Source organism: Acomys minous (assembly GCF_964271855.1).
Source record: "Acomys minous genome assembly, chromosome: 10".
NCBI classification, from domain to species: domain Eukaryota; kingdom Metazoa; phylum Chordata; class Mammalia; order Rodentia; family Muridae; genus Acomys; species Acomys minous.
In genome coordinates, this window is record NC_140491.1 from 108,371,321 (window position 1) to 108,608,572 (window position 237,252).

Genomic DNA, 237,252 nt, shown 5'->3' on the forward strand with positions numbered 1-237,252 from the left:
AGACAGGGCTTTCATAGCAGGTATGAAACTTTATGTCTTAAGGAAAGGACTCTCTGTGCTTTAAGAATAGCAGTTAACCAGGCTGGATGGATGGATGGCTCAGTGGTTAAAAACACTGGCTGCTCTTCCAGAGGACTTGATTCCCAGGTGTCACATGGTGGCTCACAAACATTTTTTTAAATTAACTTATTCATATTACATCTCCATTGTTAGCCCTTCCCTTGTTTCCTCCTATTCCTCCCTCCCTCCCACTTCCCACTTCTCCCCTCCCCTATGTCTGTGATTGAGGGAGACCTCCTCCCCCTATATATGCTCTTAGAGTATCGAGTCTCTTCTTGGTAACTTGCTATCCTTCCTCTGAGTGCCGCCACATGAACTCTGGTGCCCCTTTTCTGACCACATCCCCTGGATGGGGAGGCCTGGCGGCACTCACAAACATTTTTAATTCCAGTTCCAGGGGATCCGATGCCCTCTTCTGACTTTCATGGACGGGCATGAGACATACGTGCAAGCAAAACACCCATACAGTGTACAATTATATATATTTTAAAGAAAATGAAATCAGTTAGCAATGACAAAACAGCAGAAAACCTTGAGTATCCAAGCAAAACTCTCCAAGGAGCCACTTAGAGATGAATACTTCTTTTGAAAGCTCGCTTTCGTTTACTTGCAAAGGATTCACTCTTTGGGGAGACTCGTGGTATTGGAAGCAGAAGGAAAGGGGAAACACTTCAAGACCATAGCGGTGTAAACAGAGGTCACTCACTAATAGGACACGTAGTAAGAATGGTAAGTGTGACGGCATTAGAGCGTCCTCTTTTCCCCGTCTTTCCCCACGCTGGCTGGGGCTGGGGCAGAGGCAGGCTCAGCTCAGCCTCTGCTCAGCCTTGCTGATGTAACTCAATGAGCCGGCCTGCAAACACAGCCAGGGTCCCGATGAGACAAACCAGCATGAAGACTCCAAGGAGAACGTGGTCCATCACCATGGCAACATACTTCCATTCCTCAGCCGCCTGAGAGGAAAGGGGGCGTTAGACAGGAATCCCCTAAGATGGGACACAGGCTCACTCACAGCATCCCCGACTGGCCTGGCCTTCAATAAGTAAATCTGCAAGCCTTACCACCTGAGGCTCATTTTATAATCTTTAATTTTTACATAATTATTTTATGAAAAAATTAGTTGTTGTTGTTGTTTTTTTTAAGTGGCCGGGGCAGTCAACAACAGCACATCTGAAGTCAGCAACTGTAGCTTGAAGCCAACTCATTGGTCAAGTGAAACCCCCCTGTCACACTTATGCACTTGACCATCTAAACCCAGAGGGGCATTAGCCATGTGGTGGTGGCACATGCCTTGAATCCCAGCACTCAGGAGGCAGAGCAGGCAGATCTCTGAGTTCGAGACCAGCCTGGTCTACAGAATGAGTTCTAGGACAGCCAGGGCCACACAGAGGAAACCCTGTCTCAAATGCCTAAAAGTAAATAAACAAGCAGACAGATGAATCCCACAGGCGTGAGCCTGAAGCCACAAAGCTTACGTCATTGGACTCCTGGTCTGACTTCATGGCCTCTGCGATGTACTTGACACCCTCGATGGCACTTTTGACCTCGGGGTGCTTAATGAGCGGAGAGTGAAAACCCACAGGTGGAGGCCCCGACTTCCCAGAGATGTCGGAGATATCTATGTCTTCTGTAAAGATTCTTTTCTCTTGTTTATCTCTGGATGGTCTTTTCATTGTGGAGAAAAACATGACGTTTGGAATAGTGTCGATAAAGACCTAACACACAAAAGAAACGCACAGCATAAGACTTCTTGTCAACATTTCCAGAATCACTGCCTTTGCATTAGCAATGTGATCTTGGGCAAATCTCTCAGCATCTCTAGGCCTCAGTCTCCTTGTCCCTAGAAGAAAAGTACTGTACTAGGAGTCAGAGAGGCTCAACTCTTCTTGGGCAGGTCCAGATGGCTGTAGTAACTATGATTCTGTAATGTGAGCACTTTGCCACTGGAGGGAGCCTGTGTGCGGACACCCACGTTGCACTACACTTCAGACTCTGCAGGGGGCAGAAAGGTCCTGGATTAAAGACCAGTCCCTGGCAGCCTCAAGTATGTAAACGTTTAGCCCCACCAAAAACAAAAGAAACCTGTTTTCTACTGGTTTTTGTTCCTGATGTTAAGTGTGCAGAGCTGTTGCCCAGAGTCATCTGACAGGGACAGTTAGACTCCATCAGAAATCCAACAGGGCAAGCTAGTACTACTGACACTAATGCCCTACAGTTTAATATATATGCCTTTTATAAAAAGTGGTCATATTTGGGTGTGGGGGGGTGTGTGGCTCAATGGAACAGTGCTTGTCAAAAATGTTCAAGGCCCTGAGTTCGACCCCCAGCATGACCACAAAATTAATTAATTTTTAAAAAATGCGTGAGGTGTTAACACATTTTCAGTTCAATAGTATAAATACTTCGGGGCACACTCCTTGGATCAGTATAGTCTCAACTGATGATTTTCACTGGTGAAAATAAGCGTGTCTATTCACAAACTGAATATAAACACACCAATAAAAAGGTTAAGAATGCCCAAGCATAGTCAGGGACCTATTAATTTCTAATTAGATCCCATAAGCTCGGTGGGAGTGGGCTTAATTCATTTTACTTTTCTTCAGTCTCCGGGAAGGCAACACGGGCTGTCCCCACAAAGAAGCAGTTCCTTCTCCTCGGGGCTTCCAGATGCCTAGGGAGGACTTTCGATCCTCAGCACTCCCAGGGGTCGGCGAGGAGGACTCCGTAAGAGAGGACCCGTGAGTCTCGGCACTCACCCTCCGCACCCAGTCGGGCATGATGTGGGTGCTGGGCGAGCGGTGGTGTGTGTTGATGACAATGACGGTGATGATGATGGACGCGATGACGAACACCATGGTGAACAGCATGTACTTCCCGATCAGAGGCACGGCGCTGGAGGTGGACGGGATCAGCTCCACAATGACCAGGAGGAACACGGTCAGGGACAGCAAGACAGAGATGCTCAGCGTCATCTTCTCCCCTAGAAAGACAATCGGGAGACATTGCAACCACCCACCACCCCCTCCTGAAGGTCCAGGACTCCAGAATGGGACTGTGTTTGGATACGGGGCCATTAAGGAGATACTTAAGGCAAAACAGGAGTATATCGGCGAGGGAGGATTGGGACGCAGACACGCACATGGAAGACCGTGTGAGGACGTGGAGAAGGCGTCTTCTGCAAACCTCAGAGTAGATTAACCCTGTTGGTTCCTGCTCTCAATTTGAGCTCGCGGAGCTATGAGGAAATACGCTGCTGTTGTCTATAGCGACCCACCTGTGGCATTCCATCAAGGCCGTCCTCGCACACTCACGCACCACCGAAACCCACGGTGAAGGAATGTGAACAGCGTGTTCTCAAAGGATAAATCTGGGCATCTTTCCTGTGTGACTGCAGCGCCCAGCTCTACCGACGGCATCAAATGGCCGGCGTTTCCATTGCAGTTGCTAAGCGGCCAATGGCTCTACTTTTTGTTGGGACTCAGGAAAACAAGAGGGATTCTGGGTTGGCAAGCTAGACCCAGGATAGAAGTTTGAATAAACCCCACTAGTGGTCCTTTTTGTTACCCAGCAGGTGGCTTGACATCCCAGAATGCATTTTTTTCTCAGGGTGAAGCAAACTGCAAGGCCAAAACTAAAAAAAAAAAAAAAAAAAAAATCTGCCATGGAGGAGTGTGTTCAGCACGTCCAGGGCTCCTGATCTTCAGCCCTTCCCTCCCTTTCATCTAAAAAGTTTTTCTTTACACTCTCTTCTCCGTTTGGTTTGTCTTTCATGGTAGGACCCCCTAAACCCCCGCCTTTTTTCTGCAGGCCTTGAGACTCAGGGGACCCAGCTGGCCACGCTGCAGGAAGGTCAAGCTGACTGGCGCAGGATCGTCTTTGTGGGGTGCTATAGAGAACCTTAGGCTGCTCTTGTTGGGGGTCTCTGGGGGAGGTCTCTCGTGTTGCCCTCCCTGCTGTTATTGTAAACCCCTCTATACTCTTTTCATACTCTTCCCGATGGTTGGTATAGAGTCGGCCTTCTGTACCTGCAGATTGTGCAAAAATCCAAGCAAACTCAGACTGAAAATATTCAGAAAAATTAAGTGGTATATATATTGGACATATGCAGACTTTTCTGCCACTACCCCCCAAACAATATAGAATGATAATTATTTTTGCAGCCTTTACAGTGTATCAGGAGATAATTTCAGGCTGGAGGGATGGCTCGGAGGTTAAGAGCACTTGCTGCTCTTCCAAAGGTCCTGAGTTCAGTTCCCAGCAACCACATGGTGGCTCACAACCATCTATAATGAGACCTGGTGCCCTCTTCTAGTGTACACACAGGCAAAACACAATACATACACAATAAATACATCTTTTTTTTTTTTTAAGAGAGATCATTTTAAGCATCAAAGGATGTGCAGAAGTTCCATGTGACTTGAGCATCCTTGAATTTCGGAGCCCATGCGCGTCCTAGAACTAGTCTCTTGTAAATGCCGAGGAGCTACTAAAAAAGAGGGCACAGGGTAAATAAAAGTGCAAAACTCTCAATTCTACCTCCAAACCAAGAAGTTAGAATTATAAACATTAAAGTTATCCAGCTATTTACTGTTTCCTATTTAATAATACTGATGATAATAGCTAACCTTTACCATAGTGTAGCCAGAACTGCAGTAGTATTTACAGTGATAAACTATTCAGTATTTATAGATGTTAATTAATTTCTCTATTGGTCTAGTGGTGTCTTTTTTTCTTTTGTATTATTTGTTTAGAAAGTTAAAATATTTATTTGTGCTGGGCATAGTGGCGCATGCCTTTAATCCCAGCACTTGGAGAGGCAGAGGCAGGCAGATCTCTGTGAGTTCGAGGCCAGCCTGGTCTACAGAGTGAGTCCAGGACAGCCAAGGCTACACAGAGAAACCCTGTCTCAAAAACAAAAAAGAAAGAAAGAAAGAAAGAAAGAAAGAAAGAAAGAAAGAAAGAAAGAAAATATTTACTTGTACTTATTTGCTTGAAAGATATATGGGAGGCAAGAGAGATGGCTCAGAAGTCAAGAGCCCGGCTGCTCCCTTCTAAGCACCCACACTCAGCTCACAACCATCATAGCTGTCGTCCCAGGGGAACTGATGCCCTATTTTGGACTCCATTAGCACCAGAAGCACACATGTAGTGCCCAGACACACATGTAGGCAAAATACCCATACACATAAGGATAACATTAAATTAAATAAACAGAAAAGTGGGCGTGGTGAGGCTGGAGAGACAGCTCAGTGGTTGAGAGCACTTGCTCTGTCAGAGAACCCGAGTTTGATACCCAGCTGTGAGCTCCACTCCAACCACACAGCCACCCAGTGTGACTGTCTGCACCCTGGGCACAGCAGCGACGATTGGGGTCCCCACGTCTCTGTGAGCACACAGTTAGTCCCTGCTGTCCCTAGCAGCATGAGCTCCACAGCAGCTGCAGTCATGGCCGCTGCGCTCACCTGAGTCTGTGGGCAGGTAGAACACCAGGCTGGTTAGGAAGGAGAAGAGCAGGCAGGGGATGATGACGTTGACGATGAAGTAGAGGGGCAGGCGCTGCATCACGAAGTGGTAGGTGATGTCCAGGTAGGGAGTGGTGGGGCAGCAGGAGTAGAACACCCAGTGCTTCCAGCCCCGAGCTTCCTTGATCACCCACTCCCCGCTTTCCATGAAGTTACTCAGGTCGGGCTGGTCACTTTCCTGAGAAACGAAATCAGACTTGCAGACCCCTGCTACCTCAGCCTGAGGAAGGCAGTGACATGGTTAACCATGTCCCGTTGGAGGGTCACTTTCCCAAGAGGGAGGTTGGGCCATTTCTGCATAGGGGTAAGAGGTTCATTTCCTATAGCACACATCATGTAACACGTTAGGGTTATTTATTTTGGCTGTACACACAAACCAGGAAACTTTAAGAACACTGGCACCCAAGCCCCACTCTTCAAGACTCGCTCATCAGAATTCTTTTTTTAAATATTTATTGTGTGTGTGTGTGTGTGTATGTGTGTGTGTGTGTGTGTGTGTGTCTGTCTGTCTGTCTGTCTTCACACACACCAGAAGAGAAAGTCACCCCATTACAGATAGTTGTGAGCCACCGTATAGTTGCTGGGAATTGAACTCAGGACCCCTGGAAGAACAGTCAGTGCTCTTAACCGCTGAGCCATCTCCAGCATGCTCATCAGAATTCTTGAAACAGCATGTAGCAAAGGGAATTCATTTAAGCTCTTACTTCTCCCAGGCAGTGCGTCCAGAACCTTGGCACTCGGCTGGAAGCCACACACCTAGATGCTTCCCTAGTCTGTGGTGGTGCCAGGAGCCTGGGATTGTTGCGGGGTGAGCAGGTGAGGGGGTGACTTGGATACCTGGGCAGGCCTAGTCCTGAAAGCAGCCTCATCGCGGGAGGCCACCACCTACCGGGTTGATGGCCACCACAGAGCCATCATAGGTCCAGGTGCCCAGCTTCATGCTGCAGTTCTGCTCATCGAAAGGGAAGTGGGTGACAATAATCTCACAGTAGCTTTTGAAGATGGCTGGAGGCGTCCAGGTGATGTGGCCAGTGTGGTCCAGGAGCACCTTGGTGAATTTGACAATGGCGAAGTCGCCGTCTGCACTGCAGTCGGGATGAGAGAAAAATGGCTCCAGTATTGCATTCTAGTCTACGGCGGTGCTCCCCAAAATGATCTTAAACCAACACGCATTGGGGTGATTGGTAAAAAACACACGTTCCTAAGCACTAGCCAAGGATGGTGGGGGGTCCTGTGATTCTAGCACTCCAGGGGCTGAGGAGATGGATAAAGAACCCTGTTAGCCTGGGCTACATAGCAAGGCCCAATCTGTCAATCAGTCACCCAGTCAAGGAAAAAAAGAAAAATGCAGATTTCCTGAGCACTGAGCAAGTCCCAAGTCAGAATGTGGGAATCTGCAGGCTTCAGATGACTTGGGCAACTGCCCCTCAGCCTTTTCCTTCCCCTCCCCCAGAGACACTTGTTTTGTTTTCTGTTTCTTTGTTTGTTTTCCGAGACAGGGTTTCTCTGTAGACCAGGCTGGCTTCGAACTCACAGCGATCTGCCTGTCTCTGCTTCCGGGGTGCTGGGATTAAAGGCATGCGCTACCACGCTGGGCCTCCCAGAGACACTTATTATTTTTTTAAACAGATTTTATTAATTTACTCATATTACATCTTAATTGTTATCCCATCCCTTGTATCCTCCCATTCCTCCCTCCCTCCCATTTTCCCCTTACTCCCCTCCCCTATGACTGTGACTGAAGGGGACCTCCTCCCCCTGTATATGCTCATAGGGTATCAAGTCTCTTCTTGGTAACCTGCTATCCTTCCTCTGAGTGTCACCAGGCCTCCCCACCCAGGGGACGTGGTCAAATATGGGGCACCAGAGTTCATGTGAAAGTCAGTCCCCACTCTCCACTCAACTGTGAAGAATGTCCTGTCCATTGGCTAGATCTGGGTAGAGGTTCAAAGTTTACTGCACATATTGTCCTTGGCTGGTGCCATAGTTTAAGCAGGAACCCTGGGCCCAGATCTGCCTGGTACATTTACACTATGGAATACTACTCAGCTATTAAAAACAAGGAATTCCCGAAATTTGTGGACAAATGGATTGAACTAGAAATGATCATAATGAGTGAGTTAACCCAGAAGCATAAAGAGTCAAATGGTATATACTCACTTATATCTGGACACTTGCCCAAAGGGGCATGTCCCATGAAAGTCTTCACCTAACAGGCAAGCGGGACAGAGGAGAGGACATCCTATTGGGACTCTAGGTCCCAGAGACACTTGTAATGGTGGCCTCCATCTGTGTGCTTTGAGAGTTGCTGGGAAAACTAGAAATTTAAAATAGAATACTCCTAGCAGCTGAATATTGTATGGGGCGTAGGGGGTGGGGAACTGGACTGGCGTCCTCCTGAGCGTTGTTTAGAACCCTGTGGGACAGGTCACAAACTCAGATGCCATCCGGCCAACAGGGGAGGAACCGAGCCCCTTACTATCTAAGTGTGACCTTCAACACCAGGCTGTCCAGGGAGCCCACGTGAGTCTGAAGACCCAACGCGGCCACAAAAGCCAGATCCCGTCTCAGAAGCCGGAAACATAGATTTGAAACAAACAAACAGACAAACAAACAACCAAACACTCCTTCCATTTCCTCTAGTTCTGAGGATTCAGTATAAGGGCTTCACACATTAGACAAATCCTCTGCTACTGAGCTGCGTCCCCAGCCCTTTTCTCTAGCCACGGAGGTGCTTCTTGTGAGTCTGCGGAGAGGACAGAGCTGTCGTAGGGTTCTCACTAAAGAGAAGACATCGCTTCCATCTCTATCCAGAAAGATGCCGCCAGCAACGGGGAATTTGGCGTAAGCCACAATCCCGGAACTACCTGGGCTGCTTGTGGTAGATGCTGGGAGGGCCGCCAGAGGGCGTTGTTTTCATTTCACCGCCCCTACCAGCCCCCAGGGGTGAGGAGGGGGGAGGGGACATCTATCTGCTGGGACGCACAGCTCTGCCAGCTGTATGTGTGGGGTCAGACTGCAAATCCTCTAGCTGACTGCGCATGCTCCTGCTCCCACCTTGGAAGGATGCTCTTTGAAATAAATATTCCCTGACAAATAAAGGGCATATGATAATGAACGTGTCATTAAGCCAAGCGTCCTGAATCACATTATAATTTCACAACACACAGTCTGTTGCAGGGCCCAGTGGATGGCAAGGCAGGCATCCGGACAATGATGCTGGCATGACATTCAGGACACCCCCGGGAGTTGAGACCCATGGTGGGGGAGGGGGTGGTCGTATTTGAGTCCCAGGAACTCAGATGGGAAGTCCGGGTGCCTCGGATGGTTGCCACACGCCCCACTGCAGCTCTCTGGGATTAATGTCCCCACCCACAGCCCTGATTTAATTTGGCTCCCATAATTGTTTCTATTCATAACATGGAACGCCATATGGCACCCCTTGCCTGTCAACGTGGCTCTGGTTTTAAGGGTTATTTAACACAAACGGTGAGGAAACGCATGTGGCAGTCCTTCCGAGGGGACACTTGGCCCACCCTGTGTGGCTTTGCTTACTTGTTGTAGAGCACAACGTCTGGCCGCCAGATCTTTTCCGAGGGGATGTGGATTTTTTTCACTCCTCCATAGTCATCTGGGTTCCATTTCAAGTTGTAATCTACCCATTGCTAGAAAGGGAGACATTTCCCCAGTTAGAGTGCCGCAGCAGCTAGATAAGGCTCTAGAGTGATCCAGAGTCTGCGTGGGCCGCAGGCTTTGGAAGTACAATGGCTGAATTGTGTGTTCTGGTGTTAGCCCATACTTCAGAATGGGCCCTTCGTTGGGTCTTTACAGAGAAATTAAATTAAAGTGAGGTCATTAGGGCTAGCCTTAGTCTAATGTCCTTTTTTTTTAAGGACATTTAAATCTCTCTCTCTCTCTCTCTCTCTCTCTCTCTCTCTCTCTCTCTCTCTCTCTCTCACACACACACACACACACACACACACACAAACACACACACACACACACAGAGAGAGAGAGAGAGAGAGAGAGAGAGAGAGAGAGAGAGAGAGAGAGAGAGAATGTTTTGTGAACATGACTGCAGCTATCTACAAGCCTCGTAGAAAGTTCTGGAATGGATTTCCCCTCACAGTCCTCAAAGGGTACTAACTCCAATGACACATTAACTTTGGAACATCTGGCCTCCAGAACGGCACAATGATAAGTCCCTGCTGTTGAAGCCTTCTAGTTTGTGTTCCTTGGCTATGGCCTCCTAATAAGTGAATCCACACAGAAAAGAATAAACATAAAAAGAGAAGCCAAATCAAGCAGGATATTGGGATACGTCAGATATATACGTAGCTCCCAACACCCCAGGGGACCTACTTTCAACATTTTGGTATACAATCCTATTTCCTAGATTGATTTCCTCAGGGCCCAGGCTTGATTTTGGGTGAATAAAAACAACGTAAGTGCAATAACCCAGCTGGATTACCTGTTTCAAGCGAACGTTGGTTGTCACAATCTGATTTACTTCATCCTGAAAAAAGTGAAGGGCCCCTCTTTAGGGCATGACTAGGAAACCAAGGGTAGAGGTTCAGTGTAAGAGTGGGTACCACAGAGTGGGTGCCACAGAGTGGGTGCCACAGAGTGGGTGCCACAGGGTGAGTGCCACAGAGTGGGTGCCACAGGTTGGGTGCCACAGGGTGGGTGCCACAGGGTGGGTGCCACAGGGTGGGTGCCACAGAGTGGGTGCCATGGGATGGGTGCCACAGGGTGGGGACTACAGGGTGGGTGCCACAGGGTGGGTGCCATGGGATGGGTGCCACAGGGTGGGGACTACAGGGTGGGTGTCACAAGGTGGGTACTACAAGGTGGGTGTCATAGAGTAAGGACCACAGGGTGGGTGCCACAGGATGGATGCCATAGAGTGAGTACCACAGGATGGATGCCATAGGGAGCCCCTCAGTCCTCTCTTACCACATTGATGAGCTGGATCAGCTGTAGACCCACAGTGACCTGTACAATGTCACGGTGGTCGGCCACTGGCCGTACCACATTGCTGTAGTCTTCAAATAGCTTTGCCACCAGACGAGTCTCATGTTCGGAGCCCAGAACAAGGCCAGCTGGGCAGGAAATGACACATAGCTTGTCAGATGCTGTTCTTTACCTTGCGGACACTCTCACCAGGGTTAGTGAAAGGCACACAGAGCCCTTGTCGCGTGCATTCAGAGTCCCCTCCCTAACACAGTTGCGGGTGTGGTCCCTTACCCAGCACCAGTAGAATGAGACAACATCTGTTCTCTGAACAAGTGACCTTACTTAATGCAGCCCCTGGCCATTTCACACTTGCCAGGCTACCACACAGAAGAAAAAGCTACAGCAAGGCCAGCAGGGGTGTTTTAGAGCCTGGACATGGCTGGACTAGCCTCTTGTCTCATGATGCCATAAACAGTTAAAAGTAGATGCTGCCTTACAGCCACTTAAAGGGTTCAGAGTGTCCTTTGGAGACGATGAAAGAGTTTAAGAACTAGGTAATGGTGATACTGTCACTGAACTGTGCACTTTCAATGGTTAAAATAGTCAAATTTAGGTAATGTGTGTTTTGCCTCAGTTTTTACAAATCCCTGCTGATAGAGCCATGTATCCATTAAAACAGAGCAAAAAACCCAAAACAACAACAAAAACCTAAACAAACAAACAAAAACCCTGTGCTTTGATGACTTGGGGTTAGGACTTCTATTCAGAACACAATTTCCTTCTTGGCTCTACCACGTACCCTCCCTCATGCAGGCCGCAGAGGCAAGCCGCCTGTTCTGACCTGACCTTCAGAAGGCACCTGACTTGTTTCAGGCCCTTCATCTGACAGAACCCTCACATTCCAAGCCGTGATCCCATCTCCTAATTTTATGAGTGTGGTGTGGGCTGGCTGTAACCTCACAGCTGCCTGTACCCTCACCCCTAGGAGAATCTCTCCCTAGTCCATCCTATGCCTTATAAAGATCTCCCTAACTCCAGCCTGACAAGGACTGACGTTGCCTACCCAGGAGCAGCCACACAATTCACTTACCCCATTTCCATGACTAGATGTTTCTGAAGGCTGTGGCCAAGGCCACCATGATTTCTTCTCCATGGGCCAAGAAAACTCTAGATGCTGACCCGATGAGATGTGTTCCCTCTTTGCCCGAGAGTGTTAATTCTCACCTAGAGCTCGGGTCTTTATGAACTGGCTAATGCTATGCAATGAGTTGGTATCTTAAATTCCACAAACATCTAAAAGCCTCCTGAATCAGTGGGTAACTTTTTTTTTAAACCATAGCTTCACAGGTGAGCACACCGAGGTTCAGTGGGTAGCCATGCCCTCTCAGGCTGCCTCTTAGTTACAGGCAGGTTTATGGACGGTTTGTCTCTTCCCTTAAGGTAAAATGTAGTCTCTGTTTAGATTTGAGCCTTTCGGTGTAGCTCAGACATCTTTGCTGTTACCCCTGTGGACCCTGACCTAACCCACACCTCACTTCTAGCTTTCTAAGTTTCCTGAACCTCAAAACTTCCAACAGTATCAAAAGGGTCCAACTGAGTAGAACTTTCTCATCAGTCTCTGCTTCTTAGATTGGTCTCAGTGGGCAAGGTGAGGAGATACAAGCCCCGCGCCCAACAGTGTTTATAGACACATCACCGCAATCCATTGCCAGGAAACAAGCCCCCAGGACCATCAGTGGTGGAATGAGGAAGCAAGCCAGTGCGATAGAATTTTACAAGACTCCAAGGAAGAACTCTGTGATTCCCTTCCCAGCTCCAGTATGGCTTGGTGTGCTGGAGTCAACACATGCCAGTAAGCAATCTCTCACTAAAGACGCAGGCTATAAATAGAGCACAAAGCATGGCAACATGGCCCTTTTTAGCCAAGTCACATTGATACTCTTTATCCCAATAGTGCCAACACTATCAACTCACCAAAGGTCTGTTGACTGTCTACTGCCTGCAAACATTGTTTCAGGAATGTTACAGTATTTGAAGGTGAACCTGGCATGAATCCTCCTCTCTACTCACATGATGTCATTAACATAAATAACTGAACAACTGGAAGTCAATATATCCTAAGAAAGGTGACGGTAGCGAGCTTGGGATTCTCAAGTGGAAGACAGGAGAAGGCTGCTGTGAAAGATGCTCTATAAACAGGACAGCAGTTGCTATGTGTTGGGTGAGCACTGAGAAAGTGGCCCTGACAAGAATGAGTGAGAATTTTGCCCAGAGAGGACCGATGCTAAGAGACAAATTTGCAGCAAGGTCAAAGTGTTCTCTCGATATCATATTGGTCTAATCTGTAGTGTGTGAGTGTGACTGTGTGTATTTGCATGTGTGTATGTTGTATGCAGTTACGTATATATGTACATGCATGTGGAGGCCAAATGACAACCTTAGATGTCATTTCTCAGGGAGCCACATCGTTTTGGAGACAGTCCCTCATTAGCCTAAATTTACGATGTAGTCTAGGCTGGATGGCCAGTAAGCACCAGGGACCAGTCTGCCTTTCCTTTCCCAGTGTTGGGATTACAGACATGTGCCACCATGCCTGGTTTTTACAATATGGCTTGTGCGGATTGAGCTAAGATCCTGTGTTTGTGAGGCCAGAGCTTTCCTGACGGAGCCATCATCATCAGTCCACTTTGTGTTTGTACACAGGGAATTGGTCCCTGGTTTTGACAAAAAGAATTCTGAACTGCAGTGAATCACCTTGAGTAAATCTTACTCCATATTGTGTCTCCTCCTGGGTGACATCAGGCTGTTTTAGGACTCTGTGTGGGGCAAACTAAGTTTTTAAGCGACCACATCCCAGAATTTAAGTCATGTCATGTCACAGGCTTGCTTATACTCTTTAACTTAGGTTTCCTTACAATAAACAAATTTAGGTTGCATTTTCTAACTCTAAATTTCTATGGACTGCTGTCACACCCTTTGCAGGGTTCCAGGAAAGGGCCTGTCTGGGACAGTGAGGAGATTGAGAAAAGAAACACAGACAGACACACGGACACACAGGAAAGCTGGGGTCGGATGGTTTGGCCTCTCAGATGGAGAAACCACAGACCTCAGGATGCTCGGTGTGTTTAATATATAGATTGACCAGGGGAATACGGTTATTGCACACAGTTAAACAAGGAGGCTGGGTTTATGGAATGCAGTTAGATCAATGGGACAGGGTTAGCTGTCTCAGAGGGAACAGCTCTGTAGGAGAACAATCCTCAAGCTGTAATATCCAGGTGGGAGAAAACTGTGGTGGACATTTCTTTAAGACTTAGTATTATGTATACAGTGCTCTGCCTGCATGTACACCTGCCGGCCAGAAGAGGGCGTCCGATCACACTACAGATGGTTGTGAGCCACCAGGTGGTTGCTGGGAATTGAATTCAGGACCTCTGGGAGAGCAGACAATGCTCTTACCCTCTGAGCCATCTCTCCAGACCATGGTGGACATTTTCTGCATATACTTTCAATATTGACACATGAATCCGTGGAAGGCTTTGCCACTTCCCTCTGAGCCTTACCCCAGTGGGAAGGCTTTCCCATTCCTCCATGGCTCTGAGACGCTAGGGTTCTTGACACGGCACATACTCACCCAGGGCTTCCCGCACTCGGGGCTTCCTCTGCGTCCCACAGACAACGCATCGGAACCAACGCAGGAAACTTTAGGTTTGATCAAAATACACAACACACTTCTCTGAACAGCTCCACACACATGAATTTGTTGTCCTAAGAGATCTTGCAGGTATTTTCTTACAAGCATTTTCAGAAGTTTCACTGAGGGAGCTGAAGAGATGGCCCGGAGGTTAAGAGCACGCATCGCTCTTGCGGAGGACCCAGGCTCCGTTCCCAGTACCCACATGGTGGCTCACAGCTCCCTGTAACTGAGTTCTAGGGAATCTGATGCCCTCATGCCCTCTTCTGCTCTCTGTGCTCATCAGGCACACATGTGGTGCACATACCTGCGGGCAAAACATTCCTATACATAAAATAAAAATCTTTTAAAAGTTTTTAAAAACAAAATTTCACTGAGCGTATGTTTGCAGACACTTGCACACACATACTGAACCTGCTTTGATTGAATCACTGTCGAATTCCACAGGATTTCATTGATCTGAGTTTGGATATTTCCTCTAACTCTGCTATTGAAAAAAGATATGTGTACGTATGTGCTCTCTGCTCTTGCCTGGAAGGCCTGTGCTTGTCAGAGCAATGTGAGAGCAAGGGGAGCTGTGGGCGGCCAGCCACTGTGCTCCTCAGCAGGAGGATGTCACCACGAGTAAGTTCATCGGAAGCAATCAACGGGCATCTCCTGTTTCCCTGTACCGGAAGTCCGGGGCTCAGGATAACGTTTCAGCTGCTGTGATGTGACACATTCCAGAGCAGAGCGTAGGTCAAGGGCTGTGCAAGGTTTAATGAGTCCAACCCAACTAAGACCCACATATAAGTAAGATCAGTAGAAAAAAAAGGTGTGTGTGGGGCAGCAGCAATGCACACAATATGGACTTCTAAAAAAAGAATCTCTGAAGTTGAGGGGGGAAAAAAAAAAGACAAAACATTTTTCTCATAGAGACAGTTTAGTTACATTTGTTAACAGATTTCCCTTCCTGGCACCTGTAGCTGTCAATCAAACTTCTTCATTCTCAGACAAATCACAGAGGGACAAAAGGCCCATAAGTGATGTTATTTCTGACTAAACATTGCTGTTCAACCTTGCAACACATCATCATCTCCAAACCATGGAACCTAGTTACCGTTGCTGCTGCTGATAATAATAATAATAATAATAATAATAATAATAATAATAATAATAATAATAATAAATAGTTTAAAGAAGTTTATGACTTTGTATTGGGCCATATTTCCAGGTGTCTTTCACCACAGCCCCCGGGCTGTGTGTTGGACATGCCTGCTTGCTATGAGTTATAAGCATTGCAGAATGCTCCCATGTTCTACTAGTGGCCCAGATTGTACAAATGGCGCCAGGATGTTCACATGGCTGAGTCCGGGACCAGGAAACAATAGAGCAACCAGGATACCTTGCTTGTGGCCTTTGCCCAAGCAGCTCCTGCTTTACCTGCGGAAACAAACTAAAAACAGTCTATCCTCAGAAGACCATTCGAGCCGACCTCAGGCTATATGACAGGTCAGGCTGGTGTGGCTGTGCAGCCTGCGCTCCAGCAAAGAAACAAGACTGTGGCCTCGTGGGTCAGGCACAGTAGTGCTTCACCCTCAAAGGTGAGCCCCCCGGGCCCGGCACTTACCGGAGCAGAAGCCAAGCAGCAGGAGAAAAGCCGGGAGCTCCATGGGCCGCGGGCGCTGCGGTGGCCTCCAGCAGCCTGCCGCCTGTCCCAGTCCCTGGCACTCTGGCTGGAGCCTGGCTGCCGGCGTTAGAAGCCAGCTGCCTCTACGGCTGGCTATCCTCTTACACCACCTGTGTGCGTGCACGACAGCTGAGCTGCCCACAAACTCAAAGCGGGGAGACCTTCTCGACAAATCCCGCGGCTACAGACACGCAGACGTGCCCTGTTTAACATGATCGCTGTATTCATGTTGGGTGTCAGCTGCATGAAAACATGTGTAGACCATCATCCAAGAACTTATCCTTTTGTTCTGTGCTAAAGATCAAATCCTGACCTCGCACATGCTAACTAAATATTGGCTGAATGAAACGAGCTAAAACAGCTCCACCACTGTGGGCTCCCCCACAGCCTTATATATCAGGTTTTAATTTTCATTTGTTTGTTTGTTTGTTTAATGTGAGGGTGGTGGTGGGTTTGCCGTGGCACCTGTGTAGGTTAGAGAGCAATTTTCAGAAGTTGGTTCCCCTACTTATGTGGGTCTCGGGGATCAAACTTAGGTCATTAGGCTCAGAGGCAAGCACCACTACTTGCTGAGTCGCTTGCTGGCCCATGAGTCAGTTATTAACAAAAAGCCCTGCGCGTGCCTCAGTGGAGGCCATGGATTTGAGTAGATACCAGCTGTGTAACCGTCCTTAATCACGCAAGGGTATACGCCCCCTACAGGCGGCAGGCGGCAGGCGGCAGGCGGAGGGCGTGGCCCCGTCTTTTGTGCCTGTATTGAGTTTGCAAGGATGGTGGGTGTTGAATTGGCTGCGGGAGAATTCCATATATGATCCTATGCAGCTTCTAACAAAGACAGCTTTTTCTGTGAACTGATTTCCCTGCATCCTAAGTGGCTATTCCCTCCCCCCATCTCTGTCAGGCAGAACCTAGGCCACCCAGAGCTGTTGGCTGGGCCCACAGGAGCATCCTGTGTCGCCTTATTACAGCACAGCACTTAGTGGGGGAAGAGGCGTCGGCCCAGTGGCTTTTGTTCCAGATTCCTGCTCCCCGCTGCCTCCTGCAACCTCCTCTCTCCCTCAGGAAAGCAGAGAGCAGAGCTGGTCAGCTTTTCAAGCCCTTTGTTTAAAAGACGCCCACCTCCCTCCCTCCTCAAATAATCTGCTGCGCAGCGTGCAGCTTGCAATTGTTCACTCTCTGGAAGCGATTTCTAACCAAACTCAGCTTCTCTGTAGGGTTGGAGTGGGTTCTAGCAGGAAGCAGTCATTTGAAGACACCCTTGCTGCTTCCTGCACGCCTGGCAGCTTCCGGGGTTGGATCTTGAGCCTGAGGACAGCATCCGGTTAAATCATCCCATTCTACAGGGTCCAAACAAATAAGACAGGAGGCTTGCAGAACAGAGGCGGGAGCTGCACGCCTAATTTACATTTTTCTGCTTAACTTTAATCTCAGCACTCAGGAGGCAGAGGAAGAGGCAGGCAGATCGCTGTGAGTTCGAGGCCAGCCTGGTCTACAAAGTGAGTCCAAGACAGCCAAGGCTACACAGAGAAACCCTGTCTTGAAAAGCCAATAAAAAATAAATAAATAAATAAATATTTTCTGCTTAAATTACCGGATATAAGCGAACTGGTAAAATAATCGATTTCCCCTCTTCTGCTTTGTGCCTAGTCAGGGAAACACCGTATTACCCAGCACCTCCTTCACCTGTGACTCGGTTCTAGAGTCAAAGCTGAGCAGAGCTTTTCCCCCCCCCCTAGAGCCACAGGCTCAGGAGACACTATGCTCACACAATAGTCAAGGACGACAGTTTTATTTAATGATCGTCCAGTACCTAATGTGGGGGTTGTAGCTGTGTTTTAGTCTCCAATATCAGTTTTCTTGCCTTCTTCTGCAATGCTATATGTTTTAGAGTTAATTTTTATTTTTAATTGTCTTTCCTTAAAAAAACCACCTTTTAGATTGGTTTGTTTTATTTTGCATGTGTGAGCATTTTGATTGCATGTGGGTCCGTGTGCCTTGTGTTTGCTTGGTGCCTCCAGATGTCAAAGAAGAGCATCAGATGCCCCGGAACTGGACACGTGGATGACTCTGAGCCATCAGGTGGGTGCTGGGAACCGAACCTGGCTTCTCTCAGGGACAAATGACCTTGATTGCTGAGTCATCCCTCCAATGTCTAGAGTTTAATCTTTAACCGCAAGATCCCAACGCAGAGGACCAAATTGTGTACTCATCACCCTCGTTACTGTACAAGTAAGTCCCAGAATTTCTATAGCTGAACACAATAAATGTTTTGTTTTCACTCATGAAATTGTGAGTGGGGAGAGAGTAGTGGGGCAGCCTCTTCCACACAGCCACTCAAAGACCCAGGCTGCCCCAAGCAAAGCCAACGCTGCCGTGGGGCAGAGGCTAGAAGGGCGAGGCATCTCTGTTGGGCAGTTTGGGGGCCCGAGAGACTCTCCTGGCCTAACTGGCTTGGATTAGCAAGTTGGTGCAAGGAAGAGGTGAGAGCAGGCAAGAAACAAGTCTGGAAATTTGGAGCCTTTTGTTTTGACTTTCAAAGAGTAAGAGATAACATTGAACGAGGGCTCTGAGCTACAACAGCCCTTTTAGACTTCACATTAAGCAAGGCGAAGGATGGAGTGCAGGCCTCATAGTCGACAGCTTGCCTAGCAAGCGCTGTGGTCCATCTCCAACACCAAAGGAGTGAATGGATGAATGAATGATGAATGATGAATGAATGAATGATGAATGAATGAATGATGAATGAATGAATGAATGATGAATGAATGAATGATGAATGAATGAATGAATGATGAATGAATGAATGATGAATGAATGGATGATGAATGAATGAATGAATGATGAATGAATGGATGAATGGGTCTAATGAAATGGCTCGGTTCAATCCCCAGGACCCTCATGGGAGAGGTGGGGCCTCTGGCTGCGCCGACACTGCTCATGTAGCTAAAGTGACCCCTGGATGGGGCTGCAGTGTGGAGGCCACTGGTGGCTTTGAGAGGCACAAATCCTGGCCACAGTGGATTGAAGAGGGACAGAAGGACTAGAGGTGCATGTCTGCAAAGGGCGACAAAGAAAGGCGCTGAAAGCCAGTACAGAATACAGAGGAAAAAAATTGGGTGAAGGGCACCTTTTTCTTTTCTCAAGGGGAGAATTCACAACGTATTTGCAGGAAGATCACAGCGATCCAGTAACCGTGACTATGTAGCCAGGGGTAGAAAGAAAAGAGACACAAAAGAATGTTTCCTGAAGTGAGATTTATTATTGTAACTTGCAAAATAAATAATAAAACCACTCTCTACTCAGAGCATGTAGCTCTACTCTATCATGTTCAATGCCTTTAGAATATTCTTTATACATATATATACATATATACATAAACATACATATATGCATACACACACATACCATAATTTGCTTAAGCAACTCCTTATCCTTGGATACTTGGACACCTTTCTTTCTTTATATCTGTGTGCATTAGCTTGTATAAAAAAAACCATGCAGTGAACATCTTTATACATACAGATCAGCCCACTGTGACACCCGCACCCCCCTTCACAGCACAGAAATACTTAAGTCACTTCAGTGCATATCAGATACCCTGAATCTCTAGCACTGAGGTCCTCTTCCTCTGACTCTCCCTCATTGTGCTGTGATGGTGACTGTAGTCATCAGAGTCCGTCTCTCCTGTAGATTGCAAAGCGAACAGAGTAGTGCCTGGGTCTCTCTGCTCTCAGCTGGGCATGGCAAGGCGTGGAAGGGCGTGGGAGGGTGTGGTGGGGAACCTGGAATCTCATCACTGCAGAGACTGAGAAAAGGGGGTTCCAGGTTCCAGGTCAGCCCAGGTTATCATCAGACCTCTATCAAATAATAATAAAAGACTAGGACAGATCCACTTTATGCTTTTATTTTAGGTAAAGTGAGAATGTGACTATCAGTCTATCAATAACCTTGGTGCCATTTGGGGTCCTTCCAAAGTACTTTCTAGTGAATGAATGAAAATTTATAAAAAGTGCATCAAACAAAACAATAAGTAAGTAGGAGGCACACTAATTTTTATGGTTTTTACATTTATTTAATTTTATTTTATGTGCATTGGTGTGAAGGTGTCAGAACCCTTAGAACTGGAGTTACAGACAGTTGTGAGCCGCCATGTGGGTGCTGGGAATTGAGCCCAGGTCTTTTGGAAGAGCAGACAGTGCTCTTAGCCACTGAACCAACTCTCCAGCTCCCTAATTTTCATGGTTTGATGAGTGGATTGCTGTGGACCCTTCACTTCTGTCCCCACTCACATTTTAAAAAGTTTATTCTTCATATTTATTCTACTATTATATTTTTATAATTTCATATATATGCAACATATTTAGATTAGACTCACTCCAAATTCTCATCCTAAACTCCTGTATTCCTCCTGCTCCCAAATTCACACTATTCTTTTAAACAAAATTACAACCCACTAAATCCAATTTACTGCGGCCCATATTCCACCCATGTCTTAATTTAATTTAATTTTACTGTAACGGAGTCCCTGACTGGTCTGGAACTGACTATATAGACCAGACTGGCCTTGAACTCACCTAGTTCTTGGATTAAAGGCGTATTCCAGTACAGTGGTCTCCATACTTTGATGGGGGCTGTATGCGTCACCTTTACAGAGGGCTGTGCAGCAGCCCAAACGGCCAGCAGGTGGCAACAAACCGTCGCTAAAGCGGTGGTCGAGCGTCAGAGCCTTTTCAGAACCGGAAAGAGCTGGTTCTCCGGGCTCTGGTGCCACTTGCTGTGCCCAGGTCATCACTCCGGAATAAGCCAGCCAGCCTGGAAGTCTTAGGACTCTGCAGCTCAGAGCATTCCAAGGAAGCGAGTTCTCCTCAGAAGAGTTTCAGCTGGAGTGCAGCTCAGCTCTCGCCACTGTGCAGCCTTAAATCCCGAGGAACTGAGTCAGGTGGCCAGAGAGCTAGCTGCGAGGAACTTGACGTTTTCTTTAGGGCGACAGATTTTATGCGGTTCATACCAAGTGACCTGCCTCTGTCATGGCTGCCGTCTGCAGAAATGCTCAGGCTTTTAAACTCTATTTTGCTATTGTTGTTTTGAAGTTTTGTTGTCAGACGGGGTCCCTCTGTATACCCTAAGCTGACCTCAAACTTGTAATTCCCCTGTCTCATCCCCCTGAATGTGTATATTCCCATATATGCGTCATCAAACCCACCCCGACCCCACACAGACAAGTCTGAAACAAGCGCTTCAGGCAGATAGTGGTAAAATGCTTCCTATGAGACACACACCGTTTTCTCCGGGGGCCTCCCAGCCTTGGAGCGGTGGTTCACAGCAGTAGGCGTGGCTGTCCCACCTAGTCACAAGCTCTCACTTTCAGGGAGATGAAAAGGAGATCATCACTAAGCTGAAAAAGTCCTGCACTCCCTCTTCGTTCCCCCAGCCCCTCAGCAGGGTGGTGTGACCTGCCCTGTGTCCAAAATCACTTCGGCTGCAAGTTGCAGACTAACCAGAGTTTGATGTTTCTTTGTGTGTATACATGTTCGTGTATGTGGTGTGTACGTGCACCGGTATGTGTACATGCAGGTGCACACGCGTGTGTGTTGGGCAGTCGAAGGCCAACTTTCTCAATCAGCTCCTTGCTTTCCTACGGCTGTCCTGGAACTCATTCTGTGGACCAGGCCGGTCTTGAACTCAGATATCCACCTGCCTCTGCCTCAGGGCGGGGATGGGGGTGGGGGGCAGTGTGGGAGGGACTGCTGACATCAAAGGTGTGTGCCACTATGCCCAGCCCCACTTTATTTCGTGAGATAGGGTCTTTTACTAAACTTGGAACTCAGTGCTTAGGCTAGATTGGCTGGTCAGCAAACTGCGTGGGTTCATCCGTCTCTACCTCCCCGGCTCTGGATGACAAAGACAGCCCTCCCCTCCCCTCCCCCACCTCACCGCCCCCATCCAGCTCTGTATTTGGGTGCTTAGGATCTGACTTCAGGTCCTCACTCTTGAGTAGCAAGTACCTTCCTAGCTCACCCATCTTTCCCGCTCCAGAATCAGGTGTTTCTGATGTCAATTATGATGCTCCTGGGCGCTATAAGAAAGCAGGCAGAGCAAACCACGAGGAGCAAGCTAGTAAGCAGCACCCCTCCACAGCCTCCCCCCGTCAGTTCCTGCCTTGAGTTCTTTCTCTATCATAGGAATAGAAACCCTCACTAGGACACAGTGGGTAGGAATTGTGGCTGGGCCTGACCCCTTGGGTAATGCAGAAAATGCTTCCATGGGAAACGACTGGCTGGCTGGCTCTTCCTAGTCCCTGGATCAGGCAGAGTCTCAGTAACAGCCACTTGCAAAAGCACCGCTGCCTGAGAAGCTGGGTTGAGTGACAATGAAGGGGGCGGGGTTTGCTAATTCAGAGAAGGGCGGGAGTGATGTGCAGGGGCTGGGCAAACCAGAAGGCGTCAAGAACTGGCCCGAGAAGCCGGGATAGTGATTTTAAGCAACTTTGCTAGATACTTAAAACACGCTCCTAGTTTTGGCATTTGCTCAAGAGAGAGACAAGATTTGTTCTTTATTCCGTTTTCTGGACTGGGCCAACGCAAAGGTGGAGAATCCTGGATTTCTGTCAGTTACATAAGCAAACTTTAGTCTCTGCTGTTTTTTTAGAAGAGTCAAAATCATGAACATTTCACCCTCCATTTGTCAGCTGCCTGAGTTCTATTCTGAGAGGTGTGAAATGTTAAACATTGTTATTCACTTGTGTTCCTCAAATAACTTTTAATTAGTTTCAATTTTGACTAAGAATATTCTACTGTTGACACTCTGACAGAAACTATCAAAAATAAAATTAATGAAGAATTCATTTATTAAAAACCTTATATTATAGTACATTATTTTATAGCTACCTAACCAAAAACAGATCATTTAATTATTTTTAAAATTTTGTTTTGAGGAGATTTTTTTTTCCTTACAGAAAGAATTGCATAGGTAAAGAAGACACTTAATGTTATGTGCCTTACCTAACTTAATGTTACTTTTCAGCCTGGGTGTATGTTTTTCACAATGGGATTTTTCTGTAATCTCCCAGTGAAATGAATAGCATCAGTGCAGGAAACACAGTGTAATCTCCAGTTGTGACTGTCCTTAGCCTTTGAAAATGTGTCTAGGTGGATGGTCAGTGGTTTCATCGTGCAATGGAACGCTAATCAAACCCTCCTAAAGTACTGTCAAAGACAATGCTTGCCGTGCTCCTAGAATATGTAAGACAGACACTGCAGCACGTGTAAAATCATGCTACACGTGGGATCAACCGAGTCCCCCTTTCTCCTCTTCCTGTCTTCTCAGGCAACAGGCCTTGTGGTCTTCTCGCCTCCGAAGCATCCTTAACAGCTGCGAATCCTTTTCTCTAAAAGATGGGCAACAGTCAAGGAGCTGGGACTCTAGGGGACAGCCCCAGGTCCCCAGTCCCTTTGAGCAACAATCTGGAAGAGATCAAAACAAATTCTCCAAGGGCTCCATGCCTAACGGAGCATGCTTGCAGACTCCGCACATGATGACCACGACCCAAGCTTGCTCTAAATTGGCAGAGTGATAAGTACAAGAGCAGGTTTCTTTAGAGGAGGCCAGAGTGAACTTGACTAGTGTTGATACTCACGGCCACAGTTTTCTGAAGTCTTCTGCAAGTTGGGCATCACTGATCAGGAGGATGGGCTTGTGTGTGAGCATACAGTGAGTGAGCTTCTTAGGGCTCTACAGGAAGGATGTAGCATGGTGCTGTGTCCTTCCTTTTTCTTACAGAGGCTTAGCAAGGAATCAGAATGCAGGTGACGCCCCACAATTATCTAACTAGACTCTTTGAGACTGAATTGCTTCAAAGCAGTATTTTTTCGTCTGCCATACTTAATGTTAAGTATGCTGGCCTCATCCTCCTAGTGCACGGCCCATGTCATTGGCATTTACCTCACCCCCTCTGGGTCCCTTCTGTGTTCTGGACTTTGTCACAATCTGGGTCACACTGGTCAATCCGGTGGCAACAGGGTAGGGGTGGGGCATCTGGAGCCTCTGGATCAGCACAGTAGTGTGCCGGCAGCATTGATGATTACTGTTCACGACTCGGAGAAAAAAATTAATTTAACCATTTGTTTAATGTGCTGCCAATTCTTTATTTAATTTTCCATGAAGCAAACAAAATTATGCATTAGCTATGTTATGACTAAAGCCCAAATGTTGATTAATCCTTACAGTGGCAGAATAGCAATGTGTAAACCAAGGACTACGTCCGCTCGGCTGCCAGACTTCCAGCCAGGGAACTGCTGGTGACGCAGGGAAAACCGAATGAAAGGGCTTTTCCTCAGGCAGGAGGGACCTGCCCCGCCTGCCCTCCAGGTAAAGTGGCTTGTGCTCAGTCCCTCAAAAAAGAGGACGAGGAGGACGAGGAGGACGAGGAGGACGAGGAGGCAGGGGAAGACAGAGGAAGTAGACCCAGCTTGGCAGCAGAACAGCGAGCAGCGCAGACCTCAGATTCTGATAACAGAAGTTATAATGGCTGTGCTGGTTTTGTGCAGACTGGCCTTTTTCTCTAAAATTGCTTTCAGAAGGCTCGTGTCTCCTGCTGGACTTGGGGAGGAAGTCCATGTTTTTGCAAATGCCCAGACTCCTGGCCAAACTCTATACCATATCTTTTTTTTCCTTTTTCTTTCTTTCCTTTTGTTTTTTTGTTTGTTTATTGAGACAGGGTTTCTCTGTGCAGCCTTGGCTGTCCTAGACTTGCTTTGTAGACCAGGCTGGCCTCGAACTCATAGCGATCCACTTGCCTCTGCCCCCGGAGTTCTAGGATTAAAGGCGTGCGCCACCATGCCCAGCGTCTATACCATGTCTTATTTCCTCCACCCTGTGTGCAAAATGTCAGTGTAAAACAGGGGTTCATTTGAAACTGCCCCTTTCTTCCCTTCTTTTATTGAAGAGAAGTCCTTTCTCTCAAAGAGCACTGGACAGATGCCAAGGACCCTCTGAGCTTTAGGACACCGTCTCCTGTAGCCCAGGGTCCAACGTGCTATTAGCTGAGGATTTCTTCTTCTTCTTCTTCTTCTTCTTCTTCTTCTTCTTCTTCTTCTTCTTCTTCTTCTTCTTCTTTTTCTTCTCCTCCTCCTCCTCCTCCTCCTTCTTCTTCTTCTCTTCTTCTTTTCCGAGACAGTGTTTCTCCCTGTAGCCTTGGCTGTCCTGGACTTGCTTTGTAGACCAGGCTGGCCTTAAACTCACAGAGATCCACCTGCCTCTGCTGGGATTAAAGGCGTGCACCACCGCTGCCTGGCTTGCTGTGGATGTTCTTGGACTCCTGATCTTCCTCTCTTCACCTGCCCCCCACCCCCCACTACCAAATGTTAAGGGCTGGGGGTGTATTAGCTCAGCAGTAGAATACTTTTGTGCAAGGCCCTTTATCAATCCTCAGATGGTTGAAAAGGGAGAAGAGGAGGGGAAGAGGGAAGAGGAGGGGAGGGGAGGGGAGGGGAGGGGAGGGGAGGGAGAACGGGAGAGCGTGCACAAGCACAGGCTTTCTCACTTGCAGAAAAGCCTCTTCATTTGGTTTTCCCTGCGTCACCAGCGGTTCTCTGGGTGGAAGGCTGACGGACGAGCAGCCATAGTTGTTGGTTTACATGTTGTTATTCTACTGCTGCAAGTGGGTAATGGGCCGCTCACCCCACCCTAGAGCAAGGCCACTGCAACATCCCCTCTAAATGCTAAGGGGACCCACCTCTAGATAGGGAGCCTCACCCAGCAGGTGGCCTTGCTGCCTGACTGCTGGACTTTCCTTCAGCCTGCAACCTAAACCCTCTGAGAGAGAGACTTGAGATGAGGGCCTCCTCCGCTCCCTTTGTACCAGCTTGGCAGCAGAACAGCAAGCAGCGCAGACCTCAGATTCTGGTAACAGAAGCTATAATGGCTGTGCGGATTTTGTGCAGACTGGCCTTTTCTCCAAAACTGCTTTCAGAAGTAGTTAATGCTGTTTTGATAAAATTCAACTCCATATTGCTTGCTTTGCATTTTAAGGAAAATAAAGTCAGTTTTGGCTGGTGCTGGGAGCTCTGTTTCCAGAGAGCAGTGGACACATTCCAGAGACTCCCTTAGCTGGATGACAGGGTCTCACATAGCCTAGGCTGGCTTCTAATTTGCTATGCAGCTGAAGATGTCCTCCTGCCTTCATCTTCCAGATTCTGGCATCACAAGCCTGTGATTTAAACCAAGCTTCATGGCAGTGACTCTGAAAACAGCACACAGTGGGCCAGCATGAAGGACCAGCAAAAATAGCACACAGTGGGCCAGCATGATGGACCAGCCAATAAAGGTTTCTACTGCCAAGCTGACCCACATGGTGGAAGGAGAAAACAAGTTGTCCTCTGACTGTCACATCCACACCATGGTGTGTGCACACACACCTGTGCATGCACACAGAAATCAATGCAATAAAGAATTCTTAAAAAGAAAAACCAGCACACAGGACCTCTGGCCCAGCCTCTTTCTCAGGATGCTGGGAGCCCAGACAGACATAGGGGACATTTATGAGGCTTTTGGGTTGGCAACAAAGTGCCAGAGGCATCACAAATAGGAGATTTGCCTGTGATAGTCTTTGCTTCCAGCCAGACTGGTTCCAGAGTTAACAGGAATTAATTTGTCTGCAAGAAGGATGAAGTGTTTGCTCTGCTCAGAGCACCTTCAAGCTCTGCCTCTTAAAAAAGCAATGGTCTGGAGATGCCTGTGTTTCCTAAGGAAAAGCATGGGACGGGTTTCGAGGGTAGCTTGCGGGTTCATTTTCCTTCTGAGGGTGATCAGCCCACCCCTTGGGAGATCTTGTTATTTCTTAAAACAGCCACGTAAGGGTATATTCCCAGGGGTGACTTTCTGACCAGCTTCCTCAGTTGCCCACATCCGTGTGTTCTTCTTCACCCCACACTAGAGTGCACTGGTCCCAAATACGTGAAAACTGAGAGCCTGCGGGCTCCCTCCTGGAGGAGAAGCAGGCCGTGGGCCTCCTCCCCCTGAAGGGCAAGAACCAAAGTGTGTGGGTGGCACTAATAGAAGGCGGCCTGGGCAGTGGACTAGAAGACGGAGAGGTTGCTACCAGAATGCAGGGGTGCTTGCTTCCTGGGAGTCAGAGTGGTCTAAGCCCTTGCTGTATCTTTGGGATGAGAAGCTGAGGGGAAAAAAACCTGGATGTAGGCAGACAAGGACCGGTGGGTGAGGGCAAGCAGGCTTCTGTGGGGAAACAGGAAGGAAAGACACATAGGATTAAGAAGAGAAGTCAGCAAGGCAATCTCACGCTTTATCAAAGCAGCTCCTCCCTCTGTGTTAGACCAGGATAAATGCAGACAGACCTCTGTCCCTGCCACTCCTCGGGAGATGACTCAGGACACCCTGTCTGGGGACCTAAATTCTCATGTGTTTGATTTGTTACAAGACCAGTTTCATCACCTGAAAGTCACCTGGTGTGTTCATGCTCTGTGTGCTTGCGCTCTTTTCAAAGCTGGGCTCATTTCCAAAACTCCACTCAGGCATCAGGCAAGGGTGGGCCTGATGCTCCCCAGCCAATGATAAAATTCCACAGTGAAGTTTTCCCAGGATTCCCAGGGAAGAATCCAGAATTAGCAATGTGGCTGCAACGACTTTAGCGTGTCTCCACACAGGCTGCATACATTTGCTGTATACATTAGGCATCTGTCCTCAGCCAGTGGAGGATTGGCCTGGGGTGAGCAGATGGTGGCTGGCCCATGATGCCTCAGACTCCCCTCCCATCTGCAAAGGCTGCAGGCACAGCTTTCTTAGAGTCTTCTCTGTATACTGGCCCTTGCCCCAGGGGTGGTGTTGTGGTTTGGTCATTTGGACACATCCATCCCCAACACATAGAAGATAAAAGGCAGGAAACGCGCAGTTCCTAGTCCTGGGTTGGGAGTGGCTGGACCACACCAGGCTCAGTTACAGGGAGGCTTTGGGATCCTGGAGGCAAACACCGGGTAGGGTACCCTCGGGCTCAGGAGCTGGCACAGCAGACGCTGAAATGGCCTGTCCTAGGATGGACTCCCTCCTCACCACGGACTGACCACGGGCCAGTTTGCATCCACTGCTGCTTGTAAACAGACACTCCTTCAGACTGTCATCCCCACGATAGCCATCCCACCGCCCGGAAGGCCCTGTTCCAACAAGAACCCATTTCCTCCCGACTTGGCCACTGTAAAGCAAAGAATGTGAAACAGGATGCAGGAAATGCCTCCGTGGCCTGTGGTCAGAGGTTTGGAGAGCTCCAGTATTCTGAAAAAGTGACAGTTGACCCACCAAGACTCAAGGCAGGGGGCAGGGGGCCAGAGTCAGGAGGAGAAAGAAAGCCAAGGGCGCTTGTGTTTTCTGAGTGGCAGAGAGCCCTCCCCCAGGCAGCCATCTAGTGCATGATTTTTCTATAAACAGACCGCCTCTTCCGGAAGACAGACGGAAAGTTTCACTTCCTCCCACACTCAGGATGTGAAGACATTTGAAGAAAGATTTGTTCTGGACCAGTGGGGGGGTGGGGGGGGTGGAGAAACAGCCATGCGAAAGCCTGGCATTTCTCTTCCTCCAGGTGTGTGCCACCTGCCTAGTGTTACTGGAAGCAGTAGGGGCTGTAACTGGCTTTGTGAGTGACCGGTTCCTGGCTTTGGGGGCACTTAAAGGGAACCCCGGGGCATTACTGCAGGGATGGGCTTTCCATATTTCACTCTCTGGGGCTGACGTTGGAAAGTGGCACTAATGCACCTGGTCACGTGTGGGTGTGCTCCCTGGGGCAGGCCGTCGCAAGGTGCAGGACAGAGCCAGCTCCAACACCTAGACTGAGCTCAGCTTCTTGTTGAACAGAAGCCACCGAAGACAGGTCCTCGGGGACAGTAATGTCCTTTTGTGCCTTTGTCTAGGGCACCTCATTAAGGTAGAGAGCAGCCTGGGCAGTGACAGGACACCCTTTCCCTGTGTGTTCAAGAGAACATAAGTGACTGCAGAGCCCTTTTTTGATGTCACCGCTGCCAGATCCAAACCCAATTAGCCACAGAGTTAACTCGCATGCATCCTGGGAAGATGGGAACACCAGGCTCTACAGATAATCAGAGCCATGGAAGGAGGACGCATCTGGATGTCATCAGAAAGGGGTTTCTGGGGACATGAGGGGCTGTGTGCTCTCAGAGCCTCCTACCATTGTGGGCGAATTACAAGGCAGCAGAGCATTGCTAATCAGAGACCAGCTCCTGTGAGCTCAAGGCCTCTGGTCTCAGAGTATCACTCTTTTACTCAAAGACCATTTATTATTATTATTTTTTTTTTCAAGACAGCACTTCTCTGTGAGCTCTGGCTGTCTGGGACTCACTTCATAGACCAGGCTGGCCTTGAACTCACAGCAGTCCACCTGCCTCTGCCTCTTGAGTGCTGGGATTAAAGGCGTGCATTACCACACCCAGCTCTCAAAGACCATTTTAAAGAGCTTGCTCAGGCATACCTTCCAGCAGTTTCTGTCTCTCCATAGCTCCCTCCCACAGGCCTCCATGTGTTACAAGATTGATCTGACGTCTTGTATGGCTGCTCTCCCAAAGACTAAAGAATCCTTCCTTGTGACTCTCCTGAGACACCAAGTCATTTCAAGGCTTAGAGGGATGTTCTGCTCCACCCTTCCTTGGTCTGAACTGCTAACATTGACAGAAGTTGCTAGCAGGCTGGGCATAGGGATAAATGTCACTGAAAAGGGCACATGCGGAAGGAAACGGTGCCTGGGTTTTGACTGACTGATGTAAAGAGATGGTGGTGATCATCAGTCATAGTGACACGGAGTGTGTCTGAGAGAAGCCACTGCAGTCGCTGGGCATCTGGCTTGTGGTGATGAAAGCTCTACTCAGACGTAAGAGTCAAAGTAGAACACTTGGGCTTGAGTCAAAATGCACCCCCAAAAACTCCATGCAGAAAGCTGGCACAGGGACTTCTCTCCTCTGATTGGTGGCCTTGTCATAGCTATGTCCAGCGACTCACATAGCACAGTAATCCTTGCTGCTGTTCTGGTGGGGTCATGGGTGGCAGGGACCTGTGCAAGACCCAAAGGCTTATGTCCTTCCCCTCCCCACCAAACTTGGCCTTGTCCCCCATGAAAGCTGGGACATTTACAGGGCTTGAGGGATATGTGCATATACATAGGTAGCTACCAGAAGTTACAGCTCTGTGTGTGTGTGTGTGTGTGTGTGTGTGTGTGTGTGTGTGTGTGTGTGTGTTTTGACTGGGAGCAAAGTAGGTTTTTTGGTGTGGTTTTTGTTTGTTTGTTTGTTTGTTGTTTAAGATACCCGGGCAAGCCAGGCATGGTGGCCTGTAGTCCCAGCACTCTGGAAGCAGAGGCAGGTGAATCTCTGTGAGTTCGAGGTCAGCCTGGTCTACAAAATGAGTCCAGAATAGCCAAGGCTACACAGAGAAACCCTGTCTTGAAAAACCAAAAGAAGAAGGAGAAGAAGAGGAGGAGGAGGAGGAGGAGAAGAAAGGAGGAAGGGGAGGAGGAGGAAGAGGAGAGCTATCTGGGCATGTTGTTTCTGTAGGCAGAGCATAATGGTCAGGCTGGAGCTAAACCCTTCCTTATGGCTAGGGCCTATTGCCCAGTACAACCTAACTCAATTCCTCATGACGGGAGTCTATCATCCAAGGGCTCCAACAGCTATTACTGTCCAGGGGCCACAGTGAAGGCTGAACAGGGCATTGTCTCAACCTTCCAAGATGTTCCCTTCTGGCCCACAGCCAGTCTCTTAGTCCAAGCCTCATGTGCTAAGTGGTGAATTTCTGAACACTTAGTTCTCTTACACACCCCAGCGTCCCCCCCACCCCACATGTTGACATCTGTCTATGTCTCCTACAAACCTCCATGGGGAAAGGAGAACACAAGAAACAAGTAGACATAATGTTGCTCTAGAGGTAGCTTAGGGCTGAGGGTGTTTAAGAAGGTAACATTAGCTTAGGCCTCTTCATCTGATACATTGGCAGGCACCATACCAGGACACTGTCTGTAAGTCCCCAGCTAGCAAGCAGACTTGTGCATCCAGACGTCTCACAGAGGGAGCTAGTGCCACGTTAGTTAGTGAAGGCCATCTTGAGAACTGTTAGGGAAAATGGCCGGCACCTATCAAGGTAAGTCAGGTCTTTACGGGGGCGGGGGCTAAGGCTGCTTGAAAGCAGGTAGGCAGCCTAGAGCCTAGCCGCGAGCGCCCCTCAGATGCACTATGGAGCGGCAGGAGCCAGGCGCAGTGCTTACCGCCCCCCTCCCGCCCCCCTCCCGCCCCCCAAGGTAGAGGGAAAAAAGCGAGGGGCTGGGCTCAGGAGAGTTCTGAAGAATTCTAACAAGCCTTCTTTATCTTCTCCAGGCCTCCGCAGCCTGCCTGCGTGTAGTTGGGATATATTCAGCCCAGGAGGAAGAGCAGCGCTTCCTCCCCCCTCTCTCCTCCCATTTTAGGTGAGAGGAGGAGGAGGTGCCGTGGGGGTAGAAGAAAGATGTGGCGAGCTCACCAGCTGGTGCTATGCTGGGCTGAGCCGAGCCAGCTTGCTCCGCCTCCACAGAGCAGGGCCTGAGCTGGAACACACGCCTTTCCTTCACTCCCACTCCCAGCACCTGGGAATAGAGCAGGTAGCCGAGATGCCCTGTGGTCCATGGTTCCCACAGCTTGCATGGTCCAAGCAGACAGAACCCTGCGGTAAGGCTCAAGCAGGCAGCTTCCAGGTTTTGGAATTCAGCGTCGCTGTAGAGAAAGACGCAGTTTGAAATACAATCCTTTTTGGGAAGGGTGATATTGGAATAATCGTGTCTCCCCTCTCCCAACCACCGATCCCCAAGCACAGAATTTGGCCACTGGATTACAGAGAGATTACGGGGGGGGGGGGAGGCGGGTGGGTGCAGGGGGGTAGTTCTAAGGATGGGATGCCAGTAAGTGGGGATGGAGTACCTGGGAATGAGGATTAGGTCCGGGTCTTAGGTAAGAAGGGAAATCCAGGCAAAGGGGTCAGTGGGGGGTTAGGGCCCCCCAGGGCTGATACACTGTCAGCACCAATCCACTGCAGCCTTGCTTCTCTGGGGGCATCAGGAGGGTAATAGGAAGCGTTGGCCACAACTTTGCACAGCCTTGTATCTGGGTGTAAGCCACATGCCTCCTGCACACCCAGGCCCTGGGTTGGTTTTCTGGGAGCCTGAGAACAGTGCGGGGGCAACAGGAACTCCGTGAGGGGGGCTAGGGCAGTAATGTTTTGTGTCATGAGGCTATAGCTATAGAAGTGAGGTATTGATGTCAACTTCTGGAGGCACTTAGGGTTTTTAGGTACCACACCAGAGGGTGTCTTCTCTTTACCAGGTGAACGTTCCAGTCCTACTCTGCCATCTCTGGTTTTTTACTTTGAACCACACAGGCTGAGCTCGGAGGGATGCCCAGGGTGAGGAGTTTCTGACTGGCAGTCAATGGGCATCTTTTCAGGATGCAAACCCCAGCCCCCTGAGCACACGTCCGACGGTGGGGGTGGTGCTTTCACCTTGTTTTTTTAGCAGAGAACTCTCCCCAGTGTCCCGGAAGCATCTCTCCTTCAGGCACTGTGCTTACTAAGTGTGTTTAAGGACTACTGTGCACACAAGCATCATTAAATCCCTTGGTATCTTGCAGGCAAATGGGACCAGGGCCTCTCCCTCTCTTAGATACCAAAACGGCGGTTGTGTATAACTAACTACACACCTGCCTGTGTTGTTGCTTCAATCTTCTCTGACTTTCATATCATACCTAATACAAGTACCATCTAAACAGCCGCCATATTGTCTTGTTCAGGAAGCAGAGATGGGAGAAAAAGCCCATACTCGTTTGGTACAGAGGTGGCTCAAACGCCAATTTCACAGACCTTGAATGAGAGTCCGGATGAATGAGGCTCAGCCAGTGGGCACCGGGAAGGTATGGACGTGTGAGACACTGGGGGCTACCACAGTTAAGCCTTTGCTTTGTTTCGTTCACAGGGATGCTTAATGGTGGATGTGTAATTTGTGTTTTGCTTTTTTTTTTTTTTTAAACTTCTAGACGGTTCCTTTCTGTATATATTGAATCCATGGTTGCTAAGGCCAGTGGACATGGAGGCTTGAGTGTGTGGCTGAGTAGGGACCTCAGGAGGAAGAGGGTAGGCCCGTGAAGACAGAGTTAGTGTCTAGATAGAACGTGCAGACTGTCACAAGCTTTGTGACTATCAGAGAGAACCAGGTCAGCTGATGATGATGGATGCATTTTATTGACCTGATGCTAAAAGTCTGGCTATGGTGTTAACTTGCTGCTCTTAGAAAGTGTTGCCCTGGGTCTTTTCTGAGGCTGAATCATGCATGTTTCTCTCACCTAACACAATAACCCTCATTCTGGCTGCCTTTGAAGTCAGGTACACATCTCCGTTTACCACCAGGCTGAACCCCTAACCGTCCCCTGGCTGTGTAGCAAGTGGCCCCTGTGGGGTAGCTTGAGATGCAGTTATAACTGTGGCCTGACCACATGGAGACAGGAGGCCTGTGGAACTGTTGTGCCGTTCTGAGCGGCCACCCGAGGATCTAGAGACAGCAACAGCAGCAGCAGCAGCAGCAGGTGAAGCTGGACACTGCCCTGCTACTCTGATGCAGGCATTTTGAAGATACTGTAATGCAGGATTGGTACGATTAAGCTATCATGACCAAATCAAAAAGCCAGAGACACTAAAATAGTGCAAGTCCAAGGCCAGAGCGGCCCTGGGGTTGGCTTCCGCAGAGTCTGTCCTCCTGAGCTTTTCACTCTATCACCATACTCGTTCCTCTGTGACAAGCAAGTGGTGGGGTTTCTTTTCCTTTCGTCTGATGACACTGGTTCTTTTTAGGGCCCCGTGACCTCATTTAACCTTAGTTACCTCATGAAAGGCCAAGTATAGGCACATTGGATTTAAGGGCGTCGAGGTATGGCTTTTGCGGAACACAGTTAGTTTAGCGCCTGTACAGACAGACACGCGTGTGGATACGTGAGTGGGAGTGTTCCGGTAGTGGAGGGGACTCTGATTTAGATTTAAGTCTATGTTCTGTGATGCCCAGGCTTTCGCATTACAAGGAAGAAGACAACAAATGCTAGCTTTTAGGAAATACTTTTTTTTTTAATTTTAAAATGATGTACAATAGGATTTTCCCCAGGATTGTTTCAATAACTTATGTGTCCACTCCTCGTCTTCTCATCCATACCCATCTCTCTGTCTGCATATTTGCATTGAGAGATATCTGTAGTGACACTAATGAAATGCTCATTTCTAGGGTGGAATTGGAAGTGATTTTGTTTGCATTTTTCCTTGCACTTACCTCCATGACTTGAAGTCTATAATAAGTTATGTACATACAGATCTTTTCCAAGCAGAGGATACTGATGAATTTTTATGTGCTTACAGCACCTCTCCTGTGTACCCCTGCTTTGTTCCTGAGGAAGGCAGGCCTAACAAAAGGGCGTGTCCTGGTCATGTAGCAGCTACAAGCACAGCTCAGTGTGTGGCTCCAACAGGGAGCAGCAGGGAACATTTCAGGGGACACCTGGGCGCCATTTAAACTCACAGTCTGTGGCACCCAGAGCCTTTGAAGTATGTTTTATGACCAGCTGGCTGGCCAGGCTTGTGACTGGGCTTGAGTTCAGTTCTGGGGTAGCAGCAATGTGTGCTGAATGCTGCGATTGGATACCCAGTGTGGACACATATTCAGGGGCTCGCAAATCACAATGTCAAGGGTGTTGAATGTCCATCTATGGTTCCCGTAGAAAGCAAGGCGGATTTGCAGTGTTTTCCAGGTATTGGAGAACCAGGGAGCAGCAGGCATTCTCTTACGGGGTCGGGGGTGGGGGGTGGGGTGGGGTGGTCATGTTGGACTGAAAGTAGACACAGCAACCATCTCTCATCCCCCTGCCCCTCCCCAGGCACATATTGTCACCTGGAGACCTGTGAAAGTGATCATGGGAGAGTTTTTGATTTTTGTTTTTGTTTTTGTTTTCCCAAATAGTCCTCAGCTACCACCAATCCAAGGCCTAGCAATACAGTCACAGCATATATTCCCTAAACAAACTGAGTATTTTTGCACCACAGCACACCATGCATCTGTGAAGACCAGCTGACTATAGTTAGCTGCAACAACATGACTGTCACCCCCAGGCGTACAGTTGAGTGGACAAAGCGAATGCAAAAAGAAGGTAGCATCGTTCCCCTCACGCAAACCAAGCAAAGCAAAACTGTGTCTTCAGGAATGCATGGCTCAGAGGACAAACATAGGAGGAAATGACACAGTTCAGAGTAAGGCTACAGTGGTGGGGAGAGGAGGGGGTTGGCACTGGTCACGGTTTCCCAGGGTGGCTAGACTCCTGGACATGTTCTCTTTAAGCTGCTGGTGGTGACAAGGATGCTCGCTTCTTAATTATTCATTAAACTGCTCAGTTTACATGCGTTATGTGCTTATTTGCGGCGTTAAAGGCTGCCTCCCCGCATCTTCGCCCTTGCTAAGGCAAGCACGTTCACCCGTGAAGGCCACATTTCCAGCCCCAGTGTGTTTCTCTGAATGTATTTTATGTTCGTGGTGAAAATACCGTGAGGATTTCCGAAGGCTCCGTGTTTAGTGTCACCAGACTCTGCGACGTGTGTAGGCGTGTGCACTGGGAGGAGGGGGACATCATTAGGAATGAATGTGGACATCAACACCAGTGCCACCACAACTGCCAGGAGCTCAGTGACATCCAGTAGGTCGGGTCTGGCTAAGCTCCTGCCGGTGCTGGGGTATACGGGGTGAGCATGGTTTGAGAGTGAAGAAGGTTGGAGATTTCCATGAACGAGTAGCAGCTCAAGAGGCTTTGGAAAATGAGAGATGAATTGGCACTCCTCCCCCCCCTCCTCCCTATTCCCCCCCCCCCCGCCCCCACCAACCTTTTTGCTAATTAATTTATAGGTTCTCGATTCAGAACTGTCCTCAGGTATATTATAGTTAAACAGATAATAGGAAAATGAACTAAAAGGACTCGCAGAAACCCTCAGAAAAAAATAGGTAAATATGAGAGAATTTAAAAAAAAATAGACACAATTATGCTTACTGCCAAATCCCATTATAAAAACCTTCTTCATCAAACCCACACAGGGGCTTGCTTGGGGGAATAGTTTGGCAGCTCCTCAAAAAAGTGAATCATAGAACTAGCTAGCACACGATCCAGAAATTCCACTGGTGGGTATGTATCCAAGAGAGAGATCGGTCTTAAACCGACCCCTTGTACAACGCTGCTCACGGTGGTAGCATCATTCGTAGCCAACCAGAGGCTGACACACAATGTGGTGTCAGTCAAGAGCTGTGCTGGGCACATAGCCCAGCGCTTAAGCATGGGTGCTGTACAAGCAGGAGGGCCTGCGTTCAAATCACCAGAACACACGTAAAAAGCTGGTCATGGTGGTTCGTGTGCCTGCCTGTAATCCCAGTACTATGGGGAGGCTGGAAGGCGGATGAGACGTGAGGGTCACTGGGGCTTGCTGGCCACAAGCTCGATAAATATCCTTTAGCTGTAAGTAGAAAGGTATTGCCTATAGATATATTAAAGTACATCGGGAATATATGCACATATGGGTATATTAAAGCCATATCGGACAAACGAGGTCCCCAAGTTTGCTGGATATACCCGATCAATGTAGGGTTTGGTATCACCCCAACCTAAACCCCATAAAAAGGATGGCATCTGGGCATGGGGGCACACGCCTATAATCTTAGCACGTGGGAAATGGACGTAGGAAGAGCTGGAGTTAAAGGCTGGCCTGAGCTACTTGAGACTGTGATAGACACATAAAGATAGATAGGATGGATAAATAGATAGATGATAGATAGATAGATAGATAGATAGATAGATAGATAGATAGATAAGGAGAGGTATTATAGATGATAGATACATAGATATAGATGATAGATATGATAGAAAGAAAGATACATGATAAAAAGAAAGAAAGAAAGAAAAAAGAAAGAAAGAAAGAAAGAAAGGCAGACAGCACTTAGCACTGTGATCTCTGATGGCCCTGCTCACCTGTCATCCAACCATCCAGTGCAGAAATAACCAATAAGCAGAGAGTTCCAATCCGTCCTCAGAGCTTCAGCTCTTTGTGGTCCTGGCTGCTTGACACAATCCGTTCAGTTACCGAGTCACTCCGCATCCATACAGACCTGGCCCTGTGCTTCTTGCCAGCCGCTCCTCTTACTTGCCCGCATGCCTCCAGCAGCTCTCTGGCCAGTTCCTTAGCACCTTGCCTACACACCTGTGCTGAGCTGTGTGACCGCAGAAGCCTTTCCCCTGAACTCTTTGAACTCTGTGGTCTCTGTCATGCCACTGTAGCCATTTTTGCAAAGTTTAATGTATGATCTGAGAGTTAATATCTGCAATTAAAATTAGAAATATAAGACCCTGTGACTGACAATGGCCAACTATGGAAGAAAATTGGGATTACTTGGTAAATTGCAGCCAATGAAACCAAAGCACTTTGTGAATGTATTGTTATTCAATAAAATCTAACCATGTAGGAGACACAAATGTGTCTGCATTTCTAGTGTGGCGCTCGTGGCAACTGTGAGCTCTAGGTCAGCTTTGCTACACAGCAAGGTTGTTTATAAATCCCAGAGGCGCTCAGAATCCAGCTCCTGTGTGTAGAAGGAGACACAGGAGAGAGGCCGGGGCTGTGGAGTTTCCCTCTGAGTAGCAGGGAAGACGGAAAACGAGGTAGATTTTCCCCTGCAGAAGTTTGAAGGAAGAAATTGGGTCCCTGTTCTGGGCCTCTCTCTGGCTCTTGGGTCAGCTCCTGGTTACGTCACAGAGGTGCCTAAGGACCAGGCCCTCCTGGAACACTGACTTTGTCCTCTTCTTCCTAAACTGATTCCTGCACAGATGCTGTGTCCTTTGGGAAATAAACTTTTATAATCTTCCTTTCTTCCTTCCTTCCTTCCTTCCTTCCTTCCTCCATCCCTTCCTTCCTTCCTTCCCTCCTTCCCTTTGTCCTTCTTTCCCTCCCCCTCCTTCCTTCGTTTTTTTTTTTTTTTCTTTTCTGTATTGGAGATTGAACCTAGGCCCTTGCACACACTAGCAAGCACTCTACCACTGAGCTATGCCTAGAGCCCCCTTTTTAGCTTTATTTTGAGACAAGGTCCGTTGAACTGCCTTGGTTGCCCTTGAAATCACACTGTAGTCCGGTTAGACCTTGAACGACCCTCTCCCCACTTACAGTTTAATAGAATTACATTCAGGGAAGAAGCAACTAAAATGAACAAAAAAACCCTAAACCAGAGAGACAGAGACAGCTCAGTCAAGGCACCCAAAGCCTCTTTGCCCCTCAAGTAGGAGGGGTTGCAGAGAAGTCTGGGAGGTCCTCCCCTGGGAGGTGGCAGATACCCCCTCAGGCTGCATATGGGGATGTGATTGGCACTAGGGTCTTTTAATCAAGACTGAAGCTACCACTCATGTGTTTGACCTTCAAGTAGCCACAGACCACAGTTGACTCATGTGTTTGACCTTCAAGTAGCCACAGACCACAGTTGAGGGTGGCAGTGGGGTGAGGCAGGAGTGATGGGTGATAAAAGGCCTTGATTTTTTTATCCTCCTGCCTCAGTTTATTGAGTAGCCGGGATTACAGGCTATGCCTGCAGGCTTGGCTAACTTGCCTTGTAATGTTTAGCCCACCCTTGATGCTTCTTGAAAAGGAAAAAAAATATTTTTTAAAATGAAAAATGTGAGAATGAGATATATAGTCAATGGAAAATTTGTTCCTCAAACAGCTTATGCAGAAAACCTCTCATCCCCATGGCAACCAGATTCCACTGCAACCACCCGTGCATCTCTGCCAGGTCACCCACCCGTTGGCAAGCCTAGCACACCAGCTCTTTCTAGCAGCACACGGATGACAGCACCCACACAGTGGGCTGCCTCTGGGCCATCTCTAGTCTCCAGTCTCTAAGTGTTGAGCAGGGAGGGCCACGTAACCCGGAGCAGGGAGAACACTTCCTGGAGGTCAGTGAGACTTAGGCAAGCCACTGTCCTTCGTGAAGCCTCTTGGGTCCCAGGATCTGGGACAAGTATGTGCCGTCATTCTGTGCCAAAGCCCTGGCAAGACGGGAGATACTTCAAAGAGAGACACGGAGCTTCTCTCTGCCACAATCAGATTATCATCATGTTTCCCCCTTGACCATCAGCAGGTTTGAGAAGAATGGATTTTTGTCAAGAGAAAAACAAAAACAAAAACAAAAAAAACAGGAAGAATTCTTTCAGGTCCTGGATGGGTGGGATCCATGTCACCAAAGAAGCTGAACCTGAAGTTCATTTCTCTTTCAAACTAGGGGATTTTTTTTTTTACATTTTTTAAAGATTTATTTATTTATACAGTACTCTGCCTGCATGTAAGCCAGCAGGCCAGAAGAGGACACCAGATCTCATTATAGATGGTTGTGAGCCACCATGCGGTTGCTGGGAATTGAACTCAGGACCTTTGGAAGAGCAGGCACTGCTCTTAACCTCTGAACCATCTCTCCAGTCCCCAAACTAGGGTGTATTTAAGACCTCATTTTCCTCATCTGGAGTTGAATGAAAACAAAAAGAAAGATGCCTTTGTAACAAGAGGGTAGATATCATGGGGCCGAGGTCCTCTCCCCCCAGGGAGGGACCCATTAGCCTATTCATAAATGTACATTCGTCTTCGTCACAAAGCTGTGGCTGTAGGCTCACCTCTTCCCACTTTGATCAAACTGTAATCAAATCCATTTTTCCTTTACCATTTTGTTTTCCTAATTCCATTTGGAGAGGGAGGGAAGGGAGGTGCCGGGCTCATGCACCTGAGTGTGGGGTTCCGTGTGGGAAGGGGTCAGAGCAGGCTCCTATGAGAATCACCAAAGCCTGGCATCCTTCGGTTGGTTGAGCCCAGCGCTAGCCAGGCTGAGCAGCACAGACGCCATTCCGGTACTCTAGAGGCCGAAGCCTGAAATGGGCCTCAAGTTCAAGATCGGCAGAATAAGCTCAATTCGACCTGGGAAACTTAATGAGCCTTTGCTTCAAAAAGTGAAGAGGAGGGAGGGGAGGGGAGGAGTGGGAGGAGCAGCAGCAGCAGGAGGAGGGTGGGGGTGGGGCTGTAGCTTAGCGGTGATGCACTTGTGCGGCTGCAGGGGGCCTAGGTTCAGTCTTTGATCTAGCAAAACCGAGCAACCCCAAAGTGAACGGAGACGTCCTAGAGTCACTCTGGGCCTCTCCTCGCCATCACACAGCCCCTCAGGAACTGGATTTCCCCAGGAGCCTCACACTGGGAGAAGGCCAGGCTGATGCTTGGTACCAGTCAGAGGAAGAACTTGTCTCCTGGAAGATTTCACACAGTTCTCCCAACTGGCTGGCCACCTAGCAGGAGAGGCTGGGGCCCAGGGCATGGATGGGACCAGACTTTGCCCTGGACTGCTGCTCGGTTGTGCAAACTGCTTCCCTCTGTTTAACAGAGCCTTAAGTCAGGACCCTGGAGACGGAGGTCGGGGAGTCACGGGGCCCTTTTTTTCCCCTTTCTTCCCAATGTGGCCACATTGACTAGATTTTCTTTTTCTGCTTTTCACTTTTAAATTGTCTCTTTAATTGATCCATTCAAGATGGGTGCCTGAAACCAGCTTGTTAGGGCTGCCAGGGTCCTGGGTCTCACTCCAGTGACTCCTGTGACACTAATGCGTCACTCCCTCGAACAGACCTCTGACCCGTGTGGGTTTGTACTGTCTCCCCCTTTCAGAAAAAGCCCTTCCTTCCTGAATAGGCTGTCAGCACCAGGATCAGCCTCAAAGCAGGCTGCTCAGCCTCCCTGAGGTTTCTCCGTGCTGTGGGAGTGACTCAAGACCTGTTCAGCAGCCTTACAGTCACCCTCCCCTAAGCTCTGTTGGTTGTGGGTATAAAAAGCAGGCCTTCAATTTGGATGATTTGGGGGTTCAGCCCTGCATGGCCAGCAGTGCTCTCCTCTCCTTGCCCACAATGTGGTGTTTATAACCAGCAAGCTTGGCTTCCAGCCCCAAGCTACAGCCTTTTCCTGTAACGACATAGGAAACACTTGTGCTGAGCTGAGCTATGCCTGGGCCTGGGTTTCAGTGCAGGAAAAACTGTAGCATTGCTGGTAGATCCTGTGGAATTTCTCTACCTCTAGATTACCTCGTGTTTGATCAGGTTTTGGAGGGGAGAGGAAGTGCTTGGTGCCAGGCACATGTCTCTGTATATCAGGCAAAAGCCAAGTGGGGCCTGTCCTCTGTGTCATTGGTAGGCTCCTTGACATCCAACTATAGTGATTGATGGTGTGTGTGTGTGTGTGTGTGTGTGTGTGTGTGTGTGTGTGTGCATGCACACGCAGCAGGCACTGGGCCTTTCTTGCTTGTGGAAATTCCCCAGAATGACCTTCTACCCATCCTAAAGTTCTCCCCATCCTAAAACTAGAACAAGAAGAAAAAAAAAATCGTGGTTCATAGGGTACAGGAAGGAGATTTATTTTTTCTTTTTATAACCCATATTCAGACCTGAAACAGTGTGAGTTTGCAAAAGAAAGGGAAAGACTTAAGCTTCCTCTGCAGAAGGCCAGCTATGCAATCAGAGAGGCTAGTGGCAAGCCAGAGGGGCAAGAGGGAGAGCATGATGAGGGGGTGGGCAAGAGAAAATGTCTGCAGCAGCCTAGACCAGCCAGCCTGTCTTCATCTCCTTCCTCCGTTCTTTCCTCCCTCCCTCCTTCCCTCCCTCCCTATCTTCCTTTCCTCCCTCCTCTCTGTAACTTAAGTTTTAGAGGGTCTTGATCCGAAGCAGTTTCTGCGCATGAGCTAACCCACACGCCCCAGTGACAAGGGCAGAAGACATATTGACTAAGTCATCAAGCCTCGTTCTTTGGGGTACCAGTTGATGAGCTCTCAGAACAATTCATAGCCTCCCTTTGCAGGGAGCTTTAGTCCATCTAGGGAATGAAGAATTCTGGAAGTTACTGGTCGTCTCCAACTCAAACCACTGCTGTGGGATCAACACCTTGCTTAACGTCGGTAACACAAGAATGCCCTTCAGTGGTTTCTAGGGATTCCCCCCTAGCTCCCTAATAAAGGGTTCTAATTAATAGTAGATGATTATGTGATTCATTCCGATCTCTATAGAATTTGATGGTGGCACCCCCTTTTTTTATGACTTAGTATATAATTTATATGTAGTGAGTTGTACAATTTAGACTCAAAAGTGAGAAGAATGTATTGAGAACAGAGTCAGACGTGGACCAGAAAGTGGGGAAGTGACTTTGGAGAAAAGCACAGACTCTGAACTAATTAACTTTATTTGCTGTATTTTCTGTGTATTGGAGAGAGTGCCCTCCCATGTCTAGCCAATTCCTAGAGCACAAAGAATTCCCCTTCAAGATGCCAAAGCAATCCAGAGCCAACACCCTTACAATCCTGCAATCAAGACAGTGTTCTTAGACTACATCAGTAGAGCCAGGTGTGATCCAGGGATTAACGTCTTGGTCCACAACCTAGGATATTATTCTGCTGGCCAGTCCTGACTTGACCCTGATAAAGGCTCTGGCCATTGGCTGACCGACCGCTCCTTTCCCATGGGGCCCTCTGTGCTGGCTATGCCCTGCCTCCTGATTCCTCACGTACTATTTCCATGACAACTGTTTCTCCCATGTCTGTTATTTGATTACACTTGAAGCAAATTCCCAGTGCACTGTAACACACCCAGAGGAAATGCAGCTGTTACGGTTGGAGTCACCTGGGATGCTGCCTGGGCCTTGCCAATATATCCTTGGACTTCACTGGCCTGCAGGGACAATGGGCAGCCAGGCTCTCGGAACCCTGGGCCACTGGTTCCCAGAGTGGGACTCTGGGTTAGTACCTGCATCACCTGCACGTAGTTAGAGATGCAGGTTCTTGGGTCCCACTGCAGGCTCTAACTTAGGAGTTTGGAATGGGGCCTGGAAGATTGCTCCCCAAAGGGCTCAGGTGAGGAAGATGCTTACGTGACGTGGCTAGAAAAACAGGAGTGGGTCCAGCCACAGCAGGCCCTGTCAGCTACGATGAGGAATGTGGCCTCGTCTTAAGTGTGAAGGAAGTTAGTTACGAGAGGATATCCGAACAGGTTCTGGTTATCGCCAGCTATGTGGTAAGGAGTTGACCTACCAAAGGGTTGTCCTCTGCACCAGCGGAGGGGACAGTGCGTTCTGGGGAACGGGAGTGAGGGTAGTTGGCAGAGAAGGAACAGCACAGGATCAGGCCTGTATCTCAGGGCCACCACTTGCATCAGCAGCTTGGAACATGAGGGCACTACCGTCAGCAGCCCCGAGCCCCAGTGTGGAAAGCACAGTGTCTTCAGCCTGCTGCTATTTCCCCAATCATATACTCCCAGGGCCAGGGCATTTCTGTAACCTGGGCTAGAGGACAGACACAGAGGTCCTGGGGCCCTAAGACTCTTGCCAAAGAAAGTCCCCATAGACCCATCACTGTGCGTGTCCGACGCCTGATGTGACCAAGATAGATCCGTGCCTCCTGGAGGAGTCAAGACAGCTTAGCAATTTTGAGTTGATAAAATGGGCTCATTTGACACTCTTCAAAAGATCTTGGGGGCTGGAGAAGTGGCTCAGTGGTTAAGATCACTGGCTGTTCTTGCAGAGGACCTGGGTTCGATTCCCAGCACCCACATGATAGTTCACAACCATTTATAACTCCAGTTCTAGGAGAATCCAATGCCATCATCTGGCCTCTACGGGTACCAGGCACACACGTAGTAAACAGATATTTATGCAGGCAAAACATCCATATACATAAAATAAATACGACAACAATGAACCCAAGAGGTCTCCAGCACCCACACTTCAGGAGAAGTTTTTAGGATGAAGGCCCAGAAATCTGCAGTTTACAAGTTTCCTATGGTAGCACACATGGTGTATATCTGCAGTCCCAGCTGCTCAGGAGGCTGAGGCAGGAGGATTGCTCAAGTCACAAGCAGGTTGGCTAACACTAATCCCTATCAGCACTGAATCAATACAGCAGTAGGTAGGTAGGTCAAAGCTTCATACAACCTCAGTTTACAGAAATACAAGGACCAGGGCTGCAGAGATGGCTCAGCGGTTAAGAGCACTGGCTGCTTTTCCAGAGGATCCAGGTTCAATTCCCAGCACCCACATGGCAGCTCACAACTCTAACTCCAAGATCTGACACCCTCATATAACATACATGCAGGCAAAACACCAATGCACATAAAAAGAAATGATTTTTTTAAAAGAAAGAAAAACAAGAACATGGCAAATGACCCTATAGAGCATAATTGGCAAATGCAACAATAGGGAAATTTTCAAATCAGCATTTTTTCCCCCAACAAATGAATTGCAAAGAACTGAGGCGATTCCATCTATACATTAAGCCACAGCCACCACATATAATATAGAGAGCCTTGTTTAAATTATAACTCAATCAATTACAAAGTTTGGGCAATCAGGGAAAATTGGGTCTGATAGTTTAGGGTAATAAAAAGCTACTGTGAGGCCTGGCATGTGACTAACACTTATAACTGTAGCAATTAGAAGACTGAGGCAGGAGACTTCTGGAGGTTTGAGTCTGGCCTGCAATATAGTAGCAGACTGAGTAGAGAGCGAGATCCTGTCCCAAACCCAGAAAGCCTGTTAGCTCTTTTAGATGCCTTGACAGTGTAACTTTCCCCCTTAAATAGGAGGTGCTCATCTATGAGATGTGCACTTGACTGTGGATGAGCTTCATGGCTGCAATTTAACATGTTTTCCCCAGTGTAGGTGTTGAAATCCTCTGCACATGCTGGGCAAGCGCTCTACTCTGGAGTGGCCCCCGCCCTGTGATTCACTTCCACTCTGAAGATGACTTATTATACCAAATCTCTGTACTTAATCAATCTGTGTGCTCTGCTCGATATGCTCAGTGTGGTGACACTTCTCACAGGACACTGGTTAAAGACAGCTGCGATGGAATATTCCTCAATGTAAACAGTGCAAACTGCAGCTTCCCAGGTGCCCACGGCAGCCTAGGGAGGAAGTGGAGTTAGGAAAGCCATGCATTTCCGTCAGCTCCCCTTCTGATAGGCCAGAAATGTATTTCATTCTGAGTCAGTTTCCCCGTGCTGCCTAGGCTGGTCTTGAACCCTTGGATCTCCAGTGTTTCTCCTCCTTCACCTCTTCCAGGCCCCGCTCCCCCGTAGTTAGGACCATAGTATGATGCTGTGCTCAGCTGTTCCACTCAGTGTTTGTTTGTTTGTCATGTACTGGCCCTGAGCTGGATCCTCCCACTTCCTCCTCCCACATCCTGGGATTACTGGTGTAAGTACCACACAAGTTTTGTTTTTCTTGTTTAAATCAGGATGGAACTTCAGTTCTAGGTGGATGCACATCTAAAAGCCCAAGAGGCAGAACAAGACTCTTGTTTGGTCATCTGCTCAAAGCCATAGGCTGACTGGTGGCAGTCCCGGACACAGATCTCAGGCTCCTGGCATCCAGTGCACACCTCCTCTGTGCCTGGCAAGCTGCCTGTCCCTTCATCTCCATGGTATGCTGCAGCATCATGAGACCCTAGCTGATCCAGACAAGCCGGGGAGGGGTTCAGGAGAGGCCACCCTTTCACTCAGCCCTCCTCACCTTATGACTCTAGAGGAAAGCTGTGCCCTACGTGGAGAAAATGTTACAGATTCCTCCCAGGGTAACAGAAGAAGAAAAAAGTCAATCCAGGGACCGGGGGTTGGTGCTCTGTGGCTTCAGATTACCACAGTAGCTTAGTGAGAAACAGGCAGGGAGGGGGGAAGTAATGGGTGTTAAATAAACGTCAAACACAATTTTCTAACTATTCTCCGCACAGTAAGAAAAAAACCTATAGATGTTTTTGATTTCTAAAAGCCAAATTTAATAAATTAATAACTGCATGCCAGGTAAAAATATAAATTTACAGCTGAAAACCAATAATTTAACAGAAAATGGTGTGTGGTGCGTTTTTATTGATAGGGTAGCTTAGCTGAAGTGACAGATCTGCAAACACGTCTTGCTTTTGCTGAAGAGAAAGCACTATGTCAGAGAGAAGGAAGACGCTGGGAAGGAGCCGTTGTGGAGCTGGCATATGGTACAGTGATGGTGCAACAGCCAGGGCGCTGCTTATATGTGTGTGTGAGCATGTGCAAGCATCAGAAACCGATGGCATGGACCCCAAAAGCAAAGTCATGACAGTATACTCTGGGAAGCATGCTGGGACAGACAACCCAGGACAGAGAGGCGGTGCAGGCACAGGTCTGTGATTTCTCGATGTGGGGTTTCCTCACCAAACAGGGGTAATCATGCAGTAGCTTGAGTTTCTCTTAATAGGATAAACGCCCAGGATTACCAGGACTGGAAAGTGTGTGGTCACTGTTTTACAAGGACTGCGGAGCGGTGCTACGGAAAAGACAGGAAGTTCCTTCATTTGAATCTGGGTATTTGGCCAAACCTCTAACCAAGAAACAATTCAGCTAACAAAGCTAATTAAATTACTAGAAAACAATCCTTCATCTGTAAACCATTTCTTTTCTCAAATCAAAACTCTAAAATAAAATGTCTTCATTCTTGATAAGCAGTTCCACCACCAGTCTCTGATAGCGAATGTCGTTGAGGGCAGCCATAGGGTCTAGCTCCGGGGACCTCATGAGGGTGGGACCAAACACGATGCCAAGGTTCTCAGCGCTCATCAGATTCTCCTTCTCATGAAGGGTCACTCTGAAAAACACAAGCGAAACAGATGACTCACATGATGCAGGGGGCTCGTCATCAAGTCTGCCACAGTCAAGCTCTGTGTCCACTGACCAGCTCTCCCAACTTATGCTGTGCTTCTCGGAAATGTTAAGAGATGCAATTTCTTTTGAAGTAGGTCATGCTGATAAAGAATTTAAAGTGCTGGTAACTGCTGGAGCTCACATCTGGACTGTGTGGGTTCAGACGTTTGTGGATCCCCTTGGCCAGACACATTTCCAAAAAGGAGGAAGAGGGGGGCAGGACGTGTGCCTTCCCTTTCCCTTGGCTCTCTGGCTCCCGTTGGGCAAAGTGAAATCTGAGTGTCTAGGAGAGCAGCTGGGAGAGCAGGGCAGAGTGGCTCACAGTTCAGAGAGGTCAGGGTCTGTCTCTTTATTGCAGAAGCCTTAATTAAAACCAAACATGAAGCAAGCTTTAATTTACAAGTGGTGCTAGTGGTGAGCATACTCAAAGCAAGTTTGAACTCACCGTGGGTGCCTTTAAAGTGGGAAAGGGCTGGGTGTGGTGCCTCGCACCTTTAATTCCAGAGGCAGGCAGATCTTTGCCAGTTGGAGGTGGCATGTAGTAAGTTACACGTCAGCTATGGTTACATAGCAAGACATTGCCTCAAAAGCCAAAGAAAAGAAGGAAGAGGGAGAGAGAGAGAAAGGGAGAGAGAGAGAGGGAGAGAGAGAGAGAGAGAGAGAGAGAGAGAGAGAGAGAGAGAGAGAGAGAGAAAGGAAGGAAGAAAGAAAGAAAGAGAAAAAAGAAAGGAAGGAAGAAAAAAAGAAAGAAAGAAAGAAAGAAAGAAAGAAAGAAAGAAAGAAAGAAAAAGGGGCAGCACAGGTATTTGTGAGTGGCTTTGGATGATACATGCTTTGGGGCATATACAATTTTTGTTTCTAATTGGTTTAGAGTTTGAGGCCCTAAATCCACTGACGTCATACAACTGAAAATTTTGTTTCATCACAATCACATCACAGCTTACAACTCTAGCTGAAAACATTCCTTCCTACTCCATCACTTTTTGTGCCATTTTCCAGTGTTGGTAACAGTAGTTAAAAATCTAAAATCCTATCACCACACCTCAAGTGCTTACTTGGAGCAATAAGCTGAGAGAAGTGAGTTGTCTCACAAGCTGACAGCAGTAGCCCTTTCACCTCCCACAAGATGTTCACCAATGTCTGCAGAGTGCTAGCACACTTACAAACAGACCCTAGGGCTGCAAGGCATGGATGTCAGAACGAGGTTGGCATGTGGTACTGCGGTGCACAGTATTTTTAGCATCCTTTCCTAACTAGCACATTTTCTCACAAGACAATGTTGCTATGCACCTACGCATTCACTCAATAGAACGTGTCCTTTCTTTTACCTTTTGCCTAAGTTTATTCTTGAAGTTTGATTATAATTCAGCGGTAAGATACAAGCTACAACTTGCCTCTTTAGATGCGCCATGAGGTACCGGAGAGTCTCGCAGTGGGCAGGGGGCAGCAGTCTCAGTGCTTCGTGAAGGGTCTCCAGTTGCTCATCAGGGTCCATAATTTCTACAACAGCAAGGAAAGATGTTCTAGCAGGAAGCTCATGTGCATGCTCATGAACACTCTTCTGTGATGCTTTAGTAAAGTGAGTGGGAATGATTTCTCACAGCCAAAAATCATCTGTCCAGGGCCATCTTAGAGACACAGTTTAATGGGCTGCTTTTCACTTTAGGGTCTTAGGGTCTGGCAACTGAGGAAAATGGATACACTAGATATTTTGGGTGCAACTGTAACAAATCCAGACACTTGAAAATACACAGATAAAGTCGTACACACTCCGGTGGGTTCATCTGAGACATGATAGGATGAGAGCCATACTTATTACTCAGAGTGTTTGGAAATCCCTCTGTAGTATACAAGGCAAGGCACCCACTGCCCCTGAGACTCCTGGCAAAGTCTTACTGGTGTTTCCCCCCTTCTTTTCTTTTTTAAATGTCATTGTTTTTCTTTGCAGTCTTATGGGCAGAACCCACGCCTCACAAATACTAGGCAAGCACTCTACCACTGAGCCATACGCCAGCCCTTTTTCTTTCTAAACCAGGAAATGTATCATCTAACATTTGCTTGTTATATTTAGTATACTTTGTGCTACATAACAAAATGAAGTCTCCCTTCAAAGCAGGCTTGCTCTCCATAGTCTGAGAGGACTATGTTCAGAGAGCACACTGCAGCAATTCTAAGTGCGCTATGCACTGGAGGATCCTGGGAGGAGGGGGGGGGGGAACCTTGCAAAGAAGTGTGCTATGAAGGGACGCTCTCCACCTGGACATCTGAGATCTCCCTGAGGGCTCAGCACCAGTGGGTTCCCTAAAAGCTGTGCTCTGTTTCTGGAGGTCCTGAGTTCAATTTCCAGCAACCACATGGTGGCTCACAACCATCTATAATATGATTTGATGCCCTCTTCCAGTCTGCAGATGTACACGCAGACAGAGCATTGTATACATAATAATAAATAAACCTTAAAAACAAAACAAAACAAAAATTCTGCTCTGTCTGTCAATCACACCTGAGACACAAACAGCAGAAGCCGATGGAACCCTGTGCTTCTGAAAAAGCACCCCAGCGTGTTCTCACTCTGGTTACAAGGAGTGCCTTATATGCTGGCTCTCATCCCAGCCACGCAGGACCTTACACTGCTGAATCCTAATCACGATGGTAGCCCTGAAATACTGGGAAGAAGACTGAAACTCTGGTCTCCCTCACAAATAAGCAGCCCAGCTCAATGACAATGCATATTGGGTCCAGTAAAGGCCCATGTGGAGCAAAGGCTGAGCTTTGAGCGTGACAGAGCAGACCCGAGGATCCCAGACCATGACCAGGGACTGAAGCTGTTTAACTCAAGAACCTTTGGCTGCTCTACAGCTTTGGTCCAAAGCTCCCTCAACTCCTGGGTCACTTCTTTATAATAAAAAAAGCATTCTTTGCCTTTTGCCACACAGATAATGCATGAACTCTGAACCTTAGGGACTTTAAAAGGGCATCTATTCATAACACAGCTATTTTCTCAGAGTCTGAAATGATTTAATTTCTAGAGTTAAGAGAAGGAAATTCTGTTTACTATAGAAAGCTAGCTCTTAGCATAGGCTAACTAATTTGAAACTGCACGTTTTGGAAATTAAAAGCAGGCTTTCTTCTTAACTTCTACAATTAATCTTGGCCAGAAGAAACTTGAGACAGTGGGACATTTTGGATAGCGCTGGTGTGCTGGCTCAGGGGAACTTGGCTCCTCCTGGAGCGGCTGACAGCAAACACCAAGGCCAGCGTCAGTCTACAGGGCACAAAAGAGGGCAGGTCCTGTGCGGCAGTCCAAGGGATGCGAGTGCTAAGTGCCTGGATTTTAAAATGGAGGTCAGGAAAAACCTCAGTGTGAGGGAAAGTTCTTGAGTAGAGCCTCAGAGGAGTGAAGGCATGAGATGAGGAAGAAAGACGGTCCCAGTTGAGCTGTGTAAAGGCCCCAAGGGGAACATGCCCATAAGACTGCGGGGGTGGGGTTGGGGGTGGGGGGGCAGTGGAGCAGATGTGGCTGCGGAGAACCAAGAAGAGAAGTCAGAGAGGAGAACACCTTTCTCATGCCTTGCAGAGAGAACTGGAAAGGTTATGAAGGTTACGAACCTGATGCTCATTTACATGTGTTAGTCATTTATGCATGTATTTATGTGCATGTGAGTGCTTGTGGCACTTGTGTGGAGCTAAGTTCTTTTACCACATGGGTACTGGAGTTCAAACTCAGGCTCTGAGCACTGGTGGCAGATGCCTGTTACCCATGATCCTTCTCGTTTCCTATAGTCCCCTTTCCTCTGGCTGCCACACACGGCACACACTACAGAGGGCAGAATGATGGCAGAGAGGTCACTCCAGTAACTAGTGCAAAAGCCGAGGGACACAGCATCATTTGGCAGGTGGTGAGTAAGAAGAAAGCATTTTATCCTGAGTATAATTTGAAGGTAGGGTTCACATGACTTCCTGGTGGGGAGTGTATATAAAAGAGAATAAGAAACGATCAAGGTTGGGGCCCAGACAACTGGGAGAGGCGGAGGAGCTCTGGGGATAGCGCCGCCTGAGACTTCAGGTGCGCGAGTGCATGTGCGCCCTGGATGACCCTGCTGCTGCAGAGAGAGGCACCCCGGATTTCCAACTGGTACCAGGCGGGCACGTGCTCAGACGCACTGGATAGCCGACACCACACTGACCAGCAGCTCTCCTTCTCTCCCGTGCCCACTGAATTTTCTAGAGAACGCAACGCTTTGGTCACAAGAATATTAAAGCATAACTTAAGAGACAGACAGAAAAAAATGGGAAGTGTGCAGAGAAGAACTGGGCATTATCAGCTGTCACCCAATGTGGAGGAGAGTGAGGCCAACAGCACTGTCAACAGGCTTCTGCACGCAGCAGGCTGTGTGACTGTCATACCTGGCCATCAACTGTGGACTGGCTGTCTTCAGAAGCAGTGAGCTACAGTTACTGGGCATTCCCAGACAAAGATTTTAAGCTGGATGGGGCAGTGGTACATGCTTTTAATTCCAGCACTCAGGAGTCAGATACTGGCAGATCCCTGTGAGTTCAAGGACAGCCTGGTCTACAAAGTGAGTCCAGCACAGCCATAGCTACACAGTGAGACAGTCTCAAAAAACCAAAAAACAAAGACAAATACAACCCCAAACCAAACAAGGATTTAAAGGAAAGAGTCTAGCTATCTGATCCCTTGGACTATTTATTTAATGACATTAAGTCTGTGCTTCTTTATGTGAAATTCCAAGTTTACATAGTCAGCAAGCATTACCTAAAGGAGGGACAATGCAGGCCCTGCGGGAAGCAGCGCCACGCCCTGAAGGGATGCCAGTGCGGTGAAGAGACCACGCCACGCCTGCCACGGCTGCCACTGCCCTAGGATGGGAGTGAGGCCCAGGGGCGGGAACAGAATGGGAGGGAAGGGGACGCATGGCTGAAGGCTGGAGAAGGACCAGGGAACACGGTCTTGAAAAGTGTGGGCTCTGTAGGGCTAGCAAGTACTCTGGACCTGGGTCAAGGTGTGATGAAGGTACACTGTTGTGCAATGTTAATATTTAATATTGATTCATATACTTATTAAGGCATATGCAAAATGAGTTACTTATTCTATTAACGTTAATTAATGCTGGTAATTAATAAAGTGGCAGTTATTCCTTAACCCATTATTTTATAAATAAAAGACACAGAAACTTGTTAGATTTATAAGCCTTAAACACGAGGGCTGGGCAGATATTAACCCTCTAAGGTGTCTTATCCACTTCCCAGCCAAAATCCCCATAAGTACTTGCACATGCTCCACTTGGGCTGTTTCTGCTTCATCCAGCCAGTCCTCAGAGCAAGCTGCTCTTGGCCACATGCTCCCGGTTATGGTAACCATGGCGACCTGCTCCTTTCTTCCTCTTTCCTCTCTCGTTCTCCTGGTCCTTCTGCAGCCCCCCCCACCCCCAACCCATGCACCTGAACCTTTGCTCTGCCTACCTTTCTTCTACTCTGCCTAGGCTGTAGGCAATTTCACTAGCCAATCAGGGATAATTTGGGAGGCAAGGTTCACACACAGTTATTTTGGATACGTGAGAATTTGCTCATAGGAAAGTTAGGACCTTAGGTGGCAACAATTTTAACATTTGAATACGTAGTAGCTGCAGATCAGCCCCAACTGTACCTCTGGAGTGTGTATTGTTCATTCTCTATAGAGAAGCTCAGTGTGAGAGAGAAACTTCCCTAAACTACAGGAATTACCAAACTACAGAGCTGAGGAAAATCCAGAAAGTTCTTCCTGCTGGGCACAGACAACCCTGACTCATCCATGGCTGCACACTGTGCAATGACGCTGCCTTCTAAGATCTTCTGGGAAGACAGTCCTCAGTCCCCTGGGCTGGGTGCAGTTCCCCACATGGTTTCCACCATGGTCCGGGAGAGCTCACATCGCTGGCTTATGAAAGACCCTGTAGCAAGACTTGCCTTGCACCTCTGTTCTAGAGCAAGAGTCTCCACTGGGACAAGAACAAAGAGGAAGGGCGGGCCGACTCAGACCTTAGAGGAAACTGCAGGGGAGTGCATTCCATTTCAGTTGTACAGAGGCTGTGCAGCCTGAAGAGGTGGGGTGCCCTGGCTCCCTACACCAGGGACAGAAGTCCTATTCTAGTGTCTCAAGTCAGCTGTCACATTGGGGCTTCTAGAAAGGCTGTTACCAGCACAGCTCTACTGGCTTTGGAGCAAAAACTTTAAAGTAAACTATAACTTCTGTTGTCAAAGCATGGTAAGTAATGCCAGAGATTTCTGCGGGGTGGAAGCCAAGAGATGTTTTTAAAAGGCCAAGAGTTAACTGGATTAGGAAGTACCACCTAACCCTGCCCACCACACGAAGGGTGTCCCCTCCATCCTCCTCCTTTGTATGTCTGCTGCTTCCAGCAGAAGCTCAGCAGGGTACAGAGGGAGAGCAAGGGTCCTGATGAGAAGGACAAGCCAGCTGCAGTGCCAGACCACCTCCAGCAATGTGGCCTTGGCCAGTTGAGGGCCCGACTCATGGCAGGCACCTCATGCACGCCTCTGCAACTGCCTCTGACCTTCCTCCTTGCTGTTTGAGGGGCAATTGTACCCACACACCTAACGCAAGATGCTGACTATACTGGGAAAGGACACTATGACAGGCGGTGTACATACTCACATGAGGCCCAGGGAGAGGCCAAGGTAGTTTGGATTATAGGAGAAGGCCTTTACCTGTCTCTTGATTTGGGAGATAAGGGGTGGGGGTTGCTGATTTCAGACAGGAAGGCTTCTGAGATAAATCTCACAGCAATGAAACATGGTTTGAAGAAAAACAGAGAAAGGTTTTCCTCAGCAGTAGAAGGTGGGGTGAAGAAGGAAGGTGAGGTCATAAGAGTGTGGGGCCCACACTCTAACAAGAGGTGGGGGTGTTACCAGGTAGGGAGTGTGGTTCAGAACCAGGTTGTGCGTGAGTCACTGCTCTGTCCTGTCTTGGCTCATTCACACAGAGCCAAGTTTCATTCTAAACCCAAGCAAGACAGCAACGGGAAAAAGCCAACTATCTAGCTACTGTCAGTGCCATTCCAGGGCTGGGCAAGCCAGGGGAGCAGCCCTTCACAGGGGACGTGCTTTCTAGGCTGGTGCCTATCAGCTGAGGCCTGCCTGCAGACTCCCTGCCAATCTCCATGATCAGAGCTGCGGCCATTTACAGATGGAAGTAAGCAAGTCCCATGGAAGAGAGCAAGGGAAGCACCCATGCTTCCCAACTTTCTCTTTCTCTTCTCTCTCTCCTCCCTTTCTCTCCCTCCCTCCCTCTCTTTCTTTTTCTTTATTTTTTTTCCAAGGCAGAGTTTCTCTGTGTAGCCTTGGCTGTCCTGAAACTTGCTCCGTAGACCAGGCTGGCCTCAAACTCACAGAGATCCTCCTGCCTCTGTGAGTACTGGGATTAAAGGTGTGGACCACCACTGCCTGGCTCAGGTTTTGTTTTCTAACGTTTAATCATTAAGCTTTCTCACACTGTAAAGAGATTTCTCTCAATGACCCAGGAGAATTCAGAGGTCTAAGAAACTAACCATCAGGGTCAACAAAAGCTGGTGTTGGAACAAGCAAAAGAACCTTATTCTAAGTACTACCATGTTGTTTCCAGACTCCACTTAACCAGAGAGAGAAACTAAATCCAAGAACTCAGGTCCTAGGGGGAACTGGGGACTTCCCAAAAGTTCAACATCTTCTGTTGTAAGGGGACGGCTGTCTGAGTCCAGACATCTCAAAGACAGCTTCTCCATCCTGCCTGCAGGGTCAAACAAGTTCATGTTCCCAGGCCCAGGGACCTCCCCCTGTCCTGAGTGATGGACCCTCCCTTGTCAACCCCTTATGATTAGACAGCGCTGCAGCCCCCTGCTCCTCCTCGCTCTGTGATTCTATCATTTAAATATGCAGTGAGGTTTCCCCTTGTGGGATGAGGTTCAGATTCTGAGCTGACCACCTCACTTCGCATGCAGAAAATAAAGCTTGAAAATTTAAGTTTCTGTCTCTGAAGTGAGTTCTCTAGGCTTCCTCCCCAAACCCAGCACTGGAAAGGAGAAACTAAATTCAGAACAGAAAGTCAAAAAGCAAGGCAGAGATACTAAGAAAATGGTATTATTATTTAAAGATGGAGATGGCATATGGTTTTAAAGACAGAAGCAAAATGACAGGAATAGACTGTTTTTTCTTAAAAAAAAAAAAAAGTGACACCAACACCTAGAATCTGATACGATGTCCCTTCTTTAAAGGGTGAGATATGAATCACAGTTACACATTTTGAAACAGAAATAAAATTTTGAAAATGACCAATTTTCTTCTCAATTAGAATAAAAACAAACAAACAACACCAAACATTTCTTTGGCTGAGGAGGAGTAGTGAGGGCAGAGTTTAGCTTCCCAATTCTGAAAACAAAGCAAAACAAAACAAACTCCTTGATGATGTGAAGCCATGTCCCGGAAGTGAAACGGATGGGCCAGTGCTCACCTGTGAACTCTGACGGTCTGGGTACCTGGGGTAGGTACTGAAACCATGAACACAAGGCTCGGCACATTTACAACAAGTGGACAGGAATGTTTACTAAATCAAACATGACAAAGTCTTGATTTGGCCTTTGATTTATCTTACTAACGGTTGGTCCAAGTCCAAGCAGCACAGTACAGGCGGGGTTATTTTAGAAAAGCAGGACAATACCAAAGCTTCTGAAGGTAGAAGACAGTCTGGGTTCGAGAGTGTAAGCACCTGCGGATACAGACTGTGGAGAGAGCTGCAGGGATGTACTTTAAAATATATTGATACTTCTTAGCGGGGAGGGTGGGGCAGCTTGTCAGGTGTGGACTCGCGTTGTACTTACTGGCAGACTCTATGAACTTGGGGTAGGCGTCATATGTGATGACAGGGATGGGCAGATCCCTGAAGTACAGCTTAAGTGCACCAGTGATAATGTTGATATCTTCATACATGTTCACAGAAATATCTGCCTTTTCACCATCTTTTAAAAGAAACAAAAGAAAACGCTAGGTTCACAGCACATACCCCTTTAACATGATTTGTGCATGATTACATTTTAAAGATAAGCAATACTTCAGAGTTTTTTAAAAAAAATCAATTAAACATATTTTATTCTAACTGTACAGAGCTTGTGGAGATGCATAGTTTGGGGCTGGACAAGTGTATGCTTGAGTGCCACCTGAACCCCTTACTGTGGTATTTGTGAGTTAAGTGATTTTTATTTAAAAAAAAAAAAACCAAACAAAATCTATATTTTTAATTACTAGCAACCAACACTTCAGTTTCTAAGATCAAATCTAGCATGAAATAAGATATACACTAGTGACCCATTTCTGTAAAACAGCAAGTAGTTTTCCTATTTTTCTCTTCATAAGCTATTTATTTTCCCTTGCTCAGCTCTGTGTGTGTGTATATATGCGCGTAGACTGGGGTAGAAATAGCTTTACATTTCCTAGTCACCTGAGGATCCCCAAGGGAACAGTGCAGTGCTGCTTTCTTTCTGCTTTATAAAGCACAATCCGCAGAAGAGAACATAGGCCCGGCCTGCCAACCTGGGTTTGAACCCTGAAGCGCATGGTGGAAGGTGAGAGGCCACTCCTTCAAGCTGTCCTCTGACCTCTGTGCCTGCACTACCCACAGTAATAAATGTGAAATAACAATGGTGATTATAAAGGTTCCTTGTGTTATTCACACCAGGCTTTACAGAAACAACATTTGGATCTTGGCAAGCAAGTTCTACGGGTAACTGAGGCAGCAAGAAGTCAAAAAGCAAAACAAATGCCCCACAGGGCCCAAGAAGACATGCCAAGACCTTGAGCACTGAAGAACGCAGAGACGCAATCAGAGGAGAAGGCCATTTAAAGGTGTAGGCACTCACGGCCGAAGCAAGGCTGTCTCTGGGGTCCAGTGCAGGCCTGCATCTAGATTTGTTCTAAAATCTGAGCTTGCATCTACTCAATATTTAGTCAGCATAGCTTCCTTGCTAGCTATTTGTGTCTGCATGCCCATGTGTGTGCACAGGCCAACAGACTTTAGTAATGAGAAGTAATGAGTTAGTAAGCTATAAAAGACACACACAAAAGAAGCCATCAATGCACGGTGACAGAGGTCAGCATAAAATGGCTTTGTGACATACAATTTTAACTGGGAAAGGCAAAGGTTCACTGTTGCCATGTATCTGGGAGAAGAAGCAAACAGGTAGTGGACGAGAACTTCATGGTAGTGAAACTATTCTGTGTGATGCTGTGCTGTAGAGAGAAGGTATCGCAGTGTAAACTCTGAGGTGCAGTTGATAATGTGTCGATGCTGGGCTATCAACAATAACAAATACACAACACTAATTCAAGATGCTCATCCAGGCAGGATGCGGCATGCCTGGATCCCAGTGTGCAGGAGGTGGAGCCAGGAAGATCCAGAGTTCTAGACCAGCCTGGGCTAACATTGTAAAACCATCTCAAAAGCAAAATCAAGTTATTAAGAGGAAACTTAGGAGTAGATGCCGAGGGCGGGACTGCACAGGAACCTGCAGTACCCTCAGCTAAATTGTCCTGAAACTCTAAAACTACTCCATAAAAGCCATTAAAAAAAAATCCAGCCTCTGAAAATGCAGAGTACAGCAGCCTTTCTGCGCTTCCCAGCGCCCCTTTTACCCAGAGTATATACAGGACAGGACAAAGCAGGGAAGAGTACTTTCTGCAAACAAAAGGCAATGTCCCCTGGGGAGACACTAGAAAACATGTAGGTGCCTTGGCCTGAGGACCTGAAAAAGGGGCCAAAGGCAGGTATCACCACCACTGAAGTCCAAGAAAAAACAGTGAGGGTTTTCTTTCTTTCTTTCCCTTTTCTGCCACAGACCTCCTGTACCAATACCTATTAATGCTTTTCTATGAAGAATGCGGATTTCAAATGCCCCCCTGTTCCCAGGGTCTGTAACACCTTAGTTGCAGGGTGTATAAATTCTCTGGTTCCCAGCGTACACAGGCCAGCCACTTCACTAGCTTTTAGCCTGGAAAGTAAGGTCACTATTATAGAGCTCCACTGTATGAAAAGCAGGTAGAATTTGCACTGGATAGTTTTTAGCATCCTGATAACTCAGCGGAGATCAAGAGAGCGCACTCTCATTTTTTGCTGGGCTGCAGTGTGTGCTGGTGCTCACTATTAGTGTCCTCACTCTATCTAGGCTGCAGTGTGTGCTGGTGCTCACTATTAGTGTCCTCACTCTATCTAGGCTGCAGTGTGTGCTGGTGCTCACTATTAGTGTTCTCACTGTATCTAGGCTGCAGTGTGTGCTGGTGCTCACTATTAGTGTCCTCACTCTATCTAGGCTGCAGTGTGTGCTGGTGCTCACTATTAGTGTCCTCACTCTATCTAGGCTGCAGTGTGTGCTGGTGCTCACTATTAGTGTCCTCACTCTATCTAGGCTGTAGTGTGTGCTGGTGCTCACTATTAGTGTCCTCACTCTTATGTAGGCTGCAGTGTGTGCTGGTGCTCACTATTAGTGTCCTCACTCTATCTAGGCTGCAGTGTGTGCTGGTGCTCACTGTTAGTGTCCTCACTCTATCTAGGCTGCAGTGTGTGCTGGTGCTCACTGTTAGTGTCCTCACTCTATCTAGGCTGCAGTGTGTGCTGGTGCTCACTGTTAGTGTTCTCACTCTATCTAGGCTGCAGTGTGTGCTGGTGCTCACTATTAGTGTTCTCACTCTTATCTAGGCTGCAGTGCTTGGATTCCGGTTTTCCACTCACCCTGTAGGTTGCTCTGTGTCCATCCTCGGGTAGCATCAGCAGGCATGTTTCTTTGCCTTTCCTAACCGCAGTGTCTGCCATTTGCTCAACCAGAGCAAGTTATGTTTTGTTTTCCACTTGCTAATATTTTCTTTTATGGAACTTGTCAAAATGGAGTCAGTAACTGTGCGTGCTACACAGATGCAAGGACCAAGAACACCACTTAACTACCAAATTACAGTAAAGAGCTCAGTGCCTGCAGCTTAATGTAATTTTTCAGTGATTAAATTGGCAGAAAAGAGATTTTAAAAAACTAGGAGCCTGAAAGATTAACACTCCTGGGTTTACTGTAGACATCATTATCAAGATAGTTCTTTTAAAACATGCTTTTAAATTTGTGTGCAACATATTTAGTTTTAGAAACAAGTTTAAAATGTACAATTAAATGCCTTTAATGTACTTACAAAGTTGTATGAATACTACCATAGTCTGATTTTAGAACTTTCTTATGTCTCCCAAGTGCCTATGTGTTAGTACCACTGCCTGGCCCTTGCAAAGGCTGACGTAGCTCTCTCCCACCAGTCTGCATAGTCTGGCTTTGTCACACATATGGATCATGCAATGTGTACTCTTTCATTAGCTCCGTTTAGTAACGTATTGGTTCTTCACTCCCTTTTATAATGCTGAATATATCTGTTGTATTAAAACATGAACTCAAACATTTTCTATTTATATTTTGTGTGTATGTATGTGTGTGAGCACTCATGTGTCATGGAATGTATATGACACCAGAGGACAACTTGTAGCAGTTGGTTCCTTCACTCAGGTGATCAGGACTCTCTAGTTAGGGTTTCTATTGTTGTGAGGAAACACCATGACCAAAAGCAACTTGGGGAGGACAGGGTTTTTGGCTCCCACATTACAGCCTATGACTAGGGGAAGCCAAGACTGAAGGGAACTCAGGGTAAGAGCCTGGAGGCAGGAACTGCAGCACAGACCATGGAGGAGTGGTGCTTACTGGCTTGTTCTACACAGCTTGCAGTTTGTTTTCTAAAACACCTCAGATGAGCAGCCCAGGCCTGGCCTTCCCCGTTCCTGGACGGGACCTACCCACGTTAGTTAATCAACAAAAAGGACTCCTTCCTGTAGGCAGACTGATGGAGGCAATGTCTCAGTTGTGGCTCATCTTACAAGATCACTCTAGCTTGGGTAAAGTTGCCAAAACTCAACAAGGGCAGGCATGATAGCAAGTGCCTTTACCCACTAAGCCGTCTCTTTAAAACAAACAACAAACAAGCCAATCTGAGTTTGTTTGTTTGTTTAGAGACAGGGTCTTTCTACATAGCTCTAGCTGTCCTGGAACCTGCTCTGTAGACAGAGTTGTCCTAGAACTCACAGACCCACCAGCCTCCGCCTCCTGAGTGCTGGTTTAAGAACATCTACTGCCATGCTCAGCTCTAAGAACACACACACAACTGTCTTCCATTTGTCTACTTTAAGTTGTTTTCTGTTACAAATAATACAGACAACCTAGAACACGAGACCCAGGCCTGGTGCACAGTCTGTAACAGGTTTGTTTTCTGACTCTTTCCTTTCAGCTCTTGACCCTCTAACCATATGCCCGGGCTCTTGGGATGAGGCTCCAGCCATGACCTCAGCGTACCCACCCACCACAGCCTCTCTGTGCTCCCACCCGAAGACACAGCGCAGCAACGCTGTAGTGGCACCTGCTGGCCTTGGAGTAGGTGATGCTCCAGCTGGAGACTGTCTCCTAGGTGAAGGAGGACTTCCCCAAGCGTGAAGTGTCCATGCCAGCATTCTGTGGACCCCATCTTCTGCTGTCTTCAATTTCATTTCCTGAAAGCTCAAGCCTCCTGAACTGCCCACTCTTGGTGTGTCACTTTACTTATGTGGATGTCTATCTGATATCTTCCTCTGAACATTCAGAGATTTGGGCAGCATTTGTGTGCAGGATGGATTTGAATGATCAGCACCACCGGCTCGCCTGTTAAAACTATACAACCCTACTAACGATTGCAGGATGTGTCTGGAAGGTTCAGAGTGGCCTCCAAAGGCCTGGCCATGTGGAGCCAAAGAAACCACTGGGAATCTTAAAATCTGTTAGCAGTTTTAATGAAAGAGAAGTGTGTCACACTAATTTGCTTTCTGCAGTTTCTATGCAAGTGTTTGTTTACTTTGAGACCAATGAATGCAGGCTGGAGTGGGCATGCTCAGTTGCTGCCTTTGCTTACACTGCAGGCTGGAGTGGGCATGCTCAGTTGCTGAGTTCCCTTACACTGCAGGCTGGCGTGGGCATGCTCGGTTGCTGAGTTCCCTTACACTGCAGGCTGGAGTGGGCATGCTCAGTTGCTGCCTTTGCTTACACTGCAGGCTGGCGTGGGCATGCTCAGTTGCTGCCTTTGCTTACACTGCAGGCTGGAGTGGGCATGCTCAGTCGCTGCCTTTGCTTACACTGTAGGCTGGAGTGGGCATGCTCAGTTGCTGCCTTTCCTTACCATTCCTTTGGCATGGATTCAGGATTCTCTCTGATGTACATTTGTATAAAGACATCATTTGTTCACTTTCCTTGCTTGCATTAAACATTAGGCAGCCCTACATTCCTCTTTGCATGTTGGTAATATTTAATTTACTTTGTCTTCTGCCGTGTGGCTTATAAGAAAATTGGCAACCGGAGACTGTGATCAAACTAGAAATGTGTAGTTTTCAGGTGGGGGATGGGCCTTATTGGTAGAACATATGAGGCCCTGGGTTCAATCCACAGCAAGCCCCCGTCCCCTCATTTAAACATCACTAACTTAGCCAGTGGTGGCGGCACATGGCTTTATCCCAGCTCTCAGGAGGAAGAGGTAAGCATATTTCTGAGGTTGAGGCCAGCCTGTTCTACACAGCAAGTTCCACAGCCAGGGCTATACAGATAAACTCTGTCTTGGCGGGGTTGGGGGTGGGGAATCACTAACTCTGTATTTAAAGAAACAGCTTTTCTTTGGTGCTACCTTATTCTAGTACCCAAAGGAAATACAAACTGGATGGCCATGGAACAAATCAACACCCAGCCCACAGAAGCCGAGTTTCTCCGTGTAGCCCTGCTGTCCTAGAACTCAACTCTGTATACTAGGCTGGCCTTGAACTCAGAAATCCATCTGCTTCTACCTACCCAGTGCTTGGAATAAAGGTGTGCACCGCCACATCTAGCGGAAATCAAAATGTACATGTTATTTTGAAAGTCCCAATGAGCTGGGCATGGTGGCCTATACCTACAATACTGGGGAAGCAGAAGCGAGAGACTCTCATGCAGGCTACAGGGAGACCTCACCTCACCCCTGCATGCTATACAACAGAACAGCCCGCCAAGCGCCCCACAGCGGCCGGACTTATGCCACAGCTTCAGCTCTTCTCAGCTCTGGTCCCTGTACATGAGCCAGGGCACCAACCAGTCTGCAGCGCATAGGAGAGCTGAGTGGGTAGCTCAGTGGGACACGAGAGGCAGGTACACTGTCCACCCTTTCTGTGGGTTTTGGTAAATTTAACTGATCTCTACTTTTGTTCAGTGAACTTTTGTTCAGAGGACCAGCCTCACATTCAAATGCTCATCTATACACAAGCTTTGTGTTTCTTTCTCTCCACAAACTCTGAGATTTAACACAGCCGATGCAATGACAAGAAACTCTAAATGGGGTTTTGTTGCTGTTGTTTGCTTTGGTTGGTTGTTTGAGACAGGCTGGCCTTAAATTCACTAGGTACCAATCATGACCCTCAACAGCTGATCCTCTCAGGCGTTGGCATCACAAGTATGTGCCACCATGCCTATCACAATCTTCTGCAGCGTGTGATAATCACCAGTCGTAGTATAAAAAACTGTGATTTCTGGCAGAGTCCGACTGTCTAAGTTAATGTCTGTGCTGAAGACATACCTCTATCAAAAGCCATCTTGACATCTTCAATCAGGTCACTGAATCCTGACACTCGGTACAGTCCTTCAGAATTAAGACCTGCAAATAAACAGTAAAGCATGGGACTCGCTGTCCGTTAGCGCACGCCTTCCCTACACATTCTAACCTCTCTAGACTTCACCTGGGACAAATAGTGTGCTAGGAAAACTAACAAAGCACATGTGACCAGAAGTCTTTCCCCACTTTTCGCCTGAAATGAATGCTATGCTGGTCTCACTTCTGACCTACTATTACCTGGATATTTATAATTTGGTCACCATGTTGCCTAATTAGCTCAAGTAATGTTAAGTCTCAGGGGAAATCATTCATCACCCAATTCCATCATAACGACTTTTACATAACCAAGGACAGCGAGCCTGCATCAGCAGGCCTGGGGCCATTTCCCAAGTGGGTAAAGTTAACTAGGGTGCAGCTCGGTTTCCGATCTTGACCGTTTAGTAGGGCAGTTCTGCCTTTGCGTCCTGGCACGAATAGAGCTTAGAACCCAAAAGGAGGCCCCATCTCTGCAGAGATCTTTGCAGACTGTGGACATCATCCATCAATGTACCCTAAATATGACTTTCCATAACCGGTTAAATGTTCCTTGAAATCAAGCTGCTTGCTTATTAATACACTGCAGACTTTGAGAACTTGTCTTCTGACACCATTCTCCCCCATCACTGAGGACAACAGTAGTGCCAAAGACAAGGCACCCAGAGGGCCAGGGAGTGGGGGCCACAGCAGCCTGCCCTAGGAAGGCCTCCCAGAGGGCCAGGGAGTGGGGGCCACAGCAGCCTGCCCCGGGAAGGCCTCCCAGAGGGCCAGGGAGTGGGGTCCACAGCAGCCTGCCCCGGGAAGGCCTCCCAGAGGGCCGGGGAGTGGGAGCCACAGCAGCCTGCCCCGGGAAGGCCTCCTAGAGGGCCGGGGAGTGGGGGCCACATCAGCCTGCCCCGGGAAGGCCTCCTAGAGGGCCGGGGAGTGGGAGCCACAGCAACCTGCCCTGGGAAGGCCTCCTAGAGGGCCGGGGAGTGCAGCCACAGCAGCCTGCCCCAGGAAGGCCTCCTAGAGGGCCGGGGAGTGGGGGCCACATCAGCCTGCCCCCGGAAGGCCTCCTAGAGGGCCCGGGAGTGCAACCACAGCAGCCTGCCCCGGGAAGGCCTCACCTCTAGACTCGATCTCCCTGATGCACATGTCTACCACCATTGGCCGCTTGGTAATGTGAGCTTTCACGAGCGTCGTCAGGTCACAGCTGTACACCTTCTTCACGTGCTTCAGGTCTGGTTTGCAGTCATTTGGGACCATCTTGGAACACTGCTTGTGAACATTCAACCCACAATCTGAAAAGAATGAAGGAAAACGGCATGGTTATCTTCAGTCTGGGCACTCTGGAGTGCTTCTTTCAGCAGAAGATGCTTGGCATGAACTGCAGCTTCTCCAAGGAGAGGAACAGCAGCCTGTCTCCTCTTTGAAAAGTTTGATAAAACTAGGCCAGGCTTTTCTTTCTTTCTGAGACAGGGCCTCGTTATGTAACCTGGGCTGACCCGAACTCTCTACACACACCAGGCTGACCTCCAGCTGTCTTCCAGCCTCTGCCTCCTGAATGCGGGGACTAAAGGCAAGTGACATCACACCCAGCGAGGCCGGGACTCTTGCTAATGCTTCATTATTTAACTTCCTGAATGACCCCAGAAGAAGCAAAACAAAATCAAAACAGACACCCTCCACAAAAACCAGTAAGTGCTAAATAAGGACACATATCAGAATGTCACACCAGCAACGCTAAGATTTGAGTGTGTTTTCTTCATAATTCTTATGATGTGTTGAGAGGTGTTTTTTTTTTTTTTTGGGAGGTGTTGGGTCCCTTTTCAGGAATGGGCCAGTGTTGCTATGAAGAGGCCTGTGGGAGAGGGTTCTTTCTCTTCTGCCTTCTCTTGACTTCCCACCCTCTGCCATGGAAACAGCAAGGAGCCTCCTACCAGATGTCAGAACCTTGGACCTTCTACCTCAGAACTATGGTAGCTAACTCTTGTTCTTTGTAAATCCTCTGGTCAAAGGTTCTTTGATATAGAGGAGCAAAGCAGACCAGTAAGATAGCTCAAGGTAATTTACATCTACTGTAAGTTGTAATTATATTTTAAATTACTTGGTATAAAATGGACGCCCAAAATAATAGTATTCAAGGTCCTCTTAAAATAAATCTGTCCCTATTCCTATCTATTCACAACCCCTTTTATCTGTAAGAGCACATCTAACTTCTTGAGAGAGCTGTTGCCATGCATCCTCCTATGGCCAGTGGCTAACATCATGGAGGACTGAATATTGTTGTCACACACCGCTCCGAGTGCCTTGTCTTTACTCTTTCTTTAAAGCCACAAAGCTCTATCAACGACTGTTTCTACTCATTTTCTATTCATACCTGAACAAAGCAAGCCCTCAAACAAGAGATAGCAGGGTTTTTCCCTAATAATAGACATTATTTTAAACATACGAAATTGAACTTGTTTTTCTTTTCTTTTGTTTTTGTTTTTTTCAAAGACAGGGTTTAACTATGTAGTGCAGGTTGACCTGGAACTGACTATGTAGACTAGGCTAGTTTTAAACTCAGGAGGTCTCTGTGTTCTGAGTGCCGGGAGGCTACATTTACCAAAAGAAATAAAATAAAAAGATTATTTTTTTAATTTGTTTTTTGAAGATCATCATGGTAGGCTTGTGGGCTTGTGTTTGTTTGTTTGTTTGTTTGTTTGTTTGTTTGGAGACAGGGCCTCATGTAGCCTTAGGCCTCACTTGAACTTGCTATGTGGCTGAGAAGGACTCCAAACTTCTAACCCTGCTTCCACCCCCCCCACTCCCCACCGAGTTCTGGCCGTACCACCCTGCATACTGTGCCCGGGGGTGAGCCACGTGAGGCAGACGCCCTGCTGAGTTACATCAAGGGTGACATGTTCTTACACTGTGTAACATTTTAAAGGGCAGAATGAAACAGCTCCAGGCCTTTCTTTCCAGTTTTGCCCTTTACTCCTGACTCCTGGTAAGAGATGGAGGCGACCCTGGTGGTACCAAGGGGCAGAGCTCAGTCGCTTTCTTTCCTCTTGTTTATTATGTTACCAGTAACACAGCTGTCCCAAGACTTTTCTTCTAAGGACAATTTGGGGCTGTGGCATATTACCACAGATTCAGACCCAGGGGGTCTGGTTCTCACTGGTAGCGACAGGACTCTTATGTACATGAAGGTAGGTAACACAGCATTAGTTCATAGAAAGTCTTATGCTAGTGACGCAAACGCTAAGAAACTTTCTTGGTGTCAGCAAATGAGGCTGGCGGAGACCTCCCTGCTTGAGCAGGTGACCCTGCTGTGGAGGGAGTATACCATCTGCCTTTGAGCCACCACGCCAACCAGCAGTTCTCAACCTGTGGTTCTCCACCCTTTTGGGGTAAATTACTCTTTTAAAGGAGTTGAGTATCAGGTATCCCACCGATCAGATATTTTTAATTTGATTCATAACAGCAACAAAATTACAGTTATGAAGTAGCAACAAGAATAATTTTATGGCTGGGGTCACCACAACATAAGGAACTGTATCACAGGGCGGCAGCTTCAGGAGGATGGCAACGCTGGCTTAGATGGTCTTTGTATCCCAGCGGCCAATGCTTCCTGGCGCTCGCTGTTGCCCTTCAGTTCACAGACATGGCTGCAGCCTTCCAAGGAAGCTTCCTCAAGGACTCTGAGGCCTGACCCGGAGCTGAGACACTCCAGGACAGATCCCGCTACAGAGTCCCACTGTGCCCCTCTTAGCCTGCTCCCTATGATCTGGGAGACTGGCCTGGGACACTTGTCTAGACACTGATGTTCACAGAACAGTCGGGGAGAGAAGGCCTGGACTGTTCACATGCAACAGGTACTGTGCTCTGCTACTCAAGGAAAATGCAACTTAGTAACACACACAAAAATGTTTGTTTATCATGCCCAACAAAAGTACTCAATTTGAAAATAAGATAAGAGCAATATGGGTATTTACAGTGCTAAGTCGGACAGATATAATTTTGAAATAATTTATTCTTAGTATGCTTTAGGAGAAAGAAAGACTGGGCCTTATATATCTAGGCTGACCTTGCACTCATAAACCGGCTCAGTATAACCCTGAATGTCTTCTCCTCCTGCTGTCATCTCCATAGTGCTAGGGCCACATATATGTGATACATGTTGAGCTTTTTGAGGTCCTAAGGATTGAACCCAGGGCTCTGAGCATTACGGAGTCATACCTCCAGCTCTGCTAGCATATATGTGAGTAAAAGCGTTATGCTAAAAGACACGAAAGAAGATGCTTTAGTTTTAAAATTAAATAGCAGAACTATAATGATCAAATATAATATATTTAATGTTTAGAGAAAATACTACACATTTTATACTTTAAATAATAATATTTAAGGTCATGCTAACATGTTGTCTGGGCAGTATGAGAATAGTTGTTCTATACAGACAAAGTTCATATGATGTGAATTATTTCATTTCACAAAGTGTAAGGACTTCCTGTAGTGTGCATGTGGATACATACACGCTGATAGAACAAATGAAATTACATTTATTCAGAGCTATTAGGATTCTAATTGGAGAAACAGAAACTTAAATTGTCTTAAAACTGTGCTTTCATCTGTTAAGATCCCCCCCCCCCCCTGCTTTTTTTTTCAAGACAGGGTTTCTCTGTGTAGCCCTGGCTGTCCTGGATTCACTCTGTAGGCCAGGCTGTCCTCAAACAGAGATTCATCTGCCTCTGCCTCCTGAGTGCTGGGATTAAAGGAGTGAGGCACCATACCCAGCTCAAGAATTTCTTTTTCGTTTTTGTTTGTTTGTTTTAGTAATTTATTTATTTTTAACTTTATGTGTACTGGTGTTTTGCTTGCATGTGTGATGGTGTTAGATCCTCTGGAACTGGAGTTCCAGACCATTGTGAGCTGCCATGTAGGTGCTGGGAACTGAACCCAGGTCCTCTGGAAGAACAGGCAGCTCTTAACCACTGAGCCATCTCTCCAGCCTCAAGAATTTCTTCTTCTTTTAATATTAATATAGATTTATTTATTTTATGTGTATGAGTGTTTTTCCTACATATATGTACATGTACCACATGTGTGCCTGGTGCCCATAGAGTTCAGAAAAAGGAGAGGGGAAGGAGGGAGCTGGAGCGTCAGATGGTAATCAGCCACTGTGCGGGCGTCAGGAATGGAATCTAGGTCCTCTGTAAGAACAAGTGCTCTTAACCTCTGAACTATCTTTTTAGCCCACCACACTGAGGATTTCCTAATGAGTAAAAGTTTCTGAATGTAAACATAAACTATCATCATCATTTTTCACAAAAAAGATTTGTTATAATCACTATCTTTATGTATCACAAAAATATTAGTGATTAAGTATTTTTCAGAATTGGTAATCATCATTGAGGATAAATTGTAGACTTTTTATGGCTTTGATTTTGATTAAAAAAAAATCTTAGTAAGGACAATTCAGCTTTAAAATTCAGTTTCCAAGGCAACAATCATGTATCCTGGCATACTGCTTAAGAAAAAAAAAATAACAAAAAACATTCTATAGACGTAGTCAAAGCAACACCAAGGCCAAGTGCTGAATATATCTGTCCTGCTTTTGTCTCCTTTGCGCTTCTGAACCAAGCTGTCATCTTCCTTTTCAGGGGACTAAAGCATAAGTATCCCTACTGTTCTGCCCATCGAGAGCGAGAAGGTGACAGGCGGACAGACCCCAGTCTCCAGAGTGGCTGCTGGCACAGCGGGGAGAGGAGAAAGCATTCTTACCTGCACACTTCACTCCCTGGGCAATGAGGCCCCACATGAAGTTGGCACAGTATTCACACCAGTGTGGCCCTCGGAATGTATGGACCTGGAAAAAAAGGGGGCAAGGTGGAGAAAGGGGAGACATGTGTGAGGAGGTTGTTATGTGTCAATCAAAGCAGTATTATACAAGCACACTGAACCAAAGCTGCAGTGAGGCTACATCACAAAGCCACGCTGAACCGAAGCTGCAGTGTGGCTACCTCACAATGCCACGCTGAAGGAAGCTGCAGCGTGGCTACATCACACAGCCACACTGAACCATTTAGAAAAACTGAGTAGAACTGACAAGTGACAGGTTTTTTTTTTCAGAGCTTCATTTCTTCTTTTAGAAGAGATGACACATCCAACCAATAGACTGCAACTTCCTTTTTTAAACCATTTCTACCATGGAATTTTCCACTGAGTCTCCTCAGGCACAAGAAGCCTGTGCCATGAGCCGGGCAAACACTGGATGCCTGAGAGTGGTTACTTGAAGGGTAAGAAGCAGGGTTGGCAATGTCCTGAATCTGTAAGAATTTCATCAGATGATCCAGCTTCTGTGACAACAGTGGGTCACATACACTAACGTGACACTGGGTGCAAATGAATCATCATAAAGGGCCAATTTCTTCAAAACATTTGATATTTACTGTGTTAACAAACAAATGCATTTAGTACCCATAAAAGCTACAGTTAATGAGAAACTGGAGGCTGGCATTTTGCCTGTGACATCACATGGACTCCCATAAACTTTTATGCATAGGAAAAGTAAGGATTCTAGTGTGACGCTGGTGAAAAATGGCACCAGAACAGAGAAGCCATGGATCTGAACTCTATATACTAAAGAACAACATTAGAAAATCTTGCCTGGTGTGGCAGCATGTGCTCTTAACCCCAGCACTAGGGAGGCAGAAGCAAGGGGTTCTCTAAGAGTTCCAGACCATTCAGGGCTACGTAGTGAAACTGTGTCTTTAAAAAATTAATATATATGTATGTTTAAAAATAAAAATGTACATCTTTAAAAGTTACATATAAATGCATATAAATATATAATATATATTTAAAAATTGTGGGCAAATTCTAGTTGAAAATGCACTAGAAAAATAAAAAAGGAGAGGCTATAGGATGTGAGTTACTTTGCTGCCAATTAAGCTTAATTTAGGTCATTTCCTCCTGCAGGAAACAGAAAACATGGCAAAAAAAATCACCAAATATGATTATTTCAATGCATAAATCTGCCAAAACAGTTCTGTGAAGATTAGTAAAGTACAGCTAAGAATGTAATTTTTTACAACTGTGATATTAATCTATGGACGCAGTCTCAGAAACAAAGTAATGATTCTAGGACATGTATATGTATTTATGTATATTACATAGATGTACTATTTCTCCAAGTGCAAGATGCCACAGATATAACATGTTTCATCCAGAAAAACTATGCTGGTTGAATCATAAAACACCACTGATTATAAAATAAAGCTCAACTTCATAGATGTTGAAATATGAAATAAAATGTCCCTAATACAGTCAGTGAAATACAGCATACCAGAATTCAAAGTGCTAGGTAGAACTGGTGAAAACGTCCCTATGCGGCTACAGTAGGTAGCCTACAGTGCATTCCACATAGGCATGTGCCTGTGACTATAGCACGGAAGCCTGTGGGCCAGGTTTCACGTTAGTTTTGAAAAGGAGGCCCTAATTCCTTTCACATCTTTCATGACGAGGGCCAGGAAAACAGTACACACCTGCCACTGAACTGCTAATGGCGCTCAGGCCAGAACAAAGCATTACTAAGATGTGCCGAGCGGCCCGACACCAACACGTTCCCTCAGCGCCTCAGCGTGGATGCCGCTGGATGAGGCTCACTTCACTCCGACGGGGATGTGAAGTAGATCGTAGGCATGTCTATGATGATGAAATCTCTACACCATCCCCAAGTTACTCTGGAGAAAGTCTTTGGGATACAAACTGGGCCACAGGTTGCCAGGCCTCATAAGCGTGATGAAATGGAATGAGATGTGGAGTAAGTCCCAAGAGCGAGTTTCTACCTGTCACCTACCCGGTGGTGAAGCATCTGATGTTGTACTGGGAAACGAACCGTAGGTGGGGTTTGGCTTGTTAAGCACATGAGCGCTAACTACCAATGTTAATACAGTCCCTTCCTTTGTCATCGCAACAGTGGTGGATGTGGCATTCTGAAGGACACAGACATCTGTTCATAGGACACATGCTGAACAGAGAGTTCTAACTGTGCCGGCCCCGTGTTCTCTAATCAAAGGTTGCACATGTTTATCAGAAAGCAGCTGTTAAGAAATCATTACTCATACACTTCAGGCTGGCACAGATTTTTTTTATAAAGGCATTCTGAACCATTTGTGACTATTTTGTTCTAAAAAATTGTTAAGAAGTAGCTTGCAAGAGACTTGATACCCTATGAGCATATACAGGGGGAGGAGGTCCCCCTCAGTCACAGTCATAGGGGAGGGGAGTAAGGGGGAAATAGGAGGGAGGGAGGAATGGGAGAATACAAGGGAGGGGATAACCATTGAGATGTAATATGAATAAATTAATAAAATAAAATTTAAAAAAGAAAAATGTTCACTCAACATTTGTACAGACCTAGATGCTGTTATAATCATCTTTTCTAAATATCTCATGGTATCTACTGCTAAAAATTCTTACATATGACTTATTTTGCATGCTTACATGTAATTAGGCTCAAATTTTAATTTTAAAGTATATGTAACAAATATGTAAGCAATAAAAATAAAATTTGAATCATAAAAAAAAATAAGTAGCGTGCATGGCCCCCAGCACATTTCTTTAGAGGCACCAGTCCTAGCTTAACGCCTGCAGGTAGTGCAGTTAACCAGAATCCCTGCGGACTTTTTACATCTAAAGTTCACATGCCTTACACTTACTTTATTCTGTAATCACAATTACTCCATGACAACAGACTGTGCCTCCTTTTTATTCTTTTGAGGTCATCAAAAGAAATAGTGAGTTCATTCATTAATGGATTATTGTTTATTGTATTTAGCAATAAACATTTACTGATGACAGACACAGAGACTGACAGGACGTGGGATTAGGGAAGCCACAGTAAATTTAATCTGGAGAACAGTGTGACGCGCCATCACAGTGCCTAGAGCGTGATGCTGGGGGTCAGACACTGCTCATGCTGAAGATGCAGCCCCTGAGCTCAGTTCTCAGCCAGCAGAGGTGATAACGCCTTATGGAATCAGGTGTGTGTGTGTGTGTGTGTGTGTGTGTGTGTGTGTGTGTACAAGGGAATACGTTTGGAGGAACACATACTGTGCAGAGTATTTTGGTAGCCGTGAGGTTGGGTAGTATGGGCATGAACTAGGCCAGCACCATTGAGGGAAGGGAACAAGAAGTGATGGAGACGGGAAGGAACCAGGCTGACTACTAAAGCTGAAGACCTGCTGTGTGGGGTACAGGGCAGAGAAGCCAGGCAGTTTAGAAGGGAGAAGAAGGCAGAGAGAAAGATGTCACTAATGGGACAGGTTCCTAGGGTTAAACAGAGATAGAACCAGCCAGATGGATTTGAAAAGTGTTAACTTTATAGGAGAAACAGGAAGAACGAACACACACACACACACACACACACACACACACACACACACACACACACACACACCTTCCTGCTTTGGGTCTTATGAAGCACAGGGTGATAATAAATGTTGCCCAGACTGACCTTGAACTCTGGCCCTTCCACCTCCATTTCTCAAGGGCTGGGATTATAGGCAGGTGCTACCTGGTTTAAGAACAGCCTTCAGTCACAGTCATGACACCATCCCTTTCCCTGATATGACTGACTGTGTCCCCTCAAAACTGTAAGCCAAAATACTTATCTTTCCTTAAAATTTTAAAAAGTAATTTGCCAGAGCAGTAAGATACCCTGCTCATATTTAAACCAAGCTCTCTTCCAGAAATTAAGTAGTTTATAATACCAAGAATAGAAACATGCAAGTAGTCAAATTATAAATCTCTCTAAATGTTTTGGGATTGAAGTAGCTGATTTGTTGCCTGTCCCTCACTTCTTTAATAAGATGGAGAGTATTTATTTCAAATAAAGAATTATAATGTAAATTACAAAACAAACAAAAATGACCTTTAGCCAGTCATGGTGGCACACACCTTTAATCCCAGCACTTGGGAAAGAGAAGCAGGCAGATCTCTGTGAGATTGAGGCCAGCCTGATCTACAAAGTGACTTCCAGGATAGCCAGGTCTACACGGAGAAATCCTGTCTCAAAAAACTAAAAAAGAGAGCTAGAGAGATGGCTCAGAGGTTAAGAATACTGGCTGCTATTCTAAAGGTCCCAAGTTCAATTCCCAGCAATCACATGGTGGCTCATAACCATCTATAATGAAATCTGGTGCCCTCTTCTGGCAGTGTAAATGCAGGAAAAACACTATACATAATAAATTGTAAAAAACAAAAACAAATAAAAAACGGAAAAGCAGGGGCGGGGGAGCAAGCAAGCAAGAGAACACTTTCATGTTTTACAGCACAGTAGAGCATTTATAGCTAACAACAATTAGCTGTATGTATATTTTCCAAGAGCTAGAAGGTATTGAATGTTATCAATACAAGGAAACAATGTTTGGGTGAGTTTGATGGCATTACTCTGGTCTAGTCATTACACTTGTGTTGAAATGTTGCATTGTGTCTCTAAAGAATGTATAATCATGTATCAATGGAAAGAAACAGCCTTTCATTTGTACAGATCCTAGCACAATGCAAACAGGTGCTATTAGCTGCACACAATTCTACAGACACTGACATGTACTAAGAATTTTATTACAAACGGTTGTATTTTAATGATCGCATGCCTTTAATCCCAGGACAGACAAAGCTACACACAGAGAAATCCTGTCTTGAAAAGCGAAACCAAGCCAAGCAAACAAACAACAACAAAAAGTTAATAAAAATTAATACAAATTCAACTATCATTTAAAATTTTTAATTTGTTATAATTTATTCAACCACATCCTGATTGTTACCTCTTCTCTTAAATCTCCCCATTCCCACCCTCAAAATTTGACTATAATTAAAAGGTCAAAAGTGGCATTGCTTAGGTCGGAATAAGAGGAAAATGGAGGAAAGTGGGTCACAAGAGGCTTTGGCAAGAAGCCCAACACCACAAAAGTTAGGACCTTTAGGTTTTACACGTGCTAGCATGCCAGGCAAACACTACCACTAAGCTACATTTCCAGCCCATGTGTTTGTTTGCTTGTTTTTAAAGATATGGTCTTTTTGTAGAGCCCAGGCTGGCCTTGAGCATTAGGTCCTCCTGCCTCAACCTCCTCAATTCTGCGGCTATCAGTGTGGGCCACTAGCCTCCCTGACAACAGTAACTAATGCCTGGGATGCTCTGCCCTATGCACAGTAGATGCCCATCAGAGAGCTGCAACTGGTTAATTCCTGAGGAATAAACACTACTGCAACCTTGATAAATACATAACTAAGGGACATACATTATACAACACAGTCATTTTAATAGTTTTCATCTAACGTTCCTGAGGTTTTTGCTTTCCTGTCTTCCTGTTTTCTGAGGCTGCCAGCTCTTTGTCCTTCTTCATCCCTGTTTATTTTCTTAGTTCCTGATTATTAGCTGTTGTCCTTATTAGTTTTGTTGTTTTATTTGTCAATTCCACACAAACCTAGACATATCTAGAAAGAGGGGCATCATAACTGAAAAAAAAAATGCCTCCATAAGATCGGCCTGTAGCAGATGGACGGAACTGGAAAATATTATCCTGAGTGACGTAACCCAGACCCAGAAAGACGCACATGGTCTGTACTCTCTTATAAGTAGATATTAGCCAAGGTACAGGATAACCAGGCTACAATTCACAGACCCAAAGAAACTAAGTAGCAAGGAGGGCCCAAGGGAGGGTGCTTGAAGGGAAAATAAAACAGACACCTGAAGTAGATGGAGGGAGGGAACTGGATGGGAGAGGGGGTGGGGGGAGAGGGCTGGGAGAGAGAAGAAAAACCAGTGGAGGGGCATCTCTGGGAAGGGGGGAGGTGCCTACAGTCTATGGGGGTGACCTTAGCTGAGTCTCCTAGCAGCGTGGGATATGGAGCCTGAAGTGGCCATCCCCTGCAGCCAGGCAGGATTTCCAGTGGAGTTAGGGGGACACCAACCCACCCACAATACCTTTCACCCAAAATCTGTCCTACTTACAAGAAGTGTAGGGATAAAGATCAAGCAGAGATCGAGGGAATGGCTAACCAATGATTGGCCCAACTTGAGATCAACCCCATGGAAGAGAGCCAACCCCGGACACTATTAATGATACTCTACTCTGCTTACAGACAGGAGCCTAGCATAACTGTTTTCTAAGAGGCTTCAGCCAGCCCCTGATGGGAACAGATGCAGAGACTCACAGCCAAACAATAGGTAGAGCCCAGGGAGGCTTGTGGAAGTGTGGGAGGAAGGATGGGGGGGGGGGGGAGCTTGCAGGGCCAAGGACACCATAAGAAGAACTATGGAAGAAACGAATGTAGGCCCATGGGGGCTCACAGAGACTGAACTACCAACCAAAGAGCATGCATGGGCTGGACCTAGGCACCCAATACACATGTAACAGATGTGCAGCTTGGTCTTCATGTGGGTCCTCTAACAACTGGAGTGGGGGCTGTCTCTGACCCTGATGCCTGCCTTTGGATCCCTTTTTCATAGTTGGGCTGCCTTGTCTGGCTTCAGTGGGAGAGAGGCTGTGCTTAATCCTACTGTGACTTGATGCGCCAGGGTGGGTTGGTACCTTTCCCTGAGGAGAAGGGGAGGGAAAATGGGAAGAGAGAGGTGAGGGTGGGACTGGAAGGAGAGAAGGGAGGGGTCTGCAATAAGGCTGTGAAGTGATTAAGTCAATAAATCAATGAGAGAGAGAGAGAGAGAGAGAGAGAGAGAGAGAGAGAGAGAGAGAGAGAGAACAAAAAAAGGAAAGGGAAAAATTGGCCTGTAGTACATTTTCCTGGTTACTGATTGATGTTGGCAGGCCCAGGTCACTGTGGGCAGTGCTACCCTAGGCAAGTGGTCCTGGATTCTATAAGAAAAGCTGGCTGAGGGCCGGGCATGGTGGCGCATGCCTTTAATCCCAGCACTTGGGAGGCAGGGGCAGGCGGATCACTGTGAGTTCAAGGCCAGCCTGGTCTACAAAGTGTGTCCAGGACAGCCAAGGCTACACAGAGAAATGCTGTCTTGGAAAAAATAATAAAAAAAATAAAGCAAGTTGAGTAAGTTATGGTGAGTAAGCCAGTAAGCAGTGTGCCTCTGGGCCTCTGCTTCAGTTCTAGCCTGACATGCTTTGATAATAAACTGTAAGCTGAAATACATCCCCCCGCAACAAGTTTCTTTTTTGGTTATGGTGTTTATCACAGCAATAGAAACAGTAAGCAAGACTCTCGTGGACTAGGAAATCTAACAACAAAATTTAGTTAGTGGATATAAGCCAGGAAAATGTTCTATCTCCTTGAAGGCCATAAACAATAGGAGTTTCCGACTGTTGTGAGCCACCAAGTGGGTGCTGGGAACCCAGTTCCCTGGGAAGTACTTTTAACAGCTGAGCCATATCTCTAGCCTGCCTTGAAGGCCTTCTTAGAATACACAAAGTTTGCCTTTTCTGAGCTTCAGACAGTTGAGTGGAACGAAGTGTTCTTGTGATGAGGAAGAGACTTGGGCAGCACCACACCCTCCGCCTGCTGTCTGACCTTAACATACACACTGGCTCTGTAAGGGGAGAGGACATGGGCTGACTGGTGACTAGTTTTTGTTGTTGTTGTTGTTGTTGTTTTAATAAACAGTACTACTTGAAATTAGCAAGTGCATCAATTTGCCAGAACAATGCCTTTGGTGAGTCTTTTGGTGAGACAATTCTAAGGAGCAGTCTATGGCAGCATAGAACATTAGTTAGAAAAGCCACCTGGTAAGAGAGCACTGAACTGTATTTCCCAGGCTGCCTCTAAAGCTGTTTGTCCATCTTGACAAGTCAAAGTGACAGAAAACACGGCCAAACAGCATGACCAGCTACTTTTACAGCCTCTTTCGCACTTAGAAATAAAGACGTTATCAGCATGGCATGTGTAGTTACTTTTCACCTATGAACAACTCCTTCTGTGTTAATTGCTCTGTCTAAACAGTGAGATGCAACTAATTAGTGAACCCCAATAGAGTCTTATCACTGAAGGCACCAGCCAGTGCCAGGCTGAAGAGGGCACAGAGGGTGTGAGGTGGTGGTGTGTTGAGAGGTGAAGGCCAGTGTCACATGTCTTCCAGGCAAGGACCTTGGTAGACAGTGAGGTCAAGCTCAGTGGGGTGTGCAGTAACGAACACATCTGCTACCTGCTTCGCACCATGTCCACAGGGCTTACGGCTGTAATCCACGTCGACTACCACTAACAGAAACAGCAAAGAAGCAGCCCACTCCACTGGCGGCTCAGAAGTTAAAGAACACGGCAGCATCCTTATGTTCCCTCTCAGCCAACACTCCTTAGCAACAGGAGTGACGGCAAATGGCCTTGTAAACCACGACAGACTGGACAAGAACATTAGGGCAGTGAGGGCTTGCTGGAGAAGGTGACAATGACATTTCAGCTGCAGCTTTCTCATTTGGTGGCTCTGATGACTCAGTCCTCCAGCATGGTACTGGGCAACAAAAGAAGGGAACAGATGATGACAATCCAAGGGAAGGAACACAGAAATGCAGACAGCCAGGCAGGAAAGGCCACTGATTCCACATGCCTCATTTTTATGGTTTAGTGAAAATACAATACATCTTTTTACTGCTGTTAAAAACATCTCACTATATAGCGCAGGCTGGCCTAGAACTCATGTTCTTCCTGTGTACTGCAATTATGAGCCTATGCCATCAGGCTGAGGTAGATGGTCTTCAACTTTAAGTTATCATTGTTAGTCTCACAATATTTTAAAATATTTTATCACTTGATAGGAAATTTACAATCTTAGTCTTAATTTGATCATTTCTGTTAAAGTATACATATGTGTGTGTGTGTGTGTGTGTACACACATATACTAAACTGTAAAGAGATGCATATCATATTGGCTATGAATATTAGTAGTAAATACATGAATTTGTACAGAATCTCCTGCAAACAGAGGTAGGGTTATAATTAAAATAGGAGGGTCTCAAGTATTGTCACAATATATTTTTCCCTGTTATTTAGTCAAATCTAGTCAAAACTGTCCTCAAATTTTGGAGAAAAATCTACAGAATAGGGTTTGGGTTGAGTTAAGCCACCAGCACTACCATTATGCCGGCCGTTTTGTTGGAAGAAATGGATACCGCTGTGACCTCAGCTGGGAGGAGGGAAGGCGGGCGTGCGGTCCTTGCTAAAGCAGCTTTAAGGAATAGTTGGAGACAGTTATGTGACTGGCGGGGGACAAGTCAGTGGCTAGCAGCAGACCGAAGCCCGAAAGGTATGGGACAGTCGGCGAGGGGCGTAGGTGCTGACAACCCTACAGCCAGCTGTTGAACACACAGGGAAGATTCTTAGGGTGTGTGCCAGGTGTGTACTGCACAACTGGTTAACACAAGCAGAGCATCATTCTGATCACTATGACAAAGGAAAGAAGGATGGTGTCTTTATATTTCAAGAATGGGAAAACTGTTCCAAATTGAAGGAAGTACCAAAAATGTCCCCCAGACTCACAGTAGCCATACAAAATAAACAATGTCCTAAACTGTACATAACAGGCTGCAGGGGAAGCTGGTACAGTGTGGCCAGACCACAGAGTCAGTCTTGCCTTACTAGATGGGCAGCTGCCGGGGCAGCTCTGCTCCACACAATGAGCACCATAAAAACAGGTCCTATTAAATGCTTTGCATGTGGAAAAATAGTGCATTATTGTTAATTCTATTCATAAGAACCATTCCCTGGGTGAGGGAGGAGGCTCGGTTGGTGGAGTGTTTGCTGTGCTGTTCTCCTCAGTCCCCAGAAGCATGTGGTATGTGTCGTGCACTTCTCACAGCGCTGTGGCATGTACTGGGGCTCACTGGCTAGCCAGCCTGGCCTCATAGGTGAGTCCCAGGCCAAGCGAGAGACTGAGGCTTAAAATGAAACAAAAACAAGGTGGACTGCACCTGAGGAGTGACATCTGAAGTTGACTTGTAGCCTCCACACGCATATACACACACTTCTACATACACCCACACATACGTGCAACTAAACACACACATACATGCAATACACAAAAGCAGAAATACAACTACACACAAACATGCAACTACACAAAAGCAGACATGCAACCATACACAGACACAAATATAGGGCATATATTAACATAACCAATATAGAGCACCATCAACAGAATTAAGTTTCCTTATGGATTCCTTCATAATCTATTCATTTCCCCAATTAATACTATTTATGAGAGAGAAAATAGCTCTAAAATTACAGCTGAATTATTACAGTACAAGAAAGTGAGGTAGCTTAGAATCATACACAACTCTGTCAACACCGGAACAAACACACTCTCTGGTGCTGAAGAAATGACACTTGACACAGTACCATCATCTGAAACCCAGTTATCAGCCACTCAGCCAGCCAGCCAATCAGTCATTGTGTCTTTCTATCCACTAATCATGAGATATGTTCTTGGTATGTATGTGGCTCAGGCTTACCTGAAACTTAACCTGTAGCCTTGCATTCATAACTTTCCTGCCTCTCTACCAAGTGCTAGAATTACAGGTATTACCATCTTTAGCTTTTTGTTCATTAAAAAAAAAAACATAACACGAGGTATAAGTTATGTAATAAAAAGTAAAACAACAGCCAGGCATAAGTGGACTATGCTTCTAATCCTAGTATTCTGGATGCAGAGGCAGAAGGATCTCTGAGTTTGAGGCTAGCCTGGTCTACAGAGCAAGTTCCAGAACAGCCAGGGCTACACAGAGAAACCTTGTCTCAAAAAACATAATGATAAAAAAAAAAATATATATATATATATATATATAAAACCAAGCCACTTTTCACTTCAAAATGAGGACGTTTAAAGTCTATCCTTCTTGTCTTTTCTCCTGATAGCTTTCTCTCCACACTATCATGCTCAGTGTCAAATGTTAGGGATGGCAAGGTGGCTTAGCAGTACAGCCGAGCCTGACAACCTCAGTCCGATCCCCAGAACCCTCATGGTGGAAGGAGAAACCATCTGCCCATACCATGACATTCAAATACCCCTTACCCTTAGGACAAATAAATGCAACACTTAAAAAAGCCAATGTACGGAGCTGGAGAGATGGCTCAGAGGTTAAGAGCAATGGCTACTCTTCCTGAGGACCCAGGTTCAATTCCCAGCAACCACAAGGCAGCTCATAACTGTCTTTAGCTCCAATTCCAGGGGATCTGACATCCTCACACAGACATGCATCTAGACAAAACACCAATGCACATAAAATAAAAATAAATATAATTAAAACAATAAAAGCCTCCAATGTGATATTATAAAATAATGTTCTACTTTGAAAACCAGATTCATTACTTGGATGAATGAGCATGTATTCAAATAGTGGTAAAATTGAACACAGTACTCAATATTAAAAAAACAAAAACCTTACAATAGTTAAGTATAGTAAGAAAAGAAAAAAAATGCACAACCAATAAAAATGGAGAGTTGTGGAGCCCAGCCCCAACTGATTCATCCATAACCCTGGTCCTGCATCTACAGCTCAGGGGTTACTGCAGAAGAGGAGCAGAAGGGCAGTAAGAGCCAGAGGGACAGAGAGTCAGCTGTGAGGTTGTGCCTCCTAGAGATGTCAGGGAAGCTACACACATGAAGCCTCACCAACACGACTGGACAGAACCAACAGACACACTAACAGAGATGGCGGGAGTAGGGGAGCTCAGGAGGCCTCAACCTTACATAAAGAACTACGCAACCAAGCAATGCTGAGTGGGAGAAATAGTTCTCCCCAGTAGCCTTATCCAATACCAAGTGGTCAGCCCTGAAAATATACCCCTAACATATACATGTAACACACATATAAATACATAAATGTAACAATAATTAAAAAGAGGTCATTGCTTGGTGTAGTGGCACACATCTTTAATCCCAGCACTCAGGAAAGAGAGGCTGGTGGATTTCTGAGTCTACAAAATGAGTTCCAGGACAGCTAAAGCTATTACACAAAGAAACCCTGTCTCAGACAGACAGACAGACAGACAGACAGACAGACAGACAGACAGACAGACAAGGCCATAAAGTTGAAAGCGGACAGGGTGGATGGTTTACATGGGAGGGCTTGGAGGGAGGAAAGGGAAGCAGGAAATCATATAACTGCATTATAATCTCAAGAAAAATTTAAAGTTGCCTTATTTTTAATTATGTGTGTGTATGTATGTATGTGCCCATTAGTGCCAGTGCCCGCTGGAGCCAGGTGTATGAATTCTCCTGGAGCAGGAGTTAACAGGCAATTATAAAGTGCCCGTTGTGGGTGCTGGGGGGGAAACTGGGTCCTCTGTAAAAGCAGTATGTATTCTTAACTGCTGAGCCATCTCTCTAGCCCTCAGATTTAATGAGTTCATTGAGACAGGGACTCCCTATGTAAATCAGGGTAGCCTTGAACTCACAGAGACTCATCCACCTCTGCCTCCTGGATGCTGCAATTAAAAGTATATGTACCACCATGCTTGGCCAATTCTTTTTTTTTTTTTTTTAATTGTATACTCACTTTAAAGTACATACTTTCTTCTGTTACTGACTGGGGTCTTCCCCTACCCTATTTCTGGTCTGTCCTGTCACTGACAGTATGACAGTGCCTCTAACTATAATGTGCATTGTCTATTTCACTTGCGGCTCAGCTGTTGCTTTATGTATTTGGATCTTGTCATTATCCACATACACACTTTAAAATATTACATCCTCTTTGATGAATTTTCCCTTATTTCCAATGACTTCCTTATAAACTACTACACTGATATATATGCCTTAGGTCTGGGCCAATTAGCATTCTATTCTCCTGACAGGAGCTACTGTGCAGAGACAGACATGGACATACCATGAGGCAAGTAGGTGCCAGGCCTTGAGCCTGACAAAATGTCTCTCTGAAGTAGGCTAAACTCTGACAAGAAAAAGAATTGCAGCCTCTGCCACCATCCTGTCATCAAAATGAGCCTGAAAATAAGCTGTTGCTGCTGCTGCTGCTGCTGCTACTGCTTCTTCTTCTCCTCCTCCTCCTTCCTCCTCCTCCTTCTTTGAGCAGGGTTTCTCTGTGTAGCCTTGGCTGTCCTGGAACTCACTTTGTAAACCAGGCTGGCCTTGAACTCACAGAGATCCTCCTGCCTCTGCCTCCAAAGTGCTGAGATTAAAGGTGTGCATCACCACCGCCTAGCTAATGCTGGGCTTCTAATTATGTGACACACTACCAGTCTGGGTTGGACTTCCTCACACTTACAAGGAAAAAAACTTCACAACTGTTCTATCAAATGGTAACATTATTCACTAGTTCCATGTAGTTAAAAATTAAAAACAAACCTAATCCCCCGAGGCCGCCCCTCAAACCTGCATGCCTCAGGGAAGGATGTCTCTGTGAACGAGGTGAGTCACGGGCAGAGATGAGGCTGGGCCACATGTTAGAGGTGGAGCTTCTAATGTAGTTTTTAAACAGGAGAAGGAAGAAGGAAGAGTGAAAGACTATGACAGACTGGCAGAAAACACATACAAATTATATATCTGATGGGGTTAGTATCAGAATATACTAGAAATTCCTGTCATTGACTAGCAGAGCCACCAAGAAACTTTTCTTCTACTTATTATTATTGGTTATGTATATGTGGTACCCAGGGAGGGCCCCTTTGTCAAGGCATGCACATGGAAGTCAGAGGACAACTTTTATGAGTTGATTCTCCACTACCTGGGGTTCTAGGGATCAAACACAGGTTGGCAGCCTTGCAACGGGAGCACTTGTACCACCTGGGTTATCCTGTCTGCACACCTTCAAATAACTCCAAAAAAATGGGCGGGCCCAGGTAAGTGTGTGTGTGTGTGTGTGTGTGTGTGTGTGTGTGTGTGTGTACGTGTACATGCGTGTGTGCGTGTGTACCTGCTACTGGGAGGGAGGGGGTGTCCCTGGAGTCTAGGAGCTACAGTGCAGCCTAAAGGAAGCATGGTGAGCCTCATCTCCAAGAGGAAAAAAGGATGAGGAAGCTCAAATAAACATCTGTTAATGGAAGATGCATAAATGACTAACAGGTACATGAAAAGATCATAACCTATTATTAATAATGAGGAAATTGTAAATCAAAACTAATATGGGGTGCCACGTCACATGAGTTAAAATAGCCGTTCCCCAAACTGAAACAACTACTGTTGGTGAGAGTGTGGAGGTGCTGGCAATGCCAACAGTGCCAGTGGGGATGTAAAATACTTCGGCTGTTAATGAAAACAGCACGCAGTTCCTTAAAAAATTAAAAATAGCCTACCATATGATCTAGCAACCCTATTTTTGGATATATACCCCAAAAGTCTGAAATCAGGATCTCAAAGACATATCTCTACCCTCTGTCAACAGCAGCATTAACTGTAGCACTTAAAATATTTCTTAACAGCCAAGATGTAGAGAAAAAAAACCCTTAAATATTTGTGGATAGATGAATAAAGAAAATGGGTATATATTGAAGGAAATGGTCTTACTTTGGCTTTCTATCGCTATGATAAAAACACTGACCAAAAGCAACTTGGGGGGTATGTTTTGCCTTACATGTCCTGGCTCACAGTCCACTGAAAGCCAAGGTAGGAACTCAAGCAAGGCAGGAAGCTGCGGGTAGGAAGCGAAGCAGAGACACGGAGGAGTGCTGCTCCCTGGCTTGCTCCTCATGGCTGCTCCATCTGCCTTCTTGTACAAACAAGGCCAGCTGGGCAGCAGTGGCACTGCCTGACTTGAGTTGGACTCTCCCACATCAATAATTAACTACAAAAAACGTCCTAAAGGCTTGTCTACAGGCTAATGTGATGGAGGCAGTTCCTCAAATGAGACTCCCTCTTCCCAGATGTATCTAGGTTTGTGTCAAGTTGACATAACCAACCAGCACAGGCATATTAATTTAGCTTTTAGACAGAAATCTTACCATATGTTAACTATAGATGAACCCAAAGGACATTGTGCTAAGTGGAATAGGCCAGGCCACCAGGACAAACTACATATCCACTTATATGCGGATCCTCAAACAATCCAACTCATAGAAACAGAGCTGCCAGGGCCTGGGAGGCCAGACAAGTGGTAAAGCTGCAGCTAGTTAATTATGCTGTTTGTGCCTAGTTAACAGTGCACTTAAATATTTAACAAGGCAGCGCTCATGCTCTTCTGACAAACACAGACAAAATCCCAACCTCAAACCTCAAAACTCTGCCCGAATTGTAACGGACGCTCTAATATTTCTAGTGACGCTTTGCGGGCTTGTTTCTGGCTGTCACATGACTACAAGCAGAAGTGCGATGCTCCACAACCACGTCACATCCTAGTCATATACTGAACACTAAGTTCTGGGGAACAGGGCATTAGTGAAGTATTTTAACACCCATGTTCACACATAACACATCACTTTCTCCTCATTCTTCTCATCACACTGGTGTTTGCTTCCTAAGGACAATGTGACAATGACTCTGTCCTTTGTGTGTCTGGCGGGGGGGGGGGGGGGGGGGGGGGAGTCCACATGTGAAACTTATGACAAACACTTGAAGGATGAGCACTGAGTTGATGGCGAGCAAGCCGGGGAAGCTGAGGCACTCTCCTTTCAGATCTGAGGAACACTGTGCCCAACATGTTTCAAGACTGTTACTGTGCTTCCCTTGTTCTTTGAAAGCCCTTAGTATGTTTAACAGTGACTTATCACGGGCACATCTCTTCTGGGTCACATGGACATGGGAAGGGCTTCCATAACAAGAGGCTAAGGCATGTCTGTCCCAGTGACATCATTTTACTTACAGTGTTCTAGCAAATATGAGTGGGAAAGTTAAAACACATATCGTCACATAGCTTTGCAAAAGGTAATTTGTACCAGAAAGGTGGTATCAACAAGGAAGTAAAGTTATGAAACTCAGGAGAATAAAACCAGATTCCCAAATATCTTAGGACTAATGGAGAGACAGACCAGTGGGTAAGAGCTCTGGCTGTTCTTGGAGAGGACCCAGGCTCCGTTCCAAGCTCCCACACCAGCGGCCTTACAACTGCCTGTGACTCTAGTTCTGGGGAGATCTGATGCCCTCTTCTGGCCCCTGTGGGCTCTGTACTTATGTGGTACACATAAACACATGGAATAAAGAGAGACAAATAATTAAAAGGCAATGCTTTGTGAGAACATGAACATAATGGGTTGCTTCTGAGTTAGGCAAAAGCACTCGTGCCCCGTGAAGAGGCTATGAAGCACCTACACGCCCCAGGACACCATGTGGAGTGCTTCTTCTGGGGTTATTAGTGACAGGCATAGTCTTCTGATCATCTCAATGATCCAGACCTGCGCTTGAGGCATCAGGGCCAGGCCCTCAGTCAGCGGAGAGGCCAGTACAGAAAAGTGCACCGAGCCGCGCGGGCGGCAGAGGCAGAGGCAGAGGCAGAGGCAGAGGCACGTCTGCTCATTATTTTTCTCTCTCACAGCATCTGATAAGCACTATGCCAGGCACCTTATAGGTGCTTTTCCCAGCCTCCCAGTCTCTGCTCATCAGTCCTTTCCCTGTCTGACTGCAGAGGCAGAGAGGATCCCATTAAGTGCTGGTCTTGGTTATTTTTGTCATCTTTGGCCCACATTCAAAGTGAGGAGAAGGGGAATGTTCTTAACATAAAATAGACATTGCCGTTCCTTTTAAGCTCTTGCTTGCAGAAAAACCATTCCTTTAAAACCTCTTGTAAGATACTCCATGCTCATGCCCATAAAGGATAGTAAATTCCTGCAAAAGCTTAACGAGACATTTTAGGCTAACCACACTAATGAAGCTGAGGTAGGAGCATCTGGAGTTGAGGCCAGCCTGGGCTACATAGTAAGTTCAAGGCTAGCCTGGGTTACATAGTTAGATTCTGTCTTTTAAAAAAAAGTACAGAGATTAGAACATGAAGTTAACAGAGTTTTTGTTTCATTTTTCTAAAGTATGTAAATTTGATTAACATAAAACAACACAGAGCCGGGTGTGGTGGCGAACACGTTTAATCCCAGGAGGCAGAGGCAGGCGGATTGCTGTGAGTTCAAGGCCAGCCTGGTCTACAAAGAGAGTCCAGGACAGCTAAGATAACATAGAAAAACCCTGTCTCAAAAAACCAAACCAAACAAACATATAAACAAAAACAAAACAAAACAGCACAACACATGTCCTAAGAATGTATTTTGTATTGAGATTTCCTGCTGTCTTGAGAAACAACAGGTCCACTACGTCACACTGTGTACTGACTCAGTCAGTTATCCAGTCAGCGCCTCTGAGACGTGTACAGTTGCCAGCACTGTACCACATATGGCAAAGGGGGAAAGAAGGATGGAACGAGGGAGAAGACGGCAAATTGTTTAGTGGGCACAGCCAAGGGAGCGGAGGCACAATCACTGAACATACCACGGCGTCGCATCGAAAGAAACAAGACAAAACTCCTCTCAGGCATGAATCAAATGAGGGGGCAAAGGGCCCAGACCTGGGTCCAGGAGGGAGAGGAATGTGGCCATCGCTGCCCTCTGGTGACCAAGCAGTGGACGCTCCTGCTGGCCAGGTGCTTAGTATTTCTTCACTTAGGAGGTAACTAACTTTATTATGTAAGGCTCCTGGTTTGGCGCTATTTGAATGATCTCACAGTTTATATTTTTGGGGTTCACTGCCTGCATCTCCTCTTGGGAACATTAAATCTATTAGTACCTGACATCTTCCATCGACACGCAGAAGGCAGGTAGCACCTGAACTAGAACCAACCACTTACCACTTTAGCGCCACCTTAAGGGACAGGCCAGTCACGTCGGAAAGTATATATTCACTACAGTTTCTCTGTACAGTCCTGGGGACTGAGTCTGGATCTTTCATACGCTGAGCAATGCTCTACCACTGAGCTACTCCCTAGCTTTATAACTGCTAACATGTTTTTCTTTGAGTATTTAGATTGTCTGTGTAATCAAGTTCTTATTATTTTATTATGTCTATTTTTTATTTTTATGTTATACAACTTTTTGAATTGAGCAACTAACTACACAAAATGCTTCATAGTTCAAACTGGAGGGAATAAAAAAATGAAAAGGAATTTATTGTTCTCTGGTACATGAAAACTCAAGTACTCTTATGAAACCCCACACTGCCCAGGGGCTGAGTGGGAGCCCCAGGATGATGCAAGGTCCTCCACCTCACTGATCTCCACCGTGAGGAGGAAGGCCACGATTCAGTCACTCTTTTGTCTAAATGAATTAACTGATATAAATCTGAAAAAATACCCAGTCAGAGATAAGATATCATAATAAAAGAAGTGGCTACCACATGCCAACACAGACCAGGAACTTAAGTTTTCTACCATAGAAAGAGAGGCTTAGAGATTAAGCATTCACGCCAATTAGGCAACAGAAGACAGCACAGCAAATGCCTGAGGACAAAGGCTGAGTCTGAGTCCTTCTCAGAACCTCTGCAAGTAGGACGCAATGACTGTGGAGCATGGGGGTAGCTATGGCTGTGGAAGGTGGGGGTAGCTATGGCTGAGGAGGGTGGGGGTAGCTATGGCTGAGGAGGGTGGGGGTAGCTATGGCTGTGGAGGGTGGGGGTAGCTATGGCTGAGGAGGGTGGGGGTAGCTATGGCTGTGGAGGGTGGGGGTAGCTATGGCTGTGGAGGGTGGGGGTAGCTATGGCTGAGGAGGGTGGGGGTAGCTATGGCTGAGGAGGGTGGGGGTAGCTATGGCTGAGGAGGGTGGGGGTAGCTGGATGCTTCTGTTTTGCTTTGATATATTTTTGTTTTGATTTTCTCTATTAAGATAGACTAATTCTCTTTAAGAATTTTTAAAAATTCGTTTCATTTAGTATGTTTCTAGGTGCACAGGTCCTGTGTATGGCATGCATGGGCAGTTAGTGCTCTCCTTCCACTATGGAGGTCCCAGAGACAAATCCTCCAGCCAGGAGCCAATGAAGTTCCTTCACCTACAGAGCCATCCCATCTGCTCAGAATAGAGTAACTCTTAAAGTAAGTTGATTAGTCACAAGTACATACAATTTTTACATTAGTTAAAATGAAGTTTATACACATACAGAAACATCACATGATACCTAATATATGTACACATTTATGTGTCAATTATAAATAAAAACTCAAAATTATAGGGTTCTCTGTGATGTTATCACATATTTATACATGTCTAAAACTCAGGTCATGACAATCATGTCTCCAGCAACATTTATTTTATTTACTTTTTGGTAAAATGATCCAGAATCCCTTTCTCTAGCTCTTTTGGAATTATGCTCAAATTTATACTGACATCTTACCAAGCTTTCTACAGAATGTGGCGTATTTATTTCTACAATGCCAACCTTCCTGAGATATCACACAGCCTTCTATGATATAAGTAACCACAGAGGGGAGGGGAGGGAAAGAGGAGGGAGAAGTAGGGGGGATATTACATAAGAGCAGAACCCCTTTTTATTTTTTCCCACAAATCCCCAGTCACAGGGTCCAGCTGCTCTGAATGGCCTCCTGACTGCTTTCCCCAAAGGTAACCGGTGCTCATGGATGCCCCTAAAATAAGACCTGACAGCTATGCACGCCTCCGGGCACCATTACATAACAGGCAGCTCGGGAGGCAGGAGAGAAAGGCACACTGCAAGGAGGCTTTGGTGAGGGGCCCGAGGTTACTCCGGACACACTGCACTGAAAGGAAGGCAGGTCACATGATGACAATCATGGAAACACTCCAGTTTTCCCACAGCAGCCCTGACTGCACATGTGTACCAGAGGCAGTACCCTTCTGGGCCAGCTTCTGTGTGGGAGTGAACTCCCACTGGGGGCTGGAATTCTTTCGGGGATATTCTCTGAAGTCAAGTATGATCCTTTCTTTTTTCTTTTCTACTCCCCCCCCTTTTTTTTTGAAAATGTTACTGCACAGGCACATTTTAAAAATAACAGAGTTATTTTTAACAGGAAGAGTCAAACTCTGAGACTTCTGCCCTTAGTAGTGATTCTAAAACATACATAGAATGTTGCCCTTCTTGCCATGGACAGTGTTAAAGAACAGGCCTCAGCTGAGTTTCATCTGCTAGCTCTAGAGAAAGAAAACATAGCCCATGTTTTATGTGCTTAAAACAAAATAAATCAGAAGAGAAAAAAATCCAAAATAAACAAACCCAGTGAGCTAGAGCTCACTGGTGCATGGTTCTGGGTTCAGTCCCCAGCTCTGGGCGGGGAGGTTCTTTACGGCAATCTAGGTGGCAAGGGTGACAGGTGATCACATAGTCAGTATCTTCTGGATGCACAGGATTGACTTCTTACAAAGCTATATGAAAGGAAATCAAAGATATAATCTGCAGGAGAGGGGAAAGTATATGCTTGTTCATGCAGATTCTTCAACAGACCCGCTTACTTCCCACCAACACTGACAAGAAGCAGGAGCCGAGCCTGCCTCGGGGCTGCAAGGACAAGCTCACAGCCTGTTCTGCCTGTGAACCAGACTGCGCTCTGGTGATGCACTGGAAGGCCTGGAATTCTAGAGCACAGGGCATGCAGATGAGTCTTCCTTACAAACACACTGGCCATTCCGAGGGCATGTTCCTGATCTTGTAAGAGCAGGTTGTAAATCATCAAAACCCCGCAGCCTGCAAGGATTTGCTTGTTTGTTTGTTTATTTGTTTATTTATGGTTTATAAGTGGACTATGAGGCTAAGACTGAGTGTACACATTTCCTGTCAAGTTTTAACTTGCTGAGCTGTCTGAATTCCACTTTAAAGTAAAAATATTGGTTGAAATGTAAGGTTCACAATGTTAACCCCAAATGGTATGAAGACTAGAATCTATTCCTCACTACAGAAAATGTGGAGGACACAGGCATTTATGGTTGTTTTGTTGTTGTTGTTGTTTTATTTTTTAGCATGAATAAAGTAAATGTTGGTGTTAAAAATCAAGATGGTTTATAAAGCTGGGATGAAGTCACCTAGTAGAGAGCCTGGTGCATTCTACATGCCAAATAAATGTTAAATAAATTAACAGATGAAGACCAAACATTTCCAGTTCCAATACCTTTTTTTTTTTTTTTGCAACCAAATACTCCTGTTTTAACATCAGCGTTAATGATACTCTGCCTAAATGGAATATTCTTGAGTTTTAGACAACTTTCAACTATTAGGAAGTTGCCATAGAAACGCTGGCTCATCTGCCTGCTAAGTGAAGTTGGGTCCCCTTGCATATGACTTCATGGTGCATACCCCTGAGTTAGCATGCAAAGGGTGCAACTCCAAGGCCTTATCCCATGCAGTAAGTACAGGCAAGATCCAGATACATCTCAGGCCAACACACATATCATTTTCATAAGAGAAGATTCAGGTACACTGCATCGAACATGTTACAGCAGTAATTAAAGGCAACATATGCAAGGTAAAAGGCAGCCCTGAGAGAGGGAAGGGAGGCTGCCGGTCACGGCCTCTGTGGTCCCAGGGCAGCAAGCTTCCTTTTATCATGGTCAATTCATTAAGGGAAGGAGGAGAAAAGGCAGAAACTACGGGAAATGCACACCATCTGCTCACTCCAGACGCAACTGCACATGCCTGCTACAGCAAAGCCTTTGACCAGAACCAAACGATAAGACCTAATCCCTCCTGAAACTGCCAACAGAGGTATTTAGATAAATTGCAACATATACTTATATGCAAGACCAAAATCATCATTAGGGGACCTTTAGAATATCAGTCAACACTTACCAGTGTGTACACAGTCATTAAAGAGAATATTAGCACAGTATCTGAGAAAATGGGGCTGGATTTCTATGAGCTTTATTCAGCTCTTCCTTAAATAAAATTGGGATTTTAAAATCTTCTTTCCTTAAATAGCAAGAACATTTCAGTCAAATCACCCTAATTTTTCAAAGGCATCTGAAGATGAGCCTTTAATATTGCACATTCAAAGTACTGAGTGTTCCTTATGAGAAAAGGCCAAGAAAAATACTCTTACCTTGAAATTGTGAACCTTTTCATATTTTGGAATTTGTTCATTTTCTTTCAGAGTTGCTCTTCTAACAAGTGATGTCAACTGCGAATAAGCAAAGAGTTTCAGAGGTTGCCAGATTGTCACAGACGACTTTTGAGAACCCAGTTTCATTCCCAAGGCTGCTATCAATAAATCTTGCTGACGGCCCTCCTGTTTGGATTTGTGAACTGTAGCTCTATTAGTTTTCCTCCCCGACCAAGACTCTTTGGATGGCATTTTGGAATTCAAAGGAATGAAAAAAAAACAACAGGAAAAAACAAAAACCCTTGTATCAGCCTGCGACTGTTGGTGAACTCTACTCAGCTAACACAGGAGCATGCTGCAGGCAGCTCAGAGTCCTAACCTAGAGAGCCGTGGCCACGCCGCGCGCGCCAGCACAGGGAGGTGCGGGAGGGTGATGAAGCACTTCTTCACAAGGCCGATTAACACGAATTCTCTCTTCCTTTTATAACAGGGCTCTATAATTAAGCTTCTGGAAACTTAAGAGTCTGGAGAGGAAATCGGTCTGTGCTAACACACAAAACATGCAGCGTTCCTCTTTGGGAGTCCTTTTAAAAAGCCAGACAACTGTGACAAATGATACATTGCTGAAAGCTTTCTTCTCTGCTCACTACATCAATGTCCATTCCGAATGAGAGATGCCTACATACAGCCTGCAGTCAGTCGCTAGCAACAGACACCCTGCGAACTGACTTGCAGGAGGGGCGAAGAGGGAGGGGCTTGCAGGGGGAAGCACGGCTGGACTGGCCGCCGTAAGAAAGGCGACAACCAATGAAAACCCAGTAACAGTATTTAAGTACCGTGTTCCTCAACTCACTGCTTCCCCCTCCTCTCATGCAAGATTGTTCTTGCTGGCTCAGGGAAAGGGGGGAAACTGTGTAGGAAGGTAATGCGCAATGAATGAGTCATGCATTAGAGGCAGAGGAAAATTAACACACAGCACTAGGTTTTTATTTAAGAGCAAAACCAACCAAACAACTAAACAAAACTACTGCCAGGTGAATTGTGAAGGGCAGCGCATATCCGTGCATCACGTGAGGCACGAGCTGCTCCAATGAGGTGAGCTCAGGTCTCTTGTTTGTGCATCGTGATGAGCTGATTAAGTAAAATCCAGTTTTATTAAAAAAGAACAAAAATGGTTCTATGTTTTGATGAAGAAGACAAGAAATTTAAATGTAGATTTTTTACCGAGAATAACTTCATGCATGTAGCATTGCTGATATCCTCTAGTGGGCAGCTCTGTCTACATTGCATGTATTTGGTTGTAGACCTACACTTTATAGATAACACCAAGCCACACATGGTGGCGCACGCCTTTAATCCCAGCACTTGGGAGGCAGAGGCAAGCAGATTGCTGTGAGTTCAAGGCCAGTCTGGTTTACAAAGAGAATCCAGGAAAGCCAAGGCTACACAGAGGGGAAAAAAAAGAAAAAGAAAAAGAAAAAAAAGATAACACGAATATGCTAGTTTTCTAGTCTCAGTACTTTCAGTTCAGAGTTTGATGGTGGAGGAAGGGAGCTAAGATTAACCCCTCCATTGCACAGACCCCAAGTGCTGTGTGGCTGTGCTTACCTAACCCAAGTATGTTTGTCTGCAGCTGTAGAAGAGGGGCCCCTAGCTGAGAGACTCAAAGCAATGAGTCTAAAGGGCCATGAGAAACTCAGGATCCCCCACCCACAACCCCAGACAGGATCGCAAATGTATCCCTGGCTGTTCTGGAACTTGCTATTTAGAGACTTCACTGAGGTCCGCCTGCCTCTGCCTCCCTCCCGCATGCAGGGATTCAAGGCGTGCGCCATCACACCTGGCTTCAGGCTTTCCCATTTGGGTTTTCTACTCTTGTCTTTTCTGCTTCCTTGTGTTTTCTATATAGTTAATCTCATGATTTTAATGCTACACTGTATTTAAGGAATCTAAAATTCTGTATACAGTGAACCGGGAGTTGGAGACTGTAGCTCAGCTATAGACACACGTGTCTGGAATGTACAATGACTTAGGTTTGAGCTCTAAACCAAAGTCAAACCAAGCCAGAAGTTCAGTCAGCTCACTACTATATACACATTTCAGATTTCACAAAATATAGGAGGCATTCCAATGAAAACTCTAATTTAAATAAGATATGAGACATCCTTACATGAAGACATTGGCCATTAATTAATGACTGGCGCGCGCGCGCGTGTGTGTGTGTGTGTGTGTGTGTGTGTGTGTGTGTGTGTGTGTGTGTGTATACACACCAAGATCCTGTAGAAATGTTTTGGGTGCAAGTGGGAAAAGCTTGGGAAACGTTGGTGCATCCCGTACAGCACACCTGGAGACTAGTCTTTCTTTCCACCCCACACTCTAGCTCTAATCACGTCTTTTCAAAGGCAAATTATCGTGACGCGGATGCCAACTGAGAAAGCAAGGTTGGAAGGGGGCTGGAAAATGGGAGGGAAAAGAGACAGACTTTGGCAAGGAGTAAATATTATTTGCAACACTGCTTAATGTTTCCCATGGCTGTCACAACCCTCTGAGCAGTATGTAACAATGACAATCACATCATTAGATGAAGAAACTAGTGACTTGTTCAAGGTGATACAGCAGGAAAGTTTGAATCGGAATCCCCACCCTTTTCTGTAACATTTGGCTACACATACTACAGGCCCGACACACATGCTAAGTTAGAATTCCATTCCCTGGGCCCCGCACATCAGCATCCTAGCTGGCATGCCCTGTGGCTTGGGGGATGGGGAAACTGGATTCACTTTTGAGTGATTAAGAATTGTGGACTCTAGGAGCTGGAGAGATGGCTCAGAGGTTAAGAGCACTGTTTGCTCTTCCAAAGGTCCCGAGTTCAATTCCCAGCAACCACATGGTGGCTCACGACCATCTGTAATGAGATCTGGCCGGCAGGCACACATGCGGGCAGAATACTGTATAAATAATAAATACATTAAAAAAAAAAAAGAATTGTGGGCTCTACTTCAAGTGTAGTGAAATCTTGCAGTTCCTACAGATTGTAAATACCGAGGAAAAAATCTTTATAACACAAAGATATGTAGATTCAAGCAAATCTCACTCCAACATTAAGATAAGTCTTACCTTTATCCTCTGAATCACAATTTGTAGTCTAATTTTTATCCATGAGTGCCAAGAGCAGGAGAAATCCCAAGGTACCAACAACAACATGCACAAGTTAAATGTTTTACATGCATGATGTCACTTAGGTATCAAAGCAAGCAGTAAGTTAGATGTGCCAATTGTCATAGATGAAAAAACAAGTTCAGAAATCAAGTATCTTGCTGAAGGCCATATTGTTTTAAGACATGAAAACATGGCTTGAAGCCAGGTCTCTAAGATTTCAAATTTTGTCTTTTTTCTTGACTACCTTATCTCGCATAGTATCTATCTCTACCATGCACTCTTGAAAGGTTAGTACAAATCTTAGATAGAGAGCACATCATGTCACTAGGCACTTACTTAGGACTGTTATACGTAGATTGTGGTCTCTATCAGATTCAATGCCCACCCTAATTTCCAAGTGAACTTTAAGTCAAACATTACCGACTTCTGGTTTAGGATTTTTACTCTTTAAGCCATGTTCAAATTAATAAATGTTTGTGTTTCCTAGGAAACTTACACTCTGCTGGGTTCTAAATGTCACCCCAGGAGTCAGGTCATAATTTCTAAGTCAGCCCTCATTGCACAGGTCCTCAGCAGTAACATGAATCAGTAGAAACTTCACCCAGAATCCAAACAGATAAAGGACATCATGTTTCCTCTTTCATAATGTCGGTCAGCCAAGACGCATGGCAGAGCAGATGATGTGGGGCAGTAGTGGTGCTAGTACACTGTATTCTATCTGGCTGTGGTAAAAGGGGTCTGAAGACATAACACTTCACTTCCTTAAACACTGACCCACAAAGAAGGGTCCCCTCAGGAATGTAATTCAGACATGATCACTACCACCTCATCGCCTGCCATAAACTCTGTGCAGTGACTCTACAATACTGCATGTTCTACATCAAGATCATGATGTTTAAGAAGTAAATGTAGCTTCCTCTTGGGAACTTTCTGGGGAAAAAAACCTTTTATATCACCCACAAAATTTTATTTTATGAAATTCCTTTCAGTTCAAAGAATCCTAATGAAATCAGAGAAGACTTTAGTAACCTATAAGAGGTGCGCTCCTCCTTCTTTCAGAGGCAGCCATTAGATTCTTTATTTGTATGTGTGGTGTCTCATGGAAATCAATGCTTAGCAGGGTCAGAGGCATCTGGATGGGGCTTGCAAATGATCAGTATGTTAAAAAAAAGAATGGACTGGAGAGCCGGCTCAGCAGCTGAGAGCACTGGCTGCTCTCCCAGAGGACCCAGGTTCCATTCCCAGCACCTACACGGCAGCTCACAACCGTCTGTAACTCTATTCCAGGGGATCCAGCACCCTCACACAGACATCCTGCAGCAAAGGTAGTATGGGAATGAACATAAAATAAAAATAAATAAACCTTTAAACTTTTTTAATAAGCCAGGCATGGAAGCTCATGCTTTTAATCCCACCATTTGGGAAACTCACAGAGGATCTCTGTGAGTTTAAGGCCAGCCTGGTCTACAGAACAAGTTCCAGGACAGCTAGGACTACACAGAGAAACCCTGTCTCAAACAAACAAACAAACAAACAAACAAAATTTTAATGAAAGAATATACAGAAACTCTGACTGAAATGGCAAGCCTTGTGAGGCAGAACAGATTAACGAGGTATTTTGTAGTTACCTAACAGCACCTACCCACTACTGTCCTCCTCTCCACAGGATGTTATGTGGGGGCCGTCTGAGCAGCTGAGAGCCAAAGCTAAATTGGTCAAATGAAGGTTACCTGTCCACATGGGGCCAGTGCTTTACCATCTTTAACAGAAATGCCCTTCCCAGCAGAGGCTGGCGAACAGGGACGAGCATGCAGAGGCACAGGTGACCTTCCTCAACAAACTGGAATGTGCCCAAGCATCTTTAATGCAAAGTTGCTTTCAATCACCACGCCAGAGGACAGGTGGGATGTACCGTTGGGTTTATAAATGACATCAGAATAGGCCTGGGTGCATGAAGGAGTCCTCAGAAAATCTCTTCTGCCCCAAGCTTGAATCTATAACCATGTTTCATACCAAGGAGTAACCTAGAAGACAGGAATCCTATTCTAGTCTTATTCACAATAATTTTACTTATTGTATTTTGTTAATGTACTCACCCACAAAAAAAAAAAAAAAAGCCCAGGTTCAGCTTTTATACTGACCCACAGCAGGGCTCTTTCACAGAACTTAAGAACTTCTGTTACATAGGTGACTCCATTCTGTCCTCACATTCCTGTTTTCAGAAGGGATATCAGTTGATGTTAAGGCATTTGCTTAGCGGCAGAAAAATCAAAGCAGCCGCGATGGAAATGCGAGCCTCATGATTCATACCCTACCTGTGTCTTCCTGCTGTGCTTCGCTGAGAGCCGGGACAGGACTGAGGCTGAACTGGAAGTGAGGCTTGGTGTGCCGAGGAGAACCAAAAACAGAAATAGGCACCACTGTAAATAACCATCCCAGGCTGAGTTCTAAGCTTGGCAGCTGACTGACAGCATATGGAGTAAGATGGCCAGTGTGTGCTGCTGTGACAGAAAGCATCACCTTAAAAGGAAGAAAGGGTTCCTCTTGCTGCCTGTCTTTGAGGCACCATCTCAGGGTCATTTATTTCTATGGCTTTGCGCTTGTGGCAGCAGAAGTCAGTCTACCTCGTGGTGGCCTCGAAGGGGCAGAGGACCCAGCACACCATCACGGCGCACTCCTACAGACCTGGCTTCCGTTAGCCTCATCTCCCAAAGGTCCCACTTCTTCCCAACACTGTCGTGACTATGGGCCACGTTTTCAACACATGGGGCTATGGGGGGGGGGTATTCTAGTAAAAACTAAAGCAGATAACCTTGGCAAGTAACTCCTGGCACTTAAAAGCCTTTTGTAAAAAACAAAACAAAGCAAAGCAAAACAAAACCTTGATCTTGTCTATGGTAGCCATAGTGACAATGTTGGTCTGCTTGGTCAATGTAGCCCTTGCTTAGGTGTCAGTTTTAGACAAAGGAGTACTAAGCAGGGAATCCTCGTTGTTTGTACATTTATTTATTTATTTATCTTGGTTTCTTTTATGATAACAAAATTATTCTCCAAACTGATCAATTAAAAGATAGTCAGGGAATCAACTAAGAAGCCACCTTTAGAAATGTGTAAACTTTCCAACGACCCCCACCAAGAAGACACTGTAATGTAGGGGGCAGAGCCATTCCAGTTGCTTGTATGAATAGCCAAGTCTGAACAGAGAGTTCAGAGTGGCCAATGTAGAAATTATATAAATTAAGATGCGTTTTCTTATTTTTAAAAAGAATGTAACAGTAAGTAAAGACTTGGGATAGCCTGAGAAATTATATTTTATATACTCACAAATTCATTAAAGAGAATACACAGCTGCAATACTAAGCATTCATGAATTAAATTTAATCACGAGCATTTCACTGAGTATTATATGCTGTGGTTTCACCAAAAAATTGGTGAATACCAGAGAATAAGGTTACATCCTATCTTCACAAAGGCCATAAATGTATATTTTAAGAATTAACTACAATTGGAGTACATATTAGTAGAATATAGGTATTTTTAACTCCACAACCACATTTTCTAAGAAAGGCTGAGTTTGTCCAGTAATCTGTTTATAGCCCCCTTCCATGCTGCTCCATGGTCTCCTGGGATTTCTCAGGCAGGTCACTTTCCATCCCTCCCTTCCAGACCACTGTGTCCTTCCATGGTGACTGCGTCTTCAAGCTCTCAAAGTGCAAGCACAAGGTATAGTTTACGATCACTTCATACAGTCCTTTTAGCATAAGTAGGTGAGGGGCTGCATCTTATTCACTCTCCTCCTCAGTCAGCCTAACCACTTTTCCATCAAGAGTTAAACTCATCTTTCAAGTAAGTACAACAGTGTTACATACAATGAAGCGTGGCTCTGCGTCATATAATGTGTAACTAGCCTCAGATCAACTTAAGAGTGACCTAGGCTCTTAGGAAAGAGATACTATAAGAGATCTGCAGCTGAGTCTGTTTCTTTTCCATAAAGCAGGAGTGATGAAGAGTACCTCCCTCCGGGAGAGGTGCTGGGAGGCTGAAGTGAGATGCGCAGGGTGCACAGAACGCAGGCAAAGCATGTATTCTCAGGACCAAGCGCACATCAAGCATCTAAAGCTCTGAGACAAGATGGAAGAACGCTGCAGTGTTGCCACCGCCAGTGCTGCTCTCACCACTCTAAAGTAGTGCTTAGGAGAAGGAAGTAAAAATAAGTGGGGCAAGAGAACAATTCAGCCTCCTGTCTGTATATGGTTGAAATATATTTAATATAAAGAAAATATCCAAAAGTGTACTTAAAAAATAGCTATTAGTAAAATCCCATGGCTAGCCAGGAATATAAGAAAGAGAGGCTTTAAAAACAGTCTCCTCATTTGACAGTCAATATGGCTGCAAAAACAATGAACGAGAAACATGTTGGAGAGAAATCTGTGATTTGACAGAAGTATCTTAGCAACACTGCTGACCAAAGCAGACAGTGAAATGAAAATATCTGTAGCACTGACGGAGCACGAACTACCTGAAACAAGAGGGTGGTGCATTCCTGAGCGGCAGGTCTCATTTCTAATGACTGTTTATAAGGACCAAAAACAACTACGTTTTGGAAGAACATTAGAAATAACAGAAAATTCCTTCGTGAGTAAAACCTGTGAGGATGAGTCTTAAGATTAGGAGGAAAGAGAATATGGTCCTACCTATCCTTAGTAAGCACAGTTCCAAGTTTGATCATTTTTAATTCTACAAACTCAAACCCTCAACTCATTCTGAGATGAGATTACTTATCATTTTCAGAAGCAAAGAAGACACTGAAACAAGGGTGGGTAGCTGGAGAATTTAAGTGGATGCACTTATTACATTTTCACTGTCAAAATACCTAACTGTGTTATCGGTTGAATGTTATAAATGTTGATGTGTTTTACATCATATTTAATTCCATTGTTAATATCAGAATCAATCTCACCAGAAAAGCCCATCATATAGTGGAAAGACATCACATTCTCATTTGAGAACCAATACAAAACAATGAACTCGAAGCACGGAGGAGAGAAAACGTGTGATAACGGTATCTTAGCAATGGAGCTGTTCTTGGTTTTTATAAAAGCCAGTTCCTTGAGATATTGAGCATTATATTAAACCAAAGGTACTTTTTTCTTCTTTTTTTTTTTAACAATTATTTTTTAAAATTTATTTACCTTTATTTTATGTGCATTGGTGTTTTGCCTGCATGTATATCTCTGTGAGAATGTTAGATCTTTAGAGCCATAGACACTTGTGAGCTACCATGTGGGTGCTGGGATTTGAACTCTGTTCCTGTGGAAGAGCAGACAGTGCCCCTAAGAGCTGAGTCATCTCTCCAGCCAAAGATACTGCTTCTACTGAGTACTGGTGTCTGTCAGTACTCATCAGCACTGTAGAGAGTGAAGTCACTGTGCATGTAGCCTAGTCACCCCAACAAGAAGCACTGCTTCAAACCCTCTGGCTCAGACAACCAACTACTGTACCCTGATATTCCAATGTTTCTACTCTCACAGACTGTAATGGGTTAGTTTTGGAAAACAAAGACTTCACATTGGCCATCTGTCATACCTCAGCATCGAAAGACCAAATTAGTGTGCCTTTGGTTATATTATGCTCGAATGCTTGGTTTTAAAAGTTGCTGTTTGAGTTGTTGATAAATTCTACGAAAACAAACCATGAAATGAAGTTTGGCATGGGATCCGGCAGAATTACCAACAATTTCTGAAATGGCCCTAAATGCAAGTATCTGCATTCTGGACTATGGATTTGTGGGAGGCAGCATTCTTGGCACTAACAATCAAAAGCAAAATACAAATCACTTTGGAAGTGCTAAAAACGGTCTAAATCCTTTTGCATTAAGCATTCAGCCAAGATTTATGTAAAAATAAAGCACATTCATTTTATTAGGCAAGCTTGCTTTAGTCTTTAAGAAGTAGTAAAATTATATGCATACCATAAATTATTTTGAAATTAATTTCTCTATGACTTATCAGAGCTATTTGATTTTGAGGTTATTAATATACTTATATGCCAAGGGTAATATAAAAAATTAGTAAAATGTGGTCATGTTAGAAAAGTTTAAATTCTGATCCTGAAAATAAATGAAGTACGCCTTCCACTTGGGGTAAACAAGTCACTAATAAATGGCAATCCTGAATGTGAGAGATTCTTGCTACTCAGCAGGCTTTTCTAAGGAGCTGAATGATGGTATCAACAAATGTGCTTTCTGATACTATCTATATATAAACTGTGTGAACACTTGGAAGAAGAACGTAACTCAGCGAGCCAGTCAGCATCTTCCGAATGACTAATATGTGTTCAAGAATCATGCACAGTGGGCAGAGCCACTCAGAGCTCAGAACACACTAAGACGTTCCAGGACCACTAAGAACGGCACTGTTAGGGTTCCATAGTCCATTTGGAAACAAAGTTATTATGGTATGTATCAAGGAGAATCATCCACAGCTATCTGAAAAAGCTACTAAAACTCCCCTATTCAACTGCACATAGGCCAGATTTTCTTCTTCTTATTCCAATCAAAATCCAATGTGCCACCACGGACTGAATGCAAACTGTTTCTGAGAACCCCTTTCCACTTAGTATTACGGTAGAGTCTGCAGAGGTTTACAGAAATGTAAAGCAACAGCATTCTTTTTGTTTGCCTGTGTTGTGGGACAGGGATTTACTCTGTAGCCCACATAGACCTGAAACACACAATATAGCGTAGGATGGCCTCATAGTTAGTGGAATCCTCCTGCCTCAGACTCTGGGCGGGTGTATACTACCATGATTAACTTCATAATGCCATTTTCTTTTTTAAAAAAGACTTATTTATTTATTTATTATGTATACAGAAGAAGGCATTAAATCACATTATAGATGGTTGTGAGCCACCATGTGGCTGAGAACTGAACCCAGGACCTCTGGAAGAGCAGTCAGTGCTCTTCACCTCTGACCCATCTCTCCAGCCCCATAATGCCATTTTCAAAAGGTTTTTGTTTAATCAAATATATTATAATACTAATACTAACAATAATGTTATCGTGTTATTAGGTAGTTTATTATTTCCTAGAAAGAAGTAAGTTAAAACTTGTTTTAGTTCCCAGCATTACATCAATAGAAAGCACCCATATAAGCAAAACCCCTTAATAGTTTTCAATAATTTAAAAATTAGAGAGCCACAGACTTAGCATTTACTGTGCAACACAACTGCAACATGTGCACACAAAGAGGTAAACACATTCACAATGATGATTCCGTGTAAACCTACTGTGACACTTCTGCAAGCTTCTACTTTACATTAGGCTTGCAGTGAGCACGCTGCTCTGACACTTGGTCGAGTCTATTTGCCACCGTGCAGTGCAGAACCAGGAACACTGTATTTTAAAGGTGCACTTTTTGTTGTGGTTACTACTGCATTTCTCCAGCACTAGCATTAGTAATGTAGCATCTTTATCCCTGCCTTATAAAATGCCAATCCTTATTGTTACAGGCTTCCTTAGTTCCAAGAAATAGCATGGGAAGGGACACGGTGTCACGACGTGTTACAGATGGAGAGGGCCATTTGTTCCTGCTCCCTTCTGCATGTGCACCATAACAAAGTTCTGTAGTGAGTTCTCTATAACCTTCAGAGGACTGACTTGAAAAGTACTCCAATGGAAATCATGTTTATGTAGGAGGTGACAGTCAACTGGCCTTTTGTCACTTTCAAAGAGCTATGTGAGCATTAGTCTTGGCAATGAAATACTTGTTAGCACTTTGAAAATTGAAATGTTGGAAATCTGAGGTTGTGTACCTGAATTTAAGACAAATGTCAAAAAAGTGAAGGTGTGAGGACTAATCTTAAATATAATAATTGTGGTATGTTTTATATTATATTAGTGTGAATACATGCTTAATTATCAATAGTAATAATACAAAAATAAGTCATTATTACATAGCTCAATTTTTAAATATCCAAAACAAATTTACCAACCTCATTCTAAGTACATTATTATTTGATAGTCATATGCTGAATTATTATAAAATTTGTATATTTACCACTTTTGTATCAATCTTTTATTATATATTTAGGTTTCTGTATATTTCATTTTTCCCCTCTCTGAATTTGAATCTTTCTGTGATTTAAAGAAGGGAGGATAGTATTTTTTACTAGTGACAATTAGAGAATAAAGCTAAATTATAGGAGATGATATTTTGTTTTTTGTTTTAAAACATAAAACCTAATACAAAATTATACAGGAATAGATTTTCTTATTGTATACAATGGATTCTTTATTCTCTTGACATTAGAGATTATTGTAAAAGCTGAGAAGAGAGCTGTGGTTCTGGAGTGACATGTCCAGTAGGTGAAGGGCCCATCTGATCGTTCTCTGGTGGCCTAACTGTCCTTTTTGAGTTATTCAATAACTTAAGGGATAGCAACCCACTTAAATATTAGCAGGGTCCAGTGTTCAAGCTCTGGCTCAAAAAAAAAAACCATTATTATTTCTAGCTGTTTAACATAGACAGCTATTGTTTGTGAGTTCATTCTGGAAATAAAGACTGTGTCACTGAGGTGAGCCTAGAATGCCCTGATAACTGGTCACTAACCTACTGTACGGTTAGTATAAAACCATCCCAAAAGGCTGTCATGAAGACCACAGGAGAAAATCTGAAGAAGACACTTCACAGGGTTCCAACCCACAGAGTCTCTGCTTTTATAGTCAGAGCAACAATCTTTAGAATATATGCTATTGAGCCAGAAGATGCCTACAATTTCCTAAGGCCAATGGAAATAAATCATGTGGCAATTTCAAAAACAGACTCTCATGGGCACAGAATCGAGTTGATAGTAGATCTATACATTTGCAGTCTGTTCTACCCTTTAGAATAGGACATTTCAGAAGTTAAGCATCCTAAACCTAAAAAACAAAACAAAAAAACCCAAAACCAAACCTCTTAAGGGTTAACGGAACTCCTGTGTAAAAATCATATAGCTACAAACGCTATGAAGCTGGGTCCGTCATTCAATGACTGAACTGCTGAGAGGGTAGTGTCATGCTTAAAGCAAGGTCATCAATGTTAAAGACTAGGATTCAGACCTTTTCTTCCAAAGGATGCCCCATTTAAACCAACCAACCAACCAACCTGGTTGTTTTGTACATGGCAGGATGCTGGATAAACAGATCACATAAGCTTTCTCTGAGAGGTTTCTACATAGGAAATAAGGTGAAATTTTGTGGGGAAGTATGGAATTAAGAGAGTAAAAAAAAGTCTTCTCTCTCTCTCTCTCTCTCTCTCTCTCTCTCTCTCTCTCTCTCTCTCTCTCTCTGTGAGTGTGTGTGTGTGTGTGTGTGTGTGTGTGTGTGTGTATGCACACACTTTTATTTGTTTAAAGTTTGGTGTTTTCTGTTTTGATTTTTCTTTTTGTTTTATTTGTTTTGGGGGATTTTGTTGTTGTATTAGGTTTTTGTTTATTTTTTAAGAAAGAACTTAAAGTCCGGTGGGTAGGAAGGGGAAGAGGGACTAAGTCTAGAAAGACTTAGGGGAGTGGAAAAATATAACCAAATATAATTCAAATTCTGTTTTAAATAATAAAAATATAATTAAAAAGAGAAAAATTCAAAAAGAGAAAAGAAAATATGTCACAAAGAGCCTTTGGCCAAATCCTGCCCACCATTTCAAAGCTATGGCAAGATGATATTGCGGAACTACAGAATTTCTTTCTTTCCCTCTTTCCCCCTCTTTCCCAGTGCTGGGGCTTTGTGAATGCTAAACAACTTCTTTACTGAGCTAATTTCCTAGCCCTCTTTTTGCTTGTTTGTTTGTTTGAGATTTATTTATTTATTATTATGTACACAGTGTTCAGCCTGCATGTATACCTGCACACCAGAAGAGGGCATCAGATCACATTACAGATGGTTGTGAGCCACCATGTGGTTGCTGGGAATTGAACTCAGGACCTTTGGAAGAGCAGTCAGTGCCTTTAACCTCTGCGCCATCTCTCTAGCCCCTCTTTTGGCTTTGTAACATAGGGTTTTTCCTTGAATTTATGGTCCTCCAGATTCAGCCACATCGATAGCTAGAATTACAGGGCTGTGCCACTAAGCCCAGCAGAACTTATTTTATGGATCATAACCCCAGATTAAATAATAAAGAGCTAATATTGTTTAAGCATCCTGCTTAGAAAGAAAAACAATAAATTTACCTAAAAGTTTCGAATGAGTGACCAGATGCTGATCATGACATTGCGTATATCTCTTAGAAATGTCATGATGAAACCCATACATGTTGTATATATTATCTTTTTAACACATTAATTTTGTATGTGTATGGCATGGCGTACACATGCAAGCCAAAGGACAACTTGCAGGAGCTGGTTCTTTCCTACCATACAGGTCTTGCGGGTTGATCTGAGGTTGTTAGGATGGGGAGCAAGTGCCTTTAACTGCTAACTCATCTTGCTGGCCCTGTTTAACATATGCTAATAAAAGTAAAGTGATTGAGCTACTCACCACTACCACATATGTGTTTTAGCATAGCATGGAAAGTGGGGGCAGACAGACTTGACACATTTCTTTTTTTTTGGCTGATGCTTATTTCTTTCTACCAATAGTCACAGTTCTCCAAGCCTTGTGAAACAATATCTCCAGGATGTTACCATAAACTATTAAAGGTTAAATAAAGGGTCACAAAAGTGCCTAAATCTTGTTCACCAGAAGGCAGTTCTAGACCATGTAAGGACCTACTCTAATCAAGATACACTGAAATTAGTTATAAATACAAATATATAAAAAACTTAACCAATTTTGAAGAAATTCTAACATGGGGCTGGGGGTGTAGCTCAGCTGTGAGGGTGCTTGCCTAGCACACACGAGGTTGTGGGTTCAATCCCGAGGACCATATGAACTGGTCAAGGTGGACGTGGATATAAAGTATTTTGAATATACTCATGCCTAGTACCTTCTCCCATGCCCTCTGCTTCCCAGTGATCCCTCTTTTACTATTATAGTGTTGTTTGTTTGTTTGGTGGGGTGCGGGTGACCCAATAAGTTCAATAAGGGTTGTGAATTCTTTTAAAAGTTCCTCATAGTTAATTTGTGAGCAACAAGGCCAGGTCAGTTTACAACTTTTTTTGTGTCTAAAATGCAAATTAGCCCTAAAGGTGCAGAGTAGACTTGTTTCCAAACCTTAAATGGAAATTTTGTCAGTAATGATTTCCTCACCAAAGCCTAAAAGCTGTGAAATCCCAATTACAGGTGAATTTCCAATAGTATCTTTTCTAACCTTGTAGTCAGTAACCAAAGAGTTACTTTGTTTGTTCAATTGGTCTAGATATAGAAATCTTCCTCAAACTGCAGCTGGCTTAGAAATTACAATTTGATAATCTTTTGGCCTGGCTCATTTGATCTGTTTTCCCCAGTGACTTTCAATTACTCTCCTTTCTGCAGATCACAGATGCAAGGACAGATGAAAGTCACATCAATAATTTTCCAGACTCCACTGATGTTTTCTTCAATTATTACAACATAGGATTTTTCAGTATGGTCTACATGGACTCACTGTATGACTGACAACTGAGCACTCAGCCTTGACCACTTGGAGCACATTTCCTATAGATGTGCACCCAGACCCCGTCCTCACATGTTATCTCACCTCAAAAGGCTACTTTTCTAGACCGTGGATGCTGTACCTGAGAAGGGAATGGTCCTCCCCACCTGCAGGAGCGTTCCAAAGATTCTGGGTCCATACAGGGAAAAAAATAGATAGTATGGAATTTAGCTGAATAACTATGCTTTCTTTCTATTTCCTGATACATTTCATTTGGAATCTTGAATTGGGATAAATTAAAAAAAAAAAAAAAAACAAACCATACCTCTAAGGCAGGCAGTGGTGGTGGGCTCCTTTAATCCCAGCACTCAGGGGGTAGAGGTAGGCGGATCTCTGTTTGAGGCCAGCCTGGTCAATGGAGTGAGTTCTAGGACAGCCAGGACTACATAGAGAAACCCTGTCTCCAAAAACCAAACCAAACCAAACACCCTCTTGTTTCATTAGTCAACAACTGTTTATATAAAACTCAAGGTGCTGAATCAGAAATTAAACAATACTGAGAGGTTAAAGTCTTGAGATTAGGATTAAAATGGCATAAATTTATATTTATTTACAATCTGTCTTTTAAAAAACCAATCTTCTTATCTAAAAATATATTTTCTGGCTATTGCAGCACAGACTCAAACTGAATTAGTCTAACTTAAGCATGTTTTGCACTCATAATATTTAATAGGTGACACAGGTGGTTTGCCTCTTACTCTCCAAATGTCTACGTTAAACAGCTAAAAATAATAAGTTTTTTGAGCTAGAACTTTGTATATTGTATCTTCCTTCAGAGACTAGCATGTTTTTCTGCAAATTCTGCAAATAGGAGAAATAGACAAATGCTGAATTAAACAAAGTTAATTTTGAAAACTGAGGGCTAGTTCATGGAAACTTACAGAGAAATGGGGACGGTGGCCTTGGCTTCTTTAATTTGTTTAAATTCAAGGTAAAGTCTAGATAATAAGAAGGTGTTGTTCAGCAAGACTGTTTAGAGACAGAAAATGAAGACATTAGTGGCTGAAGAGGGAGAGCATTGGCCTAGCTGGACTAAAGAAAACAGAGCCTGAGAAGCCGTAAGCGGATCACCAGGAGCGAGGGCTGCTCACTGCCCCAGCAACTAGCACAGCGCTTTGTGTCTTATACACAGAAAAAGGAGAACTGGAGTGTGACTGACACCAAACAGCAAGTTTAAAAGAGATAACACCCTTTAATGTCACAGTTACTAGAAAGCTATTAGGTAAAGACACAGCTTTCCTTTCTGTGGGTAATAAGGTGGAAAGACAGATGAGAGTCAAACAAATAATTTCCCAGGAACCTCTGGAGATAAATAAAAGAATGGTGGTTTGAATAAAAATACCCCCCATAGGTGCATAGGGAATGGCACTGTTAGAAAGTGTTGTCTTGTTGGAGGAAGTGTGTTTCTATCACTTCCTGCTGCCTCCAGATCCAGATGCAGAACTCTTAGTTGCTCCAGCACCAGGTCTTCCTGCCATGGACAAAAACGGACAGAACCTCTGAACTGTAAGTCAGGCCCAATTACATGTTTTCCTTTATAAGCGCTCTATTGCAAAGGCCTGGCTCAAAGGGTTTCAGAGAGGAAGACTGTTAGTATGTGGCTTGAATGTGGCTACTTTCTGCTGTTGTGAAAAACAAAACAAAAATAAAACAACAAAAAACCTGCCTGAGGCTAAATTGAAGAGTTTTGGATTAGTTGTGTTGGCAGAGGGAATTTCAAAACACCCTAGCATTGACTATGTCATGCGGTTATTAATGTTCGTGGTCATGAAAAATCTATAATGAAAACGAGCAAGTTGAGCAAAGAAACATACAAAATGTACAGTTCATTGAGAAAAAGGGCACCAGGAAGGGAAATGGAACCAAATTCTGTGTTCAAAGAAGTAAACAGATTAAAGAAAAGCTGATATTGAATAAAATAAAGGGAGTGTGGTGGCATCAGGGCAAGATCTCACGCAGCTAAGCTTCCAACTTGTGAAAAGGAACTAAAGAAAAGCTCAGAGCCAGCTGTGGTGATGGACAACTTTAATCTCAGCACTCCAGAGGTAGAGGCAGAGGCAGAAGAAGGTGGATCTCTGAGTTCCAGGTCAGCCTAGTCTACAGAGAGTTCCAGAACTCATGGAAAATAGAAAGCTAATGAAGATGTAATTAAGTGAGGGGACTATGCTCCAGCCCCGGCAAGCAGGGGAATTTGGCAGCTTTAGGCATGTGGTTCTGGCTTTAGATTCAAGGATAGAAAAAAGGAGTTATGGAATCTCCCTCTCCAACAAAGAAAAGCATCCACAGCCAGCTACGTGTAAAGGGTGTCCCTGCATAGAGGCCTAGAGAGGCCACTGCGTGACGCTATGAAGGGGAAGCTTGGGTGGCCTTAGAGACTCTAAGATGTCAGACGCCAGAGTCGAGAGACAGCTGCCAGGGAGAGATGCTAACAGGAAGTGGAACCGGCCCAAGAGAAAGACGTGTACTGCAGTCAGCAAAGCTGAAAGGAGTTGGAGCTCTGTAGAGCACTCTGACATCAGACGTGAAGATGCAGAGTGTGGAGTTTGTCCAGCTGGTTTTTGGTCTTGCTTTGGTCCAGCATTTCCTCACTATGCTCCCTGCCTCCCTTGTGGAATGGTAATGTGTATCCTGTGCTATTATACCTTGGATTATGTGATCTGCTTTTTGATTTTGATCTTAAAAGAGATTGCATGAGTCTCAAAAGAGACTTTGAACTTCGGACTTTTAAACAGTGGTGACACTGTAATAGATTAGAGGAACGTTTGAAGTTGGACTAAATACATTTTGCGTTATGATATGGCTACAAGCCTGTGGGGGCAGGGAGTAGAATGTGGTAGTTTAAAATAAAAATGGCCCCCATAGGTCCATAGGGAGTGGCACTATTATGAGGTGTGGCCTTGTTGGAGGAAGTGTGTTCCACTCACTTCCTGTTGCCTGTGGATCAAGACATAAACCACTCAGCTCCATCTCCAGCAGCATGCCTGCCTGCAAGTCACCATGCTTCCTGATAGGGGCAATATGGACTAACCCTCCGACACTGTAAGCCAGTCCTGATGAAATGTTTCCTTTATAAGAGCTGCCATGGTCATGGCGTCTCTTCACAGCAACAGAACCCTAACTAAGACAAGAAGTATTACCATGTTGCTTAGTCAGAGAGAAATTCCACTTTCTTTCTCTTTCTTCTTCCTTCCTCCCCTTTTTTCTCTTTCTTTCTTCCTCTTTCTTTCTTTCTTTTTTTCTTTCTTTCTTTTTTCAAGATAGGGTTTATTAGTGTAACAGTCCTGGCTGTCTTGGACCTTGATCTGTGACCAGGCTGGCCTTGAACTTACAAAAAGCCATCTGTCTCTGCCCCTGGAGTACTGGTAAAGGCCTGAGCTGCCGCCCCCTCCACCACCACCTGGATGAAACTCTCCTTTTTTTTTTTTTTTTTTTTTTTTTTAGACAGGGTTTCTCTTTGTAGACTTGGCTGCCCTGTAGACGAGGCTGGCCTTGAACTCATAGTGATCCACCAGCCTCTGCCTCCCGAGTGCTGGGACTAAAGGCATGCGCCACTATGCCCAGCTGAAACTCTACTTTCTTGATGAAGCAATCAGGAAACTTTTGATGTCTTTGTGAACAGAAAGGACAGTTAGAACATAGAAAAGATGATTTCCAAGGGAGCCCTGAGCTGTGTGTCTGCGGTACCCAAGCATCTGGCTGCTGCCTGGTCTGACCCAGGAACAATAATGCTCCATGTGGCTAGTGTTTTACCTTTGCAAGGAAGACCACATTATAAATTCATCAAAATTACACTAGGTGCCAGAGAGATGGTTCTGTGGTTAAGCGCACTTGTTGCTCTTACAGAGGATCCAAGTTTGAGGCCCAGTACCCATATGGCAGCTTGTAATTGTCTATAATTCCATTCCAGGAGAGGTAACACACTCTTGTGAACTCCATGGGCATCAAGCATACATACAATGCACAGACATCCATGAGAGCAAAACATGCATGCATATAAGAATAAAATTAATAAATCTAAAAAACCAATCTGATAGCAAACAATGCAATGGCACATAGAAGCATCTTTAAGTTATCATCAGATTGAGATGAATTGACATTTAGGAAGATTAAGGGCTTGTTCAAGGTCAGATAACTGACGGACAATGATCATGTAGGTTCCTTGTAAACAAAACTGTGCTATCCTAAGCAGTGTGTCTTACAGAAGATAAACCACTATTAGAAGTTCTGTGCAGAACTTGCAGCTTTGCTAAAAATCACGAGATTGGTAATTAGCAACCCTACCACACTGGAGAGTCCTGTAAAAGCATGCTCACCCCCGAAACCAAGCTGATCCTTGAGGGAGCTACAATGGAAACTTGGGTGTTGGCATAATCTTATTGCACACAGTGTACAGTTTACCCTTGTTCATTCAAATGCTGTTTTTCTACCCCATTACCTGGTTTCAAGCCAGACCTGGCATTGTAATGTTTATTATAAGTGACTCCTGTCTCAAGTTAGTGTAAACATGCCCGCCATTTGTTCTCTGCTCTGCTAATAAAATACCAGGCAGCCAATGCTGAGCAATATAGAGATTGGGGGGACTTCCAGGTCCAGCAAGGGGTGGAGAAAGAGAGAGGAAGTAGGGATTGAGCCACGAGGAAAAGACCAAGAAGCATCAGGAGAAATGAACCAGAGCCAGGAGTGATTTAAAAAGAAGTCTAGTGGGAATTTTGGATGGGAGGAAGCTAGATTAACTTGAACGTTTAGGATGGAGTAATTATTGCTCAGTATTGTGTTCTAGGCTAATCAAATAAATCACAGTCTGCATGTGTCATTACCTGGGTAAATAGCTGGCTAAATATAAACTACTTCTGGACTAACTCTATGATTAACATCACATTAATAATCATTCTGCACTTGGGCATGTAAATTCATGGATACTGAGGTGGCTGAAGACAGGGCTAAGAAAGAAGAGGAGGAATCTGACACTCAGCATGGCGCCACACTCCTGTGATCCTAGTACCTGACAAACAGAAGCAGGAGGATCAAGAATCTAAGGCCAGCCTGGCCCACAAGGAAACACTCTTTGGCTTTTGTTTTGCTTTGTTTTTTTGGTTTTTGTAGTTGTTGTTTGTTTTTGCTTACATGTACACCTGTGTACTATGTGTGCACTGGCTGGTTCTGTGTCAACTTGACACAAGCTAGAATCATCTGAGAGGAGGGAGCCTTGACTGAGAAAATGCCTCCATGAAATCCGGATGGAGGACATTTTCCCAAGTAGTTGATCAATGGGGGAGAGCACAGCCGACTGCAGGTAGAGCCAGGCCTGGACTGGTGGTCCCGGGTTCTAAAAGGAATCAGGCTGAGCAAGCCATGGGGAGCAAACCAGTAAGCATCACTTCCCTACGGCCTCTGCATCAGCTCCTGCCTCCAGGATCCTGCCCTGCTTGAGTTCCTGTCCTGAGCTCCTTCGATAATAAACAGTGATGTGGAAGTGTTTCATCATAGCAACAGAAACCGTAACTAAGACAATGTGCACTGGGTACCCATCCATGGAAGCCATATAAGCACTGGATCCTTTGGGACTGGAGTTACAGATATTTGTGAGCCATCATGTGAATACTGGGAATCTAACCCAGGTCCTCTGAGGAGCAGTCACTGCTCTTAGCCACTGAGCCATCTCTGCAGGCCCCACACAGGGTAAAGAAAAGGAGTGGCTTAAACAGATATAAGAAAAAGGAATGGCAGGGTATGGGCCAACAGAATGTGGAGGCAAAAAGAAAAAGAAGGAAGGAAGGAAGGAAAGAGAATCAAGACATGGTTTCTAAAGAGTGCTTTATGCTATTCCTCTAGTGTCATTAATTTTATTGTTTAAGATTAAGCATATAAAAGTCTTTTGATTTCTAAATTAAGACTGTGTAGCTATGTACTTTTCAAGCAAAGTTAAAAAAAAAAAAAGGGCTACTATGAGCAGGCCAATTAGCACACCAGATCGACCACACCCTCCATCTGTTGCAAGGAACAAATAACTGAATGGTTATAGAGGTATTTAATGGCTCCAGTAGAAACAATAACTTTTGGCAATGCATTAATTATATTTCAATGTCAAATATATGTAGTTTGGTAATCCTAAAGAAGTCTTTAAAACTTAAAATTTCAATGTAAAAGAAACTCCTTAAAATCAAACTAATGGCAAAATGTAAGGCACTGCATTTATTCTAAACTTCCTTAGAAAAAGGAATATACACACATATATACATGTAGATATACAGATTTGTGTATGTGTGTGTGTGTGTATGTGTGCGTAAGGAAAAAAAAGACAACACTTATGAGAGGAGTACAATTTAGCTTTCTAAAGTTTCTTGCACCAAACATTTTCACAACCATGCCATCATGTGAGAGGGTTGACATTCATATAGCTGATCCAAAGCTAAGGACATTCTGCCTAGAGTATGTCTTGGCTCACTGAGTTGTTTCTGAAATGCAAATTATATGGTTTGTTTGTCAGTTTATATTATTAATGTTTATAAGAAATATTTTCTACAGCATGTTTTCCAAAAGATTTAAAATTAAATGAGTAATTTAATTAGTATGAAATTATCATAAAACTCCTGAATGCATCCATTGGTCCAGGATCTGTACAGACACACATATATTTATTACTTGGAACAAGAATCTATTGAAATACAGTTCCAAGAGAAACAGAGGCTACTAATAAGCTGGGCCCCTGTCCAGTTCTGGATGCCTAAACCAAGCTCCTGTGGAGGAGAAGGGAGTCTGCCTTCCTTACATGCTGCAACTTCACCGTTTTATGTATTACACTGCTTTAATTTTCTGTTTTTATTATTTTATTCTATTTAATATATAGGAATGTTCTGTGTCTGCATGTACACCTGCAGGCCGGAAGAGGGCACCAGATCACATGATAGATGGTTGTGAGCCATCATGTGGTTGCTGGGAATTGAACTCAGGACCTGTGGAAGAGAAGACAGTGCTCTGAGCCATCTCTCAATTCCCAATGCTTTCTTTAGTTTTCTTGTTTACAATGAATTTTTCAAGCTTAGAAGACAATTTGAATAGTAAATGAGAAAAATATCATAGCTATCACTTGGGAAAAAAACAAAGTAAAAACTCTGACCATTACAATATGCTCAAGGGACAAGAGTCACCTTGGATTCATGTCCTGTGGCAGCAATGCTCACGGCCATGAACCATACAGCAAACATATACAGTGGACAGTTTAGAAGCTGGTATAGAACTGACACCCACGGACCACAACAAACACACCTGAGAAGTTCTTACTCTTCAACTCCAAAACAGAGTAATTGCTACACCAAACTTTACCAAGGGGATCTGTACGAAACATTATTTTCCAACGCTATTCTTAACAACAGCAGGTGACTCAAGTAGTCTTTGGAGCACTATTAGGGATGGGAAATCAAGTTAGCTCACCACTGAAAACCAACTAAAAAGAAAACAGTATTAAAAATCTGAATTTTGTCTAATTATTTTGAGTGAGCACTTACGTGTATTTTTATTGGAATTCTGTGCCATTCCTCTTTTACAGAAAACCCCTTATTTCAGATGAAGAAACCCAAGTCTAGGTTGGTTAGGTGTCAGCTACAGAGTTGTGCAGTCAGCTGGTAGATAACTAACAATTCTCACGTTTCAGGAGACTCCAGGACATGGTTAGTACTGTGCTCTCTCCTCCCCATAACACGTAACTGCACAGTCTAGCCCAACACTCTTGTCCTCCCAGAAATGAGGCAGTTGTCTCATTCAGGCACATAAGTGCTTGTCTACAGTGGAAGCAATACCCAGCTCTTAGCTCCAACACTAGCATCCTGTCCAGAGCACTACTCCAACTTCTAAAAATCAACACTTTTTGCCTCTTATGTAAGAAGTCCTGGGTAAAGAGGAGATTTAACTATGAAGGGTCCATTAAAATATTTATTAACCCACTTTTGTGTCAATAAGTATTCTGAATCAGTTAAGCATGGTTGCCTTTACTTACAGATGTCATCCACTGTGACAGGGAATCGGGGTTTCAAGCTGTTGAACAGGTCATTATCCCTGTCTTGTTGGATGACACCTGTAAATAAAATAAATCTATTTTTGAGTGAGATTTCTATGTCAACTCTACTTAAGATGCATGCAGTAATTTTTAAATGGTCCTCATTGATGCACTACTAGAGAGAGCTACCTCCCAGTGCTAACTACTTTCTATAAATAGTTTTTACTTGTCCCTCAACACACAGAGTCCTGGGAGTTTAGTGTTTGATGTTGTCAGAACACAATCAGAAGGTGAGACTCTTGTAGGTGGTGTCCATTTCAGTCTCCTGCCACTGTAATTAACATTTCCACTTCATACAAGGGACAAGCTAAGCCCTGTCAATTAAATAACTAGCCTAATGTTAAATAAAACACCTAACGTCACTACTTCAAGTCTCTAGGATCGAAAAGTTAGCAAAGTTTACCATTAGGCTGATAAACTTTCAAAGACTTCAGTATTTCAAGAAGGCAAATTTACATCTATGCAAACTGCTACAGTGCCATTACTAGATATGGAATGTGCAGGTGTTCCTGGAAATGTCACAGGTGGAAAATAAGAAGTGAAAAAAACAGGAATGAGACAGAGAAAAGAACACTATTCAATATAGCACATATCTTATGATTTTAAATTTTGGCAACTTCTAAACAAGATTTGCAGCTCCTAGCAAATACAAATATAGAAAAGACCATATTTAAAGCAAAATTTCAAGAGCCAGTGATTTAAAACATTGGTTTCTCTGTAGTTATGGAACACCAATTGAGCTAAGATCTGCCAGAAACCAAAATTTGGGCTGGACAATGAACAGTAAATTTCCATCTCCTGCCAACCCACAGCAAAAATGAGCTTATGCTGCTTTACAATGAGGTCACGGACAGAGCCCACAGCACAGGGTTAATCCCAGGCACACACACACTGTCAGCTTTGCCTTCATCATCCCTCTCACCCCACAAGCTGGCACTTGTCACAATCTTACAAGTAAGACCAGACGCAGTGGGACTAGCTTACAAGTCTGTTGCAGAAGCCGGGCTCTATACCTGTCTGCACATCCTTAGCCACCAGAGACTCCTGCAGACTCAGAGGACATAACACGCTTCCGCTAAAGCGGAGATGTTCCTGTAAGTTGACCCCACAAAACGCACAACAACGCAACATTCCCACTTGGAAGGAAAGGATGAAGAAAACGGCAATGAGGACAAACAATCTCAGTATCAAGGAATTCAAACTTTTTATATTATTCTGAAATATATCATGACTAAAATGAGATAACTGAAAGCTTAAACTATATTTTACAGTTAAAGAAAAGCAGAGCCTTCTGATTTAATTCCTTCTGACACTACAGGATAAATCCTCCCACCTATGGCTGGCTGATTCTCAGAGCAGTATAATAGTTACTATAGACAGAATTAAACCGTGTGTATTAAAATAAACAACACTGCTAAAACCACAACTGTTTATAAACTACCTTTAAAGAAAAAACCCAAAAAGCAAAGCCCATGGTTCTGCTGTGACCTCACACGGAGCAGCTGTCTTTCTGCTTGTACATTACACTCCTGACCAAAGCCCTTAACTTTTATGCAGGGCCATTTCCAACATTTTTAAAGCTGAAGACAATTTTTTTGAAGGGATGCAACCATGAGCAAAAATACAGCTGGTGCATTTTAATCAAACAAGTAAGAGATACACAAAGCTCAACCCCACAGACCCACCTTTCCTCCTGAGAGCCCTGTGGGAACTGGGGACACTCAGCAGGGGAGCTCTGGCAAGGACTCCCCACAGACAAAGAGAAGTGCGGTTCACGATAGCTTACCCTTTTCTCTGACACCCCATCCTGGCCTGTGGCCTCTTTGTCATCATGTGTCTCTTTCAGGACTGCCATGTGCTGTTTGTATGCTGGCTCTCTGTTTAAGGTTGTGTATCCTATGTGCTCATAAATTGGGTTTATCGTCATCTTGGCAATGTATTCTGCTGCCTTGGTTTCAATATAGAGAGTAATCAAGCCATCAGTCACCAGATCGTGGATGGACTCAAAGCGTTTCTCCCCAACAAAGTGCTTTCCATCGTAGTACAGCCTGAAGTTTCTGGTCTGACTTCCAAATCTGCCTCAATGAAATGGGAAAGATGCTTTTAAGAAAAGTGAACACGTCAATTCCTTCTGAAGAAGAAACAAACACAAACACCCCCAAGCTGACATCTATTACTTTTGTTTGTATAAGACAGTTTAGATCAGCTGTGCCTGATTCCAAATAGTCATCTAGAATACAGAAAATTCAACCTCTCAACACCAACAATAAACTTGAAATAACCAGGGTTATTAGCACAGTGATCCTAGAAATAGGCATTTTCACTTACATATCTTTTAAATCCATTTCATTACACTTGTAATAAAGTAGGTGAAATAAATCTTATAACCTAAGATGGCACATTCCATATGCAATTGGTCATCTATAATATATAAAATTTCTTCAAGTTGAATAATAAAAATATGCAATGTGCTTAAAGATCAGCATTAATGTCTTTCAACAGGGAAGCCCCATTCACCGCTCTTCGTGGGATGCTGGCAATCACTGACACTTGTGCTGCTTCCAGAACTGAGCCAAGCAGCAGACAGCACAGAAGCAACTGGGCCATTTCTGGCCAGAGCTCAAGTACTTGTCCTTCCCTTTAAACTTGTTCTGTGTCTGTTGGTTTGGAATAGGCAAAAAACGCTTACAATACATAGGGCACGTAAGTCACACACCATCAGATTACAGAGATCTGTTGTCAGCTTTAATGACTGGAGAAAGATAGTTTCCCTTCATAGGAATGTCAGGGTTTTGCTTCCTGCAAATTGAATCCAAGTTGGCAGGACTGACACCAGTGTCCTTGCCAGGAGATATAAGCAACTTAATAGGAGCTGATGCCAAAACAGGAAACACTGCCAGTCTCAGAGTAAGCACCAATAAAAACTAAGCAAATCAGAGAGGATCTACTTCACTTTGTTGTAAAAACAAAAACCACACACATACAGAATAAAAATTAAAAGTTTGCTTTGAAGAGGCAGCACGTGAAGCTGCGAGCTCAGTATGCAGCATGACTGGCACAGGCAATACCCAATGGGTGGGGATAGGCATTCTATTTCCTATTATCCTATCCATCCCATCCCATCCCATCCCATCCCATCCCACTCAGCTGGATGTAACTCTGTTCTCTGACTGGGTCTCACTGTATAATTCCGGCTGGCCAGGAACTCACTATGTAGAGCAGGTTAGCCTTGAACTCCCAGGGATCTACTTGCCTCTGTTTTCTGAGAGCTGGAATTAAAGGCGTGTGCCCCACATCCTGCTAGGAATTAGACACTTTTTAATAATGGGTCCAGAGTGTTCTGTTTGCATTTTATAGTTTAGACTTTAATAATGCTTAATCTAGAATCCAACATAATATCAATGTTGACCTTTTAACATAATTATCTACCTTGCGTTTCTTCAAAAGCAATCAAGTTTTTACTTATACTCAAGTAAAGGAGCCATATAATTAAACTTTCCTCTTCTCCATTTCTTTAAACTTAAATATTTCTCCCAAATTTTCAATACTGTAAGTCTCAAAGGCTAGAAAGACAGAAATGTCTACACCAAAATTAAATACTGAAGTTTTTAGTTTAATATACTACTTCCTTTCTCTAATGTGCAATATCTGCTACTTAAAAAACAAAACACTGAAAGACAATTTGAAATTTGTCTAAGCTCCTTTCCATGGTGGCTGTGACCCTCAAAATAAAGACTGTTTGGGCAGCAGTGCCAGTCATGGCCACACAAGTGTCCTCTGAACTCTGAGCAGTGCAGGGAGCCGACAGTGGGGGAGGAAGGCAGTGGGCCTGGCCCCACAGGCTGGGCACAGTGTGGCTGGCAGGGAAAAGGCTAGGTTTGGACCTGCTTTACCCCTGACTTCAAGAGGCCCTCTCCATGATGTCCAGCTCCTTGTCAGCCCGGAAGTGTGAGGAAGCTGTGAGATTACTAAAGGAATGAGGGTCATAAAGTACTTGATTAAACTCATCCTCAAAGGACATAGAAGCAAAAGTTCAGACTGGAATTTTGATTGATTTTTTTTTCCCTTTGGAAAACAACATGGTTTTACTAAAGGAACTGCATGTATTTCCTGCCTGCCAAAACCGCGCTGTTATTAGGAAGCCACAAAAGGAATAGCCTAAAAGTGTGGCTGTCAGACACTGCTCTGTCACTCTGATCTGCTTTGTACTTTGTTGTGTCTGTGGATGAGAAGCAGAGATCACAGAAGATCCTTGAAAATGGAAGGGAATGGGTGGACCTACTCTATGAACGAAAAAACAAGAAGATGACAACAGAGTTGAGGATTAGAGGGACCCTGCTTTTCAACAGTGTTCTGCTGGTAGATGGTCATTTATTCAACAAACACTCAAGAAAATACTCAGACACTTTCAGCACTACAAGTTCATGATATCCGGCTCACAGAGCAACCACAGTGGGAAACAGATAATCATAAAAGCAGATTGAAGAAAAATATGAAATGTTGAATTTCAAAAGCCTCACAGTAAGACTGCTTTAAATATTTTTTACACTATTTGTATATGTGAATGCATATGCCAGCATGCCCAAGCACACAGAGGTCAAAGGACAGTTTCTAGGAACTGGTTCTCTCCTTCCACCATTTGGGTTAGGGACTGAGCTTAGAACATCAGGCTTGGTAGCATCTTTATCAGCTGAATCACATTATGGTCAATTTCCTTTTCCTGTTTGCCTCTGCCTGGACTAACAACAGCTGCTTAGGGACACTTGGAATAGTGCAGTCCCAGCTCTACACAGACAGAGCGGAGCAAGATGAAGACTCACGTCCTCCAAAGTGGTCCTGGAGTTAACAGGCAGGAAAGAACGAGGGGCAATGTGCTCTGCACTATGACTGCTCTACGGAATTAGCGCCTCCTACAAAGACTAAGAGAGAGGCTCTAGGGCTGTGCAGTATTGAGCCCAGCTGCATTCAGATCCATTTCAGGATATGTAATCTGAACATTTAGCTTTAAAAAATGAACATAACACTCTTTTCCAGCTTTTTTCCTTGTGAATCATATTCCTAAAAAAAATTCAGTCTAGATACATAAGATGATGAAAATATGTATAAAATGTTACTTTCTGTAAAACTAAAAAGTAACTTTGATTTGCATCCAAAGTTATTTTGAAGTGACTCTTCACAGGACTAGAAGCTAAGAGATGTCTCCTGTTCACAATCAGAAAAGACAACACGTAAGACTCTATCTCTGCTAATACTGAGACGTCAGAGGAGTTTCTAACAACAAAACCACAAAACCATTTTCACCATAAACACAATTTGCATTATTTGCCAGAGGAAAGCATCCACCTCAACAGTGAAACACAGAGAACTACCTCAGAAGCACACACTCCTAAGCAAGGCTGTAGGAGACAAATGGGGACAAAGTAAGTGACAAACACTCTGTGATCAAAAGAACGCTTTAAACTAACTCCCCTTAAAACATTAGGTATGACTTTTGCCTAGTTTGCTACACAGTTTTGATGATAAAATGAGGGGAATTACTAAAGTGTGGAACCTTACGATTATATTCTCCTCTTATCTATCTAACTAAATTTTCCAAAGTGGCAGCAGATGGCTCTGGAAGGTGGATTAGGTGACAACCTACACAAGATGCAGCCAAGCACCCACGTGCTCCTCGCCCTGCCCTGGGGACCCAAGTTCTGCTCAGTGGAGAGGAAGAAACAGATTGATGGAGTGCGGGCAGAGCCGAAGGCTGAGGTGGCATCCTGGACACAGGGAAACTGAGACCTCCACTTTGCCTTTTCCTTATAGGAGACTGAAGACTGCTCTGGGGAATCCCATTAACTCTACAGTCAAGAGCATCATCCTATAACTGTCAGGCTCCGCTGAGCTCTTACTATAGTTGATGAGCCAAATACACTTAAATATGGTAATTAGCCGACAACTACCTAGTATCTAAGAAAAACCTTCAAGGAAGACAAACTACAATAAACTCACAGGGACAAAAATACCTGTTTTAAAAGTACTAACTTGATAAATTACAGGATGTCTTATTTCTATTCTTGAATAGAAGTTACCCGCCCCCGACCCAAATCATGCCACAAAGAAGACGTAAAGTAAACAGTTATGGTAGAGATCAGAGAGATAATCCAAGAAAATCACAAAGGAAGGACAGAAATTTACACAATTTACAAAATAGTGTGTGGGTAAATGTAACAAGGTACTCAAATAGAGCAGTAATTATAAATGATATCCTCAGATTGGCAGAATTTAATAAGTCTGACATTACAGAATTGCTACAAAGGCTGTGGCTGCTACACTGCTTATCAGAGACATTTATTTGCATCATATAGCAAGGTTGAACACAGGAACATGCATACATCCTCCGACATGGTCAGCCCAGTCCTAGGAGCTGGGTATATGTTTATATGCCCATCCTGAAGGAATATAATACCTAGAAATACTGCATCACAGTTCACATATAGCCTAGGCTATTTTATAAATAAATATACCATTTTATATGTAAAAAATTTAACATATATATGACTACTATTGCAATAGGCTAATAAATCTTTATCTATAGGTAGATATAGATACAGATAGTTTTTTTGAGATAGTATCTTGCTCCTATATAATTCTGGCTGTCCTGGAACTCACTATATAGACCAGCTTGGCCTTGAACTCACAGAGATCCACCTGTCTCTGTTTCCTGAGTGATGGGATTAAAGACATGGGCCACCACACTCAATCACCATAGGCTATTTTTATATTTAAGTACTTCCTCTAACTTCACACAAACACATGTATCAACAATCTTCAAAAAGTGAAACCACATAAATTTGCAGTAAGACAGAGAACCAAACACTAGGATGGCAAAGTCCATGGGTTTGTAGAGCACCTCCTTAAGCAGGCTGCCAGACAGAGTGCTGACTGTTGGCTTTGCTTACTGTGAAGCACCAGAGGCTGGCACAATGCCTGGCCTTTATGATGTCCAAGCAAGATGACTGCCTCCAGCTGCTGTGATGGCAAACGGCTGTGACTCTAGCAGTTCAGAGGCCGAGGAAGGAGAACGGCTACAAGTTCAAAGCCAACCTGGGTCAGAGAATGAGACCCTGAAGGAGGAAAGAATTTCAGGTGTAGAAGATACAATGGAAGAATTTGATGCAACCATCAAAAAAATGTTAAATCTGAAAACTTCCTGACATAAAACATCCAAGAAAGCAAAGATATCATGAAAAGATGAAACCTAAGAATAATAAGAATTGCAGAAAGAAAAGATGCCCGGCTCCAAGGCCCAGAAAATATTTTCAACAAAATCATAGAAGAAAATTTCCCCAATTTAAAGAAAGAGATGCATATAAACATACAAGAGGCCTACAGAACACCAAATAGAGTAGACCAGAAAAGAAAATCCTCCCACCATATAATCATCAAAACACAACATGTACAGAATAAAGAAAAAGTATTAAAAGCAGCAAGGGAGAAAAGCCAAGTAACATACATTGGCAAACTTATCAGAATCACACCCCACTTTTCAGCAGACACCATAAAAGCCAGAAGTACCTGGGCAGGGGTCCTGCAAACCCTAAGAGACCACAGATGCCAATCCAAACTACTATACGCAGCAAAACTCTCAATAACCATAGATGGATAAAACAAGATATTCCATGACAAAAAACAATTTAAGCAGTAACTATCCACAAATCCAGCCCTATAGAAGGTAGTAGGAGGAAAACTCTAACCCAAAGAGGCTGACTACAGCCAGGAAAATACAGGAAATAGATGACTTCACGTTAGCAAAACAAAAACCAAACACACTACCAGAACCAACATCAAAATAAAAGGGCCTAACGGTCACTGATCATTAATCTCCCCCAACATCAATGGTCTCAACTCTCCAATAAAAAGATGCAGACTAACAAAATGGATGCATAAACAGAACACAACAGTCTGCTGCACTCAGGAAATACACCTCAGCCGGGCGGTGGTGGCACATGCCTTTACTCCCAGCACTCGGGAAGCAGAGGCTCCACCACACAACAAGGACGTTTGCTCACTATGTTCATAGCAGCTCTACTCTTAATAGCCAGAATCTGGAAACAACCTAGATGTCCCTCAACTAAAGAATGGATAAAGAAACTGTGGTACATTACACAATGGAAAACTACTCAGCTATTAAGAACAAAGAAATCTTGAAATTTGCAGGCAAATGGATAGAACTAGAAATGATCATCCTGGGTCAGGTAACTCAGACCTAGAAAGACATGCATGGTATATACTCACTTATATGTGGGTATTAGCCCAACATAGATGTCCTCTGAGAGACTCCACCCAGCTGAGAGTGTATGGAAGTGCTGGGGGATGGAAGGGTTCAGGAGCCCACAGGGACCATCAAGGTGGATCTGGATTGGGGTGGGGGAAGGGGGTGCTGCAAACTGATGCACCAACCAAAGATAATGCATGCAATGAATCTAGACCCCGTGTTCAGATATAGCCAATGGACAACTCTTCATGGTGCAGGAGGGATGGAGCATGGACTCCTCTGACATGACCGCTGGTGCCTGCAATTTGATCCCTTTCCCTTGGCAGAGAGGCCTTGGGGGCAAGCAGGTTATCAGGATGAAACCTGATGGGCTGTGGTCAGCTGGTGGGGGAAGAGCAGCCCCCTCAGTAGTCTAGGACAGGAGAATAGGGCGGGAGAGGGAAGGAGGGTGGGAAAGGGAAGATAAGAGCAGGGGATAACAACTGGGATGTAATGTGGATAAATTATAATAAAAAATTAATAAAATTAAACAGAAAAGAAAAAAGAATGAGGTCCTGTCTCAAAATAAAGGGATTAGGAAACTAGGAGAATTTGTTTCAGTGCAAAACAGAGGGAGAATGAGAAAGTGTAATGGGGGCTGGAAATTTACCAAAATTAACTATATACGTGTATGCATAGGTCATATTGAAATCTAGTATTGAGTATAACTAACATATGCTATTAAAAATAATTCCTAAATGGTTCCATTAATACTTTTTCCTGAGTTAGGGGGCAGCATATAACAACAAAATTATTTCAGTAAGTTCAGTGGCATGTTATAGAGCTGTCAAAATACAATGCAATTTCTATAAGCTTATTAGTACCATACCACGTTGTCATTACAGATCTGTAATGCTTGCAGTGTGATGAGGTATATAACACTAAACTGCTTTCCATTTTGACAACTGAAATACAAAGATGCTCTTTTTTTCTAGTGAGTTTTCCCAAGACAGGGTTTCTCTGTGTAGCCTGACACGATGGACCCAAGTAAGTCTCTCCTCCCTTCAGGTGTTTTTGTCAGGGTTGTTTTTCGCAGCCCCAAGAAAATAAAGACAGTGGCCTTTCCTGGATCTCATCTGTCTCCCAGCTACTGATCACTTAGTTCTTGGATCTGGTTTTACACTTCTAAAATGTTCTTTGTAGTTATTAATTGTGCTCATCTCATTCATCACCTGCTATTTTTAAACATATTATCATGTACGAAGAAACACTTGTTTTAGTGTTTTAAGGCTGTGTAAGCAGACAGTACTAAGGCTTACTCAAAGCTCCTTTGCAACTGATGTGAATTCTGGCTCTTATTAGGTCAACAACGGACAGGCTGTTCTCACCTACTTCTGGCTTTCAGGTCACGTTTTAGAGGCTTGATTGGTTCTGTTACATACCTCTAAGTTCAGTACCAATTATCTACTAATGGTCAGCAGATTATTACATTTTCCTTACTAACTGCCTATTATTAATACATTATTTATATACAGTATCCCATATTTATTGACAGGGTATAACTCAATGAGTTTTAATCATGGATAAGATGCAGAAACATCCCAAACAGCTCCCCAAATTTCCCCATGCTCTTTCACAGCCTATCTGATTGCTCTCTTTCCCACTGAACTACTTATTTGTTTACTGCCATTACACTTTTCTATTTCATATCAATAGAACCATGGGGCCAGCAAGATGGCTCAGAAGGTAAAAGTGCTGCTATGTAAAGCCAGACATGGTAGGTCATATCTGTTATCTCAGTGCTCCTCCGGAGAGGTGGGAGGCAGGCCAGCAGCTCAGAGCACCCTGAGTGGCAGAGCAACAGAACAGACCCTACTGCAGCAAGGCACAAGGAGAGGACACACTACTGAAAGCTGTCCTCTGACTTCCCATGTACGCAAACGCAAACACACACACACACACACACACACACACACACACACACACACACTAATAAAAATAAAATAAAAGCAATAATAAACTAATGGAACAACAAAACATATATATTCATTTGTTTTGGGATGCCCAAGTTTTTAACATAAAGATTTGCTTTAAATAGATGGATATTGTGCTGATTAGATTTCAAGTAGCCAGACCAGGGCTGGTGTGGTGTGGTGTGGTGTGGTGTGGTGGTCCTAGTGTGGTGGCAGTAAACTGCATTTGCAAATGCAACTCTGCTTTTTTGTTTCTAGTGGAGACTCAGAGTCAGCATATCCAATCTGAAATCAGTAATCTGAAACACTCTAAAATCTTATTTTCTGAGCACACACATGATGTTATTACAGTGCCTTATACTGCTCTCATATGACACAAAGTGAAAGAGCACTAAAATTACTGTATAAAATTATCTCCAGATTATATGTACAATTTATATGAAACATAAAATAATTTTGTGTTTAGAATGGGGGCATCCCGGGCCAGGCAGGGTGGCACATGCCTCTAATCCCAGCACTTGGGAGGCAGAGGCAGGCAGATCTCTGTGAGTTAGAGGCCAGCCTGGTCTACAAAGTGAGTCCAGCTAAGGCAAAAACAGAGAAACCCTGTCTCGAAAAAACAGACAAGCAATCAAACAAACAAACAAACAAAACGATTTCAGTGTATATAAGGCAAATATTTGAGATTTCAAGATATTGCTCTCATAACTATGTCTATTTAATGTTCACTATTAATGTCTGATAAACAGGCTTAAACTATAATAATGTATCTGTTTCAACAATAACAATAATTTCAGTGGTCTGCTAGGACTACATGTACATTAAACCATATAATCTTTCTAATCCTATGAGGCATTACTATTACATCCTTGTTTACAGCAAAGGAAACTAAACCTTAAGAAAATAAGAAATCTGACTTAGGAGCTGGAGTCTGAGCCAGGACTGTGTCACTGAGGGCCGCGCTCTGAGTCAGTGAGCACCCACACTGACCTAAAAGCACAGGGCTAAATCAGTCACCGTATAGTTAGCATATGGGTCTTTTTGAGCAACACAACAAAGGAATCACAGATCTGTGCGCAGAGAGATCTCTAGAGATGAGAAAGATCTGAGTGGGAAACGGCCCTCTGGCTGCTTCTCCTGCAGAGAAGTGTCGAGGGAGGTACACGGAACCTGACAATTCACAATCCCGTGTGATACTGAACAAGCCCCATCTATGCATCTCTGGAGCAGCCTATAGGGTCAAGATGAGTGAGGCTTCCTCCCTGCCCTGGAGGTAAAGACAGAGGGCACATAAACAGCCTTTCTCTCTAGGTGTACCTTCTGCTTAGCTGTATTTAAAGAACAATATGAAAAAAAAGCATCAGACATAAACATGAATCAGGGATTCAGGTGAAACCTTACACACTGGGTACCATTCCTAAAGTCACCACACTCGAGTCAGGATATTTCTAAGAGAGCCTAAAACAGCAGGAAACAGCTATTGGAATCCTCGGCAAAAATTCTCAAGTCTTAGGAGAAAGGGCCAATCTGTAGTTTACAGAATAATCACAAGTGGGAGCAGAAGCAGGGACAATGGCGAACACCCGAGCCTGAACCACAGCGAACGGGGCAGCACAGACACTCCGACCAGAAGCAGCTCTCTAAGCCAGGAGCGAGGACATACTCAGAGCACTGCTATTCTAGGCTGGAGGACACAGGAGGGGAGCTGAGCCAAAGGAAACGGCACATTTAACAAGATAAGGGGACCATATCAATGTATGGATTAAACACGTATGTGAGATCATCAGAAAACAATGTAAAGGCTTTAGTACTCCCAGCAATCCTCAGACGAGCTGCACTGGAAGGGTAAAGAACGCCTTTAAGTCCATCTGCACTGAGCACTGCTCCGTGTCGGCACAGCGCAGCGTTCTGGGTGGGTGGGGGAGGAATGAAATATGCATTCATCTGGGCTTTTCCAGAGCTTCCTGAGAGGCCAGTTCTTCTCTTGCCTGACACAGAATGCTAATGGAAGCTGCATTGTTTGCATGTGTAGGGGGCCAGTGAAGCCAAAGAGGACAAGGACAAGCTCAACGCAGCAAAAGAGGCCTGTGGTGCCACCCACAGTCCAGTGTGGCTCAGCACGAGTGGGCAGAGTTGCCCAAATCATGGCTTCCGGCTCCCTTAGCAAGTGAAGAAGGGCAGAGTACATATGCAGCACCTGTTACTCAGAGAGATGTCCAAGGGACATGGACCAGCTGTACTCATTTCAGGAAGCGGCTCACAGCTGTACAACAGCTACAGGAGACTGGTTCTAGAACCCCCAAGGAACAGTCCCATGAAACATCTCTTCCATATACTTTAAATATCTCCAGCTACAGAAATACCTAATACAATGTAAACTTTGGAAACAACACACACTGTACTCCTCTGGGAATAATGACAAGAACGACGTCTGCATGTGTTCAGTACTGATATAATTAATATTAGGGGAAGGATACTTGCAGCCCAGAGCCCATGGCTACACAGGGACAGCTGTGCTGGATGACTGGGAGCTGCTGACAATGAAGTTGGGAGTGGGGCACGTGGCTGCTATATACCTCAGAACCTGGTGTGGCAGATGTAAGACGAAAGGGGCTGGGGGAGGGAGTCAAGGCTCCCCTAGAAGAATCTGGCCAACTCCTCCAGTTGAAAGATTATATACACAAACCCAAGGGGGGGGGCAAGTCAACCCAAGCCCCAAAACTCCAGAGCTTCTCATAATGTCTAGAAAGGCTGACTGCTAAAAGATCTCTGGTATGTAACCAGGATACAGAGAATGGGAAAGATGGCAGCTTCCGAAATGCATATGCGTGGGGTGGGACGGTGGACTTGCCCCAAACAAAAAAAACAAAAGACAAGAAACTGAAACGCATAAAGCTACGGAGGCACAACCCAATCACTGTGCAAACCTCCTGGGCCTTAGCCCAAAGAAACAGATCCTCATGAATCACCTGATAAAGGATTCCAACAAATGTTAAAGCAACAGATGATAAGGAGGTGGGTGGCGGGGGCAGGGAGGGGAGAAAACAGCCACTCAGCAGATACACAGTCCCGGCTGCACAGATAACCGGCCCAGAGCGCTGGTGTGCAGCAGTGAGCATGCGTTAACAATCATAATCACTCCACAAATATTAGGAGATTAAAATAGGTAGCATAAGAGCAGCTCAAAAAATGTGGGTATAAATTAAGAAAAATAAAAGATAATCATTAAGACAAGTTAAAAATCCTCCTTTCCACAGCCCAGGCTTGGTGGCACACGCCTTTAATCCCAGCACTTGGGAGGCAGAGGCAGGTTGATCGCTGTGAGTTCCAGGCCAGCCTGGTCTACAAAGTGAGTCCAGGACAGCCAAGGCTACACAGAGAAACTCTGTCTTGAAAAAACAAACACATCAAAAACAAAAACAAAACAAACAAACAAAAAACCAAAAAAATCAACCTCCCTTTCCTTGGTATACCTAACATACTTGATATAAGAAAAGAGAAGTTTTTATTCTTAACCCACACACTAAACATGTGGCTACTGGGGAAATTCCTCCTCTCTACAGCAAAACGTTGGAGGTTTGTGAAATCCAAGCAACTCCATTACACACACACACATACACACACACACACACACACACACACACACACACACAATTTACGTGCATGCTGAATTCTAAAACATTTGCCACATGCATTTTGGGTAAGAGACCTTTAACCTATACAAATATTTAAAAAGCTATGGCACTGACAAGCTAGCTCATCTCTAAAGTTAATTATGCTAGTCTTTTGTCACTACCAGCTGTGACACTGCAGGACTACTACATTTTATTGTCATGTGAGCCACTCCTACTCTAATATGCAGAAAACTTCTCATAAAGCAATCTGTAATCTTAAGTAAAAGAAGCTGAAAATATTCTTGAGAAATAATTCTGCAAAGCACTACTTCCCATTTATTCCAAATAGCACAGGAAGCTTTGCAGGAACTGAAATGAAACCATAGCAACCAACTGAACCTATCATGAGCGATCAGATCAAAAGAACACACAGTACACAGCATGTCAACGCCTACTAGCAGCTTAATTTTTCACCAGTGCCTTTGGATCCTTTTTCTAGACATGAAAAAAGCCTTCAGCCAGTGCTCAGTTCCGGCAAATTGTAAAATCCCCTTTTGCCAACAACTGCTGTGATTCTCTGCGAATCCTGACTCAGTTAATGTTAAAACTCAAACTAATATCCCAAAATTCAATTATTTTTATTGATCTGTCACCAGTAATCAGTCAGCTCATCAACACTCACAGAAGTGGGTTGAACATGGTTGTAAACTACCAGGCATCTACTACAATGAAATAAACAAGGTAATGGTGGCCTTTGTCAGGCATAAGCTGTTTATTACACAACTACACAGCCAGGCAGACAATAGCGCAGACTTATGCAAAGACTAGAAAGTTACCCTTATTGGTGGACAGGCCAGTCTCTACCAGTTCTCAACAAGAGCACATTACATGTGGCATAAAATAGATGGCAATTTTAGGCATAACCAATTTCTGGGAGACCAGACAAACAACTGTAAATAGCACTGTCTCTACAGGGTGAACTAGACATATGCCATGAAAACAGATAATTTACTATCATAGATGTTTTTCTCTTGGTTGAAATAATTTACCACATCTACTGCTATATTCAACACCGTAAAGATCTAATTGGTGACATGAAAGCAAACATGCCATTATCATATTAGAGAATGACTGTTTTTTCCTTTGATTAGTTAATCATATTATACTTCCCCCCCCCCCAGGCTAGTGATTAAAGCCAGGTATGTACTTATGCAAAGGCCGAAGTGCACCACCAACCCACAAACCCCAGACAAAATTGTTCTTGTATAGATGAACACAGAGTGACCCAACAGTGGAACTTTAGTTTACATCGTTGCATTTGGAACACACTTAATTTGGCTTTCCTCTTCTGGGAAAAGTAAAAATTTAGCTCTTGAGATTTAGTTGGTATAATTACTATCTTTAAAAACATTAAACAATAGTCTTTCTGCTTTATAAAATGATAATGTGTCATTAATTTAAAATATTAATTTCTTAAAAGTCCTGATTTAAAAACAAAACTAAGAGTTCTCTCATGTGCCGCACCCCTGCACATATAGATTGTGTGTTTTGTTATTAGTCAAGCTGTTGTTTTCAAAAGCTTTATTTCTGTTTCTTAGTTTTTCGTTCTACAACAACTAAGCCTTAGTTTTTCATCTATTAAACAAAAAACCAAGCCAAAGCACTTGCATGTACTGCATAGGCTTACATTATAGATAAAGCTGAATTTTCTAACTGGGTGTCACGAGCAGAGGGGACAAGTTAAAGATAGGATGGGTCATGCAGCCTGCAAGGAGGCCACGATGCACTAGAGACCGTGGCTGCCTGTGCATTTATCTCCAAGGTGCCACCCAACAGTATTCTTTCTATGGCTGCCACAATACAAGAAAGAATAAGAAACATCAAGAGTTTCATCACATCAAATACTCACTAGAATGCCTGCTACAGTATTTGGGGAATAGTTACATTTATAAAATGATTAAGTCTGTTAATGAAATCTCTGGGTTTGCCAAGTTTGCGTGGGCTTTGATCTGTTTTGTTTTTAAAGAAAAGGAGTCATGATATCAACATGCTCTGGAGCTGTGTCTGGCTGCCGAGGAACAGGTCTGAGAGAATTCACACACTTCCTACCTCACTTCCAGACACCAGGGCAGATGCTAGCTCTCCTCTGCTAAGTAAGTAATAGCTCAGAGAATCAGTGCTGAACCAACTTTCTGTCTGTGAGTTTTCAAGTGTACCTGGGGGCTGGCAGAGACGGCTCAGCAGACAGAGCACAATCTGTTCTTGTGGGACTGGAGCTAAGGTCTCAGCAGCACCCACAGCACATGTTCACAGCTGCCTACAACCCCAGTGCTGAGGGATCCGACACGCTCTCTCAACTCCACCAGCACCTGAGCTCACACATGCACATACGCAAATGGATACACTAGACATTCATAACTTTAAAAAAATGTTTTTTTAAAAAAATGTACTTAAAATTGAATTCTGTCCTTAATGTTCAGTGGAATCTGCCTTTAATTGTGTCTTAAAGTAAGAAAACAAAAATATCTTTAAATCAGCTTTTTAAAAAACTACCTTCTGTTTTAAATCTATTGCTTTATACACATTTAAGAGAGAAGTGAAGCTTGAAGACATAGTCTACCAGTAAATAAAACCATGACAATAAAAAAATCTGAAAAAAAAATGGGGACTGTAGAGATGGCTCTGGGGTTAAAAGCACTGTCTGCTCTTCCAAAGGACTCAGGTTAAACTCCCAGCACCCACACGGCAGCTCACACCTGCCTGTAACTCCAGTTCCAAGGGATCCGATACCCTCACACCTGAGTTTTCTCTCCTGTGGACCAACTGCAGGGGACCAATCCGCAGAGCATTGCTTGGCAGCATGGAGTCAACGTTCACTGCACTACCTCCCAAAGTGGGCTCCACTAAGACCTCGTGGCAGAGTCCCGCCAACACGCGCAGGCTCCGAGGGCGGCTGCAGGAAGGAGTCCTGCCAGTGAATGCTGCTGGCAGGTAGAACATAAGGCATCTCCCACTCCCTCACTGCTACAGGCAGCACTGCCAGGAGTGGACAAGGCTCCTCTGACAGAACCTGCGAGCTCCCAACACTGTGACCTGTCTCCCTGCTATCCCATAGCCGCCAACCCAACCTCCTTCTGACCAAGCACTGAAATAAGTGGATAAGCTCATTTAGAATCCACATTTACGACACACTGGCTTTCATTTTTGCCTAATGTTATAATTAATATCTTCATTTTTTTTCTAAAGGTAAAAACAGCTCTGTGGTGGTTTGAATGGGTATGGTCCCATAGAGTCATGTGTTTGAATGCTTGGCCACAGAGAGTAGACTGTTAGAGGTGTGGCCTTGTTGGAGAAGGCATGGCCTTGTTAGAGGAAGTGGGTCACTATGCTCAAGCTATGCCCAGTGTGACACACATGCAGGCCCCTCCTGGCAGCCTGTGGGTCAAGATGTAGAACTCCCAGCTCGTGGCTTGTCCTCCAGTACCATGTCTGCCTGCACACTGCATGCTTCTCACATGACGATAATGGACACATCTCTGAAACTGTAAGGCAGCTGCAGTTACATGTTTGCCTTTGTAAGAACGGCCTTCATCATGTGTTTGCCTTTGTAAGAACGGCCTTGGTCATAGGGTCTCTTCACAGCATCGAGCCCTAGACAAGCCCCATTTTCTGAAGATAAAATGACACGCATAGTTTATGAAAACAAAATCAATAAATTTAAAAGATAAAAAGTAAAAACCATCTTTAAGTTCAATATAAACCCTGAATATTTTGGTGACCATTCTTTTAGACAACTCTCTACTTACATTGCACCACAGATACATATTTTTACATAAGTAGTATGATGCTACACATACTGTTCCGTATAATTTTACTTTTCAGATTAACATAGGCTATATATGCTTCAGAATTTATCAAATAAGAAGTGTGATGTAATTGAAAAGAAAATATAATCTGTCCAAACATGCTTTTGGCTTTAAAATTCTTGTTTATTATTTATATTTTTTCCAAATAATTCCTGTGTTGGCACATGAAACAAACGAGGAAGTGACAAGTACTGTGAATTTAAGCATTCTCTGGCACATGTCCAAATCTGTCCCGCAAATGTCTGAATCCAGGTTTGGGGAGTTATCAAGACTCCTGCACATATGACATTGTGTTCTTCTCCCAATTTAGAGAAGCTAAAATGACTCAGATGAACAGAAATATTTCTGGAGTTGCCAAATTTGGAGCTAACACATCTTTCTCAAAGCAAATCTATAAGTTATTAAGAAACCGTTAAAAGACCTCCATAGCCAAAGGAAAACTGCTTACTAAATTAATTTTCTAGACTCCAGGCTTCATTTCCAGCAAGGCAAAAACCATACAGAAATACACATACACTTGTTTATTTGCCTCTATGGAGTCACTGCTGCAATGTCTTTATTTTTTTCTCATGGAATGGAGCGTGTCAGTTCAGCTAACCTGGCTGGCCAGCATGCCCTGGTCTGCGTTGCTCCAGACAGTGCCAGCGTTACAGGTTCGTGTGCTGTGCCCAGTTTCTTACATGAGTTGAGAGGATCCAAACTCAGGCCCTCGTGTTTGTACAGCAAGTACCTGATACACAGGGCCATCCCCCAAGCCCTAAGGACTATACTCTTGAGAATTGTGCTCTGGTTCAATCCTTAGTGTCTAACAAGGAAGCCCCCTTAGTGGCCTACGAAGCTATACCTACTAGTACCCACTTGTCCTCCCCTCCTATTGCCCTTGTCCTGTTTAATACAGGACATGGAAAACCACATTTTATGCGCTCATTCAGCTCACTGCAAGGATCCTCTTCCAGAAGAGGCAACCGCATTTCCCAGCAGCAGCAGCAGCAGCAGCAGCAGCAGCAGCAGCAGCAGCAGGTACGATCTATCCTGAAGGGAAGCATGCACACTGCCTGACACAGGCGAGGCTCCTGGATACACCCCCTGGTGACAAAGGAGGCGGGCAGCTCTGCTTGGCAGCTACCTTTTGACCCAAGTGAAACCTGATTTACACTGATTCTCAGGGAACAGAAACAGACCACAAGTCCTTTGTCTCACCACAGCACACTGAGCAATTAAGCCACTAAACAGCTGCAGCATTAATGATGCAACTCCATGTATAGGCCAGCAGCTTGATGATTTTGAGTATCAGATACATGCAGGTGAAAACATCTCAACTGATAGAGAACAAAATTCTGCAAAATGGGGTAAGAGACTTTCAAATGTTCTCCTCTGAAAACACTGTGACTGTTACACAGTTTGCCAATCAGAAACTCAAGCTTCAAAGGTAGACAGCTAGAGCAGACTCCAAATCTACCCTATCATTTCACTTCCAAAGTTCCTGCGGAGAAAGCCATTATTTTGTGATAGGCTTTTAAAAATCGCAACTTCTAATTTTCTCTGGTCTTCCTTTTGTCCTTCAATCTACTCATTAAGGTTCCTGTCCAAGTGGCTGTTGTTTTAAATGATTCATTTGGCTTTATTCCCCCAACTACTGTAAACACACACTTAAGATTTTTCTTCTGGATAAAAATTAATTTTAGAAGCTCAAGCTACTGGCAAAAAGGCATTCATTATGTCAAAGGGAACCCACATGAACAGGAGCCCAGTGATTTTATAAGTCATGCATAGCTTCAGTCCTATATCAGTTTAAATGTGTGACACTGATAAGTGTTTCCTTTCCTCTCTGTCTGTCTGCCTCCCTCCCTTCTTCCCCCTCCCCGCTCTCCAGGGTTTTCTCTATTAGTCACAACTGTCCTGAGAGTCACTTTGTAGATGGCTGGCCTGGAGCTCACAGACACCAGCCTGCCTCTGCTCCCTGAGTGCTGGGATTGAAGGTGTGCGCCCTCTTCACCCGGGCTCCATGGCTCTTGTTCTGTTTGGTCCCATTTGCAAGAACACTCTTAAAAGGAGTCCAGGCAGGTGTGCCCTGCACTCAATGTTCAGCTAAGGAGAACAAAAGCAAGAATGTAATGCTCAGCAGTAATCTCACCTATTTGCACAGTTTGGTTACTTTGGGTAAGAAAATAGTTATTAGCATAAAAATGTCAGTAATAAATATGTTGGGTTATAAACACTTTCTCACATTTACCCAACTCCAATAAAAGTGTAAAAACAGGTTTGTTTGTTTGTTTGTTTGTTTGTTTCAGATAAAGACAAGTTGGGTTTTTTGCTTTGTTTGTTTAGTTCTAAGTGGGTTCCTGTCAGAACACAGCCCAAGAATGGAGTCGTGTGAGGAGAATTCTGAATGCTTGTGAAAAAACTTCAAGAAAACAAGACAGAGTTTTGTGAACTTAGATTCTTCAACAACATGTAGTTGGTGCTGGCCTGTGCTGTCGCGGCCTTCTCAGGTATAGCAGATAGGAGTGCGTTTGCTTTAGATCATCCATTACAAGTGGCTATTGGTACTTGTTTATTTGCCTCTATGGAAAAGCATGCTTTCACCACCTGCAGCTTGCCCTTCTGATCACATACTCAGGTGCCCTTTCTTAGCCCTCAGGGTATAACCTGTCTGAGGCTCTGGATAGAGCTGGCTACTGCATGAGACTTTAGTCTGCCTCATTTTTAGGCTCCATTCTCCCATGTTTCAGTGCCTCTAGTGAGGTAAACAGGTTGCAACTGTACATATACCCATAAATCGTTGAAATTTTACTAGGTACAGTGACAGCAAAAAGAAAAGAGATGTTTTGTATCTGAGAAGTCACTTCATGTGAGTACTCTTATCAGCAGCTCTCCATAACTTTCTATACCTTTTTAATTCACTATTCTCAAGATATAGATGAAAATTTTAGAACCAAATAAAACAGTCCCAGAAATGACAAAGTGAGCAGGAAAGGGTTAGCAACAGATCAGAGATAGCAGAGGAGGGGAGCTGGTGACTGGTGGAACGCCTGGTCTGACCCGCAGAACTGCGCACTTACAGAGTCCAGCACAGGACTCGGGCAATAGAAACTGTCCAACTGAACCTAACAAGTTGTCCTGTAGCGAGGTAAAAGGTCGATGGTGTATCTTTTGTGTGTCTGTGTGCCAAAGGACAACGGTAACTGGGTCCCTAGATGCCACCAACTTTCTTTGTGACAGGATCTCTCCCTGGCCTGGATCTCCCCCCAAACAGGCTGGACTGGCTAGCCAGGGAGCCCCGGGGACTACCTGTATCAGCGCTGAGATTACCAAGCCTAGCTTGCTTCCTTTTCTTCTAAGAAAAGGTCTCAACATGTAGTCCTGGCTAGCCTGGAATTCAATACAAACCACCCTGGCCCAGGTGTTCCTTGCCAACTGAGGCATCTTGTCAAACCAATGAAGTATGTGTTTTAAAAACTAGTTTGTGAACTGGTGGGGTATTTCAGTGGTCAGCACTGAGCTCTGGGTTTGATTCCTAACACTGAGGAAAACATTTATCTCTTAAAACTATGAAAACCATAAAAAAACATGTTTTCATCTGAATTTCTTAAATCATAAGTTACTTCATGTCTGACGTATTTCCTTATGCTGTAAGTAATCCCAAAGTCAAATCAATCCACAGGAATCACGAAACAGGGGGCGCCTCACAGTAAGTGCATATACAGGTCCATTCTTCTCTGCACACTCTGAACTTAAAGAAGCACTGCCCTCTCTCTTTGTTCATAGACAACTGGCAGCTGCCTGACAGCACTGGACATTATCCTGAAACCCTCCATAGCACGCAGAGATGCTGAGGAGAGGAAACACGTTTTCTCAGCCCTGTGTCCTAGTCACCTCCACAATCTTACCAACTACTGTTCTTCTTTCTTGCCTTTCTTTTTGTTGTTGTTGTTTGTTTGTTTTTTTGAGACAGGGTCTCTCTGTGTTAGCCTTGGCTGTCCTAGAATCACTTTGTAGACCTGCCTCTGCCTCCCGAGTGCTGGGATTAAAGGCATGCACCACCACACCTGGCTTCTTTTTTAATTAAAAAAAAAAACAACTGTCTTTTCCCTTGTGAGACTAGGCCCTGCTTTGTTGACCAGGCTGACTTTCAACTACTGGGCTTGAGCAACCCTTCTGCCTCAGTTTTTCAGCTATGACAACTAAACGAGACTTCAGGATGAATACCCAAGAGATAGGACTGACTGTAGGAAATAAGCAAATGAAAACTCCTTTCAGCTACTAGGTAATATGGTATCAAGGCCTTGGAGATCTATTTTTAAAAAGTATGAAATAGATAAAGATATGTATCCAGAAAACTAAAGGAAAATTACAAACTCAAAAATTTAAAGTTTATGTTAAAAATAATAAAATTTATTTTTAACAGCAAACAATATACATTTGCTTTAAGATTTAGCATGTGCTGTAAGGGAAGGAGGAGCTCTATAAGGGCCTAAAATCTGATGAAAACAACTAAACCCATGTCTTGGTTTCCATCAGGAGACTGGATAGCAAACAGTGTTACCAGCTAACAAGGGGATGGAGATGATGTTACAGGATATTTGAAAGTAACGAGCTCAGTTTTGGACACATTGGTCTTGACATATCTACTGAGGACCCTGAGGTTCAAGATTTATTTCTTTTAGAGAACCCTTGGCCAACGCAACAAATCACAGTGAACACAGATGGCTATGAACTAGACAAGCCGTTTGCCACAAACGGGTTGTACATCATGTTAAAAAAAAACAAACAAACTGAAGTGAATTGGAAGAATTATCAGCTGACGTGGGAGTCTGAGATGACGATAATAATACACATTTCAATCCTTCTATTTCATACTCTTGTTGTTGTTTGTTTTAGTTTCTGTTTCTCAAGACAGGGTTTCTCTGTGTAGCCTTGGCTGTCCTGGACTCACTTTGTAGATCAGGCTGGCCTCGAACTCACAGCGATCCGCCTGGCTCTGCCTCCCAAGTGTTGGGATTAAGGTGTGTGCCTCTGTGCTGGCTTTCACACTCTCTTATCATTGTTCTGCCTTACATCTGGTGTAAAATGTGAGGACTGTTAGGTTATACTTCAATGCATAAATTATTCCTAATATACATTCATAAATTCCTCTTCCCACCCTCCCCTGTAGCTTTCTTTTACTCAGTATTTCTTTGCAAAAAACAATCCTATGGGGGAGTTTTCAGTAACAAAGGATAGACTATCGGTTCTCACAGAACTATACACTGAAAACACTCCCTTCAAACTAATGTTCAGCATTCGCTAATCGATTTCCTGTGCCAGATGGATGGGAAGTGAGTAGAATGAGAGGGCGAGGAGGTGAGAAGGAGGAGGAGGAGGAAGAAGAGGAGGAAGAGGAAAAGGAGGAAGAGGAGGAGGAGGAGGAGACCTTGGGCAGTCTGGCAGTTACTTTACTCCAAATCAAATCTGTGCTGCTTGAATATGACGCTGTGAGAAAGGGGAACTACGCAATGACTGCACCCCAAGGTAAGAGGCAAAACTGAGGTCAGGCTCCTAAGTTTTAGAATGTCTGCCTGATCTCGGTGGGAAATAAGGAAACTGTAGCCCAGGGAACAGGGCTTTGTTCTTCCTTCTTCCAAGCTGCTCTGTCCATTGGCTGCTGCATCAAGGTTCACTTACCCTAGACAATCTCATGATGGCCACAGTGGGAAATGCAGTGGTGTGGGTGCAACTGAGCGATGTCCCCAACATGCATAAGCCCCATGTTTGAGGCCCAAAAGGGCAGAGAAAGCAGAAACAAAAAAATAGGAAAAGTATACAACATCAAGTAATTCGGTGATTCCGCCCCCCCATCATTCTTCTTGTAAAACTGGTAGACAAATAAACAAAGACATTTGGGTAGTCAAAGTAGATACTTTCCCCTGTACGCCACAATTAAAATTAATGAGCAGCACAACTAAGTACTAAAGAGGGATATATGCCATAATTTGTAACAAAAGGCAAAGTTCCACAGATGTTGTGATAAATTTTCTCAGAATACCAAAAACTCAGAACTCAGTAGGAAATAACACTGAGCGGAGCCAATCACTTAAAAGGAGGCCTAGCTGATGCTCCTCTGTGGGGAGAATGGACTCTGTGCTCGCTCACAGAGACAGAGTAGATGGAGAAGGAGTCAGACTAGTTGTCTTAGGCACTGAAAGCTTTCTATGTGCTCTATGCTCTCTCACTTCCTCACCACTGCCCTAGGAAGCTGCAGGTGCTTTTCAGTCTTCTCAAAGATGAGACCAGTGTGAATTAACCCACAAGGAGATGGGCAAAGACAAAAAATAATTATTCTAAGCCTTTGGATAGGCAGGAATGCAGTGTTTAAAAGCACACTCTAAGCCTGACTGGCTTAAAATACTATCACAACTTATATGTGTGACCATGGTCAACTGTGTTAATCAGCCTCCATGCTCTCTGATTCTTCAACTGTAAACTTAAAAGTGGGGGTGGGGGTGGGGGGTGGGGGGGGTGGTAGCAGCGGTAGTAATAGAGTTGCCTTGAATAGTAAGTGTACTTGGAAGCCTGGCACAGGCAAGCCCGTTGCATAGGTATGCTACTGTACTGCTGTTCTTATGATTGCTGAAGTCAGTGCTAATGGAAATTCTTGATTCCAGGCGTCACACTGTCAGCTAAGTACAGCTGAGACATTAGGTGAAGCGCAGCTGTAGAGAAGAACCAAGCGCTCTCAGGAAAGCTACTTCAACCAAAATTCACCGTAAGAAATGACACTGGCTTTAGGTTCATCAGTTACAAAGATCTTTTAGTATCTGTCCTTATTCAAGCAATAGATGGAAGCTGACACAGCAGGGCAGAGAGCAAGGGACTGGCGAACGTGCTTTAAAGTATCTGAATCCTGAGTCACCAACGGCTACCATTCATGGGGAATTTTTAAAGGGTCTCAAAGCTATTAAAACGGTAATTAGGCCCCAAGAAAACAAGAACCAATTCAATTACATGCTGGATGTCTTTAAATTTTAAAGCCCTCTATTAGGAGGGTTTAAAATAAAGCACGGTTATAATTGCAGGTCCATGACCAACCTTAAAGCCAAAGTGTATGTTCCAGGCTGCCGCTGGCTCTCCCGAATGAGGTAGCTTCCCTCGGCCACACTCAAGAGCTGGTCAGTCTCTTCTCTAGAGATCATGCCATGAAACCTATGGAACAAAGCCAATTCAGAGATCCAGCCTTCCATGGCTTTTCAGTACAACAGGACAAAAGCCCTCCCTGGCCTCGTCTGTGGTTTTCAGCCACAGAGAGGAAGGAAAGCACTTGAGTTTAACTGCGCTGTGCTTCTCTGGGCTTGGCTCCTGGCCAGCTTCTCTGTGATAAGAACAGTACCAAAGTAGCTACTGAGTCTAGTTCCCAACCCAGAAGCAAAATCCACATTCCTCTAAGGTGGGACCCACCATCTCACCCAAGAGGACAGTCCTTTTTCATGTAGCCATTGCTTGCTGAAGAATAATATGGAAATTTATCTCATTTCTTCTTCCAGTTGGTGCTGGGATCCAAACTTCTAGCTGGAAGTCCATGCTGGCAACTTTCTAGAACCCTGAGTTGTCTTTACTTTACAATAATATGCATCATATGCATTAGTGAATACTCAGCCCTCAATTGAACAGCACAGCATTTGCCTTTGCTTCCTGTCCACACCCTATCTTTCATTAACAAAGAAAAAAAAAGAATAAACACAAATAACAAATAGATCTTTTATGCAAAGGTTCGTTTACAACAACCTGATTCGAAACACTAGAAAAGTAAAAATGGCAGTGATGACAGGCAGCTAAAACACGGAGTCATGTCACACCTGTACGATGACTTGCAGTCTGTGCACGCACACACCACATCCTCTTAGGAACTCAGACTATAAGACACAGGCCATGTCCCTGCCATCTGGCAGCACAAGACAGTCAGTTCGTGCCAGAAGAGTCCCTGAGCTTTCCTTATCTTCCTAAAGACAAACCATCCAAAATGATGTGAATCCCAGCAAACTCCTCCTGGGCAAACTGAGTCCCACCCAGAAGAGGAGGCGTAAGGTAACACCACATACAAACACCCTTCTCCTGAGGGACAAATCACATTTCCTAAAAATCATTTATTCTCCTCTAAATGGCCTTCAAAGTCCCTAAGAACATTTCAAATTACAAATAAATAATAAAATATTAATATACAAACTCTGACATCTGAGTACTCACTACTCTTCTGTTTGCACTTGATGAAGCATGTGTTTACACTGTCTGCTGTGACCTGTCTGTTGAGTTTATCTCAAAGGCTCAGGGATCACAGAAGAGCATGTGGACAGTCTCTCATCCCAGCTGACTCACCGCATAAAAGAAACACTGAAGCGTCCACAGGACAGTAGTCATGGACTTTGGAATACACTTTGAAGGTCCTTCACTGGCACTTTAATAATTCAGGAATCCTGGATAACTGGCAATTCTCTAAAGTTTTTCCTTGTGAGTACAGCTCAGTCTTTGAACCGTCTTAAAATTGTCCATGGCAATAATGTTTAAATCACATCAATCAGAAATGTTCTAGTTGGTCTCCTGAATTTTTTACCTCCATGATTTCCTCAATCTATTAGAACTAGGTCCACAGGCAATCTACTGCACCCCGCCCCTGAGTGACACCCTCCTTAGGTTAGTATATGTGCTATCAGCGAATAAAGGTGACAAACACGATAGCTATTTAAAACAAAGATCAATTACCTTAAAGGCAATCAAACTCAAATTCTGGAAGACACCTCGACAATGAAATTTAAAGACCCTTAAATGATTCATACCAGTCTGTCCAGTATTTGTATCCCTTTAAAACTGTACAGGACGTGGTTTCTCAGAGTTGCTGCTAGTAATGGAGAGTAAGGCTCCTAACCCATAAATTCCCAGTCTAAAATCAGACACATTTCTGTGTCCAGCGTTCCTGATGAGAGCCTCAGTCAGAACCGAGTAACCCTTAAGACTGAAAAGGCCGGTTCTCAGCTACGTAGTCACTCTCACATCAACCCACAGGTAGACTGCCTATGGGCCATTCACACTACTTAAAAACTGCACCTGAAAATTTAAATTTATTTATTATTGTTGTGGTGCTGGTGGTAGTTTTGGTTTTATTTTGTATGTGTTTGTTTTGTTTTTCAAGACAAAGTTCCTCTGTGTATCCTTGGCTGTCCTAGAACTTGCTCTGTAGACCAGGATGGCCTCTGCCTACTGAGTGCTGGGATTAAAGGTGTGATCCATCACACCTGGCCCACACCTGGAATTTTAATTTTAAATAACTTAGAAATAGTTGCTGTATACACTGTAATGAGATATTATCCCAATAAAAAAAACAAAGGTTTTTATCTGGGGAATGATTTTTATTCTTTTCTTCAAAGTATTATATTTCTATTTCTCAGTAATCAGAAAAATTAAAACATTAAACATTAAAACAGCATTTGGAATAATTTTTGGTATAGTGTGTTGCCCGACTATAGAACTAAAACTAAAAGCCAAGTAAAATATTATAATGCTCAGTATTAAGTGGAAAACTCACTCTACAAATTTCTGTGTATAAGATGTCAACTTGGTCAGACCTGAAGTGGGATTGGTGTATTGGCACATGCCTGTAATTCCACCACCAAAGAAGCTGAGCCTCATAGTCCTGTACTGTCTTACATAAATAACATTAGGAAAACATTTTAAGAAGGTAGTATATAAAAAATTTTGACATGCCTCTGGGTAACATGAAGCACTTTTTTTCTGGTATGCTACTACATAATATAGAAAACTAGAAAGGGTACATACTCTATGTAATCTCTATGTATGTTTTATTGTATCTAGTACATCAATATATGCACTTTCTTGATATCATCTATTTATATGACTTGCTTCCTTAACATTACTGCACATTTGTTTTATCCTGGCATTTTCTTTTTATACTTGTCTTAATTTTCCTATTAGACCAGCTCAAATTATAACTTTAATCAGAGAAAGAGAATTCAACTCCACCAAACCAGAATATTTCTTTCATCCTGAGGTTGCCTGTCACTTTTCCATATGACAATTATTAAGGTATCTTCTGATCTCCATACTTACTCTCTTCCATAATACTTTGGTCGGTTTTCTACCTACAGGAAAAGGAAGAACAATAAATATTTGTGAAAATCAAAATGCACAAAATGTAACTCAGCACTTCTTTTCATATGATGAACTAAAGCACACACCAAGAAAAAGAATCTGAGTAACATTAATTACTAAGTCTAAGCTTAGTAATTAATTGAATTTGTCATTTCATCTCCCTAGACCTGTTTCTGATGTATCCATGCTGTGTGTGTAAACAGCTGAACTAAACTATCCTTTGTTTCTAGATAGTAATGAATTAGAAAAGATAATCACTTTACTCAAAGAAGAAAATATCTATAAAACGTAATGCCACAGCAGTGTCACAACAGACTGTGGCTTTCTTCCTGTCCCCCAGTCGTCCTCCTTCCTGTTACGACACAGTCTCCATTTTGTTACAACTGTCTTAACACACCATCGCCCTGCTGCTCCCCGGCAGGCCTTCTCTCACCAGTTTCTCTTCCCATAGCAGGTCACAGCATGCAACACATCTACAAGCATAGACTCTGAGGAATTCCTATTGGGAAGATAGGAAGATCGAGAGGATTTGCCCCGTTCATCAGGGGAAAAAAAATACTGAAGAGAAAACATGGGATAGGCATTTGTAATGAAAACTGTTTACACGACTTGGCAGTGTTTGCAGCTGTGGGGACGAGGTTATGTTCATCCCACACCATGAGAAGTGGAGGTCAGAGGACAACTTGCAGGAGTTGGCTCTCTCCTTGTACTACGTGGTTGACAGGGACTGAAGTCAGGTCCTCAGGCTTGGCAGCAGCTGCCTTTACCTTTGAGCTGCCTTGACAGCCCCTTACCTATTTTGTATGTGCAGGGGATGTATCACTGAATTAAAACCAAAATTGTACTAACTATTTTGAAATACACTGTAAAGGTGATAAACGCAAAATAAAACAGGTTTGTTGTTGTTGTTGTTTGTTTTTTTAAGCAATAAGAAAACCAAAAAGTACAGGAGTGGCAAATTGTCTAATGGCAGTTCAGAGGACTAATGTGTTAGATACAAGCTGGAAGCCAGAAAAGGCCATTCAGAGATGACATTCAAGTTGGTTCCTGAACGACAACTTTGCTCTAAGAACAAAGTCACAGCAACAGAGACAACTTTTCCCCAGGACACTGCTATGTCTTAGTTACTCCCCACGGTAAGGCACGAGTCATTCTACTCGGTCTCTGTGAAAGAATCTTATCGTTGCCAGTTTGTAGTGGTAAAGTTTTAGGTTTTGGTTTTTGGTATTTTGGTTTGGTTTGGTTTGGTGTGGCTTTGGCTTTTTCAAGACAAGGTTTCTCTGTGTAACTGGCTGCCCTGTACTCACTTTGTAGACGACGCTGGCCTTGAACTCACAGCGATCCGCCTGCCTCTGCCTCCCTGAGGACTGGGATCACAGGCCTGTGCCACCACGCCCAGCTCGTGGTAAAGTTTTAACTGACATAACACACACACACACACACACACACACACACACACACACACACACACACATACACACAGTATAATTCATATGTGTGTGTATTCTGATGTGTAACATCATGCACTGATAACATGGCTCCTTGTGGAATAGCTAAAATAATTAAGACGCATTATCTCACACACTTACAATCTGAACTCTTGAAGTATTCCTCCTGTTTTAACTGAAATGTTATATTCTTTAACCAACACCTTTCAGGTCACCAACCACCCAGCACCTAGCAACTACTATCTATACTGTCGGCCCTGAGCTGAACGTTTAAGATTCTATAGAGTAAGATTATAAGTGTTTGACTTCTGGGCCATGTTCACCCATGAAACTGCAAATAACAAGACTTGCTTCTCTTAAAAACTGTGTTTGGGTTAAAATACTGTATTTCATCATTTTTGTATACATTTTCCTTACCTATTCATTTCACTGACTAGACTATCCTGGCCACTGTGACTAATAAGGCAACAACCATCAGAGTGCAGCAATGTCGTCATTCATTTCCTTCAGACAGGTACCAAGTAACAGGGCCACGGGACTGCAAAGGTACAGGAAGAAACTGAGTATCAGGGAAGCTAGATTTGTTACTCAAGTTAGCGCCTGTTGAAGTGGTAGAGATCAAGTTAACACTGGGGTTTTTATGCATAGCCAGAAAGGCCCTCCTTCTGCCTGCTTGTGGTGCCTCACTTGGTTTACATGGAGTGGCAGTTCCGAAAGCAACTTGAGTGCCCGTTGAGAGATCTGTAGTGCTGCACCTAGCCTAGCCGCCAAGTCTGACTTCCTGTTCTCGGCCATCCGGGTCTAGGACTACTTCTAGCAAACTTGAAACACTTATTGCCAACATAGCAAGAAATCTGTTTCCATGACAATGTCATGCATCCTCAGGGCACACCCTACCATTTTTTCAGAATCTAGCCCGGAATTCCATCTCTGAGGCATCCTCAAATTCTCTCAGTCGTAGAATTGTGTTAATAACATACTGCACTTCCTTCCCAAATTTATACTACAGGAAAGTGACAAGGTCGTATCTTTCTGATACATGTTCTTCTCCTGCATGGTGATGGACAGTTCTGCTGTTGTCTCCTATCTTATTAATTAAACTGCTTTTAGCATGTTTTCATTTTCTCATGCGAGTCACTATTCTACCTTTTCCTAAGAATTATTCTTAAATAAGAAGCATCAGGAAACCGTATTTCTGCTGCAACTGCAGCCAGGTTACTTATCTTCCAATATAAATCCCATTTGAGTTGGTCTTTGTTCCTCAATTTCTCAGCTCATAAAAGTCACTGCACATCTTTTAAATCTAAGGAAGCAGATAAAGCTCTCTTTTTAAAAGGGTCACCTAAGATATTAGTGTCTTCAAACTTACAGGCATCACTCAGATAATCAAATTAAAAGATTAGTCAGCAATATAAAAATGATTAACAATCTGAAATTAGTTGACTTACAAATGTATCAAGTTAGGAATTTAAATGTCATGCAACAATAGGAATAATTTATGTTTACTTAAGCACTTATATGCTTTTTTAAAGTTTTATAAAAACATCTAATTGTTTTTAAAGGAAAAGAAAATTTTCTGTTTCCTTTGATTTAGATGACAGGAGATAAAATCAGGAAGTGACTGGTTCCCTAAAGTCATTTTTCCCTCCCATTCAATCCATCAAACCATGTGTATTCTGCTGCTTTGAGCATTCCTCTTTCTGCCTCTTTTTAGCTCTTCCCAGAACCAGCATCTTACAGGCCCTTTTGCTCATCACGTAGAAGTACTACAACAATCTCCTGAACCAGATTTTTTGCTTCCCAATGTCCATACTCCTTCCTAATATAATTTCCATGGTGCAACCAAGTGATCTAAACTTAATGTTCTCTGCTGAAAATATGTTTTACCTCTATATGTACAAGGACAAGGTCTAAGCCCTAACTTAGGACATAAGGTTTTTTTATTATTTTTTTTTCATCTATGTAGATCTCTGGTATCTTTTGGCACTCTACCTACCACAAGTTCCCTGCAAGTGGAAGGAAAAAAAAACATACCACAAAAACCAGATACATGGAATTGCTACCAATCTGCCCCACTGGCTAAGCTACTCCACTCCCTATGGAGAATTTTAGGCTCTTCTAGAAGAGATAATGCTTTGACTTGAACTCTGAGGATCTAACAGAAAGCACCCCTCAGAGAATATTGGATGATTTACTAAATAAAAATATGAACACCTAAGACTGGGTTTTGTACAGTTTAGCAGGGTCAGGTAAGAGTTCTACATGAAGGGAAATTAAAGTCAATGTTTATAAGTAGTTGGTTATTCCTACAACATATGTGGCCACTACTGCACCAGCATATCTTACAAGCAGGTCACTGTTGTAGCCTGAAGGGTAATATTAATGATTACTTTTCTCCTCTGGTAACATGCAAAGAACCTTCTAGCACCATGAACATTAGTCAGTAGGTGTGAAACATCTGGTTGGGTACCAGCTCACGTTCTCCATGTTAGATGATGTCAGTCAGTGAACTCTTCAGCAATAGGGTCTTATCATCAGGCTGCAGATAGTAACCAATAGCTGTGGCGATAGCCTGTGAAGTTTGGGAGAGTTTACAGGGTTCTTTTGGCCAATGACCCAACAAGATGTAGCCCATTCCTGCCACTGGAGGTTTTACTTAATAGTATAAGACATCTGTCTGGTTGGAGCATTGTCTCTCCCCTTATATGGTGACTCCATTTAAATTTCTTTTATATATGCATATATTTTAGGATGCTTCTCCAGTAGTAAGTATCCATAGGGCTTTTCAAAGTCACTAGTGTCAGCTGTCCCTTACCGTATTCCCCTCTCCCCCCTGCCCCCCCCCCCCCGCGCCCTCCTCAGTTAGTCCTGTTCTAGTTCCCCCTGTCTCTTTGTCACAGTATGTTCTATTTCCCCTCTTTGGAAGATTTTTCTCCACCACTACCCCTAAATTCCTTACTAGCTATTTAACCTCTGTGGTTATTTGGGAAAACATACAAATCTACAGATTAAAAGCTAACATCCACATATTATTCTGCTAAAGGAATGTAACAAAATAACACTCAATGGCACATTTCTGTAGCTGTAGATCAGTGCCTTGCTTAACCCCAAGAGAGGAGCTTCTGTGTGCAGTAATTAACACAGAGCTCCACAACTGGACACTGTGCATAGAGTGACAGACTTTAGAGCACTCAATCCTAAATAGTATGTCATCACCAAATACCTCCCCTCAAAGTTCAGAAATCTGTTCAGAAGAGGAGGCAGAAAGATTTTTATTTTTAAGAGCCAGGGGTATGGATGACTCCAAGAAAACAGTTTTCCCCAGCACCACAGGGGTTGATTCAAATAAGAACTCACAGAGACCAGCACAGATTCAAACAAGAGAGGATCCCAGCATTAAGAAGGAAGAGTAGACACAAAGTCCCATGCCACCCAAGAAGCTATTTCAATTGATACCTTCTGAGAAAATCAGTGCCCTCCAATGGAGTGTCACTGGGCACATGAACCACACTCCAAGGCAGGCCCCATGCTCAATAGTAACTGGACAAAACAAAATAGACTTCATGATTTTTTGTGAGCTTTTTCTTTGGGTTTTTATGGTGTTTTGTTTGCATCTTTTCATATGTTATACAAAATAGCCTTTTTATTTTATACAAAATAAATTATCCATGTTATTTGTTCATTTTTTGTCAAAGATTTTTTTTCATTTTTACTCTTTGGTAATTTCATACCTGTATACAATGTGTTTACATCATATCCAAACACATCCACCTCTCTCTCTCTCTCTCTCTCTCTCTCTCTCTCTCTCTCTGTCTCTCTCTGTCTCTGTCTCCCTCCTACCCCCCACCCCCGTGTCTGTGTGTGTGTGTGTGTGTGTGTGTGTGTGTGTGTGTGTGTGTGTGTGTGTAATTTGCTATGAGAAACAGGCAGCCTGGAACTCAGAGATCTGCCTGCCTCTGTCTCCTGTGTGTTGTAATTAAAGGCCACAGGTTTGGTTCAATTTCTTTTCATTTTTTAAAATTATGGCTTAACTCTTTCTTTTAATAGGAGAAATAATTCAATAATTATACAATGATACTTTCAAATTCATTATCAGAAATAAGGAATAAAACATTTTAATGTAAAAAACAATGTGTAATTAACTAAAGAACAATGAAATAATTTAAAACTATACAAACAGGCTTTATATACTGTCCTAAGCAGCATACACATGTCCAATGACACTAATAAAAATGTATTCATTACACTATTATGCTGTGACACAGAGAGAATGGTTACACCCACAAACAAGCCTCCAAGGAAGGTTGGCTTTTGGGAAACAGAAGAATCAAAGGGCTTTTGCTGTACTGACTGCATCATACCCACCTCGCAGGTACAGGTGACCCTTCGAGGGTGAGGGGCTTCCTGCTGCAGCTGGTACACTACAAGAAGGCAGACATGAAAGGCGTCACTTTCCTTATACAGAACTTAGGAGCATATTAGAAGAAATCGGCTGCCTTTAATGCTATTAAGAAAACTGTTACAGTCCTATTTCTCGCTAATAAAAACTTGTATGAACAAAACAGAGACTGCCAACCAAAGTAAAGTTACCAAATGTTAGGCAAACAAAAGCAGAAAAATCATAATCAACACAAATAGCTTCTAGAACAGTGGTTCTCAAGCTGTGGGTCACAACCCATTTGGGGTTAAGGGTTAAACAGTCTTTGCACAGGGGTCACTTAAGACCATATATTTACATTGCACTTCATAAGAGCAAAAGCAAAAGCAAATTCCTGTTTCTCTCTACAAAAAACAAAACCTCAGCTGTGACACAACAGACCCAGAGTGGTCCCTGACAACAACAAACTGGGCTGGTTCTGAGCTGCTCTCCACAAATGGCACCCACCACCCTCCACCGTCTCCTCACAGTCCCACACCGCACTCACTTGCCAATTATTATGTGTGACTTTCAGTTTGCATTTATTTAAGAACGGTGCTGAACACAATCCTGCTTCCCTATTGTTTTGCATTTTTAAGGTTTTTATAAGTTCTGTTGAATCCAAAATGGAGAACACACACAGTAAAGTAAGTCTCTCAAAGACTCACAGTGAGGCCAGCACAGTGTCTCAGTGGGTGGCCGAGCGCCCAGCAGCCTAAACTGAATCTGGGAACCCACACTGGAGGAGAGAACCAACTCCCACAGACTGTCCCTGACCTCTGTATGCATGCCATGCCACATATATGTGTGCACACACAGACCCACATGCATACACCCACACATACCAAAGTAAGTGAATAAAATGTAACTTAAAATATTTCTAAAGAATCACAGTAAAAGATTAGTTTCCTATAGAGTCACACTGAAAGGTGTTCATATCCCACCATGCCCTAACAAATCTAACACGTGCAGCTACATTTGATATTAAATCACCCACTAAAGTTTAATATATATAAAACAGAAGTACAAATTGACTAAATCTTGAGTTTTTTTTTAATAACTAGAGTTACGTCACAAAGATTTTTGAATGCACTGTATATCTAAAACTGTCAACAGAATTGTCACACACACACACGCACACACCTCTTTTGTACTTTGAGAAAGAAATTTTAAAATCATTTTTCTTTTACCTCCATTTACTGATTTTTTTTTGCTAAGATAGACCCCCTCATTCATGATTTAAATATTCCTTTTGTCACATAATCAAGATCGAATAATTAATTTGCTCTAACTCTTAGTCTTAGTTTCTATATGCATTAGCTTTATCAGCTGGTCCAACCAGTCACCTCAAGTCCCACTGCATGGAACTCTGTACCCTGAAACAGATGAGCCGCACCGCGGACACCGAGCCACACAGAGCTCTGGAGAAGCACATTCACACAAACGGCCCTTCATGTTAGTCCCAGACTTGGCGTGAATAGTTACAGTACTCTAAAAGCACACTAATCCACAGAGGTAAATGTACATGTATACTTACAGTAGGATTTCCAAACAGGAGGTCTATATTCATCTGTATCTGAAAGAATAAATTATTAAATTAATATTACTGAATAGTTATATTTAAATAGGATGCTTCAATCATTAATTCGCTCATTACATATACTGGCTGTGTCCTCTCCATCCCACTGCTAGGCACTAAAATGCATTCAGAAAAAAATTTTGCCTTAATCCTTATTTTATTAAAATACTTTAAAAATATTCAAAGAAAGTTAAGGCATCTACTCAGCCTTTTCTTATGGCTATTAAGTAACAATCAACACAGCCTCCTTATTTAGGCTTCATGCTTATTTTACTGAAAAATTCCTCAAATTACTGAAATTTTTCCTCTCCAGTGCAATTGACTGCATAACGTTAGCCTTCATAGATGTTTCTCTGTCTTTCCCCATTATCTGGGGGTGACTCGTACACCTAGTTAATTACTAACATGAAGAGAGGAGAGTGCGAGGAACAAATCCTAGTCCTCAAATGTCCCAGACAACCAAAACCAGGAAATGAGAAACGCTCCCATGGAAGAGAATGTCCCCGGGGACTAACAAAGAACAGGATGTGAACATCTGCTCTCAAGTCAGGGAAGGGAAGGAGATAAAGTGACAGCGACAGGCAAAGGGCCAAGCGTGCTCCTGATTCTCACTGACCAGGGATAGCTGAAGGGTCGTCTGCCAGCCAAAGCCTCTGCAAGACCATGGAGCCAAGCATGCAGCCAGTCACAGCACCTGGCTCTGCTGGCATCCACAGGAACCCATTAGGAAATCTTATCCCCAAGGAGGCAAGAAAAATCCTGCAAAGTTTATTGAGGTTCAACCTGACGCTGAAGTAAAATGTTCACAGAAATCAAAACATTTAGCTCTCAGTTCCCAACCTTTAAAATGCAGCATCACACTTGGTTTAAGGTATGTTACTATAAATCACACAAACACTGTATCAGAGGGACACCGCAAAACTACCCACGCTGGACTTAGGACACAAAATAGGAAGTGCTTGAGTCTTGTAGAAACTGCTTAGCAGCCCGGAGAAGTAGTAAAATACTCCTGCTTAAAGAAAAAGAAAAACTGTATGCGTAAATAAATAATGAGGTCACACCACAAATAACAGTTGACTGTCCTTTGCTATAGTATCAGTGGGTAAAATCTCCACACACTGAATTTAGAAGAAACACTGAACTCTTAGGAGAAGCACGGAGATCAGTTTCTAACCACAGCATTCTCATCAAGCAATCAGAACAGAGCTTTGGTGTATGGGTTCCTCTTTAGAAATTTCTTAATATATACAGTTGGCTGGTTAACACTGAATCCAGTCCTCCACATGAGTGCTATAAGCAGCTTATCTGACAAGTATAATTTCACTCTGAGCCGTATCACAGCCTTCTCATATTCAGGAACACCACCCAGCACTGCAACACTACACTAGGAGACATGGGCATTTTATCCAGAAATGCCACAAAACAGACCACAAAAGGATGCTTTGCAAAAGGAAAGCTGAGTGAGGCGGGGAGGGCTGTCTGACCACAGCTGGACAGAGGCAGGTTACAGGGCTCAAATAGTCACAGGTCTAGGTCACAAACACCCTAGAAAATGTTGAGTAATTACCTCAGGGGTACAAGCAAATCTTAGTAAGCAGGCAAGTTTACAAATACACATCCTGTGAATTATGTAGACTGGGTATAAATAACAAGCCATTACTTAGGAAACCATCCAGTTTAGGTGAACTTTAACTAATGGGGCTGGAGAGATGGCTCAGTGGTTAAGAGCACTGGCTGCTCTTCTAGAGGTCGCGAGTTCAATTTCCAGCAACCACATGGTGGCTCACAACCATCTATAATGGGATCTGATGACCACTTCTGTCATGCAGACACACATAAAAATAGAGCACCCATATAAACAAACAAATGGTAATTAAGGCTGGCTGTGTTGCCACATACCTTTAGTTCTAACACTCATGAGGCAGAGACAGGCAAATCTCTTTAATTTGAGGCCAGCTTCATCAGCATAACAAGTTCCAGGCTAGCCAAGGCTACACAGTACTACCCTGTCTCAAAAAAATAAAAATAAAAATAAAAATAAATTTTAAAAATGATAATAAAATTTAGGCTGAAACAAAATCTTAATGTGATATGTAGAAACACATACATTATATGTATAAACTGAGGACATGATCACGGTATGGTACGGTATGTTATGGTATGGTTAAGAGAGGTTTTTTGTTTGTTTGTTTGTTTGTTTTACTGTAGATATGAGAGAGAGAACAGCTGGTGGCATCTGGAAGAATCTAGGGCAGAAAAAGAAGTAGACTGAACATGGCCAAGGTTTTCTGCAAGAGAGCGAAGACTAGCAAGGGATAGAGACCAGAGAGCACAGCGGAAGCAGCAGGAGGGGCACACATCAAGAAGAGTAGGCTAGCTGTGGAAGGGAAGCCCATGAGCTGGAGGAGCTTAGGGGAGAAGTGAAAAGGGTTAGGATGCCAGCATGGACTTTGAGGTATAGCAGGTACTTGGGATGCTGCAGATCCTAGAGGCCAACATGGACTTTGGTATGCCAATAGGAGCCACAGGTAATCATATGTCCTTCTGTCAGAGGTAAAAGAAATGACTCCTTTTGATAGATGGGAGCCAGTTTCACAAGTTTCTGGAGAACACTGGCTTTTACCTAACCACCAGAGATCCTCCTATAGTCCAGACTGAGATCCTTTCTGGATATTTGGACTGACTTTTGGGGCTTGGGGCATTGGAGTTTCCTTTGGGCCTGAAATATGGACATATGCTATGGGGATTAATTATATTAACTTTGCTTGAATGACGCAAAATCATAATTCATTTGCATTTTTCAATACTAGGAAAACCCTGCTTCTAACTATTCATTAACAACACATAAGCATTGCTATTGTGTTATTCGTTCTTTAGCAGTGTGACGTGTAGTCACCTCAGTGCTTCTAACAACAGAGAATAAATCCACTGTCTTGACACTTAGTCATAGACCATGTCTTAGTTAGGGCCACTATTGCTGTGATGAAACACCATGACCAAAAGCCACTTGGGGAGGAACATATTCTGAATCACAATCCATTGAGGGAAACCAAGGCAGGAACTCAAACTGAGAAGGAATCAGGAGACAGGAGCTGATGCCATGGATAGTGTTCCTTATTGGCTTGCTCCAAGTTGCTTTCTTGGCCACCTTCTTTTCTTTTCTTTTCTTTTCTTTTCCTTTTTAGGTTTTTTAAGACAGGGTTTCTCTGTGTAGCCTTGGCTGTCTTGGACTCACTTTGTAGACCAGTCTGGCCTCAAACTTACAGAGATCCACCTGCCTCTGCCTCCCGAGTGCTGGGATTAAAGGCGTGCGCCACCATCGCCAGCTTGGCCACTTTCTTTCAGAAACCAGGACCATCAGCCAAGGGTTTTACGATTTATATTGGGCTGGGCCCTCCCACATTGATCACTAATTAAAAAAATAATCTACATGCTTGCCTACTGCCTGATCTTATGGAGGCATTTTCTCAACTGAGGTTCCCTTCCCTCAGATGATACTAGCCTGTGGCCAGTTTACACAAAACTAGCCATCACAGTCCACGTCTCAGCCTCCTTGTTGCACTCTCAACTCTGAACCATACAAGTGACCTACTATGTGCAAAATGCCACATGAGGCAGAGGAGAAAGTGGGCAGAAAACTAGACTGAGTCCCTTATGTGCAATAGCCTAGGTATAGAGCTAGGAAGGTATGTGGCATGCAAATGACGTATTATATTTATGCCGATCGCAAAAGCTTCTGGTTCTACCAACCATAGGACTTACATAACACCAGAACCAGAAGTTCTGTCCTGCACTAGTCAATGACTTCTTGCTGAATTACTGAGAGGATGTCCCCAACTTCCCATCCTGGCTGCAAATAAGCAAAGTCCTCTAAAATTCGCCATGCTTATGGATACTTACTCATCTCTGTCCCAGTGCCCTACCTAAGAGAGCTGGATCCCGCTAACCTGTTTTACAGCCTCTTCACTCTACAGAATTACTGCCAAAGTCAGGGAGAAATGGCTTTTGCCTTTAGCTCCCAGGAAATAATCTGGGCTCGCACTGGCATGCCCGGAGAGTAGCTAGGAAATTCAGGATACAGCTTTTGGATAACACCAGTTGACCAACCTCAAGGGCACTAATGACCCAAGTGTATGTGAAGAAGCACAACTAAAGTTCTAGTAACTAGATAGGAAGAGCTTCTCTTCTGGGTAACTTCCTGGCCACTTCCTGTAAACTGTCACACAAAAACGAAGGAGGAGTGTGTGTCCTTACTCAGGACATGGGACAGCAGAAGCTCCACTGGTGTATCTATCCTGCGCCTGCTTCAGTACTTCTGGCCTGAACTTAATATGTATTTCTTTTACAGAGCACATCATGACGGAAAGAGTGGTTCAGTGTTAGGGTATGGGCAGGTCTTCCGTGAAAGTCATCTGGAGGTACTGTCTCTGTCTTGCACTGGGAACCCCAAGTGAGGAAAGTCAGAAGTTCACTGCTCTAGGCTTTGTCTGCTACTGACCCTAGGCTTAGCAAGCAGCACTCGGTGGCTCACAGCTGCCACTGACAGAGGCTCTGAGTGTGACCCTCAGCTCCTACAGAGGTTCATGTTATGGCATGAAGGTCTTGGGTATCAGAGGCAACAGCCTCTCATCCTTACCTCCTCACAGGACACCCCACTTCTTCAGTGCCCTCCTTTTTCAGCTGCCTTAGCTCCCTATAGTTTCTGCTCCCTGGAATTTTTAGTGAAGTTCCTGCTCCAGCAGCTGCCATTACAGCAGTCAGCACTGCCACAACCACACCCCCTCCCCCTCCTGTCTGTTGTCAGCACCTAAGCCTGTCTTATCAAGAACAAGGGAAAAACCACTCAGGAGAATGCTTTCATTGGGCCTCCTGTTTAATAGAGTGAGCAGCTCTGAAGGGTTCCTGCCAACTGACTCCAAAGAGATAGGGTGGCACAGTAGCATGCAAACCAAGGACTGTATCTATGCCAGTCACAGTAAGCTTCCAATTCTTCCAGCCTTGCATAACAACCAACCAGAAGTCTTACACCACACACCAATCACTGGCTTCATGCTCAGTGTGTCCCGGACTGGGCTGTGCCATGTGTCTGTGTGTGCTGGTTCGCATCCTGACTGAGAAGAGTTCATAGAGCTTACCAATACCCTAGGGTAAACTGGATCCCTCTAACATGTTATACAACCTCTTCATTTACAGAATTATTGCCGAAGTTAAGGACAGCAACTTTTTGAGACCCTAAACTCTTATAGGAAGAAAAAAAAATAATACCTTAATCACTGATTTCTGACTGGGCAGTAATGACACATAGCTTTAATCCCAGCACTTGCAGACAGATCTCTGTGAATTCAAGGCCAGCCTGGTCTATAGAGCAAGTCCCAAGACAGCCAAGGCTACACAGAGAAACTCTGCCTTGGAACCTACCCCCTCCCAAAAAAAAAAAAAAAAGATTTCTGAAATTCAAAATTAAGAGGTCACACAAAAGCCACTGGTACCAAGTCCCACTAATAAGAGATATGTACTCTTGAAGAAAACTGGTCTTTAAGACAGATTAATTAAAGTAATTATATTTTAATTTGAAAAAATAAATCTAACTAATAATAAAACAAAACATTATAAGTAAAATGAAATATTAATTGAAAATGGTAACTGAGAGCCCACCGAAGACTTCGGTGCTTATCAGGTGGGACAGACCTGACAGAGCCTAGTATCTCTGACCTCAGCCTCCTGGCACACTACACTGTTAACTAAGAGTGGACCAAACACTTGCAATCCTGAGTTCACTGGAGCCGTTGCTGTGGCCCTGAACCTAGTCTTACAGCATCATGTCCTATCAGAGTCATACAGTAGCTGTCAACCAACAGGGAAGATCTGGTCTTCAATTCTGGCAAATAATTACAATAAAATAAATTAAAAAATAAGGTATGGTGGTGCAGGGGCTTGGTGCCACCAGGCCTGATTCCTGCACTTGACCCATGGACCCTAGGTGGTAAAGAGAGAAAACTGACTCCTGAAAGTTGTCCTCTGACCACCACACATAACCATGGACCACGTGTGCGCATGCGCCAACAGAGATAACTACAAGGAGGAGAAGTGGTGTTCTATTAAACTGCATCAATCTCTCTGGCATTTGGAAAATGAACTCTAAAGAGGCCTCTTGGGGTTCGGGGCTGTAAGACACTGCCTGCAGGGAGAGGCTGGATTACTTACTAGCTGGAGTGCTGGCTAAAGAGGCTGCTCAGCCCTGGGTTTATGTGTCAGGCACGCCAGTTCTTTCTGCTTACCTTTGAAGACAGTTTCTGTATGCCTAGCTTGCTGTAAGAGTCTGCAGTATTTAAATAGTTCTGCACTGTCACTGCAACGTCACTCATAAGAATAAGCCCTGCAGGGTTGAGTTCTATGCTCGAGCACTTGCCTAGCATGAGGAAGCCCTGGGCCCTACCCCTCGCACTGGAGGTGGAAGTGGTAGGGGTCGCAGGCAGACAGACAGACAACCACTGACTGTCCAAACTTGACAAGAATGTCAACAGCTAGAAATTAAGCTAAACAATTGCACTTGTGAAAGACTCACATGGTATATACTCACAATTGGGCACTAGCCCAAATGGCATGTCCCACAAAAGCCTTCACTTACCAGGAGATTGGGATAGAAGCGAGGACATCCTACTGAGACTGTAGGTAAGAGAAATATAGGAGATGGAGAAATAGAAGGACCCAGAGGGTCCTAGAAACCTACAAGAAGAACATCGTGATGGGTGGATCAGGGTCCAGGGGTGTCTGCTCAAACTATTGCACTAACCAAGGACAATACAAGTAATAAACATCAAACCCCCATTCTGATCTACCCAATAGACAGGACATTCTCCACAGTTATGTGGAGAGCAGGGACTGACTCTGACATGAACTCTGGTGCCCCATATTTGACCACATCCTCTGGGTGGGGAGGCCTGGTGGCACTCAAAGAAAGAATAAGCAGGCTACCAAGATAAGACTTGATAGTCTATGACCATATAGTGGGGGAGAAGGTCCCCCATGGTTTTAGACCTAGGGGAGGGGAATAGGGTGAACGCAGGAGGGAGGGAGGAACAGGGGGGATACAAGTGATGGGATAACAACTGAGCTGTAATCTGAATAAATTAATAAAATTAAAATTTAAAAAAAGAAATGTCTTCACTCCATAACAAGACTCCATCTTTCTGTTAGTCTGTTTATAAAAATTGTTTAAACCTTATAAGCCAGTGCTTGTCAACCCTCTGGCTTCAGAATCTGGATTCTAAAAAGAAATGAATATCTGTTGATTTAAATTTAAGTATTCATTATTCCAAATGCTTGGGATATTCAGAAGTGCTTCAGATTGCAGTCTTGTCAGACATGGAATGCTGACATATGCACAGTAAAACGTCTTGAGTATGAGACAAGTCTAAGCACAAATACCATGATGTACACCTTACACACAACATAAATGTAATTTTATATAATGTTTATAGCATCTGCCTGCCACATGAGATCAGGAATGCAAATTTCCATGCCTGTGGCATCATGTCATTATTCAAAAATTGTTGGATTTTGAAGCATTTTGGATATCAGCCTTTTGAATTAGGAGTATCCAACAATGAGTAATGGTATCTATCATATAAAAATTAGAACAGAAATTCTTATAGTATTTTTCAGTGCATATAAAAATAATAAACCCAGGCTCAGCAATTAAAAACACTTAGCAAGAAAACTTGACAACCTGAGTTGTATTCCTAGAGCTCATAAGAGGAAGGAGACAACAAAATACTACAAAAATGTGGTGGTGGCTCATGCTTTTAATCTCAGCACTAGAGGCAGAGGCAGGAGGATCATTCTGAGTGGTAGGCCAGCCTCTTCTACAGAGTGAGTTCTAGGCCAGCCAGGGCTACACAGAGAAGCCCTATCTTGGTGAGGATGTCCTCTGACTGCCACCATGTGCTGTGGTAAACATATGCCATCATTATACACAATAATGATAAATAATATCATTAGGTAGTATTATTTTTATGAAAAATAATTTTTTCAAAACAAAAACCTGATTGTCTTTTAAGTCATTGTCTTCAATGACATAGCCACTGGTGAGCCCCCACAGTCCAGTGGATACATTTATACCCATACTCATGCTGAAGGCCCTGAAGTCAATGAGTTACAACCCAAAAACGAAACAAAAACTGATCAAAGTGGGAAGAAAGAAGTCTTGCAGAGAGGAGAGAAGGGGTTGATGAGAGGGAAAGGTGGAAAAACAGGGTAGGGTGTGTGATCAGTGCATTATATGCAGGTAAGAAATTTCCAAAGACTAAATTTAACTTAAAAAAAGAAAAAAAATCCTAGAAGGAAAGGTTTCACACTTTGCAAATTATTTTAATGTCCTTGTTATCAGACACCTAGACTTCCCTATAGCTATGGTTGCACTGCCAAGTAACGCCACATAACTTCTGGAAGACTCAACTAGATGAGGAAAGCTAAATGTCTTGGAATTACCGTAAAAAATAGTTTGACTGTGTAAGAATTCTTGGGGGTGGGGAAAACAAATCTAGGAAGCCTTAGCGGTCCCCAGGCTGTACTCTGAAAATGATTATTCTAAACCACCACTTCCTCAGTGTATTTAAGGTGCAGGGTCAGGTGGGGTAAGAGGCCTTCCACCCGATAAGGAAATACATCCAAATAAATTAATGGGAACAGAGAGGATTGAAAACCCTGTGTTCTTTTAGGACAGAGCAGTAGCTAATTGAAATAAAGTTATCAAGAACCAATAAGCAGTAGATTCTAATCTCCATGTATGTCTTAAAAGCTCTTGGCATCTGATTGCATCAGAAAATCTACCCAGACCAAGAAGACAAGTGTGCCAGACGCCCATCGTTAGAGCACAACCGGGAACAAGAACCAGACAACACATGACTCACAAACAGCTGCTTGACAGAGCTCTGGCATGGTGCAGGTGACAAGCATTAGGGAAATAAGAGACAGTCTACGGAATGGAAGAAATACTTATAAACTATATGCCTGGCGAAGAATTAATATCCAGAATGCAGAAGCTAAGCGTGGTGGCTCATACCGATAATCTCAATGCTCTGGGAGGCTAAGGCAAGAGGATTATGATGTCAAGGCTAGCCTAGACCACATGGTGAGACCACATTCTGTCTCCAAAAACAAGGCAACCCAGACATACTGTATGTAAGAACTCAGAAAACTCAATGGCAAAACTCCACACAACCCAATTCGAAAAATGAGTGATAGTCCTAAATAGGTATTTCTCAGAAGACAAATATAAAACTATAAAACAATTAACCATAAGGGGATCAAATAAAAAGCACATCGAGAAATCACCTCAGCAGAAAAAACAAAACTCAAAATCACAGGCATTGCTGCGCATAGTGCTGTGTGCCTATATTGACTTCCTTGGGAAACTGAGGCAGGAGCATGGAAATTCAATATCTGCCTGGACTGCACAGCAAATTAAAGACCAACGTTAGCAATTTTATGAGGGCCTGTCTCAAACTAAAATTAGAATTAAAGAGAGACCAGTGTAGTAGTGTACACCTTCAACCCCAGCATCTGTGGGGCAGAGGTAGGCAGAACTCTGTGAGTTTGAAGCCAGCCTTGTCTTTGTAGTAAGTTCCAGGATAGTCAGGGCCACATAATGAGCCTATTATCTCAAATCAGTAAATAAGTGGGGATGTAGATGAATAATAGACCCTTTGCATGTACAAGTTTCTGGTTCAATCTCCAGTATCACAATTAAAAACAAAACAAAACAAAAGCCCACAGCATTAGGAAGGTCCAGGAGAGCAGAGGAGAAGCCTCATCTTTAACCGGGGTAAATACAAAGATGGGTTCTCCTGAGACACCCTCCTCCATGACACAATGCAAAAGTAAAAAGTCATGAAAATGACAGATAATTAACTATGAAAATATAGACAAAGATAACTATCTCCTAAGTGAAAGGTTTACTTTTTAAAAAAAACAAAAAGAAGTAAGCATGTGTATGATCTCTCTGTGTGCGTGTGGGAGGGGCAGTGGGGAAGTGATGAGGGAACTAGAGACGCCTACAGACACAGTAACAGGGCAGCTCTAAGCCAGCTTCTCTCGGCCGGGGTCCTCTACAGACCACAGAGCCCACACACTGCTGACACTTCCTCAGGCCCCACAAACGCTAGAGAGGTGACAGGCCCTGTCCATGGCCTTGGAATATCATTCTCTCCTGGAGCTAGTGGAGGGAAGGCTCCCCTAATGACAGTTTAAACATATCTGTATGTTCTTTAGAAAACTGTGCAGTGAACCTTTGTCTTGACTCAGAAAGACAACAACAAACATTGAACACAGAAGACTGGGCCGGGTAAAGGCGTTTGACGTCAAACCTGATGGCTGAGTTGGATCTCAAAGACTCACACAGGTTGCAAGAAGAAAGCCAACTCCTGCCAGCTGCCCTCTGACCTCTACACACTTGCCCTAACACCACATGTATGTGTGTGTGCAAGTACACACACATACCATAAATAATAATTAAATGTAATTTTACATTTTTAAACAAAATTGTGCAAGTTTAACTATTTGAAAGATCAGGAAAACATGGAAATTGATCAGGCCAACTGTCCTTTAACTAAGCCCATAGGGGCCTCTGCAAGGGCTCCCACTGTGAGCTTCAGAAGACCACTCAGCTCTGCAGTCAACAGACACAGAGTAAAGTGCCACGTTCCTTCTAGAGTCTTCTACTTCCTGGTTAAGACTGTGAAATGTCAAGCATTTGTTATAGAAAAAAACAAAACAAAACAAGAGAGTCTTAATTAAATGTCCCCTTGATTTTGATTAGCTCCTAGAATTGTGAATTTAAAAAAAAAAATTCACAGGGGCTAGAGGGATGGCTCAGAGGTTAGGAGCACCACCTGCTCTTCCAGAGGTCCTGAATTCAATTCCCAGCAACCACATGGTGGCTTACAACCATCTATAATGTGATCTGATGCCCTCTGCTAGTGTGCAGGTGTACATGGAGGCAGAACACTGTATAATAATAAATAAATGAATAAATCTTTAAATATATATATATTTTAAAAATTCACATGAATTTTTTAAACCTAAAGGTAAGCATTTTTAAACAATTTTTATTAAAGATTTTTTACATATACATTTATGTTATTATACATATATACAATAAACTACCTACAGCAAGAAGAACCATGTAATAATCAGGGATTTTATATATATATATATGTTACATTCATAGTATTTTCCCTATTTGTATTTGGCAGCCTTGAAGAAGACATCTTTCCTATCTTGGTGAGTCTAAAATTCTGAATGTAAATCAATCTCCATCATATCTCATCATTAAAAAATATGGAACACTTCACGAATTTGCGTGTCGTCCTTGCACAGGGGCCATGCTATTCTTCTCTGTATCATCCTAATTTTAGCATATGTGCTGCCGAAGCAAGCACAAAGGTAAGCATTTTTACAGGACTTAGTGTCACATTTTATTTGCTACATGGAACCTCCCATGTATATATAACTATTTTTGGAATATCCATTTTCCCTTAAATAGTAAACTATTTCAAGATATTATCTATGCCTGTAGGCAGAAATCTTTAAACTCTACATGAAAACATTAGGATAATTCTTTTGATATGATATAGTTAGGAGACATTTCTCAAAAGTGCTCATTTAGTGGTTGGTAGGACTGAATTTATTTATAAACACCCTAATGTCCTGATTCTTTGAGATTAAAACATTATATATGATCAAAGCTTTATACTTTCTCCAATTAGACCCTATTTGTATCTACATTGACAGATGTTGCTAAAGATGACTAAATTTTGAAGAAAATTTGTTTCAACTACCTCATTGATTTTATTAGATACTGCTGTGTACCTGCAGTTACTATGTCTTATTCTTTGGTTTAAGAATACTCCTGAGCCGGGCGTGGTGGCGCACACCTTTAATCCCAGCACTCGGGAGGCAGAAGTAGGCGGATCGCTGTGAGTTCGAGGCCAGCCTGGTCTACAAAGTGAGTCCAGGACGGCCAAGGCTACACAGAGAGACCCTATCTCGAAAAAAAAAAAAAAAAAAAAAAGAATACTCCTTAGGGGGAAAAAAAAGAATACTCCTTAGATGAGGTTAAACTTGCTAAATTCTCCATTTGAAAGGGTAAGTGGTCCATTGCAGAACCAGATTACAATGCTGAATTTAGGTTGCTCCTTTTTAAAGGTTCAAAGCAAACAACTTTTGAACCATACAATTGATATTCTCTAAAGAGACAACATCCAATTTTAAATAAAGTTTACACTAGCAATTCATGAGTATTTTAAGCATTTTAAATATATTCATTCAGTTTACCTCTGGTTTAAAATTTAATTTTGACTTCTGTAATACTGTTTACAGCTGGGATGTGGCTCAGATGGTAGAGTCTGGTGCGCACAGGGCCCTGGATACACGCCAGCACCACATAAGCCACACGGTGGTGCACACCTACCATTCCAGCACTCAGAAGGTAGATGCAGGAGGGTCTCAGCTACACAGAGAACTCAAGATTGGCTTTGGATACAGGAGACCCTGTTTCTGTTTTGTTTGTTACACAGGGTTTCTCTGTGTGGCCTTGGCTGTCCTGGACTTGCTTTGTAGACCAGGCTGGCCTCGAACTCACAAAGATCCACCTGCCTCTGCCTCCCTGAGTGCTGGGATCGCAGGAGTGTGCCACGACTCCTGGCCCTATCTCAGTTTTAAAATAAGAACAGCAAAGAAAAACACTGACAACAAAAGCCTTTCCTTTCTGCACTATTTTAATGTAAAACAGCAAGGTACTGATGCTGAGTTCCTGCCCGCGTTCATTCTGTTCTGTACAGGATCTGGACGCAGCAAAACAATGGCATGACCACAACACTTGGTTGTAATAAAGCGATCATTTAGAACAAGAACAGTCAAACAATAAATACCAAACAAGTGTTACTGCTAGTGCTTGAAAGAGTCACAAAGAGAATAAACCTTTACAAGAAGTTTCCTGGAAATCAATTCACAGTAAATAAAAGGCTCTTAACAGTATATACGATGTAACACTAGGGAGAAAGCATTTAAAATTGAGCTTTATTAAGTTTCTAGATACTTCACATCTTCACTGTACCTTTTTCCTAGAAAACTATTCAAACTGTGGAAAGAAGACATTTCAACTGAAATAATTAAAATTCAGCTAGCAAAGCCATGGCCAAATTGGGTCAGTTAATTCATCCTTAGAAGTAGCCAAACCAATTAAACCAACAATTAACAAGTGGAACTTCATAAATCCCTTTAAAAATCTTCAACAACAAAAGAAACAATCAACTGGGTTGAGAGGAAGCCCACAAATAGGAAAGAATCTTTGCTACCTACATATCTGACAGAGAATGAAAATCCAGAACATACAAGCAAACTCAGAAAACAAAGAAACAAATAAATTAAATGGCTGAGCTAGCTATTCAGCTGGGACCTGAACAGAGAGTTCTCAAAAGAAAAGGAAAACAAACAAACAAAAAAGCTAAGAAGTATCTTTAAAAAAAAAAAAAAAGTTCATTATCTCTAGTCATTAGGGAAATGCAAATCAAAATAAGTTTAGGATTTCATCTTATCCCAGTCAGAATGGCAAAGATCAACAGATACTGGAGGAGATGGGGAAAGGAAAACTTCATTCACTGTTGGAAGCACTGCCAACTGGTATGACCACTATAGAAATCAGTGTGGAGAATTCTCAAAAAGCTAAAACTAACTCTGTCACATGACTCAGCAACACCATTCCTTGGCATATGCCTACAGGACTCAGCATCTACTCCACTTACCCAGAGACATTCATTGTTGCTCTATTCACAATAGCTTGGCAGTGAAAACTACCTAAAGTCCTTCAGTTGCATGGGTAATCAAAGTGTGGTACAAATGACTGGGGAGTTGGCTCAGCAGTTAAGAGCGCTGTTGCTTAGCCAGGTGGTGAGCACTCAGGAGGTAGGGACAGGTGGAGTTCCAGGCCAGCCAGGTCTACACAGCATGTTCCTGGCCAACCAGGTGACACAGAGAAACACTGTCTCAAAACATAAGAAAGGAAGGAAGGAAGGAAGGAAGGAAGGAAGGAAGGAAGGAGGGAAGGAAGGAGAGAGGGAAAGGCTGTTTTCCCAGTGGACCATGGCTCAAGCGCTAGCATCCACATGGCAGCTCACAACTATCTGAAACTCCAGTGCCTGGGGATCCAACATTCTCCTCTGCCTTCTGCTGGCACCAGGCATGCATAGCAATGCAGGTGAAATACTCATATACATAAAATAAGCAAATATTTCTACAAAGATAAGTGTGGTACATATACACTATGGAATAGTATTCAGCTATAAAGAAAAATAAAATCATGAACTTTTCAAGTAAATGGGTAGGTGTAGGGGAAAAAAAGTCATACTGAGGAATCCAGACCTGAAAGATAAACTTTGTGTATTCTTCAACATCTGAGATTCCTAGCTTCAAATCTTCAGAAGTGGGTACATATCCTAGAGTAACTACAGAAACTAAGAAAGTTAAAAGTGACCATTGCTGGGGCTGGAGAGATGGCTCAGAGGTCCTGAGTTCAATTCCTGGTAACAACATGGTGGCTCATAACCATCTACAATGAGATCTGGTGCCCTCTTCTGGCAGGCAGGCACACATTCAGGCAGAATATTGTATAATAAGTAAATATTTTTTTTTAAGTGACCATTGCTGGGGAAGGGGGTTGGAGAGCAATAGCGAGGGGAATAGTGGGGAGAAATGAGAAAATAGGAAAATAGGGGGCTCTAATTAGGGAGGGTGAAGATAAATACAGAAGAGGAAGGAAAGAGGGTAACATAACAGTAAGGATGCTTGAAAAACTCATAAGGACTAATACTATTAACCTTAAAACAAACAAACAAGCCTGTAATACACATGTCTGTGTATAAATGAATATACATACATAGTTTTGATTAACTTTTCTCCTCTGGGCTAACAATGCTTCCTCTAAGAGCCAAAGATCACCTAAAACCCCAACAGCAGGCATGAGAAACCCTCTTCTGAGTTGTCAATGAAGGTTGTCCAAGAGGCTCCCAAAACTCACAGGCTATGGCTATTCCCCTTGGTTGCCTCTCGAGGCAGAAAGTCCATCAGTATTGCTGAAGACACCATACACTTCAGATACAGGACCCAGAGGCCTCTGAGATGGAGCTGACTTGAAAGCCTCCTCCCTGAGGAAGAGCTAGCTTTATGGTACCAGAAGACCCTATGCAAGCATCCAAGGAGGAAGGCAACCAACAGTCCTACCCAGCTATGACACCTACGAACCATAACAAAGACCAGATGGTGCAATAACCCTACAGGTGCAGCAGTGGCATACAAACTTTATTTATTTCCTTCCTTCCTTCTTTCTTTTTATTCATGTATATGTGTACTGCATGTTCACATTTGTGCAAGTGCCCATATAGGCCAAAAGAGGCTTGTTTTTTGTTTTTTGGTTGTTTTGGGGCTTTTTTTGTTGTTGATGGTTTTTTCTGGTTTTTCAAGACAGGATTTCTCTGTGTATCCCTGTTCTGGGCTCAATTTGTAGACCAGGGTGGCCTCAAACTCACAGAGATCCACATGTCTCTGCCTCCCAAAGTGCTGGGATTACAGACGTGCGCCACCACGCCCAGTGCAAACACGATTTCTAACTGGACTTAAGATTCACTCAACAAGAGGAAAATTATACTTGGCACTGGCAACACCCAGCGCTAATGATGTCATTGATCTTGAAGGAGAACCTACAACCACTACTTTACTAAAGCAGCACCATCTGTAACTACACTCTAAACAGTTGTCTTCATGGTCATCAAGGAAAATCGTATTTGCAACAGATGGAGACCATTACAGAAAGCACAACCAACCCAAATGTAGAGTTACAGAGCCCAGTCCTAAGGGACCCATCCACAAAACACTCCTACACCTAAGGCTCAGGGAACATTCCATAAGAAGGGGCAGAAAGACAGACTGTAAGAGACAGAGGACTCGGATGTTTGCTGTGAGGCTGAGTCTTCCAGTAATGTCAGAAACTACACCTAAGATGTCTCACCGACATGACAGGATGGGGACTCACAAGGCCTCAACGACAGACAGGAAACTAAGAAATGCTGAGGGTGGGAGAAATAGTCTTCCCCAGGGAAGAGCACAATACCAAAAGTCAGCCCTGAAAATATACATTCAAGTATATACATTATACAAACTAAGGAGGTTATATTTACGCATGCAACAATAATTAATGAAAAAATGAATTTGAAATGGGCAAGGAGGGCACATGGGAGGATTTAGAGAAGAAATAATATCAAAAATGTAAAAAGCCAAATCATTTAAAACTGTTCAAACTTGAAAACTGATGTGTCATTATCCAACTGCAACAGAATTAACCCCCAAAATTATTGTTTTTAATTCTTCAGAGAATAGTACCCATAAGTGTTTATATGCTGGGTGGGGGGGGGGGTGGATCTGAGATGGTACACTACCATGCTCATGGATAACCTTGTCAAAGTTTCCCCAAAACAAGTATTTTTAAACACTTGGCTTAGCAGCAGCCACAGCACAGCCTCCTCCTAATGTGACCAAAGCCAACTTGGAAACTCTGCTTTCCACAACTGCAGCCTGGCCTTTCATTCAAGACCTAAGCAAAGCTTCTCCTCCCCGACTGGGCAGAGGCAGAGCTGGCCAACAGACTCCACAAAGTCCTGCTGCTCACGCAGGCCTTTCCAGTACATTCTTGGAAGCAAGAAGCTGTAACATACATCCCAACTCAATTAAAAGGAAGGGGGCAGGGTTTTTTTTTTCTAGATAGAACTCATATCTCTGAGACTTTCTCCCTAAAATATTTGGTTTCTGGTGTTTGCCCTGCAGGCTGGCACTTATACAAAAAGTCCTCAGATTTGCTTGCCCCCAGTTTCTAAAGGACACTTCAAGAAGAGACTCAACTCCTGCCAAGGCTTTCTAGTATCTCAATACTCCCAACAGGCTGCCTTATGGACTCTATTTGGGTAAGCAAAACACTCTACCTTTAAAAATATGACACACTTCCTGAACTTCTCTACCCCAGAAAACACAACATGCAAAAGTCATCCATTCGTGGCAAGTGTTATAACCTCTATCTGCATCTCATATGTGTAAAATTAAAATGCAGTAAGTTAATTTTTATTAATCTCTTGTAATTCAACCTTTAAAAATTTAGCATATTTTATATATTACCATAATAAAAATATATCTGATGAGCACATTTTTTCAAACATAGCTTAGACTTTACTATCTATAGCAATAGCAATTTCAGATATTAAAAATGTAACCCAAGAAACAGCATTTTCAGCATTTCTATTGCCCTAGTTTGCTTCTCTGTTGCTGTGATAAAACACTGACCAAAAGCACCTTGGGAAAGAAAGGGTTCAGTTGGCTTATCGGTCATAATCCACCACTGAAGTAGTCAGGGCAGGGCTTCGGAGCAGGAAGGACTGTCACTCACTGGCTCACTTCTCTTGGCCTGTGGCCACCTTTCTTAGACAGCCCAGTCCCATGTGCCCAAGGATGGGCACCCAGTGCACACAGCAGGGTCGCCTCTCTTATGCCAGTTAGCAATCAAGAACATGCCTCCCTCACAGACCTGTCCACAGGCCAATCTGATGGAGGCAATTCTTCAACTGAGGGTCCTTCTTTTTGTCTCACTTTGTGTTGAGTAGACAAAAACTATGATTTTTATAAATACAAGGTTTTTTTTTCTTTCCTAGAAAAAAAACTGACTAAAATGAACTATGCCTTTGCTGGTGCTCTTCCTAACCAGCTATCTGAGAATTCTGATTCAGTTGTCTCATCCCTCATCTCTTTCAGCAGACAGAGTATGCACATTCTTCCAATTCATCGTTTTGGACAAATAATTACTACCCCACACTTCTCCTATACCTCAACATAGTTCTGTAGCAACGGCACACCCAGATTCTTGAAGAAAAGACATCTCCCCTCACACTAGGGACCTAAGGGCAAAGCATTCTTCTTCACGTGGGCATAGAACTCCCCAGCCAATGGAGCCTTTAAACAGCCCGTTTCAAGATCTCCCTTATACCACTGTTTTCAAGCCCTGTAGAGGCCAGGTGCTCAGAAAGCAGACGCCCTAACCCGTACATGAGAGTCTATCGGGGAAGGAGAGTCAAGGATGCTGACACTAAGCGGCACTGCGAAGCACTGAGGGGAGAAAGGATTAGAGCATATCTCCCCTGACAATAATGCCTACACGCACTGTATTTAGTTAGACTTCTCATGGAGAGCTACGAAGCCGGGGGGGGGGGGGGGGGGGGTAAAGTAGACACTGAAAACTACAGAGAAGTTTGCTTTAAATTACACGTTACAGAGTCAAATATGGAACAAAGTAAAGAAGAAACCAAAGTCAGATTTGTCAACCACAAATGACCGGAGTTGGATAATTCTAAGTAAATGCTAAACTTACCAAAGTATAATAAAATACTCAGCACATTTTAATTAACTATACTTTGCTCAATGATAGCACAGGGTACCAAGACGTAAAAAGTCTTGGAAAAGAGAATGTGTGATCCAAATTGACAGATGCTTGTTTTTGTTTCTCTGAAGAGGGCCAGGGATGTGGAGTGTGGTGTCTCAGGCTGACATCCGTCGCCAACAGCACCTATAACGAACACGTGCCGAGCTGGGCCTTCTTAAAGGAGTTCCTGAGCATAAGCACATGACGAACAACTCACCACAAGTGCAGTCACAACACGGAATCCATGCTACTGCACCTTCAAATCCCAATGTTTTGAAAAGTGAAAATCTTTTTACACATTTGGCAACTGTGACCTGAGCCCACTGAGCCCACTGAGCCCACAGTATTTTTATAATGCTTTGATACTGACTGGTAGTAAACACTCACCTCAACAGATCTGAGAACAGACTTTATGTTCCCCATAATGTGACTGCCCATCAGTTTCACTTATATGTGATTATTACTGTGTGACTAAAGACTAATGCTTCAGATGCTGCTGAGGGTATTACAGTGCGCGCGCGCGCACACACACACACACACGCTATACATATATACTTCACCTTTCTAAACTCTCAAATACCCTGAACTTAACATACTGGCCTGTAGAATTTTAGACATGGGATTATAAACACATCGCAGCTATTAATATTTATAGCCAATCATGTTAAATATGATCAAGACTTGTCCTTCTGATGGATTATCTTCAATAACTTCCTGGATCACTCAGAATAAAAACCAACCCTCATAAGTAATAGGTGTACAGCTTGGTCTTCCTGTGGGTCCCCTCACAACTGGAGCTGGGGCTGTCTCTGACTCTGTTGCCAACTGCCTTGTCCAGCCTCAGGAGGAGAAGATGCGCCTAGTCCTATTGCAACTTGATATGCCAAGACCGGCTAATATCCATGGGAGGCCCCCCTTCTCTGAGGAGAAAAGAAGGGGGAAGGGAGGGGAGGGGGAAGGGAGGGGCTGGGAGAAGAGGAAGGAGGGGAAGCTGCGATTAGGATGTAAATTAATTAATAGAAGGTAAAAACAAAACAAAAACAAAAAACTCTGCATCTGTCCACAGAGACTGCTACTCTAAAGGGCTGTGATAAAAGGCATTACTTGGTAACTTGCTAGAAACTGAGACCCTCCCTACCTATGAGTCAGACTTTGCATTAAGACCAAGCAACGCACATGCAGAGTTTTCAGAAGCATAACTGCAAAGTGAGAAGGTCTGCACTGACCACAAGCCCACTCACTTCCTCTCACTCCTCTCCAGCCTCTCGGGCTTTACTACTGTTCGTCAGACATGAAAGGTTCATGTTCACCGGGCAGCCTCTGCAGTCTGCCATGCAGTTCCCCATGCTACCTCTGGGGCTCGCTCACTTCCTGCTCCTTTATCTGAAAAGTCAAAAGGCCATGGCACTTGCTATTCTCCCTCACCCTGCATTGGTGGCGCAGAGGCAATGGTAGGGTATCTCAACCCCAAACCAAAGCAGAAACAATGTGCTATGGCTGCCACTGTATACTTCAGCACCACACGCTCATATCACAAAAGGAAAAATACCTTTAACCTAAGAATGTCCTGATGAACTACTGGTTGTAGTAAATCTCAACCCTGAAGATACAGTTGTTTTTTATAGTCTATGTGACAAAATGGAAACTATATAAGATACATCTATCTATCTGGTTATTCAGTATGATGAATACAGTAATAAATATAATAATCTTGAATAAAAACACATTTGAGAACATCAGAGTTGAGAGCTGGTGACTACAAATTTCATAAACACCACTTCACTTGAAAGAATGACTGACAAACCATGACTAATCAATGTAGGTATTTGATAGATATTTTCTTTAAAATGAACAAGGTAAGCTTGTCATTTCAAGAAAACTGACAGTATTTATTACTAGTCATACAACTCAGGCTTTCAAGTGGAAATTAGGATTTGAGGAAATCCTTAATATTTAAGGCTTCCAATGAGATGGATGGCTATAGTTAAAGAATTTGCTTTGTAAATACACTGTAGGATGAAATGTGTTAACATGAAATACGTACAACTCCATGAACTAATCTTTCGGAAATACCAACTACACAATACTATAGTATCATATGTGAGTAAAAAATGCAGCTAAAAATAAGATACACTAATTAATATTAATGTTAACAGTGCCAACTGACCTCTGGTACTGCTTCAAGATCTGCAATACAGATCACTTTTACAGAACTGTTGCCTGCAGAAGGCCAGGGAGGTCACGTGTTCATCACACAAGCATAGGCTTAACCCAGCGCCCATAAAGCCTGACAGGGCTGTGCAGTCCATGATCCCAGTGTCTGGAGGCAGATACAGAAGATCAATGGGGCTTGCTGGCCTGAAAATATAGCCAAGCAGTGAGCTCCTGCAGTGACAAACTATCTCAAACAAATAAAATGACAGGGACTGAGGAAGCCACACCACATGTACACACAGCCATACACTATGTACACAAACATGTACACACACACATACACACACACACACACACACACACACACACACACGCACAAATATACTACTTGTCAAGTTTTATTGTAGCCTCAGAGAAAATCTGTAGCTATCTGAAAAGATTGTTAAAATACTTTCCTTTTCCCCCAACTCTGTACCTGTCTGAAGCCAGCATTTCTTCATCACTCAAAATCATAGTCCTAAAGACAGGTGCAGATATGATCCCCAATTCTCTACAGTCAGACAGAGGCTTATAAAAATGTCATAACCAACAAACAAAATACCACAACCCTCTGCTCACTACTTTATAAAAGTATTTCTAATGAAGTGTTATTTATTCTAGCATATAATAGCTTTTTAATATTATTTTTAAATTAACTGGTAATTTTCTTTATTCCTCAACCTTAATTTTAAATACACTAAATATTGTCAACACAAAAACTCACCTTTCATCTCAAAAGGAATAAGAGACTATTTATTCTGTAACTAAATTTTAGTGACCAAATTTGATTTATGTTAGACCAAATCCATATTCCAACATGAAGGAAGTTTCAATAAGTTTCTATAGTAACAGAACAAAGGAAGCTGTAAAGCAAAGACACTTTTCTCATAACATGCTGAGAACAGGCAGTTCAGCAATGTGGGGACACCTCAGCTATAGGCCTTAGATGCTTAATCTTTGTCCTCTGCCTGGTGAAAACTAGGTTTTGTTAATACACTACAAAAGGTTTTGTTGTTGTTTGTACCTGTAGGGTGTTAGGTTGGCTTTACCTTTAGTGACAGGGTGTTAGGTGGGACACACAGAGGGGTAAGGAAATCAGTAAGACTAGCTCAAGATAAACTGTAACTAAATGGGCTCTGAGACAGTAACAATCCATCCTCTCCTCATCACAGAACTTGTAATCAGTCAGCCTTCGTATACACATCTTACTTCCAGAAAGTCTCTCTCATAACAGTAAGACATCCACTGCCCCCAACAAGAGCGGTCCACAGGGCTCCTGGTAGTAGTGAGTAGTGTAAATGGGTCTTGAGATTAGTTTGAGTGCCAACAGCTAGTGTACAGTAGTAGACTTTGTAAATCTGACCTTAGAATTCACCATGCTTTTGTTAATGCTTTTAAGCTTGTTTTGCTGATACTCAAAACAATCTTAAGAAGTAGGTATAACTCATAATACCTTTTAAAGATGAGAAAATCTGTAACTGAAAGACGAAGGCATAAACACAGTTAAACACCCTCAGCACAGTCAATCATATTATTTCACAGCACATGTTCATAACTGTGACGGATAACAGAGATGCCCATAAACAAGGCAATGGTGAGAGCCAGGTAGCTCACCTAAAAATAGTGATTCAGTCAGAAAGAACCAAACACAAAGCCAATTCCTTGAGAATGAGAAGGAGGCAATCTGCATAAGGTCACATGAGCAGAAGAAAGGCCATGGAGACTGCTCTCACACAGGTGCTGGTATTTGAGGGGATGCCTCAGTGCAGGCCCAAGAGTGCAACACTAGGCTAAAGAGTGCATTCAAGGGGCTGGAGGGACGGCTCCGTGGTTAAGAGCCCGGCCTCTGCTTCCCAAGGTTCAATTCCCAGCACCTACATGGCGGCTTACAACTGTCGGTAACTCCAGTTCCAGGGGATCTGACACACTTACACAGACGTAAATACAAGCAAAACACTGATGCACACACAAAAAAATGTATTCAATACTAGTCTGGAAGGGCAGCAGAGGGCTGACAGCTCCTAACGCCAGGTGCGTTCATGCTATTGGTACACGCCTGCTACTGCTGGCCTCCTGGCAGCACAGCCTTCAGTCAGAGTCTCTGGATGGCTCCTAGTTGTCACATACAGAGAGAGTGACAACTCTTAAATCCATTAAGGCGGAAGTGCTAACCCTCAGGCCTACATCATGTTTATATCTTGAAGTGACACTGCGCTGACTGGGCTTAGTGACAGGAAGGGCACACACACTGTCTGTACTTATGAAGGAATCCTATTAAGGTCAAGAACAGCAATCTCTTCCAATTTCAAATTCTCCTGAGCTAAAAATTCTGCTTGGATATGGAGATAAACTCTGCATAATCTTGCATTTTCTCCTTCCTGTAATATTTAAACATGAATCACTATGGCTGGGGATGATTTCTTTTGAAATGAGGACTCGAGGATATGGAAGAAGAAAAGAGGTGGGCGGCAGAGCAGCACTCGTGGGCTTGCAATGCGGCGTTCAAACCAGCTATGGCAGTTGGTGCAGAAAGCGCAGCGAGAGCGCAGACGGTTGTCAGTATGTTGGAAAGGACGGACAAAGCCCTAAAGCCAGGCGATCAGAGCTCATGTGGCGTCAAGTGAGGGGTGGACTATGTCCTCCTCTGAGAAAGGAAGGTGGAGAACTGACTGAGTTGTGCCTTTGGGAGACAGGAAGGGATAACACAACCTGCCTAAATCTACAACAGAAAACAATGAACTTACAAGCTCCCCTGAAGAACTTGAGATGAGACTAGGAAAAGCTTCTAATGTACAAAGGGTGACAAATGACCAAGGATACTTCCTTTTCCAGTTATTCTCACTTCACGTCAGTGATTATATAAAGAACTAGAGGCTTTCACAGCTTCACTCACGTGCAGATCACCTTTACACTATTTTTGGCTTGGATCTCTAAGTTCATCAGATCCAAATCTTCTATCTGCCTGTCTGCAGCTACTGAAGAAACTGTGGAGGTGAGAAACAGAACGCTCAGTACAATGACTGTGCTCCCTGGTATTTTCCACAGCCAAGTGGGCTGCCGTCCAACCGTCCTGCGTCCTTCTAACAACCACAGCCTATGCTCCAGCGTATGGTGTAGAGGACAGCAGTGACTCAACATTTTGCTAGATCGTAAGCAGCAAGCAGGAATATGAAGCAGTTATTAAGTGCTGTAGATTCCACGTCCACTACGGTTCTCTTGCATGGCACAAGTGAAACACAGAGGGGAAAAGGCAAGGATGGAGGGTAGTGTAGTGAGAATTTTGCTTTCTTTAAAAACCCAGTTATAGGGGCTGGAAAAATGGCTTAGAGGTTAAGAGCACTGGCTGCTCTTCCAGAGGACCCTGGTTCAACTCCCAGCAACCACATGGCAGCTCACAACTGTAACTCCTGTCCCAGGGGATCCAATACCCTGACACAGACATGCATGCACTCAAAACACCAATGTACCTAAAACAATAATTATTTTTTTTAAAAAATCAGTTATGCTGAGAATGTTTTTGATTTAATCCCAAGTGTGGGATATGGGCTGCTTCAGACTATCCACAGCTGCTCACTGTGATTTGCCTTGTGCCCTGACAGGGGCGTGATTTTGCCAGCTGAAGATAGTTTACGTTTGGAATCCTGGGGACTCGTCTACATTCATGAAGGGCTGAGGAGGCTGCTGCTCCCCTGATGTTGCATTTGCTGGCTGCTGGTTGGAGATTCTCTCCCACCTAGTGCTGGGGGGTTGGAAGGCATAGGGGTGGGTAGGGAGGAAGAAAAAAGAACCCAAAAAAGTAGCCAAAAGCCTGGCTACAGGGCAGCACTGGGAACTGGCTCGGGGTAGAGGGTTTAGGCAGCACGAACCAGGACCTGGACTTGACCGGCTCAATCACAGTGGCTCAATCACAGTGGCTCAATCACAGTGGCTCATGCCTATAATCCCAGCACTCAGAGGGTGGAGGCAGGAGAAGCAGAAGACCAAGGTCATTCTCAGCTGCACAGCAAGCTCAGAGCCAGCCTAGGCGAGAGATTCTGTCTTAAATTTTCCGTTTGGGGCTTAGATAGGAGCTGTGATTTTCTGACAGGCAGACTATAACAATCTGTCTCCCTCTGAGGAGCGAGTGTTGGCAGTACAAGAAAGTGATCAACAGTGTGGGATGAAGGGCTATGGGGAACTGCCTGTACTAGCACTTACGAATCAGAATTTGACTTTGGGCAAGTCAAGGGCAAACAAGCATTTGTTGTTGTTGTTGTTGTTGTTGTTATATTATTATATTCCCCGAGATACCCGTTACTAGATGACACTAGAAAAGTTTCCATATAGTCTTCAGAACATTGGTCATGCTGGAGTCTTAGGTATGCAGCTCCTTTCTGTCACTCTGCAGCGAACAACTCCTAAGCATTTCCTATACAACAAACAGCAAAAAGTCTGACAAAAGTGAGTTCCTGCCTTGCAAATATGTCTGTCAGAGATATTGGGCTAGAAGGCTGGAGATGATGCTCCAACGTTATAGAGTGTTGGGTGGCCATTCAGGCAGTAAACTGTCTCACTCATTTTTTCATTTTGGAAGCTGCTAACCTGCACTTCTGGTTCACTCACGTATTTAAGGTTTATCCCTTCTTAAGTCTCTGATGGGGTTGAAGACCAGATAGTTTAGTCCTACAATTAAGCTTAGTTGGTTAGGGGTTAAGATGTTTTTAGATCAAGATAGATGTTTTAAGTTAATAGAGATGAGATATGACAGATATTGATTTTCATTCAGAAATTTAGACCCAACAAGATAGAAAAATGTTTTCTTCAAATTTGACAAATACAAACAGTCAAATCACTATGAATGTAACATTTATATAATTCCTGATTGTCTCATGGTTCTTCCTGCTGTATGTAGTTTATTTTATTCATGTGTAATAATATAAATGTTTATGTTAAAATTAATTCTAAAAATTTGGGGGCTGGAGAGATGGCTCAGTGGTTGGGAACACTGACTGCTCCTCTAGAGGACCCAGGTTCAAGTCCCAGCACCCACATGGGAGCTCCCAACTGTCTGCAACTCTACTTCCAGGGGATATGGATATGCATGCAGGCAAAATACCCATACATACATACATAAAATAAAATGTTTTTAAAAGGGGGAGGGGGCTGGAGAGATGGCTCAGAGGTTAAGAGCACTGACTGCTCATTCAGAGGTCCTGAGTTCAATTCCCAGCAACCACATGGTAATTCACAACCATCTATAATGTGATCTGATGCCCTCTTCTGGCCTGCAGGTGTACATACAGGCAGAATACTGTATACACAATAATAAATAAATAAATCTTTAAATTTTTTTTAATTAAAAAAAAGAATTTGATCATGATAGGCCATACCTCTTTTGTGATAGTGTTTTATTTCTTGATGTTTTAAAAACTAGGGGGCTGGAGAGATGGCTCAGCAGTTAAGAGCACTGACTGCTTTTCCAGAGGTCCTGAGTTCAGTTCCCAGTAACCACATGTTGGCTCACAACTATTTATAATGTGATCTAATGTGCACTGTATGCATAATAAATAAATAAATCTTTAAAAAAAATAAAAACTATTTTATAGCATATATACATTTGTATATAATTAGTATTAATAAATATTTTCTTGAGTTAAAAAAGTGAACATGACAAGTAAATGTATGTGTATAAAATATACATACACATATAAACATATGCATAAAATCAAGCACAAAACAATGCAGATATAGGTATTGGTTAAAGGCATATAAAGCAATATGTGATTCATAAGCAATATAAGAGATGTCTTACAGGAACACAACTAAAAGTTAATGAAGTCCTAACCAACTAATATGAAACATGTCAAAGGAACACCTAGAAAACATCATACTTGGAAGAACTTTCCAAGACATACCTCTATTTAAGCAATCACTGTTTTTGCACTTCTACCGTAGGACTCAGAACCAATGCCAAATATACGTCATGTTTGAAATGTGGTCCAATAGATTCAAAAATAGACAGGCGAATTGTTACCTATTCCTAAATAACCAGTCTTTTGTTTAATTTGAAACTAAAGGTAAAACTTCCTAATAAACAGTGACTTATGTCTGGCAGCTATGAACAAACATTTGATCTGAAATACTATCTGCATGCTTACCGCACTAACACTGTTAGAGTGCCCTCCACATTGTAGAGTCCTAGGGACTAGAAAACAAAAGGTCATTGCCACTGGAAAGTGAAAGAGCATCATGTGACTCAAGAGGCAGAGGCAGGCAGATCTCTGACAGACAACCAGGACTACACAGAGAGACTTTATCTTGAAGGGAAAAAAATGTGACTCAGACCAACAAGCACAGAGAAATAACAGCAACGGAAAATATTTTCATGGCTTTTATAGTCTGCTAGAGACAGATACTTATCATTAATGACTTTAAATTCCTGTAATATGACAAAATAAATGACTCTTTAATAGTTTACAACTGATCATCAAAGCAAAGCAGGGACCGAGGAGCTTTCTCGGGAGACAACGTAACATGTGCTCAGTTAGGAATAACCCACAACTTACATTCCCTGGCCCTTCCCTACATTTTAACTTTCTGTGTGTTTTGCTTAAGAGCAGTTATCCATGATCTACTTTTCTGTATCCATGTTCGCACTTATTTTTTAATGCTGAGACCTAGGTAAACATGGCCCCTTACAGTGAGCGATACTGCACCGACTGCATGATAAGGAATAAGGAGCACAGACAGTGTTTGCATAGGCCACAGCGATCCAAGGATCTCATACAAAATTTTATGGTGATAATCAGAAATCAAAAGAAATGAACAAAATGTATCTGGGTATAAAATGAAACACTGCAATAGATCCTCAAAAGCCCAGCTGGTGAAGCAGTTGTCCACTCGAAAAGTAAAAAGATAAATCCTCTCCTTAGCAAACTGCACACATACTTACATCTCACACGAAATGCCAAAAAGATGAGCAAAGAAAAAAAGTCTATCTAAGTTGTATAGTATCCACTTGATCTCACATGCAGATTACAACCCTAACCAGAGACTCAAGACAAGGAATTTTTATGGTTTAAAATGTTTGGAGTGCCCCCCCCCCCCAACACACACACACACCAAGAAGTCTCTTTGAGTCTGGGAAAAAAAAAAAGGCTTAAAAACTGAAAATGGATACAATTGAAAGCACAGTTTTTATTCTATCCATGAAAAATAACTAAGTCACTTTATAAATTTAAAAATACCATCTTAGTATCAGCTATGCCGTGGCAAACAGCCCCACATCTGGTCCACACTGCATTCTTCCGACCAGAATTTCTCTAGTTCCTAGTTCAGAAATGAAATGCAATGTTTACATGAAGCCAATAAAAATTAAACTTTAAAAAGATGTTTTACAAGCTTTTAAAAGGAGATCTTGTGCACAATGATGCGATGTCAGTAACCGCCACGAAGCGGAACGCTGCACCCCGACTCAGGAAAGGGCAAGCTAACAAAGGCCTGCGTCCCACGAGCAGCCTGCCCACAGAGCACAGACAGTACCCCGGCTCAGCAAGGCCATGCAACACTTGTTCTGGAAAAGAAAGCTTTATGACTCTTTCTTCATGTATAATAGAGTCTTTCTTCACAAAGCATCTGAAGAATAGTGGAAAATGAACACTTTCACAAGCCTCCCAAGGATTTAGTTAAAGACTTAAACTTAGATATTTGCAAGTCTGATTCACTTAGCAACAAAAGAGTTCCTTTCACCGCTCTGGTTCTAAGGCTTTGCTTCGTCGGCTTGACTCCCTTATGGAAACTCAGACCGTCCCAGAAAGCAATGCTCCAGCAACAAAGTATACTAAATGTACTTACTGCTTTAGCCTCTAGGAACACAGAGCTTCTGCTGATGGGATTTTACAGATCAGCTAATACAAATCTCTCCACCAACCTCAACATCAGCTCAGCATCATCCCTTCACACAGAATAATGTTAATATAAATAGCAAACAGAGGCCGGGCATGGTGGCACACGCCTTTAATCCCAGCACTCGGGAGGCAGAGGCAGGTGGATTGCTGTGAGTTCGAGGCCAGCCTGGTCTACAAGGCAAGTCCAGGACAGCCAAGACTACACAGAGAAACCCTGTCTCCAAAAACCACAATAAATAAATAAATAAATAGCAAACAGGCTGTTGATTCTGGGATTAGAAGGGGCAATGGGGAGACAGATATCATGACTGTAAATTAAAGTGAGCTGTGCTTGTGTGCACTCTGGGCTGGCCAGCCTACAGTCGCCCCTACATCTGGGTTTTCGAAAGCAGACTCTACTGGCTTTTTGAAGTTCTTATAGAGGAGGTCAATGCATTCCTGTTAACTTCATTATTGTTCCTCTCAGCAAATTTCAATCATAATTAGACTCAGGAATTGCTAAGTTTTAGAAATAGAAATTCCCTATCACATTCCAAATACACTTTCTTGCCTTTAAATATAAAAATCACACAATTACCTAGAAACAATTGCTAGTGGCTAGTCTCCTTATAAATGCCATTATTTTAAGATTACTGGAAACTAGAAATATAGATTGCATGCCTAATAAACCTATATTTTCTGTCTTCATTTCCCATGCTTTCTTACAATGAAGCCTATTTATTATTATGCTAGTTATAATACATGATTACATCAGAAGTATCAATAAATGAAAATTTCTTTATAATATAAAGTGACTAGGATACTTCGTGTTCCCCATTTCATAGAGAAAATTTAAAATAAAAACAGTATGGAGAAGAGAAAAAATGGCTTATATGAAACGTATGTGGATTATCAATGGCCATTCATGTCTGTCCATCCAAATCCACTTTGGGCCAGTCCTGTATACTTTGTGGTCCAAGAGGTTGATATCTATAGACGTGTGCTCTGGATTCTCCCTGGATTTGGTTAACTGAAGATACTTTCATGGACTAGAAGGAGAACGAGCACCCTTCAGACGGAAATGAGGCCGCACTGTGGCGCCTGTGGAGATAGCCTTATAGTAAAGGCTATTACTGATCTATTACATTTTGAGTGGCTCCAGAATATTATACATTCCACTGATAATGTGCATGTTATGTGTGTATGTTTGTAAACATCTCCCATTTCATAATAGGTTATATACATTAAATAGGTACAAAAAATAAAGCTCTATTTTCTTTTTAAGGTATTCAAAGGACAAATACAATGAACAGAGGTGGCTCTTTCTAGTCTACAGTGCTTTCAAAATAATCTTAACATCGTCAACAGAGGAACCGGCTCCTCTCTAGAAATGAACATTTTCTGAGAACTAAATTTAAGACTCCTTTAGTCGAATCTCCTTAAGCTGAAGGGGGAACAGAAGCAGGGTGGCAAGCGCCATCTTGTGGTCTTCCTAGAAACTGTGTCACTTGTTTCAGAGTTTCAGAGCCAGTCATTAGAAATGTTGACAAGGTTCCAAATAACCAAAATGTTATAGTAATTTAAATCAAAAGGTAACTCTGCAAGGACTTTAGGTCAATTACTACAGCAGATGGTATTGGTGTATGTAGGGAGTGGAGACGGTCTCACTTCAGCCTGAGCTGTGCTGGGTCGTGTTATGTAGTACAGGCTGCCTGCCTCAGCCTCAGCCGAGCAGCTGCTGTAGTTACAGCCATGCACTGCCATACCCTGCACATTTATGCATATGAGTAAGATCCTTCTAAAGAACTTAGGGGCTGGCGAGATGGCTCAGAGGTTAAGAGCACTGACTACTCTTCCAGAAGTCCTGAGTTTAATTCCCAGCAACCACATGGTGGCTCACAACCATCTATAATGTGATCTACTGCCCTCTTCTGGCCTGAAGGCATATATGCAGGCAGGGCACTGTATACATAATAAATCAATTAAAATAAAGGAACTTAGAATATTTCTAGTCATACCACACAATATTTGATCATTACCTGAAGGAGCGAGGCTGGGACTGCCATGTACCAAATGGACTTTAAAAAGCACCTAGTTGGTGGAGAAGTGAGAATATTTCTCCCAGTTTTATGATATATCAAACAAAGCTATAGAGAGAGCACCATGTCTCATGGGGGGGGGGGGTTGTCCATTCTCACGGGGGGCGGGGGGGCTGTCTACAAAAAACCAAACTAAAAAAAGTTACGAAGAATCTAAAATAAATGGAATTAATGAAAAGAAACAGCCATAAGTCCATAACCTTTCTGATAAGCAGAAGTTAATGATTTAATAAGTCAGGTGGGCTGGGGTCCCAGCTCAGTGACAATGTAAAGTGTTTGCCTAGAGTCATGAGGCCTGGGTTTGATCTCAGCTCCATTAAAAAAATATATGTTATAAGCATATAAGCACTAAATGCACACGATTTACACATGACAGACTAGAACAGACATGCCAGATCCTCGTCTTTAATTAAAAACAGCCCCATTTGTTCACAACAGTGAATGAAGCGCATTCACTGTAGAGCCGGGCCTTTTAGTATGGAGACGATGCAGTTCAGAGGTATTGCCACGGACTTGGAATTTAAAAACATGTACCTTGCCTAACAGGCCCAGGCCCTAGGTTTGATCACTGGCACCACCCAAAGCAATAACTGTTTCTTGTTACATAAAAGATGTTGGCTGAAAATACATAGAAGGGGTGGGAGGTGGCTACCAACAAGGAGCCTGCCACCCAAGCCTGAATACCTAGGTTCAGGTATCCGACAACCACATTAAAAAGCCAGGCACAGTCACACGTGTCTGTGACACCGGAAGTGGTACAGGCAGGATCTTTGGAGCTTAATGGCAAACCTGTCTAGCCAAACTGAATGCATCCTTGTGCCTATGGGAGAACGAAAACGGAATTTTTATTTTATTTATTTGGCTTTTCGAGACCAGGTTTCTCTGTGTAGCCTTGGCTGTCCTGGAACTTAATCTGTAGACAGACAGGCTGGTCCCGAACTCACAGTCATCCACCTGCCTCCCCAAGTCCTGGATTAAAGGTGTGTGCCACTGCCGCCACCACACAGCACAAAATGGAATTTTTAGGACATATCTTTTTTAAGTTATTCAATATTAATTCACTGAAAATGCATTAACTTTCCATCCTCATCTGATAATAAAAAACAGATTATCATAAAATATAAAAATCCTACATGTTATCTGCTGAAATCTTATAATTTTTAATTTAAAATTATTTGCCAAAAAAATTGTAGGAAATTTTCAACTGTCTCTGTCTTAGAAGAGTGAAGTCACACCACCTTGAGAGTGAGTGTGTACGTGTGTGCACGTGTAGCCACACCTCAGAGAAACAACAGCTGGAGACTGAGTACCAACACTGCTTTTTCCACCAATCCCTCCATAAACTAGAACATTTGTGGGTGCCCCTGTGGAGGGGGCTGGGGGGGGAAGGGTAGAGCCTAGGGAGGGGGGAGACTAGAGTGAGCAAGGGCTCAGAGCTCCCCCGTCTGGACAGACCTAGGAAAGCAGCAGGAGAGGCAAAGCAAGGCTCTAGATGATCTTGTCCATCTCTCTGGAAAACTCAGGACGCCAGGCCTCCAAAGTGACCACCTCCTACAGTAACAAGGTCAGCATCTTCCTTTTTATTACCTTATTATTGGCTCATCTTGCCCACTTTTCTGTTTAAGGAAATTTATCCTTATGATTTCAATTCAAAGAATAAAGTGACAAGACTAGAGGATCCGGTTTTGTCACGGATTGTACAACTTTAAAGTCTAGGATTAACCTCTAAACATCACAATGAAGAAAATTATGAAATTTTGGTTTTTCAAGGTTCTCCTCCTCTTCTTTTTCTTCTCCTTTTTCTGTTTTTGTTTGTTTGTTTGAGATGGGATTTGTCTGTGTAGCCCTGGCTATCCTGAATCTCACTTTGTGGAGAAGTCTGGCCTCAAACTGTGCCTTCCTCTGCCTCACAAGTCCTGGGATAAAGATTCTTTCTTTTTTTAAAAAAAAACTTTTTAATTAGATATTTTTATTTTTTATATATACATTACACATATATACAATAAACTACCTACAGCAAGAAAAACCATGACACAATCAGGAATTATACAAATGTTACATTCTTAGAGTTTGGGCTATTTGTATTTGGCAGCCTTGAAGAAGACATCTTTCCTATGTTGGTGTGTCTAAAATTCTGAATGTAAATCACTATCTATCATATCTCTGTCATCTTCTCATTTGGAAACTACTAACCTGTACTCCCGGTTCACTCAGGTAATCAATTTTATTCCTTCTCAAGGCTCTGATGGGGTTGATAGTTTAGTTTTATAATTAAGCCTAGTTGTTTAGAGGTTAAGATGTTTTTGGGTTTAGATAGATGTTTTAAGTTGATAATGTCAAGATAAGATTCTCTTTCTTAAGTATACAAGCTGTACACACACCATGAGCATCTCTGGAACCCTGAGGTGTTAACAAATGCCACCAAACAACCAAAACAGTAACAGCACCAAAACAACACAGACAAATAGCAAGGGCAACTTCTCAGCAGCTCACTATTAAATGTTATGAGCAATACATGAAACGTCCCGGAAGTGACTGAGTGCCCTCCCCTCTGTCTCCTGACAAGGCCCTCTGTGTGATAAATGCCTGCCTCGATGTTACTACACAGCTGAGCAAGACTCTGAACTCCAGGCCACACTGCTTCTGTATCCCAAGTGCTCAGACAGACGTGCACCAACACGCCTACTTACTGGGTTTACTTATGGACCACAGCTTAATATATTTTAGTGCATTCTGAAAAACAGTTGTGTGAGCTTTGTGCTTCACTGCTTATTGTTTTCTCCTGAAAACACCCAGGGAGCTGGGCACAATGGTACAGGTGTAAGCACAGCACTCAGGACACAAAAGCAGGAGAGTTACAAATTCTGGCCCAGCCTGGACTACACAGAGTTTAAGGATTAACATGAGTTACACAGTGAGACTATCAAAGTAAAAACAGAAAGAAAGAAAATTCAGAACAAAACAAAAACATTGGCCGTCCAATTTTTAAGTAGAGGACCAGTCTATGAATGCCCTCTGAACTTGGCAGCCCACGAGGTCTGAAAAGGAGACCTAAAGACCCCTGCCACCACCACTATGTGAACAGCCTGCGAAGCTCTGAAGGAACCGAGAATTGTCACACTCAAAGCTTCTCGAATTTCTCTCCCTGCAGCAGGATCTCTCTTGAAGGAGGTTTTGTTTCCAATGCAACACTGGACACATAGCAACACTGAAAAGGCCAGCTAATCAGCCTAGATTAACTAAATCCTGTGTGCAGATAATACTTTCTGGCCTCTGTTTTCAGTCTGAAGAGGTTGTTACATGATACAAAACAGTACAAATCCAATCGTCATTACACCACAAACTTGAACAACTGTGCTCACAAAAGCAACCAATCTCATTGTAAGAGATACATTTGCCTTTACGGGCCACAAAATTGCCAGAATATATGGGTATCTTTCCTTTAAAGACTGAAAATAAGACTGAAAAACAACAAAAATAGATAAGAAGCATTCTGAGCTATCAACAATTGCCAATTCAGTTAAAATTACAAGGTGATGGCCATCTCCTGTAACCAGGCAAGACTTCCAGTGGAGTGATTGGGACACCAACCCAGCCACAAAGCTTCTGACCTACAATATATCCCGCCTACAGGATGCATTGAGGAAAGGATGGAGTAGAAATTGAGGGAGTGGCCAACCAATGACTGGTCCAGCTTGAGACCCATGCCTTGAGAGGGAGCTCATCACTGACACTGTTAATGATACTCTGCTATACTTGCAGACAGGAGCCTAGCATAACTGTCGTCGGAGAGGCTTCACCCAGGCACTAACGGAAACAGATGCAGAGACTCGCAGCTGAACAACAGGCAGAGTTTGGGGGAATCCTGCAGAAGACGTGGAGAAAGGATTGTAGGAGCCACAGGGGTTGGGGATACCACAGGAAAACCTTTAGAATCAACTAAACTGGGCCCATAGGGGCTCGCAGAGACTGAACTGCCAACCAGGGAGCCTGCAGGGGACTGAGCTCGGTCCTTTGCACCTATGTTACAATTGTGTGGCTTGGTCTTCAAGTGAGACTCCCAATAGTGGGAACAGGGGCTGTCTCTGAGTCTGCTGCCTGCCTTTGGGACCCTTTCCCCCTACTGTGCTGCCTCTTCTAGCCTCAGTAGGAGAGGATGCTCCTAGTCTTCCTGCAACTTGACATGCCAGGGCTGGTTGATATCCGTGGGAGGCCTCCTTTTTCTGAAGAGAAATGGAGGTGGAGTGCATTGGGGGGGGGGGTGGAGTGAAGTGGGGGGAAGGACTGGAGGGAGGGGAAACTGAAATTGGGATGTAAAGTTAATTAGTTAATGAATTAATTTTTTTAATTTACAAAGTGACAAAAACATGAAGTTTTAATCTTGAACATAAACTACAGAAATACACTGGGCCAACAAGACAACTCAGCTGGTAAAGATGCCTGCCACCAAACCTTAGAACCTGAGCTCAACGCCCAGAAACCAACAGAAGGAAGATGCAGTACTGGCTGATGTCAGAAATGGGACAACAGGAAGGAGTGCAGCTGATTAAAGAGATTAGGGCATCCATTTAGTTTTCAAAACATCAAGTTTGAGGTCAGAAAAGTGTATCCTAGTAACAATGGATGGTTCCTGGACTACATCCTTTGTTGTTCTGCCTCACATCAAGAAATGTAAGCAATCTAAAGAGAAAGGAGCAGCTCTGAGGTCAGCTGGATGAAGAACAATGAGTGACTGTAGGCCACACCACGCACTTGCCCGGACTTCTGTCACCTGTCACCTTTACAAATCACAGCTGACAGCTGAACTCTCATAAGCCCACACTCTTCTCAACTTAAAACCACCACTCAAAACACACAGGGGCAGTTTTTTTACTTAGGGAAAGGAAAAAACAATCTACAAAAATAAAATTTTCTTAGAGGTTCTTGAATACAAAGCCATTCTTCTAACAATTCTGCAGTGTGTTTTATGCTGGAAGAGGAAGAAGAGGAGGAAGAAGAAAATGATGAGGAAGAGGAGGAAGAAGAGAAGGAGGTAGAGGGTGAAGAGGAGGAGGAAGAAGAAAAATAATAAGAGGAAGAAAAGGAGAAGGCGGAAAAGAGGGGGATGAGGAGGAAGAAGAGGAAGAGGAAGAAGAGGGGAGGAGGAGGAAGAAGAGAAGAAAAATAATAAGAGGAAGAAAATGAAGAGGAAGAAGAGAAGAGCAGGAGAAGGAGGAAGAAAAGAAGAGGAAGAGGAAGAGGAGGGGGAAGAAAAAGAAGTGGAGGAAGAGAAAGAAAAAGAAGAAGAGGAAGAGGAGGAGGAAGAAGAGGAAGAAAAAGAAGTGGAGGAAGAGAAAGAAAAAGAAGAAGAGGAAGAGGAAGAGGAGGAGGAAGAAGAGGAAGAAAAAGAAGAAGAGGAGGAAGAAGAGGAGGAGGAGGAGGAGGAGGAAGAAGAAAATTAAGTTGGTGCTGAAACCAGGATACAACACCGAAAGGGCCATTCCATTGTCCTCACGGTGGAGCCCCATCTCTCTTCACTGTCTGCAACAAATTCCTTTCTCTAAGCACTCTTGCTGCTCTCCTAGTTCCCCCTGCCACTGGCCAGGACTCAGATTACCCTAGCCATGCTTGCCCCAAACCACCTGGAAATAATAATTAAAAAATAAGATGCCAGGCAACAGATGTTATATGGAGAAATTTGTTAAATGAGCATGGAGAGAGAAGGAAAGGCAGGGGGTACCCCCAGAGAGAAACAGAGAGGGGGTGGGGGGACAAAGAGAGAGGTAAGGGGGGGGGGAGAAGAGAGGTAAGAGAGCGGGGGTCGAGGTGAGTCTGTCCTTTTATAATCCTGAGCAGGGCCACACCCAGCGGCAGGTAGGCACTGACATCACAGGTAGGCAGACTGAAGCGGAATCCTAGCAGCTTTCAAATATCTAAGCCTATGGGGGCCATTTGCATTCAAATCACCACACTTCACAGCCTAGCCCCTACAGGCTTGTAGCCGCATCATAATACAAAATTCATTCACTCCACCCTCAAAAGTCCCCATAGTCGTGCTCAGCCTCAACACTTTTGTTTTTCGAGACAGGGTTTCTCTATATCCTGGATTCACTTTGTAGACCAGGCTGGTCTTGAACACACATAGATCTGACTGCCTCTGCCTCCCTGAGCACTGGGACTAAAGGTGTGCGCTACCACTCCCAGCTACCGTAACACTTTTTAAGAGTCCAAATCGCTGAGACTCAAGGAATATCTTTACTATAGACCTTGTAAAATCAAAAGGCAAATTATGTAGTTTGTCACGACCCCTCCAGTGGAGTCTGTGTGACAAATGCTGCTGCACAACCCGAGGTGACGAGCCTGGCCCAGGGAGAGCCTCCGGGAATGGGTCTGACGTTCCTGCCAGGAGTAACTGAATGCAGCCTTTTTTCTCATTGTGTCGGCATATTCTGTCTCTATTCTTTCTCCTAACCTTACTCCCATACCAGGACCCTTCACACATGAAACTCACTAACATGGGACTGCAGCCAGGGACTATTCAAGCCCACAGTTCACCGCCAAGGTCTGCTGGTCTTCTCCACTTATTAAAAGAAATATGGGGCTGGAGAGATGGCTCAGAGGTTAAGAGCACTGACTGCTCTTCCAGAAGTCCTGAGTTCAATTCCCAGCAACCACATGGTGGTGGCTCACAACCTTCTGGTGGGCAGGTGTGCAGGCAGAGCACTGTATACATAATAAATAAATGTTTAAAAAAATAAATATGGCTAAGAACTATTCATTAGTTAATAATTTATATTATGACTTACAAAGAAATAAAGTGTTTCAGAAAGTTCCAAATAGTGGCGCTCAGATATTAGAAAGAAGAACTAAGAAAAAACTGTCTTGGCTCCCACACTCCCAGCACACAAATGCTGAGCAAAAAATGAAAGAACAATCACCCTTGAAAAGAAGAGCACATACGGACTGCTACCAAGCCAATAATTTAAGAATGATGACGTCTTTACTTTGCATTCTGTACCCTGTACTCTTTGATTCAAGTTGATAACTCAAAAATGACAATATTATTACTTTGCATTCTGTACTTTGTACTGTGTATGCTTGATTGCTTCACTGAATCCCTTGAATCTACTCCATGGAAAATGTAGCCACAAAACACTCCCTGTTTAAAAAAATATGTATAAAAATCTAGACTGCTTGCCTGCAAAAATACACTCAAATTCAAACTGTCCCTGGGTTTGTCTCTGTTTGTCACTTGCAGAATCCCTGCCCACTGACGCTTCGAGAACTCCTGTTCCCAAGGACCTACACCCAGCTGAGATGGTCCGTGGCAATAGTTCTAACATACAGTAGCACAGAATACATATTACCATCCAAAAGGGGGGAATTAGGACATAGGAAGAAAATACTGAACAAAAGGAAGACCAAAAACTAGCAGGGCAACTCAACCTTCGTAATGCTGTGTCCCTTTAATACAATTCCTCATGTTGTGGTGACCCCCAACCATAGTACTTTGTAACAGCAGTTTTGCTACTGTTGTGAACTATAATGTAAACATCTGATATGCAGCTCCTGTGAAAGGTCATTCAACCTCCAAAGGGGCTGTGACCCACAGGTTGAGAAGCACTCTTGTAGCGCCATGTCTGATGTCTGGGGGCTTAAATGGCTCTGTCCTTCTACCCTTACTGACTAAAACACACTTCTTTCTCTTGGACTGGTTCCACATCCTGTTTGAAGCTCTCATCAGCAGACATCCCAGGGCTCTGACATCATCAACATCTTGGGGTCTCCCACACAATTGAAGCTACTTTCACAGCTACACGAAATGGCCTCTCTGGGCTTCCGTGCAGGCACTCCCTGCCACACAGCTGGCCGCAGCTCTCCTGAGTCACATATGCATCAGCTTTCCTCTTCTCCTGCTTCTCAGGAGCAGGGAATCCCTCACACCTTTCCTTTCTACATGGAAGAAACTTAGTTACTTGGGGTCTTTCCCTGAGCTCACCCTCCCTCTATTCAGTTCAGATCAGGTCTTTCTTCTTCTTATCTCTTCTAGAACAGCTTTGACTTCCATAAATTTCATGGTGCTATTTTCTCCTCAAATTACATTTTGTATTTCTTTTTGCTTAGTTTGCTTTGTCATTGTAGACCTACATAGTAATGGTTACTAATAACCATGTGACAGAGTCTGTAACCAGCTGTCTTGAAATCTCTCCCAGCAAGGAAACTAATCCAGTACTTTTTGACTTAGCCTCTTGGGACCAGGGTAGAAAGGCAGCTGCACTCACTGCCGAAGCAGCACAAGAGTGCTCTCTAGGCCAGCTGCTGATAGTGTTGTCCCCTCTAGTCCACATTGCTGGCTTCCCGCGCTATTGTCTTCCCAGACAATTAAGACCCACTTACAATGCTCAACCACTTTCCTAGTCAAAAGTCCCAAAGTCTTCCACAGGCCTCGAAAAAACAGCTCCTTCAGCTGGGCATGGTGGGACACGACTTTAACCCCAGCACTTGGGAGGCAGAGGCAGGCAGATTGCTTTGAGTTCGAGGCCAACCTGGTCTACAAAGACAGTCCAGGACAGGCAAAGGCTACACAGAGGAAAAAATCTGTCTCAAAAAACAAAACAATAACAAAAACAGCATCTTCAACGTCTCAGGGTCTCGGCATGTCACAGCATATCAAGTGTGTCAAGCAACAGCCCATTCCTTGGTACCAGTTTCTATCTTAATGACTTTTCTATTGCTATAATAAAACACCACGACAAAGGTAATTTATGAAAGAAAACATGTGTCAGGGGGTGGTAGTGCACACCTTTAATCCCAGCACTTGGGAGGCAGAAGCAGTTGGATCTCTGAGTTAGAGGCCAGGCGGGGCTACACAGTGAGTTCCAGAACATCCAGGGCTACACTGAAAAACCCTAACTCGAAAAATAAAACAACACACACACACACACACACACACACACACACACACACACACGGAAAAGAAAAGGAAAGAAATAAAGAAAGAGAAAGGGGGCATTTAATTTAGAACTACAGTTTCAGAGGTTTGGAGACAGTGATGACAGAATAAAGGCATGGTGGTAGGAACAGCTGAGAGCTCTTCTCTTAATTCACAACTACAAGACAGAGAGAGCACACTGGGAATAGTACAAGTCTTTTAAAACTTCAAACCCCGCCCCCAGTGATACCACGCCTCCAGCAAGGCCACGCCTCCTAATCCTTCCCAAGCAGTTCCACCAACCTGGGATCAGGTATTCAAATATATATGAGCCTCTGGGAGCCATTTTCCTTCCACCACAAATGGTAAGAAAGTGCTTTTTTAGTGACCTATGGTTATAATGATGGCAACTACATGGCAGTGGGGTGAGGTGGCACCAACACCAACTATCCAGACAGAGACAAGCATTGTGCAAGGTTCAGGCAGGCAGGGAATTGTGGTGAGCTCCCAGACTCATCACTGGCCTGGTAGAAACCACAACCCTTTAAGCTATAAATGATGAGATTCCTGCCAAAGGATGACACGATAGCATGGTAATTCACCCAATTATGCCAACTAGGGCTCTACAGGTATGGCCTGTCACAACATTCTGTCAGTCACAGCTGCAAAAGGGCCTAAATTAGATGATCTCAGACTTTCCTATTATTCTAGTACTTACGAGGAAACAAGCGCTCCCCTATCTGAGAGATTCTGGCAATATGTCCAAGGCCGTCATTACTGACTACAGAGTCAGGGTGCGTGAACTGCGCGTATGCACTAGAGCCCAGGCAAAGAGAGCACCACAGAATGCAGCACACACCCTGCATGCTGCAGCAAGGGTTTGTAGACCAGATGAGAAAAGCCCGTGAGATGAGTCTATCTGAAATATATTTGTCTATTTTTGAGGGCAAGGATTTAAAAACTGTATCAAGCTGGAGATGTGACTTAGGAGAAGAATGTTTGCCTAGCACGCATGAGGCCTTAGGTTCATTCCCAAATACAAAACAAACAAAAACTGACTGTGCACCAGTAAGACAGCTGCTCAGCAGGGAGTAGCTACCAAGTCTACGGACAGGAGTTCAATCCCCAGGAGAGAAGCAACTTCCTCTGACCTCCAGACAGGCACCCTAGCACTTCCCGTTCCCCTTCCTCTCCGTTAACTAAGAAAATGTAATTTTGAAACAAAACAAAAGCAAACAAAAGTATCAAGGTTGGTGGATTCATATGAACTGTGAAGGAAAAGTTTGAAATTGTTCTGAATTTTCAAAGATAAGCATCTTCAACGTATAATGAGTTTTGAAGGCGAAAGAGAAAGCCTTAGGGCTGGAGACGGCGGGTAAAGTGACTTCCCTGAGAGTACAAGGACCTGAGTTCAATCCCCAGGACCCATGTAAAAAGCAGAGACTGGAGACACTGGGGTAGGGGGATCCCCACAGCATTCTGGCTGGCCGGTCTAGCCTACAAGGCAAACCCAAGTCCCAGTGAGTGACTCTACCTCAAAAACTAAGCTAGGGATCTGGGGAAAGCGGTCAAGTGGGTAAAATGCTTGTCGGGCAAGCATAAGGATCTGAGTTTGGATCCTCATGACCCATGAAAAGCCAGTGTAGCAGCACACAGCGCACACTTGTAACCCCAGCACTGGGGTACAGGGTGTGGACAGAGGCGGGAGGACAACAGGAGGGATCTTGAGAGCTTGCCAGCCAACCACCCTAACTCAAACAGTGAGCTCCAGGGTCAGTGAGAGACCGTCTCAAAATATAAGTTGTAAATAGATAGAAAGATACCCTCTGGCTGCCACATGCACATGAACAGGAGATTGCACACACACGCGCACACACACACACACACACACACACACACACACACACACACACACACACACAAAGGGGTCAGGTCCTCATGTATATCCTGAATTCAGAGCCTCAGAACCCATGATGACAAATGGAAATAGGCAGATCCCTAGAGCTGCTGGCCAGCCTGGCAAAGTTCCAGCCAGTGAGACACGCTGTGTAAAATAATACAACAGTTTTTTCCCACTCCCGTTCCAGCTCCCAGATAATGACATGGAGACCTACTGCATTTACTAACGTGCTTCAGAGCACTGAGCCGGGCAGATACTCATCCATTCTAACCTGTCTACACTGTCGAGCAGTTCCCAACCTGCCCTGCTCTTGCCATCCACTCTCACCTGGCTGTTCCTGCTCCATCTCTGTCCATATGCGACTCCCACACCTGAGACCCCGTCCTTGAGATTGGGAAGTCCAACTCTAATTCTCCTGCCCTGCTATTGGCTGTTCAGTTCTTTTATTAACCAATCAGAGATAATGGAGAACAATTTTTACCTTGGGCCAGGTGCTGCTTCACTAGCAATGGCAATGTCCACGTCTGGACTGCAACCAGCTCTCTGAGCACATACATCAGCATCGAACACACAGTGCACAACACCATCCCCCAACAACCCTGCTTGAACAAAAGGGAAAAGGAACCCGAAGAACTACACTGAGGTTGTAAATGCACAATGACACAAACACATATCACAGAGGATGGTTCCCAATGAATGACCCCTGAGGTTGACCTACACATAAACACATACACTGCACACTCAAAAACTAGGTGCACATATACATAGAAAAACACTAAATAAGAGCTTCTGAAATTACCTAAATTAACTTCTAGTAGTTACCAATAAAAATGTTACATATATATATATATATGAAAAGGATGAATTAAAAAATTTAAAACACAAGTAGAACTGGAGTATACTCTTGTAAATACTCTTGGAGTATAACAAGACAGTCAAGACAGCCATGGACCACGACAGTCAAGACGGCCATGGACCACAACAGTCAAGACAGCCATGAACCAAGACAGTCAAGACAGCCATGGACCACGACAGTCAAGACAGCCATGGACCACGACAGTCAAGACAGCCATGGACCAAGACAGTCAAGACAGCCATGGACCACGACAGTCAAGAAAGCCATGGACCACGACAGTCAAGACAGCCATGGACCACGACAGTCAAGACAGCCATGGACCACGACAGTCAAGACAGTCAGCAGTGGTTACTCGGGGAAGTCAGAGGCGCAGGCTGATGAGCTCTAACCTGCCGACTGTCAGAGCACATTCATCTAAGCCCCACGTCCTTATCAGCATCTCACAGAACCTACAGCTAGCTGCTCCTCTCAGTTGGTCACCAAGAGTAAACAGACCCGTAGTCTCAGCACTCCAGAGGCTGAGGCAAGAGCGGCCCTGTCTTAAAAACAAAACAAAAGCAGAAAAAGAAAGAAAAGAAAATGGACTAGGGTGTAGCATGAGATGGAGGTGACAGGCACTTCCTCTAACACGTCCAAAAGACTGACTATAAAGACAAGACGTGCTTCTAAACCCAGGTAAACGGGGGGGGGGGGGGGGGGGAGCCTAAAGTCAAACCCGGTTCTTCTGACTCGGAGCACTTCTCTTCACATACGCAAAAAGGGTTTGTGAACTGGGCCAAGTTGACGCAATCTGCTAGTATTTCCCTGCAACTCAACAGCTCGCCTAGATGTGTGTGCACCTAAGAGAACTGTGAGTGTCTCTTTAAAAATATCTTCCCCTCCTAGACTTTGACAAAAGCATCTGCATTTTAGCAGACAGACAGATGACAAAGGAAACAGGAGTGCTCTGCACCAGATACTGTTAAAAAAAACAGCTGCTGCTCCATCACTATTAAAAAAAAAAAGTGGGTGTGGCGGCTCGTCCCTATAATCCTGGCACCTGGGCCTAGTGAGTAGGTTCCAGGCAAGCCTGGGCTACAGAGGAATAGTCAGTCTCTTTCACTCTCTCAGCCCCGCCTCGCCCCACCCCCTTACTCACCCCTACTTCTGTTCAGAGGGATGTTTTATAATACACCAACAATAATTACAATTTCTGTAAACCGAACTCTATTTTCCACAAGCACATATTAGAATATAGAAACCAAGCCACTCATGCTGAGGGATGGGGCAGTTTTCCATACAGGTAGAAGTCCACCTAGGGAAAGGCTTTCAAGTTAGGAATCCTTTTTAAAGAGTGTTGCTGTTCCCAGTTTAACTGCTTTATCAGCAATGTCTACATTGCTGACAAAATATACTAGATGAGTACAATTTACTTTTGAAATCCTTAAAAACGCAGAATATCCCATTAGAAACTAGCACAGGTTAATCAGATATCGTTTTAAAGAGATCTTCCTCTGGGTCTGCAACAGTTGCTAACTAGGTACCACCACGGCTTCTAAAGAAAATATCAGCTAGGAGTACAGCCTCATAACATTTATAACCTTTGTACAAAAAGATTCTCCATTTCTGCTAAATAATGCAAATTATTTAAACACGAAAAAAATAAATAAATAAATAAATACGAGGTAGGGCAAAAACAAGAGAGATTTTATTTTTCAGGGAAAGGAGAAACAGAAGTGACTGATACTAGCAGCTGAAGTCACTTGCAGGTATTTACAACACAAAGCATTTATGGTAGGTGACAACATAACCGTGCCCGATCAGATGACATAATTAAAACTTAGCTGGAAAATGAAATATGCTGAATAACTTACGAGACACGTCCTCGTGGCTTTCCGCAATGCACATCATTGTACCTCACTACTTTGAAAGACTAAGTTCTCTGCAAATCCAAGTTTAGACATACTGAGCTCTCTTGAAAGGCTATACCAAGGTCTGTTTTTGTAAAAAGGAAGCAATGTACCTTTTCAGTGCTTTTCCCCCAACCCACTGTCATTGCAAACTGTTTTAGCCATAGAAACAATAGTGTTACAGTAACTGCATCCACAAAATAAATTTCCCAACCAAATACTCAAAATTATGCTGATCAGTTACCTTCCAGTAACCAACTTTCTTCTGTCCTCTTTCGTCAGCGCACACATTTTCAATTTTAACCAATACCAAATTAAGTTCACGTATTATTTTCATTTCCAGTGCAATGTACCAAGTCCTCCCCAAATGCCCAACAATCCAACAGGCTATGGACGGGGCAATTCTAGAGAGGCTGGGGATGCTCTCACACCTTGTTCAAGATAAATAAACTTTCCAGGATCTTTATTTACCGACTTGGGGAAAAAAATGGTTTGCAAACAACTAGCCAACTTCCCTCTCAAGTTGGCTTGTCGGAGAGACACCGTGCGTTTACCGCGACCCCAGGACTGGCCGGGGAGCTCACGCCCATCGGCCCTGCCGGAGAGGAGACAATGGGAGCGGCGCGCGGGGCCGCGCTCCAGGAGCCGGGACTCGGCGGCCGGCCCGCCCCGCGCCCCGCGGCCCGCACGAGGCTCCGGGGCGCGGCCCGTCCGCGGCGGGGAGCCGGGGACCGCACTCACCGAACAGGGTCAGGGCCATGGTGGAGCCGCGCCGCCCGGCGCTCCCAGCTCCCGCGGCGGCCGGCAAGACGGCACCTCGGCGGGGCGGCGGCCCGGGGGGCGTGGCGCGGAGGCCGCGGGGGGCCGCGGCGAGGAAAAGTTACGCGCGCGTTAGCGAGGGGCGCGCCCGGCCCGCGGCAGCCCGGCGAGCCGCCGCGCGCCCGCACCTGTCGCCGCCATGGGCCCGCGGGGAGCGCGCGCGCGCGCGGGCAGGCGGGCGGGCGAGCGGGCGGGCGGACCTGAGGCGCGACGGGCCGGGCGGAGCGACGGCGGCCGGCGCTCACTGCGCACCCCACGACCTCGCGGACGCCATCTTGCCTGAGCGCGCGGCTCTCCCGCCAAGCCCCTCGGGCGGCCGGGCGAGCGTTACCATGGCGACAGACGGGGGCGCGCTCCATCCGCCGCGCGCGCAGAGTGAGGATGCGCCCCCCTCCACCACCACCCCACCCCCGGAGGCGGCCACGGCAGCCCCAAGGCGAGGCGGGTGCGGTTCCTGAAACCCCAGGGTTTTTCTTGAATGAGAGGAGAGCCGGGAGGAGGATGCTCGGGCTCGCGGGCAGGCGAGGTCTCCTGAGGACCCGGTTCGTCTGAGGACAGGGGCTTCTGCCGGCGCCCTCAGGGTTACCGGCAAGCGGTCCCTGCCCGAGGATACCGCTAACCTTCCCTTTGGGATCCAGGAGCCCCTCCTGTTTCCGATCAGTGTACCCGAAAACGGGTACTTGAAAAGCATCGGGAATTATCTAGAATAATTGTTAGAAAGCAGGTGCTTATGCCCATTTTGTCCTTTTCTCATTATACCTTGTGGATGTTGTCTGAGGGGGGAGGGAGGAATCAGCATTCCTCACTATCTGGCGCGTCTCTGCCACAAAAGATTATCCTCCCCCCCAATCTTTTGGCATTTATCTGATAATCACTGGCACCATCTCTAGCTCTGGTGTTTTCTCCTCGCCTTGTCTTCGCTAAGCAAGAGGCCATCCAACGCCTTGAGATTTTTGAAAGACTCAACTGTGATGTTTTCGTCATGTTCACTTTATTTCGCCGTTGCTACCTTTGTTCCGTTAATAATAGTCCTTTCCCCTCCTAGTTCCTAGTTTAGGGTTTGATAGTGTCTGGGTGTGTAATCGTGCTCTTTCTCTCTCAGCTCCTCATTTTCCCCTGCGTGCACCTCTTCTTTTACAAGCTCCTTGGGTTCCCTGGTGTCATCTTTCCCTCTTTTCTCTAATTTTAAACCAGTTATTGTGTTATAGAAATAGCTGCTATTTAACGTATCTCAGGGATCAAATCTTTATAAGATGAGAATTACTACCTCAAACTATAACTAATCCCTCATCATTTCACAGCACACTGAAGCTTCAGAGGAGGGGGGGGAAGCCGGTTGGAAGGAGGAGCCAAGCCTTTTGTTTCAAGTCAGTTAACTCAAAAGGAAATATTAAAACAATCAGCATGAGTGAAACAAAAATGTCCAAACGTCTTATGATAAAATAGACTTTCATTAGCTACTGGTATAAAAATATTTCTTGAAATCATTTAAAAATTTTATTGAGAGTAAACTCGATTTGATTTTATTCACGGTCCCCTTCCCTTTATTTTCAGTAGGGGAAAAAAAAATACAGTTCATCAAGATAAATGGAAACTGAAGAAGGTTTTGTGGGACAGATTTTGTAGCCTGGTTAAGATCTCTGTGGATGTGCTCTGCAACCGGATACATCAGCATCTACAGACCCCATTGTCCCAGCCCGTGGTCGTCCACTTTTTCAGTCACCTGGTTTCTTTGAGGAGCTAACAGAAACCCTACACTTCTTCCTAGAAAAAAAGTGTTGATGCATATAAGTACACAAAATTTGTGCACAATTTCAGAAAACATTATGCTTTTTATAATCTAAAAAGAAAAAGAAAACAAACAAAACCTTTCATCTAATTTTGAACAGATTTTAAGAAAAAAAAATGAGGGCCTGGTGGCGTAAAGACTTTTCCCCAAATGTGTGTATTTAATGACAGCTAATAGCAAAAGCTTAGTTTCTGCTGTTCTCTCAGACAAGCTCTTTCGTCTCCTCGCCTCCCCTACCACTTCAGAGCATGTTTGGTTTGAATTTAAAAAGAAAAATCTGTTTACTATTAGAAGCAAAGAAGCAAGGTGAATACCCTTAGCCGTGTGACATGCTTGGGTCCTCTTCAAGTTCAGGAGCCTGTATCTTGCCCAGAGTCTATTCACAGGCATCTCTATCCAGGAGGTGTCTGTGCTACCTATTTTCTTAGTTCAATTTAATGAGAGGTACCAGAGTGTTGAGGCCGTGGGTGTTACAGTTCAATTTGCTGGGAGTTTTCTCTGCCCCTTGAGGAGTTACCCTGAAGGTCCGGCAGAGGGAAGTTAGTACCCTCTGCTCTGATGTACCCATTGTGCCGCTAGGCTCTGGGTACTGGACCAACAGTCACTTTTTAATAACAGCAACCAAATGGAGCTGAGTCCTAGTAACAGACTCAGCTTGGAGTTAGTGGAGGCTTTCCCATTGCCGTCCTCTTGTCTATTCAAGACCTTGGTAAAACCACACTCAACACAGACAGTTGCTTTTAGGAAACAGTTTGAAATAATGACACCAGGTGAGTGTTGCCATCTTTCTCCTCAGAGCACTCGACTCTCGTACGTGATGTTTTTCGGCTTCCTGATGGTTTGATGCTCTAACAAAATGCTTCCCACACACTTAATCTAAGTGTTCTGTCTTATAAGTAGTACTGGTGTTTATAATATCACCCTAGCCATTGAGAAATAGTGTGCCTCTCTGCTCACTTAACTGGGAATAAAGTGATAGCCTCCTACTTCAATGTGAGGAAAAGCATTAACTACCCAGACATGATCATCAAGGGTGGTGACTTTGGTCATTTATAAACCAGGCAAAGAAAGAATTTGCTTTTCAAAACACACATATTTTCATTCAAAGATCTGTTTTGGCTTAACAGGAAAAGTAATTAGAAGAGCCAGATCTGTTGTTCCGTTACTAATTAGTTGTTAGACTTTAAACAAACATTTAATTCTTTCTACTCTTACTGCCCTCATTCATAAAATGAAAGGATAAAAGTGGGAGTAGATTAATTCTAAGACCCTTCTTAGGTGTGTCTGCCACTCTGCCATCTTTAACAGCCGTTAAGTGGATTGTGAGCAACCTGGAAGGTGTTTGAATCTTTAATATATTTAAAGTACTGTTTATGTAAAGTTCTTAAGTGCTCAATATAACCAAGAACTTACATTTCTTAGTACACTGACTCTCTCATTCATAATGGCTTATACTAACAGTGTTGCACTTATTCCATACAGGAATCTTTTTCGGGTTCAGCAGCATTAAAATTAAATGTGTGCTGAGAAATTTATTTTAAATTTACTAAAACAGTTTTTCGCTTCCATCTAAATTTTGTTGACTAAACAGACCTTAGACAATCCTTTAAAATCCTTTTTTACATCATGAGCTAACGGCTTATTAGGGTGTTTTGGGTTTGCTTTCTGTGCTGCTCCTTTAGCTTTGTTCCCATTGGCAAACATTGATTTGTTCCTCAGTTTTGAATGAAGCAGAAATTAATGAGGCAGCTTCTGTCTCACAATAACAAGTTAAAATTATAGCACTTTATCATGTCAACACAGCTTTAAACACTGGCATACCAGCAGTATTAGCACAGTTCCCAAAATAGTGCAGAAGTTTGCTGTTGAAGGGAAACATTACAGTTTGTTTCTGCTAATTCGATAGAAACATTTTCCATTCCTCAGCACAGCCATTACAATGGTTGAAATTATTATTTATTTAAATTTTAACAACATCTGACCGCATGTGACAGCTTGGTCCTGTGCTTCTCTTATCAGTTGGCAACTTTGTTTCCATTGTGTGAATTAGTTTAAATCAGTTTGGTTTGTTGTTAATAATGTGTTCCTTAAATTCTTAAGTAAGTTGAGGTTGTTCCTTCTTTTAGCTCAGGGTTTGTGAATAAACACTACTTGATACTTGTGGCATTTCATGACTTAGAAGTGGCATTTTGAAAGGACAAAGCTTTATGCACACAAAAGTACCGAAGACACCACTTACCTTGAGTATAAGGATTTAGATCATAAAACTAGAGGGAAAATATTTCACAAACTATAAAATTGGCCATTACGATTAAATGATTTAAATTAAAAGTACAGAACAATTGATTGTGTCCTATTGACCACCAGAGGGTGCCTACATTGTATCCACTGGAGTAACATTGTGCCTTAGAAATGGCAGGAAACTCAGTGTGAGAGAAGTGTGTAAGAAACCAAAGAACTGAAGCCAAGTTTTCGCTACGGAATGCTTTACGCTCATCAAAACTATGCTAAAGGCCATCCGGTTGGCGTATTACTGAGGAGCCACTAAGGCCTTTGGAGCTGAGCAAGAAGACCAGTGTCTGGGGCAGCTCTCTGCCTGGGAAGGAGGGGGAGCAGCAAGAACAGGGATTCAATTCCAAATCGGAACACCCCACGCTAATGAGCCTCCTGTTAGTTACTCAGCAAGAAGAGGCAAGCTCAGTTCAGGAGGGGACAGAATCATGGGGGTTACTCTACACCCTAAATTGGAATGTCCTAAAAGCCACAGATGCTTTTTAAAATATATATCATTGTTTCTTTTGATGTATCAAAATGACCAATGGTTGAAGGAGTGGGAGAGGGAAAGTATTTTTAATTTGTTTTTGAATTAATATTTTAAAAAGAATACTCATTTTCTGGTAAGTAGTATAGCAGATCTCCTGGGATTTTTTTTTAATAGACTCACAATCAAGTATAAATTCAAATTCTTGTTAGATAAAAGCGCAACACTTCGGCTGCCAGTAAGTTTTTGTTCTATACCACAATCATATTATAGTACGCCCAGCCAGCATTGCTATTCAAGTGTATTTTTCTGAGGTTGCCAGGCATATCTAATGCACAGTGTGGCTAAATGTCTATTTAACTTGAGCAGTTGGATTTCTGCCAGGTTTGCTCAAGAGTATATAAGCGGATTTGGCTACAAATCAAATCTGCCTAACATGGCCATGGTTTTTCTGGCTAATGTGGGTGTCCACAGTGAGGGTGACTTATTCAAGGTGATTACGTTGGGAATTATAAATCCACAAAATGCTTATGATCGCTGGGTAAAAATGAAATATCTAGTTAGTAGCAGCTGAAAGGGCGATACGAATTCCCATGATTAGTTCGCAGTCTGGTTCAAGGCAGATCTGTTCCTACGACTGAGCTTACAAAAGCTCCTGTGTACCCAGTCATCTAGAACTTTCCCAGACATTTGTGACAGTGAACAAATTTAAGTCCATCCATTCAACAAATGTACCGTTGACACACAAGACCTCATGCAAAATTCTGGCAAAAGAACCAAAAAATATTTATTCAGCTCTTAGAAGGCTTCATGGAGGGCCAAGCGTGCCTTGAAGAATGAGGAATGAAACAAACAGTTAAAAATGGCAGACATAGAGTTCAGGTCGGAGGAAATGGAGGAATGTGAGGAAATCATGAGCGACACAGGCAGGACGTGGCTATGCCAAGGGACTCTTAGGTGGAGCAGAAGAAAGGCGTAGGTGAGCCTGCTGAGCTGATGACTCTTAACACTGTTTTATGAGCTCTGCCTACTTTCTACAAACACTTAAGACAGCTAGGAGTTTGACCCCATTAGATAAAATTCTTACTTTGAAAGTTTTCTTACTGCCCCATTTGTATACATGTTGCTGGAATTGTGCATTAGCCTGTACTCTCTCTGCCATTGACCTCAGCTGGGTTATGTGCCAATCCGTGATCCCTCGCTGTGGCAGAAGCAGAAAGTGAACACGTGCCAGCCACAGCTTGTGCTCACACGGCATGGCTGAGGTGAGAGCTGCTGAGAAGAGAGCAGGGGTGGGCAGACCGTGATCACATGCAGGTTATCCTTGGGATTAAACAAAGGCAGAATGGACTTTAAACAAACACATTCCATCTTCCCTCCACGCGGATTATCCTCCTCAGCATTCAATAAAAGCCAGTTTTCCCCTGAAGAGGAGGACCTGTCTTATGCCAAGTCCCTTCTTTCCAAAACATTGTCATCTTGGTGAACGAGTCCTTTTCTTCCTCACAGGATTTGCCTCCCTGCTCAACACTAAACAGCGGCACCACAAATAGCTCGCCTACTAGAAATAAGATTGAACTGAGTTACTTGATAAGGGTTAGTCCACCACACAAGCCCACCAGACTGTTAGATCCCTTTCATTAGATGGGCAAGTGCTAATTATGCCAATGATTGGCTTGTGACCCCAGCACTCACCACAAAGTGACTAGCGCCTATGTCTGTAGGGAGTTTCACCTAGCAAAAGTGTTTTGTAAAAAAATCAGAGATTTCTTTTTCCAGATGTGATGGTGCACACCTTTTATCCCAGCACTTGGGAGGCAGAGGCAAGGTTAGCCTAATCTATACACTGAGACCCTGACTTTAAAAAAAATAGTCATGGGTTTTATTGGTATTTAGTGTCCTAGAGTATCCACACAGGAATACCCTGAAGCGCTCTCTCTCTCTCTCTCTCTCTCTCTCTCTCTCTCTCTCTCTCTCTCTCTCTCTCTTTCTCTCTCTCTCTCTCTCTCTCTCTCTCTCCCTCCCCCCTCCCTCCCTTCCTCTCTCTCTCTCTCTCTCTTTCTCTCTCTCTCTCTCTCCCTCCCCCCTCCCTCCCTTTCTCTCTCTCTCTCTCTCTCTCTCTCTCTCTCTCTCTCTCTCTCTGCCATAAGCCACAGTTGACCTAGAGCAAAGCACTCTGGACCCCACAAGAACCCCCCACCTCAGTCCCTTTGACTTTCCTGCTACACTACCTCATCCCTGTTTAGCATGCAGCTTGGGTCTCTCTTTTCTGTTTGCTTCCCTTAACCTTCAGCTATTGGCCAAATCCTTCACTACACCGGGGACCTGGGGAATGGCCCACAATGCAGGGATCTTCCTCTGTGTTCTCTGCCCCTTGGTTCTGATCTCTTTACGCTCACTAATCTGTTGTATGTAACCCAAACAATTGTAAGTCTATTTTTTGTTTTAAGTCGAGAGTGAAGTAGTAAGAAAGATGGCCCGCATTAAAAGAATCCAAAACCCTGTAAATAGAAAATTGTAAGGGTGGGAGGCTAATGTTTACCTAGCATGTATAAAGCCCTGGGTTTGAGCTCCAACCCCACGAAATAAACAATTTCTAGGGGACAGTCAACCTGCAGCTTTTGTCTTCAGACCTCTCTGGAAAACAGCTCTCTGGGAAACAGCTGGCCCAGCTGTGCAGGAAGGGATCATGTGAGCCTGCCTGTAGTTAACTCTCAGGGCCATCAAGACAATCAGAAATTAAGAAGTCCTTCAGCAGATGGACGAACAGATAAAATCCATGTTACAGAGAAGAAAGACTTTAAAGCTTCCACCCTAAAGTAAAACAGGTCCCTTCCCATGGCTTTTTGTAGTCACGAGAGACCTCACCAATGCCCCTCCTTTCTGATGTTGGCCCAGCCTAATTGCTAGGCTTTATTTTAGGGCTTGATGCTGCTTGAGCTGTGAAGGGAAGTCTGTGTCACAGGGAATGGCTTCCTGTGTTTCTTGAGGAACAATGCAAGTTGGAGAAAGATGACCTCCAACGACAGGACAACATAATGAGCTCTTCCCAAACGAAAGAGGAAACCATGCTGAGTGAGAAAAAGCTTTCCACTTCTGGCCCTCTCTGGCAGCGTTTCTGGCTACCACCCTTTTCTGTCCTCCCTATGTTATGTCACCTTTCCCCCTGCATATTCAAGCCGAGGTTCCTGTTCTGTAAAAAGCACCTCCCCCCTTTTTTTTCCCTATCTATGATGATGTAAGACCCCCGACACGGCGGTCTTAACGCGGAGACCCCCACCAAGAACCAACGAGACCAAGGCTTCGGCTGCAACAAGCAAGAGGCTTTATTATTAAGGGGACGGGTACCCGGGCGTTTCAGTCTCCCAAGAGGCTGGCGCGCCGGGCGAGTCTTTAGGGGGTCCTTTATAGGGGGTTTGGCGGGAAGCTCGGTTACAGAAGCGAAAAAGCATAGTTACAGGGCGCTGATTGGTAAATTTAAATGAGGCGAGGTTATAGTCCGGTCATTAGGTGGGCTTTGGGAACAGGGGGGTTTATCTGTTCTCTGGGCCAGGTGGCCATCCATAAATATCTTGTTTGACATGGAGCGAGGTTATGGCCCGGCCATCGGATGGGAACAGGGGAGTTTGCCCACTCCCTGGGCCAGATGGCCGACCATAAATATCTTGTTTGACAAGGACAAGCGCGCTTTTATCTTTCTTTTCTGAGCTCCAGGCCTTATCTTATCTCGGGAGCCCATTATTCTAGTCTTGCCTCGCAAGATAACGTTACTGCTGCTATGCTTGCTATGCCGGGTGCACAGGGGAGGGGGTCTTACATTCCCCCCTCTTGTTGTAAATTGAATGAAATCTTTCATTCAATGACCTCTGGTTGTGTCTGTTGGAGTTGTTGGTATTGTCGGGTTAGAACCAAGGCCTGTACAACCGATAGGTGGCCTTGGTTTCGGATGAATTGCATCAGTCTGTTAAGAACGCAGGGCCCAAAAAGTAGGAGCAGAACAATAATTAACAAAGGGCCTGTTATGGTAGATATTAAAGTGGTGAACCAAGGAGCCTTATTAAACCAGTTTTCATACCACGTTCGTCCTGATTCGAATTGCAACTGTCGCTGTTTTAGTCTCTCTCGCAACTTGGACATACTATCTCTAACTACCCCTGTATGGTCAGCGTAAAAACAACATTCTTCCTTGAGGGCTGCACAGAGTCCACCCTCTTTCAGGAATAAAATATCTAACCCTCTACGATTCTGGAGCACTACCTCAGAAAGGGAGGTCAGGGACTGTTCTAATGCACTAATAGATTCTTCTAATGCTTGAAGATCTGCGTTCATGGCCTGTTGTAGTTGCTGAAAATGAGTAACCTGAGTGAGAGCAGTAGTCCCGGTTCCGATCCCTGCCGCAACTCCCCCGACTGTTAATCCTCCCAGTAGCAGTGCCAGAGTGATGGATACTGGCTCTCGGGGGTAACGATTAATCCCCTCAAAATAGCGGTATAGGTCGGAGGGGTCATGGTATGTGATCTTGGGGAAGAGCTGGACTAATACACAGAAGTCCGAAGACATTTTAAGGACGGATGTTGTGACACATGGGGTTAACCCAGTGTTACAGGCCCAGTAGGTTCCATTTGGGCCAGTGAGGTACCTGGTTTCCGAAATTTTCAGGGTGCTGGTCAAAGTGGTGTTGCACAGGGATTTATGGGACGAGGGGACGGTCCCTAAGCAAGTCCCCTTACCGGATATTTCAGACAGCGTAAGACGGTGAGGGGTATTGGAGAGACACCTATTGTCTGGGGTGGAGGAGTTGGTAATGCTGGTCGTAAGGGCAACTCCCTCATAGTAAGGGGGTTGGGAGGTGAGACACATCCAACATTCCTTAGTCTTTTCCGGGGAAGTATAGTTTAGGGCCTGGTATGCCCCCGTTACCAAGTCCAGGAGCTGATTTCTCGTGTTAGGATGTGAATCTAGGGCAGAGGGGGTGTTAGGATTTATCGAAAATGACATCGTCGGTGGAGCGGGTGGGGGTAGCACCTGGGGTCTAGGCTGGGCTTGAGGTGGCTCGGCCAGGACAGGGTTAGGGCCTATTGCCATGGTGGGAGCGGTAGTCAGGGTCAACTTGACCTTGAAAATTAGCCCATGGTCTTTGTTTGGTTTATACAATCGCAACCCCCAAGTGTTCCCCTTAAGCCATCGGCGATCCTGCTTTCCTTTTTCTGTAAACTTGATAACTATGGGGTTGCAGTACTTTTTCTTGCAGGGCCCCTCTGGGCTATTGAAGGGGGCGCATTTATTCTGGAGGTATTTATACTCATTTCTTTCTCCTTCTCCTGGCCTGTCATAGCTACTGTTTCTCTTTACCGTGATCAGGTCCCAACTGGAAGAGGGGTTCCAGGAAGCCTCGCCCGTGGTTTCACAGCCCCATGCGGCACAAAAGAAATCAGGGGCCCCCCCACATTGGCGCTTGAACTGCCGAGATTGGCCTTGTCCTGGGCAAACATAGAACTGAATGGACCGAAGATTAGCCCGGTGGAACTGTCCGGAGCACCCGAGAGTGCTTCCTATCCCATTTGGCACGCATAGTCTTTCAGCCGGGGGATTAGAGAGGTCAGTGTGGTCGGGAAGGTCCCATGTTAGTGACCCGGCTGCCAACTTACAGAGGTCTGGCGTCAGGTCCGGCCACCAAGTCCATGGAGGGTGTAGTGCGGTGACCGACCAGACGGTGTCTCCCTCTTCATTGGTTACCTCCCAGGTTTGTTGTACTGGAGTGTGAGGGCTGGCAGACGGGGCCCAGGGGAGGGATAGTAGGAGAAAAGTAAGGGTCATGGGGCGGATCAGGTTCGGGAAAGTCTTATCTTTAGGGGATTGTCGGTTCGATGGGCCTTCCATGTTGTCTTGTCTGGGTCTGTCTCCCTGGCTGCCTTGACGTGGGCTGCGTGGATCCAGGTGGCAATTCCGTCTACCTTGAGAGCCGTCGGGGTAGTCAGGAGAACAGCGTAAGGTCCTTTCCAGCGGGGTTCAAGGTTCTTGGTCCGGTGGCGTCGGACCCAGACGTAGTCTCCGACCTGGAATGGGTGAGGGGCCAGGGGCTTGTCAAGCTGGTCTTTATAAGCACGGGCTAGGGGCTTCCATACCTCATTTTGCACCTCTTGGAGGGCTCTTAGATGTGCCTGGAGGGAAGGCCTGGTAGCGAAGGAGCCGATATCTGGGTCAAGGAAGTGAACAATCGGAACATGTGAACCATAGACAATCTCAAAGGGAGTAAGCCCATGTGGGCCAGGGGTGTTTCTGACCCTGTATAGGGCCAGGGGTAGCAGGGCCACCCAGTCCTTAGTGCCAGCTGCAAGCGTTAATTTAGTCAAAGTCTCCTTAATAGATCTATTCATGCGCTCTACCTGTCCTGAACTCTGGGGTCTATAAGAACAATGTAATTTCCAATTAATCCCCAGTAGATTGGCCACCTGCTGGCTTACCTGGGAGACGAAGGCTGGTCCGTTGTCGGACCCAATTACCTGTGGCATCCCGTAGCGAGGGAAAATATCATCTAAAAGCTTCTTGGAAACCACCTTGGCCGTCTCATGTTTGGTGGGGAAGGCTTCAGTCCATCCTGAAAAAGTATCTACGAAGACCAGCAGGTACCGGTATCCGTATATACCTGGTTTGATCTCCGTGAAGTCAATTTCCCAATGGGTCCCTGGCCGGTGCCCTCGAACCCTAGTTCCTGACAAATTTAAGGACTTGTTGGTGTTGACCAGCGTGCAGGGCCGGCAATTGTCAATGGCTCTCTGGAGGGCCTCCTTTTTTCCCAATAGGTAAAAGTCCGTTTCTTCTTTTTCAAGGAGGGTCTTCATCTTCTGGGCGCTTAAATGAGTGAGCTTGTGGAAGTAGTCAATCAAATAGTCAGTTTCTTTTGAGGGGACGACTACCTTGTCCTGGTATCGCCAATGGTCAGGGCCTTCAGGAAGCGCGCCCATCTTTTGAAGTCTCTGTATGTCGTCGTCGGTGAATTTCCAATTCCGGTCCTGCTGTCTTGGCGCTCCGGTGTCTCCTTGTAAGGAGAGCGCCTCGAGAGTGTCGAGGGGTCTTGTAGCGGCTTGGCGGGCTGTCTCGTCAGCCAGCCGATTACCTCGAGCCTCAGGAGAGTCCCCTTTCTGGTGGCCCGGGCAATGGATGATGCTGAGCTGCTGGGGTAAAAAGAGGGCCTTCAGGAGGGCCAGGATTTCAGTCTTATTTTTAATTTCTTTACCTTCTGAGGTGAGGAGTCCTCGGCGCCGATAAATTTCTCCATGTACGTGGGCTGTGGCGAAGGCATACCGGCTGTCTGTATAGACTGTTAGCCTTTTTCCTTTTGCCAGTTCCAGGGCCTTGGTCAGGGCGATCAGTTCAGCACGCTGGGCGGAGGTCCCTGGGGGCAGAGGGCTGGCCCATATTACCTGGTCGGTGGTGGTGATAGCCGCTCCGGCCCGTCGTGTCCCGTTATCCAGGAAGCTGCTCCCATCCGTATACCAAACGAAGTCTGGGTGAGGGAGGGGCTGGTCAGTGAGGTCAGGGCGGGTTCCGTGGATTTCCGCCAGGACTTGCTGACAGTCATGATCCTCGGGCCCGTCTGGGAGAGGGAGCAGCGTGGCAGGGTTGAGATTGGTTGTTGGCCCAAAGGTGACTCTGTCCGAGTCTAAAAGCATGGCCTGGTAATGTGTAACCCGGGCGTTGGAGAGCCATCTGTCTGGGGGCTGCCGGACCAGGGATTCCATGGCATGGGGCGCTAAGATAGTAATTGGCTGTCCCATGGTGAGTTTATTAGAGTCTTTAAGGAGCAAAGCGGCTGTAGCAACCATCCGTAGGCAAGGGGGCCAGCCTGCTGCCACGGAGTCCAGTTTCTTAGAGAGGTAGGCTATAGGCCTTTTCCAGGGCCCCAGTCTCTGAATTAGAATTCCCTTGGCGTAGCCTTGTTTCTCGTCAATGAACAACTCAAAGGGCTTGGTTAAATCGGGCAGCCCCAGTGCGGGGGCTGAGATTAAGGCAGTCTTAATAGCCTCGAAGGCCTGTTGATGGGTGGGCCCCCAGACAAACATCGTTCCTGGCTTAGTAAGGGGGTACAGGGGAGCTGCCAGTTCCGCAAACCCAGGGATCCAGAGGCGGCAAAAGCCCGCTGTTCCTAAAAATTCTCTGAGCTGACGGGGGGACCGCGGTGGTGGGATCTGGAGGACAGTTTGTTTTCTAGCCGGAGTGAGCCACCTCTGTCCATCCTTGATGGAGTAACCTAGGTAGGTTACTTCAGTCTGGCAAATTTGTGCCTTCTTGAAAGAGGCTCGATACCCCAGCCGTCCTAGGACTTGTAGGAGGGCGTGGGTTCCCCGTTGGCAGCTCTCCTTAGAGGGGGCTGCCAGGAGGAGATCGTCCACATATTGGAGCAATATGAGGTCTGGGTATCGTACCCTGAAGTCGGCCAAATCACGGTGCAAGGCCTCATCGAACAGGGTGGGGCTATTTTTAAATCCCTGGGGCAGCCGTGTCCATGTTAGTTGCCCCGAAATCCCCAAGTCGGGGTCCTTCCATTCGAATGCAAAGAGAGGCTGGCTGGAGGGATGCAGTCTTAGGCAGAAGAAAGCATCTTTTAAGTCCAGCACAGTGTACCAGACATGGTCTGGGGATAGCCCCGTCAATAGGTTGTAAGGGTTGGGGACAGTAGGATGTATGTCCTCAACTCGTTTGTTGACTTCTCTTAAGTCTTGGACCGGCCGATAATCTCCCGTTCCGGGCTTTTTAACAGGAAGCAAGGGGGTGTTCCAAGGAGACTGACAAGGAGTCAGTATGCCTTGGTCCAGGAGTCTCCGAATATGAGGCCGTATTCCCAGGTAGGCTTCCTGTGACATAGGGTACTGCCGGATAGAGACTGGGGTGGCAGAAGCCTTAAGGTGTACTAATATGGGGGGCTGTTGGTGAGCTAGGCCCATTCCCCCAGTTTCGGCCCATGATGATGGATACAGGGCTTGCCAGTCTGGGCTAGGGGTATCGCTCCCAGGGGGATCAGTCTCATACAATCTGTATTCATCCTCTAAATTTAATACCAAAGTCTGAATAGGCCGCCCTTGTGGTCCTGTCACACGAGTGTGCCCTTCTTCGAAGTGAATTTGGGCCTTGAGTTTGGTTAATAAGTCTCTTCCCAGGAGGGGATATGGGCAGTCCGGGACGTGAAGAAAGGAATGTGAGACCTTACCAGTGGCAAGATGTACTTTCCTCTCGGTGGTCCAGCGGTAAGGCTTCCCGCCAGTCGCTCCTTGCACCCAGGCAGTCTTTGTTGTCAGGGGCCCCGGTGCAGTGGTGAGGACGGAGTGCTGAGCTCCCGTATCCACCAAGAAGGTGACGGGTTGCCCCCCCACATTTAGAGTTAGCCGGGGTTCAGGGGGAGGCTCCTGACCCTGACTTCTTCAGTCTTCCAGGTTGAGGAGAGCCGCGGAGGGGGGGGTTCTACGGGGCCCTTTGGGACGCCTGGGACAGTCCCGTACCCAGTGACCTCTCTCCTTACAATAGGCACATTGGTCCTTATCCACAGGGGTTTTTCTCCGTTCTCCCTGGCCCTGACTATCCTGGCGCCCTGAAACTACGGTGGCCAACAGTCTACTCATCTCTCTATGTCTCTTTTTATCTCTAGCATTTTCCCTTTCTTCCGCTTCTCTTCTTAATCTCTCTTCCCTTTCTTCGGACTCTTTTCTAAGCCTTTCTTCTCTCTCTTCCGGCGTCTCTCTCTTATTATAAACTTTCTCTGCCTCCTTTAAAAGATCCTGAACTGTACTCTCTCTAAGTCCCTCCAATCTCTCTAATTTGCGTCTGATATCTGGGGCAGCCTGCCAGACGAAGGACATTGCTAGGGTGGTGGCCTGGAGGGGGTCCTCAGGGTCATATGGAGTGTAAACCCTGTAGGCCTCTTTCAGACGTTCAAGAAAAGCTGACGGCGTCTCATCTGCTTTCTGAGTAACCATCTTAACCTGGGCCAAATTGGTGGGCCGCCTGGCGGCTTTTTGGAGACCCGCTATGAGCAGCTGACGATAAAGACATAGGTGGGCCCTACCTTCCTCAGTGTTGAAGTCCCAGTCTGGTCGTTCCAAGGGGAAAGCACTGTCAATTTCGTTGGGCAGCTGGGTAGGCCGCCCATTAGCTCCTGGGACGCTCTTGCGTGCTTCCAGAAGGACGCGCTGCTTTTCTTCGGAGGTGAGGAGCGTCTGTAGGAGCTGTTGACAATCATCCCAAGTGGGTTGATGGGTAACTAGAATGGACTCAATTAGAGAGGTTAGTCGGGAGGGGTCCTTAGAAAAAGGAGGGTTATTATTTTTCCAGTTATAAAGATCTGAGGCGGAAAACGGCCAATATTGTATCTGGCCACCCGTGCCAGCCCGAAGGGGGAAGGCCTGAGAGGTCTGGGGTGGAACCTCGCGCCGGCTGCGGAGTCGGCCGGCCATTGGTGAGGCCTCGGTTGCTGCGGCGGGAGCACTATCGTCAGGGCGAGGCGCGGGTCCGGAGCGCTCAGGCGGCGGCGCAATATCTTCAGGTGGCCCCGGCAAGGGAGGAGCCGAGGGAGCCTGAAGTCCGGCCGGTGAGGCTGGGCCTGGGGCCCGATAAGGGGGTGGTTCTTCAGTCAGGAGATCCAGGAGGGGTCCCTCATCCGGTGGCAAGACCTTGGGGGGGGCGCGTACAATGGCGGGGTAGAGACCCGCCCCAGCGGGGGCCGCTGGGGTTGGGGCCGGCGGCTGCGTCAAAGCGGAATGGGGACCGGCCTCAGGGGAAGCCGCTGGAATCCGGGCCGGCGGCTGCGTCAAAGCGGAATGGGGACCGGCCTCAGGGGAAGCCGCTGGAATCCGGGCCGGCGGCTGCTCTAAGGTGGGCGTGATAAGGGAGGTGGGGGTAGGAGGGGGCGGAATGAGGAAAGGTCTGACCCATGGAGGGGGGTCACGAACGAGAGATTCCCAAGTCATTATGTAGGGGACCTGGTCCGGATGACCGTGTGGTCCAGGGTCTACAATTTTGGACTTGATCTGTAGAATGAGAGAAAGGTTAAAAGTGCCATCTCGTGGCCACCCGGTATAAAGCGTAGGCCATTCAACGGAACAAAGAGTTTCCCATTTGCCCTTGCGAACTTCTACTGACAGATTGTGCGCAATGGCACGGACCTCTTTGAAATGCTGCAAAGTAAGGGTTAGCGGGGTGACAAGAGTCTGACCCATGGTACCAAAAATATAGAACGAAACACAACAGAGAAACACTACACACAGAAGACCAGACACAGCCTGCGCGGGACGCTTGCGCCAAAGCGAAAATAAAACGGAGGTTGGAGACGGCAGCCCGGGCGCCGCTCCCAGATGAGGCGAATAGCCTCTCAGATGGGCCGGAGCCCCGAATAACCCTGGAGGAGGCAGGGTTCTGGTGGGACGGAGAGTCCCTACGGAATCCCGCCGGGACGTCTCCCGGTGGCGCAAGGGGGGAGTCCGAGCTCGTCAACTCCTCCCGGTCCTTGCCAGATTCAGAGAGTCTGCGCAGACACCGAGACACGTAACGTAACAATTAACAAAGAGACGAAAGGACAATAACGACTAAGCCGGCCGGCACGAAGGCTTACCTCCCGAGTTTGGGTCGGTGGTCCCTGGGCGGGGGTCCCGATCTCGGTGGGACCTCCAAATGTAAGACCCCCGACACGGCGGTCTTAACGAGGAGACCCCCACCAAGAACCAACGAGACCAAGGCTTCGGCTGCAACAAGCAAGAGGCTTTATTATTAAGGGGACGGGTACCCGGGCGTTTCAGTCTCCCAAGAGGCTGGCGCGCCGGGCGAGTCTTTAGGGGGTCCTTTATAGGGGGTTTGGCGGGAAGCTCGGTTACAGAAGCGAAAAAGCATAGTTACAGGGCGCTGATTGGTAAATTTAAATGAGGCGAGGTTATAGTCCGGTCATTAGGTGGGCTTTGGGAACAGGGGGGTTTATCTGTTCTCTGGGCCAGGTGGCCATCCATAAATATCTTGTTTGACATGGAGCGAGGTTATGGCCCGGCCATCGGATGGGAACAGGGGAGTTTGCCCACTCCCTGGGCCAGATGGCCGACCATAAATATCTTGTTTGACAAGGACAAGCGCGCTTTTATCTTTCTTTTCTGAGCTCCAGGCCTTATCTTATCTCGGGAGCCCATTATTCTAGTCTTGCCTCGCAAGATAACGTTACTGCTGCTATGCTTGCTATGCCGGGTGCACAGGGGAGGGGGTCTTACAATGAGAAATATTGTTATTCCATTGACTCCATTACGTAATTGGCTGGCTGAGCCCTTCTTTCAGCCTATCTTCTGTGCAGACCAATCTCTGTAGGGAAGTGAGCAGGCATCCCTTAGTGAGGGACCTGGCCTGAACAGGCTTTCTCCCTCACTGAGACACTCCACGGCTTTTACCCCTCACCCTCTTTCTCTCTGGAACTGGGAGTTAGAGGAACTAGTGTCCTGAAGGCTGGACTCTACTGTGCTCAGCTACACAGGAGACAGAAAGGGAGGAGGAGGAGAGAGAAAGTAGGAGAGATAGAGGCAAGTAAGGCAACGCCAGCTGTCATCAGGTCCCGAGGACTGTGACTTGCTCCAGGTGACATGGAAGACCACAGGCATGGATTGGGGAGAGTGATGTAGTCCCAAATATGATTTCAAGTGTACCCTATGACTGATGTGGTAAGAAAATATTATCATGAAAGTAAAATTAGAAGTGACAGATAGATAGTAGATTCTACCTATCTGTTTGACCAGAGAATATTTCATTGTTATTTATTTTTCACTTGAACATTTTATATACTCTCTATGTGTGTGTGTGTGTGTGTGTGTGTGTGTGTGTGTGTGTGTTTATGTATTTGGAGTGTGTGTGTGTGTATGTATGTATGTGTGTATGTATGTGTATGTATCTGGAGTGTGTGTGTGTGTGTGTGTATCTGGAGTGTGTATGTGTATGTATGTGTGTGTGTGTGTGTATTTGGGGTGTGTGTGTATGTATGTATGTATGTGTGTGTGTGTGTGTGTTTGGAGTGTGTGTGTATGTATGTATGTGTGTGTGTGTTTGGAGTGTGTGTATATGTATGTATGTATGTGTGTGTGTGTGTGTGTATATGTATGTATGTATGTATGTGTGTGTGTGTGTTTGGAGTGTGTGTATATGTATGTATGTATGTGTGTGTGTGTGTGTGTGTATATGTATGTATGTGTGTGTGTGTGTTTGGAGTGTGTGTATATGTATGTATGTATGTATGTGTGTGTGTGTGTGTTTGGAGTGTGTGGGGGGGTATTCTACTAGAAGTAGCTTATTTAAGATCTTCACTGATTTTTCTATTAGAATATTACTTATTTACCTTTTCTTATTGGTTTCTTTCTTTCTTTTTTTGCTTTGTTTTGTTTTGTTTTATTTCAAGACAGGGTTTCTCTGTGTAGCCTTGGCGGTCCTGGACTCTCTTTGTAATCCAGGCTGGCCTTGAGCTCACAGCGATCCGCCTGCTTCTGCCTCTCAAGTGCTGGGATTAAAGGTGTGTGCCACCACACCTGGCTTGCTTATTGGTTTCTTATTTGCGTTCAGGGTGTCAAACTCAGGTAGTTCAGCTCGTTAGTTAAGCAATTGAGTCATCTTGGTGGCCCAACTAGTACTTATTTTAAGGAGGTTTGTCTTTGTCCACTAAAGTAATTTGTAAGTAATTAATTATGTGATATTTTTAAAAGATGAACCAAGTACTTAGCCTAACAACCACAAGACCCTAGGTTCAATCCCCAGATCCAGAATAAATAAGGTAAACTTAAAAATGTTCAATTGAGTCAAATAACCAAATTATACTAAATGCCACAGTTGAGCCAGCTAATTTCTAATGCTTCTGTAAACATACTTCTAAATCACTAGTCCCCTATGTAAGGATAGAGTGGGCTGGTATAAAACTGTTATCAAACATTAAACTCCTCAGGGCACTTCAAATCCATGAAAGTGGGGCGGAGGGGATGGCTCAGTCAGTAAAGCGCTTGTGCACAAGCATGAGGCTCTGAGGCCGGATCCCGACCCTGCATGCACCTGTGACCTCAGTGCTGGGGCAATGGGGCGGAGAGGCAGGCAGACCACCAGCGCTCTCTCACCAGCTGGTCTGGCCAATTGGTGAGCTGAAGGGCCAGTAAGAGATCTGCTTCAAACGCCACGGTAGCTGGATGGAGAGATGGCCGCTAAGAGCACACACTGCACTTCCAGAATATTCTATTCCAGTACCCCACACTTCCAAAATATTCGATTCTGGCCTCCAAGGGGACCAGACACAGAAGTGGTGCACAGACATACAGGGATACAAACACACACACACTAAAATAAAATAAAGTGCTAAATTAGAGAGCAATAGAAGAGTAGACTTAGTGTCAACCTCTGGCCTCCGACATACGCACATTCACATGAACACTTGTGCATGATAAACCCAACAAAACACTTCCAAAGCTATTTAAAACAAAATGCTAAAAATGTGCCTGAGGCTGGCCATGGTGGCACACACCTGTAATCCCATCACTCTGGGAGGCAGAGGCAGGCGGATCGCTATGAGTTTGAGGCCAGCCTGGTCTACAAAGTGAGTCCAGGATTGCCAAGGCTACACAGAGGAACTCTGTCTCGAAAAAGCAAAACCAAGCCAAAACGAAAATCTCTAAGAACTGTGGGTGGGGTGCAGCTCAGTGGTAGGTCATGTGATTAGCACGTGTGAGGCCTCAGGCTCAATAACAATTCCTCAACAGCTAAGCAGACTGCAGGTGAAAGGAGCATATTCATGTAAGTGGCCCACTGTTGTATCATTTCCAAGGAAGTAGCAACTTAAAACAAGGTGGCAACTCAAGGTACAGGGACAGTACCATCTCTTTTTAAATTCTTTTGAACATTTTTGAGGCAATCCTCACCGGGAGCTGAAATCACAGGCGGGTATGGCTAGGCCAGCTTCTTTGCCAGATCTTGAGTAGATCCTTTGTAGGATGGGTTGTTTTGTTTTGTTTTGTTTTATACATGTATGTGTTGTGTTGGTTTTTTATGTTTGTGTGTGTGTGTGTGTGTGTGTGTTTTCTTGTGTGGCTGGGAGATAACCCAAAGCTTCACACACATTGTAGTGATGGTCTACCCTGAGCTACATCTCTGCCCCTTAATTTCCTGAAGGCAGCTTTCCCTCACCTTTTACTGGTAAATTACATGCCACCTCCTCACCACATCATCCTTTTCTGTAGATCCTATTGTCTCTGAAGCATAATCTATTTCTCTCATACTTTGGGCATACAAACCAATAAACCCTTTGTGGCTTAATCATATGTCTGGCACTGAGAACTGAACTCACCCCGTGCCTAACCTTTTTCCCTCATCAGTCTTGGATGTTTATACCCATTGCCAAGTGTAAGGCCTGTGAGCCAGAAAATGCTGGACAAAGGCCAGTCTCTATTTTCCACACTGGGGATTGAGTCCAGGGCTTCACGCATTCTAGGCAAGCACTCTACCACTCAGCTTTATCCCAGGCTGAAAGCCAACCTCTTAAAAAAAACAAAAATAGACATCTTCATCAAATCTCTAGATGACAGCAAACTGGAAAGGTTACATCCAGAGGCAGCGGCTGAAGCATACTTCTTCAGGAGGCAGGCTGCCTGGGTTTCAATCCTAGCTCTTCAGTTGATCGGCTGGGTGACTCACAGTATGGGATTAAGTTCTTTAAATGCAGCTTTTCAGGTTTTTGGACCTAATAGGGGTATCCAGAGCCAGGCACCCTGGAAATCTTTTTAGGAAAGCAATGTACAGTTGTAAGAAAATTATTGAACATTTTAGAGTCATAGAAATAAATATAAGAAAAAAAAAGAAAGAATAGACAAAAATAGCATATATTTGGTGGTAACTTTTACACTGTGTGTGTGTGTGTGTGTGTGTGTGTGTGTGAGAGAGAGAGAGAGAGAGAGAGAGAGAGAGAGAGAGAGAGAGAGAGAGAGAGAATGAGTCAGAGAACACTACGTAGTTGGCCCAGAATGTGAAATCCTCCTGCCTCAGACTCTCAAATCCTGAGATTACAGTGGTGTGCCACCACACCAGTTCAAAGTTACTCATTACACATATTAATTTTAAATGTCTAATTGGCCTAACTATGAGTGCTGACTGTAAGTCACCGTGTCTCCCATCTCCCCAGGATCTCAGAGCAGCTCTGCAGTGCCCTTTCCCCAGCTGCTAAGGGACACAAGGGGTCCTCCCGGCTTCAAACACTTGTTGATCCTTTCCAGGACTCTGAGGCCTCCACGCTAAGTCACTAGAAAGAAGCACGGAACAGGCTCTAGGCTCTAAAGGGAGGCAACCCATCCTGTCGGTCATTTTGCTAGCAGTAAGGGTAGGGCTAAAGCGTTCTAAACCAGACATTAGAAGACCAATAAAAGAAGACGGTGCCTGCCTTTAATCCCAGCACTTGGGAGGCAGAAGCAGGCAGATTGCTGTGAGTTCGAGGCCAGCCTGGTCTACAAAGTGAATCCCGGGCAGCCAAGATAACACAAAGAAACCCTGTCTCAAAGAAAAAAACAAAAAAACAAAAAAACAACAACAACAACAACAAAAACCACCAATAAAAAGGTTTACTGGCCGAGTATAAGTTAAATTCATTGTTATTGAAACTGTGCTGCTAATAGGCTTCCCTCCTTTGTCCGATGCTCCTTCTCTTTTTTTCCTTTCTAAATCTGGTGACACTATATTGCCAAGGCTGGTCTCAAACTCTTCTTCCTGCCTCTGTCTCAAGGAGCCAGGACCCAGGAGCACAAGCCTTGCCGGGCTGGCTGTACCGTGTCCGCGTGAGTGGCTTACCTCCCGCTTATCCCTGATCCTGATCGTGAGCATGGCTGTGTGAGGAGACAGCGCCCCGAGGCCAGCCACCTCAGGGACAGGACTCCAGAACCGGCTCCTACTCTGCATCTTCAGGTGTTTCTTGTTAGTCTGTTCACCAGTAAGGATGGAAAGAGGGAAGTGGCTGTCATCCTGTTATCTAAACTGAGGCACACAAGTCATAAATGTGCTGCCTGTCTTGACTTAAAGCTCGCCCCCTCCTTTGTTCCCCTATCATTCTAAATTCTAGGCCAAAAGTCTGAGAGGGAACCTGACTGCAAAAAGCTGAGTCAAGGGTCCCGAAACCAGGTGACGTGAATAAGGCCCAGCCACCCACGTTTACTTCCTTGCTCGACCCTTTGTGTTAAAATATGATTGGTCAGCGCAACAGCCCACTCTGCTCACCCTCACTTTGTGTTCCCATCCTTTAAAAATGTCGCCCAATTTCCCTTTGGGGACGTGGTTCAGAATCTGAACTGGCCGCTGCCCAGCGCATGCGCAGAAAATAAAGCCTTTGTTTTTAAGCGTCTCTGAAGAGTGCGTTTTCTCGGCTTCTATCCCGATCCAACAGTCCCTGAGCCAGCATCCTCACATCACCTGATGACAGCACCTGCTTTAACAAACCCTCCAGGTGACGTGGTGATCGATACCTTGGGTACCACCATCCCACCCACCTCACACCCAAGCTGGAATTGAGTCTCAGCTGCTTTACAAACTGCATTTCCATGTAGCACATCAGGAGCTGGAGATGTGATACATACAGCTCTCCACATCTCTTAGACTCTGGGCTTTACACTTAAGATGTGTGCATTTGCTGGATTTAATTAAGCCTATATGTTAAGAACAAAAATAAGCTAGGTTAAACTTCTGCAGTTGTTTGGGGCTCACTTTGTCCCTCTGGATGGAGGGGATAAGCCTGGGGATCTCTAGCCTGCCACCAAGGGCCATTTCACAGATTGCCACCCAAGGTGATCTGCCTGCAGCCACCCTCAGGGGAGTTGCCGATGCCGTTTAGCAGTTGAGTGACTTCTACGTGTACAGCTCCAGGACGGGAGGCAGCTCAGGTGTGAGGAAGCTCAGATGTGCCATCTACATGGCCAGGTAGGAGGAAGTGCGGCTGCTGGTCCTTGAATCCGAAGAAGGGAAGCACAGGGAATTTAGGAAGTACAGATTAAGTCGAGCTGCGTGGACAGCACATGTAAGTCTTAGGCACAGAGGCTGTGACTGAACACCAGGAGAGACACAAGAAAGGACAACAGGCCCTGGGTTGGGGAAGGGGGTGGTCTGATGTATTTGATGCTAGTTACTGCTTGCTGTCTGTGTGGCCCACCTTTTGCTTAATAAAAAGCCATCCCATCTGGGCAGGACAAAGGAGATAGGTGGGGCTAGGAGAGAGGGAGGAATTCTGGGAAGAAGAAAGACGGCCACGAGAAGGAAGGAGAGAGACCTGAAGGGAAGAGAGGAAGGCCACCATGGGTTAACTGGAGGAGAAGCACATGGCAGGCATGGATGGAGAATCTGGCCCAGATGAAGAACATTAGCAAGCATTTTGGATTAGGAAAGGGAGGTAGCTTGATAGAAGTTATCGAAAACAGATGATATGAGATTGAGACAGGGATCCCATACCTGCCCCACTATGGGAGGTAGTTTAGAGGATTGATATCTGCCCTGCCCCAGGTTAACCAAGGCTATTTCAAAATATAGCGAGTGTCTGTGTCTTAATTGATTGCTAGCTGGGCATACTGATAATACTAATCATACTGGTAATACTGATAATTTTAAAAAACAATAGGCCTGCCCAGGCATGATTGACATGATTGATGTGACTCCTGAAGAGGAATACAGGTCAGCAGTAGACTGTTACACACACACAAACACACACGGCAGCGTGGGGGTGGGAAAGACACACGGGTTGACACAGATCCTGCAGGACCGCAGCTCTAGCACACACCAGTTGGCTGCCTTGGCCCAAGTGGTGACGTGAAGCCTTCTGGTGAGCATGTGTGTCACTCGTGTCCCGCCTCAGAAGGTGTCCCTTGTGCACAGGCTCAGAAGTACAGAAATTCTTTACCCAGGCTTGGGAGGCACTGGGCTCCCTCGCTCACATCCTGCCCCACAGAGGCTTGCCTTCTCCATCAACCACTCCCCCTTTCAGAGAACTCCCTTGGGCTTTACACCTTCAGCTGTGTTGCTAATTGACACACTGCAGGCGAGCAGCGCTGAGAGAAAAGTGCACCAGCAGATGGACCCAGAGGCCAAACTATCACATACCTACCCATGTACTCACCGTGGCATGGAGGCTTCTCCAAGTCAGCTTTGGAGTCTTTAGGGTTGTTTTCTATTTCTCCTCACCTTCTGAGTCAGGTGTGACGTTGTTGTTATTGTTGTTGTTGTTGTTGTTTTGAGACAGGGTGTCTGTCTGTGTAGCCTTGACTGTCCTGGACTCACTTTGTACAACAGACTGGCCTCAAACTCACAGGGATCCACCTGCCTCTGCCTCCCCAGGTGCTGGGATTACAAGTGTGCGCCATTGTGCCAAGGGAGTTAGGTGTGACTTTTAAGAGCCCCCTACAAGGTGTCTTCCAGCTCTGGCATACCCAACAAGGTAAACAAACAACGTAGGAGTTTCCCTTTGGAACCAAGTTTCCTTCATTTTCAGCTATTTCAGGCTGGGAAGCAGCCCCAGGGGTTTGGGAGCCTGCTCCGCTCAGTTTCACTTGTGACAGTTTGATTTCACCAGCGTGGATGCTTCATGGTTCCTTTGGCCTTTCAGCATCCAAGCCTTATTTCTGTCTGCGGAGATCCGGTGAGGAAAGGCCTCCTTTCCTCTCTAGGCTCCCAAAGGCACAGCGAACACTTTTCTCTGTCCCTGGGGAGCCCCGGACCCACCACCACCACCCCCAGTGCCTCGGCGCTGATGGCGGCTATAATCAGTTTGATAACTGAGCAGTAATGCAAAGATGAGGTGCTCTTCAGAAATGACACGAGGGGGCAGCAGCGAGGCTCAGCTGTTGGGAGGATTGTGTCTGAACTCTGGCAGCTTCCCACCCACAGGCTCTTTGGATGATGGAACTTCCCAGAACACCTCACGCTGAGAGTATTTCTCCCGAGTTCTCCATCCCAAATCCTAGACTCATCCTTCAGCTGATTCTGAATCTGTGTCCGTCCTCCATCTTTGATCTCTAAGACAAAAGCCAGGCCTGTAGGTCACGTGAGTAGCGCATCAAATGGCAGCAAGGCAGGAAGTTTGCTTTCTGCTCAGGAGTGCTCCCGGTGCTCACCGCTACATTGTTTAAAATAGTTTGCCCTCTAGTCTTAAATCACTGATTTATCCAAGTAAAGAAACCAGAGGACTCTGAAATTTGAACGGAGTAAGAAGTTTTAAAAGAATCCTTTCTTCAATGCTCTGCGTTAAGAAGAGCTTCTGTTAGCCAAATATACAAAACATCTGAAAAATATAGAAGCCAGCAAAACCTTTAGACTACTAAAAAGTTGATTAATTTGGAAAACAGTTAGCACTTTGTTTAGTCTCTTCATAGCAACCTCCTTAGTAAATTCTTATCATACATATGATGATGGCTGCTCAGTTAATGTAACTTATCTCCTCCTGGGTGCTAGGAATGTTAATCACCAGCAACAACCGCCCAGTGCAGACATGAAATTCCTAAGTGATCCAAATCTTGTATTGGCCACTCGGGATTGTTCTGTCGTAACCTGCTGAACAATATAACCTAGCTATAGTCTTCCTAATGTCACCTTTTTGATCCATGTTGCAAGTAGATACGCTAAGATTAGTTCTTTAGTTCTCAAAACAGAAAGAAAGGCATCTTGATTCAGAGATGGAGCGATGGCGCGGTAATTAGGACGGCTGACTGCTCTTTCAGAGGTCCTGGCTTCAGTTCCCAGCATGCCTGTCAGTCAGCTCATCACCTCCTGAAACTCCACTCTGACTCCCTCTGGTCGCCATAGGCAACTGCATGCACTTGGTGTATATAAACCCATAAGGACACACACATAAATCTTTTTAGAATAAATCTTTTAGAATGCTGACTCATGTCTGGGAACCCCACTTCTGTAAGTATGAATGCCCTAGTTGATGTCACAGCTGTGACAGAACACACAGCAAAAACAACATGCGGGAGAAAACACTATTATTTTCATTCTGCTCTCATCAGGAAGGCTCGGTCAACGCTGTGTGGTGGGGGCTGCTCATGTCACAGCGCCTCAGGCAGACAAAGGGCAGCGCCAGCACGCTGCTGGTTTTCCACACCCCCAGCACATGGGATGGTGCCACTGACACTCCAGGTGGGTCTTGTCCCTCACTTAACCCTCTCTGAAAACACCCTTATAGACACAGAGGTATGCCTTGCCATCTCCTAGCTAATTCTGAAGCTAGTCAAGTTGACAGTGAAGATTAGAGGTCACAGTGAACCTATGACCTAAGAGGCGATGATATTAGCTCTTCTCATTTTCAACACAATTCTTTTGATTTGTTTTCACTCATTGAAGCCTGTACAGGATTTACAGAGTGAACGCACACCTGTTCCCCTGCCCCTCCCCTCCTTCCCCACTGGATATTTATTCAGTTGTACAAGAAAGTACTTTTCCAGAATGGATCCTCTCTACTCGACACCCACCTCAGGGAAGAGCATGAGTCTCCTGGCAGCCCATGCCCACACTGAGTCTTCGTTGGTGTCCGCATGCCACAGATGTAACCAGTGTCTGCTGGAAACACGTAAATTCCACGGAACCTGTCTCCACTAACAAGGCCAGGGGAGGGCCTGGGACGTGGGCCCGCTCGTAAGAGAAGCCTTACAGAGGGAGCGTTGGCAGGATATTCTACCTGGTCAGACAATGTAAGAGAGGGCTGGGGATGCAGCTTGAGGGTGAAGCATTTGCCTAGCAAGTCCGAGAGTCTGAGTTCAACACTGAGCACTGCATGAGGTGGGGGTGGGGTGGGGTGGAGTAGACAGAGAGAGAGAAAGACAGATGGAAACAGATGGGCAGAGAGTCAGAGTTTAGGAAAGGTAGTCTAACCACAGTAACAACGCTTAAGACATTTTATGGTCCTTGAACTAATTAAAAGTCTTCAAAGAAGCCGGGAGTGGTGGCACCCGACTTTAATCCCAGCACTTGGGAGGCAGAGGCAGGTGGATCACTGTGAGTTCGAGGCCAGCCTGGTCTACAAAGCGAGTTCAGAACAGCCAAGGCTACACAGAGAAACCCTGTCTCAAAAAACAAAACAAACAACAACAAAACACACACACACACACACACACACACACACACACTATTCAAAGAGCTGGGCACAGTGTCACACGCCTGTAATCCCAGCACTCCGACAAGCAGAGGCAGGTAGATCTCTGTGAGTTTGAGGCCAGCCTGGTCTACAGAGTGAGTCCAGGACAGCCAAGGCTACACAGAGAAACTTGGTCTCAAAAACAAAACAAAACAAAACAACAACAAACCCAAAAGCAAAAACAAAAACAAAAACAACAAAACCTCCAAAGACTAAATTAAGGTGCCTCCTATGCAAGCTGACTTTAAGGTAGGTATGAACTTTAATGTGAGTTTATAGAAAATCTAACAGAAATGAATAGTCTCCACTTAGCTCCTCAGTTGGCCCAGTCCTTACTACTGCTCCTAAATCTCTAGCAACCCCTATTCATGCTGAATGAAGTTCAGAAAAAAAGAAAAGACCCAGGAAAACTGGTTACCCTTCAAGCTCAGCACTGCTGGGCTGCGTACTTGGGGTTGGGAAGCTGTCTGGAGTGAGTTGGGAAGCTGTCTAGAGTGTTACATTGTACTCCTGTTTAGTGGCATCCTTACTAAATGTCAATAAGCAGCCAGGCATGTTAGTCAAAACTGTCTCAGACACCGTAAGATATGCTCTGGGTGGGGAGGGGAGGGAGGGCAGAGCATTCTTGGCTGGGAACAACTGTTTTCTGCTCAGTGACCTAAGCTATGATTGCGCCCGTTGTTTGGTTTGGTTTGTTTTTTTGAGACAGTGTTTCTCTACATAATCCTAGGTATTCTAGAACTCATTCTGTGGGCCAAGCTGGCCTTGAACTCACAGCTAGACCCTGCTCTCTGAGTGTTGGGATTAAAGGTGTGCTCCACCATGCCTAGCAAGGATGTGAAATGTAGGTTGTTTTGTTTTGTTTCCACTTTGGGGAAAGAATCAGTAATGGAGGTCAGAGCTTCTAGAAAGGAAGTCTTCTTCTGATTAGCTACTTGAGCAGAGAAAACATGGCAGAAGATGCTATAAAGCTCATGAGGAGAAAGCTGTGTGCTTCCTGATTCTTGGACGCTGCCAGAGAGGTGACAGCAGAGGGCGACTATGAGCCTAACCACTCTGATTCTGAATCACAAGGGCCAGCCTCACAGCCACCAGACGCTCCCGACAGAAAAAGCCACCCAGGGAAGTTCTTACATACCCCCATCACTGAACTGAAAGGCCTCTCGTTTCAAAAATAGCATATGCACTCACATCCTGGTTAAATTCATTTCTGCATTCAACAAATATTCACCAAGCACATACTGCATATCAGAGCTCTAGAATATAGAGATTAATCATACACAGAGAACTTGCCAGACACAATCCATGCCTTCACAGAGTTTACGGTCTAATGGAAAGAAGATTAAATAATGTGACCAGTGCATGGACTGCAGGGTGTACAGGAACACTATGGAGAGGCTTCCAGGGTGGCCTCAAAAGACCACCACATATTGCAAATGGTTCTATTAGTTGATATATCAATCTTTAGTGAGAATTTTGGTTCCTTTAAAAGCCCATTTATGTCACTTTTTAAATCCTAGGTGTGGAATATTTAGGGTTCCCTCAGATTGTCCATAGCCATCAACTGTGATTATCTGGTGCACTAGCAGGGGTGTGATTTGTGCTAGCTGCAGATAGTTCAATTCTGGGAACTCTTGAGAGGGCATAAATGCCAGAGCCAGGAGATGGGGTGAGGGTGCTCCAAAGGAGTGGGGGAGGAGGGAGGAGGAAGAAGAGGACGAGGACGAGGAGGCCATTACTGTTGCTCTTCCTCTTCCTGCTGGTCCCCCTCCCCTTACATCCCCATCCTGATGCATTTGCTATTGCTGGTTTGTGGATCCTTGGTTGGCTTCTTCCCTCAAGTGTGTGCAGGTGCCGCTGTGAGCGTGTGTGGGTGCCACTGTGAGCGTGTGTGGGTGCCACTGTGAGCGTGTGTGGGTGCCGCTGTGAGCGTGTGTGGGTGCCACTGTGAGCGTGTGTGGGTGCCGCTGCACACCAGGCTGGAAAGAATGAAGCAGAGCCTGGAACAGTTGGGGTCCACAGGATCCCAGTACAAAGACAATAAGGCAGAGGTGAGAAGTCCTTCTCCAAGGTTCTCAGTGTTAACAGCTCTCGGATTAGGAGAGGAGCGAGAAGTCCCTCCCTGAAGTTTCCAGCGTTATAGCCCGTAAGGGCGAAGGTAGCCCAGGTCCACTTCCTCACGTCAGAACGTCCAGCCACCAGAGGAAGAACCGAAGCCTAGCCAGGCGGGTGGATCCGAGGGTGCAGGTCCAACAGTGATTGCCTGGAGAGAGAAAGCCCTCTCTGGAGCAGCTCTCCAAGCATTACAGCCTTTTAGCTCAGAGCAGCAACTCTAAGATGGTAGTCGGTGAAACAGCTTGTGCCCATTTATTCGGAGCGGATGAGGTGTATATATGAACGCTGGGGGAGTGGGAGGGGATTCCAGGGTGGGCACACATCATTGGTTGAGACTGGCATGTTGGCAACGCTCTATTTGCATGGAGAGGAATTCCAGGTGCCAGGCTATGTGAGAATCGCGGAGCGATCAGGGAGCGATCGGTCCTTCCTCTTGCTGATGTCAAGACTGAAGTTTCCGGTGTTTAGACATGCTCCAGCTAGCTCTAGTTCCATGCCAGACTCCCTGGTGCCCCACACTGGTTTGCTGTACTGCTGGGTGTCCTGCCGACGAGGACTGGACTTGCCCCAACGAACCCAACGACCCTAATCGGCAGGAAATAGTTTAAAAGAGGTCTACATCCTTTTCCCCAATAACCTTCTTTCTAGCCCGCCTAATGTTTGGGGGGTTGGAAGGAAAAAGGGTTGGAAGGGAGGTTGAAACAGAAGAACCCAAATTAAACAAATAAACAAACAAACCTCAATGGAGATGTACGGTACAAAATCCATGTAAACACACATAGAACTTAGTTGAGGAAATCCTGTGGAGAGAGTGACCCCTCAGCTGAGAGCCTCAGTGGCAGGCAGCACTGAACATGTAATTGGTTGTCTTCCTGCGCTGTGAGCAGCTCTGGTTAGAGCTTAGAATGCACCATTGAAAACCGCGATGCAGCCTGCAATCCTTCCCCTGAGTGCCACCAGGTCTCCCCATCCAGGGGTCGTGGTCAAATATGAGGCACCAGAGTTCGTGTGAAAGTCAGATCCCACTCTCCACTCAGCAGTGGAGAATGTCCTGCCTATTGGCTAGATCTGGGTAGGGGTTCGAAGTTTACTGCATGTATTGTCCTTGGCTGGTGCCATAGTTTAAGCAGGACCCCTGGGCCCAGATCTGCCCATCATAATGTTCTTCTTGTAGGTTTCTAGGACCCTCTGGATCCTTCTATTTCCCCATTCTCCCATGCTACTAAAAAGAGACTTGATACCCTATGAGCATATACAGGGGAAGAAGGTCCCCCTCAGTCACAGTCATAGGGGAGGGGAGTAGGGGGAAAGCGGGAGGGAGGGAGGAATGGGAGGATACAAGGGATGGGATAACAATTGAGATGTAATATGAATAAATTAATAAAAAATATATAAATAAAAAATAAATACATTTAAAAAAGAAAACAAGAATACTGCGAGGCAGCCAGGCGGTGGTGGCGCACACCTTTAATCCCAGCACTCGGGAGGCTGTGAGTTCCAGGCCAGCCTGGTCTACAAAGTGAGTCTAGGAAACCCAAGGCTACACAGAGAAACTCAGCCTCAAAAAACCATAATAATAATAATAATAATAATAATAATAATAATAATAATAATAATAATAATAAAACCACGAGGAGTGATTTTGAGAGGGAAGGAGAGGCCTTCTCAGGAATGCTGTGTCTTGGAGCATATGCTTTACAGGCAGAGATGATACTGCCTGTCCTGAAGAATTAGTCTGGAGAGCTGGCACACACTCAGAATTCCAGCATTTGGAAAGGGAAAGCAGAAGAAACAGGAGTTCAAAGCCATCCTTGGCTACGTAGCTAATTTGAGTCCAGCCTGGGCTACATGAGGTATTATGATGGTTATATTGTATAAAGATGAGTCCGTGGAGTGCAGTTGGGAGCAAGAACACATTTAGGAAGCGATTACGCAGCTGAGCACTGGCTTCACTGGCGTGAAGGTGGGAACAGCAGCCACATGTTCCCTCTCATGACGATAACCACTCCCTTCTACTGTTCATGAAAGGATTCAAGAGACAGTAGGGAGACAAGATAGAAACACGATTCATGTTTATCAGTTGTTAGATATGGAAGTCAAGGCTAGTTCCCAACTATATCACTAGCTAAAATGTAGTGGGAGTGGAGTGTATGCTGTAGCCACGCTTGCTGTTTACTGAGGACTCTCCCGTTTTAAAATAAAAGACTCTTGAGTCAGTTTATGTCTAATTACAGATAAACAGAAAGCCCTGGACCCCTGCTGACTGTCTAGTTACCCTGCTGAAAATCACCCAAACTAAAAGTTTAGAGTAATTACTAACAGCGTGGTTTTGCCTCATTAAAGCAGAATAAGGTAAAAAGACTGATTATTAGATACTGCTTTATCGATTTATCCAGTGATCCACTTAGCGCACTGTTTGTGCTGCCCTTTGCCTAGCACGGCTTCACTTGCCACCTGGAACAGAGTGACCTGGAGAAATAGCTGAAACCATGGGCCCTTGTCCTCAACCCCCTGGCCACCAAAGCCGACTGTTGTGTGCAAACAAGGTCATGTCTCCGGTGGGCTTTAAAATAAACAGGATGTAAAACGAAGAGAGGAATCCATGCACAGCCTTTGAAGAAGGCGGAGGCAAAGAGAAGGCGGAAGTGACACAAAGGGTTGACCTCTCCCTCAGCCAGTGAGGAAAGCGAAGGAGGGAAGACCCTTGTGGGCCTCCATATGGGCGCTGAGAACTGAACCTGCGTCCGCAGGAAGATCAAACCGTGCTCTTAGCTGCTGAGCCATCTCTCCAGCCCCTGGGCCCATCGTTATCAAAACTGTTTTCTGGGCTTTGATCGGAGCATCCCCTGTGAACAGTGGTACCTGACTTTGTAAAGTTGTAAAATAAACTGCTTCGCTTACGCTACTCGGAGTCTCTCCGGTTTCTTACTACCCGGCGGGAGTTTTTGTTTCCCACAAGCTTCCTCCACAGAGTGCTCCTTATGAGGGCGGTAACTAGCTACAGAGATGTGGGGACAATAACTCTAAGTGGCTTGGGTGACACTCAGGCGGGGATACTCACCGGGCAGTTGCACATCTGGGACTGAGAGTACAGAAGGAGAGACAGAGCAGAAATCCAGATGTGGCCATCATCCCTGTGTGGATGGAGTGGGAGCCCCTGGCAGTGGGAGCCCCTTATTCTAGTCCCCGGACAGCTAGGGCGGCAGAGGGAAACCATGTCTCAAAGAAAAAATAAAAAATAAAAATTTAAAAAAAAAAAAAGGAGGAGGAAGAGGAAGAGGGGGAGGGAAGGCCTGTAATTTTGAGTCACAGAGACACCTCCCAGTCTTACCCAGGGACTGCTTAGACATACAGGGAGGGTCTGGTGCCTACTGATTGACCCAAAGCCTAAGAGATACTGCTAGAAGCTCAGTTGTGTCCTCCTCAATCCCATCTTCAAGCTCAAATCTCTAGAACTTCAGCAAGGCATTCTACTTGGAAACAGTCGCACGAAGACAGCCCAGCGACACCGGTCACTACCATGGGTCCTGAGGCCATTGACCTGTATTCTACAAGGAGGAATTCGGACACAGGCCTACCACAGTGTAAACACAAAGATGATTGGGTGCAGGCCCAGCCTTCAGCCGGCGCTATCTCAGCCCACACGGTGATTTCCCTTTTTAAAAAAAAAAAAAAAAGATTTATTTATTGTATATGAGTGCTTTATCTGCAGAAGAGGGTATCAGATAACATTATAGATGGTTGTGAGCCACCATGTGGTTGCTGGGAATTGAACTCAGGACCTCTGGAAGAGCAGGCGGTGCTCTTAACCACTGAGCCATCTCTCCAGCCCAATTTCACTTTTTTAAAGGTTTACTTTTATTGTATGCCTATGGGTGTTTTGCCTGTTTGTTTGTATGTCTGTGTACCACACATGCAGTGCCCTCAGAATCGAGAAGAGGGCGTTGGACCTTCTGGAACTAGATTAGTAGGCAGTTGGAAGTTGCCACATGAGTGCTGGGAGTTGAACCCAGGGCCTCTGCAAAAGCAGCCAGTGTTCTTAACCCCAGAGCTATCTCAGTAGCCCCAGTTTTACACTTGTAGCCCCCAGAAGTTTGAAACAATACGTGTCTGTTCTTTCAGACACCAACTTGCCCTACTGCTTGTATGACAGTTCCATAAAATAAATACAGATGTCATCCCAAAGCTCTCCCGCTCTCCCAGGACCGTCCATCAGCCATTGCTTCACTTATTTGGGGGCAGAATTTAGCCTGTGGCTGTGTGTGTCTCCTGCAAAGGGCTTGGGGTGCCAATGACAGGTTTGCTGAAGCTCATGGCTGAGTTGGAGTCAGTGGACTTCGGAGAAGAATGCGGTTCCTACTCTCTGCTGTTTGGTTACATTTAGAAATGCCAGTAAAGACAAAGTGTCAGAGTCGATGCTTCAGACTTTACTTACTTTTAATCTTTAATAAAACCAACTCGGTCCCAAAGTATTGACTTTCATACTACCATTTTTCTTAGAAATAAACTATTTCTTAGAAATAAAAACTAAGCCGGGTGTGGCAGAACACACTGTGTGCCTTTAATCCCAGCACTGAGGAGGTAAGGTGTGAGTGAGTTCAAGGCTGGTATAGGCTACATAGTAAATTCCAGGACAGCCAGGCTATGTAGAGAGAACCTATTTCAAACGAATAAAACGAACCAACAAATAACTATGTGATGGCTTGTTTTCACTGTTAGCTTGACTGGGCATGAGCGCTCCATCTTTCAAGGGGTTTACTTTGCCTTAGGAGGCAGAGACAGGTAGATCACTGTGAGTTCTGAGGTCAGCCTGGTCTACAGAGTGAGTTCCAGGACAGCCAAGGCTACACAGAGAAACCCTGTCTCAAAACAAAACAAAACAGGCGTGGGGAATGGAAGCCGTGTAAGAAGCATGTGTGTGTTTCTCTCTGCTCTTAAGGGTGCATGTAACTTTATGTTTTAAATTCTTCTGCCTTGACAACTCCCCTGCTATCATGAACTGTACCCTGGAATTACAAGCTAAACCTTTTAAACACTTTCTCTCCTAAGCTGCTTTGTGTTGGGGTGTTTGGACACAGCAGCAGACATGAACCTAACACAGTTCCACTTGCTGTCCTGGAGCAGCTGTAGAGGAGTGTGCCCAGAGCACCTGTGCATGGGATTATATCTGTCCACTAGTTGCAATCACAGCCATCTCCTAAACAGCAAAGCAGCAGGCTGAGCCCTTTAGTCTCTTATACTAAACTATATCAACTTAATAAAATCAAATGATATTGAACTGGCTCCTACGTTTGCACCAAGAGCCACTGCTTTCTTTATATTTAAAGAATTTTCAACTACCACCACGTGATATTTTACTCAATTAATTTGAGAGCAATTTTTTCTTTCGACTCCAATTTCAGAAAGAGATACGCTGAAAGTAGTTGCTCTGCTCTCTGCATCCTTCATCTAATATTTATTTTCTGGCTAATATCAATTTTCCAGACCAGCTACAGGATAAATGAAACCTTTGCTGTGCTTAAGTGTTGCATTCTATTCAACTCGCCTCTAAATGAAATGGGACGAGAACGTAGTTCCTTTTCTTTTAAGAATGGGGGAAATATACGGATGGAAGAGACCAAACACATAACAGAAATGTGACTCTTTGTCTGCCCAAGAAACCATTTTGAACTTATGGTTCTTTTGAAACAAAAGTTTTATGCTTAAAGTTCCTTAAAAGTATCATCAACGCTACTATCGTTGTCATCGTCAACTTTAGTGTTTGCACCCTTGTGCCACAAGTGAGAACGTCCCGTGCCACGGGACAGCTATGTGGCTTCCTGTCCCCGCTCACGTAGGCTCTGGGACGCCCCTGCTCCTGAGTTCTCTCACGAGCTGACGATGCTCTCGTTATAACCTTTTAAGACTCTTTGTTTCCACGCTTTCCTATGTGTTCTTCAAGCTCATCACTAAAACCCCTTCATTAAAAGCCGAGCCACCTAATTAAGAATCACTTAAAGTGATTTCAGTTAATCAGGCAACTATTTAGGGAAAATGGATGCTTTGTTTCATTACGGGTGCAAAAAAAGAGAACCTTACGTGTTAACGCAAAGCTTCCTCTCTCCCGGGGTTCAGCCTGGGTTCAAGCCCTGACTCTGCTTATGTCTGGCTCCTTTTCTGTGGGATAGCAGGATACGCAAGGCTTAGGTGAGGAGGACCCTGGCTTGCTTCCTCTCCTGCTGGACAGGGCCAGGCCAGTAAGCCTCTGCAGGAGAGGCAAATCAAAGGGAGGGCTGGCTCATTTAAATGGATCTCTCCTCTGCCAATCCCTGGAATGCAGGCAATCAGCTGATTTTCCAGCCACCACAAAGACTGTTTTAAGGCTGCTCATTACTCAGGGGCCTTTGTATTCCAATATCTTGGTGAAATTTTTCCTAAAAACAAATTAAAAATCTGAAAGAGGCCAAAGCCTTTTCAGGTTGGTGAGCTGGCTCATAGAGTAAAGACATTCATTACCAAACCTAAAGGCTAAGTTGTATCCCTGGAACCCACACGGTGGAAGGAGAGAACTAGTACCCCAAAACTGTCCACACAATAAATAAATACACACATAAATGTAATTTTAATTTTTTTGTGTGTATATGGGTGTTTTGCCTGTATAAGCATTTGTGTATCACATGCATGCAGGAGTCACAGAGGTCAGAAGAGGACACTAGATTTCCTGGGACTGGAGTTACAGATGGTTGTGAGCTGTGTGTGCCTTGTTGGTGCTGGGAATTGAACCTGTGTCCTCTGGAAGAGCAGGTGTTCTTGGCTGCTGAGTCATCACTCCAGCCCCTAAATAGAATTTTTAAAACCTTCTCAGTCCTTCCACCATTTTACTTTCCTGCTTTCTGCTGCTCCTGAGTCTGGATCTCCTACCTAGACCTTGGACCAGTGCAAAGGGAAGCACCATACATTCTGCTTTGGGCCAGGACTTCTAAGCACTCAGCATTTTGTGATGCTGAGGCATGGCTGGAGAGCTGGGTGGCACAGGCCTAGTGCCTGTAGCATCACACCTAGACTACAGCCAACTTTATTGTCTTCTGGTTTACTCCCCTACCAAATGAGCTGCCCATCCTGCCATCTCATGTTATCTAATCCCCTAGCTCCTCAGTTTCCACTGTCTCTGAGTGGCAGTTGGACCTGCATTTCCCCATCTTTTCTGGAATTCCACAAGATTAAACTATTTCATTTTGTGATACTTGGGGAAACTCAACAGAAGCAATAATGTCAAAAACAAAGCAAAACAAAAACCCCAAAACTCATCCAATGTACTCTCTGTGTCTGTGTGAGTCAGCACACCTGGCTGCATTTTTACTCAGTTTCCACTGTTATTTTCTATTATCCTTCTTTCTTCTTTACTTTTGACTTCTCTTGGTTGTTTTCACGATTTCTTGAATTATATTATTACCGTGAAAGGCTGAGAAACAAGGAAGAAGCTTTTAAAATATTTCAGACTATAAGAAGTTATAGTCTATCTGTGGAACTTCTTTTTTGTAACAGGCTCCAGACCTTAGCACAGCTGGTGCCATGCAAAAAGCTAGCTGACCAAAGAGCCTAGCACGTGGACCCCAGCACCTGGCAACGTGAGAACAGAGACCTAATCCGTCATAGACTGCAGTTCTGGGAACGTTCCTAAATGGACTTCCCTTCCTGTTTGGTTTCTGTTGCACCTCTTATTGCTAACTGGTTTTGTTAATTGAAAAGTGTCAACCAGGATGTTTGTTTTTGTTTTTGTTTTTGTTTTTGTGTGTGTGTGTACATAAAAAGCCAAGATCAGTAAGACTCGAGGCTTCATGATTAGGGCAAGTTTCTTGTGTAGACCTCCAGCCGGTGAATAAAGACTCTCTATGGCTTGGAGTGCTTGCGTTCTCTGAAGGAGTTACCTTGCTACAATTTCTCATGTCCAATGTGCTTCTTGCTGTCTCTACACGGCATCATGAACAAAGCACACTTGTCTATTGAAACTTTTGCCTATTTTATTCCCTTTGTCTTAATTCCATCCTATAATTTCAAAATCAGTGTGATGTACGCCTTTCTTTTTTTAATCTCATAAAACCTGCGTTATGTCGGGGGCTGTAGCAGCTCATGTTGATAGACTGCTTGTTCAAGCATGCACAGGGCTGCATTCGGTCCCCAGCACGGCATATAACCAGCTTGCTGGCACATGTCCATCTAGACCCAGTGCTTGTGAGGGAGGCACAGGAAGATCAGGCATTCCAGGTCATCCTCAGCTATATAGTGAGTTCAAGACCAGCCGGGGCATGGTGGCACCTGCCTGTAATCCCGGTACTCGGGAGGCAGAGGCAGGCAGATTGCTGTGAGTTTGAGGCCAGCCTGGTCTACAAAGTGAGTTCAGGACAGCCAAGACTACACAGAGAAACCCTGTTTGGAAAAAAAAAAATAACCAAAACCAAAAATAAAACAGAACAAAAAAAGAGATCATAAGAGATTATCTCAAAGCCCAACTTGTTTCTGTTATTAGGATGTAAATATTTTCTTGCTAGATATATAACTCCACATGGACCCTACTTGCAGGTAAGAGTCTGGTCTTTATTTACACTGTAGTCATGACAGCATTCAACACTTAAGCACAAAGCCGGTATTTAATGGGTCCTTACCAGCCAAAGTCATCTTTTCCATGTCCATAGTGCACTCATAAGTACGTTCACCTCTAAAATATACAAGTTTTTTTTAATGTGTTAAGAGATCTAGTGTATGTGTGTTTGTGTATATATGAGGATTTCAAGCAAGATGCTGAAATGTTTAAATTATGATCTGAATTTTATATACAATGTACTTCTAGACAGCCACTGCAGGTATACAAATCTATTTTATTCAAGTTGCTGAATTATTGATCAATACTATTTTCAAAAGCCACTCACTGCTTTTGAGGCACACAGAAGGCCTCGACAGGTGAAGAAGACATTTAGCAATAAAAAACGACAATGTAAGCACATCTGATTTTCAAAATGTTATCTTGCCACAAATACATTTTAGTCCACAAAGAACTGCAGCCAGTTTTATTTGGACTGGATTTTCAGCGCCATGAAGTGATCTGAGGCTCTTTGCTTAGGTTGATGTATTCGACATGGCTGTTCGCGTCAGCAGGCCGCCTCATGATGCTAGGAGTCTGTAAGAGGAACTTTTGTTCACCTGTTTCAATTGTCCAGGAGGCTTACTGCCTCTGTCTGCTAACCTAGCCTAGTCCTGGAAGCTTCTAGCCTCCATACAATCTAACCTAGACTTAGAACATTTTCAGCCTCTGAGACTTACTGCTTACTAAGCTCATTCTTTCTTGTTCTTACTGAGCTTTGTCTTTGTTGTTGTATGGGTTGGTCTGCCTTCCTGATCACATGGGAAGGTGTCCAGGAAACCCACAACTCCAAGGCCTAGGAAGGTATCCCAGCTCTGAGGTAGGGTAGGGTCCCAAGGGCAGGGTATGCGAGTCATAACACTAAATGCACAGACAGTGCAGCTTCCAGGGGAGGGTTGCCCCAATCCCTGAGGAGCTAATGATCTTAGGAGTCTGAGCCCCACTCCTTCTCCAGCCATTGCAGCTCCAGGATAGGGTTATCCCAACCTTATATGACCCGAGAAGCTTAGGAGTCCAAGATCCGCTTCTTTCCTGGCATCTTCTCTTTTCTTCTTCCAATGAGAGAGTCACACCAGGCAATAAATCTCTTAAAAGTGATTTGTTGGAGGAACGAATCCAGGAGTGGCTGCCTCTGCTCCTGGGAGAAGGCAGCAGAGAACTGGGCAGACACGGCCTTTATATAAGATTTCTTAGAGGGCAGAGCTTTCTAGGGCAGAGGTTTCCAGAGTGTGATTGGTGGGATTATAAATCCTGAGCTTGGGGAGCTCAAGGATTGGTGGACTTTCCTGTTCAGGGATTGGTCGGTTCTCTTGCTCAGGGATTGGTGGGTTTTGTCCAGACGGTTCACCTCAAATTAGCATACTCTGGGATGAGTCTTACTGAGGGACTGGAGATGACAGTTACAGAGGTCTGGGGGAGGGGTTGGGCTGCTAGAGCTTCCTCAGCAGGGGTCTGGCCACTTTTCTGCCTTGAGGGAGTTATACAATATACAAAGAGTCCAAAATTTAGAGTCCACTGTGAAGGCAGTAGGCTGAAGCAGGAAAGGTTGTTATTATTATGAACAGCTCCCATGGTAGCTATAGACATTCTGAGGCAGGAAAGCATGTGGGCTCCCATAGCAGTAAACTGAGGCAAGAATAGTCACCATGGACAGATCCCTCTGAGGCACTGACAGGAACTGTCCTTTTGTTTCAAGTTTCCACAGCCCCAGGAGGGGAAGGGAGGGGCTGACAGCCCTGAGGTGGGAAGGAGGGAGCAGTGGGCCACTCTGGCTTCTGGACGGCCTGCTACAGTTGAGAGTGGCTGGGGCGGTGGTTGCAGCTTTGGGCACTTAGATCTGTCGCAGCAGTGTGAGGCAGCAGGCCACTGAGGCTCTCTCTGTCTGCTGTAGGGGTGGCGGCTTGGATCTTGCTCTCTGCTGCCACAGTGGCTCTCTCTACTGCGACAGGCCACTGAGGCGTTTTCTGTTTCATCTGTGGGATGTTTCTGCTGCGGCCACATCGAGGAAAGCCCTACAGTCTGGGCAAGCTGGTTCAACTCAGCTGTTCTGGCTCTAACTCCTCTCCCAGACGACTCATTTAATCTGTCTTATCTCTTGGCCCCTGAGGTTCTTTGTTTGGCCTCAAACTAACTCCAGCAATCTGCTCCAATTTCCTGGCTGCTCATTCTCTGGCTTTGGGCTTCACATGAGTCTAGCTTGTTCACTCTCTGCAATCTCTAGTACTGTCCTAGCCAAATTACTTCCTCTCCTCCCCACCCCGCGTTGCCCCTTGAGTAGCTTCCCTCCCCCCCCCCCCCCCCCGCTCCGCCCCACCCCCACCCCCCGTTGAGCTGGGCATAGCCTATTCTGCCAACTCTTTTCTCTGATTCATCACTTTTTCTGCCACTTCAGACATCACTTCCAAGCAAGGGTGCTTCCTTCTACAAGCTAGCTTTACCTTTATTGTTTGGAATTAAAGGCATGTATCATCACACCTGGACCTAAGCTTTTCTTTACATGAAACTTGCTCTACACCAGGCTGGCCTTGAACCCAGATCTGCTTGCCTCTGTCACCTGGCTTAAAGGCTTGTTTGTTTTCCAGCTGGATCACACAAACCTAGAAGGTCTTTGGATGTGATCCTTTGCCTGAGAGCCATGTTCTGAATTAAAATTCCTCTACAAAAGCCAATGTTGAAAGCACTGGCTGAGTAAATTGATGTGCAACAGAATTTAGACATGGAGTAAGATAGTAAATATGCGTTATCTCTTAAGTGTCCAAACATAATCAAGCTGTGACGCATAACTAATTTTTCCACAGAAATACATTTTAATAAACGCAGCTCCCCAAAATGAGCTACCTACCTGTATATTTAAATTACACAGATTGGGGGAAAATTGGTAAAGAAAGGAAACCAAAGCAAAGAACACAATATCAATGGATAATCAGAATTTATTTTTGAAAACAAAAATATATTTCCTTATAAAGATCATAGAGTACATTTGTTGTCCACTATGAAAACTCCTAACAGACAGGACTACTCTGCTAAGCAACTCATACCAAATATGGATGCACTGGCTAGTTTTACGTCAATTTGAAGCAAGCTAAAGTCATTTAGGAAGAGGGAACCTCAGATGAGAAAATGCTCTCACCGTATTGGCCTGTGAGCAAGACTGTGGTGCGTTTTCTTGATTGATAATGATGTGTGAGGGCCCAGATCACTATGGGTGCTGCCACCCCTGGGGTGGTAGTCCTGGGTGCTATAAAAAAGAAGGCTGAACAAGTCATGGGGGGGCAAGCCAGTGAGCACCATTCCTTTATGGCTTCTGCATCAGTTCCTGCCCCAACATCCCTTTTTGATGGACTACAAGTTGTAAGATGAAATAAATACCTCCTTCCCCACGTTGTTTTTGGTCAGTGTTTCATTACAACAATAGAAGCCCTAAGGCAAAGGAATTGGTCACAAGTAACTCTAACAGGAGCTCCTTTGGGGGAACATTCTCACTTGTGTACTTTCACAGGAAGCAAAATCCATAAAAACAAGTGCTAAGTGAATAAAATAAGGCAACTCTTCTTTGACATTATGACAAGGTCACACACACATCCCCAAATGATGAAGGTAATCACATTAAAGTCACAAAGACAGTTCTTCAAAGTTCTGTCTCAAGGATTGATGCCTTGAATGTAAAATCTGATGCAAAACAGAGAGAGCATGGTATCGAGGGTCTAGCAAGGATGCTGCGCTGGAAACGAGAACACACTCAGCCGCTTTGGTCAACCATAGGCAAAACAACTCAAGTGTTTGGCCAATTACATGCAGAACCCTTGCAGCTTGTTTTCAGATATGCTTCATTAAAAAAAAAAAAATAAAACAAGACAAAACAAAACAAAAAAACCTTTGAGGTGGTGCTCTGGATGGCTATAACAGAACCATAAGGCAATGTGTATTTTTTTTCTTTAGTTGTAGGTTCCAGTGTCACGTGGTGTTATACACAAGTAGCTAGTTTGGGAAACATTTCTGAAGCAGGCAAGCATAGGAGGTAGTTTAGCTTGGGACCCCAAATTGTTCTGGGGTTATGCACACCATCTCCTCTGGTAATAATGCACCTTTCAGCCTAGCTCCTTTCCTTTTGTGTTCTATGCACACACAGAAAACAAAACACCCGACAGCCATTGCAGTACATTGAGCTCCATAGAGACAGTGCTGGGGCAAGCGCGATCCGGGTGGGCACTGGGCGACTCTGAGCCTCACGGACGAAAATCAACTAAACATGGGCAAAGGAGATCCTAAGAAGCCGAGAGGCAAAACATCTTCATACACACTCTTTGTGCAAACTTACCAGGAGGAGCACCAGAAGAAGCACCCGGATGCTTCTGTCAACTTCTCCGAGTTCTCCAAGAAGTGCTCAGAGAGGTGGAAGACCATGTCTGCTAAAGAAAAGGGGAAATTTGAAGACATGGCAAAGGCTGACAAGGCTCGTTACAAAAGAGAAATGAAAACCTACATCCCCGCCCCCCCGAAAGGGAAACCAAAAAGTTCAAGGACCCCAGTGCACCCAAGAGGCCTCCTTCTTGTTCTGTTCTGAGTACCACCCCCAAATCAAGGGAGAACACCCAGCTTATCCACTGGTGACGTTGCAAAGAAACCAGGAGAGATGTGGAACAACATCGCCACAGATGACAAGCAGCCCTGTGAGAAGAAGGCGGCCAAGCTGAAGGAGAAATTCGAAAAGGATACTGAGGCGCACAGAGCTAAAGGAAAGCCTGATGCAGCGAAAAGGAGGTGGTCAAGGCTGAAAAGAGCAAGAAAAAGGAGGAGAAAGAAGATGAGGAAGAGAGGGAAGAAGAGGAAGATGAGGATGAGGAAGATTATGATGAATAAGTTGGTTCTAGCACAGTTTTTTTTTCTTGTCTATAAATCATTTAACCCCCCTGTACACAACTCACTTCTTTTAAGGAAAAAAAAATTGAAACGTAAGGCTGTGTAAGATTTGTTTTAAAACTGTACAGTGTCTTTTTTTGTATAGTTAACACACTACCGAATGTGTCTTTAGCTAGCCCTGTCCTTTTCAGTGGCCACTGACCTTGCCTGGTACAGTCTGGGAGCTGTAAATTGGCATGGAAATTTAAAGCAGGTTCTTGGTGCACAAAACACCCAGCAACATTGGAATCCCACTGGATTAGAACTTTTCTATTGCTGTGATAAAACTCCACAAGCAAAGCATTTTACAGAAGGAAGGGCTTACTGGCGGCTTGTGGCTCCAGAGGGTGAGTCTAATACCATCACAGCCAAGGAGGCACGGCAGCAAGAACAGCTGCAAACCCACATTTCAAACCACAACCAGCAAGCAGAGAAAGTGAACTTGAAATGGCACAAGTCTTCAAGCTTTTAAAGCCTATCCCAAAGCTGGCGTGGTGGCACACACCTTTAATCCCAGCACTTGGGAGGCAGAGGCAAGCAGATCTCTGTGAGTTCAAGGCCAGCCTGGAGAGTACATAGTGAGTCCCAGGACTACCAGAGCTACAAGTGAGATCCTGTTTCAAAAACAAACAAAACAAAAAACTTGCTCCCAGTGACATATTTCCTTCAGCAAGGCCACACCTCATAAGCCTCCCCAAACAGGGCTACTAATTTAAGAAAAAACATTCAAACACAAGAGAATATGGGGGTATCTTCTGCAAGCCACCAACCACAGCTTCCTCTGCACACCTGCACATATTCCTATCTTGAATAACAGTGTATGTTTCTCTACTCCTGATAAGAATCAAACTGACCATGTATCTTGAGTATGAAGATTAGAAGGGCCTTCCTGGCTTGAGCTGGTTTTGGGTAAGGCAAACCTATGTCCTCTGGTAACCTATCAGCATCTTATGCCTATGCATAATTGGTTGTACATATACATAAAATCAGATACATTATGGGAACAGCCATGTTCAGTAAGAGAAATATCATATAACCTCACCCACTAATCAAAATAGAAAACCAAACCAGCCCCTCCTTCCCTGAGATCTCAGTGTCTTTAGCTTCTATGGCTTGTTATCCACCTTGACGGTATACCTCTTTAATATAAACTGTTCCTTTACTACAGATAAAATTGTTTCTTTTGTAAATTGTTATGAGCCCTTATTTTTATTCTTTTGCTAAAAGGTCAAGGACCTGAAAGCACCAGGACAAGGCCCCAGGCACTGGTGACATTACCACTGGCTGCATTTTGTGGCAGCAGGTGTAATTTGCACACTGCATTTACCCTGAGTGGAAACACTCCTTTAGAAAGGAGTCCATTCTGCATTTCCTTTCCTACACAGAAGGGTGCCACCTCTGCACACCCGTGCCTC

General features: G+C 44.7%; 3 protein-coding genes and 1 pseudogene across 7 annotated transcripts; 1 reads left to right on the plus strand and 3 right to left on the minus strand.

Moving 5' to 3' along the window:
- Positions 1–535: 535 nt before the first annotated feature.
- On the minus strand, positions 536–16,037 carry CHRNA1 (cholinergic receptor nicotinic alpha 1 subunit). The gene is made up of 9 exons (XM_084797734.1): positions 15,842–16,037; positions 10,539–10,684; positions 10,054–10,098; positions 9,138–9,247; positions 6,472–6,667; positions 5,523–5,760; positions 2,817–3,040; positions 1,536–1,775; positions 536–1,013 (listed from the first exon to the last, which is right to left on the minus strand). Exons 1-9 carry the CDS (start codon positions 15,882–15,884, stop codon positions 882–884), a joined length of 1,374 nt encoding a protein of 457 aa, XP_084653860.1. The 5' UTR covers positions 15,885–16,037; the 3' UTR covers positions 536–881.
- Positions 16,038–45,797: 29,760 nt separating this feature from the next.
- CHN1 (chimerin 1) lies at positions 45,798–193,583 on the minus strand. 4 transcript variants are annotated; one of them, XM_084797678.1, is made up of 13 exons: positions 193,438–193,583; positions 148,428–148,466; positions 146,839–146,894; positions 140,984–141,015; positions 137,957–138,070; positions 114,983–115,271; positions 90,375–90,452; positions 68,215–68,299; positions 63,576–63,749; positions 62,395–62,472; positions 55,584–55,721; positions 48,111–48,216; positions 45,798–46,660 (listed from the first exon to the last, which is right to left on the minus strand). In XM_084797678.1, exons 1-13 carry the CDS (start codon positions 193,454–193,456, stop codon positions 46,489–46,491), a joined length of 1,380 nt encoding a protein of 459 aa, XP_084653804.1. In that variant the 5' UTR covers positions 193,457–193,583; the 3' UTR covers positions 45,798–46,488. The 4 variants fall into 4 exon arrangements, with proteins under 4 accessions (XP_084653804.1, XP_084653805.1, XP_084653806.1 ...); XM_084797679.1 differs by having other exon boundaries at positions 115,184–115,271; positions 193,438–193,578; XM_084797680.1 differs by lacking the exons at positions 114,983–115,271; positions 137,957–138,070; positions 140,984–141,015; ... (1 more) ...; positions 148,428–148,466; positions 193,438–193,583 and adding an exon at positions 113,137–113,160.
- A 10,011-nt stretch (positions 193,584–203,594) lies between these two features.
- LOC311607334 (uncharacterized protein) lies at positions 203,595–205,030 on the minus strand (the record flags this gene model as incomplete). The annotated part of the gene is made up of 3 exons (XM_084798990.1): positions 203,595–204,121; positions 204,530–204,793; positions 204,983–205,030. The coding sequence occupies 3 exons, from the start codon at positions 205,028–205,030 to the stop codon at positions 203,891–203,893; spliced, it is 543 nt and encodes a 180-aa protein (XP_084655116.1). The 3' UTR covers positions 203,595–203,890.
- Positions 205,031–234,641: 29,611 nt separating this feature from the next.
- LOC311606632 (high mobility group protein B1-like) lies at positions 234,642–236,246 on the plus strand (annotated as a pseudogene). Its single transcript has one exon. The product of its transcript is annotated as a high mobility group protein B1-like (transcript).
- The last annotated feature ends 1,006 nt before the right edge of the window (positions 236,247–237,252 follow it).

Coding starts and splice junctions, on each gene's coding strand:
- CHRNA1 (XM_084797734.1), bottom strand. CDS start 15,884: ATGGAGCTCCCGGCTTTTCTCCTGCTGCTTGGCTTCTGCTCCG. Junction 5,761..6,471: donor CTGTGGTGGCCATCAACCCG/GTAGGTGGTGGC, acceptor TTCGTTTCTCAG/GAAAGTGACCAGCCCGACCT. Junction 1,776..2,816: donor TGCCCGACTGGGTGCGGAGG/GTGAGTGCCGAG, acceptor TTTGTGTGTTAG/GTCTTTATCGACACTATTCC.
- CHN1 (XM_084797678.1), bottom strand. Junction 141,016..146,838: donor GGGTCACCTGTACCTGCGAG/GTGGGTATGATG, acceptor CTTTTCCTGTAG/GTAGAAAACCGACCAAAGTA. Junction 62,473..63,575: donor CAGGGAGATCGAGTCTAGAG/GTGAGGCCTTCC, acceptor GTTTATTTGCAG/GTCTTAATTCTGAAGGACTG.